The sequence below is a fragment of the Molothrus aeneus genome, chromosome 7, assembly GCF_037042795.1.
Source record: "Molothrus aeneus isolate 106 chromosome 7, BPBGC_Maene_1.0, whole genome shotgun sequence".
Lineage (NCBI taxonomy): Eukaryota > Metazoa > Chordata > Aves > Passeriformes > Icteridae > Molothrus > Molothrus aeneus.
In genome coordinates, this window is record NC_089652.1 from 2076154 (window position 1) to 2352500 (window position 276347).

At 48.7% G+C, this 276347-nt stretch overlaps 2 protein-coding genes and 1 pseudogene across 7 annotated transcripts; 1 reads left to right on the forward strand and 2 right to left on the reverse strand.

Moving 5' to 3' along the window:
* Nucleotides 1–10072: 10072 nt before the first annotated feature.
* On the forward strand, nt 10073–36886 carry TWIST2 (twist family bHLH transcription factor 2). Its single transcript, XM_066553833.1, has 2 exons — nt 10073–10736; nt 36650–36886. The coding sequence occupies exon 1, from the start codon at nt 10225–10227 to the stop codon at nt 10705–10707; it is 483 nt and encodes a 160-aa protein (XP_066409930.1). The 5' UTR covers nt 10073–10224; the 3' UTR covers nt 10708–10736; nt 36650–36886.
* Nucleotides 36887–58561: 21675 nt separating this feature from the next.
* LOC136558902 (uncharacterized) lies at nt 58562–60022 on the reverse strand (annotated as a pseudogene).
* On the reverse strand, nt 59399–242364 carry HDAC4 (histone deacetylase 4). 6 transcript variants are annotated; one of them, XM_066554063.1, is made up of 27 exons: nt 242272–242364; nt 216577–216826; nt 170080–170151; nt 146451–146695; nt 133166–133316; nt 130103–130223; nt 124952–125073; nt 116793–116933; nt 114853–114965; nt 111352–111468; nt 110177–110375; nt 107446–107675; nt 101260–101517; nt 99169–99355; nt 91739–91872; nt 90311–90431; nt 87015–87061; nt 81149–81256; nt 80811–80866; nt 80235–80322; nt 79252–79371; nt 77399–77496; nt 71259–71377; nt 69556–69689; nt 65862–65946; nt 64667–64808; nt 59399–64240 (listed from the first exon to the last, which is right to left on the reverse strand). In XM_066554063.1, the coding sequence occupies exons 2-27, from the start codon at nt 216596–216598 to the stop codon at nt 64201–64203; spliced, it is 3270 nt and encodes a 1089-aa protein (XP_066410160.1). In that variant the 5' UTR covers nt 216599–216826; nt 242272–242364; the 3' UTR covers nt 59399–64200. The 6 variants fall into 6 exon arrangements, with proteins under 6 accessions (XP_066410160.1, XP_066410161.1, XP_066410159.1 ...); XM_066554064.1 differs by lacking the exon at nt 242272–242364 and adding an exon at nt 241708–241756; XM_066554062.1 differs by lacking the exons at nt 216577–216826; nt 242272–242364 and adding an exon at nt 176213–176308 and having other exon boundaries at nt 107446–107660; nt 116802–116933.
* Between the last annotated feature and the right edge of the window lie 33983 nt (nt 242365–276347).

Consider the following 276347-nt stretch of genomic DNA (forward strand, 5'->3'; position numbering starts at 1 on the left):
GATCTTGGTGAGCCACCCAAATCTCGCAGCTCCCAAGGCAATGCCAGCCCGAGATACACTGGAGCTGATGGAAGCGTGACACCTCACCCAAAGCTGCTCATCACCCTTTTTGTTTTTGGTCCAGCCAAGTTGTCTCCATTCTCCTCAGGCTGCTTTCCCTGCTCAGACAGGGAAGACAGCTTTCCAGGGAAATCATGGTTTTATGGAGGTGAGCTCTGAGGCTGCTCATGTGCTTGGTCCTCACGGAGGACTTTGCATGGAAATCGGGTGGTTCTGCTGGAATGTATCAGAAATGTTCCCCCTGCCTCCTGGTGAGGCCCCAAAAAATCAAGAGGGACAAGTGCTTCCCTGATTCACCATGGAATGTGCTGTTCCCAGGATGTAATTCTCGAGCAGGATGGTAAAGGGATCTTGTAAATTGAGGATCCTTGAGACATTCCTGTTTTTTTCCCCCAGCCCTTCCAGTAGTTAATGGATCATCTGTCCTCCTGCTTGGACCTGAGTTTCCCCCCAAAATCTGTTGTCTCTCCCACTTCACTCTCCGCTATCCCCAAGAAAATGGCTCATCCCACTGCTTTACCCTTCCCTCTCCAACGAGACAGAATCATTTAGGTTGGAAAAGGCCTCAAGATCCTCGAGTCCAACTTGATTCCAGAGCCCTCGATGGCACCTTTATCCCAACCCCGAAATATCTGCAACGAAGAACTCCAGAGGAGCTGCATTAAAGCCCACCAGACACATCCATTTCCAGAACCCAGGGCATCCTGTGCAGTGAAGTGCCTCCAACTCTAATTCCCTCTAAATGAAAGGCTGCCCAGCAGCATCCTGAAAATCAGGCTTTGAAGCCGGCTCGCAGCTCCCTGAGCCTATTATTGCTTTTTCAGATATTCCCCACTCCCTCAAAACTGTGCAGATGGCTCTGTCACAAGTGCAAAGGCAGCGCTCTCGGTGTCTTCCCCACACAGGAGATGTAAGCCAGCTCATACAGAGGATCTTCCAGCTCCATTTCCTCCATGTGTTATTTTTATGTATCTTCCAGGGAAATGCGACTGGAGAATTTGAATTTAATAAGTGCGGGATATGGGGCGCTATTAAGGCTTCAAAGCACCATCAAGCAACAGTGATGGATCAAAGGCCTACGAAAATATTGCATGGAATTATTGGCCCTTGAGGAGAGCGAGACACGACAAATGCCTACTGGATCCCTGCTCCAGCCCCCTTGGAAGGAGGGAATTATTAAAGGTCGCTGCAAAGCCTGCTGAGAGCAACATAAAGTTTTCTGCTGAGTGTGCAGGTTGTGGATCAGACCCCGAGTCACCTGACAGAACCCAGAGTGGAACCGACAGCAAACTTGAGCCTTGCCAAGAGCGCCAAGGAGGAGGAAATGAAACCTCACCGCCGGATTGATGCCAGAAAAAAAAAAAGAAAAAGAAAAAGAAAAAAAAAAGCAACCAACAAATTGCAAAGCTCAACTGATAATGAAAAAGCTGGGGGAGGTTCAGGCCAAGGACAGGTATATTTTATAGCTCTCCTCCTCCAGCAGCCACTTCAAGGATGTTTTGAGCTAAAATACGCAAAAATGCACAGGTTGGGCTGCTCGTCCTCCTGGTGCAGAGAGCTACCAGGGAGTGGTATTTAATTCCAGGGTTGGCTCACATGGAAGCTAGGCCATATCCACAGGTTGCAGCTGCTGCCCAGGTCACCTCCTGGAGAAGGTTTGAGCTCACCAATCACCTCCTTTATTTCACGCAGTGATTTATTTATACATTTGAAGCTGACCACGTAGGATTTTGTTCTTCTACCTCCTGACCAAAACGTGTCCCACTGTGAGGATGCATCCAGCACTGGAATGCACCTTACAGCTTCAGCCAAAGGACTTCTCAAGGCCACCCCTCCTGGGAGATGCTGCAGGCAGGATGTGGGCAGCTGGGACAGGAATTAGAGTCCAGGAATTCTGCTGGAGCACTGCTTCCCACCAGCTAATCCCACTGAGGTTCAGGATACCTAAAGGAAGCCAGTAAGGAATCTGGAGAGGAAATTGGACAAGGGCCTGGAGTGACAGGACAAGGGGGAATGGCTTCACACTGACACAGAAAGGGTTAGATGGGATATTGGGATGAAATTCTTCCCTGTGAAGGTGAGGAGTCCCTGGCACTGGGTGCCCAGAGAAGTTCCATCCCTGGAAGTGTCCAAGGCCAGGTTGGACAGGGTTTGGAGCCACCTGGGACCACTGGAAGGTGTGGGATGGGACCTCCAAGATCCTTCCAACCAAAGCCATTCTGGGATTCAAAGACGACAATGATCAAGCCAAGCCCACCAGGGATGTGATGGGAAGGGTAAAGGATGTCCTGGGTGCAGCAGGCCTGGGAGGTTCATACCTGCTGCCTCATCCAGACATCTTCCCTGAGCCTACACATGCAAATCCACAGATGTTGTGCAGGAATGCTCTTCCTGTGCCTCTGAGGGGTGCAGCTGTTTCCCTGATCGTTTCATTCCCAGTGTTTGGGCTGCCATGCACACATTCCCTCACGGCAGTCTGGTGTCCCCAGGTCCTGTGTCCACAGCCACACCTTTGTCCAGGAGACTTCATGCTGTGGCTCCTGACATCCCAACAAACAGGGCTTGTTGCCCCTGAGAAAACAGGCAGCCCACTCATTATTTCTGGAACAACAGCTCAAACCCAATCACGCTCATTTTATTAATTTTTATGGTTTCTTCTTTTAAATTCAAACAGCCTCGAGTTTTGAGGACTTGTTTGTTTGGCTTGGGGCCCTTCCACCTAATTGTTTTTGAAAGAAATAAGGGGCCTTTCCTGCTTTTTCCTTCCCAGATCTCACTAGGAATGTCAAGCCCGGTTTCCCCTGGATTTGTTGAGGGTCCCAGAAGTGGAACTCGAGCTTTTGGGGGTCCAGTTGAGCCTTTAACAAAACTATCTTTTCTCCTCAAAGTTTATTCAGGTGCTCAGTCAAACAGGTGTTGGTAAAGACAAAGAAAAAAGCAGAAGTTTTAATCAGTCTAAGAAAAATAATTTCCTCTCTCAGCTGAGCAGCTTTGGCTCTCCCTTCTGATGTTGTGAGTATAGTTATTCAGTAATTATTATTTTTTTTTCTTCCTTAAATGGAAAATTTCAAGCTTTCAGCATCAAATTAAACACCAAAGTGAAACCAAATCAGCTGGTAGCCAAGAAATTTGATCAGAAGGCACCAGCCCATTGCTGCAGCAGAAACCTAAGCTGCAACACATGGAGGTGAAGGACTCAGGGTGCCTGGTTTTCCAAAATAAATCCTATTTTCCTAGGAATTCTGGCACATTTCACAAAATGTTGCTCTATTTAGAAAACTAACCTTTTTTACCCCTCCGTACCTGTCAGGTTTTCCTTTATCTCCTTGGAGAGGAGCTCACCAGTCACCCAGGGCATTGTCCCTTCCCTCTTCCAGGCCACTTAAATCCAGGAAAGCAATGCCCAGAGGGCCCAAACCCTGAGGCAGAAGGTGGAGCTCCCTGGTTTAAGCAGATGAATATTCAGGGAGGAATATTCATTTCATATTCAGCCTGATTGCCAAACCAGAACTCTTCTTTCTGGTTCAGGGAGCCCAGGTCTCATCTCAATAATCCCACAGGGAATAGAAACGCTCCAAAGGCAGGACTTCTCACTGCTGGGAAAGAAGAAATTACAGGGGAATTGCAGTGCTGTGGGATGAGACAGGAGGGCAGAGGTTGCCTGTTTTTATCCAGGCAAATGAGGGCTCCAGGCCTTGCAAACTATGAGCAGCTCTCTCAGGTACCTTCACCAAAGCCAAGGTGAAGTTCAGAGCCAACCAAAGAACCTGCAAAGGACTGGTTTTAACCAACTCTATCATCTACTCCAGGAAAATTCAGTTTTTCCAGCTTGAGAAAGCCCAACAAATCTTCCCTTGTTTTGTCCTGGCGTTCAAAATTGTGACTGCTCCAAATAGTGGCAATTCCCAAAATCCCAGTGGGCTCCAGCAGGGAAAATGGCTCCCAGCCCTCCAGCTTCCTGGGAGCAGTTTTCCCTTTGCAGGCAGAGTTACCAGGTCGGGTTCATTGTTTTGGCTTCCCTCTCCCCAACATCTGACCTGCCAGGTGCTCAAATTCCAGAGCCAACAGTTCCATTCCATCCCCAGGAGTTAAAACTTTGCTTTGGGAGAGGTTCTCCCCTGCACCCATGAGGAAAACCAGTTATTGCAACAGCAGCTTAATTACTCCAGGGCTTTCCTTTGTTTTTCCCAGTGCCTTGTTTCTATCTTTTCACCTCACAATGCTGTTAACTACAAGGCTGGTTCACCTCTAGGATTCTGGTTAATCTTCAAAAATATTGGAATGCAGGAATACAAACAACGGGCTCGGAGCAACCAGGTGTAGTGGAAGGTGCAACACCCCCTTGAAGGTGGTGTTGCAATCCAAAAAACCATTAAGAGAAGCTGACCCTTCCAGCCATTCCTGAATGCAGTTGGAACACCCAGGCTGGCTTTGGATTCACCTTTATATTAGTGGGAAGCCCTTCTTTCCCAATTTAACAAGGCCGGAAATGGGTGAGGAAAAGGTGAGGAGAATGAAATATTTCCTGTGCTTTGATTTTCCAGTCCATGAAACAATATTTTCATTTTTCCTAGCCCAGGTTTTTAAGCTACAGTTGCTACTGCAGCAGCCACAATTAATATTCCACCTTCCAAAAAGAGGGAAAAAAAGTTTCTTGCCCGTGGATTCCCAGGGAGATGTTCCACTCAAATCTGCAATTAGCGGTGGCCTCAGGCAAATGACCCAAAATAGAAATGTTATTTTTGGACTGGCGATAGCCACCACGTTTTACTCCCCAGAACACCCTTTCTCTCTGCTGTGTGCTGTCATTAAAAATAGAATCCACAAGAGCCAGGGCACTGACTTTGGGATTCTTTCCTGCAGCAGGACACGATCTGCCATCCATCCCAGTGCTGCCATCCATCCCAGTGCTGCCATCGTGGGGAATTACACAGATTTCTCATCTTGCCAGAAATCCCTGATCAGATCTGACGCACTGCACCCCATATTTGAAGCAGAACTAGGTCTGGCCCAAATTCTCCTCATCCTACTGACAGTGGTGCAGGTGGTAATGAGTCCCCAACAGCCTCGTGCTTGAGATCCCAACCCAAAACCTGCAGAAGACACTGAAGGTTTCCCTTCTTATTCCGGAGGGGGAGAAATTCAGGCCTGATTTTAATATATCCATAACTTTAAACGCCTGTCTGTGTCCTACAGGAGTTAAAAGGGCTCAGAAGCACCTCTCCTCTCCAAGACATGCTCCAGTGGGGCAGCCACAGCTTCTCTGGGCCTCACCACCTTCACAGGGAAGGATTTCTCCCCAATATCCCATCCAAACCTACCCATGGCAGTGGAAGCCATTCCCTGTGTCCTGTCCTCTCAATCCCTTGTCCCCAGTCCCTCTCCAGCTCTCCTGGAGCCCCTTTAGGCCCTGGAAGGGGTTCTAAGGTCTCCCTGGAGCCTTCTCTTTTCCAGGATGACCCTTGAAATTCACATCTTGCTTGGTTAAAGCTTGGATGGAGCTGCCACCTTCATAAAGGAGATGGACAAAGGGCCTGTGGGCATTTCCTGGGAGCAAGAGACATCCACTGGGAAAATCTCCAAGCCCTCCCCTTGCCTTTCTTTTCCTGCAGCCTCCTGCAAAGAGAAAGCAAGCTCCGTATTTCCAGGCTCCTCAAGCACCAAGCTGAGGGATCCAGGTGGATCTGCCGGTCCCTCTGCTCCGGGGCTTTGGAGAGGGGAGGAAGCAGAGGGGAAGAGCGGGCACATCAGCTGGTAACAGTTCAGAAACAGATGTACATTCCTGCACAGAGCTCCGGCCGGAGCGGATCCAATTTCTTTGGAAGCGTGCTCCGCCCCGAGCGTCTCATCCCTAAAGCCCCGCTGCCCGCACCTCCCGCCCCTTATCTGTTTTGCTTTTGATTATGAACTTGTCACCGCCGGGGGAGGGCTCTGGGGGACACAGGGCAGGAGAGAACAAAGCCAGGTACCACAAGGAGCAGGGACAGTCCCGGCTGGCGCTGCCAAGGCAGCACGGGAAGGTGCCCACCCCGGCTGGCTCCACCAGCACTGAGCAATTATCCCCTTAAAATAGGAGGGGGAACAGCGAATCAGCTTAATCAGGTCTGGCTGCAGTGGAGGTGGTTCGGTGCTGGGTGAAATTTGGGAGCGGGATGTTTCTGGAAGGAGAAGGGATGCTCTCTTCTCGCCTCTGTAGCAGGAGGGAGCGAGGAGGAAGAAGGCAAAATGCACAACAGCGTCTGGTTTTACTCCAGTTTGCTCCAAAAATTGGCGTCCCTGGCAGCTCCCCCAGCACAGGGGAGCTGGAGGATGTACTGATCGGATATTACCAGCCTGGATGTACTGAAAGGATATTACCTGCACTGTCAGGGCATCCAATCTTTTCCTGCTCCCCACGACAAGCAGAAGGAGGGGTGACAGGAGGCTAAAATCCAAACCTTCTCCTCTTCAACACAGAGAGGCCAGAGGGTGATTTTCTGGCCAAACCTTGCCCAGGGGACATCTGGACCACAGGCTTCCTATGGAGAACAAGCACTGACCCCAAATCCCAATCCACACTCATTACTGCCCGCTAGCACAAAGATCTGTGAGCCGGTAAAGGCAGGGGAACAACATAATAGTGAGTGTCACATTCAAACAGGGCATTACAATTCCACTAAAATTACTTTTTATGTTGCATTTTTTATTCCCGAGCCTCTCTCCCACCTTGCCGTGGCGGGAGGAAGGATGGATCCAGCCCAGCCCGCTTCACCAGCGGCTCCTTCGTGCTGCTTCCCCCACAAACCTCCCCGAACTTCCCTTTCCTGCAGGAAAGCTGGGTCACATTTCAGCCGGGGCTGGTCCCGCACCTTTGGTCTGCTCCAGGGCAGATATTTGCGGGATTGTCACCGCGGGACTTAGTGCTGGCACCAAGCACTGCAGCAGTGGAGGGTCCAGACACACACACACACACACAGCAGCTCCGGAGTGATGCTCGCTGGAGCCGGGCTCAGAGACTCCATAATTACCCTACAGCCAAATCCCACCATAAATTTCCCCTAATGAAGCCTGCCTGATACTAAAAGGCTTTGCACGTTTAGAGGTTACGCACAGCAGCAATTCCCTCAGGGAGAAATCCTGCCTCGATCCTGCAAACACTCCTTCGGTCTCGTTTGCTGAAGCGAGGCGGGTTTTTATTTAATTTATTTACTTAATATTAGCTGCTTAACCCAGAGGAGCACGGGGCTGCTCTGCTGCTGCCGCTGTGCAGCCTGGAGAGGCACATCCCAGAGTGCCAGGAGCAATGGCTGGACCAGAATCATGCCACGTGGCCACAGCTTTTTCCCAGCACGGCTCCAGTGAAATGCCCAGGAGCTGTGGCCGTGCTTGTATGGGATCATCCCAAACACCCCATGCCAGCTGAGAACTGGGCATGTTGAGACCCATCCACACAGTCCAGCCCCAGAACCTCTCTGTCACTTGTAGGATCAAATCCCACCCCATGGAGACACCTCACGCACTGGGAGAACAAGTCCTGCTTTTGGTGGTCATGGCAGAGCCATAAAAAGATGGAAAATAAATGTTGGCAGGGCAGGGGGAGAGGAGAGGCACAACCAGCAGCTCCACTCGCCCTCCTCACCAGCTGGGATCATCTTCCCGTGCTCCTGGTGCTCTCAAACACAGCCCAAAACATCCCTGCTCCCTCCTTGTGGGCACCTGCAGCCCTTTTGGGCAGGGCACCCGGGGAGCTCAGCCCTGCATCCCCCCATCCTCCCATGCTCCATGAATCCCTGCAAACCCCATCCTCCCTTGCTCCATGAATCCCTGCATCCCCCCATCCTCCCATGCTCCATGAATCCCTGCATCTCATCCTTCCATGCTCCATGAATCCCTGCATCCCCTCATCCTCCTGTGCTCCATGAATCCCTGCATCCCATCCTCCCGTGCTCCATGAATCCCTGCATTCCCATCCCCCCATGCTCCATGAATCCCTGCAAACCCCATCCTCCTGTGCTCCATGAATCCCTGCATCCCATCCTTTTGTGCTCCATGAATCTCTGCATCCCATCCTCCCATGCTCCATGAATCCCTGCATCCCATCTTCCCGTGCTCCATGAATCCCTGCATCCCCTCATCCTCCTGTGCTTCATGAATCCTGCATCTCCCCTGCCCTCCTGTGCTCCATGAATCCCTGCAAACCCACAGCACCTCACCCCCAAAACACGGTGCCATGAGCTGGGAACCTGTTTGCTGGGAAAACCAGGAATGGTGTCCCTCCAGCCTTTGGTGATGGCTTCCCTCAATACTTGGGAAGGATCCCAGGCACTCAGGAGGCTCCTAAATAACCCCAGCAGAAACCAAATGCTCCTCACAAGGGGCAGCATCAGCTTTGAGGTCCATGGTAGGCGCCATCCCAGCCCACTTGCACTCATGGAGCTCCAGGTTTTGGAGACCCCAAACCCTTCTGGAAGGCAGATTTGGGGTGTGAGTGGGAGCAGCACCCGGCCCTGCCCAGCCCACCGGGGCCTTAAATCAGATTAAAAATCTATTTGCAGAACGGCCTGGCTTTCCGACTTCTGTGCTGCACCTGAAAACCTTTCCTTTGGAAAGCAAACACAGGCTCTCCCCGGGGGCTGCCTGGGGAAGGCTTTCCACTATAAACATTACCTACCAGCAGTGCAGCCAGCCCCAGGCAAGCCAAAAATTCCTTCTCCTACCAAGGAACACTTTCCAATCAAACCAGACATTATTTTTTCCGTTAATGAGTGTTGATACCTACTGGAAAACTTTGTAAAGAAATCCACTCTAAACTAAATCTTCTGATACAACATCAACATTTTACAAGTTTCTTTTGTCTTATTTCTTTTTTATCATTATTATTGTTCTATTTTATTTCCCTGCTCCGTACTGAAAACATGATCTTTGCCGCTCAGGAATGCATCTGTTCCTGCAATTTGGGCTGTGACTGAAGTCAGAGGTCCAAATCTGATTTTTCTCTGCCTTAGCTCCACAGAAGCAAGCAGAGTTTTCCCACATTTCCCCCCACGGTGTGATGGAGAGGAAAAAAGAGACCTGTTGTCTTCTGTTGGATCGATCAAAAATCCTGCTATGACAGTTTTTGTGCGCTGGGATACCACAAATTCAGCAGCAGGATATTCTGGAGGAGGAAAAAAATGTCCTCCTACCTACCTTGGCTGCTGATTCCCTAAAATGTACTGCTTAGCATTTAATGGAAGGGGGGGAAAGTTGGGAGCAAACGGCAACGCATAGCCAGCGTTTCTTCTCCAGGGTCCTCTCCATGGAGGTTTCCATGAACTATTAGTTGCTTTCCAGCTGATCCATATTTTGGGTTTGTCCAGGAGGAGTTTTTCCCATGCCCCCCACAAGTAAGGCTTTAGCCGCTCTGCCCCTACATCTCCACCATTCCCAAGCTTAGCCTGCCCCAGGGAAGTTCTGCCGCTCCGAGGTCACCCTGTGGGATGGGGAGGCCGGTCCCCACCCCATTCCTGCAGGACAGGGCGTTTGCAGCACCCCCAGCACCAGGGGCTGGGAAATAGGGCCCCGTTCCATAGAAACGGGGCAGACTCGAGTGTGTGGGGGGCTGGCTGCCTCTGCACCCCAGAATCTCTGCAGCCTGGCCACGGAGCTGGGAGCGGGACCCCAAAAACCCCGGGGTGGGAGCGGGGGTTTATCCTGGAGGAGTGCTGCAAATCCAGCATCCCCGGGGGTGGGGGGTGGCGTTCGCCAGCTATCTTTGATTCGAGGTGCATTCCCAAGATTTTAGTTAAGTGTAACATAAAACTGTGAAAGTTTAGCGGGGGAAAAGCCTTCCTCCCACCGACCTGGCCGGCCAATCAGGAGGGAGCCCCGCACCTCCCTCACTTCTGACAACTATTTAGCAACTGAGCTCAGCTAAAGTTTCCAAAAAGTTAGAATAACTTCCTCTCTCCAAGACCTCAATTTTTTTACACAACCTCGGTCCTTGAAATAAGAGCCCTTCAAGCAACCTGGAAAACGTTTGGTCAGCAAAAAAAAAAAAAAAAAGGAAAAAAAAAGAGAAAAAGAGTCCTCCTGTTTTTCCAAAGGATCTGTCTCAGGAATTTAAAGCACATTTAAGACACACACACACTCACATAACATAAGGAGGGGGGGAAAGGCTCTTCCCCTCCCCTTCTTTCAGAAAGCATGGAAGAAAGCTCCAGTTCTCCTGTTTCCCCTGTGGATAGCTTGGGGACCAGTGAAGAGGAGCTGGAAAGGCAGCCAAAGAGATTTGGCAGGAAGAGAAGATACAGTAAGAAGTCCAGCGAAGATGGCAGCCCCAACCCAGGGAAGAGGGGGAAAAAGTCCAGTCCCAGCTCCCAATCTTACGAAGAACTGCAGAGCCAGAGGATCCTGGCCAACGTCAGAGAGCGGCAGAGGACTCAGTCGCTCAACGAAGCTTTTGCCGCCCTGAGGAAAATCATCCCCACGCTGCCCTCTGACAAACTGAGTAAAATCCAAACGCTCAAGCTGGCAGCTCGGTACATAGACTTCCTCTACCAGGTGCTACAGAGCGACGAGATGGACAGTAAGATGACGAGCTGCAGTTACGTGGCTCACGAGAGGCTCAGTTATGCCTTCTCCGTGTGGAGGATGGAGGGAGCGTGGTCCATGTCGGCCTCCCACTAGCCACCGCCCGGGCCGGGCCAGCCCAAGGGGTAGGTACCCATTTCTCTTCTCCTGAATCGATGCTCTGGGTCTGTTTCCCTCCCTTTGCCCTTTGTGGAATGCTGGGGATGCTGATGGGTTTGGGGTCGCCGACCTGGAGGGCAACGTAGGCACGTCCAGTTCCTCCCGCTACCCCTCTGTGCCGGAGGAAATTCAAACAAATGCAGGAGAAACAGCTTCCAGGAAGGCAAAAATGAGATATCTCCAAAATTTTGGGGCACTGGGGAGGGAAATAATAATCAGCATGCTTTTGCTCTGTGGGAATGGGGAGTAAGAGGGGGATGGTGTTGAGAGCTGGGTGATGAGGGACAGAGGGGAAACCGTCACCGTGTGACATTTGCCAGAAAGCGCTGCTTCGGAGAAGGGCTCGGAGAGGAAAAGGTGATGGCCACAACGGGCTGACAAGGGGATCCAAAACAGCTGCTGTCCCGCTCTGTGGGTGCCTGCACCCCAAAAAACCCAGTGCTGAGCCCCGTGGTGGTCACATCCCCTCCCAGCTGGGGGGCCGGGGGTCGGCAGGACCCACATGGGGCTCGGCGACGGGTTCGCCCCAGGTTGCGTTTCTCTTAAAAGAAACAAGCAGCAGATGTCGGCTGCAGTCCCAGGCTGTGCCCCTTCCCCCTCACACAGCAAAAAGCAAACAGACATAGGAGAAAGTCTGCTAAATTTTTGGGTTTGTCCAGTTTCCCTTCCCCAAAGTGACGGTAAAGCAGCGGCTGGCGTTAGGCGCAGTTTCTTATTTACTCTCCTCACCAAACCCTTCCTCGTCACTTTCCATTAGCAGAAAACTACTTCCTCTTCAGCTGCCTTTGTAATATTCTGGGAGGGAGGAATAAACAGTCAGAAAGGACAGGGGAAAAAAAGCCTTTTAATAACACCCTCATCTCCAGCTAATTAAGCAGAGCAGCTCTGCGTAGTGTCAGCCGGAGTTTGGGTCTGGCTGGGCGCTGTCTGGGGCTCCCTACATAAAACAGAGCCCACACACCCATTTCACCAAGCAAACACTCTGAAGGAACATTTTTCCCCGCCACCCTTATGATGTAAAAATGAAATAATTTCATCATGTGCAGAGTTGAGGAGGAAAGTTTATCCCAGCCCATTGGCCGGGCTTGTTTAAAGAGGCAAATCCATCTTTGTTCGGTCAGCAATGAACGGCCCCTTTGAATAAATAATATACAGAACCAGGCAAAAACTTGATGCAACTGCAGTGCCTCACTTCAAAAAAGTAAAAAAATATGAAACCAGGACTTACTAGTGGTGTTAAATGGACTTAAAACCATTTTAGATGTAAATATTTCGCTTGCATTCTGAAATGGCTTGGATTTTGCATTTTGTGCTGGAATTAAGGTCTTCTAGTGATTCCCCAAAATATGAAAAAAAGTCTCAAAATTGGTTATTCTGCCCACTGCAAGAGCTGCCTGTTGTTTGGTTTTATTTGAATAGGTAACACGGGTGTTGTGGGGTTTATGGCCATCTCTGGCGTTCTTATATTTTGCATGTCATGCCCCGATTTCAACTGCAAAAATCCAAATCTGAGTGGGTTTTTCAAAAGCAAAACCCTCCATTTATACAACAGAGAGCCTTTTCCCATGCTAATCTGGCTAAAAAACTGCAGCAAACAGATTTTAAAAAAATCCCCACAAAAAAACCCAGGCTTCTTGTCAAAACCAGATGTAAAATGTCCCGAACACATATTTCTTCAGCAGTTTAGATTGGCTGAATAGGAAAGTGCTGGGCTGGAACAATGCATTGATTCTGTTGTTTCCCAAATGATGTGTTGCCATTAGCCAAGGATGGTTGGAAATCTGTTATCTAATACACAACCCTCCTAGCACATGGGACAAAACTTGCCTTTTTTAAACAGTGCTTTACACCCTACATTGATTAAATTATTACTAACATTGCACATGGGACAAAACTTGCCTTTTTTGAACCGTGTTTTACACCCTACATTGATTAAATTATTACTAACATTGCTCTGATGAGACACATTTTATAGGTAGGTGCTCAGATTGTTCCTATCTCCAAAAAAAGTGTGGATATAATGGAAAAATCACAATGCAGAACCAAACCCTGGTACGTTTTGGTTTGATTTGGAATAAATTGGAATTCGGCTCCTTCGCCGTAACCCAGGCTCCGTGGTGGCTCTTGCAGAGGAAGATCCCAAACTTTGCCCCTTTCCCTGTGCCTGTGCTGTGCAGGAACACGCGTGTGGTTGGACTGTTGAAAAGGTTGTTGACAAATGGCCTGGTGCGGTGCGGTGTCAAATTCTATCGTTTATGGCGACAGAAATTACGGCTGCCAGAAAATAAAAAATAAAGCTACAACGAGGCCCTCAAGAAACCCTTGAAAACAGGCAAGTTTAGTTGGGTGGTGGGACTTTTTATGGGGTGGAGGGGAGCAGCCTGTGCTGCCCCAATGGACAAAAAATCCATAAGAAATTGCTGTGTGGGTTTGGGATCAGCGCCTGCCTTTCCTAGGGAGTAGGAACTGCAAACGTGGGGTGAGCGCCGCTCAGGCTGGGCTGCCATCCTCCCTTCTCCTGAGGTTTTGGGAAGAGAGAAGCAAGGAAAGGTTTTCTCCTTGGGGGAAGGCTCATTCCCCTCTGGCTGCAAGCAAAACAAAAATCAGAGGAGCTGTTTGATTAGAAAATCAGAGCCTTGGGAACTGGGAAAATGCCACCTGGCCCCTGCGAACGTCAGCAGGTCACTGCTGCTCGCTCCCCTGGCCACGAGAGCTTTTCCTGTTCTGCTCCATGGAATTCCAGACAACTGACTCTGGGAGCTGCAGGAGAAACAGGCGCAGATTTTGCACCTCTAGGACTGCAGAGGGATGTTTCAGCCGAGCCTTCCTTCCCCCCAAAATCTCCCCATCCTCACCGCCGGCACCTGTGCCCTTCCCCTCGGAGCCACCTTTCCCTTTTGCTTTCGAAATGTTCCACAGGCTCTAAACTGAAAAGAACAAACCAGGGAAAAAAGTATATTTCCTGATACTCCTTTTGGTAGGGATAAAACCGGTCCAGCTGGGATGGCAGGACCAGCAGCACAGCAGAACAGCCCTCAGCCCCGCACCAGTAAGACCAGCCTGCTGCTCCTTCCCACGCACTGGGGATGAGCCCTTTGCCTTCCCTGGGCTGGCACTGGCGCTGGGAACAGCTTTTCCCACCTTTTCCATGCTGGAGAAGCCACGTTTAATGCGTGTGTTCAACCCAGAGCCCTCATCCCATCGCCCCTTCAGATTTGTAGGGCTGTTTCCAGTATAAAACACCAGCATCCTATTTCATTTTTCTCCTTAAAGGAGCAAACAGATGTTATCTCTGCTGGCCCTGGGAACAAAATCTAATTCTATAGTGTCTGCACAGTTAACTGGGGGTGTAGTGACACTGGAACGAAGCCCTTTTTTGTCCCAAAAGCCCCATTTTTTTATACGCATCCTTCAAAAAATGTAAATAAGTTTCCTTGACAGGAAGGATTGTAAAGTTTGGTATTTACATTAATAGCCTTGTAGCGGCAGGGAGGGGTGGGGGTTTCATCTCAGTGCATTTAAAAAGCCCAGCAAAATGCATTTTGGATCCTCTGTTTACGTTCGTGTCTTTCCTTGGGAAAGGATAAATCTGTTACCCAGCAGACACCAAACACGCTGCAGTCAGCCAAAAACCGCTCAGGCTCAGGGATCTTTGAAAAAGAGGGTGCAAGGGAAATGCTCCGGAGAAGGAGACATGCGAAGAGACAAATCTGCCAGGGGCTAGACGCAAATAAATGAATTACCCATCAGAAAGAGCTGGAGACACGCATGGCGGAGGGAAAAATGCTGGATCGGGTCCGAAGGAACGCTTAGAAAAGTGGTAAAAACATGTTATTACTTAATCTGCTGGAGGCAGAGCTGCGGTGAAACTCCTATCGGGAGGGATGTGCGTTGAAGGGTCATTAAGGGAACAATCGAGGCAGACATTTGGGCTAAGTAGGACCTAATTTGTCTCCAAATTAGTCATCCTCACACCGCTCAGCTCTGCAGAGCAGCCCTAATTTTGAAAGCATCCTCATTAAAACGAAGGGAGGGATTGAAAGGCTTCTCCTGAGCAGCCACCCCTCACATTCCTTCCTACGGTGCTTTTTTGGGGGCATAATTCCTGCAGTTATAGGTAGCTGTGATAAATGAGCCCTGGAGATCACAGCGGGCTCTTACAGAGCTGGGACAGATCCTGTAACCACCGCTGAGATCTCTTTTGGGGACATTTCATGTCACTCTTTCCCCCGGCAATATAATTATTTTTATAGCCGTAGCCCTCAGAATCATTTCCATGTGCTTCAGCACGGCTTTGAAATCTCCGAGCCCAAACCCTCCAGAATTTATGTCTTGCTGGAGAGCTACAGGAAGGGTTTGATGAGGCCACGAACGTGGAAAGGGACGGCACCAGAGCCTCGAAACACAGAGCGAGCTGGAAATGCCGTCAGGGAATCACAGCTGGATGGGGAAAGCAGATACTTCGGGGAGGTTTTTCACCCCTCTTCCCAGGTTTTGCAGAAAATTGGGAAGGGGGAAGAAAAAGCAAATTGCTCCTTGGAAGCTGCTGATCCCACCAGACACCTCGGTGGCTGCTTGGAGCTCCTGATTCCCATCTTCAGGCAAATTTTGGAAGTGACGAAAACCAAGAAACCATCCAGCTGGATATTAGCAGACTCGCGCTAATTAGTGATCAGCTCTCAAGAATTAAAACAGTAGAAATATTTGCCAGGGATTAAAAAAAAAAAAAAAAAACAAAAACCAAAACCAAACAAACAAAAACCGAAAAAACAAACAACACCAAAACAACACTTGGCATCCCGGCATTAATTAGATTTGTAGTTGTGGACGATGACCACTCAGCAACGACAACTAATCACACAGAAAGAGCAAATTAACTCAGCCAGCCCATAAATCAAGGCAAGGCAGCCCTTGCCCTCAGACCCATCCCTTTAACCACTTCCACGCCAGCCCCAGCCGGTCCCCCCAGCCCCGATGTCCTTGTCCTTCCCCTGCCAGTCGTGCAGCGAAGACATGGGAATTAGTGCTCTGCGAGCTCTTCGGGATGCGCTTCTCTTCCTGCCTTAGAGCAGGGCTAAAACAGAGGATCCCTCTTTGAATTTTATTTGTGATCTGCCACCCAGAGCCCAAGGTTATCAGTGTTTAGCAGTAAGGAGGGTTTTCCCTCGGGAATGGGGGAGAAAAAAAAAATCAGTCTTTCTCTGTTACATCAAGGGAAGCAGCGTCAGGAATTTGGAGACAGGTTCCTTGCAGGAGGAGGGTGCAAACGGGACAGCGAGGTTTGGTTACCACTCCCATAAAAACGTGAAATAAGCAGCAACAACTCCTAAGCCCTGCTGTTAACAGAGGGCTCTAAGTGGCCATTAGATCCCTGAATTGTCCAGATTTGTTCCCTGACTTCTCCGGGTGGCTCTCCCCGTGACCTGAGCCTTTTGGATGGAAAAAGTTTGTTGATCTAATACTCCAAAATGAGCACAGGAAAGGCAGCATGGATTCTTCATTCCCAAACCAGTGTCCAGGGGGTGTCTGGCACTGCCCAGGGGCTGGGATCCACCTGGATCCAACCTCTCTTTGTTATAATTACGTGATTTGGGATTTTAAAATGATTTTTTTTTTACACTCGTGCTTTGGCAAGGGGTAGGATTGAGGCAGATCCACTCTCCCCCAGATCACAAAAGTGGTCAGACACCAAACCAGAAAATAATCCTTGTTCCCTGCACTCTGCGGTGAGCGACAGTCCCTGCTCTTCCTCCCATCTCCTCTCCACCTTTCAACCACAGCCTGGAAAAGAGAAAAAGGAGGAGGTGGGGGCGAGAGAAGAGACAGATGTCTATGGGTTCAGCTTGAGATATATATTTACTGGAAGAGGTCCAGTAAGCCTGGCCTAGCTTTAATTGAATTCCTAATAAGATAGTTTTGCCTTGTTAGCTGCCACCCCCAAGAAGCATTTCCTTAAGAGTTATCAGACCTGCCAAACACATGCTTTAAAATGCATGAATTGGGTTTTGGGTGAGTTTAGCCACCAAAAATCCTCGTGCAGTCATTTATCTGATTATGCCCTCAGTTTTAGCTGCTCAGGCCTCCTTTAAAAATCATATGTTTGTGCTTAAATGTAAATAAACCTAATTGCTCTGCTGAAATGGGGGAATCACGGCTGTGCTGAGCCTCCTATTAAAAATAATTAGTTAATCCAGCTTGGAAAATTCAGTAGGGCGGGATGGAGCCAGGGAGAAGCTTTCCTAGAAAAAACAGCATTTTGGGTGGCTGGGGTGAGGGGATCCCCAAGACATCCACCCAGTGTCCCCAAAACCACGCTCCTCAACAAAATTAACCTGCCAGAGACACAAAAATTCACATTTCAGGCTGACCCTTATAGTAAATTTTATGCACATCACGGTGTGATTTCTCTGTGTGAGAAATTCGGCTCCTTAGGCAGAATTCCTGTCTGGGAAGAGAAACTCAGAAATGCGAGGAATAAAACAAAGAAAACTGTGGACTCAGGAAGAAGATGAACAGGGAGATGCTTCCCAGCAAACAACCTGGCATTGGTAACTGGAGATAAACCACCTTGTTAAGGGAAGAAAGGAGTTTATAGTTTAATCTACCACCACAAAACCCACCTGGGCCCACCACAAACTCCAGTACCATCACCCATGGATGCTGTCAGGACCACGCTTGCCCAGCAGCACAAAAATCCCACACTGAATGTGGCCAGGACAGAGATGCAACGAAATTTATTAATGACTCCTTAATCAAAAGGGTTTGAATGGGGAAAATAGGTTTTCTATTTGTCCCAGCTGAGCACTTGCCTCCCTGTCTTTCTCATGTCTATCCCACCGGGATGCCCAGCACCACCTCCACCTCACAACGCCCCAAAATTCATCCCACAGGCACTTTTATGCCAGTTCTTGTGAGTTTGAGTCTTTCTTCCCCCAAACACACAGGTGAGCTCGCCCATCAGCGGGCTCCAGAGCGTAGGATGGGTGGCAGGAATTGAGCCTCTGCATGGAAGCAGACCATTTTCACCCATGGCAGTGCCTCTGAGAGTACCACAGAATCACCCCCTTGGAAATTTCCCAGTGAGAAACCAGGGCATAAAACCACATAATAAAAACAGGCCGGATGAGATAACAGCAGTTTTTTTAAAAAGCGTTCCGCACACAGCATATTAACTTGTACTTTTGCACATTGGATAAGATGGCTGTTCTGCATATTTTAATTTATTTTGCTTAATTGTTTTGCCTGATAAGCCCAGGAAATTTCTGATAGCACCAAGCCCTTTTTGCTGCAGTAATTGCGAGCGCAACGCTCTGGGCGCGGCCCCGCGATCTCCAAAGTTCCCTTCCAGCTCTGTGGGGGTTTGTGCACAGAACAACCCGACATTTTACAAGGGCTTTTTCATCCCTGACCCCAAAAAGGGCTGTTTAAGAGATTCCTGAGATTGCCAGCACTAAACAATCTATTTTATACCAGATGGGGCTGAAATGTTTGCTGTTGGAAGAGAGCTGGAGTGCGGCACAGCGGCTGCGTTCTCTCCTCCATCGTGGTGTGATGAGCTTGCACTTGGGTTTTGGGACTGAGAAGAGGTTCAGGCTTTTGAACTGTTTAAATCAGCTTGCACCTCATGAATGGGGGAGGTCAGAGATCCCTTTCCAGTGATTCCCTTGGAAAGTTTACAATCAAACAATCTGATGATCAATACTTCTCGTTGTAATGCGCGCAAAGGAATAGCTCACCGCTGCTTTTCCTCTTCACTCCAGGGAAGTTGGTAGTGGAAAGCACCTCAAAAAGACCCTGTCACACCAAAACCACATTTCCAGACGCCCCCCCAGGGCAATGCCATGTGCCCAGAAGGCTGAGGGTAGGGAATTGGGAGCTCAAAACACGCAGATTTTCAATAGGACCGAGTTAATCTGGAAGCTTTCCTCCTAAGCGCTATTATTTTGTAAACCAGGCAATACTTTCACTCTCAACGAGTGGAAAAAGGTAAATATTTTAAAGTTGCTGAGGGAAACAGACAAGGCTTTGAAAATTGTAGCTGTTCCTTAGCTGTGCATATTCGTGGAATAGTAAGATTTTTCGGGCTAATAATGTCAGTATCAATTTGTGGAATCATATGGTGTTTCAGGATAATCATGTCAAAATCAGAGAGAAAATCTCCTGGCCTGAAACACAACAGTCTGAAATCTATTCCCCCTTTTTCATACTGGTTTATTGTTCTCACATATGCATCACTGGCTCATTTTCTGTTGCAATTAGTGAGGTTTTCATGCCCACTGCAATGCCCGAGGTACGTGTACAAGTCCCAAGGACACTCACCCCTGCTCCTCCAGAAAAATAAACCTCCTGTTTAGAGCACATTCAGAGCTATTTCCTAATGCCAACATTTCACCGGCTGTGAAACGTATTTTGTCCCCCAAATGCTGTTTTTCCTTAATCTTTTGCTGAAATGCTACTGCATAGTTTCTCACACAGCTACAGCCACATTTATGTTGTTTGAAGATCCAAAAGCTCTTTCTGGAGAGGAAATCCATAGGCTCCCCCCCTGCCTTGAATTACTCATCCACTGCACTGCTCAGGCTGCCTTGCAGCTTCTCTGCAGCACAGGCACATCCTTAAAATTGCACACGGGGCTAAAACACTCCAAAAACCAGGGGGGTTTGGGCCATTTCTGAAAGAGGGAGAGGAGGAGATGAAGGTTTCCTGGAGCTGTCACAGGGAGCCTGGGCCAGAAATCAATGCCTAAAACTTTTCAGGGGAAAAGCTGCTGGGACAATTTGGGACCTGGGTGTTTGGAGCTGCTCCACTGAGGTGCAAACAGGGACAACGAGGCACAACCAGGGCAGAACTCAGCAGAGTTGTGGCCCGGTGGCGAAATTGCTTTTAACCCCACTTCCAGCTTCTCCCAGGGGAATGCCCGAGCCAGGAATGCCAAACCACCCCCAGTGACAGCTCCAGCCCTGTGCTGGCATTGCTGGGACCCCAACCCTTAACCCTGGTCCCCTCTCCAGCCCCTCGAAGCAGGAGAGGAGCCCTGGAATTTGGGCTCTCCCTCTCCCTGGCCGCCAACATCCCAGCAGCACGGAGGGATGCAGGGACACCAGGCTTTGCTCCAGCAGGTCCAGGAGGCATTGGATGGGGCTGGGAGGCAGATGAGGCTGCTCCATTTCCATTCTCTTAGGAAACTTAAGAATTTTTATAAAAAAGCGAGCGAGGATTTGGCAGCGAGCGGAGGGTGGGGATGCCTGCCAAGGCCTGGACAGCTGTACCTTCTTCACTAGCAAGTTGTGTGATCAGCTAGGGCCGTGCTGAAAGCCAAGAGGAGTTACCAGAGCTGCCACATCGCATTTGGCTGATCCTCCCTCTGGGAGACACCTTAAAGAAACAAACCCACCCCTAAGAGTTCCGCCAGCGTCAGCACAGCAGAACCGGGGGGTCACCCCACAGGCTCGGGGTGCTGCTCTGGTGTTTCCCCCCCTCCGCCTTTCCCCAATTTGGGCTCCAAGATGAGGGGACAGGGGAGGAGGAGACTTATCCGAGGCTGTTTTTCCATTTTTGCTGGCGTACCGAAGCCCTGCCTGCCCCTCCCGAGCTCGGCCGGACCTTCCCGACAGCTTGAAATAACCCAGGAAATTGTGCAAAGGCTGCGGCGGGCCCGGCCCGGCCGGCGTGAGGGAGCGAGGGAGCGAGGGACAGCCAGCCCGGCAGGCAGCACCAAGGGTGGCACTGCACCCCAAATTGTAAAACTTTGTTCTGCTGGGCTCTTCAAAACAGCAGGAGGGTCACAGCAGAGATAGGGAGGGAGGTGTGATGGGCTGGGAGGGGATTTGGGGACCACTGAGTGCCTGCAGAGCCCCGGCCGTACGGGGAGCCTCCCCTCCCGGCAGAGAGGGGGACAAAAGGCTCTCAGATGGCTTCTTAAACAGAAAATTATCCCCCCTTTCCTTCGAGAGAAAAGCAAGAGATCTCTCTCCAGGTGTTACCCCATCCCCTTCATCTCCAAGTACTTCCCAGGCTTGAAGATTTCACTTCAAGCTCATCAACCTCTGAAGCCTCCCCTCGCACAGCCTGCCACGTGTATTCCCATTCCCCTCACAAAGCTCATTTTTCCTTGCAAACATCTCCAAAATCTCCTTCCAAGGGCCCGTGCTCGCTCCAAAGCTGCTCTGAGGTGCCCACTCCCCACACATTTGTGCACAGACATTTCTGGCCACATTCCTTCCTCTCTCTCCCCAGCAGCTGCAGATTCCCAGGGAATGGGAGAAGGAAAAGGTGGAAAACCACAGGAGCTGCTGACTCAGCACCTGCTGGCACTAGAGGGCAGGGTAAACTTCATTAAATAAAGAATCAGGTGGGCTTGGGGTTGTGTGCCAAGGGAACATCTCCTGTGTGTCCATCAGGGATAGCTGGGAGCAGCCAGGAGCTGTCTCACTGCCCGGGAAAAGGAGAAACCAAATTTTGCACTGGGCACATCCCACGTCAGTGATCATCAGGAGAGCAGACTCCCAGGTTGTTTAATTTAGGGTCAGAGTGTGCTTCCACCTTGCAGTCACAGCTGCCTTTCTAAAAGAAAAACTATTTTTATAAAAAAAAAAAATCTCAATTCTCTGCTGTGTTTTCCTGAGTATGTGATTAACCCTGCCCAGTCCTCCTCTTAACAGATTTTAAATTAGCTCCAAACACAAAAAGCACAGGTCTACCCCATTCCTTTATCAACAGCCACTTCAATAAACAACCCCAATTTTTAAAGATGATTCCAAGAAGGTCAGGCAGCACAGTCCTTTCCAGCAGGGAAAAACCACACAGAGCTGGCAAGGCAATTCGTGGCCTAAACACAAGGAACCTCCCAGGTCAGCCCTAATCCTTCAGGACAAGCATCCTCCAGAGCTGCTGATAGCCACAGAAAGCATCTGCGCTTCCCTGAGGGACTGGATTCCTTAAAAATCCAGAGATTGGGGTGCATGAAAATCAGCTGGAACTCAGAGAGATGCAGTGCCCATGGGGCTCCTGCAGCACCTCAGCATAGGCTGAGACCTCAAAAACTGCACAGAGAGCTGGCGGGACCATCCTGAAGATCCTGGGGCAGGGAGAGGAGAGGGACAAACCCCAAAACCTGAACGATTTCAAGGATCACTTAGAAGAGAGACACTAAATGCTGTTGGGGAGAGGAAGTACAGGGGTTTGGTTGGGATTTGTGAGTGAAAATGTCTCAGGCCTGCTTTGCTGCTAAGGAACAAGGGGGGGTCTGTAACTCCACACTGAAAAGAGGGGGTTTGAAGTGTCAGATTTTACCCTTTTCTGACTTAGAAATGGGGTAATTGAGAAGCATTTTAAAAACTTTTGTTTTATTTTTAGTCCGATAAGAAGGGTGAGACAGTATAGATGTGATAATTTATGCTATTACAATCAGAAGCTAACTATTTCTCTAAAGTATCTAGTCTTATTTGTAAGGTTATTTTTTGAAACTTCTTTCTAGTTCTATTCCTCTCTCAATAATGTTTGTTTTATTCAAAATATTCATTAAATATACCCCAAAAAAATAAAACCACACACATACACATGGAAGCACAGCAAATTGCAGAGGCGATGGGTGAGGAGGGAGCCCCCAGCTTGCTCCCATCTGCTCTGGTCACCTCCTGTTTCCCACTGCTTTTGGCAGGCAGCAGAAGTGCCACGGGATGCTGAGGCTCTTTCCAGCTGATGCCCTTCTGGATGGTGCCTCAGTTTCCCCTGCAAAAAGCAAATATTAACTCTTGCAGTGCCCGCCTTGCTCCTCCCCAGCAGGCAGGACGTTGCCAGCAGAGGGAAGGGATTCACGTGCCACCAGGCTGGATTTACATTCAGCCCTTTATATTCCTTTCACAGCTTCCCATCTCAGAGATCTGAATTGCAGATGTTGCTGTGCCTCAGATTTGGAGGGGGACAAAAACGGAAGGAAAAAGGTTAAGCAGCTCTGTGAGTCACTCCAATACACGACCTACTGTTGATTTAGAAACCTACCTCGGCTGTAAATACAGAATAAGCTTCTCTGAAGTGTTTAACCTCTTGTATTCTGTCCAGAAAAACTAATAAATGAGAGCAAAACATCCCTCCTGAGTCACAGAAGCAACAAAGCTGGAAAACCCTGCCGTGGGTTCAGCTCTGAGGATAAAGTGACCCAAAACAAGTGACCTAAGGAGGGAGGGGAAAAATAAAAAAGAGGTAGTAGTGGGGCAGATAATGAAGAGAGCAGGCTGTGCTGCTCTCTGGGATCTGCTCCAGGCAGTAAAGGCAGGAGAAAACTTCCCAAACAAGCAGAGAGAGGCTGTGCCATGAATAAAATAAAATACAGCCCAAACCAATAGCGGGGCTCTGGCTCCACAGGCACCCACTTGGTGCAACCAGACTCTCCTTGGAGTTGCACTGGCTCCTCACACCCATCACAGCCCCAAATCATTTATCCACAGGCTGCTTTTCTGGGGCTTTTGGGAGGCAGAGGGCATCTCAGCCACATAACTGGGGAAGGACTGGGAGAAGAATTGCAAACAGGAGAATTAGCTTTGCTACAGGTCTTGCCATGCATCAGTGCCAGGGCAGCTCTGGAGAGGGCAAGCTGTGCATGGAAATGTCCTGATTTCAGCTTTGGAAATGTCCTAATTCTAGTTTTGGAAAGCCCTGTGAGTTTTGGAAGGCAGCTGAACCATCCAACCCCCCCCTCCTCACACACACACCACCCCCCCAACTTCAAATATCTTGTTGAATCATCTTTTGTCTTCAAAGCAGAGGGTGTAGCAGCGGAAGGACAGCTTTCCCTGGGATTTGAGGCACTGAGTGGGAGTTGAGAGAAAGGCCAGCATCTGCTGATCTCAGGGTACCACCAGGAGAATTCTGCACCAGGATCCCGAGGAGGTCACTTGGGCTGGAGCCATCCTGAGGCCTCCGGTTCGAGCAGGATCCTGCAAAGTGACTGAGGGGGGCTGGATAGTCCCAACAACCCCAGTGATTAAAGGGAAAGCTGATGAGCCAGCAGTTCCAGCATAAATCAGGTTGGCCTTAAAGATTTAGGCGTGATTTAAATCAGCAGAGCTGTGGTTCACAAACCACCAGAGGTTTTTGTAGGGATGGGGATGCTTTAAATAAAAAGAAAAGTCACTGCTCTGGTCAGCACACAGATGTAAAACTCAGGGCAGGGAAAACTGCTTGAGTAGTGCTGCTGGATAATTCAGGCCCAAATACCTCTTGGAGTAATTTTCCTCCAGTCTCTCCTTATTCCAAAGCAATTTCCAGCCCTAATCAGACATGAACTGAGGCGGAAGTCCAGAAAGTTTATTTTAAGCTCTCTTTTGTTAGTTTAGAACTCAAAGATTATGTGCTCAAGCTTTTCCACCTAAAACCCAAAAGCTGGAAATTTACCCTATTAAAAATACTACATTAATTAAGTTAATAATCTGTTGGGGTTGATGATGAGCAGACTGAAGCCAAAGAGATTTAAGGCCCCTCCAGAGCTGGGAATTTTTTGAAAGACACCAAGTTTTCTTGATCCTTCTGAAAATTCCAGCCTAAACTCCTATCCAGCAGCCTTTATCATTTAGTTGCTCTTTGGATCTCTAGGAAAAACTAAAATCTCTGACACACAAAAGCAGCATAAGGATGAAGCAGCATTGTCAAGTTTGGAATACACAGCTCAAGTCCAAGTGAAGGCACAAGTTGGTTCAGAGCTGTCCCCACATGTCCCAGGCTTTCTCCATGTCTGATCTCAGCTCCTTTTCCTGGCAAAGAAAATCCCATGGGCATTCCCTTGCTCAGCCAACAAGATGACTTGGCTGGATCTCACCAGAGAGCAGGGCAGTGAGTCCTCAAAAATTAAGCCCTTTGTCCCCAGTCCATGCACACAGGAGGATCTTGGCATCCATGGAAATGGGGATCAGGTCCCCTCAGGGCAGACACAAATCACCAATTCCTGCAGCCAGAGCCTGGCTTGTGTAACAAGGCACTGGAGGAATAAACTGACGTCTTTTCACCCTCAAGGATCTTTCAGGTCCCTTCCAACACAAACCAATCCACGATTAATGGAGCAGAGATGGAAATCATTTGGAGAAGTCCAAGAGCCTCATCCCCTGGTCTTAAGGCCATCCTAAAAGCAGAGGTGGAACAACCAAGTGAGGAGATGGGAGCAGAATGAGGATATCTCTGGAAGGAAAAGCAATGCCAGCAGCTCTCCTGAAGTGTTTGGAGCTGGCACAGTCTTGCCAGCCTCCTTATTCCAACCCCACAGAGCTTGGGAACAGCATGCAAACACTTGGAAGGGAAGGAAGAAAGCATTTAATAAGTCTGAAATAATTTTCTTACAAATTCATTAGCTATTATTTCAGCTGTGTGACCTCCTGAAGGGACTTTCTAGAGGGCCAGATTATGCAGTCAACTGGAAATATAAATAAGTATGGAGGGGGCAGAGATCACTTTTTTCAGCCAAACCGTGTGGGATGTCAGGTTAGGGTTCCTGTCGGGTGCATCCGTGCACTTCCAGGAGGGGAGCCTGGCCCAGCACTTGCATTTCTTCTGCCATTTCAGGCAAAATCATCTCATTTATTGGTGTTGATTGCAATCACTGCTACCTGAATGTCTGTGCATAGATTCACAGTGATATTTACTGCTGGGGAAGTGCTGTATTGGAGGTGAAAAGTGCAGTGTATATACAGATACAGATCTTCCCCAGCCCTGGAAGTGTCCAGGGCCAGGTTGGATGGGGCTTGGAGCCTGGGATAGCAGAGTGTCCCTGCCCATGGCAGGGGGTAGAACAAGATGAGGTTTCAGGTCCCTTCCAGCCCAAATAATTCTGTGATTTTATGGTATGGGGAGGCCCATCTGTGCCTGTGTAACAAAGGCAACTAGAAATTTCACAAGAAAACCAAAGCATTTTAAGGGGTAAAAAGCACACAGAGGAGTGAGAAGTTCTTAAATTGAGTCACCCCAGACATCCTCCACACCCAGGTATTTAATTGAGTCTGGGATCACAGATGATCTGTGTGTTGTGTGCAGAAGCACGAACACATTTCTCTAGACAGAGACAGATCCAAGCTTCCCTATTCTCTCCCTGCATTCAATCTGATTTCCTAATAAGCCTCTAAACCCTCATTTCAGTCACAAAATGTAACACCCAGCCTCCTTCCCTTCACAAATATCACACACTGGTTTAACCTGGAGAATTCCAAACTTAAACATCTTGTACTGCAAATATAAACCGTGCGTAAAACTCAATTGTACAGAGCAGAAAAGCTGTTCAGCATCAACCAGAGGTTCCCTTCACATCCAAGGCCAGCTTGGATGGGGCTTGAAAAAACCCAGTCTAGAGGAAGGTGTTGGATCAGACAACCTGTAAAGGTTTCTCCCAACCCAAACTATTTTGAGATTCCCTGAGCTGCAAACTCGAGCAGAGGAGCCCATCAGCAACTTCTGAGCAAGCCCCTGGCTCCCAGCAGCACCAGCTCAGCTCAGCTGGGCTCAGCTCTGCCCACAGTAGAGCCCAGAGAGGAGCAGCACGGCCAAGCTCCAGCACGCAGCCTTTGTTGGGAGCAGATGCTGCTCCTCCTGCTCCCCCCAGAGCAGGGATTGCATCAGTGCCACAGGTTATTATCCCAGCGGGAACCTCGCCGGGGTCACTCAGCGAGGCTCAAACAAGCCCAGCTTTTGCAGCTGGCAAACCTAAACAAGGCCAGCCAGCTGCTGCCGAGCTGAGTCAGCCGCTCTCACTCGTCCACTTAACCCATTCCTTTAATCACCCAAACCCCAAAACCTGACAACTGCAGACAGCAGAACACACATCTGCCCTTTTGCAGCATGACAGGCTGGAAAAGACCGTGGAAACCGATTTTCCAGGGCTTTTTTTCCTAGGCTGCTGAGTGCGTGCTGCACACAAATCATGTTCCTGGGAGTCGCTGGCTGTGCCGCTCTGAGTCAGCAGAGCATGTGCTAAACCCCAGCCGGCCAGCGGGGTGAGCAGCTCACACTGAAATATTGAACATGTGATTGCATCCTCTGCTAAACACAGACCAGCCGATCTGTTTGCTCCTGGAGCAGCTCACACTGAAATATTGAACATGTGATTGCATCCTCTGCTAAACACAGACCAGCCGATCTGTTTGCTCCTGGAGCAGCTCACACTGAAATATTGAACATGTGATTGCATCCTCCCCTTGCTCCTTGAGCAGCACACATTGAAATATTGAACGTGTGATTGCATCCTCCCCTTGCTCCTTGAGCAGCACACATTGAAATATTGAGCATGTGATTGCATTCTCTGCTAAACACTGACCAGCTGATCTGCCTGCTCCTCGAGTGTGGAGGTACCAGTTGTGGGTTTCTCTGTGTCTTGGTTGAAGGCACTTGAGGAGGTAGTTCATGTTTGGACTCAAGTGTTTCTTATTTTTTATCAGTGAAACAGTCTCACTACTGTGAGTTCTGCACCTTTACATTAGAAGGCACAAAATGGCCAACAATCTCTTGTTACAAGGTCTTTTAAGACTAAACTATCCAATAAAGAACCGACACCTAGATTATTTCCCATTTTAACCCAATAACTGCAATCCCAAAGAGCTGCAATGGGAACTTTTCTGCCCAATTACAAAAAGCCACCCAAACCCATGAAGAAGAAGGAAGAAGAAACATGAAGAAGAAACCCAGGACGACACCCTGTGCCCTCCATCTTGCTGCCATCCACAACATACTAAAAATCTCAAACCCTCAATTTCTCACCAAGTCATACACCTGCACTACTCTCTATAATCTATTTCACACTTTTGTGGATTCCGGTCTATCTTGAACTCTAGGAAACTTCCTCCATGAATGAGGGTCAGAAGTCAGTGCTCCCCTAGGGGTCAGGGCACCCCAGAGCAGACAGAGAAATATTCCCTGTGGTGCTCTGGGTTTCCACACTCGAGCAGCACACACTGAAATATTGAACATTTGATTGCATCCTCTGCTGAACACTGACCAGCCAATCTGCCTGCTCCTCGAGCAGAGAGGTTCCACCTCGGCACACTTCTTCCTCTGAAAATTTGAACTTGGTGTTTGTTTGCTCCCGTTTGCAAAGCAGCAGCAAGGGAGTGATAACTTTGTTTTGCCTCTAAAATCCAGAAATGTGATGAAAAGGTGACACAGGAGCTCTGAAGGGGATAATTTATTGATAGGAAAGGAACAGGGAGCAGTGGCACAGACAGCAAGCAGAATAAAACAAGATTCTAGAAATCATTAGGCAGTCAGTGCTTCGGGATTTAAACCCCTCAGGGCGTGCATTGATGGGAGGAGAGGCTTTTGGAGCAGAGCAGAGGGTTGGGAAGCTCCCGGGGCTATCCAGGCTGGAAACTGAAGAGGGTGTGAGTAAGGTCTGGCTCCCTGTCCCGCTCCCTGTGGTTTGCCTGCCCAACACGACCCATGGAGCAGTTTCAGGGAAGCCCATAAAGCAGCTGGCTAGCCCCATGCTGGGCTCAAGGCAGTGATGCTGCTCCTGGGAGTCTTGGAAAAATGATTCATGGATGCTCAAAGCCCGGAAGGGAGTGGGGGGATGCACTGACCACAGGAGGAGGATGGCAGCATCCAAACCCACAGAAATAAAGATAAAATATCCCCACCCTGACCAGCCCCAGGGGAGATTCACAGCCACTCTGCTGTTGCCTGCATCAAGTCCAACTCCTGGCCCTGCACAAGGGACCCCAAGGAGTTGGACACCCCCAGGAAGACCCTGGGAAGAGGCTGGCAAGGAGAGGAGGAGGAAGAGGAAAGAGAGGGGTAGAGGTGATTATAAACACCAGGGCAGGGAACGGGCTGAGTACCTTAAAGGGCTGGGGCTGAAATCCAGAGGGCTTGGTGTAAGAAGCCAAGGTTTAAGGGTTTTAAACCTGCTTTGAATGGGATATTCTGTGATTCTAAGCATGGGTAAAGCCATCTGCATGGAAGGCAGCAGCTGTAAAGTTTAGGAAAAACAACCGTACTGTGTGGTACTTGCACTAAAGGCTGGAAGAAACGTGGGGTTGAGGAGAGATGTGGGACTGAGTGTGGCTTTTGCCAGGCTTGTGCTGTGCTGATGTAGCTGCCAGGCCAAGGAAAAGGGAGAGAAAGAGCCCCGGGGCAAGAGGAGATAAGGCAGGCAGAGCAAGCCGGGCCTATCACACCTATTCAAAATCCAAGTAACTGTCACCATTCCCAGGGTGCCAAAACCCCAATCCCAATGATTTACCACAGCCCCACAAAATCCAGAGTGGCTCACTCCATGCCGAGGACTCCTTCCCCCAGCAGGATTGTTTGTCATATAAAATATAACTCCCCCTTCACGAGGGCAGCACCCTCTAACCCCAGGTATTTTAAAGAGTTGAGCAATTCTTGCTGTAAAAAAAAAGATCAGAGGGCCTTTATTGACTGCAGCAGGGTTAAGCCGGTTTATTCCAAGTGAGAATTTGGCCCCTTGACTTCAAGGAAGACATGCTGATTAATCCCAGATGGAGACCTGGCCAGGCACAATCCCTTCCCAAAGTCCTGGGGCTGAATCACCTCCACTGCTCAGAGCCCGGGGTGGGGGGGTTACTGAGGAACAAGGAACAGCCAGCACCTGCCATGTGGGAAACACTGAGGATGGGGCCAGGGAATTGGGATTGAGGAATTCAGGGACCTTCAGGGTGTGCCTTCTAGTGGGGGGAAGATGCCAGAGTAGCATCCTTTCTCCTGCAGACATCTGGGAATGTCACCTGGGATGGGAGTCCAAAACCTGGGCATTGAGCACAGCGGGCAAGGACATGGGGAATCTTCCTGGCTTCTTCCCACTGAGAGCTTCTTGTGGTGCTCTGTAAGGATCCATAAGAGTAAAAACAGGATTAAATCCATCCATGCTTCAGGGAAGCTGCCCCAGCATTTCTTTGGCAGTTTTGAGAAGCAAACACAGCTTCATTCCTACTCCAAATGCCAAGAAAAAGGATCTTTTTTCAGCAATCATCTCCAAGGCTAACTCAGGACAAGCAAGATTTTGCTTCCCAGAGTTGTAGGCACAAGTGCCATACTTTTTGCAGGAAAAGGTAAAATCCTTTACATGTGTGCCCATGGAGAGATGGCAAAACTGTGGATAAACACCAGGACACACCAATTCCACAGCAGGTATTGATGAGGTTTTGGGTCTTAAATGCAGAGGGTATTAAAAATCCCCACTAGGGGCAATTTTTAATGCAGGGGCATTAAAACTTCACAGCTGTGGGATGCCAGTGTCTCTCCCCAAATTTCCCCTGGGGGTCTCTGGCCCAGACTTGCTCGGTGCAGGCCAGGGGGACTCTTGCTGAGGGCTTTGCGTGCGGAGGAGGCTCCTGAGAAGGGAGAAACGCCTGAGCTCCCAGCTCCCCCCTCCAGCCCGGCCCTCCAAGCTGTGTTTGTGAGGGCCAGCATCTGGAGCGGGGTGGGAGCCGAGGGCTGATGGGCAGCAGCACACGTACAGCTGTGCACATCTGGCCCGCAGGTGTCTCAGCTGCTTTGTGTCAGGGACATGAAAAAGCACCCCGAGTTCCCGGGGCAGTCGTACCTGTCCCGGGGATTGTTCCCAGAAGCCCCCAGAATTCTGTGGAACTTATGTCTCTTCTTTTTAGTGGGTGGCCCCAATTTTTTTTTTTTGGTGTTTGTTTTTCCATTATTTTATTTGAAAGAAGGAGTTTAAACCCTAGATGCTTTCAAAACAGGGGGGTTGTGTTGTTATTAATTCCACTGGCATTAATCCACGCAGCTGAGTCAGTCATAATGGATGGCTGTCATCCTTCCCCTGATTTACTCCTAGGAGCAGAGGTTACTACAGAGCCTTTGTGCTGCACTTTGTGCTCCTCCTTATGCTCAGCCACAGGTACAGCCAGACTTTCTCCCAAAATATTTAATCCGTGCAAGGACAGGGAAAATGGGGAAACATAGGAAAAGTCTCATCCATGGGGTAGGAAAATCCCGGAGCATCCCACAGGGATGCTGCTGCTGCTGGGGTTTGGGAACTGCAGCTGCACACAGGAAAACTGTGAGAGCAGAGGAGCTGCTGGCTGAGCAGGCCAGACCAACAGAGTTCCCTTGGAAAAAGAAGAAAGGCACAGATATATATGTTTATTTTTAGAGAAGGTGTCTTTCCTAGAATTTGTATTATTTTGGCAGGAGCGCTGAGGGGGTGGAGGAAAGGTTTCCCTTTGGCCAATAATATCTGCTCTCCTAAAACACGGTGGAGGCAAGGGGGGTGTTCTCCCAGCCCAGTTCATATCTCAGTTGTATTTATCCCTGCAGAGGCATAGAGGGACCAGAGACCATGTCCCAGTGACTGCCAGCTTTGTCCTAAATTAAATTAAATGAAATTCTCCCTCGGGCTGCCAGCTGTGTCTGTGAAGGGTGGGATCTGTCACTGTGAGCATCTCAGCGGAAGCAGATGGGCCACCTGTGACAACTCCACCCTCCTTCCCTGATTTCCAGCAGCCATTCCCACTGCTTTGGCCCCGTTTTGGGTGTGCATTTCAGGCAGTGCCTGGCAGCTGGAGCCCGCCTGGATCCAAGAAGGCTGCAGGATGTGGGACCCAGGAGGCAGAGGAAGGTGGGATGTGGCTGCTCTCTCCCTTGGTGTGAGCCTCAGAGCCGCTTTTTAGGGACACATCAGTGTCTGTGCAAGCTCTCCTCCCCAGCCTGGGTATTTCCCTGGAGCTGCACCAGGAGAACACCTCATTCCCTGCCTCTTTGTTCCACACCTTTCTCCTGTTTTTGGTGTGGGGCAGTGGATTTGAGCCAAAGAAAGCAATGATGAGCTCTGCTACCCAGGAGGGCCAGCGGGGGCCACTCCTGCCCCTCTTTGCCTCCATCCCTGCCTCAGGAGATGCCACTGGTGTCCCTCGGTGCTTGTTCCCCCAAACCACCCACCAGGCAGCCAGGCAGCTCCTGGCTCTCCCAGCCTCCCCAACACGGGGCAGCTCTGCTGCTTTTCCCTGCTCCACTGCTCATTAGCGGCTTCCGCCCCTCGGCAATCCCCAGCTGCCATTCCAGTGATGTGCTGCCAAGGTTTTCAAAAGGGGGCGCCCACAAACCTGCCTCCTCCTCCTCCTCCTCCTCCTCCAGCTGCCGCCAGCCCTGCTCGGCCTGTGGAGGAGTGCAGGGCTGGGGGAAATGTGCCTTTGCTGTTTCAAGCTTTTTTTAATGCTGGTTTAAAGCTGTTTTTATATTTGTTTTAACTTTCTGGTGAGGGGGGGACGCAGCACCTTGGGACCAACATTCCTGGCTGCCCAAATATTGCTGCAGGGAGGCAGAACCTAACAGAGAACATCTGAGCATCCCAGCAGCAAAATGCTTCACTTGTCAGCATTCCCTTCTCCTCCCTGTGGTGAGCACAGGCCCACAAGTTTGATTTTAGCTGGGCTATGACCTGAAATGTTGAAGAATTGGCTCCTTCTAGGTGTTTTGGGCCCCAAAGTTTTTCCATGGGAAGTTGTTGAGCCCACAGGTAGAAACCATTGAATTCCTCTCCTTGGTGAGCATCCCTCTCTTCTCCTCGAGGGGTTCTTTCCATTCAAGGCCAGATTGGACAGGGCTTGGAGCAACCTGGGATAGTGGAAACTGTCACTACCCTTGGCAGGGGGTGAAATGAGATGGGCTTTAAGGTCCCTTCCAACCCAAACCATTCTGGGATTCTGTGGACACCAATAACCCTTTCTGCAGCTGTGTGAGGGGGGAAAAAATCTTTAAACCAAAATTACGGAGCCATTTCTGGCAATATGTGAGAGGAGCACTCACAACTGGAGCTCTCTGTCCACTCCCTAACCTTGTGGCCATGCTCCATCCTGCTCCAATGGCTGGGAGCAGACCCAGGAAGGCAGGAAGGACCAGGGCCCTCCCCTTGGCTTCTTCTTGTGGCATCACCTCTTTAGGATCCTCCATTCTCCCTGGCCAGGGATGCACAAGAGTCTGGAGAGGGAGAAACAGCCCCAGGGGGAGGAGACAAGGCTCCAATCTCCATTTCCTCATGCCACACACCCATCAAACTGCTCCTGATAACAAACTGGGGAGCTGCAGGATACAGGGAGGATGTTTCACCTCCAGCCAGCCATGGGCAGATAAATCCCCCAAGCTCTGCAAAGGCTGGGCTGAGTCAGAGAGAGGCTTCTCCCCGGGGCTCAGGAATGAGCCTCTGCCAGGGATGTGTTTTGAAATGGTTTCCCAGCTGTAAGATGCACATAATTGTGGCTTTCCCTTCATCTGGGAGACTTCAAGAGCGGATGGTTGATAAGGGTAGAGCAGCAGAGGCAGCACAGCCCGAGCCAGGGGATCTGGTTTCAGTCTGTCCCTACCCACAGCATTCGATCTGATTTTGGCCCTCTCTCCGCCCCCTCGCACGGACACAATTATCTGAATTCCTTTCTCTGCTGCTTCCTCCCCTCTGAAGCCTTGCAGCCTGGTCCTGCTGCCTTTTCCAGGGCTCCCTCCTTTCCTGGCTCGTGGAAATCAAGGGATTTCTGCTGGGTTTATCCTTTGCTGGTAACACCCCAAAAATCAAGGGAATTCTTCTGGGTTTAGGCTTTTGTGGTGGGAAACATCCCAAAAAATCAAGGGAATTCTGTTGTTTTAAGGTGCCTTTTTTTTTTTTTTTTGGCACCATCCAAATCATGAAATGGTTTTACATTTAAACAAGGACAGGCTTAAATTGAAACACGCTTATATTTAAATTAAACAAGCTTAAATTTAAAGGAATTTGAGCATTCTAAACTTAAACAAGGCCAGATTGGACGAGGCTCTGAGCAACCCGGTCTGATGGAAGATGTCCCTGCCCATGGAATGGGATGAGCTTTAAGGTCCCTTCCAGCCCAAACCACCCTCTGGAGTGGCTGCCATCGATTCTGGCTCCAGGGACAGCTGAGAACTCCATGAAATAATTTGGGAACATCCCTTTAGCAGTGATCCTCCCAGTCATGGGGATGCCATCAGCAATTTTGGCTGTTTCCCACTCTCCCCATACCCTGAAACAGCTGGGCCGTATTTTATTTGCCCACAAGACAAAAACAATGGCAAGAAAGGAACCACCATTGGGCATGGAAAATTTTGAGCTCAAGCAGCAGAAGTTTTGGGAGGTTTTTGAGGGGCTCACACCCCATGGGATGCTGGGAGGCCAAGTATCCAAACCTGACCGTGGATCTTTTGACTGATCTTTCCCACAGGGCTTTTTAGGGGACTTATTCCCAAAACAGCTAGGAATGATGGCTCCTGAGCTCAGGAATGGGATTTGAGTGATTTCCTAAAGCAGGAGCATCACCTTTTGTGCTGTAACCCAGCATTGCTTGAAGATACTGGTGGGGCTATTCCAGAATAATTTTTACACTAGAAAGAGGAGAGATTCAGTGAGAAAGAAAATTCCTCACTCTGAGTGTGGTGAGGCCCTGGCACAGGGTGCCCAGAGGAGCTGTGGCTGCCCCTGGATCCCTGGAAGTGTTTAAGGATAGGGTTTGGAGCAACATGGGATAGTGGAAGGTGTCCTCAACCATGGCAGGGATGGAACAGGATGGACTTTACAATCCCTCCCAACCCAAACCATTCTGGGATTCTATGAATGCCATATTTTCCTTACCTTGACGTGTTTGCTCTGTCCCATCTTGTTCAGGTCTTACCTCTGAGATTTCTCCTTCCCCATTCACCCTAAAACATGCCTGGGATGTAGGACAAGAAAACAAAAAGGCCCTGGGGGCAGAGCCTTTTTTCTACACCCTCAACTTTAAAAGAAATGGGAAAAGCTACCTTAAAAAAAAAAAAAACAAACCCAAAAAAACCCAACCAAAACCAAAACAAAACAGCAAAACTTACCAAAACCAAAAAACCCAAACAAACTCCAGCAGTTTTCCTGCATTTCACATTTCATTTGCACTCTCGGCCATGTCACGGAAATGATTTCAATCCTTTTGTAACCAAACCCACCCCAATCCTACATAAGCAAAGGCCTGGGGGACCTGTTGGAAAATTTCCTGCAGCCAGGGCCATGCTCCTGCTGCCACCTTCCATCAGGCCAGCAGCTCCCTGCTCCTGTGACATCCATGCTGGGCTGGGGAATGCTCCTGGTGGGCTGGGAAATGCAAAGGCCTCAGACAGAGGAAGCTGTGCTGAGGCAGGGCATCACAGCTGGGCTCTGTGTTAGGGTAAGAGAAATGCTTGGAAATCCCCGAGAAATCCCAGGAGAAAGCAGTTCCCATTCCTGGGAGTGTACAAGGCCAGCTTGGATGGCTCACAGAGGTTTTGGGGGCATTTTCCCTCTTCCTCAGCCCTTCCTTCCCCCTGCAATAGCCAAACAGAGCCAGGTTGCTGACATGAGGATCCCAAGCCAGATTCAGAGTCTGATTGCAGAGCCTAATTTCAGAGTGTGATTTCAGAGTGTGATTTCAGAGTCTGATTTCAGAGTGTGATTTCAGAGTGTGATTTCAGAGTCTGATTTCAGAGTGTGATTTCAGAGTCTGATTTCAGGGTGTGATTTCAGAGCACCATTTCACAGAATCACAGCACGGTTTGGGTTGAAAGGCTTCTCAAAAAAGCCAATCCAGTTCCACGGAACCAGCATGAGGTGGAATGTGGCAGAGCCATCCCAGAGCTCTGGAAAATCTATAATCCACAGGGCAGGCCATCACCATGCCCTAACCATAACAGGGAGGAAAATCAGCCCCACAGCACTGAAGTGCTGTGGAATTCCCAGTTCTCCAGCTGGAGCTGGAAACCAGAAAGGACCAGTGGGAAGGAGAGGCCTCAGGGCAGCAGCAGGCAGAGCAAGGGGTCTCAGCCAGGGTTAAAGACGTCAGTTCTGCCCTGGGAGCAGCTTTGTGCTGAGCTCTCTGCTCTTGGGTGGGATTTAAAAAAATCCCTGGAACTAGACCAGCTTTTTATCTGGTTTTACCTCGGTTTTGTGTCAGCCATATTCAGAGAAGAGCAGGGCACAGCAAAACCTCGTGTGACCATCCTCCACCCCTTCCTTCTTCTGGCTGGAAAAAATAATAAATTCAAAAAATAAAATCAGCAAATTGCTCCATGGTATCTTCCTCCTGCCTGGGTTTTATTTTGCTTTCCTGGAGCCCTCCCTGGATGGGGAAAGGGTCAGCCTGTCATCTGTCAGAGGTGGGCATCCCCAAACCACCGGGAGAGGTGGAGCTCTCCTAAGTGCTCCTGGGCAGCCTGACAAGTCCCCGAGCTGGTCTGCAGAATGTGGTTGTAATTAGATAATTAATAACTTGGAGAGGGAAAGGAAAGGAAATCAGCTAAATGGAAGCTTTCCTCAGTGGGAGGAAATAATTATATCTGCTTTTTGATATCTGAGCTGAGGTGGCTTTGCTGAAGGCAGGAACAGCACCTTGCCTGCAAAGCCATCCCTGCCCTGAGCAGGACAGGGGATCCCAGGGGCACTGCTGGGTCATGGAGTTTGTCCCACAGAATTTACCCTGCTCCTGGAAGGGTTCCATGCCAGCTTGGAGCAATCTGGGATAGTGAAAGTTGTCCCTGCCCATGGCAGGGGGGAGAAATGAGGTGAGCTTTAATGCCCTTCCCAACCCGAACCATTCTGGGATTCTGATGTTTTGATGGATACATTGCTCCTGCCTATGGATTTACCATTTTAAACCCCAGTGCAAACCAGGCTGTGACATTACCAGACTCTGAATTTAGGCTGTCTATCCAAAACCCTAAAGGAATTGTGCTTCCACTTGCTCCTGGATCTTGCCCAGTGCCTGGATTAACTCCACGCTGCTGGAACCAGGGGCAGGATTCAACACCTGGTGATGAACCACAGCCTGGATTTGTAGGGAAAAAGCCCTTCCCACACAACCTAGCTCAGAAAGATGTCCTGCATTTAGTGTAATTATTTTTCGTCTCTTTTCTTTTTTTTCCTTTTCTCCAGACTGTCCAGTGTCTGCGACTGAAGTGGAATTGGGATATATCCAAGTTTGTAGCTTCTGAAACCTTAAAAACCTCAAGAAAACTGGTCCAAAAGACCCCTCTTGACCTCCCTCGCTCTGAACTCTCGCAGAGCATTTCAGACTGAGTAGCAAAACAGCACCAAGAAGAAGGGGCTGAGCCTTTGCAGCATCTCTCCCCAGAACGACTGACCAAAGAGAGAAGGAGAAGCAACATTCCTGGTTGTTCATTGTTGTTGGGGTTCTGTGTCTGTCTGTCTGTCCGTGCGTTTGGTGTTTTTATCACTAATTTTTTGGGTTTTGTTTTTGTTTTTTTTTTTTCTGGAAACAATCTTAATTCAGGAACGCATTTATGAGGCATCTTTGGGTTCAAGTTTTACTTCCCCTTAACTGTATTCTTCTTTTTTTATATTTTATTTTTTTTTAAATTCCAAACCTGATTTCTTGTACAGTCATGGCAAAACTGGACCAAGGCTCTCAGCAAAAAAGAGGAAAAGAAGGAAAAAAGCCCACCACTATGCCCCCAGCTCCCTGCATGAATTGTTTCAAGTACAGCCTGGATTACAGACTGCCCTCCACACTCTGCCACCTCTCCCTTATTGCTCCATGATTTGCTACCGCTCATCCCCTTCCCCCTTTTTTGATTTTTTTTTTTTTTTTTGTTTTCATTTTCTGTTCCAGTGTATATGTTGCTTATTTGTTTTATTTATTGAGATATTTTTAACGAGCTAAGAGACTGCAATGTCGCTGTGTATACTGCTTCTCTTGCCAGTAAAAATAAAGATGTCATGCAGCTACCGAGGGTTTGGGATTTATGTTCTTGACTCCACAGCCCCCAGCAGAGGCTGAGACTCTTCCTTGTGCCCCACAGTGTTTTGACACTCAGAAATTTGGCTAAAAACCCTTTCCCAGGGAGTGGGGTGATGGGGTGCAGAGGGTGTGAGCATCACTTGTCTGGGCTGATGATTTGGCTTGGAATGGACCTTAAAACCCAACACCTTCCACTAGAACAGCATCTGGAAACATGGGGCAAAATTATCCCAAACGACCTTTTCTCCTCATCAACTATGAGAAGAAAAAAAAAAGAAAAAAGAAAAAACAAAACTAAACAAAAACCCAACAAAAACTCCCTGCTGTGGTGTTTAGGGCCATTAAAAAATAAATCATGTCATTCCATCCAAACCAGCTTCGGGGGAAAACATTTTAAGACACCAAGTCACGGCCCTGTCTGTGTGTGCATCAGATGCATTCATTCCCTGATAGCTTCCCGAGCCCCAATGTCAAGTGTTTATTTTAAAACAAGCCCCGTTGCGTGGAGGAAAATCCATCACATCCATTAGAAGCTCTTACTGAGGAGTAAATGACATCTCAGTCTGGGCTCTGGGTACCAGCAGAGCCAAAAGCACCATTTAAGAAGGTGAATTTAACAGCTGTCAGAGCATGCAGCGCACAAATTACTTCCCCCAGCCCCGAGGAATGTGTGCTTTCACATCAGTTACTGCAATTTTGGGAATCTCTAACCCTGCTCCAGGTTGTCATTTCACCACAAGAAGTGACATTTTTTCAAGCACAGGTACCAAAATCCAAATCCAGCTTTTCTGAGGGTTTGTCAGGGAGCCTGTGGTGCTGCCCTGCTGTGCCATGAGGTGCTCAGGAGCAGGAGGACACGGCTGGATTTTCCCAAGGATCTGTGCCATGTGCCGTCCTCGCTGCTGCAGAGGGTCAGGGCTGCTTCCCCCAGGCTCCAGTGCCATGGATTTAAGGATCTGTCACAGGAGATCAAAGCCTTTGACCCCTTCCTGCAACTCTAAACAAACACCAATGCTCACAAGCACCTTTGGAACCTCTTCCATGAGTTCTGGGCCTCAGCTGAGGCTCCTGTGGGTGTATGGCCTTGGAGAGGTAGATTTGGAGCCTGGAATTAGGGTACAACTTTTGGTTTTAGGCAGAAAAGGGAGTATCTGTTCAAATGGTCAGGAGAGAGCCCTGCTTTGGCTTTCAGATGGGTGCATGAAGTTCCTGAAGAAAACCAAGGCCATGAAATCCTCCAAAAAGTTTGGGAGCTGTGAACTCTCTGGGTAACAGATTTTTAACAGCAAACACACCTGACTCCATGGAGAGGGAGGCAGACAATTCCATCAGCTGCTGGGAAGGCTTTTTGTGTGCTTGGGGTTTGTCTGGCATGAGCTGGGCACTCAGGAAACCCAGAACCCAAACTGCAGCTGTGTCCTTGTGGGCAGCACATGGATGCATCTAAATTTCCTTTTCCATACACAGGAGTCTTTTCCAATGGCATTTATCACCCCTAATTCCCAAGGGGATTGAAATTGTCCTTCCCAATCCCACCTGTGATGCCACAAGACCCTGTGGGAGATTAAGGGATGTCACCAAGGGCAGGGGCAGGGTGGCTTGTGCAGAAAAGGATGAAAGCAAGAAATCCCTAAAAGCAGCAGGATCAGATGAGTCCCAACAATGGGATTTCTCCTGCGTGGCAGCACACACGCCCACGTGGAGCCTGGCTAAATATTGATCCTGGATTTCTTGGTCTTTGTGCACATGAAAGGCTACAAAAAAAACCCCACAAACCAGTACAAACTATTCCAGCAAACCACAAAGCAAAATATTCCCTGGAAAGAAGCCAAGCACTGAGGTGAGGATGTAAAACTCACTGATCTGGGATTTTTTTTTAAAATAATTTTTTACTCAATCCCAGCTCAGCTTAGCACCTCTGACCCCTCCATTTCTAAAAGGGGGGAAAGAAAGGTTTTTGCATTTTCAGCCAAAGTCCACATGAAAAAATAATAACTATAAAAAAAACCCCAAACAAATCCAACCCCCAAGTCCCACCCCTTGGGATGTCTGCTCTCCCCAAGGCCACCCCGTTTCCACACAAAACTGAGGAGTGCTGACAGCAGGGAGGGATGGGGAAAGGGGGGAGCCCTGAGGATTTTTCCCAGGGATCCTTGGAAACTTGGAAGTGCTGGGACCACCCAGGCACCGTTTCTGGGATGGCAAATGCACCCCCCCCTCCCCTGCAGGGTGACAGCAAAGAGAGGTCAGTGTCACCTCAGCACGGAGATCTTGGCTGGGGGAGCTGCATCCCACACAAACCTGGGAGAGCAGGGAGGACCCAAGTGCAGCTGCACGCTCAGGACAAGGATAAATCCTCTGCTTCCTGCTCTTGGGAAGTGCACTGACAAAGGGACCTGAATCAGGCTGGGGCAGAAAGATAAAAACTGAGATCAGGAGCGATGTGAAAGTAACTCCCCGGCCCTGGGGGGATTTAAAACCCACTTGGATGTGGTGCTTGGGGACAGGAATTATTGGTGGCCTTGGCAGTGCTGGGGGAATGGAAGGACTCTGCTCTTAGAGGGCTTGTCCAGCCTTCAGGATTCTGTGATGCTTCAAGCAGACAAAACCTGCTCCAGCAGCAGATGGATGGCTGGGAAGGACGGGAAGCAAAAGGAGAGGTCAGTCCCAGCAGGACACAGCCCCTTCTTTGTGACTCAGACATGTCCTCTTTGCTTTACATAGAAAATCACACGTTTATGTCTCATCTTTAAACCTTCCTCCCACGTGCAGCCCCAAAGCTGGGCAAAAGCTGCTCACCTAAACCACAAAAGGAAGCAAACACCACAGACTGAGGCCCTGGCAGAGGAACTGTGGCTGGAATCCCTGCAAGTGTCCCAGGCCAGGTTGGACTTTGGGGCTTGGAGGAGCCTGGGATGGTGGAAGATGTTCCCTGCCCATGGCAGGGGATGGGATGGGGTGATCTTCAAGCACCCTGCCAACCCTTCCAGTCCATGGTTCCATGATTCCATTGTTGCCAGCATCCTGCCCGTGTTTTAAGGGAATCATTCCAGGTTTTTCAGCTGCACCTTGATGCTCTTTGTGGTCTCGGTGCCATTCCCCTCGCCTTTGTAGTCTCAGGATTTGTCTGGAGCTTGGTAAAGTGCACTCAGCCCTTTTATGATTTCCTGTCCTGTTTCGGAGCCCTGCACTGAAAGACTTTAGTTGCCTCCTAAATCTTTTTCCAGAACTCTCCTGTCATTTTAAATATGGGCCAGCATTTTGTTAGCTCCAAGACTTTGAAATAATATCAAAGTAAACCTCAAAGGAAAATAACGCAGTAAAGGGGAAGGTTGGGGCTTAATTCATATTTAAATAAAGACCCTTCACTTCAGCTTGGGTTACTGTGTAAAATGACTGGGAGCAAATGGAGCTTTTAAAGGCCTTATTCCCCCTCAGGGGTCTGTTTTAAAATGATCAGGGAGCCTACCAGGCCCAGGAATGAAATTGCCTTCCCAGGAAAACTTCCCTACCACTGGGAAGAAAAATCCTTGAAGTTCTCCAGAAGCAAGATGGACATTTTTCCTCCCTCCCCTCCCGAGCTGTGACCCAGAGCAATGTTTGGGAATGGTGGGAAGGCAGACAGGATCCCTCTCAAAGCCTTTGGAGAAGGAGACGAGGAGCTCAGGATTGATTTGCACGTCAAAACACGGATTTTTCTCTCATTTTCTTTTCATTTTCTGGGGTTAACCACACACGGTAACAGGAGACACTGCCCTTTCCCCCTCCCAAAATGCTGGTTTCCAGGAGAGAAAGGAGGAGCTGAGGGCTGATTTCCAGCAAGCCCCAGCACCTGACAGGGATTTGCCCAAGTGTCAGAATTCCAAGTGTCAGAATGCCCAGCTCAGGTACCTGCACAAGAGCAGCCAAGCCCTGGGCTCCCTCCGCTGGGCTTTATCCGGGGATCTCCTTTGAAATTCCCCTCTAAGCTCCACATCCTGCTGCAGCACAGAGCAGCAGTGCTGATGGATTTCTCCTTCCACGTCCTCTCTGCCTTTATTCCTTATTTCCTACTGCAGCCCCAGGAGCAGTGGGCGGCAGGGATGGCTTTTGCTAACGCCAGCAAACTCCAGATCTGCCAAAAACCCCGAACAAAGGCTGTGAGAAAAATATTTCTGCAGGAAGCATTGGCTGAAACACGATTCATTTCTCCAAGATAAGTCATATTTCCCCCGGCCAACACTTACAAAAGGCTTCTCCTCCCTCATCCCTGCTCTGGCCTGGGTGATGGATATGGCTCCAGCATGTGCTTCCAGTTGAGGCCTGTGGAATTGCTCCATGCAAAAGCTCACTCTGGGTTCCCCTCATTGTCACCGGTGCCTTCTTCCTGCTCTGGAAGGGAACTGACCCCATTCCCAAAGGGAATTGTCCCCATTCCCGAAGGGGACTGTCCCCATTGCCGGCCTCACGCCACCACTTCCAGCATCATTGTTTTCCAGCCGGGTGTGACATCCCTGCCTGCTCGCTGTGGCTTTGTCACCAGCTCCTGCAGACAATGCGCTCCGCGGGTCGTTTGCAGTTCATCACGTCTTAGCTGGAAAAAAAACCAACCCCATTCCTGCTTCCCACATGGCCGGGAGAGCCATAATGGAATTTCCTAACATCCCTCACGGCAGAAGCCCTCGCTAGAGAGGGGCCCTGCCAGACCGTGGCTTGCTTTCCCAAATTAGTGATTGGGTGGGAGCTCAGCGGGAGCTGGGCCAGGGACCAGCTGGCATGGCACAGCAGCTCATGGTGGGACATGTCCATCCCAGCATCAGGCAGGGCAGCCCTGGCAGGGTGAGGGACCCTAAATAATGGGCAGGGACCTCCCTGGCCACAGAAGAAATCGTGGAATGGTTTGGGTTGGAAGGGACCTTAGAGGTCATCCGGTGCCACCAATGCCATGGGTAGGGACACCTTCCACTGTCCCAGGCTGCTCCAAGCCACATCCAGCCTGGCCTTGGACACTTCCAGGGATCCAGCAGGGGCAGCCACAGAGGCATTCCTGGGACACCGCAGCAGTGCCAAAGCTGGCAGAGTCCCCCCATGGGGCTGGACATGGGGACAGGGTCAGCCACACCCAGGGTCAGCCACACCCAGGCCAACCTTGGCCACCCTTTGGATCTACCCAAGGTGGTCTCCTGGCTCCTGGTGGCATCCCAAGCCCCTCATGTGGGATTCTGTCAGCTGGGTTTTATTTCTTCTTTCTCTTTATTTGCCCTGTGGTGCAGGAAGTCAGAGGAGCTGTCTGGAGCATGAGCATGTTCCCGTGAGTTCCTGCCTGGGTCACTGTCCCTGCAGGCAGCCTCATCACCAGCAGTGACACCCAAGCATCCTGCGTGCCACCAGCACCTCTGGGGACACTGGAGCAGCTGGTGGTCCATGGGCTCCTCCTGCCATGGCCTGAGGGGCTCGTGCTTCATTTGCCAGTTGCCACCACAGAACATCCTGGTCTGAGGAGACAGAGCTGCCTGGGCAACTTGGACCAGGTAAATGCCAGCAGAGGAATTAATATCCACCAAATCTTGAGCCCCAACCTTCTCACAAAAGAGCTGAGGCGAGGTTTGTCCCTCCTGGAGTCACACCACAACAAAAAGAAAAGGAAGCAGGAGTGGGAAGGAAGAGAGAGGTGCAGAGGAAGAAGAGGATTAGGATGAAGTACAGACAAGAGGGAAGGCAAAGGCCTGCTCCTTCCAGAGCACACCTGCAGAGCTCAGGGTGGAGATGGATGGCTCCTAGAGGCCCTGAGATCCCATGGATCCACATGTCAGGTGAGCATTTCATCCCTGCTCAACTCTGCTGCTCTGCACCAGGACTTCAGCAGTGCCTTGCTAAGCCCGTGTTTGTTAGCACTGCTCTAAAATAGAATTAAATAAAAAATCAACATCTTTGTGGCAAACACTGCAGGAGCACCATGCTGGTGAGAAGGGATTTTGTGTTGTTGGAAGCTGCTCTTTCCTGCCAGAAAGTCACAGAATCACAGCAGAGTTTAGGTGGGAAGGGACATCAAAGCTCATTGAGTTCCACCCACCTTCCATAGTGACACCTTCCACTGTCCCAGGTTGCTCCAAGCCCCATCCAACCTGGCCTGGGACACTTCCAGGGATGGTGCAACCACAGCTTCCCTGGCCAGACTCCCCAACATTCCTTAAAATGTCCATCAGGGCTTAAAATGTCCAGGGATTTCACTCCACACGCTCCACAAGGGTCTGGGATGAGCAGAGCACGAAGGCAGCAGCTCAGAGGTGAGGGGTGGCTGCAGGACACAGCCCAGCCCTGTCAGGGTGGGATGGGCACGTCCAGCCAGCTCTGGCACAGCTCTGTGGCCTCACACTGTGACATGTTTGAACAGCCAGACCCTTTCCCCTTCATCAGTGCTGGGGCTGGGCAGAGCCAAAGGTCAGGCTGGGAGCTGATGATTTCACTTCTAAACAAAACTCCTCCTCCTCCTCCTCCTCCTGATAAATTTTCATTTAGTGCCACCAAGATGATTCCTCCTCTACTCTACAATCTCTTTAACAAGAGGGGTATTTCATTCCCCAAAACCAGCTCCTTCTTGTCCCAAGTCCCAAGATTTTGGGGAATTTTGGCTAGGATCATGCCCCATGCCTCAACTTACCAGTGCTAGAGAAATAAAGGTGGCAGAGAGGTAAAACCCCACAGTTGTCTCTTGGTCCCATTTCCTGGTTTTAATGGCTCTGCCACCTGTGTTCCCACAGGATCAGGGCCCTGTTTGAGGTGCCAGGGGCTGGAAAGTGCAAAACCAAACCCCACTGTCTGAAAGACATGTGTTTTCTTTGCTTTGGAGAAAAAACAAGGGGAAAAGAGCAGGAGATGCAGCCGGCTTCCAGACTGCCTGCACTCCTTCATGCCCCAGAATAGAGCAACCCAAACTGCCCAGGACAGAGTGCAAAGCATCACCTGTGCTTCTCCTTATCCTGGACCCCTTTGTTTCTGTGGATTTCTCTGAGACCACCAAAAAGTTCAGCCCTGACATTGTTTGTTCTGGTCCTGAAATCTCTTACAGAACTTTTCCAGCAGTGGTTCTCAGGGCTCTGCCCTCCTCCTTCCAGGGAGGTTTCAGAGCTCAGCTGGTGTGGGGAAAGAATTTGGTGATTTAGATAACCTCAGAACTGTTTGTTAAGAGATTTGGCTGCTCAAATCCAGGCAGGGGGTGGTTTCTGAGCTGTGAGGTTCATGTTCAGGTTCAGCTTGGACAGGGCTTGGAGCACCCTGGGATGGTGGAAGGTGTCCCTGCCCATGGCAGGGGTGGAATGAGATGGGATTTGAGGTCCCTTCCAAGCCACCCCCAGCCATTCTGTGATGTTCCTGCATCACCTTGGCCAGGGAACACGCTGCTGCTTTGTCTCTGCTTTCCCAGCCCTCCTGAATTGCTGTCAAGGAAACTTTTCCCCCCTCACTGGGTCATCCCCAGCTCCCCCTCCCAGCCCAGCCTGAAGGACAGTGCCTGGGGGCTGGTGCCATCGTGTGGATACAGCTGCAACCAAGAGGAGGAGGAGGAGGAGGAGGAGAAGGCAGAACGCTGGGAAAAGGACAAACCTGGCATTGTCCAAGTCTGGATCTAAACCAGGTTCCCTCCCAGAGATACCAGTGGGTTTAGGTGCTGCTTCCTCCAGCAGTCGAATAGATAAATAAATCAGCAGAAGGATGCACCACCTGCCCCACTTGCACCCTACAGCATCTCCTGGTGCCACAGCAGATCCCAGAGGGAATTTTCCCTAAGGAAAGCAGCAGTGATTGAGATTTAGATCCCTGCCAAAGGCCCAGAAGCTGAAACCACTGTACCTTACTCTGCTTTCCTGCTGGAAACAGGGCTGGAGCACAAGCCCTGCCTGTGTCATCCCCTCCAGGATCTCCAGGACTGTCTGGTGAAGCAGCACACACACACTCCTGGGCCTGCAGGAGAATCAGGCTGTGGATTTTGGCCCCTGGCAGAGGGTGTGCTCTGCACTCTGGGCTCGCATCCTGCCCTGGAAGTCACAGAGTCCCCAGCCTCCAGCTCTTGCAAAACTGAGGAGCAATCCCAGCCCAGGATAAAAATAAAGGGTCCACAGGGCCCTGCCACTCTGGGGTCAGCTGACACAGTGGATGTGCATCCAGGCTCCTTCTTGTCATTTTTCCACTGCTTTTTACAGCCTGGAGCTGAAGCGGAGCCAAATGACAAGCAGGGGGGAGAACGGATCAGGAGCCTGGGGTTTCCTTTGGGTGGTCAAAATCCCAAACCAAGCCCTGCTGGCTGGGATGTTCCCATTATCCTGCAGAGTGGAGCCCTGAACTCCACTGAGCTCCTTCCCAATCCCCATGGGCTGTGATGGAGAGCAGCCTGCTCCCACTCCTTGGGAAACATGGATGTGGGGATGAGCCTGGTCCCACAGGGAGGGCAGGGATTCCCTGAGGGCCCTGTCCAGGCCCTGCCCAGCCTCCCTCCCACCCCTGCACTGTCCAGCCCTGTCATGTTCTTGGCTCTCCCCCCAAATTCCCACTGCCAAGGGCCAGGGAATTTTCCCCCAAATTCCCACTACCAGGTGGCCAGGGCTCAGCCACCAGCCCTCAGTGGCTCTGTGCTGGCTCTCACTGGGCTGCAGCACCTGCAGGTGCAGGTGGGATCCCCCTGGATCTCCAGGGATCCATCAGAGCATCTCCAGCACATCAGGGCATTCCCAGCAATCTGCTGCCCCATCCCAGCCAGGTTTAGCAGCACCTGCATCCAAAATCCATGAAGGACCCAGCCCCACAGTGCTGTTTCAGATTAAATGGTTCCTTCTCATTGTTATTTGGGAAATGTAGGAATTTTTCCCATCTGTCTTTGACCTATAAAAAGAACATCCCTCAGAACCGAGAGGTTTTTGCCAGCGAGGACGTGTTTTCATTTCTGGCCTTTAAGCACATTTCATGGCTTGCCAAGACTTTTTAGGAGGCTAAAACTCAAGGCCTCAGCTCAGCAGAGTGCTTCCAGCACGTGCCAGAGAGGATTTAGGTGTACACTTGTGTCTGAGCACATGTTACAGGCTGCTGGACGGAGAGGTTTGCCCAAATTGGTGCCAAAAATCATCTTCATTAACTCCTTGACTCTCTGATTCTGTCCTTGGCTTTGTTCACCTGCAGGTGAAATTTGGTTTGCAGATGTGCAGCTCCTGGATTGCAGGGAGCAGCTCTTTATTTGGTGAATGCTTCGTGGGGATTCGGGAAGATGTGAAAAGCCTGGGGCAAGAAGAGGTGGGTGATGCTTTCTTGAAAGCAGGATTTTAAAATCACAGCAACTGCAGAAATTTCATGGAGTGTTTAACAACAGCAAAATCGGGAAGAAAAACTAAGAAGGCATATTTGAAGTGCCTCTAAGTGAAAATTCTGATTTAAAAAGAAATTTTACGATATAAACCCCTGTTCAAGTGAAATATTTAACTTCAAGCTGACTGAAATACCTCTTTAAAAATAATGTCTCTTCTTTCTCTTCTTTATTTTTTTTTTCAGTTTTGGTTTGCCAGAACCATCATTTCATCATTTTTCCATCATTTCATTTTTCAGCCCAAATCTTTATTTAAAGTTTTTGGAGCTTTGCTGCTAGGAAAGTCAAGGCTTGTGTATCTAAGTACACCCTGAGAACTGAAAACAGAGCTGGATAAATGAAGAGGGAACACAAAATTCCAACTCTCAAGTTTGTCTTTAAGAACTTGCCAGTCATCCAGGAGGAATTCAAGATACCACAGCTATCAAAAGACACGGGATCTGTGCTCTGCTTCCAGGAAAGACACATTTCATCATCACAAGGAAATACACCAGATGACAACCAGCCCCCTCCAAGCTTCCAGCATTCCTACCTGCACTGCTAAATCCCAAAATCCAGCCTTTCCTGCAGTGTGCCTTTTATCTCAGCAGCACTGCCCTCAAATGCAGATTCCAGAGGAAAGGCAATGCTGGATTTCATGGGAATTAAACCCAAAGCTTTTAGCTCGGCAAGGCAAGGGTCAAACAAATTTATTTGGTGAACCTCCCCTGTCAGATCTGTCTCATTCCCTCTCTCCTGCCCCATCCCTGGAAGTGTTCAAGGCCAGGTTGGATGAGGCTTGGAGCAACCTGGACCAGTGGAAGGTGTCCCTGAGCTATAAGGTCCCTTCCATCCCAAACCATTTGGGATTCATGGAGCTCCCATCAACAAAGCAACCAGAGGTCTTCCACCACCCACACTGCTCTTACAGAACAAGGTGACCAACAGAGGGGGGGAAAAATGCTCAAAATCACTTTTTTTTTTTTCTTTTTTTCTTTTCTTTTTGCTCCTTATAACGTTCGTTTAATCCTGAAAGCAACTAAAACCACAGAGGTTTTAAATGGGGAGTTGAAAGCAGCAGCGGGGTGGGGTCGCCGGGGCATTTTATTTTTTTTTTCCCTGCTGTCAAACGGTGAAACCATCCCTGTTATTTAACATGTCAAAAGCCTGTGAACCAAACAAAACAAAGCCCAAACTTCCCGACCGCAGCGACACATTGATGGACACCAGGAAAAGGGCTGCAAGCACAAAACAAACAAACCTCCCCGAGAAGGGCTCCGCCGAACTGAAGGGGAAAAGAGGTTACGAGGAATTTGTGGGAAATGCAGCCAAGAGAGGGAAGGATAAAAGAGACCAAGAATAAAAAATAAAGAGGAGGAAAGGGCAGAGGGAGAAGGGGCTGGGACAGGGCTGTGCCAGTCAGGAGGGATTTGGCCGGATGATGGTTTTACTGCACTGAAATGTGGAAGATGCTTTGATTAATTCTAGGAGCCCACCCCAAAGTCATCCTGCAACTCCCAGCGCGCTAATTACGGAGGGGAGGCGGGCAGTGACTCATGCTGGAAACTTCCCAACTTCCAAAGGGGGAAAATGGGAAAGAAAAAAAAAAGAGGAATCTCAGTTCTCAAGCGAAGATGAAGGTCCCTGGACCCTCAGACCCGTGCTGGGACAAAGGCTGGGGACAGCGTGGTGGCAGCGAGGTGGCCTTGGATGGGGTGGTCCCCAGGAGGGCTGGCAGAGGAGATGTCCCCAAGGAGGATGGGGAGGATGGGGGTGACAGCTCTGGGTGCCTCTCCAGGGCTCCTTGTGCCACCGCTGGAGGCAGGGATCTGCCATCCCAGCAGAGATGCCCAGCGGGAATGCGCCCAAAAAGCTGCTGCCAGCTGGTGCAAGAGTGGGGCAGGATCACTCCATGTCCCTCCACCACCACCTGAACCAGCTGAAGGGTCTGCGATGGAGCCCCCCAGCTCTGGGGTGCCTCAGATCAAGGTTTGCTGGATCACGGAGGGGAAAACAGAGCCAGAGCCCCAATGAGGAGGCTCAGGTGAGCCCTGAGACTCAGGGGGTGCTCAGCCAGGGGGAGGCACAAGCACGGAGGTGTTTGCTCAGCCAGGATCAGCTCCAGGAGAACCTCTTGGGATGACAGTGGAGAGACTGAGGGGGGTCCTTCCTTGCCTGATGTTTATTGTCCCATCTCAGCTCCGCTCCCATCCTCTCGTTTTCAGCTCTCTGGGCAGCTGACAGCAGCAGGAACTGAGGCCAGAGCAGCAGATTAAGAACATCTTCCTTCTCCAGGCTCGTGGCCCCACGCTGGAGTTGGCTCAGCCCAGGAACCAAACCAGCCCTGAGGATGTCACGGGCTGGGGACAGAGCTGGGGACAGCAGGGCTCATGCCCTGGAGCCAATTGTAACTACATTTTTCTAGTTTCTCTCTTTAAGGAGAGAAGAGAATTAGATTAGGTTATTTTCATTTTATTTATTTCTTTCTATTTTTTAAATTTATTTCTTTTTTTTTTTAAAGAAAGGAAGGTGCAGGGTGTGACCCCATCTCCAGCACCCTGGCTCAGCCTGGGGTGTGTCACACAGGCTCACATCTCTCTGGCCCCGAGCAGGAACCCCTCTGTGCCCTTCAGATGGCATCAGGGGTGAATAAAAAGCCACTTCCCTGCACACCCAGCTCCTCTCAGCCTCCCACGGGCTCCATAACCACTAGAGGGGAGTGGAAGGTAACGAGTTGAGGAGTTGGTTGTGTCCTCCTGGGTTGGGGAGGTTCCCTAGCTCTGGGTGCCCACCACCCCCAAAATTCACAGCATCCACCCACGTGAGGAGGTTTTCCCCATCACCCCAGGGCACCAGCAGGATGCTGGAGCAACCTTCAGCACGGAGTGGGGTGTGGAAATTGTTGTGGGCACCACAGAGCTCACTGGGGTCCATCCTGGCTCCCTCAGGGTCTCCATGGTCCCTCCTCAGAGGGGACATAAAGACACAGGGTCAGCCAAGAGCTCCTCTGACCATGGGATTCACCAAGCCAGGTTTGGCCCACTGTGCTCCCTCAGGCAGAGCTTGGCCTCCTTGTCCTGTTGGCATCACAGAAATAAATCAATAAAAGGGTTCAGATGAACCCTCAATAAAAGGCTTGTGCTGATCAGAGGAAATTTCCATCTCCATTTTCCATGGAGAAAAGGCTGAATTTTTATTTTTTTTCCCCCCCCTTCAGTCTGGAAGCCTTTGAGGTGCTTTTTATTTCTGCTCTCCAAATAATTCAGGGTGTGCCTCAGTGTGTCCAAGCCAGCCCAAGCACAAGTCACCAGGAAATGCTGGGGATGGTGGAGATGTACATTATGTGCAGGGAATTTAGTGCCAGGGACACCAGGGATTTTTCTGCTTTTGCCATTGGGGAAACCTACATTTTACATTTTACATTTTACATTTTACATTTCACATTTTACATTTGACATTTTACTGCCCTGACTTCCCAGCCCACAGTGAGGCCATTACTAAAGATCTACAATATTAAGATTTAAACCAAATTTAACAGTTCCCTTTGCAGAAATGTGCTGGGGAGGCAGAGTTATCCCATTCATTTGATATTTTTGTGGAAATGGGAAACCTGGGGGCTTCTCCCAGGAGTATATTTTTTTGTCCACTAGGGAACAGGTCAATATTTTGCTTGTGTCCACCCCTCCCAACCCTTCCCATGCAACAGGGAAAGGGGAAAAAAACCAAAAAACCTCCAAACCTCTGAGCACCATAAAGATTTTATTATAAACAAACCCCTGGGAGCTTTTTGGGAGCCGTGGTGATTAACATTCCTTAATGAGGATGCAGGGGGTGCTCAGGGCTGGGGGAGGGCAGCCCCAGCACCCTCCTGAGGGTCCCACCTTCCCTTCCCACCCAATCCCCCCTGTTGCCATCTGGCAGATTTACTGGCCCCGCTAAGGTGGCTCCCACTGATATAATGAGGAGTTGCAGCCTGGGCTGTATTTCCTCATGCATTTCACTTCCCTGCCAGAAAAGTTCAGGGCTGGGTCAGATTTTATATATATTTATGCATATAAAAAAAAATAAATAAATATGTATATATAAAAATATATATTTCTTCTTTCCAGGTGATTTCCACCTTTTCCCATCCAAAGACTCATTCACCCTCATCTTTCCCACCCACCAGGGGTTTGTTCTGTTGGTTGAGTTTGGGCTAAAGAAAACATTCCAGGGGCCAAAGCCCCACATCCATCCCCTCCAGGGGTGGGATGCTGCCTGGTGCTGCTCTCTGGGGGTGCCACAGCAGCACTGAGCCCGTCCTCAGCCCACTTCCAGCCAGGAAGTGCTGATTTAATCAAGTTCAGCTCTGGTATGGAAAGGGAAGCTGGGTGGCTGGGGACTTCAAACAGCCCCATCCCTCCTCCCACACCTTCACAGGGTCATGATCAGAGAGGGACATGCCCCAGCATCCCAAATCCCTGCTGAGCTCCTCCAGCCTTGCTGCACCCACCCCAAATCCCCAAATCGTCCTTCCCTGGCCGTGGCCAAGCTGCCCTGCTCCAGCCAGAGGCCACCAGGCCCCTTCTCTGAGGACAACAAAGCCTCAAACGCGTTGCCAGGTGAATTTTGTGAGGATTAAAATGTTTCCAGGTGAATTTTGTGAGGATTGAAACGTTTCTGGGTGAATTTTGTAATTAATAAAAGCTCCTGGCGCTGCTGCTCTTGCAGGGCTCTGTGCCCTTGTTTAGCAGAGCTCTGGCAGGGGTTCAGGGGGTGCTGGCGTTGCCTCTGCTGCCTGGAGGCTTTGGGATGCCAATTCCAGGCACAGATTGCTGAGGAACGGCCCATCCCCATTGGTTTGGGGCTTCCTGGCTCCTTTCCCCATTGCATAGCTGAGAATTCCCATTGTGCATGGAATGCAGCCAGGATCCAGGAGGAGGTGAAGCCCATGCACACCCTGCGGTGAAGGGGGTGCCCCAGGGTGCAGGAGGCTCATGGAAAATTTGGGTATAATTAATAAATAATAAATTTTGGGTATAATTAATAAATAAGAAATTTTGGGTATAATTAATAAGCAATAAATTTTGGGTTTCCTCTCCCCTGCTGGGAATGAGCCATCCCTGCCTGCTGGAGGGAGGCACCCCTGACCCATGGGATTTTCACCTTTCCATCAGGAGGGGAAAGGGAGGGTTTTGTTGAGCCCAAGGCACTCCAGCCCCTCTGTGAGATAACTTTTCTTTCAGATTTCAGAATCCCAGAATGGTTTGGGTTGGAAAGGACCTTAAAACTCATCTCATTCCAACCCTGCCAGGAGCAGGGACACCTTCCACTATCCCAGGCTGCTCCAAGCCTCAACCTGGCCTGGGACACTTCCAGGGATGGGGAAAATAATCCTGCCAGAGCCTTGGCCTTCCCAAACCCCACCCCCGAGGCAGCCACACACCTTCTCACCAGAGGCTGCCTCTCTGAGCTGCCTTTTTCCCACAATTTCAGAGTTTTACGGCCAGCATTCCTCATTTTCCATGTCATTAATCTCCACAGGCCCTGGCTCCAAGCAGGCAGGAAGCCAAAGGCTGCCAGACAGGTTCCAAGCGAAATCCAAGTTGTCTGGAAAAGAAGAAAATCCAGCTGAAAGTTGGGAAAGCCCTTGAGGCTCAAAACTGGCTCTGCCCAAGCACCCAGCAGGACAAGGGGGATGCTGCTCAGATGGGTTTGGTGGCAGCCAGGCTGTCCCTTCCCATCCCACTGGACTTTTCCAGCCACCAGGGTTCCCTTTGAGCTCAGGGATTTGTGCCCAAGGGGGGGAAAAACCCAGCACCCAACCCAAAGCAAAACTGGGAGATTATTTTTAAGTTTCTTTAGAGAGGTCTTGCTCTGAGAGCTGCTCCTGAGCAGGCAGCCAATGCATCTTTCAGGGTGTTTTTGCTGTGAGTTCTCATTTCCTGATCTTGGAAGTTGCTCTGCTGTGAATCCTCAACTCCCCAAAGTCCCAAAGCTGAGGATGACACAGGCAAAAACACTTTCAGGCAGGACAAGGGAGGAGAAGAAATCCGTCCTACAAGGGGGAAGAGCAAAAAACTTGCCTGGAAGTCTCCAGAAGTACCTTTAATCCTCCTCCAGGTTGTCCACATGGATCAGTTCTGCTCAGGGGGACCAGAGAATTCCAGAATGGAATTCAGGCCCTCAGGGAAGGCTAAAGTTGGGTATTAGGGAAAATTTCTTCCCTGAAAGGGAGGCCAGGCCCTGGCACAGCTGCCCAGGGCAGTGTGGAGTCCCCATTCCTGGAGGGATTTAGAAGCCCTGTGGATGTGGCACCTGCAGCACGGGCAGGTGAGCCAGGATCCTTGGGAAGGGGGGGCCTGATCCAGCTGCCTCCCAGAGCAGATTCCAGCCCTGGTGGGATCTGCAGACACTTCCCTGCCTGGATTCCTCTTCCCATCATCTCCCTCCAAGCCTCTCCAAGCACGGCTGGGAGCAGCCCTGGACCTTCAGGCCCTCAGCCCTGCCTCTCTCTGCTCACAAAGGGAACGGAGAGGAATTGTTTTGGAATAACAGCGCAAATCAAATTTCCCGTGGCAGATAAGGGGGAGAGAGGTCAGACATGAGAAGGCTTTGGATGACAGAGGAATTATCCTGCAGCCCCTGTGGGATAACTCAGTCCCAGTCCCACTTTCAGCACTTTGTTATCCCAGCACGGAGCTGCTCCAGCAGCCCCAGGCTGAGCATTCCCTGTGCCCTGAAAGGAGGGGGAGCATCCCAGCGAGTCAGGGCCATCATCCAGCGGCCCAGGGGAGCCGGGCAGCCCTGCCCAGCTTCCAGCCGGAGCTGCGGGAAGCTGCTCTGTGCTTTGGGTGTGCAGCTGTTCCACAGCTGCTGCTGCTTCTCCTTCTCCTCCTCCTCCTCCTCCTTCTTCTTTTTCTTCTCCTTCTCCTTCTTCTCCTTCTTTTTCTTCTCCTTCTTCTTTTTCTTCTCCTTCTCCTCCTTCTTCTTCTTCTCCTTCTTCTTCTTCTCCTTCTCCTTCTTTTTCTTCTCCTTCTCCTCCTTCTTCTTCTCCTCCTTCTTCTTTTTCTTCTCATTCTCCTCCTTCTTTTTCTTCTCCTTGTCCTTCTTCTCCTTCTTTTTCTTCTCCTTCTTCTTTTTCTTCTCCTTTTTCTTTTCCTTCTTCTTCTTCTCCTTCTTCTTTTTCTTCTCCTTTTTCTTTTCCTTCTTCTTCTCCTTCCTCTCCTTCTTCTTTTTCTTCTTCTTCTTCTCCTTCTCCTTCCTTCTTTCTTCTTCTTCTTTCTTCTTTCTTCTTCTTCCTCCTCCCCAGCTGCATCCCCTAGAGTGGGTTTGGGCACCTGGCTGTGGACATGCCCTAAAAACAGCTGGGAGGGGGGGGTGCAGCCCCTGATCCCTTGGCTCCCCTGTCCTATTCGCATTCTCTGATAAAATCTCTTTGCCCAGGATTTTCCTCCTGGGAAGCTGAGGAGCCTCAGAGAAAAGGAAAACAATTCTCCTCTCATTTGCTTCTCCTGTGCTGTGCTCATGTGGAATGTGTTTGGAGATTGTTCACCCACAGGTGATTGTTCCATTGGATTCTGCTGTCGGTTGTTTTGGTTCTTTGGCCAATCAGGGTTGAGACTCTGGAAAGAGTCAGGAGTTTCCATTATTATTTTTTTAGCATTCAGTAAGTGTCCTTGCTGTATTCTTTAGCATAGTATAGTATTCATTGATATAATATAGTGTCATAAAGTAATAAATTAGCCTTCTGAGAGAGAACAGGGAGTCAGAGTCATCATTCCTGCCTGCCACGGGGGTCCCCACAAATGCAATAATCCCCAACCTTGGCAGGGCTGGGATGGGCTTGGGATGGACTCAGGATGGGCTCAGGAATGGGCTCAGGATGGGCTCAGGATGGGTTCGGGATGGGCTCAGGATGGGCTCGGGATGGGCTCGGGATGGGCTCGGGATGGGCTCAGGATACTCCCAGATGTTTTCCCCATCTCCACTCCAGGAGCTCCCGGCCCCTTTCCCAGTACCCAAAGGATTTCATCCCTTTTGGTCCCGGTTTTCCTCCTGCTGGAGCCCAGCACGGGAGGGTTTGGGAGCAGCTCCGAGGCTGCCCTGCCAGGGCTGGGGACCCTCAGCAGCACTGAGAGCTCCTCCTGGATAAATAAACCAGCTCCAGGATAAACCGGCTCCTCCTGGATAAATAAACCGGCTCCGGGATAAACCAGCTCCTCCTCGATAAATAAACCGGCTACAGAATAAACTGGCTCCAGATAAATCAGCTCCAGATAAACCGACTACGGGATAAATCGGCTCCTCCTGGATAAATTGGTTCCAGGATAAACTGGCTCCAGATAAATCAGCTCCAGGATAAACTGGCTCCAGATAAACTTGCTCCAGGATAAACTGGCTCTGAGATAAACCAGCTCCAGGATAAACCAGCTCTTGGATAAACTGGCTCCAGGATAAATCTGCTCCTCCTGGATAAACCGGCTCCAGGATAAACTGGCTCTGGGATAAATCAGCTCCAGGATGAATCAGCTCCAGGATAAATTGGCTCTTCCTGGATAAATCGACTCCACCTGGATAAACCGGCTCCAGATAAACCGGCTCCAGGGTAAACCAGCTCCAGATAAACTGGGTCCAAGATAAACCGGCTCCAGGATAAACCGGCTCCAGGATAAACCCGCTCCAGGATTAACCAGCTCCAGATAAACCGGCTCCAGGATAAACCAGCTCCAGGATAAACCAGCTCCAGATAAACCGGCTCCAGGATAAACCAGCTCCAGGGATTCCCAGCGCTCCCCAGTGGCTGAACCTAACCGGCTCAAAGGCAGCTGCTAAGCCTGTGCTGGCTGCATTATCCACGGGGATTGGGGGGGATTGCAGGAATTGCTCTCTGCTGGTGGGGAAGGAGGGATTTTTAGGTTTTATTATTTTTTCCCCCCTTTCAAACTCACATGTGTAATTGAAGAGTGAAATTCTGAAAACTTGCTCAAGGACTCTTTAATCACCTTTAAAGCCCAGGAATTGCTCCCCATTCCCTTCCTGGTTTAATGGGAAACAGGTTTCTTGTTCCTGCAGGCACTCTGAGGCTGTTGACCATTGGATAATTGCACAATTCTATCTGCACCCTCATCCTTCTAGATACAGTAAACGCCCTTTTTTTTTCCTTTAATTGCAGTGAATTTGGAGTCCCTGGCCATGGCAGGGGACTGGAACATAGATGGTCCTTTCAAGTCCCTTTCTGTGATTCTAAACCTTCCCACCGTGGGGCAGGGGAATGAATTAATAAATAAATAGATGGAAAAGACTCAAAAGGGCCTGTAATAAATCAGATAAAGGGCACCTGTCTGTGGCTAGTGCACACTGATGCTCTGGCTGTGTGATCCAATCCACACAGGAAATGTTTTCCCCACTTCTGCTGTGCAGCAGTGAGATTTTGGGGTGGTTTTGTTTCAACCCCAAACGTTTCCTTCTGCTACTGAACCATTTAATTTGCTGTAAACGTGGGCAGAGGTTTGCTTTTCCCTCGTGGGCATCCAGAAGACACCTGGCCCCTCTCTGTGTCCCCCAGCCAGGAGTCCTTTCCCTCACTGAGGTTGGGATTTGCTCTGTTCCTGCTGAAGCCTTCCATGAGCAGAGCTGTGGGATGGGTGTGATGGTGTTCACAGGGGTCTCAGGTTGAGGGAAGGGACAAGGATCTGACTCCATGTTTCAGAAGGCTGATTTATTATTTTATGATATATATTACATTAAAACTATACTAAAAGAATAGAAGAAAGGATTTCATCAGAAGGCTGGCTAAGAATAGAATAGCAAAGAATGATAAAAAAGGTTTGTGGCTTGGACAGAGAGTCCAAGCCAGCTGGGCTGTGATTGGCCATTAATTAGAAACAACCAACAGGAGACCAATCCCAGATGCACCTGTTGCATTCCACAGCAGCAGATAATCAATGTTTACATTTTGTTCCTGAGGCCTCTCAGCTTCTCAGGAGGAAAAATCCTAAGGAAAGGATTTTCCATAAAAGATGTCTGTGACAGATGGGAGTATATTCCCCATCCTCAGCAGGAGCTGGCTTTGCCAGCTCGTGCTGCTGGAAAAAAGGCAGATTGTGCCCTCCCACAGCCTGGGGAGCTGTGGTTTTTACCACCATTTTTAAAATGTATTCTCTGGAGCCCTGGTTTTCCAGGCACCTCCAGAGGTCCAGCCCCTCCAGGTTCCTCTGGCCATGATCCTTCTCCAGCCTTGGCCCATGTTATTTTTCCCATCATTTTCTCTATCCCAGGGCAGCTCTGCAGGTCACACCCACACGTCACACCCAGGCAGGGACAACAAATGAACTCTCAGGACCCTGAGTGAGCTTCAGAGAATTCCCTGAGAGATCAACCCAGCCCTAGGAGAAAGTTCCTGCTCCAGAAATGATGATGATCCAAATCCCATCATAAATCCAGGATGTTTTGCTGGCACAGAATGAGCTCCTGCCCCCGGGGTTCTCAGGCTGTACATTTAATATTGGAGCCTTTTCCTCCCCCTGCAGTGCTCCCACTACCACGGGCAGGCACCTAAAGCACAAAGCCCAGAGGCAGAAACAGCCTCTTCCTCCTTTAAAAATATTAGCAAAACAAGTGAAATTAATAAAATTAAATTCAGTGGGGGCTCTGGGTAGGGTGTGCCAGCACCCATCCCTCACACCCAACCACGGGCACACACCAGAGGAGGAGCCACGAGGGAAGCACCTCAAAATCTGCTGGATCACATCCACTGCAGCACAATTCCTTCGAATGGAGCACATTTCCTTTGGGATCTGCAGATCTCGGGCTGTAAAAACTCCCCCATGGCTAAAGCAGAGGGTGGTGCCACAGCACTGAGCTCAGCCCTCCCCTCAGGTTCCTGTCCCTGTGCCACAGTGAGCTCAGGGCATTGCAGGTGAGATGGTGCCTGGCACAGGGGCTGGGATGGTGTCTGCAACAGCCCCCACCCCTCTAAGCAAGGGCTGTGCCTCAGCTGGGTCAGCCAGCAGTGGGATTTCACTCCCAGAAATCAGAAATGAGCTCCTGGGAGCTGCAGGTGCCCTCCCCAGATCATGGTCACACACCCACACTCTGCACACAAATACAGGATCCAGGGAGAACTCAGAGCCCCTTCCAGAGCCTAAAGGGGCTCCAGGAGAGCTGCAGAGGGACTGGGGACAAGGGATGGAGGGACAGGACACAGGGAATGGCTCCCACTGCCAGAGGGCAGGCATGGATGGGATATTGGGAATTAGGAATTGTTCCTGTGAGGGTGGGCAGGCCCTGGCACAGGGTGCCCAGAGCAGCTGTGGGTGCCCCTGGATCCCTGGCAGTGCCCAAGGCCAGGCTGGATGCTGGGGCTTGGAGCAGCCTGGGACAGTGGAAGGTGTCCCTGCCATGGCAGGGGTGGGATGAGAGGGGACCTCCCAGATCCTTCCAACCCAAACCCCTCCACGATTCCATGAATCAGGCAGAAGCAGCGGGGGATGTTTCACTGCTGAGGGAATTGGGAGCATCCCAAGTTGTCCCTGTGAGCTCTCCCCACCCCTCCCAGCAGGAGCCTTTGGTGAGCACCAACCTGCTGCTGCTCCAGGGAGTCACTGCAAGGAGCCCAGAACTGAAGTGTGGCCTCATCCCCTGTGAGCACACGGGACAATTCCAGGTGACACACACAGAGCAGATGGATTTTGGATGGTTCAGGGGGCTCCAGAGACAAGCAGGAAGCCAACCAGAGGGAAAACACATATGAAAAAGGTTGTGAAAGGCATAAAGCTGGAGCTGCTCCACTGGAAACTCAATTGGGTTTTTTGCAGCACTTGTCAACGTGCACCTGTGAGCCACAAGGAAACTGGGAAGCTCCAGGAGCTATTCCATGAACACCTCAACGTAGACATGGGTATATTTTGCCCAAAAACCCTCTCTGGCACGAAGACCCCCTTCCATGACACACCAAGAACCCAGCAGATGAAACCATCCCATCCCAGCAAAGGAAGGAAAGAAGATCAGCAGCAGAAACCCGGGTGGTACTATAATTAACTTTTTTCTTTTATTTACACCACAAGAATAACAAGTTGTCATAATGTGGTACAAAATACTGGACTCCTAATAAAGTTGAAATTGAAGTCGGTACTGTCAGAGAAAGACACCATTGGCCAGTTAAAAAAAAAATGAAAAAAAAAGAAACAAACAAAAAAAGAACCCCAAACAAAATAAAGAGAAAAGAGAAAAATAAAATAAAAATAAAATAAAAACAAAGAAAGAAAAGGAAAAAAAAAAAAACGAGAATGAGAAAAAATATTCCAACTCCACCAATTGAAAAGAAAGGACCGTCGGAAAGTCGAGCACAAAGAATGCTACCATCACTGAAAGGAGGGTCCCTACAGGAAGAGTGAAATTGTGTCTAAATTACAGCGTAAACCGGTAGCTGCTACCAATGGTGACGTCATACTGAGCATGTATAGGTATAAAGTAGAATATAATATAGTTACAACTTTTTGATACTACATATCTGTAATAAGCTCTCGGGTGAATAATGTTTCAACCCCTTACCCCCCCTCCCCGCCCCCACTTTTATATATATATTATATATATAAGTTTGTCATCCTCATAAATTGGAAAATAGCGCCTCCACTATGGAGCACAGAAAAAGTGTTAATTTATTTTCTTTCAATAGGATACTTTTTTTTTTCTTTTTCATCATCAATATCAAAGACAAAGTGAAGATGAGCTGAGAACGAGCCCAACTTCATGACAATGAAGAAACACGTTTTGCCTTTTGCTGTAAAGTCTCGTTTTTAAACCACAGTGTTGCACAGTACACGACTGCTTAAAGTGAAACCGAGCAAAAATACATCATGTAAAAGTAATTTCTTAAAAAAGTTAACGCAGCTGTGCTGAAGAGTTAACTCTTTAAAGTCCTCCTCATCCATCCGTCCGTCCGTCCGTCCGTCCGGCTCCTCGGAATGAACGACTCTGTGTGTGTTGACACAAGGGTTGCATCCAACCTCCCCACCCAGCCGAGAAATCAAAGCAAAAACACCAACCCAAAGGAAAATAATAATAATAATAACAATAATAATAATAATGACACAGGCAGTTTACTTGGTGTGTTCGGCATAGTTTCCCTAAAAACACTGTTTCCACATAAATACAATAAACTCTATTATTGGTAAGTCACAAGTGCTAGATAAACGTCTTAGTTTTTTTTCTTTTCTTCTTAAAATGAGAAATGTTTAAGTAGTCCTTTTTGTTTGTTTTTTTTTTTTATTTATTTACTCTTTTTAACAATAAAAAGCACAATTTCTTCTTATTAAGTTCAGTAAGACTCCAAAAGAAAAAAAAAAGGAATTCCCACTCTCCTTCCTTGGTGTGTAGCTGTGTGGGTGAGTGAGTGTGTGTGACAACAACATCCCAACCTTTAGTCTCCACAAATGCCACGAGAGCAAAAAAAAAAAAACCCAAAACAAAAAACCAATATAAAACCAAAACAAAACAAAAACCAACCCAAAGAAACCCCAAACCACCTCTTTTTTTTTTTTGTTTTCTTTTTCTCGTTATCGTTTTCAAAGCTGCCAAGTTTGGCGTGCAAAATCTGTATACAATATAAAGACATGCCAACCTTACAGACCATGCAACCTCAAGGTGTAGGAAACTTAAAAAAATATATTCATATATATTTATATATATATTTATATATATCAATGCCCGTAAAAGAACATGGGCCCAAAAAAGTTTACAAAAGGAAGAATGGAATGAGTACATGACCGTGACTAATAAAAAAAAGGAATGTTTTGTATCGAAAGTAAAAAAAAAACCAAAAAACCCAACAAAAAAACCAACCAACCAAAAAAAAAGAAACCAACCAAAAAACCCCCAATGGTTACTTGTGTACTGCAAACTGGGCCTCACTTCACTGTAAAGAGGATTGAAAGATGTTCCTTTTCTTCCCAAGCAGGTACAAAGGATGCCCTGGGCAGCACGTGCTGGGATGTGGGAGCATCCCAGGCTCCCACCCCGCTGGCACGGCCGCCCCGTGGCAAAGTCATCTGAAATGAAGAAGCTTAATGGCTCAAAAAGGTGAAAAATCCCCCTGGAGAGCCTCAAAACGAGGGCTCCCTCCCTTCTCTCCGTGCCTGCACTGGCCCCGGAAAGCATCCCTGGGGAAGAGCATCCCCAGGGGAGGTCACAGCCCAGGGAAGAGCGTTCCCAGGGAAAAGGGGGATGCTGCAAACAAATCCACATCGCCGGGAGTTTGGAGGAGACGAGCTCTGTCCTCTCAGGAAAAATCTTCCCGTCCCGGCAAAAAGCTGAGGGAAAGGATGGAAAGGAAGGAAGGAAGGGAGGAAGGAAGGAAGGAAGGTGGCATCCCAACAAGCTCCTCCGGATTTTCCAAAGGAACCGGCTCAGCACAGTCAGCCGGCGGCTCCCGGGAGAGCAAAAAGGAAGGAAAAAGCTTTGCCACGACCGGGAGCAGAAATGTCAAAAACCTTCCGGGGAAGAGCTGACGAGACAAAGGGAGGTGTGAACACAGGCACTGCCCACAGCACAGGGAGCAAACCCCACGTCAGTCACCAGATCTGGCAGTGGGATGGATTTGAGATCACAGCAGCAGCGTGGTCAGAAAACCCCAAACCACAACATCCCCAGGAACGCGGTGCTCTCACACGGGGGGAGTTTTAGGATATGCCGAGGACAGGCCTTGCCGCTGGGGCTTTTTGGGGTTTTAGGATGTACTTGGTCTGCACAACTCAAATACTGTAGTGTCTGGTTCTGAAACTGCACTAGAAATCGAGGAAGGAAACAAAAGCCTCCAGCGTGGGGTCACGCTCCCGATTCCTCCCGCCAGCGAGTCCTGAACGGAACGAAAGCGGCTGCTTCGAGAACTGGAAAGAAGAGAAGTTACTGGAAGCAACCCCAGCAGTCACCATGGGAAGAAAGGATAAAAGAAGGAAGGGTGGTTAAGGAGAAGATGTGCTGGGAAGAGGGATGTGCTGTCCTACACTGCTGGAGGAAGGCACGCGGGGAGCGCCGTCTCCGCCAGGACGCTCTGCTCTCCGTGGCAGGGCTCATGGCCTCTCACACCCGGCATTCCCGGGAGGATTCCCTCCTCGGGGTGGGGGGCAAACAAAAAAAAAAAAGCCTCCAAAACCCCTCCCAGCATCAGGAAGAAGAAGAAGAGAGGAGAAAAAGAGGGAGAGAGGAGGTGGGGAGTTTGCGGGCATGTCCGGCGGAGAGAAAAGGCCGGCGGTCCCGGAGTATCCAAGGAGCCTTCCCGAGGGCAGGCAGTGCCAGGAGCCGCGGGCAGGACAAAGGCATTGCCCACTGAACACTACCAGGCAAGAAAATTCCTTATTTTCTTTACAGAGCTACTACAAGAGAGCTGAGGAAATATACAGTTGGCGGAATCGGTACAACAAAGGAGCCCATCGCGGTCCCTCATCCTCCTCCTCCTCCTCGGTAAAATGCGCCCTTTCCCAGAAAAAAACAAACTCTGTTGGTCTGCCCACAGTTCCTTACACCTGCAGAAAGCTGCACACTGTACAAAAGAGTTGAGGATAAGGAGAGAAAACAATACAGAAAATTTAAAAAAGAAAAAAAAAATTTAAAAGAAGGAAAAAAAAAGAAAGGAAAATCCATGTATTATAAGCAAGAAAAGAGGGAGGAAGAAAGGTTTAGATGCTATTGCCGTTCAGAAAGGAAACCTGCCAAATGGAAAAGAAATGTCAGAGTCACACAAACAAGGCTTCCGGAGGGTTTCGGGAAATATCCATATAAAAATTAACAGCAAATTCAGTGTCTTTGCTATAAAAAACTCTTTTTTTTTCTTGTGTTTGTTAGAAAAGGATCACAACTAAAAACCTTAAATTAAAATACAAATGTTTAGGGTAGTTGCCCAGTGGCTAAAGTGTTGGCTTTCTGAAAAACTTCCCAACCTGTCACCTGACAAGTCCTCGAGTTTCAACCTGGATCCTTCTCCAAAAGCACCTTTGACGTTCCAATTCCCAAATCTGTCCCTAGGGAGCTTCCAATGGCTACTGTTAGAGTATGCATTTATTACATATATTTTTTTCTTTTTTCTATAAATGCATCATAAATATTTTTCTCAATAATTCATAGGAATCCGGTTTCTAAGCTTGGAATACATTTGGAATATACATTATACACATATATATATTTATACCTAACAATTTAAGCAATATCTCATGCTAGTTGCTTTTAATAAAAAGCATTCCAGTCTTAAAACCTGCATTTGTGTCTAATACATGCTTCAACAACCAAATTGGTAAGTTCAATTACTAGATAATGTAGAAGAGAGAGAAAACATTTGAAAATTGGTTGTTAAAAATGGTTGAATTTCAAAGACCCAACAGTATTTGCCACTTTTTTGGCAACTACCTTAATTTTTTTTTTCTTTTTTCCTTTTCTCTGAAACAGCAATGAAAGAAAACAAAACAAATCCAAACTTGTCGACAGTTTTTGGAGACGCTCTGTTCAGCTGATGCCTGCTTCCCACCATCATGCCAGCACAAGCCAAAAAGTCTTCCTTCCTGATGGCAGTCCTTGGCTTTCCCAACCAGAGGAAAAATATTCAGGAACTGCTGTGTTCTTTTTTTTTTTTTCTTTTTTTTGGTTTTTTTTTGTTTTTTTTTTCATGTGTGTTTTGTTTTTTTTAATTAATTTTTACTTAAGGCATTGTTCCTCAAACTTCAGAAAATCCAGCTGCACCAAATCCATCAATTAAAAAAAAAGGCACAAACTCATCTTCAGATGGCTTTGGAGACAATAAAGCCGACTCCATCTGGGCTACCGTTCCCCCCCTTCTGCTTCCCTTTCCTTTAGGTGTCAGGTGAGTCCTCGTTCCCTGTCCCTCCCCGTTAAAAATCCACCATCATCTCCCAACGTTCCAGTTCCGACAAGAGCTGTCGTGACTCACAGGCAGGCAAGAGCCATTTCCAAATATCCAAGAAATGAAAGTACACGATGGGTTGAGTGGTTCAAGCGGAGATTGCTCAGTTGTGGGTGATCAACTTTGTAAGCACCAGTTTTACGTTAAGGTTTGTTTGATTTGTGTTGTTGAATCTTTGATTTCTTTATTATTCTCGCGTTTCGTTTTTGTTTTTTTTTGTTTGGCAACTCTGCCAAAGACTTCCCGGGCATCGTTCCTCTTTCTGCTCGCGGTGAGGACCAGAGGAACGTGAGTGCCCAACGTGTCAGTCCTTTGCTGCTCTTCACCAGCGGTTTTGTTCAGCAAAAAGAGACTCAAAGATGCGGAGAGATTTGTTTTTTGTGTCGCTTGCTTTGCTTTACACCTGGCTGTCCTTCCGTGTTCGGGAAATAACCGCGACAGGACGCAGGAGTAACAAGAGAAAGCTTCTTGGCAGAGCTTCAAGACGAAGACGAACAGACAGGAGAACTCCAGCTCGAAGGTGGCTGCTACAGGGGAGGCTCCTCTTCCATGGGTTCGTCCTCAGGTCTGAGGGATTGCACAGCCAGGCAGGGTGGGACAGGGAGGGGAGAGAGAAAAGAGGGTTTGGCATGACATAGCTGGACAATTTGTGGTGCCAAGTCTCACTCCTTATGTTCCCATCACCTTCCCACCCAGCCAGCTGGGATCACCTGAATTCAACTTGCCACCAAGAAGGGTTTTTGGATCATCTCACTTGGGCAACATTAAGATTTTCCCCAGCAAAATAAATTCCTTTGTGTGGTCCAAAGCCACAGGGTGCACGCACAGAGCTCATGGCTCTGCTGCTCTCCTGCAGCCTGGAAGGTCCTCTGGGAACCCATGGAGGACAGGGGACGTGGGGAACACAGCAGCAGTGGCTGAAAGGAGAGGAATAACCTGCAAAGCTGCTCCTCCTGGCTGCACAGACTGGAAATGTGATGGGAAACCACTGACCTCTTCTCCGCCGGCTTCACACCCACCGACAGCGATGCCATGGCCGTCACCGTCTCCGCCTCCTCGTTCTCACACTTCTGGGCCTCCACCAGGGAATATCCCACCGTGGAGGCGAAACGCTGGAGGGAATGCCAGTACTTGCCTGGGGGAGAGGTGACAACAGGGCCATCAGGGCACCATTCCAGCTCCTGCTTTCCCAAACCCAGCTGCCGGCTCAGAACTGCCCAGGAACACTTATCTGATCCCTACTCTCACTTTAAGGGCCTTAGGTGCTCAAAAAACAGTTCCCTTTTCCACTTCAAATACCTCAGAAACTTCTAGACCTAAGGACAAATGTGCCTGGAGATGTCTCTCTACCAAAAAACCCAGGAGAGGGAAGGATGCAGTCCAGGTCTGGATCCACCTGCTGACTGCCACGTACTTTCAGTGGGCAAATCCCTGAAGACTAAAGAAGTCCAAGATGTATTTAGAACCCTTAAAGTTGGAAAAGACCTCCAAGACCACCAAGTCCAAGCTTCAACCTCCAAAGTATTTTTTATGTCGGCAGTTTGACACCCTTTTGCATGGAGAAGAGCACTGGGAAGGCTCTAGAGGAAAGAATTGCCAAGAATTTCTCCAGGCGAGGTTCAGTGCAATGATTTTAAACTGCTTAGCTAAATAAACCTAAAATATCAACAACTGCCAGCAAAACTCATAGAATATCCTTGGAAGGGATCATCCCTTGGGAGAGATCATTGAATCCAACTCCTGGCCCTGCACAGGACATCCCAAGAATCCCAGCCTGTCCCTGAGAACCTGCTTCACTTCCATGCCTATCTACTCCTAATTAATGGGTGCCACAACTCCCAACAAGACTTGTGTTATTTGGAGACACTTAATTGCTTTCCAAGAAGTAAGAGCACCCTCTAATGGCAGGACAGTCTGTCCTTTACAGAGATTTTAGAGTTTTTAATTTTTGTTGGGTTAACAGCTAGACTGGATCCTCCTGAAGGTCTTTTCCTACTGAACCTGTGCTCTGATTCTGTAATTCCCCCTAAAGGCTAAAGTCCTGCTGGGCTTTGTCACTGCACAAGCCCAGCTCAGGGTGCAGTGACCACCAGAAAAGTGAGAAATGGGAGCATGGAGCTGGCAGAATGGTGGGGAAGCCCAAGGGGTGTCCCCAGGGACCCAGCTGGGTCAGTGGGGCTGGACTCACTGTGGATCTCGATGACCTTCTCCATGGAATGCACGGCGTTAGCGTTTGCTCTCTGCTGGAAAACCTTCTCTGGAAGAGGGTCAAGCTGGAGAGAGAGAGAGGAACACCAGAGGAATGTTACCATTGAATCCCAGAATGGTTCTGGTGGCAAGGGACATTAAAGCTCATCCCACTCCATGCCTGGCATGGGCAGGGACACCTTCCACTAGTTGTTCTGCAGTGGGAACATGCCTGTGCCAGCCCAGGGAAAGGCCTGACAAGCACTGCTGGAGGGAAGTTTTAGGATTTATTTGATTTCCTTTAGAAAATCTCAAGAAGAGGAGACACCTCTGCCCTCCCAGGTTCTCCACTAATGAATGAATTCATCCCAAACCTCCAAGGTGGGCTGTCCAAAACAAGAGATGTCCACTGCTGTTAACTGTGCTGAAAACAACCCAACCAGGGATGCTCCCCAGCAAAGAACAGCCAGAGTTCAACAGTTAAAAATATCTATGGCAAAGTTTAACTTCCCTCAGAGCCAAGAGAAGCTGCAGCCAAGACTGCTCTTATGAGCACATGGTAGCCATTCCATAGGTACTTCATGGGATGGTGCATTCCAGATTCAGTAATTATGGATTGCACTTTTTATTAATTCCCCACTCTAAAAATAGTTCTGCTTCAAACTGGTTTCTGTATGACATTAAAGTGAAGGCAAAAGCAATTCCTGGATAAGTCTTTGAGCAAGAGCATTCCAGGGCCTCTTGGTTGACACTGAGACAAAGCATGTTCCAGATTCCAGAGCTCATTCCTCCTCCTGAAATAACACTCACAAAGAACCTCAGCCTGTGGAAAAAGGGAGCAAAAAACCTCTGGGCATGAGGCACCTGGTTGTCACACCTTCCTGTTTGAAGGGCAGAGGCTGGAGATGCCCACAATGGACTGAGCAGCTCTGCAGAGTAATGGGAGAGGAATGGTGGCTAACTGGTGTAGACTGCCATCAGCAGATCTCAAAATCATGGAATCACAGAATGCTGGGGGGTGAAGGGATCTTAAAATTCATCTCATCTCACCCCCTGCCATGGGCAAGGACACCTTCCACTGTCCCAGGCTGCTCCAAGCCCTGTCCAGCCTGGCCTTGGACACTGCCAGGGATCCAGGGGCAGCCACAGCTGCCCTGGGCACCCTGTGCCAGGGCCTGCCCACCCTCACAGGGAACAATTCCTAATTCCCAATATCCCACCTAACCCTGCCCTCTGGATTAAAATGGATTAAAACCATTCCCCCTTTTCCTGTCCCATCAGACCCTTGTCTAAAGCTCCTGTCCAGCTCTCTTGAAGTCACTTTAGGCACTGGAAGACTTCTCCCAGGAGCCTTCTCCAGGCGGAACAACCCAAACTCTCTCAGACTGTATCAAAGTCTCTCTCTGATTTCCCATCCCTGATTTCCACTGAAGCCCTGTGAGCATTGCCCAGCAGTGCAGGCCCATTCCCCAGCCCTGACCCCCTCCCCAGTGCAGCAATCAGCTGCCCAGCCCCAGCTCTGGGTTCATTTCCTGGCAGCTTGGGAAGGAGCTGCTTCTCCGACGCGGGAGTTTTGATCTCGGCCGGTGGACGCCGTGCTCGGGGGGACTGGCACTGCTCCCCTCATTTCCCAGCAGCCCCAGTGGAGCTCCAGTTTGGCTCCTGAGCCAGCCCAGCTCCCTGCAGCCCAGCCTGGCCACAGCTGCCTGTCCATGTGTGTGCAGCAGGCTGCTCTGACACGCTGTAGATCAAACCGCATCAAAGCGCCGCAGCGCAGAGCTGCAGCGCTCCCCCCGACTGCCCTGCCTTCAAAAGGTTCCAGGAAAGACCTGGATAAAATGAGTGTTTCCTGCTTTCTGATGTGTGCCTAAGCCAGGGAATATTACCCTATCTGCACAGCCCACCTAGGACAAGTGAGAGCAGGTCTGTGTTTTAAGTGTCCTTGTAGCCATGATTAAAATAATCAATGTTTTTTATCTTTAAGGATCAATATTTCTTCTGCTCAATGAAATCACTCAGGCAGCTCACAACATCCAAGGTATCCTGAGTGCTGAGCTCTCCCCACAGCCTCACACTCCCAAACACACCCATGGCTTGGGTGAAGCACTTATTTACTGCTTGTGGTTGCAGTCAGCCTCCAGTGATCCTAGGAGCACACTGAGCAGGAGGAACCACATCCTCCAGGTGTTATTCCCACTGCTTCCCTTTCAAAGTGCATCCTTCACCCAAAGGTGGCTGGAGCCAGAAGAATTGTCTGTAGTGACCACTTAAAACATTTAAGTGCTGCAATAAACACCTCACAGAACCCCAGGAAGGTCTGGCTTACAAGGGACCTTAGAGCTCATCCAGTCCCAACCCCCGCCTGGGACAGGGACACCTTCCACTATCCCAGGCTGCTCCAAACCTCATCCAACCTGGCCTTGGGCACTTGCAGGGATCCAGGGGTAGTCACAGCTTCTCTATGAAACCTGTGCCAGTGCCCCACCACTGGAAGCCCCCTGTTTCCATGCTGGTGTGGCAGCTGCCTCCTGAGTTTTCAGCTGTCCTGAGGGCTGAGTGCAGGCTGGAGCCATTCCCTGTGCCCAGAGCCTTCTCAGAACTGCCTGGCCCAGCACAAGGAGCAGGATGCTCTCTGGGCACTGGAGCTGGGATGCTGGATGATGGAAGCAGGTGCTTCTGATGAATCCCAACTGGTTTATCTCCTGGCCTGGCTCCTCCAGCCTCCCACCTAACGCTGAGTGTGGATACTCCAAGACAGAACACTTCTCCAACAGGCTGGAGGCCAAACTGCTCCACACCTCCATGCAGATCCAAGCTCCCTCTCCATCTTTCCAGACACCTGATGGTCACTGAACTACAACCCTCCCCAGAAATCAGCTCCCACTGGAGACAGACCCACTGCTCAGCTCCTCTGGTGCTGCACCTCAGCCCAAAGTATCTGTACTCAAAAGACCTCAAATATGGTTTCAAGCTGCACCAGAGGAGGTTTAGGTTGGATATTAAGGAAAATTCCTTCACTGGAAGCGTGCTCAGGCATTCAGTCAGGCTGCCCAGGGCAGTGGTGGAGTCAACACCCCTGCAAGGATTTCAAAGATGTGTAGATATAGTGTTCCTTCTTTCATCCCTCTGACACTAAAAGTGGGGGGGAAAGCAGAAAAGATGGAGTATCTGAAATTTTCTCTGTAGGAAAATACCCATAGCTCTTCAGAATCCAACATCTTGCTGTATTTCTCTGTCTGGTTCTTATCTTGCAATCACCCCCCTAACCTTTCTGGCCAATTTTTCTGACACAGTCAAGGCTTCTCCTACACAGCAACGTGCAGAAAATAGAAAATGTAACTCCTAGGAAAAAACCCTGCTGCAAACCATGTCAAGCAAGCTGCCCCATGTAGCAGGCACAGTCTGTAGAACTAGAGAGGGGAGCAAAGAGAAGGGAAGACTTGCACAATGAATTCAGAAATTAATTAAAAGAGTTGTTTTCCAAAGAGCACGAAGCAAATTATTTGGAGAAAGAACAAACCCAAAAATCATTCTTAGCTGTTTCACTCGTTGCACGGACTACAAAGCACAGGTGGTTTTTAAGCACTAAACAAACAGCGAGTGTCAGAAGGACACCAAACAAGGACACAAACTTGGCAGCCAGGAGGATGAGACGCCCAAAGCCGAGGGGGGAGTGTGTTTGGGGGTGCCTGTACCTCGTTTCCCAGCAGGGCAGACACGCAGGCCTCCGAGGCGTCGCAGATGGCCGTGAGGTCGTGGCCGCCCTCGAGGGCCAGCACCACGCGGCCCCCGGCCAGCCCCATCAGCTGCTTCGTCAGGTACCCGAAGCCTGCAAGGAGGGAACAGAGGAAATGCAGCACAAGGGCAAAGGTGGCGGCTGGAATGGGGCTCCTGGCGGAGGATCAAAGAATTAGGGAGAGGAATTACATCATATTAAAAACCCAGCGGGGATTTGCAAAGGCTCGGCGCGTAACGCGAGCCAGGTTGGGCTTGGACGCGCGGTTCCAGCTGCGGCTTCCAGGGATGGATCCCTGTGTCCCCCAGCAGCACCACCCCGGCTGAGAGCATCACCAGTCTCCCTCTGCCACCCCTCAGCACCCCAAATTAAAGCCAGCAGCCAACATTGCCTTTTGGAGCAGGGAAAGGGGTGGATTTCTGCTGGATGCTGCTTTGGGGGAGGGAGGAGGAAGGGGAATGGGCCCAGTTTGGGTCGGGATAGCAGCAGTGCAGTGCCCCAGAGAGATTTAGGTTTGACATCTCGTTCTCAGCAGACAGCTCTTCCCGTCCATAATATGCTATAAAAATTCCAGGGGCACCCGGCACTTTGATCAGATGACACACAATACATTTCTGCCCCCTTTAAACAAAACAGAACCAAGCGGCGAGGATTTAAAAAACGTGTCCTCAAAGCAACCTTCCCCCTCCAGCAGAAAAAAAAAATTAAAAAAAAATCAAAAAGCCAAACAAAGGAGAAGCCAGGGAATTTCTACCCTCCATCCCCACTGCCTGCTTTTCTGCTTTGGAGTGAACCCTTTTGCAAATTAACAGGCAGAGAAAAGCGTCCACTGCAGAGCCCACAACTGCTTTTGTAAGAGGAGCAGAGCATGGCAAATTTAAGCAGCAGGTAAACAAGACCTTTCCTTTCCAAAGTGTTTCTGGATATCTCAAGGAACTTGCCTCTTGTAAACCTATTTCACTTTATTCTTATATAAAGCTTACAGGTTCAGCTCCCTTACGAGGTTTTAAAGTTCACTGTAGAGAACAACTTTCCTGGCTGGAACAAACTCTTAAAAAATAATAGTAAAAACCTTTTTGCAAGAAAAACTGTCCTCTGGATAAATTTGAAGGAAACAGTGCCAGGTAAACTCCACATAACCTGGAGGGGGAGGGTGGGGGGAAATTTCAGTGCATCTCCCAAAAACATCCCAGACCCGAAGCAAAAAGGAGGGTTTGTGGGTGTCTGTAATTAATTCAAAGGTGGAGAGCAAAAACATTCAGCTCAAAATTTTAATAAGGTGTCCTGGAGGAAGAAATGGATTTCTTGGTAGCAATGAGAGTGTTTACAGCTGGTATGGCCTTTTTCTGCAATTTTATATTAATGCCAGCATAACTCTCTAATTCAGCAGAGATGTGACTACAAATAAATTACACAATATTACATACTGAATATTTCAAAGTTGAAATATGCAATGTTTCAAAAAAAAACCCAACAAAATTAAGGCTTCAGCCAGGCCAAAATATGCATTATAAAAAGATAAATGCCATGAAAATTCAAAGAAGAAAGATGGAAGTTTTGCCTTTGAAATGAAAGATCTGAACTAGACCCCGCAAAGTAAAATCTGGGAACACATTGTCCTTCAATCCATAGGACAGCAGCAGAAGTAAAGCCCCCACTTACATTTTGCTGACAGGTTATATCCTCCCAGGGGTGTGGGGTGCCCTTCCACAGCATCGAAACCAGATGACACCAGCACAACATCTGGGGCAAACTCGTTGGCAATGGGCATCACTACTGTCCTGCAACACAGAATATCCACGGCACACACATGTCAGGGGGGCTCCTCAGCAAGGCAGGGGTGCTTCAACCCTCTCACCAAACCCTGAGAGCCTGGTGGAAGAGCTCCTTGCACTCCCTGGGATTTTCTCCAGCTCGTGGTTTGAGCATGGAAATGAGCTGTCACCCCTTGTGATTCCCATTTGGGATCACATCCTGATTTACATACATGGGAATAAGGGTAAAAGAAGAGGGCATCTGGCACAGGCTGCAAAACTAGCTGGGAAACCTCACCCCAAGGCATTATCTCCAAGTCCTCCCTCAAAACACCTCCTTAAGCTTTGCCAAGTGATTCCTTCCTCCCTTGCTGCACTTCTCATTTCCCACAGCAAAAGGCTGGAGTATCCCATGGGGCAGAACAGCTTTAGAATGCAAATACCCCACCCAAATCCACCTCTCCCAATGCCAGTTCCCCATCCTCTGATGTTTTGTTCAATAAAATATGGGTGGAATTGTTCAGCATCCCCATCCTACTGATTGCTGAAGTTGTATTTAAATGAAACAAGGGGTCTGTTCCTGTGGTTTCTCACCAAAAGAACTTTTTTCCCTCTGCTTTCTCTCTCTCTCCAAACTCCACAATTTCTCCTCAAAACCTACAGGAGGTTGCAAACATCCCATCCCCACATCAAGACATACTTCCCAAATTATGGTTTTTTCCATTGTAACTGCACCTACTGGATGTGTCCCTAGGGCAACCTGACCTGTAATTTTCCCATTTCCCCATCCTAGGAACAGCCACCGGCCAGGACAACTTTCTGGAGCAGGAACTGAGGTTATTTTACCCACATCCCAAAGCATGGACCTGTAAATCTTGGCACACACAAGAACCTAACACTTTATTGAGTCGAGTCTTTATGTGATGCTCTAAAAACAGAGCCCAGGGGGGCTGTTCCATGCTGAGATGGCTCAAGTGCTATCAGAACACTCATAAAAGCTCCCAGCTTTTGCCACAAGGATATTAAACAGCCAGGAGACATCTGCCAGAGTCAGCAGCTTGTGACATCCAGTTGAGCTTGTGCCCCTCTGCAGAATGGGGCATCAGCCTCTGCCAGGCACTGAGCAAACCCACCCCCCAGTCTCCACTGCCACCAGGGAGCAGGAACAGGCACCCAGACACCAAAAAAACCTCCCCACACATCTCCCAGCTTTATTTTTTTCCCAGCTATTTGCCACAGCAACCCCAGAGGCTCCTGCAGTATGGCTGATCTCCGTGTGCAGGCACAGAGACCTCTGTGAGAACAAAGGGATTTCCTTTTCCCTTAAAACACACAAAATCCCAACAAGGAATTTGAATTTTCTCCTCTGAGGATGTGATTGCCTCTCTCCATTTTGTCCTTGGGGGATGATTCTGTGAGGAAGACAAGAGCACAGCTCTGCTTGGTGAGTTTACAGTTTGGTGGAACTCACAGAAATTTTCAGGAGAAACCACCACCCTCACCAAGGCCTGAAGCAGCAATTCCAGAGCAAGTGTTTATTTTCCCTGAGCTTTTTCATTCCTAACCCAAGGAAAACTGCTCAAAGAATCAGATTTATTTCCCCCCCCTCCCCTAGTTATGACGCTGTGGGAGCTGCTGGGATCTCAGTGGAAGTGTGGGATCACCAGAGCCAGCCCAAAGCTGCACCCCAAGGGCTGGGGATGCTCCATCAGCACTGAGCAACCCATGGGATCACAGATCCATGGGGATTCTGAGCCATGGGACAGCTCATGGAGCACAGCATGGCTGGGAAGGACCTCGAGCAGCAGCTCACTCCAACCCTGGCAGGGGTGTCCAGTGCTGCCAAGCACAGAGGAATGGGGCAGCTGGGGACCCTCAGCTGGAGGTGGCTCTGGGTGACAGTGGCACAGTGACTCCTCCAGCACAGCCACACAGCCCCCAGGGCTGATCCTGAGCCCTGCCAGGGGCAGTTTTGGGAGAGAAAAAGCCTTTCTCCTAATTCCAGTGTGATACCCCAAAGCCACATCAAACTCTGTCTGATGCTCTCCATGGATGTAAAACTTGATCCAGGAGGGTCAAAGCCAGACCTCCCTCATTTTGGGTTTTCAATTGTAAGAAAAAATGACAAAAATCCGGAGAGTTTCCCAGATTCCATCTGTGGACAACGTTTTGGACACATCTCTTTCAGCTTTTTGCTTTTTCCTTTTCCCTTGTCCACCGATAAAACCAGCCCCTTCACTCAGATGCACCCCAGGAAAGCCAAACCCTCCAGGGGAAATAAGGATTAAACTGGAAACAACCCCATGGCTTTGCCCTGCTGATGAGACTCTAAAAAAGCCAGAAATTTGAATTATTACCTAGGAGATAAGCAGTTCTGCCTGGAATTGGGTCTTTTAAGGAATGGCTGAGGTGGCTGTAAAGTTATTCACTGAGGAATGAATATTCCTAACACTGAATATTCATTCAATCCATGTAGAATTTTTTAAAAAACAAGGAAACCGAAATTTCCCTAATTTCAGAAGCTTGTTTTGCTTGCTTAAAATAAATGCAATCTTTTTATTTGCCTGGTTACAGCTGAGCTGAACAGCTCTACACGAGAGCAAACTGATGGCTGCAACGAGCAAAGCCTCCCCATTGTGTTCTGCAATTGCTTGGGAGAGAGGAAAAAAAAAAAAGCAATTTTAGATCTATTTTCCAGAAGGCTGAATGAACAATTTTTAGCCTGGCATTAGCCAATTCTACAATTAAATGCCTAATAAATGATAGGTAAATGAAACCATCCTACAGAGGATTATTTTGGGCTTTAAATGCTCAATTGCAGCGAGTAAATTGGTGAAACTTAGAAGGCTGAACACTTTTTTAGAGACTTCTTCCCATTCTTGGCCACATCTATGTTTTATATATATTTTTATATGTGCTATGTATAAATTTATATCTGTTAAGTGTATATATTTATATTATGCATATATTTATCTATTGATATATTTTGTATTTCATATATATCATGTGTAAATTTCTATATATGGTTTTATACACATCATATATTTTATATATATAAACTAAAAATGTTATCCACTGCTCCTCAGGCTAACCAGCTTCCTGAAAATTCCAGTCTTCGCTTCTCCATGGTCATTTACTGTGTCCAAAGGGATTAGGAATTTGGGGATGAAATCAGTGTGGGGAAAGCATGAAATTGAAAATACAGCAACCACCGTTCCAGGCAAAACAGCATCATCTCTTCCCCCCCATCCTCTTCCTCGCTCCTCAAATGGTTTATGGATCGAGGGAAAAACCCAAATGCCCCTAAAATTGGTTTCTGAACTTGTTTAATGCTTTTTGAAAGCAGCAGGAGGAGGGGGAAGCACAGTCCTGGCTTTTTCCTTCTGGCTGAGGTGTTTTAAATGAAGTCAAATGTGGAATCGAGCTGGACGTGGAATTATGGCTGGAATTATTATGGTGGAATTACTGGGACAGGGGAAGGAATTCTCAGACACAACACCACTGCTGGCATCATCAGGACAACTTCCTTGCAGTAAATTCGGAGGGAAACTCCTGTGGATAAAACATTTTTAATTTCACTAATTGCTGTTCCCATGTCATAAAGAAAACCAGCCAAAGCCTTCCCATTTTTCCTGCAGGTCTCTTAGCTGGGTTTGCACCTGGATCAGGAGGATTGAGAGAGGCAAACCAGGATTTCAGCTGATGTAAAATGTAAGGGAACAACAAACCCTGGTCCAAAAAACCCCTCTGAATTTTACAACTTGTTTGTTTCTGTAACTACGGAACAACAGCGGAGGCAGCGGGAACGTTCTGAGAGTTCAGAACTTTGGGAAGGACGTGCCCTGCATTGTTCCCTGCACAAACTGACCCCATTTCTGCCTGATCTGTGCAATCTGGGACTGCCCACACGCTCAGGGGTGAGCTCAGACACGGGATGTGGAGCTGACTCTGGCACAGCCACAGCTACCACAGGGTGCAGGAGCTCCAGGCTGCCAAAAAACTCCCCAGATCCCTTCTGAGCACCATCACCCCCCATCCCCCCAAAAATAGGCACCCCAACCTGGAGCTGGGGCAGGCAGTGATTTCAGCCCCAGGTTAGGAAGGCAACAAGTGACAAGTGCAGAGGAAAGCTCATTTTTAACTCTTTTTCTCACTTCTGATATGTATCTATGGCATTAAGGACCATCCAGAGGTCAGGAGAGCTTGGGCATCCCAAAAGTAATCATTTAATAATATTTGGAGAGAGAATGAAAATCACTGATGTGAGTTCCCATCTCTTTCTTGCATGGAGCAAACCCAGTCTGAAACAGGTTTTCAGTTTGGGGATGAGTGGTTTCACTGGGATTTATTTATTCTCTCATTTCTCTCATTCAGAAGGACAATTATCTCAGTCATTTTCATTTCTCAAACTCACACACACTGGCTTTTCCTGAAACACAGCAACAAAAAATGAGGAGCAAGTTGCTTATTTAAATCTGCTCCTTTTACACAGAAAAAGGACTTTTTTCCCCTAGAAACAGACAGGCATGTGAAGAGTTAAGGCTTGAAAAAAAAAAAAAAAGAAAAAAAGAAAAAAAAAAAAGTCTATCAGTATCTTTGCCTAGCTCAAAGGATTTCCACTGATTCCTCTCCAGACTTCAAAGCCTCACAGTTTGGCATTTGGACTGGTTTGAATTAAAGCTCAGTTCTCCACTGTGAGTTTCCAAGTTCATGGTGAAAATGCCTCCTGCTTCTGGAGTTCATTATGGCCAATTTTCTTATCTTTTCTTCATCTTTGGTTTGATCCCCAGCAAATGCAACGTGGCATTCGACGGGGTGGAATAACAAGGTGCTGCCTTGAAGGCATGTATTGTCTCAAGGGGCTAAAGCAAGAAAAGAAGGGGGAAAAAATAGGATATATGACCCATTCCCTTCACTTTCCAACTCTCTGGGGACTATAAATTGCAAACTTCAAAGCATTATTTTACATTAAAATCAATAGAAAGATTCGGGGGGGGGGTGGGGGGGAAAAATGTTTTTCAAAGGAGCTGGTTAAGATTTAAAAAGGTCACTTGATAATGTACTATCATGGCCAAACTTGGCATAGGATGAAAAAAATGCTTCTTGTTTAACTTATGGTTAAACTGAAGGTGTGCAGGCTCTGGGAGGAGCATCCCCCAAAACTCCCCAAAATCAGGACTGTGACCCACTCCAAAGGCTGTTCCCTAAACAGCTGCAGTGACCAGGCAAGCAGACCCCAGGAGTGGCTGGCAAAGGCCTCCCTGTGCAGCCCTGAGCCTTTTCCAGGAGCCTAGACACTCAATTAATATTGAATGTCCCCAGCTCCAGGTGCTCTGGCTAACCAAGAGATCCATCCTGGGATAGCCAGGCTTCCACTCTGGAGCAATGTGCTGCCTTCCTGAGCCAGGAGTGACACAAATGGCAGGGATTTGGTGTCATTTGAAATTGTGGGTGTTCTCTGAGGGCTTCATGATGGCAGAATGAAGAGGGGGAAAAGGTGCTTTTTGCTCAGCCTAAGGGGATATAACAGGGAAGAGCAGAAAATAATGTTCCTGGATTTAATGCTGTTCCACAAAGGTGAGATCCCAGAAATTCACACCCTGTCTTCTGGCAAGTCTGTGTCTGCATGAATTTAGGCCACCAGAGGTGTGAGGACAGAAAAGCTTCAGATTGTTAAAGGAGAGGCCAAGTGGACCCATGGCACAGGGGAGCCAGGGGGTGGGACAGGACAGTGTCCAAGAAAAATCATGGAATGGTTTGGGTGGGAAGGAGGCTTAAAGATCATCCAGTGCCACCCCTGCCATGGCAGGGACACCTTCCACTGTCCCAGGTGGCTCCAAGCCCCAGTGTCCAACCTGGCCTTGGGCACTGCCAGGGATCCAGGGGCACCCACAGCTGCTCTGGGCACCCTGTGCCAGGGCCTCTCTGGGATGAATAATATCAAAATTTTAAAGCTTATGAAAAGCAAAATCACAGAGGATGGCACAAGGAGAAAGAAACCCAGCTGAGGTGAAAAACATATTTGTGAGAGGGAAAACTCAGTAGTACCTGAAAGCAGTTAAATATTCTGTGTCTCCCATGGGCGGATCCAGACCACCAGTAAATGCCATGTTAACATTGAAACCAACTCCTGCTCCTGTGCCAACCTGCAAAAGGGAAATGGGACTCTCAATTAGCAAATTCTGGCAACACTTCTTTGCCACTCTTTTGATGTTCCCCCAGTGGAATTCGGATCTGGATCCAGTAGTGAGGTCGATTAGTCCCTGGTTCCTGAAACAAGAGGGAAAATAAAGCTCCTCCACGCTCAGATCTTTATGGGAGCTGAGTACTGGTGGTGTTTGACTGCTGCTCATCCAAAAAAACACCCCAACATCAACTGAACCCTCTTGATTTTTTTGCAGCAGAGCATGCTGCATGTAGTACCTTTCCATAAATCACTTTAAGCTTGATTCAGGAGCATATTTTGTATTTCACTACAGTTGCAACTGGGGAAAAAGTGTATTTTAATTAGAGTGAGCTCCCCCTCTGCTGGAGAAAAACAGGATTCACAGAGAAGGGATTTTGGCTGCTTGAGGGACACGTGGGTGGGAGATGTAAATACATCCCTCTCCTTGCTTGTACTGCAAATGTCCCCATTTGCCCTGCCTGCAACTACCTGAGAGAGAGGAAAACTGAAAAATAAACCAGGCTTTTCCAGCTTTTTTATTTTTTTGCCAAGAAGGTCTTTGCATATGAAAAAAAAAAAATTAAAAAGTGAAAATCAAGGTGTTGCACAGCTGGATAAAACTGCATGGCTTTTATTGCACATTATTCCTCATACTGATGCAAATATTTTTGCTAGAAAAACACAGGGGTGGGTGTTCATCTACCCACGGTGGGTTATTTATCCATCATTGGCTTAAATGAAACTTGTTTTGTATCCTTTCTTTTATTTGATCTAAAATGACACGTCTAAAAATGACTCCTTTTGTAAAGCAGATTGCTAAAAAGCAGGAATTAAAGCCTGATACAAAGGGCTGCTGTTCATTCACTACAACAGTCAGCATCACGTCACATTTAAGTTTCTTTAGAGGTTGAAATGGAAACATTGATGTTTTCTCAAGCAGAAAACGTAAAATTGACAGGGGAAGAAGTTTTCAGATGTCACCTGGAGCACTATAAGTATTCCAAAGAATTTCCCTTTGCTAAATCCCTCTGAAGGACCATATTTCCTGCCAGCCCAGAGGGAAAGGAAGGATGGATCCATCCAGAGCTCAGCTCTCAGCTCCACTGGCCCAGCCCTCCTGCTGCAGGCTCTGAGGACACCACCAGGAAAGGTGGATTTGCTCCAGCAGCATCGTGGCTGGCCCTCAAATCCCACAAATTTGGGGTGGAGGTGCAGCCTTGGTGGTGGTGAGCAATGCCTGGGCAGGGCCAGGAGAAAGAAGGAGAGGTGGAGAGGGGGAGAAGGAGAGGGGGAGAAGGAGAGGGGGAGAAGGAGAGGGGGAGAAGGAGAGGGGGAGAAGGAGAGGGGGAGAAGGAGAGGGGGAGAAGGAGAGATGGACAGGCTCCATGGCTGTGCCAGGAAAACCGAGTGTGGGTGGTGCAGCCATGGACAAGCTCTTCCTTCAGCATCTAAGAAACAATTTCTGCTGAGGAAGGAGAAATCCTGCCCAGGACAGGGAGTGCTGGGACAGCTGGCAGAGGGCTCCCCTGGAGCAGGCTGTCCCCCAAGGGCTGGAGAGCTCAATTGCAGTGACTCCTTTGCTGCCATCTCACCAGCTCCGGCCAGGACACCGGGCCCATGGCTGCTGGCTCACAGGGACCTGGTGTGTCCTTGGATGGGAACACAAAACCCTGAGGAGCTCTGGAGGTGGCAGGAGCTCCTGTGAGTGCCAAGGCTCTGGGATCCATGTGCTCACCTCATCTGGAGCGCCGCTGCCTGGGAAGAAGTTGCCGTCGTCGTAGCGATGGAGTGAGATATAGAGGACGTTGGGGTCATTGTAGAAGGCCTGCTGAGTACCATTCCCATGGTGGACATCCTGCAGGGACAGAGAGCTTAGTCTTTCACTAAAAACATGGATTAAAGGCATCACTTCAGGATTTGGAGGAGTTTTCCTTGCTGCTGAGCTTTGTTTTCTCCAGCCTGGCTCTGAAGAAGCAGTTTTTGGGGAATGGGAATAACCTGTTTGGCACACCTAGTTTGAGATTACTCTCCTTGTTTAACACATGGGATAAACACAATCCCAAATGTCTATCAAACTGAGTACTCATTTACCTGGATGGAAAGAACTGGATTCACACAATTTTGGCAGATGGAGATACTGGGCTATTTGTTGCCCCAGATCTATGGGGTGAGTACTGATACAAATAAATTTCTGTTGAATCCAAGTTAAACAACACAATCCATGAGAGCTCCCCTATTGAGCTGCTGTGTGGTGCACAAACACAGCCTGTGACAGGACAGCTATTTCAAATGCCCCTCTCTGACATGAAAAACAGGTGGGAAGTGAGGAAAGAAACACCCATCCAGTAAGTCCAAAAGACAAATAAATGCATTTTAACTTGTGGGTGATTTGTGGCAACAGAGCCAAAACTTTTGGCTGATCCCCAGTCACTCCAATACCTTCCCAGCCACATAAAATCTATTAAAAAATAAATGTCTTAACATTGCCACAGCAGAATCCCAAAGAAGCCCTTTCTCTTTATTTGAAAATTCTGGTCCCTTTAAGATTTTTTTTTCTCTGATTAGAACACTTTTACTCAATTAAACCTCCAAATTTTGGCTTGCAGACAACAGGCAAGAAGTTTTCACTGACTTACAGAGCTTGCTCTTGCAAGAAGAAACCCACCCAGGATAATTTCCACCTGCTCTCCCAAAGGGAAAGAAGGGGCATTTACTCACCCAGTCCACAATGAGGATTTTGCTCACGTTGAGCCTTTGCTGGAGCAGCTTGGCTGCGATTGCCACGGAGTTAAAATAGCAGAAACCCCTGGAGAGGGGAGAGAAGAGGAAAAGAGAGGTGTTAATTACAGCTTCCCATGGTCCCACTGCACCCATCACCTAGACAGAACACAGGAGGCAGGAGTTCCTTCTGCTCTCCTTTCCTCTCTGGAAACATGGAGAGGCTTGTGGTGGGAGGGACCTTGAAGTTCATCTCGTTCAATGGGCACCTTCCACTAGATCTATTTCCCATTGGAAGTGCTGAATTCCAGCAGCAGGCTCTAGGGAAACATGGAATGTCTGCCCCACACTTGCCTAAACCCACTGCTGATCCTTGCTAGGAAACACCTCCCCCAAAAGCAATAAGCAGGCTCTTACCCTGCTGCAGAGAATCTGGGGAGCTCTGAACACCACACATCTCATCTAGCAATAAACAGAAATTCCACAGTGATAACCTAACAGAATTCCTCTGGAATTGCCAGCTGTGGATCCCCCAGCAAAGGAGCCCTGGATGCAGTCAGTGAAGGCCATACTCACATGGGTGTGCTCTCCTCCGCGTGGTGACCCGGGGGCCGGACAACAGCAAACCCATTCTGCACACAAAAAAACAGGGAAAGGAAAAGGTCAGAGGGACAAGGATGCACACAGGGGTTGCAGCCAGAAGCTTTAATCCTGCTTGGGAACTCTGGAGTTGCTCTTGATGAATTCCTCACAAGGTCACAGCAGTGGACGATGCTTTCTCTCATTGTGGAGAGGGAAAAAGAACTGGAGGTGCTGCTCAGAGCCCTGAGTAGAGCCCTGAGCAGAGCCCTGAGCAGAGCCTGCCCAGAGCACAGCTGAGGGCTGTTCCCATACCTTCAGGGCTGTTCCCTCACCTTCAGCTCTCCTGTGGCCACTTTGAACACCAGCTCGATGACACAGCCCACAGCCAGGCGAGCGGCACCTGACGAGTGCACCTCGTTCCAAATGGTGTCACTGTCGACCTGAGGGGACACACAGGAGCCAGGTTAGGAGCAAGGAGGGCAGCCAGGCATCAGGAGACCCCTGTCTTATGAAGACATCACTCACATGGGGGGATAGGACAAGGGGAATGGATTTAAACTGAAAGGGAGGGGGTTTCTTTCAGATACTGGGAAGGAATTGTTCCCTGTAAGGGCATTGAGGCCCTGGTGCCCAGAGAAGCTGGAACTGCCCCTGGATCCCTGGAAGTGTCCATTGCCAGGCTGGAGCAATCTGGGCTAGTGGAAGGTGACCCTGCCTATGGCAGGGGATGGACTGAAATGGTCTTTAAGGTCCTTTCCAACCCAAACTATTCTGTGATTCTGTGACTCCGTGACCATGGAATCAGCATGGTCAAATCTTTAATTGCTGCTGATCCAAGATGAAATAAAAAGGTTTACTAAATGATTCAATGATTCTTTAAAATAAAAAAAAAATCTACAATAAAGGGGGATGTTCAGTGTTGGGCATTTAAAAGAAGACTGCCCAGGAGTGACAGCAGCTTCCCTGGGGAGCCATGAGTTCACCCACCCTAACAAAGACCTTCAGCATCCCGTGCTGACCACACAGATTTGCCTCAATGCTAAATATTCCATAGAATCACCAGATTTCTCCCCTGAAAATGTGGAAACAGGCCACAGGCAAGGCAAGGCACCCTGCAGGCATGCCCACTGCTGTTATTCCAGACTGTGTCACCAGATGAAGGGTACATTCCTCACCAGGAAGTACCACCAGCTATTTTTCACATATTACTCTGCCCTGAGTGTATCTATGGAAACAATGGCAAAAAGCAGAGATGGGAAGAAAGGGATCATTTGTTGTGCCTGACTCACTGAGCAGTGAGGAGACACAAGTGGCCCCACAAAGGACTGATCCACCTCCTTCCCAGCTGTGCTGAAGCTGCCATTGGAAGCGATTCCAGCTCTCTGATCATGGATGGTTTCTGGTAGCACCCACCCAAGGATGCTCTGGAAGCCACAATAACTAGGAAAGCACTTGGAGAACACCAAAAAGCCTCTGGGGAATGCCACTGCATTGTGGGAGAGCCCTGCAGTGACTATTTGTGGTCTTAGGGCTCCTCTGGACCCCTGTAAATTTGGGCAGTAAGATGGGAACAGCAGCAGGATAAAGTCTGAATTACACATGACAGCTCCAGGAATCCTAGATCAGGACTGCACACATGCAGAAGATGGGCCTGACCTCGCCAGGTCTCTCCAAAAGCCCCTAAAGAGGTGGGAAGAAGCCCAAGGTGCTGCTCCTCCCCACTGCCCAGTGCACTGGTGCTCTGTGAGGGTCCTGTCTCTGGATCTGACCCCCAAGGAGTGCATCTACCCCATCTCTGGGCACAGCCAACCCATCTTCCAGCAAACTTAACCTATTTTTCTTGTCTTTGCTGTACCTCAGGACACCAGCAGGGAAGAACTTCCCTTCCTGCCTGGACACAGTGAGCTCAGGGCTCCTTCCATGGGCCCTCTTCATTCCCTGTGAGGCACCAGAGGAATGGAAATAGAAAATACCCAAATTTGCCTGTCCTAAGGGGCCCACAGACCCTCAGATGGCTGCTGGAGTCAGCTTTTCCCATAAAAAAGATAGGATTCTTCAGTGCCAGAGCCAAACTCTGCCACATCCAGGCCCCAGCAGAAACCAGGCTCCTGCCAGGAACATTCCAGGAAGAATGTCCAAAATGAAACCCAAAGAGTTTTTCCTTCCTCATAATAAAAATTACTATTTCCTTACAATTATTTCCTTACAATTATTTCCAAATTACTATTTCCTTACAATTATTTCCTGCCTTTAAGGAAAACCCAAGGTTTTTTTATTAATATCCATGATGAGGCTCCTACTCACACCGTAAATTCCTCCTACTCACACTGTAAATTTTCCTATTCACTAATGTGCAGCTATCTCAGAATTAAATGAGCACCTCACAAAAGATTTCATTATTCTACTGAATAAAAATGCACTGAAATTATTCTACTGAATAAAAATACAATAAAATTCTACCGAAAAAATCCACAGGTAAGAAATCAAGCACCAGGACAGGTTGACACAGGTTGTACCAGAGCTCCAGACCCTGCAAAGTGAAGGAGTTCTGCTCTTCCCTCACAGAGGAAGACACCCCACCGTGTCTCCTCCTGCTCTCAATTAAATAATTCTCACATTCTGTTCCTCTGACTCCCTAATTAGTTCCTCCTCATTTCCATTCCACTGAAGTCCTTTCCGTGCTCTCTGCTCTGCAAGAACTTACTTTGCTTGCACAGTTACAATTGTTGATATGCTCTAATCAAAGCCCTTGAAAAACCCAAAAATAGAATCACCTGCTCTGGAGAAGATCAACAACACAAACACCTCTGGAGTTTTTAGAACACGTGCAGGAAAATGATGCAGATCTTCAGATATTTTTAGAATGTGCGCAGCAAAACGCTACACAGGAAAGAAAACAAATTCATCAGCTCTCCTTAAATCAAGCCTTTGAGTGTTTTGAAGAATCTGGATGCAAGTGTGCTGGGATGATCTTGCAGATTTTCCAAGCTTAAACTCTTTTCTCCCAAAGTAAGAGCCTAAATTAGAGTTGTGGGACTCCAGGCAGCCTCTCCAAAATGCAGTTTATCGTATCCAAGAGGTTACAGCAATTCAGGGTTGTGGGTGACAGAGCTGTGCCTACAGCTGTCAGCTCCAGCTGCAGGCAGGCCTGGAGACACCCTGGTTTTGGTTACAATGCATTATATACTTTTCTTTTGGTTACATTGCATTATACACTTTTCTTTTGATTACAATGCATTATACACTTTTCTTTTGGCTACAATGCATTATACACTTTTCTTTTGGCTACAATGCATTATAGACTTTTCTTTGCTGAGCATCTTAATACAGTAGAACCAATGAATACCTTAACTCTTATCTATAGCCTATCATAACTACTGTAATTACCATATTCATGTTACTGTTCTCCAATCACTAAAAGTCAGTACATTACAGTTTAAGCTGGAGGTTGTTTTTCAGTTTTCTTGCAGTGGAAAATTCTGAGACCTTTTTTCTACTTGCAGCTTTGCTGCCTTGTTTGCCTGTGCTCTCTTTCTGCTTGGTAAAAACATCTTCTTGTTTGAGGTGGGTTTGTCCTTTGCTCTAAGCCATAAAAACCCCTTCTAACTAACACAGCCTTTGCCTCCTTGGTTAGCCAGTAAGACTGGCTCAGCAATTATTTTCTTCTATATCAAAACTTGCTTCCATCTCTATTCCTTCTTCAGACTCTACATTTAAAAATCTTTCTGCTAAGCACACACATATCTGTGAGACTTCCTTGTCAAATTTTCATCCTTCCCAACAGGGGAAGGAAACCTTCCTCTAATCATCCTGGATGAGGGAAGGCCGTGGTGCATGGAAGTCGGATGTGGAAAAAGGGGTGTGAGCTGCAGAGGAACGAAGCTGAGCACAATTCCCAAGTGATCAGCAGAAATAAATGAGTGATGTTTCACTCAGAGCTCACACCTGTTGATTTCAGAGCTTCTGTGCTTTCTTTCTTTCTCTCCTGCTAGGACCAGAAGGCTGCAGAAGGGAGGAGGCTTGTCAGCCATGGGATAAACCAGCAAGGAAAAAGAGTTTCCAAGCACCTGGGAACAAATTTACTCTTTTCTCTCTTTGACTTCAATTCACCAAGACTGAGTTTTTAATAAAACAGAGAGTCTGAAAGGTGTTACGAGATGAAGGGATTTGCTCTGAACTGTTTCCTTGCTGCTGCTTCACTCCCAGAGCTCCAGGAGGGTTTGGACAAAGCTCTCAGGGATGCACAGGGTGGGATTGCTGGGGTGTCTGTGCAGGGCCAGGGGTTGGGTCAATGATCCCTGTGGGTGCTTTCAGCTCTGGATATTCTATGATTCACTCTCTTGCCTGTCCTTCATTCCACTCATTGCTGAGGAGAACTCAGGGCTGCCCAAGCTCCATCCTCTATCCCAAGGCAAAACAGCCCTCCAGGGGCTTCTCCCCCCCAAAACTGCCCTGCATCCCCCTCCAGACCCATCCTTCCTTTTCATCTACACAACATCCCCAAAGGAAGAGAGCCACACTTGATTGCTTGCAGGAAAAGAGCCTGGTTTCAAATCTTTCCAGCCCGTTATTTCATACAACACCCTCAGCTCCTGAATTCCAATCATCAGCCATCATTCTGCTTTATCCTGCTCAAGTATAAATCCAAAGGAGGCCCTGTTCCACATCATTCTACTGATTCTTCATTTTCTTTTCCTTTCCTTTTGACTCGATGACATCATGTTTGCCCTCTGAAAAATATCTGGCAAACAATGGGGAATGGCTTCCCACTGAGAGAGGGCAGGGTGAGGTGGGATATTGGGAAGGAATTGTTCCCTGGGAGGGTGGGGAGGCCCTGGCACAGGTTTTGCTGATAGGATTGCTAAAACTCTGCACCAGAGTCAGCAAATATTCAATATTAGGGGTCTGTGGAGACAACCAAGCAGCATCTTTATTGGGAGCATATCAGGAATACCAGCACCGAGGCGTTTCCTGCCCTGATTTGGGATTTAATGCAAGACTGCTGGGCCCGTGCTGGGCTCAGACACTGTCTCTACTTGTTACCATTCAGTCTTCATTTGCAAATGATAATTTTTTTTTTTGCTTTGAATGGCATGCCTGACTGCAGGGCAGAGTAAATCCAAACCTTTTAAGCTCTGGCCAAAAATTTGCCATGAATTAGGCGACTGCAGCATATTTACAATACAAAATAAAATATCTCCACGAGTGGCGGTATGAATAAACGACGATTATTCTTTTTTTTTTTTTTCTGACGGGATAATTTTCAAAGCAGCGATTTTGCAAAGACTCAGGAAGAAAACAATTTTGTTTCATTTCCATAACAGAATCCAGACCTTGAAAATTCAACCTCATGAGCTACAATTATGCAGCAGAACTACCACTGTGAATTTTCAAACACAATGCCTTTTATTGTCTCTTCTCATTCTTTTCCCCTTCCTGTTCTCCACGATTTTCTGTCCAGTCACCCTCCACAGAAACTCTGGAGCAGAAAGTCTGACTTGAAAGGGAAACTTTTAAGCTTTCAAGCTTCAAAGGAAAACAAGAAAACCTTCAAAACAAGGTATTTGTGGTTTGGGTTTTTTTCAGCTTTATGGGAACAAACAACAGCAAAAAGCCTGATTATGTGGAAATTTGACAGCTGAAAAGTAACACTCAGCTTTTCCATGAGGGATGGAGGGGCATTTTAGTCACCTCCTGGAGAATCCACATGGATTATCCTGGAGCTGGAGAATAAAAGATGCCAAATGCTGTTTCATTCCAGGGCAGAGAAACGGCAAACTTGCTATTCACGGGAACAAGTACATTCCCAAATATTGTCCTATTTCATGGCCACGTTTCCCACCTGCTGCGGAGCCCTGAGAATGAGGATGGAGCACTAGCATGTCCTGCTTTCCACAGGAAAAAAAGCACTTTGGGATGCAAGGGCTGCTTCACCAGTGAACATCCCAGGCTGGGAAATGAGGTTTTTCCTCCTGACCATGCCTCTGAGTGTCCCTCATGTTTGGGCTCTCCGGAGCAGCCCCGAAATGCTGCGGCAGCTTTTGAAGAAAGGCACGTGAGGCCGTGGCAGCCCCTGCTCAGGGGCAGCATCTGGCTGCAATTACCCACCCTGGAATGCAGAGCAGCAATTTTTGGTGCTGAGGGGAGCAGGAGGAGAACAAACAGGACATTATTTACACATTAAAGGGAGGTACTCACCCCGACACCACCGCAAGGCAGCCTGACAAACATCGACGTTAAGGAACCTGGGGGGGACAAGAAACCCGTGAGGCACAAAGGTCACCAGACTCTGGGGCCAACTTTGTGGCAACTCTGCAATCTTTTCAAGCACACAAACTCACACATTTCTTCCTGGGGGTTTTCTTCCCATTTTCACCCAGCCCTGTTACAACACATACACACACAATGTACACACTTAGGCTCCTGCAAAAGCTGTCTATAAACCACTCATTTTTAAGCAAGGTGTGGGTGTTGTCTGATATTTTGAGACTATACACGAGGAAGATGCCACCAACAATCACTCAGTGTGTCTTCTCAGATCTGCACTTTAACCCTTTCCCACTGAGGGAGGGCAGGAAATGATAAAAACACCCCAATTGTCACTCATCTGCAGTTACTAGATGACTTTGGAGAGCATGGGCTTCATAAAAGAGGAAGACAGAAAAATAAACCAGTGGCAAGCAAAGAAAAAACATGTGTTTTGACTGAAATAGCAAAACCAACAAGGAGAATGTGAGAAAAATTGAGAAAACCATCTGCAGGGCTAATTTTGAATCTGTAGGAAATGTAACATCGCTCTCTGGGCTCGTGTGTGAGCAAATTATTGGGTGGCGTGTGAACAAATTCTGTGGGGCCCTGAGCAACCTGGTCTGGTGGAAGGTGTTCCTGCCCATGGCAGGAGGTGGAATGGGATGGGCTTTAAGGTCCATTCCCACTCAAACCTTTGGGATTCTGTTCCTGAGAGAGGAGTTCATGCATCTGGACTCATGATGCCCTCCTTGATTAGATCCACATGGAAGTTCTTAGATCATCCTGCCTCCTGTCACATCTCTCACTGCTAATCCACCCATTATGTCCCTATTTGTCTTCTTGACAACAATTTAGGATTGCTCCCCACAAATTAAAAGCAGCCTTATTTGCCTAAGTTTTAACTTGTCCAACAGGTTCCAAGTGTTTCCACTGTCCAGGGAGACTTGGGTTTGTCCTTTGTATCCTTGACAGGACAAGAGGGAATGGATTTAAACTAAAAGAAGGCAGGGATGGATGGGATATTGGGAAGGAATTGTTCCCTGGGAGGGCAGTGAGGCCCTGGCACAGGGTGCCCAGAGCAGCTGTGGCTGCCCCTGGTTCCCTGGAAGTGCCCAAGGCCAGGCTGGATGGGGCTTGGAGCAGCCTGGGATAGTGAAAGGTGTCCCTGCCCATGGCAGGGGTGGCACTGGATGACTTTTAAGCTCCCTTCCCACCCAAACCATTCTGGGATTCTGTGATTCCATGAAGGCACATGCCCCTTTTCATTTGCAGAAGCTTAACAAGAAACATCCTGTGTCCTGAAAAGCCTTTTCCCTTTCAGGCTGAGGTTTCTCAGGCTTTTTTCTTCCTCACAGAGGTATCAAAGGCCAAGAGTTTACACGGAGTCATCAGACACCTGCCAAGACACTCAGCCCTAACAAACTCCCATTTGCATCCCTAAACCTCACACAAAGCTTTGCCCTCAGCGTTCAAACCCGCCCTAAACCCGCCCTCTAAGGCGTTTCAAAGAACCCCACGGAGCTGGTTTGTAAATTTGAAAGCCTTTTAAACCCCCAACGGGAGAGAACAGCTGAAGGAGGGGCTTCTAACAGGCACATTCCCCTCTCCACATGAGCTCCTTGCTCAGGTCCTGCTCTGTGGAAGCCATCGGGAGAGAAGGGGGTGATGTGGGCAGGCAGCCAGTGCCACTGTCAGCATCTCCAGGCTAGGATGGTGCCAGGTGGGCTTAGGAAAGCAGCTCTAAGCCCAGTTAAGAGCTACTGCACATCCCTTCCTACTGGAGACCCTTGAGGACCTGACCTCCCGCAGCTTCGGGGCTCTTCTGCAAGTTGTATCCAAACAGGGAATGTTCTGTGCTGGAAAGCCCTTGGAATTTCTCTTCTCTATAGGATTAAAGTTGACCTCTGCAGACACTCTAAAATGAGTGATGGAAACCATGGTGGGCACAGAACTACAGGAGCAGAGGCAGAGCAAGGGCTGCTTCCCCCACAGGTTCTCTAGAGAAACCATCAGGAATGGTTCAGCAATTTGGGTGTCCCCCCAAAAATGCATTCCAAATCAACTCTATCTCCAAAAGCATCTGTGGCACTGCTGAGACAGATCCTGCCCAGAGCCAAGGAGGGAGTGGAAAAGTATCCCAAGAGAATTTTCTCAGATATCCCAGGGAAGATTGACCAAAGCTCCTTTGGGCTGTGGGTTTTCCACTCCCGAGCATATGACATCATAAATTCCTGAAAGTTTACATCCTAATGGAGCTATCATTCAGCTGGAGGTGTCTACTTTTGGGTTCTCTGGCCTTAAAGAGGTGGGAAGTGAGCTATAAATACCGTGCTAATTGTGTGTTTAACCACTGCCTAATGGCCTCCCTCTCTGGGAGCTCATGGACACACTGAGCAAAATCTTTCCAGCTCCTTTGCTGTGACCACTACATTTCAAAGGCCACTGACTTAAACCTCTTTTTACATCATCCAAAGTCAGGCTAATCCCAAAATAAACTTTCTCAACATCTCAACGTTCCAGAAACCGTTTTTTAGGTTGGTTTTTTTTTTTTTTTGGGTTTTTTTTTTTTTTCCTTAGATCCCCACGTGGCAACTTCCTAAATTGTCCCTCCAGCCTGCTGCTGCAAAAAGGCAGGAAGTAAAGGGAAGTGATGATGACTCCACAGAGGTGCTAAAATCCATGTTGTTTGGCTATCTGAATATGCATCCCTTAGAATTTCTGCTGGGAAAATACCGGGTTGGTTTTTTTTTTGTATTTTTGTCTGTATTTTCCAACAGACACAGCCCTGTTTCACGAAGATTTGGTCTCCAGTGAAAGGGATAAACAATCCCAGTCCACATTAAACAAATGTTGAGGCCCCTGCATCTCTCTTGCTGACTGTCCAAAGCTTCCAGGGGTTTGTTGATGCCTGTGCAGCTGGCTGGGGGCTGCAGATCCAAATCCTTGGGAGTGTGCTCCAGTTCCTTCCCTAGCCATGGACAACTATCTAACACCCAGAGTGCCCAAGGATGAAACAAACTGCCTGAACTATCTTTCCTCCTCAGGAAAACATCCATTTATGTTCTGAAGACATCAAAGAAAGGAGGTTTAAGCTCTCTAGGGTTTAGGGGTCTGCCTGAAGAGAGGGAGATGGATCCTATGCACGGAGCTGGGAATAATCCTCTTGGAGATGCACAGGGCTAAGGATGGAACCCAGCACCTCAGCCAGGGGTCAGGAAGGGGTGTGTCCCCCCAGGGAATGGTACCTAGAAGCTTCTTGCTGTCCAGTTTCTGCCTGTTCAGAGGGTTTGTGCCGTAGAGCAGCGTGTGTGCTTCCGAGTGAACCGTCTGCAGCTCCTCCAGCGTCGCCTTCCTGCCACGGATGCACTGCAAGGGGAAGGAAAAGGCTGCTGAAATCACTGCTGAGGGCTTGGCTCTCTTTTCTGTCCCCTCAGCAAGCCATCAAGACAGACAGCAAAACGCCAAAATGGGTCCTGAGGTGGAGAAATTCAGGTTTGGGGTTAATCCCTTACTCGCAACATTTATCTGCTCAACACGGAAAGTCATCTTCAGATCCAGTCAAGATAAAGAAGGAAACTTGGAGACAGGTGCTGGCAGGAGGTGGTGGGGGTGAAGGAAAGGTGACCAGAGAAACAAGGGAGTGCATCCTGGAAATGGCAGGGCAGAGCTTGAAGAAAGCCAGCAGGGAATTATGGCAGAAATTTATTATTTTTGGAAAAAAAGAAGAGTTGGGTGAGGCTGACAATCACCAGTGGTCAGGAGGGAAACACAGCTGGAAAGCAGGTGAAGATCAACAGCTCCCATGGTGAGAGCAACCAAAAGCACCAAGGTAAGCACAGAAATTAAGGAAAATAAATTTTCTTTAAGGAAATCAACAGGAAATTAAGAACAGTAATATTACCTGGGATCTTACAGTCACAAACTTAATACATTGGAGAACATCTCTAACACCCACTGAGGAGGCCAGGCAATTAGCAATGAGGTTCATTTGGTCCCAAATAATCCCAAAATTCGATTAAATGGGTATCCACAGACAGAGACAGGTTTGAAAGGGATAAAGGAGGGCAGGACAGGGAAATTTAGGCAATGGCAATGCTGCCACCACGTGGATGTCTTATCTGATGGCTCGGGAACATTCCCAGCCCCATCCTGACATTGCTGGAATATTTATGCTCTGGGATTCAGCCCTCTCAGGTGCTCAAAGAATTGATGAACACACACTTATAACCCCATTTATCACCACTGCTGTTAGTTGGAACTAATAACCATTCGTTAATTTTTATTATTAATCTTCATTCTTTCTGTTTAATATCTAAGCTTTTCTCTCCATTTGCCTGCTCTTAAAATACATCAAATAAATGTAATTTAACCTCTTGTGATAGAATGGTGCTCAGTGCCTTCCTCCTACCCCCAACTCTTTTTACAGCATAGCTTGACCATTACTTATTAAAGAGTACCAAAAAAAAGTTATTAAAGCACAGAAAAACTGTTGCTTTTGCTGGAATAATTGGGAGGGAAAACAAATGAGAGGGTTACATCATATCTTGCTCTTTTCTTTGGCATAACAGCAATATAATGGTAATATAATACTACTACTACTAATAATAATGCTGTAATAATATTAATAACACTAATAAAAGCAGCCATGTGGCCTGTTCTGGTGTTTCCCTTACCTCACACTTGCCCCTCAGCCCCGTCTCCTGGAGCCTGGACCAGATGCTCTGGATCCTGCCTGCGTGCTCAGGGTGGCTGTTGGTGTTTCCACAGGTGCACTGGTGCTTCAGCATCAAGGTGTCATACACAAGGCCTGCAGCACAGGGGACAGAATTGCTCTTGGGTTAAAAAAAAACACCAAAAAATTGCCAGTTTGAGGGAGGAAAAAAAAAGGCATTTTGCACTGTGGAGTCAATGGTTCTAGGCCAGAACTGTGTCAGAGAACTGAAAGCCCAAAGCTGCACCCTCCCCTTCCCATGGAAATCCTCAAGGGACAGGAGAAGCAAAATCAGCACCAAGATGTGAAATGAAACGCCAGGGGGAGATGACACCTAAGTAACACCCAGGAATGTGATCTGGGGCTTTCCCCCTGGCTGCCAAAACACCTCCAGGGCTTGGGATCAGACCCAGAAGGACCAAGGCATTCCTGGTGTGTTTCACAGGCAGCTCGTGCCTCATTTTCTAATTGCAGCTCGTGCCCTATTTCCTAATTGCGGCCTTTAGCATCCACCTGGGCAGGTTCCTCTGGTGGCAAAGACAGTTTCTCTGGCAGTGGTGCAGTTACTGGGAGCATCTCTTTGAGAGATTTTTGGCAACAATGCAGCTTTCCCAGCTTCTTCATCAGCCTAGTTTCCTATCACCTCCCCCACCCTGCCTTGATGTGTATTATTGCTAATTTTTTTGCTAAGTTCACTGTAGGGGGATACAGTATGGGTAAATGAAGGTGGTATAGAATGTAATCTTATCCCCCGACGAGTTGCAGCTGGACCAATTACTAAAGATTAGGAGCAGGCCTGATCTTAACAGGCCACACCTGTAGCCAATAAGAACAGTGGTATAAAAGAGTGGATTGGTGGGCTCAGGAGTTAGACACCCACTGCAAGGACCAAGAAGAGTCAGTGTTTAGAGGAGCTGCCTATGAGAAATATTGAGGAGGCACGAAAACTCTGGCAGTATGGAATCCTTGCATTATAATGATAATAGAACTCTTGATATATAAGACAAAAAATGGTGACCCTGACGTGATTTGGAAGAAAAACGATTCAGGGCTAAATTCTATTGCCCCATGGATTTGGGGAAGTAGGATTTGAATACTAAACTATTGGCAAAATATATCAATTACAGCTATTGGTGTTTGTTAAATATGAGTGTAAAAGACCTTGAAGATAAGTGCCTTGTAAACTGGGAAAAGCTATAGAACTGAACTAACATTTAGAAATATATATATATGTCTGTACTATAATATGCTGTTTGAACACTTGTATAACTCTTAGTTCTAAATGAAATGTACAAATATGTCAGAATGTTAATTTCTGTGAATATGTACTTCTGGAAACACTGCAACTCTGTGGTTAAAAGAAAAAGGGGGAATTGCAGGGGGATACAGTATGGGTAAATGAAGGTGGTATAGAATGTAATCTTATTCCCCCAATGAGTTGCAGCTGAACCAATTATTAAAAATTAGGAACAGGCCACACCTGTAGCCAATAAGAACAGTGGTATAAAAGAGTGGATTAGTGGGAACTGGAGTCAGATGATGACTACTGCAAGGACCAAGAAGAGTCAGTGCTTAGAGGAGCTGCCTACGAGAAACCTCGAGGAGGCACAAAAACTCTGGTGGTATGGAATCCTTGCACTATAATGATAATAGAACTTGTGCTATATAAGACAACAGTTCACCATTTCCAATAGGCCAGAGATTAAGCTCTCAGGAGCTAACATCTTTCCCCTGCAGGTTAATAAACCTCTTCCCCTAATTTCCCAAATGCATCTATCACCCCATTTGCACACTTAGAATCAGTACAAACATTCCCTGTCTTGTCCTGGTATAACTGCAGGGAGGTGCCCAGCCCAACGAGGGGGGGCTGGAGCAGCTCAATCCCCCTGCATTCCCAGGGATTTGCAGCATGGCAGCAGCACAGGAGGCTCTGATTCACACCCCAGAGTTGCCTGGCTACAATTTTGGAGGGGAAGTTGGGATTCCATAGCCAACAGCAGGTCCCTCCCAGTGACAGAAGAGATTTAATAATTTCTCTGGAGCAGAAGACATGAAGTCAAACGTTGAAATCCATCTGTCCTTCCTTCAGGTGGAAGCTCCAGAAAACAGAATAAAAATTGGTTGGTTTGGGGTTTTTTTCCCCAAGAAAAGGGTTTCTTGCAGGAAGTATCTGTATGAGTTGGTCCAAGGGCTGGAGCCCCTCTGCTGGGAGAGCTGGGGGTGCTCACCTGGAGAGGAGAAGGCTCCAGGGACACCTCAGAGGCCTAAAGGGGCTCCAGGAGAGCTGGAGAGGGACTGGGAACAAGGCATGGAGGGACAGAACCCAGGGAATGGCTCCCACTGCCAGAGGGCAGGGCTGGATGGGATATTGGGAATTAGGAATTGTTCCCTGGCAGGGTGGGCAGGCCCTGGCACAGGGTGCCCAGAGCAGCTGGGGCTGCCCCTGGATCCCTGGCAGTGCCCAAGCCCAGGTTGGAGCAGCCTGGGACAGTGGAAGGTGTCCCTGCCCATGGCAGAGACTTAAAACCAGATAACCTTTCAGGTCCTTTCCACCCCAAGGTTTTCCATAATTTCTATGGAATGCAAAGGTCAAGATGAGAATCCAGAGCCTCTGAAGGCAGCAGTGGCAGGAGGCAGTTCCAGCCCCTGATGTCCAAGGATGTGCAGCCCAACTGAGAGCATTTGGGGGAATCCCAGGTGAGCACACCCACAGCTGGATCCGTGCTCCCAGCTCCAGCACGGACACACAGCACAACCTGGGAGCTCCCAGGGAATCCTGGGAGCAGGTGGAGCTGGGGGTGTGCTCCTGCAGGCTCCCAGGCCTGGCTGCAGCTGCAGTCCCATCTCCTGGCTGGGCGTGGGCACACTGTGCCACTGGGAATCTTGGCTCCCTGCTCCAGCTCTTGCAGCTCTGCAGCCTCAGGGGAGGTGTCTGGCAGCTCCCTGCTCTGCTGTAGGTGAGTGCAGAGGGAAAAAACACCCCCCCCAAAAGCCAAACCAGGATGGGTTCCAGGGAGAGAACAGAGCCCTGGTAATTGGCTGCCCTCGGGTCAGCCCAAGTTCACTTGGAGGAGGTTGTGCTGCAAAGCTCTCTCAAGGTCTCCTGTATTTGATTCACAGCATCAAACACCACCAGGAGCTGCTGGGCCAAGGCAAGCTTGGAGTTCACCTGAGGAAAAGCTTTCACCCCAGTCTGAGTTTAACTGAGCTAGTGCAAAGTCTTAAACGGAAAGAAGTTTAGAGTGGATTCATGGAAGAAATTCTTCCCTGTGAGGGTGGTGGGACCCTGCCTGTCTCATCCCTAGAAGTGTCTAAGGTCAGGCTGGACAGGGCTTGGAGAAGCCTGGGACATTGTGAGGAGTCCCTGCCCAGGGAACTGGATCATCTTCAAGGTCCCTTCCAACCCAAACCACTCAAGGAATCTATCCCACCCCAAATCTGGTGCTCACAGACCTTGCTTCATCAATGGTTCCTCCTTTCCCAGGGCTTCACTGATAACAGCAGCATCAATCACTCATCATTTCTCTTTCCTAGAAACCAGCCCAGTTGTAAAAAAAGCAACTGTTCCCAGTTGCTTCCTGTGGCTGGGGACACTCAGCTGCAGACACACACACACACACACACACACACTCACACAAAGGGAAGCTCGGCAATTTAAGCTCAAAATACAAAACTACACTGGCTGTTACAAGTTAATTGAAGTGGTGCTGGAAGCAAGACTCTTTTCAGACATAAGAACAATAATTTTTAAAGGTCAGCACTAAAGCAAAACCAACTGGCTTTTCTTGGCAGAACAAACATATGATCTGAGGTTCAGATAATTATATTGCTCTGCACAGAAAAGAATAAATGCCTTCATCAGAAAGGAAAAACCCTTTAATGCAGAACATCAGAATAATTTGTGGACCCATTTTTGCAGGAGATCAGAGACTGGATAATTGGAGCTATGCAAATTAATGGCCTAACCTGAGGATCCTTATTCAAGTGCATAGAACAGGGCAGGCACGAGTGTTCATTAAAGTCACAGGGGCTGCTGGAGCTAGAGAGGGCGAGTTCAAGGACCTGCTTTCTGGGAGGAAGGAAAATTAAATGTCATGCTTCAGGACATCAAACTGATGGCTGGAAGGATCCAGGAAGGGCACGGCTCTCCCTTTGATGTGGAGTAATGGACATCATGTTTGAGAGCTGCAGGATGCGGCTCTTTGCCCCAGACCTTTGAAGTCTCAGGTGCTGGCCACCGAGAGAGACAGGAAAATCAAATACACATCAACCCCAGAAGTTCCAGCTGTCTGCAGCTAACTCAGTCCAGGGAGAGCACCAGCTCTCTGTGTTATTTCTGTACAATATACCAAACATGAAAAGGAGGAATAATTCCTTTGTCTGTTGGACAATGGCTGCTCTCTCAAGGGCCGTGTTCCCATCCGGAGCGATTGCGGTTGGCTTAATTAGGGCCATGCAATGAAGTTTGCTTCCTGCAGCCCTCTCACCAAACCCTCACACCAATTCTAATCCTCATTCCTCTGCCTCAGGATCAGTCTCCAAAGCACTTATCAGCCAGATGGATTTTCCTCAGGAAAAAGAAGCCTGATGCACTTCAGCACTGCTTGCTTTTGAAAAACACCCAAGACTTTAATTTCCTGCTTTCCACAGAATAGCTCAATCCCGGTGATTAAGCTTTAGCATCTACCTCCAGAAACACAATCTCCGACACGCCACCGTGGACAACTCCAACAAAACATGAGGCAATTTAACTCACACATGCTCAGCAGCTGAAATGCCTTTCCTCCCCTTTCTCCTGCTCCCATGCCCGTGGCAGTGGGCTTTTGTCCCCTGCTTCTCCTATGCAGACAGTGCAGGTTAATTAAACCAGACCTAGGACTAGTTTTAGGACTAGTACAGAGGCCTCACCTTTATGCTTTGCACCTTAATTAGTGGCAGTGAATGCCTGATTTTATTGTGTTTTTCCTTCTCCATTCACCCAGCATAAATGCAGAGATTGAAGGAAAAAGAAAAGTCAAGTCTTTGGAATCTTAATGAGGATAAATGTTGTGAAAATGGTATTTTACAGGTGAACTACCTGAAGCATTCTGCACCTCATCACCCTGTGCAGTGCTGGATAAAAGCAGTGTGATATTCCACTCCTTATTTTAAGCCACTTTTTTAATTTTTCAAACCCTGCCTCTGAGGAAAATAAATCCTGATACTGGAACAGCATCTTTTCCAAGCAGCACAGCTCTCAAATCTGCACTCTTCCTGCTGCCTGCAATTTTGAATGAAATTCAGAGGCACAGATCTGAGTCAAACACAGATCCTCTGCTAGGAAATGTTATTTATTTCTATGTTCAGAGTCTTGCATGTGATTGATTGGGCAGCTTCATTACCGGCAGAGGAGGAGGAGGGAAGCAAGAAAAGGAATGAATAATCCCTTCAAACAGGGCCAGGCTTCCTTGTTTTTAAAGCCCCAAGGTTTGGGTTTAAGTGTATTAGAAGCTCAAGTTTCATCTGTTCTGACCTGAGCCAGGGGACTTTTCCTTGCACCTTTGGCAAAAGTCAAAATCTTTTAATCTGGCCAGAACTGACTGCATTTGAAATGCAGTTCTGCTGAAATTCTGGGTTAAACGTTAACAGCAAATTGGGACTTTAAAGGGCTGATTTGCAAAACTTGAGCCATTCCTTGGGTTTTTCCAGAACTGCCAGCACATGCTTCCCACCCTGCCTGCAGCCAGGAGCTGAGGAACACAGAACATGCCACTATTACTACACCACCAGGGCCTGAAAATAAACCCGATTCACAGCACTGAGCCGAGTGATGCAAGAAGTGTAGGTTAAAAATGGAATAAAAGCAGAAGTGAAAGGGAAATAACATCATGAGTCGCTCTTATTTGGGCGTTGTGGATTCCCCCCCCCTTCTTTTCCTTTTCCCAGGGAACACATCACGTTGCAAACTGTTCATTCACAAAGTAAGAGCCTGACATTTGGGGAAGAAGGCGGACTTTGAAATCAGTCCTCATCACCCAGCACGGGGCTTGAGGAGTTGCAGGGAAAATCAACTTTCAGCTGTTACTAAGGGCATTGAAGAAACAGAAAGGATTTTGGAGTAGAAAAGTTGCTGTCAGGATACAGGAAGAACAATTAAGTTTTTTGTTTTAAATCTTGGTGGGGAGATCACAGAATCCCAGGGTGGTTTGGGCTGGGAGGGACCTTAAAGCCCATCTTGTTCCACCCCTGCCAAGGGCAGGGACACCTTCCACTACCCCAGGCTGCTCCATCCTGGCTGTGAACACTTCCAAGGGATGGGGATCAACACCTATTTTGCACTTGTGCTTTCCACCAGACAAACACAGGATTGTACTCATCAGTTTCCTCCACGTATAAGCAAACACCCTTTGGTCTCTCTGTTTCCTCAAGACAAGTTGAAATCACCAGCTCACCTGGTTTTTCCCAACCTGTGTGACAGGAGGAGGGGAGGCTGGCAGGGAGCCTGGAGTGCCATCACACTGATGGCACAAGATTATGGAGTGACTGGAGAAGGTGGGGGAAACAGAGGCAGCATTGCATTTGGCACTCTGTCCTTGAGGAGGACTGGCTCTCTCTGCCTTGCCTCTAAATCAGCTCTGTCCCAGCCTGGGACTCGCTCTGTGTGCCTGAGACACAGCTGCAGGGCTGTGCTGCTGCTGTGTGTGTGTGTGCAGGGTACTTTTGCTGTGCTCTGTGAGTGTGCAGGGTATTTTTGCTGTCTGTGTGTGCGTGCAGGGTATTTTTGCTGTGCTTCTGCTGTGTGTGTGTGTGCAGGGTACTTTTGCTGTCTTGATGCTCTGTGTGTGTGTGCAGGGTATTTTTGCTGTCTTGATGCTTTGTTTGTGTGTGCAGGGTATTTTTGCTGTGCTGCTGCTGTGTGTGTGCAGGGTATTTTTGCTGTGTCTGTGTGTGCAGGGTATTTTAGCTCAGAGGAAGGGACAAGCAGGACAAGAGGGATGACTCAGTGTGCTCCTTGAGGAAGGCAGGATGTTATGGAGTACCCAAATGGGGATGAGATGCAGAGCTCATGCTTACGGATTTGCAGGGACGGGGAAGAAAATCATAGAATCATCTCCATGGAATGGTTTGGGTTGGAAGAGACCTTAAAGCTCACCTCAAGGGTAGGGCAGGCACACCTTCCACTATCCCAGGGGGCTCCAAGCCCTGTCCAACCTGGCCTTGGACACTTCCAGGGATGGGCTGCCACAGCTGTTCTGGGCAACCTGACAGGGAAGGATTTCCTTCCAACATCCCACCTACCACAACTGCCAGCCTAAAGCCATTCCCTCTTTTCCGTGCCCTCACAGAACAGCTCAGCATAAAACAAACCAGTGAGCAGAGCCCCCCCCAGCCCAGAGCCCCCCAAAAGCTCACCTGTTGTGAACCTTGGCTTAGTGGGAGGCTCCTGCACGGACATGGGGAAGGTGGCTGAGGCAGGGGAGGACTGTGCCCGGGACAGGGGCCGGTGTCCCCCGAAGGACACGGGCATGCCAGCCGCCTCCAGCGACGCCTGGTAGTTCCTCAGCTGGTGAATCCGCTGCTGCTCCAGGAGCAGGGCTTGCTGTGGGCAAGAGAAGCAGGCAGTTGCTGAAAGGGCCTTCCCAAAAGGGTTTGTGAAGGCTCCCAGGCTTGGACTCCTTTCCCTCAAGTGCAGCAAAGGAAGATGTGACGTTTCAGACAAGCACAACACACGGAGCCCCAGCCTGAGCCTGCTGCACACTGGCAGGGCCACTGCCAGGGGCAGCTCCATCCTGCCCCACAGCTCCCTCCTCTTCCTCCCCCTGTGCTCCCACCCCACTGCTCTGGGACATTTAACAGTGAGACAGTCCAGGCCATGGAACGAGTCCCACTCAACTGGATCCCAGGCTGGACAGGGAGCTCTGAACTGAGCTGGTTCTCTCTGCAGCCACACCATCAGCTGGACAGCCTCCTGGTCAGAAGGGATGGCTGTTCCATCCCATTCCCTCTGTAAATTCCCTCCTGCTCTGAGGCAAAACAGTGGCAAAGGAGATACTATTTTTAAGACTTCAGAGGTGTGACCATGGATTCAGGATTAAGGTAGAGAGGCTTCACCTTCAGAGGAATGGCATCACTAATAATGGTCCATCATCACCAACTCAGAATTAGAAAATTCCAGGATGATTTGGGCCTTAAAGCTCATCTCTGCCACGGGCACGGACACCTTCCACTATCCCAGGTTGCTCCAAGCCCCATCCAACCTGGCCTTGGACACTTCCAGGGATGAGGTGGCCACAGCTTTCCTGGGCAAGTGTAGCTCCTGAGCAACATCCCAATGACATTCCTGGAGGAAATGGACCGGGTCCATTACACTGTGCTCCCTTGTTATTGGATTTATCACCTGCAATCCACAAGCCTCAGGTGTTTTCCCTCAAAAGTGAGCCTGGTTGGAGGCTCCAGGTTCTCTAATTCTGAAGCAGGAACACCCTCCACTTGTCCCCTGTTCCCTTATGTGCAGTGTTTTGTCACAGACATGTTTTATGAAAAATCCTTTCTTTAGGATTTTTTCTCCTGAGAAGCTGAGAGGCCTCAGTAACAAAATGTAAAAATGAGTATCTGCTGCTGTGAAATGGAACAGGTGGATCTGTGATTGGTCTTATGTGGTTGTTTCTAATTAATGTCCAATCACAGTCAGCTGGCTCGGACTGTCTCAGTCAGTCACAAGCCTTTGTTATCATTCTTTCCTATTCTATTCTTAGCTAGCCTTCTGATGAAATCCTTTCTTCTATTCTTTTAATATAGTTTTAATATATATCATAAAATAATAAATCAGCCTTCTGAAACATGGAGTCAACATTCTTGTCTCTTCCCTCAACCTGGGACCCTTGCCAACACCACCACAGTCTTTCTCTGGAGAAATTAGTTTTAAATCATTAAACCAAAATACAGTCCCCTGTGATTTTACATGGGGTTCCTGTAACCAGCCAACCCTCCTGGCTGGTGACTCCAGGGAAGGAATCACTTGATTTTACATGCATGGGGTTCCTGGTAGGTGAGTCCAGGAAAGGTATCACCTGAATTTACATGGGGTTCCTGTAACCAACCAATTCTCCTGGCAGGTGACTCCAGGGAAGGAATCAGCTGATTTTACATGGGGTTCCTGGCAGGTGACTCCAGGGAAGGAATCACTAGATTTTACATGGGGTTCCTGTAACCAGCCAACCCTCCTGGCAGGTGACTCCAGGGAAGGAATCACTAGATTTTACATGGGGTTCCTGTAACCAGCCAACCCTCCTGGCAGGTGACTCCAGGGAAGGAATCACTAGATTTTACATGGGGTTCCTGTAACCAGCCAACCCTCCTGGCAGGTGACTCCAGGGAAGGAATCACTAGATTTTACATGGGGTTCCTGTAGCCAGCCAGCCCTCAGGAGCTGTTTCCCCTCAGAGCACCACGAGGTGACTTCCAAGCCCAAACCCGCGTCTCCCAGCCACGCAAGCGCCAGACCTGGCGGAAGAGCAGCTCCTGCTCCGCCTGCCTCTGCCCGGCCTCCAGCTCCTGCTGGGGCTCTGCCTCCTCCTCGTCGCTCTCGATGGGCTCCTGTTTGACCTGCACCAGGCTGGCCAGCGCCGGGGGCTCCTTGTGGCCCGCGGCCCGCTCGCCGTAGGGCTCCTCCAGCAGCGCCTGGTGCTCGCGCAGCTCCTCCTCCGTCTCCTCGGGGTGGCTCTCGTGCTGCCGCGCCGGCTCGGCAGGCTTGGAGATGATCTGAAAGAAGCACAAACTCACCAGAGCTGCCTCCCACCGCGGGGAAAGCGCGCTCTGCTCTCCAGACTGGCGGGAAGGAGCAGCTCTGAGCTATTGTGTATTAAGGTCAGGGTAACCCTGGCATCGAGGGCTCCCAAATCCCTTGTCCCGAGTGATGACACCCCCTTATTTTCCACTTCATCCTCTCTCTGAAGGAATAAGAGCCTCTTGTTCCTGCACATCTCCAGATGCTACTCCATTCACAAACCCACAGAGCAGCCATCGAGATGTTTGGCAATTAAATTCTGAAAGAATACAGGGGACACAAACCCTCCAAAGGGGTTTTGCTGCCTGTTTGCTCAACATCACCTCAAATCACTCCCTGAATTTTTTCTGTGAGGCTGAAATAATGATTACTTGAAAATCTGTACTCTTATGGAGCTGGTTAAGAGGAAGGTCAGGACATGCAGCTGAGAGCAAACTCAAGAGCAGCATTGTTCTAACCTGACCTTCCGAAGCAGACACAGTAAACATCGCAGAGAAGAGCTCCTAAACTTAAAGGAACAATTTAATTTTCACTGTAATTCACTCAGGCTTTTTGTAAGTTCTTTGGCAAGATAAAATTCACAGTTCTGTGTCTCAGACTGCTTACTATTTTTATTTGGGATATAAAAAAAAAACCCCAAATGTGACCTGTTTTCAACTCCAGAGTAGGAAAACCAATCCATTTCCTCCCTTTCAAAGAGCTCAGGCTGCCCCTGTTTCACAGGCTTATAAAGAAACTGCTGCACTTTGAAAGTTGTCAGGGCAAGGTTTAATGAGGATTAGGTCATCGGTATGGTAAGCAATATTGATTTTAAATCTAATAAAGCTAAATCAAAACATGGTTATTGAACACATGCAGGAGGAGGGACTATTTGTCAGTAACTTGCTCTTTGAAGAACAGTGGCTCCAATCTGGAACTAAGCCTTTTTCTCCCCCAAAAGCAGGAAAGAAGGCTCTGCCATATAACCTAAGCAAGGCAGAGGGGCAGGAATGGAGTTGAATCTGGCAAGGGACATGAAGAAAGAAAAGAGGAAGGCTAAGGAGATCCTGGTGCCACTGCTGAATGAGGGAAGGCACCTGGTGGCACATGAGATAGAATTAATGCCTTTTTTAAGACAATCCTTCAGGAATCTCTGAAACCCTGACACCAGAGGAAAAGTCTCGAACAAGGAAAACTTCCCTTGGTGAAGGAATTACCACTTAAAAGACCTGGACATCCTTAAGTCCATGGGACTCTCATAGGTTGCACTCACAGGTGATGGGACAGAAGGCCATGGGCACAAATTAAAATTCATAAAATTCTTTCTGAACACAATAAAACTTTTTTTTTTCCTGTGAGGTTGGTCAAACACTTGAACAGGTTCTTCACAGAGGTTTTGGAATCTCCACCCTTGGAGATCCTTGGGCAACCTGTTAGAGGGAGGACATTGCCCTCAGTGACCTCAGGAGGTCCCGGCAGATTCAGGGATCAAAACCCCTCAAGGATTTTTGTGAGGTTCCCCTGCCCCCCCCCAGTTTAATTCCTTATAACACACACTGAATAACCAAACCACATTAAGCTAAAAGTTCTTCTACCAATTTTCTTTAAGCCTTCTTAGGCTTGATGAATATTATCTGTTTTAAAGATAATTAAATTATCATAAACCATCTGCTGCTTGTTTTGGGTTTTTTTTTTTTCCCTGCTTGGATCGAAGGTCTTAAGCTTTTGAACTTAATGCCTTTTGAACTTCTGAACTGCACGAGGTAATTGCTGGGAAAAATAACTTACAGTGCCACTGTCATACCTAATGTGAATGAGAGGCAGTGTAGTTCCCTGGAAGTTTTAAATTATTCCTACTCCTTAAAAATGTAGGAATTAAATGACAGCCACAGTGAAGGCTGAGAAGACCAAGTGGTCAATGGCAAGGCCATTTCAGACATTCTGTCTGCAAAGGGAATCTCTTGGCCTGCCACTAGTTCCAGTTGTTGCAAAGGAAGATTTTGCAGAGAAGACACTTTCTTACAACAAATTCCACATAAAACACTCAGTATCTGCATGCCAGGCCCATCCAAACTCCCTAAAAACCTTCCATTTGTGCAGTTTTATGAGCACGTGCTCGTGCCATTTAAAATCCGAGGGAATAAAAGTGCGAGGGGCTGGCTGGAATGGTAGCACTGAGAATGCTTGTAAATATATCTGAAATAGTAAGCACAAAGCACCATAAATAACCTCTCCATCCCTTAATTAGCTGTCTGGCTTCCTCTGCCACGAGGTTACTCCTCTGTTTTCATACCCAGTGGCCTCTGGCTGTCACAAGCTGCCACCATAAACCTCTGGTAAAGGCACTGCCTCTCCAGCCCCGGGCAGACAACTTCACTCTGGAATAAATTACAGCTCTCTAGTCACAAGCATTTTTTAAAGGCTCCATGCAGCTGGCAAGATTTCTCCTCCACAGCTTTGAAATACAAAGAACAGAAATTAAAAAAAAAAAAAAAAACCCCAAAAAACAAACCAAACAAAAACCAAACAAACAAACAAAAAACCCCCACCAAAACACAACAGCAACAAAAAAAAAAAAACAAACAACAACCAAAAAAACCCAAAAGAACAAAAAAATAAACCCCAAAACCAAAGTCCAAAAAAAACCCCAAAAAAACAAAAAAAGGAAACAAAAAAACACCACAGCAAAAAAAAAAAAAAAAAACAAAAAAACACCACAGAGCAAAGTCAGGTCATAAATACAAGGGAAACCAAAGAGTTCATCATTTTTCTGTGAAACATTTCATGAGGGGAAGAAAAGGTATATTTTTCACTAGTGACATTTCAGCTAGCATTGGGTTTGTCCAGTAGATGTGATAAATAGAACCACAGAATCATTAAGGATGGAGAAGACCTCCAAGACCATCAAATCCAACCTCTGATCATCGCCATGCCCATCACTCCATACCATCCTCTCCAGGACACCTTTCTCCACAGTGGCAAATTCCTAGGGCACTGAAGACCTTGACAGTCCTACCAACAGGTTAGAGACATCTATTTACAGATCAGAGATCAAGGAGGAGCTCCCAGCAGAAAAATCATGGAACCCCAAAATGGTTTGGGCTGGATGGGACCCTGATCCCCATCAATGGGGTGGCACCAGGGGTCAGAAAGCCAGAGGAAGAGAGGAGCCAGGAAGCAAAGGAGGATGGTCAGCTCAGCCCTGACCATGCCAGGATGTGCAGAAGCCAGCAGAACCCTCCCTTTCCTCCCTCTGGAGGTGAAGGATGAACTCAAGGAAGAAACAGAACAACTCTTGGACAGCTGGAGACATAGATTTGATGAAAATGAGTAAAACACAGCAAAAAGGCTGAACTCGTTCGACTTGACATGGCTCTTCCCATGTTCCCTTTGGGTTCTGATTTTTAACTTTTATGGCTTAAGGAGAAACAAGAGATGATAAGGGATGATGGGGAGAGGCTGACTTGGGCACCAGAGTACCTGGCACAGCCTTCTGCAGCAGCCAAAGCCTACAGAAATCTCTTGATTTGTTTTTTGATGCGACAGCAAGGGAAAAACAACTGTCTGAGGCGGGCTCAGCCCTACAGCTGGAAGGACCAGGAGACTGTGGAGCTTTTGTGCTTGGAGGAGAGGGAACAACCCACCTGCAAGGCTGGATGGGGCTTGGAGCAAATCTTCTTCTGATATTACAAATCACAGAATCCTTAAGGTTCGAAAAGCCCCCTCACACAATCCAGTCCACTGTTCTCCCAGCACTGCCAAACCCAGCCCAAAACCCTGTCCCCAAGTGCCACATCCACAGGCTGTCTGAACACTTCCAGGGATGGTGACTGCCTGGGCAGCCTGTGCCACTGCCTGAGCACCCCTTGAATGCAGAAATTTTTTCTGATCTTTTCCAACCTAAACCTCCCCTGGCACTTCCCTGTCGAACACTAAACATGCAAAAAAGGTGGGAAACAGAAGCACAGGCTGATGGTGGAATATCAGCTCAATGAGAATCACAGAATGGTCTGGGTTAGAAGGGATCTTAAAGTCCATCCCATTCCACCCCTGCCATTCCAGGGACACCTTCCACTCTCCCAGGTTGCTCCAAGCCCCATCCAGCCTGGCCTGGGAGACTTCCAGGGATCCAGGGGCAGCCACAGCTACTCGGATGATCATTCTTAATATTTTCATGTAAAACAACAAGTTTTTCCTTAGTTGCCTTCCTGGAAACAGCAAGACTTGTTTTGGCTGCAGTCCCCTCAGAAATTTCATCTGCTGCAGACACCTAGCAGGGAACGTTTAGGGCCAAAATCTCAACATTTGGAAAATCACATGGAATTAAGAAAAGCCTGATTTATGAGTATATAAACATATAAAATACTTCAGGAGTATTATTTACGGGAAATCCACAAATAAAAAAATTAACAGGCAGTGCTAGCAGTCCTGGTTAAGAATGAAATAATCTTTTATTTTATTTTTAGTCCTGCCCTTAACTCTCCTACACACACGAGGGTCCTAAAATATCCCCAATCTGGGAAAAGTCTTTTCCCGTGTCAGCACTTGGATGCTATCCCATGGGATAAATCTGCCACACGCACGCAGCACTAGCACTGAAGTGATTTTAACTCATGACTCCTATAAATCAAACACAGGGAAATCAGTTTAATTGAACCCTCTCTGCCTGATTTTGCTGTGGAGAGCAATGGACAAAGCTGGAAGTCAGAGTGCTCCAGTGGCTCTCCAGCTCCTGGGAGGTCCAGAAGAAAGTCTGAATGAGCTCAGTGGATACGTCACATCCAAGGCTTTGGAAAAGCTTTAAAATCCTTCACGCAAAAAATCCCTCCAGCTGACAACTTCCCTGAACAAAGAACCCCAACTCCCTGCCCCACACCCCATGGCCCTGGTCCCAGGGAGTGTTTGGAGGGGGAGGAAATGGGATCCCTGTGGAGCAGCAGCTCCCCAGGGCCCCGTGTGCGGGGCTGAGCCAGGGCCAGGGCTGGCACCCGTGGTGGCAGCGCTCCAGGAGGACAGCATTGACGTCAGTGACTTGTGTAACCATCCTGCCTCAGCCCGGGCCACAAACAAGGGTTTGGGGGTGGTGTGTGTGTGGGTGGGGGGGTTGTGGCTTCTTCCACTCTTTGATCCAGCCCTTGGCAGTTGTGTTTTCTCACAGGACTGGAACGGTGGAAATATTTGGAGGCACCTCTGCTGCATATGGAACAGCAGCGATCTGAACGGCCGCCTGCCACGGGCTTGTCCTGAGCCACAGAGCTGCTGCTGGAATTGCTGCTGTCCTAAGGAGAGCCTCCACTGGAACTCCTTGGGAGGAGTGTTTAGAAAGCCTCAAACCAGAACAAATCCCAGAACAGTATGGGTGGGATCTTAGAGATGATGCAGTTCTACCCCTGCCATGGGCAGGGACACCTCCCACTGTCCCAGGCTGCTCCAAGCCCCATCCAACCTGGCCTGGGACACTCCCAGGGATCCAGGGGCAGCCACAGCTGCTCTGGGCACCCTGTGTAGGACCTCACCACACTCACAGGGAAAAATTCCTTCCCAATATCCCATCCATCCCTGCCCTCTGGCAGTGGGAAGCCATTCCCTGTGTCCTGTCCCTCCATCCCTTGTCCCCAGTCCTTCTCCAGCTTTCCTGGAGCGCCTTTAGGCCCTGGAAGGGGCTCTGAGCTCTCCCTGGAGCCTTCTCTTCTCCAGGTGAACCCCCCTAAGTCTCTCAGCCTTTCAGCAAATGTTTCAGTGTATCTGAGTAACTTCCCTCACAAAAATACATCCTGGTGTTGTCATGCCTGAGAGAGGTCCAAGGATGACAGTCCCAGGGATGTTGGAGGTAGAGCCCACAAACACATCTGCACTAGAGACCCCGAAATGGCACGCTTGAGGCTGCTGTGGAGGAAAAAAGGCATTGAAAGCTCTGTGCCCACCTTGTTGATGTGCAGCTGCTGCTGCTGGAACTGCTGTTTGTGTTTCTCCAGGAACTGCTGGTGCTGCTGCTGGATCACCAGCTGCTGGAGGGCCTGGGCGTTCTGGGGCAGGGGAGCAGACTGGGTGCGCCCCAGTGGGCGGTGCTGCCGCAGCTTGTGGATCGAAGGGGAGACCCTGTCTCCACCCACCAGGGGCTGTGCATGCAGGGGCAGTCCTGAAAGATACCAGTCTGAAGATAATATGGAGGAAAAAACAGCAGAGGAGAAACGAAAGGAAGAAGAAAGGAAGGGAGAAAACGGCTGTTGAGTAACGCTGACGGTGACAGTGATACCACGTCAAACCCAGCCACCTCGCCATCTACAGCTGGAGCTGCCTTGAGAGAGAGCAGATAAATTAATCACCACTGCACACAGCAATGCTTTGCTTGGTTTGAGTTCTGGATCTGCTTGGTGACTCAGAGACCCTCTGGAAACATCTCATTTCTTGAAACCAGCAACACCTTACTGACCTTTCTGTTGCTTCAGGAGACCACATTGGTCTGGAGTTTAAACCTCCCAGCTCACCTTGGTTTAGGGGCTGATCCCAGGTTCAATTCAAGCTGCACAAACCAGCTGCCTCCCTAGCATGGCTAGGGCTGCAGTCACCTTTGGGCAAGAAGCCTTTTGCTCTCCTTAGGCTTTGGTTTAGGAGAAGGAGAAGCTGCCCAGAAGTCGGCAGCCAGCTGGATGCTGAGCATTATAAACACCTCAGCAGTTGTGTCCCAGGATGTGACCTCCTTTCCCACCAATTCACAAAACTGCCCTAGTGGAAGGAGCTGACTCATGGGAAAGCCTCTTTTCTTGGTAGACTTAGAGAGTTTTTCCCACTCTCTGCTTTTTCTGAAAGGGATCATATGAAAGGGTATTTGATTTTATAAATGCATGTTCCTGCAGGTGTCGGTGTGCACACACTCAGGTCTGTGTATGAACACACAGATAATGGGGAAAGATGTGTTCCTCTTGCCTGAGAGCACAGCTCCTCCTCCCAAAAGTTCCAATCAGACAACAGAGCTTGCAGAGGATATTTTGGAAGACTACCTTCCTCCAAGGCAATGGCCAAGTTGCTCCTGGGGAAAGCTTTCCAGGAGACACCATGTTCACAGAATCCTGGAACAGTTGGGCTTGGGAGGGACCTTAAAACTCATCTCATTCCACCCTCTCCCATGGGCAGGGACACCTTCCACTATCCCAGGCTGCTCCAAGCCCTGAGTATGCTCCATCAGGAATAAGGAACAACAGAACATGTACCAGAACATGGAGGATACTATCTGGAGTAACCATTCTCAAGAGGAATGGCACAGCTAAGGAATTCTAGTGCAGCTTCCCAAACTGGCCATGTCTACCTTCCAGCCCAAAGAGAGCCATCTCAGCTAATTCTGCAGCTGTCAGGGGACTATCTCCAGAGCTCAAGGCTCTCCAGCACAATCCTAATAAACTCCACTTGATTTCCAAGGAGTTTCCAAATCTTAGCTGCAGCTTGGCAGCCAGTGCACTCAAGGCTTTGGGGAGCACGTATGAGCTCGCTGCCTCTCAGCTGCTGCCTCTGGAACGTGTGTTTGTCCTTGTTTCCCTGTGCTGACTCTTTCTCCTGAGTGCTGGGCTGTAACACATCGTACTCGCTCAGGAAGCCCCGCACGGAGCAGGTGGAGTAGAAGGAATTTGCTTGGAAGCAAACACAGAATGCTGGAAACTGAGGGAAGCAAACACCACACCTCTCTGCAGCAGCCTTCCCATATCTGTGTGCTCCCAAGCTTATCCCAACCCCGTGGATATTCCTGGGGTTTGGAAGTACAACCAGCCATGAGCTGCAATGAGCTGCAGGGGCTGACACCTCCCAAGAACTTCCAACAGAAATGGAAGGAAGGGAAGGAAAACCAACGCATCAGTAACTGAGGCAGAACATCCTTTGTCCCAGCACCACACACAGGAAACCAGGAACACATCCCAGTGGGAATTATTGCTTTGAATCCAGCTTATTTATAGCTACAGGCCTTCCCACAGGTAGCTCACTCTGAAAAGGCAGCACCGGGAGTGACTCACAGCCATTAACATCCTGCAAAGGGAATGCACACAAACAAATACAATCTGCTGGCAGGCAGCTGCCTGTGCCATGGCTCTGCTGTTTATATTAATGATGGAAAGGAAGTGTTTTAACCTGTGATTTTCTAAGGAAAATTTTAATTTTCTAAGGAAGTGTTTTAACCTGTGATTTTCTAAGGAAAATTTTAATTTTCTAAGGAATTCTAAGGAAGTGCTTTAACCTGTGATTTTCTAAGGAAAATTTTAATTTTCTAAGGAAGTGTTTGAACCTGTGATTTTCTAAGTGCGTGCTTTCGTATTTTCATGGAATAAAAACCACCCATGGAAAACAGGAGTTGTTAAGATGCAATGGTTTTGCCCTCACTTTGATCTGAACTGGTCAGAACTCTAAACAAAACAGAGTTCTCAACTTTTACCAACTAACCTTTGCTGTCCTGATGGAATAACAGGATTTATTTTCATCTCACCAAAATGAGGTGAGAGATCTGATTTTCACCACTAATTAATGAATCAGTAAACCAAGGTTTTATGTTCTACCTGCAGGGTGTACAGGTGATGCAGGACCTAGAGGCTGCCTTGACAACAGCCCAACAGATCCCTGCTGGTTTCCTCTCTTTTCCAGGTGCCCGAGTGCTGCCCCTGGAGCGCTCACCTGTGACCAGGGGTGTTTGTGCAGTTGGCTGTTCCAGTAGGACCATGTGCTGCAGGAGAGGGTTGTGTGCAGTTCCCCCATCCCTCTCCAACGTTGTAGTGCTCAGGTAGGGAGTGAGGTGAGTGCCAGGGAATAAGGAGATCCGCTGCTGTAAGGCTGGGATTGCGAGCCTCTCTGCGTCCTGCTGCGCTTGGCCCGCCTGCAAACGCACAGCCACAGGGGTTAGGAGACATCCCAGAGGCTGATCCCAGCCCCACTGACATCCCAGAGGCTGATCTCAACCTCAGTGATATCCCAGAGGGTGATCCCTGCCATCCCAGAGGCTGATCCCAGCCCCACTGACATCCCAGAGGCTGATCCCAGCCCTGCTACCATCCCAGAGGCTGATCCCTGCCATCCCAGAGGCTGATCCCTGCTATCCCAGCCCTGCTGCCATCCCAGAGGCTGATCCCTGCCATCCCAGCCCCTGACCCAGCCCCAGTGCCATCCCAGAGGCTGATCCCAGCCCCAGTGCCACCCCAGAGGCTGATCCCTGCCATCCCAGCCTCTGACCCAGCCCCAGTGCCATCCCAGAGGCTGATCCCAGCCGCGGTGCCATCCCAGAGGCTGATCCCTGCCATCCCAGAGGCTGATCCCTGCCACCCCAGAGGCTGATCCCTGCCACCCCAGAGGCTGATCCCTGCCATCCCAGAGGCTGATCCCTGCCATCCCAGCCTCTGACCCAGCCCCAGTGCCATCCCAGAGGCTGATCCCAGCCGTGGTGCCATCCCAGAGGCTGATCCCTGCCATCCCAGCCCCTGACCCAGCCCCAGTGCCACCCCAGAGGCTGATCCCTGCCATCCCAGCCTCTGACACAGCCCCAGTGCCCCCCCAGAGGCTGATCCCAGCCGTGGTGCCATCCCAGAGGCTGATCCCTGCCATCCCAGAGGCTGATCCCTGCCATCCCAGCCTCTGACCCAGCCCCAGTGCCACCCCAGAGGCTGATCCCTGCCATCCCAGCCTCTGACCCAGCCCCAGTGCCATCCCAGAGGCTGATCCCAGCCGTGGTGCCATCCCAGAGGCTGATCCCTGCCATCCCAGAGGCTGATCCCTGCCATCCCAGCCTCTGACCCAGCCCCAGTGCCATCCCAGAGGCTGATCCCTGCCACCCCAGCCCCTGAGCCAGCCCCACTCACGCTGGAGGGTCCCGTGGCAGGCAGTCCCAGGGTGATGTTGGGCAGGGAGGGCGAGGTGTAGAGCGGGAGCTGCGTCACGGAGCCCTCGCGGTTGACGAGCCTGTGAGCCAGGCTGGTCTGGAGAAGGAGAACCTGGTGAGAGCCCATCCCAGAGCCCATCCCCATCCCCAGGGCACAGCACTCACTGGGACAGGGCAGCAGGAGGGGACACAGAGTCTCCAGAAGTGCACAGACACCCCAGCAATGCCAGCCTGGGCATCCCTAGGAGCAGTGTCCATACACTCCTGGAGCTCTGGCAGCCTCAGGGCTGTGCCCCTTGCCTGGGGAGCCTGGCAGTGCCAGCACCCTCTGGGAAAAGAACCTTTCCTGATCTACCTCCCCTGGAACAGCTACGTGCTACTCCCTTGGTACTTGCCCTTCTCAAGCATTTTGAAAGGTAAAACCAATTATCTTAAAAAAAAAAAAAAAAGGCTTTACAATTGGTGTTTTTCTCTTTAGCAAATAACAGACAATTTATGTTATTTACAAGCGTGTGTTAGCATAAATCAGACTTCAAAATCCCATGCAAAAGCCTCAAGGTTGCATTTATGGAGCTATTTCCTGATTTTCAGGGTGAAATGCAAGATTTGCTCAGTTATCTTACAGGCATTTGAAGCAAGAACACTTTAGCAAAAATACCTTTAATTTCTAAACAAGACTGATTTGAAATACGCACTAGAAAGCCCATTATAAAAATTACAATAACGTGCCTGATTTTCCTGTTAGGAAACCAGGGTTCTGATCACCCTGAGGTCTCTGCAGGTGATTTTCCAACGTAAATAGAATTTGGATTTTGAGAAGACTTCTGCAGAAGCCTGTTAAACTCAGGTGCTGCTGTGAAAAAGTGGATTTTGTTTAACTCAATATTCTATTAAGGGGCAATCTGTACCTAAGTCGTGGCTGTCCCATCCCTGGAATTGTTCAAGGCCAGGCTGTTCCACCCCCTGCAATGGGCAGCGACACCTCCCACTATCTCAGGGTTCTCCAAGCCCAAAATCCAGCCTGACTGTGGACACTTCCAGGGATGAGGCAGCCACAGCTTCTCTGGGCAGCCTGTACCTTATTTTTAACAGACTCATTGTAAAAAAACTTCAGTTTTCTCTCTCATCTAAAGTGATTCTCCATATGATTATTTGTACCCACACACTTCTCTTTCCAAGTGATTTTTGAACACTCCTGGCAATTTTGCTTTAATTTAAATTACATAATGTCAGTGTGCCATTGAAAATAAGATACTTATTGTCAGCAGAGGAATGAAATATTTTACTGATATCATAAATGAAACAAAACTACATTCATTTTCCCTTTGAACAATCAATACTCTGGAGTTGTGCCTCAAAGCCTCTCCTGGGGATTTGATATAGAAAACAGAGGAGAGAAGAACACAGCAGCTTGATGCTCTGAGCATATGGGATTTGGCAGCATTATCACCACTTTAAACACACAGCTCCCATCTCTGGGCTGAATTGCACACAGCCATTTCTGAATGCACAGTCTGCAGCTGTACTCCAGGAGTTTTTACAGCCTTGTACCAACTGCAATGGCAGGGAATGCTGTGTGCCTTTCAGAGAGAGAAAAACCTTTAAAAACAGTATTTCAAACCAGAAAGTGTCTGCTTTAAAGGACACAGGGCTGCAGTCTTTCCCCACTGAAGGCACTCAAATAATGAACTTGGGCACCATCTTCCAACACACCTGGTTCAAGGGCTGATGCAGCAAACTAAGAAGCAGTGAGATATACTTCTCATTTAAAATGAAACATGAAGCCAAGAACAAAACACAACATTATCTTTTCAGAAACACTCAAATATTTCCAAACATGTCATGGTGGGAACTTGGGAAGTCCTGGTCCATTTTGGTATTAAAGAATCTCCCAACACCTGAGCCCCCAGGTCATACAATTCCTACTGAGGAAGAGGATTTTAAAGGCACCAAACCCCACTTATTTTTTTTCCCAAATACAGGCCAATGGATCAGCTGGGATCACATGACATGAATGCTGAGTTATTTTTCTTTGGGAAGGGGAAAGGCTTGGGCAGGACAGGGGTTTTTTTCCAAATCATTTGTACGGCTTGTGCCTCAGCCTAAGTCACAAAATTACAGCTGCACTACAAGCAGTTGATGGAAAGACTTTTTCCTGTGGTCAGTGTCCATTTGATTAGGTGTTGGTGGTCTAGTCCCAGATGATCAGCTCTAATTATTAAGTTGAAAAATCAAACGGATGAGGAGGATGCTCCAGCTTTACATTTCCCTGCAGGAGGCTCACTCTAACCTCATGGAATGGTTTGGGCTGGAAGGGACCTTAAAGACCACCTGATTCAAATCCCCTGCAGGGACTTTTGGGAAGCTGCCTGCTCTGTTTATGTCACAAAAAAATTGTCAAACCCACTCGTTTTTCCATCAGCAGCAACTGGGAATTTGCAGTTTGCTAAGGACAGACAAGACTGATCAGCAAAACCAAAACTCAGTGCTCATCCTCCTGGGCCAAGTGAAGCCCCCACCTCCCACCATCTTAATCTTCACACTAATTACCTAAATCTGTAAGGTTTGCTATAGATTAGAGTGGCTGGAACGTGTGCTGCATCATTTGGCAGGGCAGAGGGTGGAGAAGGAGGCATGTTCCCCTTATTAAATACTGTTACACTACATTAGAAATAAAAATAAAGTGCAAATCTGTACAAAACTAGAAAGCAATAAGGACTGACATTTCCACCATCAGAAGGCCTTTTCAATTCTAAAGGAATATTTGTGGAGAACAAGCCCCAGCCTGTTTTTGGAGCCCTGGTGTTAAGACAGACTCTATTCATGGGGGGAAACAGCTAATGGGAAGCTGGATGAAAAGAAATGCACCAGTAACATCAGACAACCACACTGGTTTTCTAGAGGCACAGTTTGTAGTGGGAGCCAGCTCACATGGCCCAGACCCCTTGGAAAAGCTTGGCTCCCAGATTCCTGAACACAGGAGCTGCTGTGCTCAGTCCAACCCCACCTCACCCTGCCCTGGGCATCCAGCAATGCCTCAAGTGATGGTGAAAGTTTATGGGATTATAAACCAGCACAAGGCACCAAGCTTTCAGATCCCCAGTTGTGGAGGAAAAGTTTAAATCCATCCCCTTTAATCCAATTATGGTTTGGGCATATTTAGACCATCCTACTGCACACAATAAATCCACCCTATATATAGGAATAAAGCCCCAAACACTAAAATACTTGCATTTGACCTTGCTGAATCCCTTTATTTTTACTTTCTCCTCACTACAAAACCACTGCAAGCTACCACAAGCTGCCTGTGAGCTGGTCCAAAGCAGATTTAATAAACAGATAAGGCATCCTCCAGGCTGAGAGGTAATTCCCAAAGTCTGCTCCAAGTTACAAGTCGGGCTTTTCCTTTTGTGTGGTTTAGTTCTCAAACTCTCCCAGAGCTGAGGGGTGTCACAAAGCAGAGGGAAGGGGGGCTCTGTACCTCTGCCTGGATACTGGTGACTGATCCTGCAATTCCATTCTCAGTGCTGATGTTGTTGGAGCTGTTGTTCGGAGAGCTGGGACCAGATCCAGGAGCGCTGTTGCACGCAGAGTCTGAAAAACACATCCCAAACCAACTTTTAACATTAGAAACCATCTCTGTGATGGTATTTACACAGATAACAACCCCTCAAGTTTTGTTTTGGATGAAAGCAGCCCTCCTCCTCCTCCCCTTCTTCCCCCTAAATCTTCCCAGGGCTCTTAAAATACCAACAAACTCTTTCAAATGGTTTATCCAAGTACCCACTCAGCATATTTAAGTCTTCTCCCCATGGGGATTTCTCTTAGAGTGTATTAATAATTTGAAATATGATTGAAAGATAATAAAAGCATGGAAGGTTTGAAGAGGCCAGACTGGAGGATGTCAGAGTTGTTCTGCTTCATTCTTCTGGAAGTGCCTCTCTCACTCTGTTTCTCTCTAACCCTAAAGACACCTCCTTGCATCAGACTTCCCTCAGAACATCTCTCACCTGCTCTATGGCACAGCTGCCAGTGTTCCTCCTTGTATTTGGGAAGGCTAATAACATTCAAACCCTTTCTTTTGAACTTTCCTCATGCCCAACCATTTGCAGCAGGAGAATCTCCCAGCAGCTGCAGTGGCTGAGGCTGCAGCAGGCTCCTCATTGCTCCAGGAGGAATAAAAGCTCATTTTTACAAGGGCCTGGAGGGACAGGACAGGGGGAATGGCTTCCCACTCCCACGGGGCAGGCTTAGAGGGGAATTGTAGGAAGGAATTCTTCTTTCTGAGGGTGATAAAGCCCTGGCACAGGGAGTCCAGAGAAACTGTGGCTGCTCCCATCCCTGGAAGTGCTCAAAATCAGGGTGGAGCAACCTGGTGAAGTGGAAAGTGTCCCACCAGAACCCCCTGTGTTCTTCAGGGATTAAACATAATTTCTATTCCCCGAAGTGGGACTGTTTTTAAAGCTTATTTTCCATTTTAAAGTCCCCTCTTACCATGACAACTCAGATACTTTTCTAACAAGCTCCAGGGTGGCTTCTTGAACTGTGTCCATGCCAGTGAGAAATGGGAGCTTCCACTGCCATTTTTGAAGTCATTGCAGGGGAAAATGGTCAGCCAGCAGAGGCTGATTTATCCCAGGAGCCACATGCCATACTGCATTGTGTGAGTGAAGGAAATTGGATTTTCAGGTCTGAAAGGCAGCCAGAACTCATGGAAAACACTCTCAGGCACAGGCTGGGATTTTTGGGGTGTCCTGTGCAGGCCTAGGGTTGGACTGGATTATCCTTGTGGGTACCTTCCAACTCAGGATATTTTATGATTCCACAACTTTTAGCTCTTGAAATCCTCCTTCCCTTCTGCAAACAGAGAGGCTCTGACCCAGAGAAGTGCTGAGGCACCCCAGGGTCTCCCAAACCCACTCCCTTGTCTAGAGAGAGCTCACTTTGAGTTTGATGGAGTGATGATCATGTGTCTCAGAGCCAGACAAGACTGGCAAAGCTGTCACTGGGTGGTACTTACACAGAGACATCCCTAGATGGTGCTAAGAATTAACTTTATGGTAATCTCATCACGTTCTTTGCTCTGATCCCACTTGCAAACTTTGGTTCTGGAAGGACAGGACTTTTCAACAAGAAACTGTCAGTTTGAGTGGTCAAAAAAAAGTTTTATCGAGCTGTATGTATAAAGATCCTGGGTCAAGAACCTTTCCCTATTTTCCATCCTAACTGAAACAGCTCCAGGTGTGTCCCAGGTCAAAGGGAGCAGAGATGGGAGCTGCGGATGGGGACAAGGCCTGACCTCAGCCTCCCCCAGCTGGACAATTCCAGTGCCCTCAGCTGGGTTCCAGCACTGCTGAAGCACACGAAGGAGACATTTTGGGAAGGGAGAAGGGGCTGAAGGATTGAGGCATTGTCACTTACCCGCCGTACCTGTGACGTCCAGCGGGCGCTTCTTGAGCGCCGTCACCACCGGCCCGTCCTTCCTGCGCAGGAGGGGGCTGCTCCTCCTCTCTGCCACCTTCTGCTTTAGCCTGGAGCGCAGCTTCAGGTTGGGCTCAGAGGCTGCCCAGGAAAGGAAACAGTGTTAGGAGTGTCTCAGCTGTGTTTTACTCAGCCTGCAGCTGAGCTGAGCTGAGTTTTGTTGAGTTGAGTTGAGTTGAGCTGAGCTGAGTTGGCCGCGGTTGAGCATTTGCAGGAAGCTAAATTAAATGAAGTCATTTGCTAACACAGATTTTTAATGTAACAAACAGGTCCCAGCCCATGCAACATCTGAATTCAACAACAACAACAACAACAGGCATTTGAATGAAAAATGTAATAATCATCCTGCAAAGTCTTCTCTGAGCAAAGACACAGACTCGGGATTAGTGCAGAGTTTCCCACCTCTGCCCAACGTGCTCCCAACCCAGTGGTAAACCCAGCTGATGGGATCCAGCAGAGGAACAGCTGAGCCAGCTGAGATGCTGCTGTTGGTAATCTCTGATGTGCTGCTGGAACAGACAGCTCCACACCCTCGAGTCATCCAACCCCTGAGGGAGGGACGCCAGGGCACGGGAAAAGAAAACACCAAAATCAAACCCCACAAGCAAATCAGGTGATTGTCTCCCTGCTGGGTCCTTGTGTCAGCTGGAGCCAGTGTCAACTCAAGGGAAAGGGCATGAGAGTGTGGCCAAGGAAAGCCACAGCCAGGGAGGAGGAGGCTTGTTTGTTTGTTTGTTTGGGAAGCAACTTGGGGTTACATCATCACAGCCCCACAGTTCAACCCTATCTAACAGCACATCACACACCTGGGAAGTTCCAGACTGCCCAGGGCAGGTGTGGATGCATTTCCTGTGACCACAGCCTCATGTATACCATGATTTTGAGAGACTCCCTCCAAAACACAAATCCTGAGCTCCCAAAAAGCCAAGGCAGAGCTCCTGGGAAGCCCCAGCAGCCCTGGGGCCAGGACAGCGGTGACAGCGCACGCATTATCAAACCTCCATCAGGGGCACAAAGCTTTAATTCAACACTGCTCCTGCAAGATGATTTCCTCTGGGAGCTTTCTGATCTCCTGAGCCCTGAGTGAAACACCTGCTGGAGGGTTTGAGGGCTCCTGACAGAGCTGAGTGAAGCAGCCCCATCCCTTCCCTTCCTCAACAGCCCCACATCACTTAATCCCTTTGAACCAGCAAATCCTGTGCTCACTCCATGAGCAACCAACACACTCCAGGGCCAATGATCTACATGTCTTTGGGAGAATTAAAACAGGGTTTACAAACTGATTTGAATTAACTCAGTCTGGCTGCAGCTATGTTTCCCTTGACCACCGGGTCACGTTGAAGATCAAGCCCGTCCACGTTAATTGCAGGGCTCGAAAAATCAGAAGGCTGATGAATTCAAGATCAAATGCTTGGAGTTAAGCCATCAACACTGTGCTTTGATGGAATTTTGGAGGGGAAGAAAAATTTTAAAAAGAAAGGAAAGAGCTTTTTTGTGAATGTTTTGGACAGAAAAACACCAGCAAGAGATAAAGGGAGTGCTAAAAAAAAAAAGTGCTTCCTCAAGATGATGCTTCAAATGCTGAATGAAGTGCATTAGCAAGGGGGGAATTATCTTCCAGAGAGAGAATTTGCATTTAAAATGGCAGGGGACTGAATGCAAATCTGCTCCCAGGGTAATATTAAAGACTGGACCAGTTCAAACACAAGCTCAGGCTCCAAGCAGCAAATTCTCTGAGTTCTCTTCAAAACAGAAGTTGGCATGATTTTAAAAGCGGTGTTTGGGTACACACCTCATCCCACATCCTTACTTTCCCAGCTTTAATTTGTCCCAATTTCTGAGCATTAATAGCTGCCTGGATACCACACTCATGGCTGGCATGAGATGATCTCTAAGGTCCCCTCCAACAAAACCACTCTGGGATTCTGTGGAAGGGGAAGGTGCCACAGCTGGATGCTGATATACCCCTTTTAAAGCAAGGAAATCTAAGACTATGCCACACCTGTTGGAAGGATCTGTCCCCTGACAAAGGAAAACATGGCAATAAAAACTGTATTTCAGCCCAAATTTTATTCCTGGTGTTCAGATGAGGGATGGTTTCTGTTGGGAACACACAATTAATTAGGTGGCTTTTAAATACACAGAAGGAATCAGTTTGAAACACCTTAAAAACGGGCAGGGAAACAAAAGATCTGGGGTCACAGATGACCTAACACACCCCATATTTGAAGCCACAATAAAAACCTCCTTCCATATAACAAAGAGGTGAACAAACATAGAAGATGACAGCCTTCAAAGAGAAAATACCTCCAGCGTAAGTGATTGCCAAAGCAACGTATTGGAATTTGTCAGATTAATCTATTTTAAGGCAAAATCACTCTGTGTTTTCCCCTTCTGCTAGGGGATTGAGTTTCAAAACACCAAAAGGTCTATTTAAAGGCCTGCTCTGATTCTGTTGTTTATCCCTCAGATATAATCCCAAATCTAACATGGCATCAGGACCTCAGAGAGCATAATCCCTACACGGATTTAATTGGGTGCTCCAGAGCCCAAAGTAGGTGAATTAAAATTCAGCACAGCCTCAAACTCACAGAATTTACATAAAATCTCTTTTATAGTAAAATAATTTAGGCTTGTTCACATGGTTTTTTAAACTATTATATAATAAAAATATTTTAAAGCTGAAGGGAGCTATCTTACACAAGTATAAAACAGGAATTTAACACAAAAGCATCAATACCTGACAGTCAATGTAGGCTCAATGCTGCCTCAGGAGTACCAATTCCACTGGAAATCTCCCCAAATTCACCCTGCCAGGCAATATGCCCAAAAAAAGGCTTGCTAACTGGAGTAAATTTAAAAACTGAAAACTAAACTACCAAACCTAAGTTAAAAAATTACTGCTCCTCTACATCTCCAGGTGAAGTATTTCAAACAAATGCCATAAAATTAGAAAAATTCCCCTCCAGTAAACAAATGAAGTCCATGCCCAAATCTGAGTCAGCTCCCACAAAGCCAGTGGGACTTCTTAAGCACTGACATACTTAATTTTGCCTATAATAGTGATTTATACAAAGAATATTTTGTTTTCCTCCAAATAAATTAATAACCAGAACATAAGCCAAAAGCTTCCCTGGTTTTCACAGGCTCCAAACCAAGTTACCCCTCTTATACATCACTGTGTGCAGCAGGACCCATGTAATCCAATTCTTCCAATATTTATGTCATTCCCATTGTTTTTTTTTCCTAGAATTGCAGCCCCTAAGCTGCTGAACTAATTGGACATTAAATCTGTGGAAGTCAAAACCCCACCAAGTCCTGGGCAGAGTTTGCCTTGTTCCCACTGTCCATCTACATTTGTGGAATAAAAGCAAACAATGCAGCATGAAACCCCTGCTCCCAGCCCCTGAACATCTTCATTTCAGCAGGTGGGGACTGGAAAGGGATGTTATTTATTATTATTATTATTATTATTATTATTATTATTATTATTATTATTATTGTTATTGTTATTGTTATTGTTATTGTTATTATTATTATTAAGTTCCAGACAAAGTTTAATAGGCAAAAGCCAACAGAATTATCTTGTCTCCCTTCTAACACCCATAAGAAAACTCCATGAGAGAGGGAACTTAAGCTGAAGGAAGGAAAAGGTTAGATGGGATATTGGGAATTAGGAATTGTTCCCTGGCAGGGTGGGCAGGCCCTGGCACTGCCCAGAGCAGCTGTGGCTGGCCCTGGATCCCTGGTAGTGCCCAAGGCCAGGCTGGACACTGGGGCTTGGAGCAGCCTGGGACAGTGGAAGGTGTCCCTGCCCATGAATGGGAGCACCAAGGAGGAGGAGGGTGGGTTCCCTGAGTGACTGGGATCCCCCAAAGGTGACACTAAACTACAAGATTTTGTTTGGTCTCCTCCTGGAAGAGGTTTCTCTTCTGGTGTCTTCATGATTCCACAATTGTTAAGGCTGGACAAGACTTCTGAGATGACCAAGTGCAGCCATCAATCCATCATCCCCCAAACTCTGTCCCCCAGTGCCACATCCTGTTTTGTGAACACTTCCAGGGATGGTGATTCTACCCCTGCCCTGTGCAGCCTGTTCCATGCCTGAGCACCTTCCCAGGCAAGAAATCTTCCCCAATATCCAAGCTAAGTGTTATTTTTGGATCAGACAGACTGACATCCTCCAGTCTTTCCAGCAGGGATTTCTCTGGGGGTCAGGGCCTCCTCTCAGTGTGTGGGAAGCCAGGCTTCCATGCTGGCTGCAAGGACAATGTGGGTGGGAAGGCAGAGATGCTCTCGAACTGCAGTGACACTCCATGCCACACAGAGCTCCAAGATTTCCTCTGATTATACTCTTACATTACACCAGGGTTTCTGACTAGTCTATTTTCTTCCAAACAACCTTTTGTCCTAAAACAAACCACTCCAAACACTCCAATAATCAGACCCAGTTCAGAGGGACATTATGCTTTCCTCGACAAATGCAGCATTATAATTGTTGACAAATCCTTTCATTTTCCCTTTTATTTCTTTCTAAATGCAACAAGTTCACACCAATTTCACCTGCTTAGCTGCAAATAATACCCAAACAGCTCCAATTTCCTGCAATACCAACAACCTCACGGGATGCTGGATGCTTTCCTCTCTCAGGCTCCTCTCTTTTGCATGGAAAAAGAACCAGGGAGTCACAGAATCATTTAGGTTGGAAAAGCCCTCTAAGATCAAGTCCAGGAGGAAAAGCATGTTAAGAAGTGAAATAATTCCCTTTAAATCTTCATGATGGCAGTGGTGTCAGCTTTCTAAGTAACAGCATGTTCTAATACATCCACTGCTCAAATTTCAGAAAGCAGGGAATGCCATCAACAACCTCATTCGTGGGGAGAAAACGAGGACAGGATTCCTTGGAAATGCAAAAATGAAAAGCTCTGCTAAAACCCACTTCAGCAGCTCCAAGAAAGGTGTTGACAAACAGCTCTTGGGGTTAGCAAAACAGGCTGTCCCAACCCAGAGTCTAAAATCACTCCATAAGGATTCTCCAGAGATTTTCCTTAGAGGATCCCAGTGTAGCACATAATGGATGTTATTATGTTTGGGAGACACCGACCTTGATCTGGGAGCAGAAGAGGTCACTTAGAATTTCCCCTCTCAAAAACTGTCAATAAAACTCTGACATTAAATCCTACACAGAACAAAATAAACTCCCCAGAAGGGGAAATAAAACTCCTTGTGCTAATCCAGGTATTTAACAGCAAAGGCAGGAGCAGCACCAACCAAACTGATCTAAGATCAGTGAAAAAAAGGAAGAGCCTCAAAGTGCTTAGAGAGAGGGAGCAGAGTGAAATCAATCCCCCAGCCAGGCTAAGAACAGGATTCAAGCAATTAGTAACTGCACCAGGAAAACAATTTCATGCTGAAACCAAACAGCCAAGAAACTGGAGCATAATTTAGGAAAACAAACCAGAGAGAGAGCTGGATTTCAGGGCATGGGAGGCATCAGGAGCTGACTCTTCCCCCTGCTGAAGGCTTTCAAGCACTCTGAAGATATCTTTCCTGAACATCCTCCCTCTCCCATAACCTGTGACCATCAGGATGCTTGAAATAAGATTAAAGACACAGAGTGTTGCTAAAATGCAGGGAAATGGTAAATTTGATGGAATCATGGAACTGTTTGGGTTGAAGGGACCTTAAAGCTCACCTTGTTCCACCCCTTGCCACGAGCAGGGACACCTTCCTCTATCCCAGTGTGCTCCAAGCCCTGTTCAACCTGGCCTGGACCACTTCTAGGGATGGTGAATATTTATTCTTCCCAAAAAATGTCTCAACCTGCAGGACATGCTCCCAGCTCTGCAGACTGGGAGAAATGATAATTCCAACTGCCTTCCCACCACCCCCTAAGCCACCCTCTCCCCAGCAATGGTGCTGGTTGGATTCCAGCCCTGGTAATCAGAGCTGTATTGTGATGGGTTCTGTTATTTGAGCTGCAAATATTTAATCAAATTTAATAAAATTGGACTACACGATATGGCGGTTTTAAATTACCAACACAAAGCCAGAGCCTTGGCTGGTGCCAAAAATCTGAAAAGCTCACCCGTAATAAAGAACTTTATTTAGGATGGGCTCCAGCCTTCCCTGCCTTTTGTTTACACCAGACTGTTCAGGAGCCTTTCTTCTCCAAGCAACTTAACATTCTTGGCACTGGGAATTCTGCAGGATATTGCTGTGCCAGAGCCTGACGTGCTGTTGCGTTGAAAGGAAAATAAAAGAAAACAATGAAAAATAGAAAAAAATTCTCCCCTGAACCTCACAAAAGTGAACTCATTTGTATCCCAGACCAGTGCCCAGGAGACTGATGTGCTGGTGCCCAAAAAGAACAAGCACCAGCGTTCTGGCAAACCAAAAAATCAGCTGAACGTCCTCCTGCTGGAAAACAACAATGGGTTTGGTGTGGCTTGCACTCTTTAATAATGTGATTAGCTCCATTCATCATCCTTAATTCCCCCTGTCTGACAGCAGGAGCTCACCCAGCAGGAGTTTTGGTGAGATCCCAGTTTGGGAAGCAGCACAGGGTGGGTGAGATGTGCAGATGTCTTCCTTCTCCTGCAGGAATTCCCTTCCAGGACACTGGGAGCAAGAAGGGTGACTGCTGCTCAAAGCCAATCTGACAAGGTGCCCTGAGGTGATGAGCCAGGCAAGTTTGGGAGCATGTCAAAGCCCATTTCTGCTGTGGTAATGCTAACAGGGTAGGAAGGGATCACCTGGCACCACAAGGCATAGGAAAGAGCTAAAAATCTCTTGGAATCAGGCTGCCCACAGGCCCTAAGTGATAGGTTTGGTGCCAAGGGATGCTTCCCTGAGTGGAAACCCTGTGAAGCCCCAGGGCAGCCTGGAAGCTCTTCCATTTCCCAGGAGCAGAGAGGAGAGGATGCCCTGTCCTTCAGCAAATCCAGCTTTCTGAGCTCGGCTTTTGAGTCCTCCAGGAAAGGCACAGTCAAAAGCCACAGCCCCAAAGCCACAGGGGCACCTTTCCTGGGGAAAACCCATATCTTGGAGCCAATTTTTGACTGGGTTCCTGTGCAGCTGAAGTGCTTGTTACTCATCAAGCAACCAGCCCAAGGGGGGGACAGAGACAACTGCACAGATGGGACTCCATCCAGCAGGGCAGGTGCTACAGTTCCTAGAGACATTTCCAAAAGGGGAAAACTTCATCACTGAAAGGCTGGTCAGGCATTGGAACAGGCTGTCCAGGGCAGTGGTCAGTCACCATCACTGGAAGTGTTTAAAAAACCCGTGAATGTGGCACTTGGGGCCATGGGTTAGAGGCGGCCTTGGCAGTGCTGGTTGAAGGTGATCTTTGGACCTTTTCCAACCTTAATGATTGTGTGATCTTTTCAGAGAAGCTTTTCTTGCTGTCCTGAAGTGATTCCCAGCAGGGCCAGTGAGCAGAAGTGCTCCCTGAGCGAGGCTGAGCTCTCACAGCTGAGCTGTTCCCCGAAGGCAGCAGCAGCCCTGAGCTGGCCGGGTTGGGAGCCCAGGCTGTGCTGGCTCAGGCTTGTGCTACAGAGCTGAGGAGCACAGCCAAGCCAAACAACCTGGTTTACATAATACAGGCTTGAGGAGTAACTGACCTGCTCAGCCACCGTGCAGGGAGAAGCCAGACTGAAAGAGAACTGTCTAGGTGTGAACCAAACCCTCGCAGGAAGCCCTGGTGCTCGCCCTGGCACAAACCCCCTTATATACCCCAGGTACAAACTCACACATAAAATGCAAATCCCCCCAAGAAATGCACTTTTTCTTGGGGCTTTTCTCATTCAGCAAACACACTTGGGCTGGAGACACGCAGATCTCTGTGAGAGCTTTGGGTTTGGAAAAAACATCTCCCAAACTTTGAACACGTGGCTCTCACACACCCCGGAGCAGCCCCAGGCTCCCTGGAACACTGGGAGCACAGAGACAGGTGAAGGGGGAGCACATGGACAGGGAAACAAAGCACAGCCTGGAATCCAGCTTTTGGCAGCATCCCTTCTTTTTCAGGAAGATCAGATCAGAGTGCTGAGCATGATGCAGGGACAGGCAGCGTGGGCAGGGAAGGGCAGCCCTACCTGTTTTTCTGAGTGGGAAGTCGTCTTTGGAATCGTACATCCCCAGGACTGGGTGGTTGTAGGTGCCGGAGACGCCGCTTTGGGGTGGGGAGCTCTGGTCCAGAGAGCTGTGCTGGGTCTTCCTGCACAGGAGGAAAGAGAAGAAGGAACAAGCTTTACACTGGTGACACGCACAGGGGACGAGCCTGCCACCTCAGGGAGTGGGGAAGGGGACAAAGGCAAAGGCAAAAGCTGTGAATCCCCAGGGCAGCCTGCAAGCTCTTCCATTTTCCAGGAGCAGAGAGGAGAGGATGCCCTGTCCTTCAGCAAATCCAGTTTTCTAAGCTCGTCTTTTGGAGTCCAGGAAGGGCACAGTCAAAAGTACCATCCCCAAAGCCTGGCTTTCTCCTCCTGGGCACTCCTACAAAAAAAAAACACTAAAATCCAATATACAGGAATGGCAATTGACTTAGTTTTCAGTGTAAGACTCCACCTTGGCTTAGCTCATACCACGAGTATAAATTCTAAGACTGTAACCTGGGCTGGGTTTTGCTAAGTCACCTCCCTGAATCTCAGCACAGGTGAGACCTCAACTTGAGCACAAGTGAAGCACTTCCCTCTCCAGAATAAACCCCCAGCTCAGCAGAGAGAGGCCAAGGCTGAAGCATTGCACCTGGCCAGCAGCAGCCATGGCACACAGGTGGCCCCCTGCCCTTCCTCCTGCCTGTCCTCCCATCCCAGGAGCTCAGCAGAGACAGGGCCAAAGCACTCAGCACCTTTCCAGCTGAACTTCCCCGAGCTGATAATTTATGGCTTTGTTTGAGCAGGCTGCTGGAAGTAAATTACAGTCTGTTTGCTGAGGATATTAAATAATGAATGAGTTTTCTCAGCCTCCTACCAGTTTGTTGGCTGCATCTTTCCTGCATAATGACTTGTGCCCAGCTTTGCTGTTTCTCAGGAGCTCCACCAGCCTGGGAGAAGGCTTCAGCCAGCAGAGCAGCTCCATCAGCAGAACAACTGATTTAGCCATGCAGGTGACACTCACTGGGCTCTCACAACTTCACTTTAAATAAACAGAATTTAAATCCCATATTTTTTCTAAATACTAAAGGATTTAGGACAATGGAGAGCAAGCATTTTGTAAAAAAAAATAAAAAAGAAAAAGTGAATATTTGAAATTTTGTACTGCCTAAAAACCAAGCTGAAAATATTCTCCTGCAAAAGGTTCTTCAAGGAACCTAAGTGAACCATTCCCAGGTGGAAATTGCACAAATTCAGGCCATTTCTCGAGCAGCACTAATCCCTTGAGTGCAAGCTCAGCTCAGGAGTTGGCTGCTGAGACCCAGAGCATCAATTCCACTGCAAGTTAAAGCCTTCAAAAAATAAGGGGCTAATAAAATACTAAGAAAATACATTGAATTTTCTACATAATTACAAAAAAAAAAAAAACAACCCCTCTGCAAATTTTATTTGAACATCAACATTTTCTACTCCCACAGACCTTCTAGTGGGAGGTGTCCCTGCCCATGGCAGGGGGTGGAATGGGATGGGCTTTAGGGTCCCTTCAGCCCAAACCATTCTGGGATTCTATGGAAGTATGAATGACTGTGGTTTCCCAACCCTCCCTCTTCATTATCCAGATTTCTCTGCACATAAAGAAAAATGATTTCTGGGGCTCTTGCAGGGCTGTGTTTCCCACACCCAGCCCATGCTGTGCCACATGCCCACCCCTGAATGCCCCCACACACTTCAATCTTCACCTGCAATTAAAACAGAGACAAACTGAAAAATAAAAAATAATAATCCCTCCTGGGAAGAGATGTGGCTTTTTCTGCCAGGATCTGCTCATTCCATGGGAAGGCAGCACTCCCAGGAATGATGTTTCACTCCCAGGAATCCTGGGTGCTGTGATCTGAGAGTCCTGAGCCCCATCAAGTCACACAATGACATTTCTGGCTCTATATGAGCAACAGACTTTTTTTTTTCTCCCTTTTCTTTCCTTTTCTTTTCTTTTTTTTTTTTTAATTATGACCTAAGCAGCACAATCGAGTACATTGAAGCTATTTTCATCCCTTTGTCAGGCAATGTGCAGGAATTCAAAGGGCCTGTTTAGATGTGCTCCAGGGCTGCTGAATGACAGATATTGAGCTCTGCAAACAGGAACACATTCCCTGGCTCCAGGACTGGGGTCTGACGCTGCTTCCAGCAGCATGCACTGCTCTGCATGCCCCTTCAGGAATGTCAGAGCTCTGGGAGGAGAGGAAATTGGACACTGCATGGAGCCTGCAGACATTCCTGAAAGCACAGCCCTTCATCCAAGGCATCCTCTGCTCCCTGAGCTCCTTCAAACACCCACGTGCACAGACAGAAAGGTCGGAGCGATGATCTTGGAAGTCTTTTCCAACCTTAACGATTCCATGATTTGATATTTCAACCTTCAATCATGTTCAGCAAGGTGCACTGAATATACATTCAGGCATGTGTACCTGGGCTGGAATGTTTTGTGTTCACACCTGTGGATGGAGGGATCATTCAATGTATAATTTAATGTGCAATTTCAAGTGCAATTGTATCTCTCCACCTCCTCACCATGCAAACACTCAGTTAAACTCCCTTCCATGGCTGCTAGCACATGGAGTGGCTGCTTCCCAAGCACTGCTGACAGCTTCCCAGGGACATCACAGAGAGCAGAAACTCCTGGGAGCCAGGCTGCCCAGTGGGTTCAGGATCCAGGGCAGGGACAGTCTGACAATGCAGTTCCCAAGAACCTCTTCTGCTGCTGCCTATCACAAAACCCCAGAGTGGTTTGGGATGGAACAGAGGTTAAAGATCACAGTGTTCACCCCTTTCCACCTTCCCAGGTTGCTCCAAGCCCTGTCCAACCTGGCCTTGAGCATTTCCAGGACTGGGACATCATCCTAGAGGTCTCTTGCAGCTCTAATACCTCTGTGATTCCATGCCAGCAGAACATTTTTCCTGTCCCAGCCACTGATGTCAGATCATCATGGTGCTCAATACCCTTAAGAGACTTTTTGTTTTTTTTCCTAAGCAATGCTTTCCATTAAAAAAACAAAAACCAAAAGGAATTCACAAACCTTAATAAGACCAAGGGAAATGCTTAAAAGCAGGCTTGTTGCTTCGAGAGGCTCTCCCAGCATCTGTTAGCACTTAATGGCCTGGCCTGCTCACAGTGGGAGCATGGAGTGGATCTCCTGTGAGCCCTGCTCGTGTGTGCTCAACCCAGCCACCACCCAACTGCATCACAGCACAGCTATGTGGGGACAGGAGTGCCTCCAGAGCTCAGCTGGTAACCTATGAGATGCCATATAAATAAATACTAATATGGCAGGAATTTAAAGGTTGGTTCTCCTTTTGAAAAAAATTTTTTTTTTTTTTTAATAGAATGGAAAGGAAAAAAATCCTCAACTTCTGCCTGAACGAGTGAAGGATGCATTTAAAAAATGCTGTGCTGCTGCCATCTGCCCTCCTTGAGGGCTCAGCAGGACAATTCAGCACTGAGAAAGAGCTGTGAAGCCCCAAGGCTTTGTCCATCTTGGGTTAGAATCCAGAATAACAATCCTCACCCCACCACAGAACAGATGGAAAATGAGGGGATGGTATGACCTGAAATCTTTGTGCAGTGGTTTGTGTTGTCTCTGCCTATTGGCATCCCTGGAGCTTCACAGGGAAGGGCTGTTAGGATGCCTCAGTGCCACAACAAACCCAAACCCCACTTTGGTGCTCAGAAAGTTCTCAGCACCAGCGGAGGCAACATCCTGAAACACCAAACATGACGTGGCTAAAAACCTGCAGCAGCCCTGGCCTTGCATCACAGAGAATGCCAGGATGGTTTGGAAGGGAAGGGATTTAAAGCTCATCTCATTCCTCCCCCTGCCATGGGCAGGGACACCCTCCACTATCCCAGGCTGCTCCAAGCCCCAGTGTCCAGCCTGGCCTGAGACACTTCCAAGGATCCAGAGGCAGCCACAGCTGCTCTGGGCACCCTGAAATTCTAACTGACTTTGCACCACTCCTGCATTAACTGTTATTTTAACCATCCCTTTAAGAAATGGAGGCTCAGAGTCTTCAACCACCTTTAATGAAATCCCCAAGTCTCAGATTAGATTTTCAGAGATGTATTAAAGCTGCTCAATCTCACTTTGCCTCCAATAACATCTGAATTCTTCTGCCAACTCCACATCAGCATTTCTGTCCTGGCTCAGACCTGGGATAGCTTTCAAATTTCATTGCAGCTCAGTTTCTGGAATTTGGAAACATCTTCTGGCTATGACCTCATCCTCCCTCTACACACGTTCATTTCTTAAGACTTAAAACACTGTCAGTACTTCAGCTTGAACATTCATTTCATGGCAAAATGAAATTACTTTTATAAGTCAAAATTTCATTAATTTTGAGGTCACTAAAGCAAACATCCAAAGCACTTTGGCTTTTTATTTAACAAAGACAGTGACAAAATCATAGCAGTGGAAACTTCCAAGTCACATCAAATTTCTAACTGTCTTTAGTACAATGAAAAAGTTGATTTCTGAAATTGAAACTGGAGACCCGCAGTTGAAAACAGAGATGTTGGGGCAGTTGTAATTAGAAGTACAGACTGGATCCACTGGATGTTTCCAGTAAGAGCCAAGTAAACAAAACTTCCAAGTCTGAGAGCTTAAGAATAGCAGTAAGTGTTAAAAGTTTTAGAATGCAAGGCTTAAGTATCCTGAGCTGCAGGAATTCACTGAATCATAGAATATCCTGAGTTGGAAGGGACCCACAAAGATCATCAGATTCCAGCTGCTGAACATAAAAAACTATATCTCATTTGACTAAAGTTCAAGTTTTATAACAGCAGGTGGGATCAAATCCTGGGTGAAAAGCTGGAGGACTTATAAAAGCTGATGTCTGACTGTAGGACTTGTGAGTTTGAATAATTGTGGTTTACAGATGACACAAAGACCTTTCTCTACACACAGAGCACCGTGACACCATCACAGCAGACACGAAAACCACTCACACTGGAACCCTCTGGAAAAGGAATTTTGGGAATGCACAGGGATCCTGCCACTGCTCTGGCTCATCCCACAAGCACATCAGGTGTATTCCCTCAGGGAACTGGGGACAAAGGTGGCACTGGCTGAGCCCTGCAGAGAGCCCAGCACCACTTACCCGTACCAGAAGCGAGGGTCGCTGGATATGCAGTGGTTGAGATTCCGGTGGGCCAGAGCCTTCTTCTTGTTCAACACGAATTCCTGCAACTTCATCTTCACTTCTGTGCTTGCCACTGCACCTGCAATTACAAAACAAACATTTAAAAAAGGTTGTTAAATCAATTCGCGTACTTGAAGGCATTTTAAATTTCTAAAATAGATCCCAAATCAAATCTTTCATTTCCAGTCCAAAAAACAAAAAAAGAACTTTGCTTTCAAAGAGAGAAGAACAAAGCACCTCCAGTAAGGAGCTCTCCCTTTTTATCCCTTTAGCTTGGCATAGATTCACAAGTTATGTTTGAAAACACAGATGAAATTGGGTTTATTTCACCAGAAGAGGATATTACACTTGCAGAGAAGCACACTCAGAATAAAGCACTTGTCTGGGGTATCCCAGCTCTCTTTGAACCAAGGTTATTTAAGAAAAGGGGTCTTGTGCACCCTCAAGTTGTTAAATGTCACATCTAAAAGCAGAAGGGGAATGATCCCAGTGGCTCATGTGTAGGTTTTGTCTTGAAAATCCTGTAAACAGGGACCTCTTTGTTCCCAATCTCTGTGCACACCATGACCAACGTAACATTTAGCTTCATTTACAAGCGTGTGGATCTCTGGTTCAGATAGAAAACCTACCATTTACAAAAAAAAACACCTTAAAAACAGGGAGTCAGTCATTCTGCAGAGCTAAAATGTCAACTGTGTAATCCCTAATCATGATTTCCTGCACAATGGAGAGCAGGCTGTTCCCCTGCCATGATGGATCCCAGTGATCATCGGGTTGACAGCCCAGACTCCCAGGCAGAGCTCCTGACGGAGCAATGCATTCCAAGTTTGGCAAGGGGACACGTGGAAAATGATGGTTCATCCCCACTGTGGCGTAAGGCAGGAGCTCCAACGGAAAATATCTGGGCTGGGAGGAAAGGGAAAGGCCAGGGAAGCTGCTGGCTCTGCTAGGAACAAGAACTAAAAGATCATCCTGCCATGTTCTCGTGTCCTGTGCCCTGGTCAATGAGGTGATGTTTGACATGCTGGGAGAACAATTCCTGGGCTTTCTCCAAGAGCAGGGAGCTGCAGCATTCCCACAAGGCTCTGTCTGGAGCTGTAAAATGGTTCAAACACCAAAGCGAGAAAATTCCTTTTTTTTTGGAGCGCTGCATTTCTCACCAGCTCCACAAAACCAGTTTGGTGGAAAGTTCAAGCGAAGAGCTGGAGATAAATTCCTGAGTAGCAGAAGGGGTGACAAATCCATGCTTGAAAGCCTTCTCCCTCCAAAATGTGTCATCCTTGATCCATTAGCATCCTTAGAACACTCAAACCTGGCTGTGTTCTGTCAGGTTGCCATAAACCTGCTACTTAGAAGACTTAAGTTCAATATTTTCAGAGTTTAAGGTTTACCTCCTTTACTGGAAGCTGAAAGATATCATAGAACCTCAGGGAGATTTGGAGTGGGAGGAACCCTAAGGACATCTAATTTCAACTCTTCCACTATCCCAGGCTGCTCCCAGCCCCAGTGTCCAGCCTGGCCTCGGACACTTCCAGGGATCCAGGGGCAGCCACAGCTGATCTGGGCACCCTGGGCCAGGGCCTGCCCACCCTGCCAGGGAACAATTCCTAATTCCCAATATCCCATCCATCCTCACAGGGAACAATTCCTAATTCCCAATATCCCATCCAGCCCTGCCCTCTGGCAGTGGCAGCCATTCCCTGTGTTCTGTCCCTCCATGCCTTGTCCCCAGTCCCTCTCCAGCTCTCCTGGAGCCCCTTTAGGCCCTGCCAGGGGCTCTGAGGTGTCCCTGGAGCCTTCTCCTCTCCAGGTGAGCACCCCCAGCTCTCCCAGCCTGGCTCCAGAACAGAGGTGTTAAAAGGAAGCAGAACAAACTCCACCTCTCTCACACTCTCTTCATATTTCAGATCAGGACAATTTTAGCTTCTCTTTGCCAAATTTTGTGATGTGAGAAAAATAACTTAAGTATCCTTAAGCACTGAGGTGCGATAATGATTCTACACCACAGAACTTCTTAAATAAAAAGTAACTTAAAAATAAAACTGTAGTCATGGGAACAGGATCTTCAACTTAACATCCCCAAATTCTGGGTTTTTTCCTCTACACCTCTGTGTTTCACCCAAAAGATGCTTTGCTTCCATTTTCCAGAGATTCAGGCGTTTTAATTTCTTTCCAGATTACTTTAATGAGAATGGCCAGGTATTGGTTCCAAGGAGAGGCCCAGCAAAACATGGATCCAATAGCAATAGCTGATGGGAGCAGCAGGGGGAAGTGGAAATGCTTAGGGATTCTGAACCTCTGGTCTTTCTAGCACTTAAAAAGGTCTCCCAGACCCCAGTTTTATCTTACTGAAAAAGTTCCTGGAGCTTTATCTTATTCCCAGTTCCCAGCCAGCATCCCATCTTCCTTCCACCACTTCTCCCATCTGAAACCAGACCTGAGGAGTTGATGGCACAACTTGGTATTTTGGTATTTGGAGGTACTTTTCCCCCATTCACTTGCAGAAAAAGCCCAAACAAGCAGCCCAGAGTATCTCTGATAAGGGACATTGTGAGGCCACAATGATCTCCTCAAGTGCATAATGACACAGAGTGGGGAAGGCACCCACAAGCTGTAACCTCCTGAAAAACATCCCCTCATGAATGGAAATGCTTCAAAAAGGGGAGAGCTGTGAACTCGACTATGTCTTAAAAAGAGTGAAATTCAGAGCAGCAGAAAGAGAAAAGGAGTGCAGCGTGCATCTGGTGTATTTTATGGGCTTAATATTCTGCCTCCATTAGGAATGCTGCCAAAAATACTTCAAAAAATGTTAAATCAAGGGAAGAGAGGATACGCTTCCTTTTGAAAAATGCTAAAATGGCATTTAGTGAGACAAAAATGAAGATGATAAAGCAGAGAAACGCATTTCTCTCTTCCCCTCAATTCCCTGTGCCCTCAAGGAGGTTCCTCCAGCTTTCTGAGACTCCTTCATGCCCCCATCTGCCTGTCACCACCCGAAGCAGTGGTGCTCTGGCCACTTACTCTCTTTCCCTTTCTCTTTGTTTTTCAGCTGCTGCAGTTTCTGCTCTCGGTGCTGCTTCTCCAGCTCCTGCTCCTGCCGGTGCTGCTCCAACTTCCTCTGGTGCTCCAAGAGCTCCTGCTGGTGCTTCATGGCCAGCATCTCCTGCTGCTGCTGCGGAGAAGGGAACAGGGAAAAGGAGCAGATTAACACCATGGGCCTTCCCAGAGGCAAAGCAGAGCCTGCAGGCAGGTGACAGTAACAGTGCTTCATTCAGGGCATGAAGGACAAGCACGGGCCTCCTTTCATCTCCATCACCTGATTTTAAATAAAACCCCACTAGGGCACCCCTCAATATTATTTGTTGCACAGAGAAATTGTAGAAGTTGTGGCTGCCCCATCCTTGGAAGTGTTCCAGGCAAGGCTGGATGGGGCTTGGAGCAACCTGGGTAAGTGGAAGGTGTCCCTGCCCATGGCAGAGGGTGGAACGAGATGGAATTTAATGTTCCATCTAACTCAAACCACACAGAGATTCCATGATTAATTATAAAAATAATTGCTCCAATAGATAAAAGAAATCATTATCCCAACAATTTCTCCAGGAAGGATTTTCCCTGGCCCTCTCAACTCACCCATATTCATGGGAATAATCAGGAGACATGATGTCTAATTAAGGCAATTATTTGCAAAGCTTGCATCAGATGGGACATGCAAAGCTGGAAGCACCAAATGCTCCTGCCCCAGTGCAAATCCCCCCTGGGCTCCCCAAGTCCCAGCAGCTGGGAGGTGTCAGTGTCCCCACCAACCTCTGGGGAAATTTGGGGTGCATCCCCCAGCCCAGAGATCCCTGTCTGGATACAGAGGGGATTCTCCCAGCACAGAGATTCCCATTTGGGTGCAGAGGGGGGGATTCTCCCAGCCCAGAGCTCCCTGTTTGTGTGCAGAGGGGATTCTCCTAGCCCAGAGATTCCCATTTGGGTGCAGAGGGGGGGATTCTCCCAGCCCAGAGCTCCCTGTTTGTGTGCAGAGGGGATTCTCCTAGCCCAGAGATTCCCATTTGGGTGCAGAGGGGGGGATTCTCCCAGCCCAGAGCTCCCTGTTTGGGTGCAGAGGGGATTCTCCCAGCCCAGAGCTCCCTGTCTGGGTGCAGAGGGGATTCTCCCAGCCCAGAGCTCCCTGTCTGGGTACAGAGGGGATTCTCCCAGCCCAGAGATTCCCATTTGGGTGCAGAGGGGGGGATTCTCCCAGGGCAGAGCTCCCTGTTTGGGTGCAGAGGGGATTCTCCCAGCCCAGAGCTCCCTGTCTGGGTACAGAGGGGATTCTCCCAGCCCAGAGATTCCCATTTGGGTGCAGAGGGGGGGATTCTCCCAGGGCAGAGCTCCCTGTCTGGGTGCAGAGGGGGGGGATTCTCCCAACCCAGAAATTCCCATTTGGGTGCAGAGGGGGGGATTCTCCCAGCCCAGAGCTCCCTGTTTGGGTGCAGAGGGGATTCTCCCAGCCCAGAGCTCCCTGTTTAGGTGCAGAGGGGATTCTCCCAGCCCAGAGCTCCCTGTTTAGGTGCAGAGGGGATTCTCCCAGCCCAGAGCTCCCTGTCTGGATACAGAGGGGATTCTCCCAGGGCAGAGATTCCCATTTGGGTGCAGGGGGGGGGATTCTCCCAGGGCAGAGCTCCCTGTTTGGGTGAGGGAGGATTCCCATGGGACTGAGGGCAGCAGTTTCATGCGCTGTGTGAGGGCACACCCCGTGTCCTGCGAGGCTGTGGAAAAGCAGGTGTACAAACAGCACATCCCAGCTGTGGGAGAGGAACGAAGGGATCTCTGTGGGGTAAAAACCGCTTTTTCTTCAAAAGCAGAGCCCAAAGGATGATTTCCCATCTTGCAGTTGGATCTGCACCCTGCTCAGCGAGGCGCAGGCCGCTCCTGGGCCTCCCCCACAGGCCTGGAATGGCGGGGCCCAGCGGAGCCTCCGGAGCCTCCGGAGCAGGGCGCCCACCCCGCACTCTTTACGTTGGCAGCTCATAAACCAAGGGATTGATCGGAGCTGGCAGGCTCCAGCCCCAGAGGCCCGGCCTCTCCAGGGCTGTGCTTAATGGGGGCCTGTGCTCGGATACCACCCACGGCTCCCGCAAGGCCCCGAGGCACACAGGGAGCAGGAGCACGGAATTGTGGAATGCTTTGGGTTGGAAGGGACCCTAAAAATCATCAGCCCGTTCCAAGCCCCTGCTGTGGGCAGGGTCCAAGCCGTGGCTGTTGAGACAGGGAATCTGCTCTCTCCAAGAACATCTCAATCCATCCTTCTCCAAACCCTGCCCGCTCCTGCGTACATGAGACTGCCACTCCAAGGTTTTTTCTTCTCCTTAAGCACATTTTCCTTTTAATCCCTTTAGCTGAGATTCTTTGGGTGTCCTGTGCAGGGCCAGGAGTTGGACTTGATGATCCTCGTGAACCCCTTCCAGCTGTGGATATTCCAGGCTCCTCTGATTAATTTGTGGCATTGCACCTTTGCACCCCCCAATGGATGCACAATAAATACAAATAAAATCACACTATTCTATATAAAGATGGAAAAAAAAAAAACAACAATCTAAGAGGTATTTACAATCTGCCTGGCTATCTGCTGGAAACTCCCCATGGAGGAATCCCTGCTGCTGCCTGTTCCAAACAGGCAGGCTGTTGTAAAACACCAGCAATCCAGTTATTTTGCAGTGACTGCACCTATGCTTCCCCTCCTAATTCTATTGAATTATATGTAAACAACCAAAAATCCACACTGAAAAAAAAAAAAAAAAATAGAAAAGGAGGAAAAAAAATAGAGGAAACCAGCTATTTTTGTTTTCTAATTAAGCAGCAGCTTCTACTAACACGTCTCCATTTGGGGAAAGAGTCTCTTTCCCGACTTCCAACAAGTCCACCACATGGTGGGCTTTGAGAACCTCGCCATGGAAAGTATGCAAATGAACAATATTTAATGCACAATATGGTAAAACAGGTTTTGTTATTTTTATGGAATCAGGAGCCTTTTCTCTCCATCTGCAGTCTCCTAGGCTCTGCAGGCTCTGCTTCCTGCGATGGTTTACATACATTAGGCTGCTTTAGAAGGAGCTGTGCTTTCATTGACATCTGGAGTGAAATGGGAATAAAAAGCCCAATTTGTCGCTGGATGGTTTAGGGAAGTTTCATTAGGGATGTATTGTCTCTGCTCATTTTGACCCCAGTTTCCACAAAGCCTATTCTTTATATAGTTTTTCAAATGGCTTCAAAGTTGAAAAAAAAAATTAAAAAATAAAATAATAAAGCCACATCTCTGATTGTACCCATGAAGAATGAAAAGAAATCACTGTTGGTGTCTGCTGTAGCCTGTGAAAACAAAAGAAGAAAACCGATCCGGGTGTCTTCTCAGGGTTATTTCTCCACACTTACCAGGAATGTTATGGGAAGACAAAAATTTAGGCTGGAGATCAGGGAAAGGTTCTACCCGCAGAGGATGCTGGGCACTGCCCAGGCTCCCCAGGGAATGGGCACAGGCCCAGGCTGAGAGAGCTGCAGGAGCATTTGGACAATGCTCTCAGGGATGCACAGGGTGGGATTGTTGGGGTGTCAGGAAAAACATCAGTTACTGGTTCATTTAAAGCAACAGAGGCAAATTTGAACAGGCACTGCCCACTCAGACCCTGTGTGTTCACCACACGCAGCTGGGGCAGGGGGTTTATTCCCCAACTGTATTTCCCAAACACTGAAATTTCATTACAAAGTGATTCACAGAGGGAAATCCCTGGATCTGAGACTAACTCAGCCCTGAGTCTGAGGAGCACTGTGTGACAGACACACATACGCTGCATTAGGGAGCTCAGAACATCCAAATTAGGTGCTCTTGCCAAAATCAATATTTGTAAATATTCATAACTATGGGGATTCCTGCATATATTTAATGTCACTGCTCCCACTATTTCTGAAAGCTGCACAAATGTTCAACTGTACCTGCAGTTAGTGTTGCTGGTGCTCCTTTAGCATAAATTAATATTAATAAAGGTAACAGGGAAGATGCAGAGCATTTCCAGGTATTTATCAACCGTCAACCTACCATGAGGACTCAGCTATCCAGAGGATTTTGCCATCACACTACTCAATTGTCCTCAGAGCTCTAGCTTGTCTGCCTGGGAGGGGGACTGACACCTTATCAGCATGGAAACTGTCACAGAGAAACCTCTTTTTAAGGGAAATGCAGCTAAAATGGTTCTCTTTAGTCTTTGCAGTGCCCTCCCAGGAAGCGTGGAGTGCTGACACCAAGATCCCATTTCCCAGAGAGAACCAGGATGGATTTCATGGAGACACATTGCATTAGGACTTCCACAACCACTCCTCCAGATGCCAAACAAGAAGCCAAGCAAAGAGATCCTTCCTGCCCCCCCAGCTCAGACTGGCTCCTGGGTGTTTATAAGAGACATTTTGAATAGCAGCAATTAGTGAAAGGGAGAGCAAAATAATTGTGGAGATAAGCACAAGCCTGGGTGAACAGAAGTTGGAACACTTCTGGCTGACAGATACTCCCTGGCATGCAAAGTTGCTGTGTCCAGCTCCCAACTGCATCTCAATCAACACCCAAGTTCAGCCCCAGCACGGGGGGAGATCAGGGAAAAGCCCTTCTGCCACCTGTTCTGGCCAAATTCTACAGTTTTGGGGGTTTAAATCAGGTATTCAAAATGATCTTTGGGCTCAGGCTCTGTAAAAATAAAGTCAAATTGTAGGTGAGGATGAAGAAAAACTCTCCAAGAAAGCACACATCAAATCATCCCCTGAAAAACCCTTGGCTATGGGTGGAAGCAAAGCACAGGTGCTGGGATTTCTGGGAGCTGGATTTCTGGGAGCTGGATTTCTGGGAGCACTGCTCTGTTGTGCTGTTTCACAGTGATCCCAACGCTGGCTGGACTCTGTGCCTCATGTTGCCCCATCCTGTTTACTGAAGTCTCGGGCTGTGGCTCCAGTTTCAGGATCTGCTCTCTTGGCTCCGTGGCGGCGTGTTTGGGATATCTCCTGGAGCACTGGGCAGAATAATCAGCTGTGCTGGAGACACGGAGGGGGAAACATCATGACTTCCAGCAGCAGCCAAGACACAAAGATCTGGGAGAAGGAGCACCTCTCATCTCTTTTCTGGGATACGCATCCCACGTGCCCCCTTCCCGCCACCGGGCAGCTGAGAGCCAGCTAAACCCATGCCAGAAATTCCCATGGGCAGGGAATTTTCTGCAGGGAAATGATACGTCCCAGCCAGCAGCTCCCTGGGCAGGAGAGTGATCTCAGTCAGACACATCCTACTGAGAACGTCTGGTGCTCAGGTTTATGAGGCTAAAATTTTTTTTACCGACTCCAGGACCGGGAATGACGGCGAGGTTCCCTTCACGCCAGCTCTGGGTGACAAGATCCCATGTTTTTACCTTGGCTGCTTTACATATGGATATGGAATTTTGTACCCTAGTCTCCCTCCCATGCCATTACCTCTCCCAAAAGGCTGGAAGCCCTCTGAGCCCTGAATACCTGCAAAAGTTCAGCACTGGGAAAGGTTCAGCACTTTTGCGTGAGCCTCTTGCTGCCTGACTCCCACTCCAGCCTAACTTTTCCCTTCCTCCAGAAGCAGAATATCCAACAGCCTTCCCAGAAAACAGCAAGCTCCATTTGTAGTATCCAGCACATTTAGCTCCTCCTCCAATTTTCCCCTTTAAAGGTGAGGAAAACTCCTTTGAGTTTGCCTCTGGTGGGCTGTACATGGTTATTGCTGAAGGGGGGGGGGAATCAGGAGCAGGGAGTGCCCATTCCAGCATGGATGGCAATAAGTAAATCAGAACATTTGACTTAAACCAATCCCTGTAAACCAAAAAACCACATAAAGTCCTGTAAAGGAGGAGCCCTAGATGTTTGATGCTAAGTAAGAGATGAGACCTCGGTCCTTGAAGGAGCAGGTACATCCTCTGTGAACTGTTTTGGGGTGTTTTGGGTATTACAGGAATTCCACATTTCTGGACATGAATGGATCAGCAGTGGTGTACATTAACAGGCCAATATTCCTGGCATAACAACAGCATCCAGTGGCGTATTTTTTTATTCCTGCCCTGATTCTCTGTGTTCTCTTTGATTACTTCCAATTATTTGATAAGTTCAAAATTAAGATAAAATTGGAATTGAACATTCGGGTGTGGGAACTGCCAAAATATCTCTTCTGCCACCATTTACTCTGAAACTCTAAACTGACAAAAAAAATAGTCACAGTGCCCCACACGTATTTTACTCCAGAAAAATCCAGAGTTCCCATTGTGTTCCTTCCAGCCAACCAACCATGGCCCATCTCAGAAGAAACCAAAAGGAAACATTTCTTCTACCAATTTCCAGTAGCTCTGTAAGGCCCAAAGCAGACAAATTTCCCCGGATGAGCATTCTAGCTTCACTCCCGACACCACCAGCAGTGCTTGGATGGCAGTAAGATGCCTGAATTATCCCAGCCTGATGCAGGACTCCTTCCACCAAGAGATGGGGTAGAAGCTGCTCCATGGATGTGTTGACAGAACCAACCCCTCCGTGTGCAGGTTTGTCCTCACCGCTCTCGCGAAAGATCCTGACTTTGAGGCTGACAAAAAGTCACCACCCACCCCCTTCAAAGGGAGCAAATGCTCTGATCTTCCAAAAGTTTTCCCCAGGGTTGCTTCCATCAGAAGTTAAGTTTTGCAGGATCTAAGGTGTAAGTTTTGGAGTGGGCTCGGTGTGCCAGAAAAGCAAGGCAAGGTCACTAAGAAAGAACAGGAAGCCGTCTGGAAATAGCGCGAGCTCCAAGGCGTTCGAGTAGTAACGAGGCACAAAATGTTCAGTCTGGTCTTTTACCACTGACTGTACCCAGCTGCAGCTTCCTAAGATGAATAATTCCTGTCATCCCAGAATCCAGACAGAGGCGGACACCTGGTATCGCTGGGCTTTTCAAGTTCCTCTTGAAAGGGACGCGGGCTGTGAGGGACGGGCGTGCTGCGGAACAACGGCACAAAAACGAGCAGAGGGAGCCCCTCCACAGCATCTGCTGCAGGAAGACAGCACAGAGCAGAGAGGCCCAGGATGGGAGCTGGGATATCAGGGATGGGATGGAAATTGGCCCTTCCAGAGCCCAAGCCAAGCAGGTGCTTTGCAGGAGCCATGGTGCTGCCGGCAGCGTCCCTGAGGACATGGGGAAGGTGCCACAGGGGATCAGCAGATGACACCAACCCTAGCAGCAAAACTGAAACATGCCCAGCTTTCCCTGCTGAACAGGAATCAACATGGAATCAACATGGAGAGGCCACCAAAGAGAAGCACTGGGCACTGGCACTGGGCACTATGGTGAGAGCAGCCCCACTAAAGGACAATGTGATTGGAATGGGTTGGGTTGGGTTGGGTTGGATTGGGTTGGGTTAAGTTGGGCTGGGAGGTATCCTAAAGATTATCCAGTTCCACTCCCTGCCATGGGCAGGGACACCTTCACCACAGCCCCATCCAGCCTGACCTTGAGCAGCTCCAGGGGTATCCTGCAGGCAAACCTGCCATTCCATGGGCAGTGGCTCCACATGAAAGCAAGGAGCAGTTTCTCCCCTCAGCATCAGCATGGCAACTATCAAGTCTAGACATCTTTGGGAAAGAATTACATTTCTTTACAACACAGCAAAATCTGTCTGGAAGATTTCCTGCAAGATTTTCACTCCCTGAAACCAAAGGAATGGCCCGGGAGTTTCATCCCGTGTCTCTGAACAAGAGGCTGATCCCTCGGATGTGTTACTATGTCTCACTCATCTTAGGAATTCATTCTGTCAAGGGAAAAAGAACAATTTCAGGATCACTGCACAGAAAACATCCTCACAAAGCTTCTTTCCCTGCTGCTGCTTCCCTGTCCATCCTGTCTGTGCTGGACACACATCCCAGCACTCCCTGTGCTAGGGATGCACACAGTCCTTTCTCAGAGGGTGGGAAAACTGGGAATGGGATTGCACAGCCACAGGTGAGGACTTCAGGCCCACAAGGAGCTGGGAGGCTCAGCTGGGAGGCTCAGCTGCCTCCCTGTGCTCTCATCCCACCACCAACGTGCGTCAGCATCCCTGAGAAGTTTCCTGTGGCTGTGGCTGTAAAACAGCCGGAGCTGGGAAGAGCCCTGCTCCAATCTGGGACACAGCACATGAAGCACATTCCCCACGACGTCCTTCCCTCCCTCCCTCCCTGTGAGCTCACGGCACCCGAGGCGCCTCTGGCCCTGCCAAAGCGCCCATCCTGCACCTCCTCCATCCAGCCCTTGACCAGAAGGGCAAAAGGAAAAGCTTTTGGTAACTTCCAGCTGATCTTGGCTGGGAATGAGTGACTCACAAAGGAAAAAATTCCCTGCCTGCTCCTCCGCGACCAAAGGTCAGGCAAAGCTCTCAGCGGGACCTGCGGAGAGGCTTTCCACCGTCTCACCCGAGAGCCAGACCCCTTATTCCATCTTGGTTTTGCTCAGGAAGGCAGATTTGAAGGCCATAAATATTGTCCCACATCTGGTGAATGCATGGAGGAGTGGAAAATCCACCTGGCTGAAAGTGAGTGGCTACGGAAGAGAGGAGCCGCCGTGGGTGCCTCCAGCCTCCAGCCTCTCCCTCAGTTCTTTCTGGAGGCAGGCCTGGGCAATCTGCAGAGCTGCTCTGCAGCTCTGATAGAAACAGCCTGCCCTGCTCTGTGCAGTGAAGCCTTCTAAAGGCTTGGCTTATTTTCTCCAAACATGTCAGGGTTTTCACAGAATCGCCCAGAACGCTTTGGGTTGGGAGGGACCTCAAAGCTCAGCCTATTCCAACCCCCTGCTGTGAGCAGGGATATCTCCCACTGGAGCAGTTTGCTCCAAGCCCCGTGCCTCATCACTAATTTCTTCCTAATACCCAATCTAAACTTACTCTGTTTCAGTTCAAAGCCATTCCCCCCTTCTTCCATCTCTCTCTCCATGCCTCTGTTTTCTCCCACTCCTCCCCTGTGCCAAGCTCTGTGTCCATTATAGAGCCCTTCCACAAATATTGTTTCATTCATTTCCTGGCTCTCTCCACCTTGCACCATCTTGGGGAATCTGGCACTTTTATGTGAAGGCCAAAACACAATGTCTATAAAAGCAAGGACTGGGACACGCTGGGGAAAGGATCACATGTTCAGGCAGTCATCGCCTTCTCCTCCTGCACTGGGTCAGATGATTAAAACTGAGCTGATGGAAGCAATTCCAAGCTCTGGAAAAAGCCAAAACTTCAGCTCTCCATAGGAAAAAGTTATCTACTGGGATAGAAAAACAGGCAATCATGCCAGCATTTTCCAGGCCAAACTTCACTCACTGAAGTGTTCCTCACATTCCTGCTTTGTTTGGGGGATGGCACGGAGGGGTGCTCAGCCCTACTCAGTTCCTGTCAAGTCAGACCAGTTCCTCTGTTCCCACCAACACAATGGCAGTAAAAGAAATAAAACAACCCCAAAGCATGACTACTCCTGTACTAGCAAAGGAGTCAACACTGGAAACAAAGGAGCTTTTGAAAGCTTCATCAGCTGGGAGAGCTGGGGGTGCTCACCTGGAGAGGAGAAAGCTCCAGGGACACCTCAGATCCCTTTCCAGGGCCTAAAGGGGCTCCAGGAGAGCTGGAGAGGGACTGGGGACAAGGCATGGAGGGACAGGACACAGGGAATGGCTCCCACTGCCAGAGGGCAGGGATAGATGGGAGATTGGGAATTAGGAATTGTTCCCTGGCAGGGTGGGCAGGCCCTGGCACAGGGTGCCCAGATCTGGCAGCTGGGGCTGCCCCTGGATCCCTGGGAGTACCCAAGGTCAGGCTGGACATTGGGGCTTGGAGCCACATGGGACAGTGGGAGGTGTCCCTGCCATGGCAGGAGGTTGGAATTAAATGATCCTTAGGGTCCCTGCCAACCCAAATCTTTCAGGGATTTTATGAAATAAATGCTTTGCACTGATTGATTAAAATGGTGGATGCCAGGCTATAGGGGAAAAAGCCAAAGTAATCAATTCTAGACAGCACGATATACACAGAACAGAGTAAATACAGAAATTCTTTCCCCTTCACTGAAGCAGTTTCCAAAGCAATTCTGGGTTTAACATTATCACAGAATCACAGAATGGTTTGGGTTGGGAGGGACCTCAAAGCTCACCCCATTCCCAACCCCTGCCATGGGGTGTTCATGCCTGTGTGCACATGGGATTAAAAAAAAAACAAAAACAAACAAACCAAAAAAACAAATAAATTTCTCCAAAAACACTTCTGCATCTTTACTCAGGACTGTTTCTATATCAAACTGCACAGCTCCAGTGCTTCACTTGCAGAAGATAAATGGGTTTTCTTTGCTTTAACATCCCCGCCCTGCTTTCTTCATGAGCTGGCCAGCTCTAAGTCCAAATTTAAAGTTATATATTTTAATTTTCTGGGCAAAATAATTGCTTCCCTGCACTCACAGACAGTGGACTTAACACAGTTGCCAGTTCTAAGAGTCACCTAAATGTGGCCTGACTCTGGCACCTAGAGACAAGCAGGATGTTTTCCCAGAGAAAATGCACCACCATCACACACTGGGGTAGTGTGTGAGGGGGACATTTTCTTTGTGAGGCATCACAGGGCTTATTTCAATGAGGGGCTGTTTGATTTTTAAAGCAACTCTGGTCCCACTGACACACTCACTACCCTCAGAGATCACCTTGCAGGCCACCCTTTGGTACAGGATTATACCATCCCTATTTTAAGGCTCTGATTTAGCCAAGCTTACACACAAGATGAAGAACTTCATTACCTAAAGGGCTGGATACACTGTGGCATCTCAAAATTCGAGCTCAGCTTCCTCCTTAGAGAGATTTTGAGCAGAGTCAGTCAAAGCTTTGACATAAATGAGAGCAAATATGTTCCTATCACCACTGCTTTGAGCTTGGCCATTAAATGGGAACAAGCATGTCTGATTTTTCATAGACAAATAACTACAGGCATGGACAATTACAAGGGAATAATGGAAATATTTGTCACAGGAATTCCCCATTCTTCCCCCACCTCAAGTGCTTGTGCCAGCCGTGGGCAAATGTGCAGCCACAGAAACATGGGGATATGTAAATGTTCCACACACACACCCAGAGATGCACACATTGTACATCCATATATAAATATATTCACACCCAGGCACTCCTCACCTCTGCCCTGGCCACAGCACAGAGGACTCACCAAGGCACAGGGATGTTTGCTATTAATCCAGCTTCAAACAGGGACACTTCTCACAAAGCCCAGCTCCTTTCTGTACTAAGAAGTCTGTAAATAACACCCCATTAACTTTTAATCCCATCTTCCCCACTCTGACATGCATCTTGTATTGAAATGAAAGTTATATAAGGTTGAATCGAGGTTGCTTTTAATATTACATTAAGGCTATTTACCATGTGCAGCACTAATCCCCCTTTGAAAAAAGGAGCCTATTACCAATTCGGAAAGCTTACGTTGCCATAGCAATAGTCCAGCACTGGGAAATATTTATATAATGTCTCATGTTTTCACTTGCAACAGCCATCTTCCACACTGGACTGCCCACTGACCCTGCCTGGTGTTTCCTCCCTGTCCCACGCAGGGCACAGCACCTGCCTGGTGCCTAACTCCCAAAATCTGAGCGTGTCCAGACCCACCTGCAGGCAGTGCCCCTGCACTCCCTGCTCCTGCAGCCCCACCACGGCCCACACGCTCAGCCTGCAGCTTGTGCTGATGGCAAACATCCAATGAGAAGTTCCTGTGCCACCACTCCCAAAATGTGTGAGCACAGGAGCAGGTAACCTCCTGCTAGGGTCAAATCCATTGAGGCATTTTCTGTGTCCAGGGAAGGGAACGGAGCTAGGAAGGGGCTTGTCCTGGATTGCCAGGCAAATTGTATTCTATTTGCCATCCGGATGGCAGCTGTCTTCTGTTAAATGGGCAGTTTTCCTTATCTCTTCCACAACCAATCCTCCCTCTGGGGAGACATCTGCTGATAACAGCTATGGAATGTCACTGCATGCCTGATAAGAACTACAGCATCCCATTGGGAGATGGGAGCCCAGAGGGAGGAGCCAAGCATTCCTACCTAGATATAATCTGGAGATTCTGGAACACCAGCACAGCTTCTGCACTGGATTTTCCAGAGGAACAGCAGCTGCCTCTTCCACTGGATCTTCAGAGGTTGACTGCACCTTTCTACAGGATCCCCGCTCCAGCAGAGCCACCCCTGACACTGCAGGAGGGCTGCAGCCACAATTCCAACTGGACTGCTGCCAACACCCTCACCCACAGGGTGTGAGGTTGTGTTCTGACTCTGTCAGTGTTGTTTTGTATTACTGCATCATTTATTTTATCGTTTTATTTTCTTCCCTACTAAAGAACTGTTATTCTTGCTCCCATATTTTGCCTGAGAGCCCCTTAATTTCAAATTTATAACAATTCAGAGGGAGGGGATTTATATTTTTCAATTTCAGGGGAGGCTCCTGCCTTCCTTAGCAGACACTTGGCTTTTCAAACCTAGACAGGGCTGCAGTCCTGTGATGGTGTTCACAGGGGTCCCAGGATGAGGGAAGTGACAAAGATCTGACTCCATGTTTCAGAAGGCTTGATTTATTATTTTATGATATATATTACATTAAAAATGGACTAAAAGAATAGGAGAAAGGATTTCATCAGAAGGCTGGCTAAGAATAGAATAGGAAAGAATGATAACAAAGGCTTGTGGCTCAGACTCTCTGTCTGAGCCAGCTGGGTTGTGATTGGCCATTAATTAGAAACATCTAACATGGGCCAATCACAGATCCACCTGTTGCATTCCACAGCAGCAGATAATCACTGTTTACATTTTGTTCCTGAGGCCTCTCAGCTTCTCAGGAGAAAAAATCCTAAGGAAAGGATTTTCCATAAAAGATGTCTGCGACACAGCCCCAAGAGAGGCTGAGGGAGCAGGGAAAGGGGCTCAGCCTGGAGAAAAGAAGGCTCAGGGTGACCTTCTGGCACCCTGAGAGGAGGGTGGAGAGCAAGGACAAGAGGAAACAGCCTCGAGCCATGCCAGGGAAAGTTTAGACTGGAGATCAGGGACAACATCTTCCCTAAAACAGTGGCCAGCTGTTGGAACAGGTTCCCCAGGGCAGTGGTAGACTCACCACACCTGGAATTGCTCAGAAGTTGTGTGGGACGCAGCGCCTGGAGACCGTGATGGCACTGCTGGGTTGGTGGTTGGAATGGATGATCCAGGAATGCCTTTCCAACCTCAACAATCCCCCAATCCCCTCGTCCCCGACCCCCCTTACCTTGATGTGCTCGTGCAGCTGCGCCTCGTGCTGCCGCGAGAGCTGCTCGTGCTGCCGCTGGAACTCTGCGATCAGGATCTGCCTCTGGATCTGCTGCTTCTGCTTGAGGGCCAGCAGCTCCTGCTGCAGCTGCTGCTCCCGCAGCGTGGGCTCCGTCACCGGCATGGAGAACTGGTGGTCCAGCCGCAGATCCATGGGCACCGAGCTGGGCGCCACTTGCAAGGGCAGGGCTGTGCTCACGTCAACTGCGGGGAGAGCACGAGAGCAGGGTCAGCGTGCTCCTCATCCAGCAAAGGATGGAGTAACCGTGGCCTGCATCAAGAGCAGCACCATAAAATTCACACCATTACCTTAGGGGGAACCAGGGACTACAGGAATTCAGGGATCAACAGGTTTTCCACCAGGCAGCACCTCCTATAAACCTGTGTGTTTGCGACAAGCAAAGAGCATCGTGTGTGACCCATCCGTGCCTCCCAAACACACACAGCTCTGTTCCACTCATCCAGCAACCACTGGAAATGAGGAGGATAAAGAGTAATCTGAGACTTCACAGAAAGGATTAATCCTGACTTGTCATGGATGAACTGATGGACTGCCGTGCTCAGGAACATGAGACTCTCCCTTTAAGAAACTCATGCAAAAACCACGATGTGTTGTTGTATAATAAATCCCAAACTGGTTTGCCTTGGGAGGGACCTCAAAGCTCCTCCAGTGTCACCCCTGCCATGGGCAGCGACACCTTCCACTGTCCCAGGCTGCTCCAAGCCCCATCCAGCCTGGCCTTGGACACTTCCAGGGATCCAGGGGCAGCCACAGCTGCTCTGGGCACCCTGGGCCAGGGCCTGCCCACCCTGCCAGGGAACAATTCCTAATTCCCAATATCCCACCTATCCTTGCCCTCTGGCAGTGACAAGCCACAACCCCCCTTTTGCAATCACTGAACACAGCTTGTTTCTCCTAAAAAAAAAAAAATTACTGCCACGCCATGAATGACTAAAAATCTTCTGAATTCCACCTGAGTGACAGTTCTGCCTTTCACGGGTATTCTGTATTAGCAACATTTGCTCACTCTCTCTCTCTCTCTCTCTCTATATCTCCGGGGCAATCCCTCAATAACTCTGCTGAGAGCTTTGAATGAACATCATTTACAGGATAACAAAGGCTAATCCCTCAGAAACACTGAGCTTCAGCAAAACTGGAAAATAAAAATGGGGATTTTTTTTTCTCCATATCCTCTGTCAGGACATTAATTTTATCCATCCCAGGGAGACAGTTTTCATAGGGTTTTTCTTCCCAAATATTCTCATGGAGCAGAGGTCCAGGAGCATGTTCACCCCTCCCTGCATCCAGCTCAGCCAGGGAGGAGGAGGAGGAGACTTTCTTTTTTTGATGGAAACATTTTCGGCAAAAGGTCACATTACTGGAAGTGTTGCTATTTTTCAACCCACAGGCTCTTCCCTCCACTTCCCTATTGTTTTCCTTCCTGTGGCCTTTTCTCTGCTCCCCTCTCTCCCCAGCAGGACCACAGTGAGATTCCTTGTCATGGATTGATTCCCAAGGCACAGCCAGGGATTTTGGGGAGAGCAGCACACTCTGACCCAGAGATAAGCACTCAAACTCACCTTAACACTGTGTTTGAGGTCTCTGGGGAGACCTCAGAGCCCCTGCCAGAGCCTAAAGGGGCTCCAGGAGAGCTGGAGAGGGACTGGGGACAAGGCATGGAGGGACAGGACAGGGGGGAATGGTTTTTAACTGATAGAGAGCACAGATAGATGGTATAATGGGAATTAGAAATTGTTCCCTGTGAGGGTGGGCAGGCCCTGGCACAGGGTGCCCAGAGCAGCTGGGGCTGCCCCTGGATCCCTGGCAATGTCCAAGGCCAGGCTGGACAGGGCTTGGAGCCACCTGGGACTGTGGAAGGTGTCCTTGCCCATGGGGGACTGGATGGGCTTTGAGGTCCCTCCAAGCCAAACCATTCTGGGATCCCATGTGTTCCCCTTGTCCTGTCCCTCCAGGCCTTGTCCCCAGTCCCTCTCCAGCTCACCTGGAGCCCCTTCAGGCACTGGAAGGGGCTCTGAGCTCTCCCTGAGCCTTCTCCTCTCCAGGCTGAACACCCCCAACCCTCCCAAGCATGCAAAACTCAACCCAGTTTCAGGCAGAAGGAACACCCTACCACTTGTGACTGTGCCTTGAGATCCATTCCTCCCACTTTACTCCCCAAAAAAGAGCCTTAAATCCCCATCCCCTGATGGAAAACAATCCTAAGAAAACTTGCCCAGTCTCCCATTTCCCATGCAATGGGAGTTCTCCCCCCACAGCTGCAAGGATGGGGACCACAATTCCCATTCAGGGCTGCGGCAGAGGCTGCGTCATCCCTGACTCTTGGCTATTTCAGGCTCCAAAATTCCCCTCTTTGCCTTGCCGGGAGCCGCTGACCCCAGAGCCCTGGCGAGCCCCAGCCAGCCCTCCCTGCTCAATGAACACAGCCCCACAACAAAAACCTGCCTGTGCTCCAGGAGTGTTTGATGGGACACTCGAAAATTGCTTTTCTAGGCCCTGCCTCCAGAAGGCACGAGCACAATCGGAGCCGTGACGTGAGCCAAGGCACAAAGACGACATTCAGGGCTGCCATGAGAAATGCCAAAGCCATGAATTAGGAGACAAGATCCTGATTATGAATAACAAACTATCTCACGGTCTCTCCCTGCTTTTATTTCTTCCCTGTAGGAACAGAAAACCACCAATCTTTAAATTTCTTCCCCCCCCCCCCCCCCCCACCCTTGGCATATAGGGAATTATTTTTTTCCTGTGGTCAAGTTAGCCTGATTTTAATTCCATGGTCATGTTACGATGATTTTTATACTAAGTTAGAACCATTCTGCTGGTGTTTCCCTTCCCAAATAAATAAGACATGGCTGTACATCAAAGCCTGCTTGCATGCTGCACGTTAATGAAGACCTAAAGCACTTCAGTCCCCCTCAGTTGCTGGTGGAGGTTGGAAATTTGACATCTCTCAGCTTGTCTAAAACACACTGAGGGGAATAACCCAAACACAGGGAAATGAAGTGACAATCTCTGACCTGAAAGCAAAGTGAACTTTCTACAAAAAGTATTTAATCATGGAATCACAGGATGGATTGGCTTGGCAGGAGCCTTAAAGTCATCCCATTCCACACCCTGCCATGGCAGGGACACCTTCCACTAGCCCAAGTTGCTCCAAGCCCCATCCAACCTGGGCACTGCCAGGGATCCAGGGGCAGCCACAGCTGCCAGATCTGGGCACCCTGTGCCAGGGCCTGCCCACCCTCACAAGGAACAATTCCTGATTCCCAATCTCCCATCCATCCCTGCCCTCTGGCAGTGGGAGCCATTCCCTGTGTCCTGTCCCTCCATCCCTTGTCCCCAGTCCCTCTCCAGCTCTCCTGGAGCCCCTTTAGGCCCTGCCAGGGGCTCTGAGGTGTCCCTGGAGCCTTCTCCTCTCCAGGTGAGCACCCCCAGCTCTCCCAGCCTGGCTCCACTGCAAAAATTAAAAACATTTCACATAAAGACATTACATTTCACATAAGACATTATCAGGGGACTTTGTATGTGTAGATTCTCCCACACTCCAAAATGGAAAATACCTTCTCCATAAGTCCCAAGTGTTTTGGAAGGGATTAGGGGAAGGTGACACTCTAAACCTGTGAATACACTTTTCAATAAAACTAACAGTAGTAATTGAATTTTCTTCCCCTTCTCTGTAACAGCATTTTCATGCTGGTCTTTAAAGGATGGAAATACAGGTTTGAGTCCTGAAAGCACATTAAAATGTTAAATCAAAAATTCAGTATGAGATGCACCAAACGAGTATTTAAATTCAAACCTTGTTTCAGCATAACCTTTACTTAAGGTTAATTTAAAAAATATTCACAGAATCCCAGAACCACAGAGGGGTTTTGTTGGAAGAGACCTTAAAGACCATCACATCCCAGCCCCCTGCCATGAGCAGGGACACTTTCCACGGGACACAAAACTGAAGGATTTTTATATCAAATGCTGTGGCCAAAATTACTCTTTCCTTTCTTTTTTTTTTTTTCCTTGATCTTATACTTTTTTTTTAATTAAATTTAAGCAGCACAGAAAACTGCCTCTCACATTTGAAATCCAACATCACCTTCAAAGGGAAAGTGCAGGAAATGCTTTCCCTGAGCTCTCTCTCCCTCTGGCACAGAGCGAGTCCCGCTGAACACAAACAGCTCCTTCCCAGCTCCTCTTTCTTCAACAATTCCCTTTGGAGAAGGGAAAGATATCCCATCAACCTCCCCAAACCTGCTGCAAAACCCCGGGGAAGGAGAGTCTGCTCAAGGCTGGAGGAAGAAATCAGCTCCCAGGACACATCCCACCTGCCCATGACAGAGCAAGGCTGGAAGATTCCCAAAATCCCAAGAAAAGAGCATTCCAACCTCTTCTAGTGACTCCCCAGTGCCTGGTGCCCTCCCAAATCACTGCCCTCCAGGAATGAAATGTTCCTGGTGGTTGACACTCCCCAGCCAGGGCTTTCCAGTGCCCATGGACTCAGCTTCTCCCTCTCTCCCATCCTTTCCTGGCTGGGTTTTTTTTTTCCCAGCTAATGAGTTTGCTTTTTAATTACTGCTGTGCCAGCCGTGCCCTCGGGCCAGGCTCTGCCAGGAGCAGCACGTCAGCCTTTGAGCACCCACAAAAAGCAAACACAAAGCCAGAGGATGTGCTCAGGATCCCAAACTCCTAGCTGCTGCCATCAGATCATCCCCATCCTGCTGAACCACCCAGTGGGATGCTGAGGAAGTGTGAGCATGGATCTCCCCCTCTCAGCATTATTTCCAGCTCTTTCATCCCCAGGGAAAAGCAAAAAAATCCTGTGTTTATTCCCTGACTTTATTCCTCAGGGTTGTCCTCGGTGTCCAGCAACAGTTTTGGATTTTTAAATAATTCCCTGTGTTTTGAAAGACATTTAAACACCAAGTTGCTGCTGGCAGGAATGCCTTGGGCATATGGGGAGCGTGACGCCGGCTCTGAATCCTCAAATGCTGTTCCTATAACCCATCACCCCAGTTTTCCTTCAGAACCAGCCTGCAAAGGGAGGTGAACAGCTACTGCTGACTCTGAGCACAGCCAAGGGAGCACTTGAGGTAGTTTATTCTGGCAGGAAGATGTGTGCCAGTCGAGCATCACTGGATTATTGTGAATTAAATCCATCCCCCCTCCTGGCAGTGGCTGGAGTGCCGGGATCCCCTCTGACCCAGGGATCCTTTTCCAGCGGGGCTCCCCTTCCCCAAATTGCTAAAACCCCCCAAAACACAGCGAGATGGTGAGATCAGAGCTATAAATAGCACTGAGCTGCTGCAGTATCTGACTGCAGTGCTGGATAAAAGCAGTAGATTTTGTGGGGAAGCGGAACGAAGCCGTGGCACAGCACCCTCGGGGCTGGCTCCATCTCCACACATCCCACCTAGAAGGACAAATTAATAGGAGAGGGGGGAACAACATGTTACCAGCTTCACTCAATTCTGAGTTTTTATTCTCTAGATAAGATTGTGCCAAGCTGGACTAGAGGAACCCCAAACTTGTCCAAGAGCAGGTGGTGGGAGCAGGTCGCAGGTCACAGGTCACGGCAGGGCAGCTCCAGGACACCAACATCGCACCAAGCATCACGTGGGGGCAGGATGAGGGCACAGTCCTACCCCTCCGTGGATCCACACCAAATTAAAGAACTATCACAGATTTATGGAATGGCCTGGGTTGGAAGGAGCCTTAAAGATCATCTGGTTCCAAACCCTTGCTGGATGGGACAGCGGGAGGAAACAGTTCCTTCTGTTTCACTCAATTCTTACCTCTGTTACCCCATTTGCATGGACCAGAATCCCAGGGAGGGTATTCTGGGCTGGAATTAGCCAACAAGCTTGAGCACCACAGCCCAGATGGGCGAAAGGCAGGTCAGCACCCAGCAGTGCTCAGGAATTTTGGGACAGCCCAGGTGGGTGGCTGCAAAGGCAGCCTGGATCCTGTCTGGGAGCACAAGCTGGGAGTAAACAGCAGCAGAGGTTTCCTACGAGCTCCACGCACGCTGCAGCTCGGCGAGGGCTGGAGTCACTCCCTGCTCAGGGAATATTTCCTGCTCTGTGAATGGGAACTGAAATTAATCATCCCATCAGCCATGGAAACACGTCGTGAGGCAGCACTCCGCAGGCAACAGATGGAGCTTTAAATGTCACTCACTCATTCATTGCAAGGAAACTTCTCCCTGATTACTATCGAGACCTGGAGACAGAAACAGGGTGCAGAATTCTGGATTTCTACATATCCAGCTCTCCTGAGCCTAATTCCTGCCCTGAACAGACCTCATTAGCATTTCTTAGGAACCTACACAGAAATTTTATTCATGACGATACGGAAGCCAAAACTTGAAGAGCAGACCACTTATCCTACTGTCTCCATCATAGATTTAAAGCATTAAAAAATGTCTCTTCACTTGAAGAAAAAGAAAACCCACCAAGCTACATCCACAAAAGACAGAAAACAACATTTTCCAGTCACATTTTCCAGTGTTTGCAAGGAATCTCAGAATGGCTTGGCCTAGAATGGATCTCATTCCAACCCCTCTCGCCTCAGAGCAGGACATCAGAGTTTGGAAAATTATAAACTCCCATGGATAAATATCCAGGGGTATTTCCTTAATGAAAACATGGAGAGTTCAAGGCCAGCACCAAAGCCTTGATGGCACAGGCGTCTCCAACAGAGATGTCTCCAACAGATGAGCCTGTGCAGGACAGAGCAGCTCCAAAGGGAGACACTCCAGTTTCTCCACCTCCTCTTCAACCATTATCCCACTTTATCTCCTTGCTGGTTTCATCAGTGACATCTCTAACAAATGAGTGTCTTGGATGGAGCCAGAGCTTTTTGTGAAATTAAAGATAATGGAATGAAAGGAGTCAGCTTGGACTATTTCTCATTTCAAACTTCACACAATTGTGGGAAACCTTTCCTGGTAGTTTCCTTGCATGGAGTGGATAAGCAAAACCCACTTGAGTTTCCATTGAAAAATATCCCCATCTAAATAAATAATAAAACAGGAAACAACAAAAATAAATGTACAGCTCTTCTTAAAAGGCTCAGGAAGCTGTGGCTGCCCCTGGATCCCTGGAAGTGCCCAAGGCCAGGCTGGACAGGGCTTGGAGCCACCTGGGATAGTGGAAGGTGTCCCTGCCCATGACAGGGGGTGGGACTGGATGATGTTTAAAGTTCCTTCCAACCCAAATCATTCCAGGATTCTGTGATTCCTGGGAATGTAATTTCACCTGCCTCTTTGCTTCAGGCATTACCCAGCAACTGAACCTCTTTGATCCATCTGTCTTGCTTTCAGAACAGGAAACTTCTCCCCTCAGCAGATCCCCAGGACAAAATGCAGAGTTGAAGGAAGCCCAGCTGCACTTCTGTAGAGACAAACCCACATGGATTTCTCACATGCTTCTCTCTAATCTCACTCTGAGCTTCCTTCAAGGGAAAATGACACTTTGGAGAAGAGAATTAAACATGGAAGAGATGGATCAGGAGCCAGAAAGTCTCATTCTGAGATTACACATTAAAAACTTCCCATGAGAAAAACAAACCAAAAAAAACTCCACCTGGCTGGGTTGGGATGGGGGAGTTGAATAATTCCCAGTGAAGGTGGGGTTAGACAAACAGCTGGACATTGCCACTGGTCCTCTGGAGTTTTCCCTGAAGCCTTCCAAGGGGTGAGCTCTCCAATGGCAGGAATAAAGCCAGTGATGAGCTGGTGAACCACAGCATGGTTTGGGTTCTAAAGCCCATCCCATTCCACCTTGCCATGGGTAGGGACACCTCCCACTGTCCCAGGCTGCTCCCAGCCCTGTCCAGCCTGGCCTTGGACACTTCCAGGGATCCAGAGGCAGCCACAGCTGCTCTGGGCACCCTGTGCCAGGGCCTGCCCACCCTCACAAGGCAGAATTCCTTCCCAATATCCCATCCATCTCTGCCCTCCCTCAGCCTAAGGTCATTACCCTTTGCCAAAAGAGAAGGTGAAACAAAATTCTGAGGAATTTCCTGTCTCACTGTATTTCAAACAGCAAATACATGGTTCTTACTAGCAGGAGAGTGAGTACATTTGTGTCACCAACCAAGGGACTCCCAGCTGTCCAACAAGGCCCAAAATGTGCAACGCCATCTCCTCCGTCATGACAAAAATAAAGCAGGAAAAGGAGCAGCTAAACAGCCAATTGTAACAGGAATGCTGTTCCACAGCTTTTGAAAACTCATAGACAGCTCAAAGGCTGCAATTTTAAGTACAAATCCAGACCATGGTGGAAGAGAAGCCCACCCAAATGGGCAAGAAGCCCACAGCTTCCTGTAGCCCCCTCTGGAAGGGCTTTACATCCAAATAATGGATATAGTCAGATACCAGCTGTGTTAGGACCAGGATCATGCTTGTTGTCCAATCAATACAATGGAGATGCACGTTAAAATACCCAAAAAAGCCTTTTAAGAGAGTGTCAAACACAGGCAGCTTCCTAGAGAAATTCAAGTAACTTCAAGCCATTCAAACCCCTGGAGAGCACAGGGAAATGGCACTAAAACACCTTTTTATTCTGGTGAGACAGGCAGGGGTTACCCTACCTGGACGCACAAACCAAAACACACACCTGGGCTAAGATTTCTCTTAAAAAACAGACATTTTCCATTTTTTTCTCCCCCAAGACCCAGCAGATGAACTGAACACATGAAAACCCAGAAAGCTGCTCCCTAAATCCTGAAGGATGAGGGGAGATGTTCCCTGCATTCCCCATGGCAGCAGTGATCAGGACTGACGACCAGGATTCCCCACGTCACGGATGGCTCTGCTCAGAGTGAGCTCCTCTCCCTTGGCATTTATCCCCAAACCACTGACACCAGGTGGCCTCTCAAACATGGCACAAAAACTCAGTGCTGCTTCTGCTGAAAACCTGCCCAGCCTGTGGCATTTTCCTTCCAGGTGCTGCTCCTCAAACAGAGCCAGAGCCACGCAGGGATCAGCTTGAAGATGAGTTTTAACACAACAACACACCAGGTTAAACCCAGGTATGGTTGTAAAGAGTTTTGGATTATTTCTCACAAGGAATCTCACTGGGATTCTCCATCTCTACCCTGCTCTGCTGAGAGCCCACCTGCAGAGCTGCCTCCAGCTGTGGAACCCCCAGCATAAGAAGGATGTGAAGCTGCTGGAACAAGCCCAGAGGGTGTCAAAGGATGGAGCCAGGCTGGGAGAGCTGGGCATGTTCACCTGGAGAAGAGAAGGCTCCAGAGAGACCCCTGAGCCCCTTCCAGAGGTGGAGAGGGACTGGGGACAAGGCACAGAGGGACAGGACACAGGGAATGGCTTCCCACTGCCAGAGGGCAGGGATGGATGAAATTCCTGGCTGGGGGCAGTAAGGCCCTGGCACAGGGTGCCCAGAGCAGCTGTGGCTGCCCCTGGATGCCTGGCAGTGTCCAAGGCCAGGCTGGACATTGGGGCTTGGAGCAGCCTGGGACAGTGGAAGTGGGGTGGCACTGGATGAGCTTTAAGGTTCCTTCCAACCCAAACCATTCTGTGATTCTGTGATTCTCTAAATGCTGTTTTTCAACTCAATTTAAACTTGCCTTCCTAAGGAACAAACACCTCCATGAATGAACACAGAGAGCAGCTTAATTTTGTCCCTGGGAGCTTCTAGACTGAAACCTCACATTTCTTTCATGAAAAGCTCTGAGCTGGGTGGTCTCCTGCTGAGCATGGTGAGCAGCTTCCCACACGACAACACACCTACACTGCACCTACTACAGCCCCAGCAAGAGGGGAGAAGGTCCTCCCTCAGAAATTCTGATAAATTCTGGATTATCTTGCTTAAAATTACAACTTCAGCTGCAAAACTTGGACCTAATACAGGGTTTAGGGATTCTAGCAAATTAAATAGTGGCTGCCTCTTTCAGTAGGAGGCTACAACTCTGCTCCAGCTACGTTCAGGCACCAAACTTCCCTGCCAAGGAGTCGACTGCAGCCTGATCCTTCCACAAAAAGAAACAGGATGCTGTGAGAAGCCTGAAGGTGAGAGACATAAAATATCTATATAAGGATGGAGCTCCTATACATACCCAAAATAACAGTGAGTCACTTTTCAGAGCACTGGGAGAAGATAAAAGACTCGGGAAAGGAGCTGAAGAGGGTTCAGGGATTCAGCTGAGCGAGGCTTAGGAGGACACCACGGACAAAAGGCACTTGGGAAGTTGGAGACAGAGATGAAAAGGACATCCAGGCAGCAGCTGAGGAACAGCTGCAGGAGGCAAGCTGAAGAGGAAGGCTTTTAAAAGCAAGTCTAAGGAGGTGAAATTGATTCAGTGAGAGAGAGATGGCAATGGCTTGTCTGCTGCCTCCCTGAAGTACTACACACTCTGGGTATTAGCAAGAAATGATGGAAATGGGACATCCAGGTTCGCTTCAGCATTCCTGGCCACAACACTGTGTAAAGAAGCTCCAAAGAATACAGATAATCACCACCAGAACCTTCTGTAGGTAAAACTTCTGCTTGATACACAGCTAATCCCTTCTCCACTGAGCAAACCACACCTTACATTAACTGTATTTGATTTTCAGGGCACTTTAATGAAACTCTGCACTCTGCAGGGTCATCCCTCAGGTTGAGGAGCCCATTCCTCCAAAAGACTATAGAAACAAGTCATTCTTCTGGGGAAAGCCAGACCAGCTGAAATATTCATAGAACAGAACACCATGAGTGAAAACACTGTCCAGAGCAGCTGCCCCATCCCTGGAAGTGTCCAAGGTTGGATGGGGCTTGTCCCATGGGCAGGGGACACCTTGCACTAGCCCAGGCTGCTGTATCCATATTTTCTAGGTGAACCCCAGGCTATGCATCTCCCAAAGTTCCAAAAGCCCACAGGACATGATGCCTATGAAAGCCCCTCTGCTTTCCCAGCTGATCAACCCAAGGAGCCAACACAGGGAACAGCATTTCCAAAATGCCATTATTACCATTTTTTTGCATATAGAAAGGTCTTGAAAAGAGATGGATTCCTGCACACGTCTGTGTCAGACCACCGCTCTCAACAAGGGAGATAAGGAGCCAAACTCCAAGCATGTTCAATCCTACATCAGTGTTTCCAGCCCAAAATAAAGCTGCCTTCAATCACCACAGCCTAATCCTCCCCTGATTTCTCCTGTTTCCATTCCCATGTTTCCACTTCACAGCTGATTTGCCTCAAGTTTCCTTCTCCCAGGGCAGTGGCCTTGAACTGCAGAGCCCTGCCTTGGCGGAGACCGTGAGACAGCCCCAGCTCCTGGCCACAGATCCCAAGCCCTGGAGATTTCCTAAGGACCTCACTGTCCCTGCATGAGGTGCTCGAGGTCCAGAAGTGATGCTTGAAAAATGAGGGAGCTGTCAAAGCTGCAGGAGCTGGACACTGAGGGGCTGGAGCGTGTCCATGGAAGGGAACAGAGCTGGGAAGGGAATGGAGCCCCAGGAGGGGCTGAGGGAGCTGGGCAGGGGCTCAGCCTGGAGCAAAGGAGGCTCAGGGGGGCCCTTGTGGCTCTGCACAGCTCCTGCCAGGAGGGGACAGCCGGGGGGTCGGGCTGTGCTCCAGGGAACAGGGACAGGAGCAGAGGGAACGGCCTCAGGCTGGGCCAGGGGAGGAACCAGGAGAACTTTCTTCCCTGAAATGGTGGTCAGGCTTTGGAATGGGCTGCCCAGGGCAGTGGTGGAGCCACCACCCCTGGAAGCGTTCAAAAGGTGCGCGGATGTGGCACTTGGGGACATGATTTAGTGGTGGCAGTGCTGGGGAAGCAGGTGGACTCAGAAGGTCTCTTCCAGTTTTAGTGGTTCTGTAATTCTGTGCTGTGTGAGGATGGATCTATGAGATACCAAGAGAAAGGAAGTTGGGGCAATTTTCAGAGGAAAATAACACAAGCTGTCCAGAGCAGTGCTGCTGGCCACAAGACACTGAGACATTCACATCAGCAGAGGCAGTTTCACATAGTAACTTGTTTTACAGCTCCAACAGAACCAGACAAACCCAAGCAAACCAAGTCCCAAGGAGGAAGAAACAAGAGGCTGAAGCACATTACAGTCACTTTGATCACCAGTGTGTTTTTAGAGGATGCAAAATTCACTCCTGACCTCACCCAAACTTTGACTTCCCCGTACGATCATCACTCTGTCAGAAATGCCATCTTGGTATTTTTAGGTGACAGTACATTTGTTTGTACTGTACATTTCTGGTGAGAAAACTTGTTATGTTTTGTAGGTCACTTGGTTTTACCATCTGCCTTGATTTCTGCTCAAGGAAAGCGTTGTTTCTGAACTCCTCAGCGCTGCACACGAACTGGGAGACGTCGGAACCAGCAGCAGCTTGGTTTTGTATCATCCCAGTGGAAATACAGAATACTCCTGGATAATGCGAAAAGGATCAGCAAAAGCTCGGGGGTGGTCAGTGGGAAGCCATTCCCCCTTGTCCTGTCACTCAGTGTCCTTGTAAAAAGTCCCTCTCCAGCTCTCCTGCAGGCCCAAAAGTTTGGAAATATTCTACAATGACCTTAATAAAAAATAAAAAAGACACGAAGAATTATTGGTAAATGAAACTTGAGGTGGGAGAGATCCTTCACTGCAAGGCCTCTCCTCCCACTGCCAGCCCATCTCAGATGCCTGAAGGAGCTTTACCACACTGACAGTGACAAAGTAAAGCACTGTGACAACCAGCTGATCCTTGGGAAGGCAAACACAAAATTATTCAGTCAGGTCTTGGAATTCTGTAGCGGATTTGTCCTTGTTTTGACCATAATCTCACAAGTGATGCCAGCAGCAAACCCATCTGGCGCGTGTAAGACTAAATATCTGCTGCTCGTGGAGATCAGCCTCTCAAAATTAGCATTTCTGCCGAGATCTGGTTTGCAGTGGCTTAAAGAATAAACAAGTTCAGCTTCCTGTAAAATGCTGCACTCCTTCAGACTGCTTTGCCCAGGGAGTCTGGATTTGTTGACAGGTAAAGGAGAACCTGGAGTGATGCACTGCAAAGAATCATGGAATGGTTTGGGTTGGAAAGGAAACCTGTCCTCAATACCTGCCATACCCACCCAGAGATGCACAGCTCAGGATTTCAGATGTAAAGCAGCATTTGGGTAGAAACTAGCATAATATTTAATTCCAAGGTGTAAATGGCACCCTGAATTATGTAACAGCTCCTCAGAAGCTGAAATTCTCATCCTGTGCAAGAACATCTTTTGTGGGATAAAGAGTAAAGTGCATTCTAAACTGCACAAAAACCTCATATCCACCATGCTCCAGGACTCAAACCCTAGCTAAAAGTTTGAGATTCATGTCTCAAACCCTAGCTAAAGCTGCTTTGAAATGACTAGAATTTGTCTTAATATTATGGTGATTTTTAAATCACCTGTAACTTTCATTTGCCTGTCACCTCATGCACCTTACTTAAAAAGTCATTTTTCTCTTGTGGAACAGAACTCTGGTGTAGTTCCTGCACCAGCATCCTGACCAGCAGCAGGAACTTTATTAGAACACGTAGCCAAATCTCTGCATTGAAGCCCAAACGATTTCCAAATAACACGGAAGAAATAATGAAACTAAAACACAAAGGAGAAGCATACAGACAACGTGGAATAGTATACACTGTTAAGCCTTTTGGCAAAAGTCCATGAATATTTGAGTATATGAGTATTTACAAGCTGCAGGAACTTGGTGGGGCTCGGTGATGTACAGAGACAAGCTGCCAAGTAACTGCATTTTCCACTTCTCTGCTGCAAGGAGCCTTTTCCAACCCAGCAAACAGCAGCACCATTCCAAAGCTCCCCCTCTGTGCCCAGGAATGCAATTTCTGCTGGAACTAAAGAGAAAACAGAGATTATCCAACAAATATGGGGGGTTTGGGATATGAGTAAACCCCACATTATTGACCCTGACAGTGAAAAGCTGGCACCTGTGAGTGTTTGGGAAAGGGAGGGGGGAATGGGGTCTTGAATGACTGAAATCCCCTTCAGGGTGGATTAATGCACATGTTCCTGTTGCATACAGGTAGAGATATGAAAAAAAAAGGCCTTATAAAATATGGTTTAGGCCCTGCTACTCCAGCTAAGCTAGCAGTTAGCTTGTGACTGCCTTGTGGAAAACCATAAGAATGAAAGCAGTTAGCACAACAAGCTATTCTGGTAAGAGAACCATTTGCACGTGTAATAAACAAGAAAAGTGTCCCATGGGAATCAGTGAACAAAATATGTGAACTAACCAAAACTAGAGAGATTTGACAGACACACACCCTGGCCATTTACAGACCAATAAACTGAGTGTCAGTGCATTGTTAGCCAGTTAGGTCTAACACAGTGCCTTCTGATATTTCCTATAAATATCAGCTTTGTGAATAAAGAATTGGCTTTTCTGCATGAAGAAACTGAAGATGAATGAATGAACAAAATGAGAATGAGAATGAAGAAGCTGCTCTACTGCAGCATGTTCCCTGCAAGAGGAAGAGGAGTGCTCCTGGTGGCTCCCCAATGCCCTGCAGCACAGGCAGAGGGGGAGCAGCTCCTCAGGGACACGCTGCACATGGAATCAGATGAAGTTTCCTGGCTGCTCACCCAGGACACCTGATACTCGTGTCAACACAGCCAGCACCTTCCCTGTGTCACTCCCATCCCTGATCAGCCTTGGGACATGGCCAGGTCGTGTGTCCAGAGCCCAAACAGAAGTCAAACCTTTCCCTGCCCTGCCATCCTGGAAAGGAAACTCCAGAAAATTCTAGAATTTCCTTCTCTGCAATTTTAAGGATTACTCCATGCCAGCGTGGGGTCACCAAGGTAAAGTCCTCAAGGTCCCAAAAGATATTTTTTTAATTTTAAATCTATTTACTTATTTTTTAGTACCAGCCTTTCCTTCTGCCTTTTTCACAGTGTTATCTCCTAACCCAATGGGCTTTGAACTCCTGAGGCTTTAGAGACTTTGTTACAGGGATGGGGGAGAGGGATCTGAGTTTTGTTTAGCATTAATTCAAGACATGATAAATCCCTGGGACAGGGATTATACAAGCATAATACAAATATATATACACATCTGTACATATATAAGTATATACAAATCCCTGTATCAGGGATTTACATGGAATGTGGAAGGAATTTTATTTTTTCCATCTATAAAAAAGTTTGGTACCTCCAAACATGGTAGGGTGTGGTTAGGGGTATTTTTTTGATAATATTCCAGTTGTACTTTGCCAGCACAACACTTGGATTTGCCCTCCCTTTGGTTGAAGGTCAGGCCTGGTGTTTCCCAGAAGGAAAAGCTGGCAGCTTTTCAGATCCTACAGACTATCAAAAGGCAGGACAGGGAGACAAGGAGCCGTTCCCTCTGGAACATCTGAGCTGGCTTTGAAGCCCAAAACATGATTTGTGAGGTTAAATGCACTCACACATACACAGTTCCACTGGAGTGGCAGCCTGGACACCATGGCCTGGCTGAGCTCCAGGGACAGAGCTGGGAGCTGCTCCCAAGACCCTGAGCCCACTATAAAGCCATTAAGCAGAAGGAAGGGCAGGGTCAGATGGGATACTGGGGAGAAAATCCTCTCTGGGAGGGTGGGGAGGGGCTGGGATGGAATTCCCAGAGAATCTCTGTCTGCCCCTGGATCTCTGGCAGTGCCCAAGGGTTGGACTTTGGGGCTTGGAGCAGCCTGGGATAGAGGAAGGTGTCCCTGCCCATGGCAGGGGTGGCATGGGATGAGCTTTGAGATCCCTCCCAACTCAAAGGCTCCTGGGATGCTGTGACTCCTGAATCCTGCAGGGATCCATCCACTCAGAGTGCTGCTAGATGCTGGGATTCCTGAATCCTGCAGGGATCCACTCAGAGTGCTGCTGGATGCTGGGATTCCTGAATCCTGCAGGGATCCATCCACTCAGAGTGCTGCTGGATGCTGTGACTCCTGAATCCTGCAGGGATCCATCCACTCAGAGTGCTGCTGGATGCTGTGACTCCTGAATCCTGCAGGGCTCCATCCACTCAGAGTGCTGCTGGATGCTGTGACTCCTGAATCCTGCAGGGATCCATCCACTCAGAGTGCTGCTGGATGCTGGGATTCCTGAGTCCTGCAGGGCTCCACTCAGAGTGCTGCTGGATGCTGTGACTCCTGAATCCTGCAGGGATCCATCCACTCAGAGTGCTGCTGGATGCTGGGATTCCTGAGTCCTGCAGGGATCCATCCACTCAGAGTGCTGCTGGATGCTGGGATTCCTGAATCCTGCAGGGATCCATCCACTCAGAGTGCTGCTGGATGCTGGGATTCCTGAGTCCTGCAGGGATCCATCCACTCAGAGTGCTGCTGGATGCTGGGATTCCTGAATCCTGCAGGGATCCATCCACTCAGAGTGCTGCTGGATGCTGGGATTCCTGAATCCTGCAGGGCTCCACTCAGAGTGCTGCTGGATGCTGGGATTCCTGAATCCTGCAGGGATCCATCCACTCAGAGTGCTGCTGGATGCTGTGACTCCTGAATCCTGCAGGGATCCATCCACTCAGAGTGCTGCTGGATGCTGGGATTCCTGAGTCCTGCAGGGATCCATCCACTCAGAGTGCTGCTGGATGCTGTGACTCCTGAGCCCTGCTGCATGCTGTGACTCCTGAGTCCTGCAGGGACCCACTCAAGGTGCTGCTGGAGCTCAGGGCTCAGCCAGCCACCTTGGTGAAGGGAACCAGCCCAGTGTGTAAGGGAACTCCTGCCACTCTCTGAGCTGAGTTTTACCAGCAATACCCCTCAGATGCACCCTAATGGCACCCCAAGGCAGGTGCCCCTAAGTGACAGGCACAGCAGCTCCCAGGACTGCCTGCTGGGCACGGGCAGGAGCTGGCTGCCCTCCCTTTGCCCCTCAGTGCGTCACAAACACCTTCCCAAAGCTGCTGCTGAGCCCCAGGGCCCCTCCCAGCCCCTCCTGCCAGCAGGGAACAAACAGAAATCCCCTCTGCTTGTCACAGGAGGGGCTCAGAAAGGGAGGGACAGACAAACCGCCACCTGTGCCTGGCCGGATCTGTGTCATCCCAGTCCCACCACTCCCTGGCCTCCAACACCTCAAACACCTCCAACTCTGCCCCACCAATATTTTAAAATATACATTATTGCAACCTCTGTTTTTTGAAAAAAAAAATTGTAGCAATTTACTTCATCTGAGGAACAATTTGCACACAGGCAGTAGGTGACTGTCCTCAGTGAAAATAAAAAGCTTCCCATATGTCACTTAAGCAGGACACCTCAGGATCTTCAAGAGCTTCATTAACATCATTAGGTGTGACTGCCTACAAGCAGGATTATATATGGATCAAAAAAGGCAAGTTTTAATTTAAATTTCACTGGTTATTCAGTGCAACTTGGAGAAGTCCTATAGTAACTGGGAGTTCTTCTCTCCAATGGAAAAGATCATTGCATTTCATCAGAAACTTTTTTCAAAAATTCAATGTACACAATTCACTGGCAAGAACTGTCAGAGCTTTAAAAAGTACCCAGGAAAAATATCATCAAAACGTGCAGTAGATTTATTCTGCATATTACAACTGCAGTTCCAAATCAGTGATTCCAAAGCCTTTCATTAGATCATAAAAAACTTCAGGCCAGCTTATAATGAAATCTCTAATCAAATATGAATGAATCATCTGATATGACACAATTCCATGAATGAGAAACAGATGGAAAAGTAGTGATGATTAAGTGGTTTAGATCACAAGATATTAGTTAAGCCAAAGGAGGAGATATTTAATCACAGAACCATGGAATGGTTTGGGTTGGAAGGGACCTTAAAGCCCATCCCATTCTGCCCCCTGCCATGGCAGGGACACCTTCCACTATCCCAGGCTGCTCCAAGCCCCCTCCAACCTGGCCTTGGACACTTCCAGGGATGGAGAATCCACAGCTTCCCTGGGCAACAAGGAAAGGTCTCTTTAATGAACCATCAGCAATTCCTCAGGGAAGTATCTGGAGACTGCTGCTGTATTTTAGGCATCGCTGCACAAAACATTCACCTGATATTCCCTCCACTGCCTGAAGAAAAAGCAGAGCCAAATATAGCCCTGAAAATCAATATCCACTGGGGAAGAGCCTCCAGGATCGTGATAAACGCGTGTCATGCTAGAAGAGGAATTCCTAAAATCCTGCGAGCGCAGGTGGCTGCTCTTTCCCCTCCAGCAATAAACTAGCCCAGTTAATTTTGGCAGAAAGCTCCCTGGGGAGCTGTGCAGTGCAGGGCACAGCCATGAAAAGGGCAGGCAGCAAAAGGAAAGCCAGCCCCTGGGAATAATGGGGCTGTCCATCCTCATCCTGCAGCCAGTGCTGGCACCATCTGTGCGGGGAAGCTGATGGAAAAGAGGAACTGAGCACAGCTCCTCTGCAGGCCCAGGATGAGCCTCACCTCCAAAAAGTGAAGGGACTGAGAATGAAATCAAAGCAAAACAACAGAGACTTAACCCCAATTACCTCTCTGAGGCTGCAAAGCCAGGTAAAGCACCCAGGCTGCAAACACACACAGCCTCCAAGATGCCCTCTGAGGCACATGGAATTTTTTCCCCAAGGAAGGCCTCAATCCATGATCTATTTCCATGAAACATTTATCACTTTTCATTCACCACACAGTACTGTTATTTTCAGCAAAGCCAGAGGCAATGGGAACAAACTCCTGAATAACCATTCAAGGGAGCCCCTCCACGCCTGCTTATCTCCTCCTTCCCTAAGCTTTCTTCACAAGGTTCTAGCATTCAAAGGCTCTTCCCTTCATCACCTGCTTTTATATAACTCAAAAGCACAAAACAACCTTTCCTGTGGTAGGGAATGGGTAAGAATTCTTATTTTTGAAAGTAACACTTGGAGAAGAGTCAGGACTAAGGGAATCCAATGAATTCCAGAGCCGATCGCTGTGAATTAATGAACCAAGCAAGGTGAGAGCAGAAGAAAGAAAACCAGCAAGTTGGGGCTTGCAGCAGAGCAAACTTTCCTGCCTTTCATCCAGGAAACCAGTGCTGTATTCAAGAGCTTCACATTTAAGTGCTGCTTTCAGCTGTTAAAAGAGGGATAATCATTTATAATTCATGCCAGCTCTTCCAATTGATAACCATTTCCCCATGGGTAAGAAAGGAGACAGATAAATCATGACAGATAAATACATTTTCTGAGACAAGAGACAACAAAGCAGAGATGAGGAGCTGTGGGCTCCTGCTCTTTCCAACCCACAGGGATCAGGATATTCACATTCTGGGCTCCAGCATCAGGTCAGTTCAGGACTGCCCATCCCTGGAAGTTCCCAAGTCCAGGTTGGACAGGGCTAGGAGCAACCTGGGATAGTGGAAGGTGTCCTTGCCCATGGGACAAGATGGGTTTTAAGGTGCTTTCCAACCCAAACAAGTCTGTGGTTTCTCTGATTCCCAGCTTGGCTAGAGGAGGGGTTTAATTCCATGTGGAATATGGATGCTGAAGCTGAGACAGAGGTGGCCAAAAAACTTATCCCTCTTCCATACAGCCCTGCACATGCACAGAGTGCTAAAGCAGAGTTAGAAGGACATTAAATCATCCCATGACCAACAGAACATGAGTCTGGGGACACCATTAGTCCAGAAAAGAGGTTCTGAAGCTTGAACTTCCCTGCTCCTCTGCTCTAGATGTGGCAGTTCCCTCCCCTCTCCTGCAGAAATAACCCCAAATTTATTGACTGCAAAGGGCTTCTCACAGCAGCACAACAATTCAGCAAATCCTCTGTGGAAATGGGGGAGCTGGCTGAAGGGCTGTCAGGGCTCTCCTTGTGGGGAATGGCTCTGGAGCTTTCCTCCAGCAGGTGAAACATTCCTTAGATTGTCACTGCATGGGCCATGGTTTGTCCATTTAGCTCAGGGCTGGAAATTAAAGACAAATACTAATAAATCATAAGTACTGCAGGAAATATAACCTTGAGCTGTTTTTAACTCTCAAGGCTTTAAGCTGCAGTTTCTCTGCTACTTTGGAATCATGGAATGGTCTGGGTGGGAAGGGACTCAAAGCCATCCCCTGCCATGGGCAGGGACACCTCCCACTGTCCCAGGCTGCTCCAAGCCTGGCCTTGGACACTTCCAGGGCTCCAGGGGCAGCCACAGCTGCTCTGGGAATCTTATCTTCTACCAGAGCATCTAAATGGTGGCAAAACTGTCACACCAAGGCTGGCCACAGGAGCAGCAGCTTTGCCATAACCTCACAAGAGGACAGGGTTGAACATGCTCAGTGTATGTTGTAACATCAAAATGATTTTTCCCAGAGCTCACTTTTGATGAGAATTTGGGGGGTTTGGATGGGCTTCTCCCCCATTCTGGGCTTCATGTACAGATCCATATTATATATCAGGATATTTTTAAGACTAAAGGAAAGCCTTTCTGAGGGGTAGCTACTTCTGGGGCACGACAAAACCTCACATTATTCCCTCACAGACAGGGATTAACCTCTGACTGCAAAACCAAGGGACAATATTAGTCCAGAGGCTCATACAAACCATTTATTCCTACATACATCAACATTATTATTTTTGTGAATGACTGTGGAAGCGAGAGTGAATAACCAGATCTAGCATGGAGAAAAAGCAGCAGGGAGCTGAAATCTCCCACTTAATGCTCTGTGTTGGAAGGGACCTCATCCCTTTCCAGCTCCTTTCCAAAGGCAGGGACACCTTCCACTCTCCCAGAGTGCTCCAAGCCCCATCCAACCTGGCCTTGGACACTTCCAGTGATCCAGAGGCTGCCACAGCTTCCCTGGGAAATCTGTACCAGCGCCTCACCAGGCTCTGATTATTAAAAAAAAATAAAAAAATAAAGAATTAAGGGAAGCAAGGTTGCTCAATAAAGTTAATTTATTCCTCAGGAGCCCAAGGAGAACAGGCAGAGCTCTCCAAGGATAATTTTTGCACTCCAGAGCAGGGGGTAGGCTTAGTCTCCTTGCATCTCTGTGAGCACCTCAGAAATTCAGAGCACCAATTACAGGTGATATGTCTGTGAAAAAGGAAAATGTTTCCCTTCCTCCAATTAATCCTTCATTTATATAGAAAAGAAGATAGAAATAATGTTCACTGCTGATGACTGAACTCAGTTCTATTCAAGCAAATTCACTCCTAAAAACCATTTCATAAAATTGCTGTAAGTATTTCTTGGTTTGCAGTTGAAATGCTCTGCATTTCAGGGAGGATTTTTAGAACTTTCTCACCATTTCACATCAGAGAAAAACAACTAACAAGGGTCAAACCTCTCCTTCACTTGGTTCGTGGTGAAGAGAAAAACATTTTGGTTTCCTATGAGCACACCGCAGTGATTTTATCTGAAATAGAAATGCAGCATAAAAGCTCATCGACCACTCAAGTTTATTCAACCTTACCCTGAGCAGGGCAGGAGAATGTTTTAAACAAAATATCCCAAGACACAATCAAGCAATTTTTTTTTCCTTATGCTGTTTTTAACACCATGATTTCAGTCATGCCTGAGCCTTGGAACCCCACCCGACAATCCCACACACAACTTGTTTTTCCAGAGCAATGCTTGCTGCTACTTCTCCTCTCTTCTCTCAGAAAGATCTGCAGCAAACTCCTGAAGACAAGAATGATAAAAGCCAGCTATGGCAATCCCAGAATGGGTTCACTGGGAAGGGATCTTCAAGGTCATCCCATTCCACCCCTGCCATGGGCAGGGACACCTCCCACTGTCCCAGGCTGCTCCAACCCCAGTGTCCAGCTTGGCCTTGGGCACTGCCAGGGATCCAGGGGCAGCCACAGCTGCTCTGGGAATTCCATCCCAGCCCCTCCCCACCCTGCCAGGGAACAATTCCTAATTCCCAATCTCCCATCCAGCCCTGCCCTCTGGCAGTGGGAGCCATTCCCTGTGTTCTGTCCCTCCATCCCTTGTCCCCAGTCCCTCTCCAGCTCTCCTGGAGCCCCTTTAGGGACTCTGACCTCTCCTTGGAGCCTTCTCCTCTCCAGGTGAGCACCCCCAGCTCTCCCAGCCTGAATTCCATTCCCACAGCTCAATTACTGGGAGAACCATTTGCCAAAGAGGCGCTGCCCATCTCTCATCCCACCCACTTCACACCAGCACAGCTCCCCAGGGATCTCTGTCTCATTGTTCTCCCAAAAGCACGGAGGTGAGTTATTAAAAACACTCAAAATGGAGTCCAAACAGCAAGAATTCCCTAAATCCTGCTTGGTTCCATCAAACAGCCTCATTTCACCTGTGGAAAAGCAGCCAGAACAGACTCTACCATCAAGTTCCCCAAGCCCTCAACCAGCACCAGCCTTTGGCCTGAAATACTTCAAAAGGAAACATTAAACTTAACCAGCAAACAAAATCAACCCCAAAATAAAGGGATAGAAGATTCAAACCCATCCCCTCCACAATGCTGGCCCATGATCCACAGAGCCACAAAACCCAGCCTGGCTCACGACTGAGGTGCACAGTAAAACCTGAAAGTTGACCTGTGCTAGCACAGTGACTTTAAAATGAGAATCCCTCTGAGGGTTAGGAAAATAGAACCTCCCTTACCTGACAGACACGTTTGGGAGCACACAGAGGGGAGAAAGGGATTTCTCAGGATCCAAAGCCAAATGCCCGTGCCTGGTAAACAACCATCTCTTCCTTTCTCCCCCCAGTGCAACAACTGTACCTCCTTGAAGGTTTCCTTCTCCAAACAGGCATTCAAGTCCACAAAAATCTAGGTTAGGTCACAGCCCACTTTTGTTCTCCCCCTCCCAGTGTACCAAAGTTGTTTTGAATAAACTTCGTTTACATCTTTCCAACTGGCATTACCAGAAGTGCTCAGATCTTCTGCAGGATCTCATCCTTAATAGAAAAGGGCCTGAGGGCATTTTGGAAGGCAACAGAGAAGGGAAAGTTGGGGGTTTGGAAGATCTGAGCTGCTCCCTGCAAGAGTAGATAATGTTTGCTATATCCTATCACCCCTGGTAAGAATATCTGCTTGTACCAGGGAGAGAGAAGGGGGAAACATAAAAGCCAGCAGCAGATCGTTTCCCCCAGAATTCCATGTACTGGGAGCAGAACTTTGGTTTCCATCACTTGTGGAGCTGCAGCCCTGAGCTCTAAGAGCTCTCCCAGCTGGGCAAGGAGCAGCCAGGATGAGGAGGAGGAGGACAAGCCCCAGGAGAGGCCGTGGCAGGATCATTAGGAGAGGCAGAACAGCAAACAGCCCAGAGCCCAGCGTGGCACACTTTGATCAGCCCGGCCTTGGCTCCCTGTTCCTTCTCCCTAATGAGAGCAGCAGCTCCAAAAGCTCCTTCTGGGCTGGGAAGGGACTCCTTCAGATGCTGCTTTGTTCTCCTGTCCTTTGCCTTCTAAGGCAAACCAAGCATCTCCCACCAGGCTGGGCTCCCCTCAGCCCCCTGCAAGACTCCCAGGGCTGCTGTGCTCCATTCCCAAATCCCACTCTCCCAGCCTGGGAAAGCAGAGGTGTGCAAGTCCTAACAGACTCTGTTCCAGCACTCTGCATTTGCATTCTGCTCTCCTACTCACAAGGCAGAGCTGCAGAGCCTTTTCCTGCACCCCCCAGAACAGGAATGAGCTTTAATAGGAGGTTTTTTCCTTACCAGAGCTGGGCATGTGGTTCACTCGAGGTGGATTCAACAGCTCCACTGGCTGGTCTCTGCCAGAAAGCCCATCTGGAAAGAGGAGGGAAAAAGAAAATAAAATCACATCAACACTTTGGGTAGCTGAGCTATTTTTAGCCATTCCAAGCAGGAAAAAAAAAAAATCAGCAACCAATTATCGATGCAGAGCAGAAACACAAGGAGCACAAATCAATGGAAATGAGAACATTCCCAGGACAGCTAAAGCAGAAAATAAAGAAGACTCTATCCCAAATTACACTCAGGGCTTCCTGGTCTTTAAGTCCACAACTGGTGCTGATCCCAGGCTGAGGAAATAGGCATGTCAGCTCACAGACCTTACCAGAGAAAACTGTGACTCCTTCCTTGCTGGGGGAACTGAGCTAAGACAGACACTCAGCCCCACGGAGCAAAGTTGAGGAATGGCTGGAATATGCCAGGGAGATGTTAAGGAAAACTGACAAATCACTGCAGGAGATTAAAATGCAGAGACATGCATAACAAGCCCCATTTTGCATAAGTTTAGATTTCAGAAAGGCATTAAAAACATACTTTGTAAATGAGATGCACAAATCCATCTTGCTGAAGCAGTTCCCTATTTAAAATATTTCCAAGATTGTATCTTGCATCCAGGTAGAGTTAACCAGTGTTGGAGACTGCCACACCTGAGTTTCTAGTCACCCATTCCCCTCCCAGAAAAGCCAAAGCAAAAAATGCTAAATTATGTTTTCAGTGTAATTACGAACCCTGGGATACAGAAAATTTATCTCAAACCTATTTGTTCCACCTTTGCCAGTCTGTCTCACTTTTCCCCTCCAACCCCTTTCTGTGCTGCAGCTCTGATAGGATCAAGCCAAACCCTGTCTGGAGACATCAAAGAAGCCACCCCATCTCACTCAGGCAAAGGACAGTGTTAGAAAAATGTTAATATTTGTTTTCTTCTCCCTGCTTTCTCTGTTTTTCTGGAGAGAAAGCACAGCTGGGGGACTTCTCCATGTCTTGCCTGGGTTCAGCTCCAGTGACCATACCCAGACAGAAGGGGAAGAGCAAAACATTACTATTTAAAATATGATCAAGCCATCAGGCACTCCAGAGTCAGTGGAGAGCACAGCCCAGGAAAATTCCCAGTTTTCCTGGGGAGCAGAGTATTCTCAGCTTCTCTGCTGGGCAGTTTCAGATAAAGATGTTCCTTCATAGGAGAAGAAGCCATGGACAAAACAGAGCCCTGTAGCAGCACCCAGGTGCTCTGTGAAACAAATCCAGGTCAATTTGGGGGATTTTTAAGACTTGTTTAATTGTAAGAAATAAAGTGCATTCATTTTTCCACTCATTAAAAATATATGATACCCACAAACCAATGCTTTGCAATCTTTGTTTCAAAATGAGGATTAATCGCAGCAGAACATTCAGGAACATCTTTTAAAGCACTGACACCTGAAACACTTGAAGCCAAACCAAGCTATCCAAGACCAAGGTTCTGTCTTTGCTGTGCAAATAAAGCTCCATAAAATTTTTAAAAAATAAATAAATAAAGCTCTAAATCTCTGGAGTCGTCCCTCAGCACATGGAGCTGCTGGAGCACTGCAAAGAGGTCAAGCCATGCAGTCAGGGTTTGACTCTCCTCACAAGCCCTGGTTTGAGTACTGAGACAGCCCAGACAAGCTACAAAATATTCCCCAGCTCTCTGCTGGCCAAATTGGTCCTGAGCTACTAAACAGATTTGGCAAGGAAACATCCTCTCCAATTGGTTGTCTGTGAATCAGTCTGATGATTTCCCCAAAACTCTGTGACAAAGTGCTCTGTCCACGGAGCCTGGAGGGAAGCAGACACCAGCCTGGCTGATTCATGGCTCGAGTCAGGGAACATTTTGTGTAGCTTCGTTTCCAGATGGGCATTTCTAGTCATTAATTAACAAGATGAAGCCATAATTCATTGATGGAAACTTGAACACTTTGGTTTTTATCTTAATCTGTTCCAAAGAGTTGTTTAAAGTTATTCAGAAAATATAGCCAGGACAGGTTTGGAAGTAGCTGAGTTTGCAGCTTTTAAAGAAGTTGAAAATAGCAAAACAAAGGACAAAACATTTATAAGTTCAGTCCAGAATAAACCAGAAACATTACAGATAAAAACCCTCAGAAAAGATGAAGCAGCAGAACCAGAAAATTGTCAAGACTGGAAAAGACTTCTGAGATCATCAAGTCCATCCAGAGCAAAACCAAACCAGATGAAGACCGGGAAATCCAACCTCTCCACTTAAAAAAGACAAGAAATTAAGAGAAATGGAAGGATGAAACATTCAATGAGGTCTTAAAGAAAATTGCAAGCAGCCTGACTATAATTAACTCTGATGAGCTTAAAAAAGCAGGGCAGAACTGGGAACGAAGAGGTTATTTAAATAGTTTTCCATTTATTCAGATCTTTCAACCTGATGCAAATCACCCTGGCCTACCTGAATTCCTGGAGCATAGCAATGAGCAACTAAAAATTATCTTTAAAGGACACCCAGAGTAGAGGAGAAGTTCTACAGAGGTGTAGAAGTAAAACTTTAGGAGAGACAGGGAGAAAGGCAGGAGCAAGAGGCAGAGAAAATCAGCATTACTGACTCAGATTTGTCCCTTTGAAGCTTGAAATGCAGAATTAAAACTAAAAAAAAAAAAAGGATGGGGGATGCAGTGACAAAGGAGTAAAACCTCCCTGCTGTGATAATGATAGGAAAAAGTACAAGTACAAATGGGGAACACCTGGCCAAGCAAGGGCAGGAGAAGGAAAAGCCAAAGGATTTTCCAAAACCAAGCACTCTGCATTCAGTGAGGATGCAGAGGATCCCAGTTCCCTCCTGGATGTGCCAGCAGGGGCACGTGGAAGGTGATCCCTCGGTGGCCACAGCTTTAGCTTCAACACCTGAAGATGAATTGTGGGCAACCAAGGAGGAACCTCAGAGAGAAGATTTTTTTAAAATGAGACAGAGGGACTGCAGAACTTAGTTTTGCCAGCATCAGCCTGTTCTCCATGGAGGGAAGACAACAGAGTGGCCCAGAGATTTTTCTCAAGATGGGCAGTTTTCTGTGAGTTTGAGACCACTCAACCAACTTCTGTTTCCTTTGCTCCTAAATATTCTGGACAGCACCTCACTGAACAGCAACCAGGGCTTCTGAGCAGGCAGGGAATTTGCTCAGAGGGTGGGCAGGCCCTGGCACAGGGTGTACAGAGAAGCTGTGGCTGCCCCTGGATCCCTGGCAGTGCCCAAGGCCAGGCTGGATGGGGCTTGGAGCCACCTGGGACAGTGGCAGGGGGTGGAACGGGATGAGCTTTGAGGCCCCAAATCATTCTGGGATTCTACAAGCCAGCACAAGCCTCATCCCTTTCCATCAGGCTGCTGGCAGAGAGGCCCAGGCTGCAGCACACAGGAGCTCCTGGCTGGTCCTGGCAGTGCCCAGCAGCTCTGTGCTGTCTCCATTACACGTGTCAGCCCACAGCAATTCCATGAATCTCTTCCAGGCACAGGAACGTGGGGTTTCTTTCCCCTTGCTCTCAGTACCCACAGTACAGCATGCTATAAAAAGCACCCTGCATGTTGTACCCGAGCTGGGCTGGGGGGAAGGACAATGTGCAAACAGGATTTCTCTGCCTTACTTCCTGGCAGGATCTGGGGAGGGTCCGTGGGTGGCTCTGCTCGAGTGTTTGGCTGAATTTAAAAACCAGATCATGCACTGCCCTTGGAGCCTTGGGATACCAGGCAGCTAAAACAGGCTGGCTGAGGAATACAAAATCTCCACCCCTGACCGTTCAGCACAGGCCACTGGAACATCCTGACTTGCATATCAAGCGTGTGTGACAAGTTACAATATTAGTAATGAGAACACTAATTATCATGGATGCGTTATTTATTTGTCTGCTCACTCAAAATTTACAGAGGGGGGAAAAAAAAATCTTTCAACATTTACAAGAAAGCAATTAGGACAGCAAATGGATTATTTCTCTTTAAACCTATGAGAAAATGCTCAGTGCATATTTCCTCTCTAATTTGTCTGCACTCAAGGATCTATTTTTGGAAGTCTCCCTAGACTGTATTGTAGCACCACATGTACTGTAATGGCATTTTAATTAGCCCAGAGAGCTGGAAGATGCACTCTGCATCCGAAAGAGAGGCAGCCTAACAAAATGAGAGCATCCTTCTCTTCCCTTCTCGGAGATTTACAGCAGCTCTCAGGCCGAAATACCAATTATGGCTTCAGCTGGAACCGACTGTGAGTGCTGTAAAAACCCAGCCCCTGGAAGTCCAAACAGCAAAGCCAGGCTTTAAGCACTATTTACTCCTGCTTTAAAGGTGGATGGTGAAATCAAAACCACTGCAGCCACACAGGGGCAGAACGGGGGACAGGAGGAGGGGAGACAAGTGAAAAGGGGACGGATCTGTCTGAGTTATCAAAACACCCCTTCGGATGAAAGTTAATCCAATCCCGTTCATATGGGGTAATTCTTTCATTATTAGGATTATTACTGAAGTGAGCCACCTTGCCTAGCCAGTGGGTGACATCATGCATCACCATCACCAGGATGGTCTGGTGCGCATATATATTTAATCTGCCTTCATTCTGACTCCTTGCTTTGGATGGAGTAGGAAGTAGGTCAGGCTGGTGGCTTCCTCAGTTCTGGAAGAGGCTGGTACATGTGGAATAGCAAACCTCCCTCATGCCCTTGACAATCCTGATTGCTCCAGGGACATTTCAGAGCCCAGATGTCAGTGGGGGGGTTCCACCAAAGCCAGGAGCCCACCCCAGCACCCAGCACCTCACTAAAGAGAACCAGGATGGAGTTGAAGCTTTCTTTTCCATTAGAATCCACACAAATACCTCACAAGAACCTGAAGATATCCAGGCACAACATTTACAAGAGTTTGGTACTACTCTCTTACCCTGGACCTTGCAAAGATAAATCCAACAGGTCACAGTTTGGTTAGCATCAATGTAAAAGCATAAAAGGAAAAATAAAAAAGTTCAAGGCCAGGCTGGATGGAGCTCTGAGCAACCTGACCCAGTCAGTAGCACCCTGGCCATGGCAGAGGCTTGGAAATGCATGGTCTTGAAGGTCCCTTCCAACCCAAACTCTCCTGGGACTCTAATGCTCAGCAGCTGTTAACACAAAAAGCAACATTTAATTTATTACCAGGAAGTTATCCTAGAAGCCAAAATACCTAAGAAGTGTTTAAACAGGAAGCTGTGGTCCTCAAGGCGTTGACAGACTGATATCCAAATGACAAGACACCACTTCTCAAATGCTAAACCCTGGAAGCATTGTGTTCCACTTCCTATGCCATTATTTTCCTTAATTCTTTGCAGTGGGAGGATAAAGCAACTCCTCCTAAACATGACAATCTTCAGCCTCCTCAGCAGACTCCGATGACTTCATCCTCACAAAACTGAGGAGATGTGTCACTTTGGAAATGCAGGGGAATAAAATAATCCTTGACATGCAAATGCAAGTGAGCAGAGGCTCGAAGTAACCCATCAAAGAGGTTAAGGCTCCCTGGCATCATTACAGCAAGAAGGAGGAGCTGCCCATTCCAGGAGATTTGCTTCTCTTCCCCTCGGGCAAGGAAAGCCAGAACCCCCCCCAGCCAGCCTTCCCACTGCCTCCCAACAAAGAATGCAGGGAAGGAAAAATAAAACACCTTAAAGGAAGAGAATGTACGCAACATTTTTTGTGCCTATTTTTTCTTCCAAGTGAAAAAACCCCCACGTATTTAACGCTGGTTTGCATTCCATTTTACCGTAGCTGGTTTTGAAATCGGCTCGTTTGGCCCATAGGAAGCAACTACGGAAAGCCAGGTAAAATTAGTGGATTAGCCTCCTCCTATCCACTGTCATAAAACTCCCTCCAATCCACTACTCTCCATAACCTCACCCTCATTAAACCCTACACTCCTAACTATCCTGGCTATCTCCTCTAAGCAGCCCTGGGACGATGAACAGGACTCAACCAAACACAAATCCGAAAAATCCGAGCTTTTTCTTCCACAGCCCTAAAGGTAACAACACCCAGAGATCACCGGCGGCACCCTGGGCACCGAGGATGGCTCAGGAGGGAGGGGAACCCAGGGAATGCCCCCACGCACCTGGCACACAGCGTCCGGCAGCGCTGCGGGGGCAGCGCAGAGTCCGGACCATTCCCGAGGGACAGAGCCGCGCTCCAGCCCTGCCTGCTCCGCTCCAGCCCCGGCCGCTCTGCTGGGCCAGCAAAGGCTGAGCTCCGCTTTCCCCGGCAGGCACCGCCCCCGCTGCCATTCCCAGGCATGGATGGGGCTGTGTCCCAGAGCCAGCTCTATTTCAGGCTCTCTCCTGTGCACGGTGACAGCTCCCCCTGCCCAGTGCAGGGCAAACCCCAACACACAGCTCAGGGCTCCCCAAGGCACTGCGAGACTCCAGGTGGGATGTGCAGGACCCACCGTGTCCCGATGTCACATCAGTCCCAGGCGAGGTGCTGCCTGCAGGATCAGCACATCACATCCCCCTTATCCCCCAGCCCTGTCCCATAGAGAGCCACCAGGATCACACCAGGCAGCAGGAAAAACATCCCCATCTACCTGTTCCTGACATCATTTCCTTATCACAAGGGCTGGAGCCCCTCTGCTCTGGAGCCAGGCTGGGAGAGCTGAGGAAGAGAAGGCTCCAGGGAGAGCTCAGAGCCACTTCCAGGGCCTAAAGGGGCTCCAGGAGAGCTGGAGAGGGACTGGGGACAAGGGATGGAGGGACAGGACACAGGGAATGGCTCCCACTGCCAGAGGGCAGGGATGGATGGGATATTGGGAATTAGGAATTGTTCCCTGGCAGGGTGGGCAGGCCCTGGCACAGGGTGCCCAGATCTGGCAGCTGTGGGTGCCCCTGGATCCCTGGCAGTGCCCAAGGCCAGGCTGGACACTGGGGCTTAGAGCCACCTGGGACAGTGGGAGGTGTCCCTGCCCATGGCAGGGGGTGGCACTGGATAAGCTCTAAGGTCCCTTGCCACCCACACCCCTCTGGATTCTGTGATTCCATAACACCTGCCAGCTTAGATTGTCTGTATATATCATCTTCATGTCAATTATGTACAGATTTCTAAAATTTGGACTTCAGATATTTTTAAAACCCAGATTAAAAAAAAAACAGACTCCCATTTCAAAGCATCTAAAAGTAGATTCCACTTTCACAGACTTGGTGGAACAGCAATTTTCCCACTTGCAACGAAGGAGCCCAGACTCCGCTGTTCATGACTATAAATATATTCATAGATATTTTCCCTGGCACAAAGCACTTCAATTTTAAAGGCAAGAGATTCATCAACTCTTCTGGAGAGCTTCATCCTTTTGCTGCTTTGATTCTGTCAGTGAGCACACGCTCCTGGCAGGAGTGGAGGAGGGCACAATCTGCCACCATCTGCAGGGTGCAATCCATCTGAAAAGGTGACTGTCCTCAAGAAATTAGCATAGTCCAAGCATTTAACTTCACTCTGGAATATTATGTTCAACCAACAGGCTCTTTCCAGAGCCATTCTGCAAAATGTTCCTGTTCCCTGTGTGGTGCTGGGATCTTTTGGTTTTAACTCGTAATGCAGCCTTTTAACAAAAGTGGATAAAATTTTCCGTCCTTCTTGGGAGGCGAACAGGATAAAGGCAGGATTCCACCCTCCCAGTTAAATGTTTCTCCAGGAGATCAGCACTATCAAAGTGAGGTGTTTAATCTGCTGAGACAGGTCCTGTGAACTTCAGCACAGTAAAAAAAGCCAACTCCCCAGGATTCCCTCAGCATTCAGCAGGAGAGGTGCTGCTGGCACTCAGCCACTCCCCAATCACCCACTATTCAGCACACACAGATCCCCACTGCAGAGCCACAGATCCACAGACAGAATGCCCCTCTGATCCAAATGTTCCAGCAGGTTTTTCACAACTGATTGCTGATACAAGAATGAAGCAAGGGGAGGGGGGTAGGGAAAAACACCTTGAAATTATCTGCAATTGTCAGCAGTGGGAGAGAGGCGAAGCACGTTTTCAAGGCAGGAGAGAAGGTTCAGTAGCCTGCTTAATTTTCCCTTCTCTCTGGATGAATAAACTGTCAGGAAGAAATCCAGCTGAAAGATAGCCTGGCTCTTCCACAGCTTCAAATGAGGCTCCAGCTCCTGCCCACACGCTCACAGGACATGATGTTCAAGCTAATGAGATGCCATGGGAAGAAAAGGCTTCCCTCCTTCCAGAAGGGAACAAACTGTATGTGATGGGAAGCAAAGAGCATGGATTGCCCTTCAGCCCCATGCCTGGCTAGCACACGAGCTAAATAAGGCTGGTTCCACACAAGGGATGATGCTGGGGAGGCTTAGGATGGACCTCAGGAAAAGGTTCTTCCCCCAGAGGGTGCTGGCACTGCCCAGGCTCCCCAGGGAATGGGCACAGCCCTGAGGCTGCCAGAGCTCCAGGAGGGTTTGGACACCATTCCCAGGGATGCCCAGAGTGGGATTGCTGGTATCTGTGGGGTTGGGCTTTGTGATCCTTGTGGGTCCCTTCCACCTCTGGAGATTCTGTGATTCTATGAACTATTTCAAATGCAGGCTGCATCCAAAGGTTCTGATCCTTTCCAGTGCAGAAAAGGGACATGAGGACACTTATTCAACAACCCACTACACTCATGCTAACCCAGGAAAAATTCCTGGATGCAGCAGAGACTGAAGGGAGAACTGAGGCAAAGGAAACTGAGGCTTGGAGGCCTCCCTGGACACTGCTGGCAACAGGAACCATGCAGGATTTCAGGACTAAGCAGATGCCTTCTGGCCTTGGGAGCTGCCTGAGCACATGGTGGAATTGGAAAGAGCAGAGAGAAAAAAGGGGGGGGATTTTTCATTGAGGAAAATAAATATGGAGACATGGAAACAGGATGGTCAGCAAACAGATCAGGCCTTGGGTTTGATGGAGCAATGGCTGTCAGGCTCCCAAGGCTTTCAGCCCCAACCTTTCCCAGTGCTCCATCACCCTTTCTGCTACACCCACCATCTTTCACGATGGAAAACTCATCTTCACACACAATATCACATCCAAGCCTGTAACAGCAGAACATCTGTGGCTCATCAGAGAAAAATCCTTTTGGTCCAACCTTTTATGGATCACAGACCAGCTGACCATGTCACCATCATATTTTCTGAAAAATCCTCATTGCCCAGGATTTCTTCTCCTGGGAAGCTGAGAAGCCTCAGAGAAAAAGGAAAACAATATTATCTCATTTGCTTCTCCTGTGTTTTGCTGCTTTGGAATGTGGTTTGGAGATTGTTTATCCAGCAGGTGGTTGTTTGATAGGTTTCATGTGAATTGTTTTAACTTAATGACCAATCACAGTCAAGCTGTGTCAGACTCTGGAGAGAGTCTCGAGATTCATTATCATTCTTTATAGCCTTCTCTAAGTATCCTTTCTCTATTCTTTAGTATAGTTTTAGTACAGCATCCTTTAATATAATATAATATCATAAAACAATAAATTAGTCTTCTAAGAATATAGAGTCAAATTCATTCCTTCCAACCACGGGGGACCCTAGAAAATACCACATGACCATGCTTAGAGCAGCCCTAACTGCAAGTCACCCCACGCCTGCTAGAGACAATAATGACATGTTTGAGTGCCACTCTCACTCTCAAAAAGGGAGGAGGACAAGTTTTCTCCTTGCTTTGCTCATATTTCAAGCAGGTACACATTAAAATTGAGTAAGTTTGTGCACAAAGTTTGGACCAAAAACTATTGGCACCCAGAAATCAAAATCCTGTCCCAACATGCTAATTCAGGGTGCTCAAAACAAAACTGGAGATAGGGCTTGGTCAAAATCAAAATCATCAGTTCAACAATCCTGGAAGTACACAAACAGCAATTAAACTGATCATGCAGTTAAAACCAGTCATCTCCAGAGCAACCATAATCCAAACTTCACCATTGGCTCTTCACCCTCAAAAGAAACAAACCCTCCAAAAGTTCCAAGCACCAAGGGTGACTTTTAACTAAAGATAAGAACATGGAGTCATTCATCAAAAGCACTGTTTTACTGTAAAATACACAAACTAAGTATTTCTGTGGGAATTACTACCCTTAAACTAGAGCCATGAAGAAGCTGGACACTTTCTACAGAGAACTCTGGATGGAGACCACCAAATCCCAACCCAGAGGACAGCTCCCAGCACCCACCCTCAGCACCTCCTTTGATTCAGCCTGATGATGGAAAGCAGCAGAAAGCTCCAACAGAGGAAAATCTCACCACTGCCACCAGAAAGGCACAATCCCCAACTCCCTCGCACTCAAAAATTCCCTTTATTCTGGTTCTGTGGCACATAAGGGGTTCACAGCAGCTGAAATGCTCCTGCAATGCATAATGGGCTTTCCTTACCACAATGGATCATTATTCCATGGCGATCTAATCTAGTAATAGTAGATAATTCCAGTAATATGGATTTGCTTTAGTAAAAGCATTTTAAATTGCATTAAACACAGTAACACGAGAACGGCACATTTTGAAAATGGATATTTCTAATTCCTGGTGCGTAGAGGAGCAACTCCTGTTTCCAAGCCAAGGAGAAGCAAGTCTGTCTTAACACAAGGCCAACCCAAAATCATGGAATTGCAGAAAAGGTTGGAAAGATCCTCCAAGATCATTGAGTCCAACCACCAACTCAGTACCACTGCTAAACATCATCCCTGAGTGCGGCCTCAGTGCTGGACCTGATGTTCAAAATAATGTGACAAAGAGGAGAAAACAAACTAAAAGGCATTTTAATGAGTATTGTTGTCTGTTCCTTTAGGGCACAGAACTTTTAACCCCAAGGTGCAGCCTTCACAGGGGGCTGAACAGCACCAAACCACCTCATGAGCTTCACTTCCACAAGTGGATCGCTCCAGGTCTGTCTGGAGACAGCCTTCACAGGGAATCAGGAACCTCAGGAGCTGCAACACCCAGGGGACCTCTGAGTCCCTGAGGATCCCTCTGAGTGAACAATCAGCATGATGAAATACTTTTTGTGTGTTACAAAAGGAAATAGATGTTCTAAAAAGTACTCAGCAGAGGTCTCCAGATGTAATTGTGAGTAGGTGGTTTGGGCTGGGAGGGACATGAAAGCTCATCCAGTTCCAACCTCCCTGCCATGGGCAGGGACACCTTCCACTAGCCCAGGTTGCTCCAGTTCATTTGAACTCATTTTTGTGTCATTATGTTGGGTTTTGCTTCATCACTGCAAGTAGAAAAGTCTAAATTAAGACACTTGGGTTTACTACTTCAGTTACTCCTTAAGGCACCATTTAGTCAGAAGTAGTCAGGCAAAAAAGGGATGATTTTGGGTTTTGTTTTCAGGGCTTTTTTTCTTAATCTGGTTTTATTTATCTCCCATTTCTCACCTTAAAGCCATGCTTTCCATAGCCCTCTGTGTGCCCCAACCAAAATTCAGCTGGCACCTCCCAGAAATCCATCAGAATTCCTTTAGAGCTTCTGCAGCCAAGAGGTCCCTGCTTATCATGGGAGGGGAAAAACATTGAAAATATGATCAGCAAACAGGGAATATGGGCTCCACATAATAAACCCAAATGTGCTGGACCTGGAGAAAAGGAGGCTCAGTTTTCTCATTCCCTAGAATCAGTGCACATTGTGAGCCTGAACATATTGTCCTATCTTGATGTTGTTTAAAATAAGAAACCACAGTGACTACAAATTTGCTAAATAGCAAATACCTCCATTAGTTTTGGCTGCATCCTCCAGTGTTTTACACCAACAGCTTCTTCTGGGTTGCCTTCCTCCAGCCACTGATGGAGAATCCATCCCCTGCCTTTTGCTGGCCGCAGGCACTGCCGTGCTGACATTCCCATCAAGCCAGCAGTGCCAATCAATGGCCTCCCCAAAAAAAATCAATCCTGGCCCACATTTCAATCCCCTCACCCCCCCCCCCAACCAACACCCAGCCAGCAGGAATCGTTCATCCTTTGTGCACCACGAGCAAAGGAGCAGCTGAAAACACTTGACATTTGTCAATGCAGATAAGATTCCCTCGGCGCTGGCTAGGGGTGTTCACTCCTGGTATTGGAAATGCATCAAGGCAGAGCTGCAGCTCTACACAAGGACTCTCCAATCCAAAGCCTTTCAAAGAGCCAGAGGACATCCTGAAAGGAACCCACAAGGACCATGGAGTCCACCCCTAGTCCTGCACAGACCCCCCAACAGTCCCACCCTGTGCACCCCTAAGAGCTCTGTCAGCCCCAGGGCTGTGCCCATTCCCTGGGGAGCCTGGGCAGTGCCAGCACCCTCTGGGGAAAGAACCTTTTCCTGATCTCCAGCCTCACCCTGTGGTTTGATCCCTCTCTGCTGCATGTTAAGAAGCCATCGAGTAACACAAATAAATCCTGACTGCTTTCCCTCAAACTCCTCCTCGATACCCAAGGCATGTCCTTGGACAGGTTTTTTTGAACATCTTGTTCTCAAGCCACAGTTTGAAATTCACTGTACCCCTGCATCGCTGTCGTCCTCTACTCCTGTCTCCAGCATACATGAGGTTTGACCTTTTCAAATTTACATTTACAGCGTTCACAATCCTTGTGAGCTTTGCTACAGACAGGGAAAAAAAAAAAAGAGTTGAGAGGAATTTCTGGAATGGTGACTGGGCTGCTGATGTTTCCTAAGGCAAAACACACACTGCTTCTATTCCAGCTTCCTAATACCCTGGTAAACAAGAGAAAATTGATTGACAAAGGAACTCTAACTAGCTGGAATCTTCTGAAAGATGGAAAACAGACTTCCAGGGCTGCCCACACAAGTGAAGACGCTTCGGCAGTCACTGTTCAAGGGTAGCACAAACAATGCTCCAAATGAAGAATGCAGCAGGAAAAAAAAATGCAGCCCAGCAGCTGGATTTCCAACTGAAGGAAGGAAAGCCAGGCACTTCCAAAAGTGTCCCACCACATATCCAGCCTCATGCTTCTGCCTTCCCTTTGTGCTGCAGATGCCATGCTTGTTCTCCTGGTATCCTTGATTTATGTGGATCCCTTCCACCCAGCTGTCTCAGCTCCACACAGAGCCTCAGTGTGTTCCCAGGCTGTGGGAAGCCCAGCCTGGAGCAGATCTTCCTCTCCCATCCAGCCCCCAGAGGGAGGCAGGCACGCTTTTCCTAACACATCCACCACTTACAACACAGGCACAAACCCCAAAGCTCTGGATTTTAACAAGGCTTGGAGGGAGAGGACATGGAATGGCTCCCACTGCCAGAGACAGGGATGGATGGGATATTGGGAATTAGGAATTGTTCCCTGGCAGGGTGGGCAGGCCCTGAGAACTGTGGCTGCCCCTGGATCCTTGGAAGTGTCCAAGGCCAGGTTGGACTTTGGGGCTTGAAGCCACCTGGGATAGTGGAAGATGGTGGACCTGGAAGAGTTTTAAGGTCCCTCCCAACCAAAACCATCCCATGATTCTGTGATTTGCCAGCACTCCCATCCTATGAGACCACATGAGAGCAGAAACAGGCTCTTGGATGAGGATGACCAGCTCTGGATAACAATGATCCTCCTCATTTGTGTTTGAATTCCTTGGCTCGTGAAGGTACCACAAACTTTGGCTTCCTCAGCCCTAAATGCCCTTCAGTGCCACAGAACACCCGTGCCCAAATTTCCCCTTCTGATGTGTCTTTAACATTTTAAACATGGAAAATAACGGGCACCAAGAGGAAAGGCTGAGTTCAAGAAATGGCAGCAATCCCCAAGCCACTTTTCCAGACCTCCTACCCCAGACCTGCCACCCTGCCAGTCACTGGTCTCCTACCAAATCATGGAATCATTGAAGCTGGAAAAAAACCTCTAAGACCAAGCCCAACCATTCCCCTAACACTGCCAACTCCACCACTAAACCACGTCCCCAAGTGCCACATGCACAGTCTGGAATAACTTTGCCTCAAAACAAATTCATCTGCCATTTATAATGAATGGCTGAGATCCAAAATATTTTCTATTTCATCACCTTTTGACATTTCCAGCACAAGACACCAATGTGCTTGTACCAGACTGTTACAGATCAGAAGCATCTCCTCTGCTTTTAGCAATTTTATTTCCTAGAATACTCCCACTATGCACACTCCATCTGTCTTGTCCACCATCAATAAAATCCATTGATCAGTGTTAGCCACCAAAACCCAGCAGGAAAGGTAAAAAGAGGATAAGGAATTGAGAACTGACTGCAAAAGAGGCAGCTCCCAGGGCAGAGGATGTGGAATTACCATGAGTAGGGAGATGGGCAGCACAAACTTTAGGAAAGGTGAAAAAAAAGTAAGAAAATGGGACACAGCTGGTTAAAACAACATCTTCCTAGTCCTGCTTCAGGGTTTCAGCTTTGCTTGGGAAGCTCTGCCTGTGAAAGGGAGACTTCACAGTACCCACAGGCTTTGAGTAAAGAAGCCAACAAGTGAGAGCCACCAGCAGAGCTTTGTCCCACCAGAGGGGGAATCACCCAGGGACCAGCTGCTCCTGCTTTCCCCTGTCCTTCCAAAAACCAGGCAGCAGAACAGGGCACGGGGGTTTCTCCAGCAGTTTGGGATATGCTGTGCACACAGTTCTCTCAGTCCTGAAAAAACACAGCAGGAAGCAGAAGCAGCACCTTGAAGTCTTGAAAGGATGGCTGATTTTTTCACCCAAGAAATTAAAAACTGTAGTGTGCCAAGAAGAGAACAAACTATCAACAGGCTGCCAGGCTATTGTCCTGCTTTTTAAATTGTGATTACCACCACAAATTCCATCATCTGGGGCTAAGTGGAGCTCCAAAGAGATGTGTGGGATTAGAGATTAGTTCAGACAGTTGGAATTGTTCCCTCCACGCTTGGAAGGAGATGCAGAAGAGAGGGGAGTTTGGGGGGCTGTTTTGAGTTTCTTTGGTGTCCTCCAGCCTGGTCTCTCCTTGATTCACTTCATTTCTACTCAAAAAAGCCCTGGCTCTTCATGGGTAGGATGAGCTTTGCAGGACGTGGAGCTGTGACTGCACAGGCAGCTCCATGGCCACAGGTGCTGGGGACACCAGCCCTGCACTGTGCCTCAGCTAGTGGGGGAAAGGCAGAGCAAAAAAGGCACCAGGATGGGGCCACAGAAATGGGGGTTTTCAGAACAAGCCCCAAAACATGCCCCCAAGTGCCACATCCACACACCCTCTCACTCCCAGGCATGGTGACTCCATCACTGCCCTGGGAAACCTGATCACCCTTTCAGGGAAGAAATTTCTCCTAATTTCCAATATCCTAAACCTGCCCTGGCCCAGCCTGAGGCCGTTCCCTCTGCTCCTGTCCCTGTTCCCTGGAGCACAGCCCGACCCCCCGGCTGTCCCCTCCTGGCAGGAGCTGTGCAGAGCCACAAGGGCCCCCCTGAGCCTCCTTTGCTCCAGGCTGAGCCCCTGCCCAGCTCCCTCAGCCCCTCCTGGGGCTCCAGCCCTTTCCCTAGCTCTGTTTCCTGCCCTGGACATGCTCCAGCCCCTCAGTGTCCCTCTTGTCACAAGGGGTCCAGAAGTGACCCCAGGATTCCAGTGTGGTTCCCAGAGAGGGGGAGCTGAGTCAGCCCCCAGCTGGGGCAGCACCTTAGGCCAGGTTCCCTAAACACACATCAAAAACCATGAGCAAAACCACCTGAGGCAAAGCTGGTTTTCCTCTGTGGACACCATTAGAAACACAAACTGGTGGGTTTTATTCTGCACACACAAAATCATTATCTCTCCTCAGAAGTAGATGCTGTATAAAAACCACCACAAAGGACTTCGAACCTGCAGTTTGGAAACACACAGATCCAAGGAGCTCTTGTTTACCCACAGTTTAGGGATCTTCCCTCTTAAGGAGACACAGCACCAGTGTGGAGCTGGTGTTCCACCCAGGGGAAGGGACACCTTCCACTGTCCCAGGCTGCTCCAAGCCCCATCTAACTGGCCTTGGATATTTCCAGGGATCCAGAGGCAGCCACAGCTGCTCTGGGCACCTTGTGCCAGGGCCTGCCCACCCTCACAAGGAAGGATTTCTCCTCAATATCTCATCAAAACCAGCCCTCCTTCAGCTTAAGGCCAATCCCCCCCATCCCATCGCTCCATGGCTTTGTGAGAAGTCCCTCTCCAGCTCTCTTGTCAGAAGCCTTCCCTTCCCCATCTTGCTCCTGCATCTCATTTCTGCCTCTGCAGTAACTTTCTGATTGAAGCAAAACAACTGTGCCTGCAGACCAGCAAAAGTATTAATTAAAACAAAATAGTAATAATAAACAACCCCCTCCACCTAATCTAATACAAATTAAAAGCCATATTTTTAAGTACCAGGAACAAGTCAGTCAAAGCTGACTTTATATTTCCAAAGGACAGAGAACCTTTGCACAGATTCTCAGAAATAAACCATTTTCATTGCAACTCAAAATCCCAGCTGGAAATTCTAGTCATACATACCTTATCCAGAGTTCAAGGAGCATTTGGGGAACACTCTCAGGCACAGGGTGGGATTGTTGGGGTATCCTCTGCAGGGCCAGGAGCTGGACTGGATGATCCTTGTGGTTCCCTCGAACTCAGGATATCCTGAGATTTTATCATTTGATTTTTCACCAGTTTTTGTCTGTCTGATCCCTGGGAAGAGCAAGGAGCCAGGCTCCAGCCTGCCCGCCAAGAGCACTCCAGCAGCTCTGCTGCCAAAGGGTAAAAGGCTTCTTGAAGCATCTGCAGTTCTCAAGTTAAAGGGAACATCACTCACTAAACCAGCATAAAACAGAAGGTCCTGGCCTATGGATTCTGTGTTAATATTGACAGGTTGGAGCTCACAAGTAGCACTTAGAAGAGTGAAAGAATAATGAAAAACCCAACAGGAAGACTTTTTGTTGTGAAGAGCTTAAAAAAGTTGAGGAGCAAATCAAGGACCCAGAAAATGGTGAAAAAAAAAAAAAAGCAGAAATGTCCCCAGAAAACTTCCAAGTGTAGCCCTAAGTTCGAGAATGACAGCATCCCAGAGTATTTAACAATTTCCACTTAAGTCAAGCTAATAGAAAGACTGAACTTTAATTTCCACTGCATTTCTGCCAAAAGCCTTCCTTTAGCTGAGGATGGAAAAAGCATTCTCCCTCCTGCCTTTTCAGCTTGTTCTGGATCCACAGCAAGGAAAGGAGAATTTCACAGGGGCACAGAGTGACAGGACAAGGGGGGAACAGCCTTAAGCTGGAGGAGGGCAGGGCTGGATGGGATATTGGGAATTAGGAATTGTTCCCTGGCAGGGTGGGCAGGCCCTGGCACAGGGTGCCCAGAGCAGCTGTGGAAGCCAGGCTGAGGAAGGGCAGCTCCCTGAGGGGCTCCTAAACACCTCTGACACACCTTTAAAGGGGGACAAGGATCAGTAGAAAATTCCAAACAGAGAAAAGATCTATTTGATAGAGCCATAAAATCAACAAAAGCCCTCTGGGATCATCAAATCCAACTGTTCCCTCAGCACTGCCAAGGCCATCACTAAATCATGTCCCCAGGTGCCACATCCACTCGTCTTTTAAATCCCTCCAGGGATGGGGACTCCACCACTGCCCTGTGGACAGCCTGTGCCAGGGATTGCCTCCAAGGAGTAAAACCAGCTGGGAACAAGATCCCCAAGTGTGGAGAATGAGGGAGGCAGGCCTGTGAGTGCTCATTTCCATGGGGAAACTCTGAGGTTGTCCAAAACCTGCCAAAATTAACGATCGGAGAGTCCAGAGCAGGAAAAGATGGGTGGAGGGGAAAAACCCTGCATGCTCTCTAGTGTTTTATCAACATTTATTGATTTATTTTAAAAGCTGGGTGGAACATGGGGAATTAATAGACCACCATATGCCCATGTGCTGCATCTGCTACAGCGATTTATTCTTATAGTTCTTTTATTACCTTCTTTGGGAACTGAATGAGAGAAGGATCAGCATCCTGACACTTGGAAATTAGCTCGTTTTCACAACTGTCAGCAGGAAAACAGGAATTAATCCTCTAATTTCAGCCTGAAAAATAGTGAGAGCAAGCTGAACGAAGAAAATAAAAATAAAAATTGTTTCTGTGTTTGTAAGAGGAGGGGAAAAAAAAGTGCTTGGAAGAGCAGTGGCCTTATTATGCTGGCAAGACTACAGCCCATGAGATCAATGTTTTGATGAGCACAAGGACTTGTGCCAGAGGGGGACGGGAAGCAGGAGAAGAGACTTCAATGGGCTGAAAGCATGGAGAGAGGAAGAGGCAGGGAAATGGTTTGGGAATGAACTGGGTCAGGGGTGCGTTTAGGACAAGGGAGAGCAGGGAATGCCTGGACAGGGACATGGGAGCAGGGCAGGACCTCAGCTACCAGCCCTGAAGGCTGGGAGGAAAGAGGAGAGGAGGCAATGTGGTCACACTCACCTACGGGTGAAAGAGGATACTTAGAAGTGGAAAAGGAGAAGGATTTCCAGTGGACTTAGCACACCACAAGAGAAGCACCATCTGCCCAAGGCAGCCCTCACCAGGCAGGCTCAAAGGGAGCCCAGAAAAACTCAGCCAGCTCCCAGAACAGTTCTGTATCCAGCTTGGAGACCTCTCTAAGGTACCAGAGATTTGAAGTGAAGAGCAGATAAGACTTTTGTGGGGTTTGGCTGTTTTTTGGGGTTTTTAGCACCTCTCCAAAAGCCCTCCTGCACAGCAGCAGCAGCAGCACCAAGTTGTGTCCCACCCCAGGGCTGAGTTTGCCAAGGGGATTTATTTCGGGGCTTTCAATCCCCCTGGAGCTGGGAGCTGCATTTCAGCACTGCCTCTGCCTGGCTCGTGATCCCATGGCAGTCACAGTTTCTAGGTCAGAAAGAGGATTCTGTAACAATCACAGAATTTATTGAGTTGGAAGACACCCTGCAGGGATCATCCAGTCCGGCGCCTGACCCTGCACAGGACAACCCCAAGAATCCCACTCTGTGCCTGAGAGCATCGTCCAAACACTCCTAGAGAAACTCTAATTCGACTGAAATTCTTATTAAGAAAAACCAAGAAACTGAAACCCACAAGTAATGAAATACAAAGATAAACCTGCATCCCTTCACACAAAAACACTCATCACAGCAACCTTGGGCAGAAGCCCCGTGCTTCCACACCGGGAGCTCACGGATCAGCCTCTCGAACAGAAGATGCATTCCAAGACGAATTTATACACCCAGCATCCAGCGGGAGAGGGCTGGAAGGGAAGGAACAGCAAGTCCCCACCTCTCCCTTAAAGCAGGGGCTCTGTCCCCGGAGCTGAGCCCGGGCTGCCGGAGAGGAGCCGCTGGAGCAGCGCTGCCCCGGCCTGGCGTTCCAGGCTGCGAACAAAGGCGCCCTTAAATGTGGTTTGATTGACGCAAATCAGGAGCTGAGCGGGTGATTCATCGCTGTCAGAGCACAAAACCAGCACGGGGTGAACTCTCCCATGTGCTCCGAGGATCGGAGCACAAAACCAGCACGGGCCAAACTGACCGATGGCTCCGACCCTCAGCACAAAACCAGCACGGGCCAAACTGGCTCGTGGCTCCGACCCTCAAAGCACAAAACCAGCACGGGCCGAACTGGCCGATGGCTCCGAGCCTCAGAGCACAAAACCAGCACGGGGTGAACTGGCCGATGGCTCCGAGCCTCAGAGCACAAAACCAGCACGGGCCGAACTGGCCGATGGCTCCAACCCTCAGAGCACAAAACCAGCACGGGGTGAACTGGCCGATGGCTCCGAGCTTCAGAGCACAAAACCAGCACGGGGTGAACTGGCCGATGGCTCCGAGCCTCAGAGCACAAAACCAGCACGGGGTGAACTGGCCGATGGCTCCGAGCCTCAGAGCACAAAACCAGCACGGGGTGAACTGGCCGATGGCTCCGAGCTTCAGAGCACAAAACCAGCACGGGCCGAACTGGCCGATGGCTCCAACCCTCAGAGCACAAAACCAGCACGGGGTGAACTGGCCGATGGCTCCGACCCTCAGCACAAAACCAGCACGGGGTGAACTGACCGATGGCTCCAGCCCTCAGAGCACAAAACGAGCACGGGGTGAACTGGCCGATGGCTCCGAGCCTCAGAGCACAAAACCAGCATGGGCCGAACTGGCCGATGGCTCCAACCCTCAAAGCACAAAACCAGCACGGGCCGAACTGGCCGATGGCTCCGACCCTCAGCACAAAACCAGCACGGGCCGAACTGGCCGATGGCTCCAACCCTCAGCACAAAACCAGCACGGGGTGAACTGGCCGATGGCTCCGACCCTCAGCACAAAACCAGCACGGGGTGAACTGACCGATGGCTCCAACCCTCAAAGCACAAAACCAGCACGGGGTGAACTGGCCGATGGCTCCAACCCTCAGAGCACAAAACCAGCACGGGGTGAACTGGCCGATGGCTCCAACCCTCAGAGCACAAAACCAGCACGGGGTGAACTGGCCGATGGCTCCAACCCTCAGAGCACAAAACGAGCACGGGGTGAACTGGCCGATGGCTCCGAGCCTCAGCGCTGCGGGGCCGCGCTCAAACCGGGCCCCTCAGGGAAGGGAGGCGTCATTCCTCCTCTTCCTCCCCTCGCACCAAAGACATTCTGCATTTTCCCAGGTTGTAATAAATCTTGGGACACAAATGTGTAGTTAGCAGCTCGCTGTACCTCCCCGCAGCTCGGCAGGGAAGATTGGTGTGTCAAATACGGCACAATCCCGGCGGGGCTGAGGGATAACCCATGGGCACACTCCACCCCACTCCTGCAGTGTGACCTTTTCATGGCCAAGCCTAGCCTACTCCCTCTCTCCCCACTTTCCTTCCTCTTTTCCTATCCCCTGAGCTTCTCAAGAGCGGGGCCAGGCTGCTTTGGGGCCGGAACAAAAAAGTTTTCCCCCATTTTAAAAGGGGGCCTTGAGAAAGAGCCCCGCACCGCAGCTCTTGTGCTGGCTGCACTTCACAAAGCTCTGCACAGGGCAGCCACGGGTGTGGGTAATGCTGGGATCTCAGGATCACCCTGGAGCACACTGCAAGGATCCTGCCATACTCTGTGAATCTCAGTCCTAAAAGATTTACGAATTCAAGATGTGAAAAATGTGTATTTTATGATTGGCTTTTCGTAAATATGAAAATGAATATTATATGTGTTATGTCAGAAAGTGATGCTGTATTAATTTTTTTAGTAGTGTTAAATATAGTTTTAGGTTATAACAAAATGTTAAAATAGAAACTATGCTATGTAGGATACCTTTTTCAAAGAAAGGACTCACAGCCAGATAGCAGCCACAGGACACCTGAATCTTTCAGAGAAAGAGAATTTATTGCTCCATTATCAGAAGAAACGAACTTCTTCCCACCTTGCTTAGCCCTGAATATGCTGTCAGGATTCAGAGGAAGAAGTTGACACTGCCCAGACAGAATCCTGTGTTTGAATGGAATTTATGCATCATGGATGAGGTGTATGAATATGCAACAGGCTGTTGCTTTTAAGGGTTAATCCTCTGTTAACGTGGGTCCTTTTTTGGGCTTATTTTGCCCAGAAAAAGGTACCCAGACTGTCCATAATTCTTTGTTCTTATTGTCTCATATTGTCCTAAATCCTAATAGTCCAAATTTTTATTATTCTAATTATATTACTATTTTTATAGCCATTTTATTACTATTAAACTTTTAAAATTTCAAAAACAAGTGATTGGCATTTTTCACAAGGAGACACAGCACGGATCCCAAACACCTCGTTCTCCTAGCTGGAAAAAAGTGGGAATTGGGGGAAGGAAGAGCTGCTGGGCCACAGGAGGGTCCCTGCCACCAGCAGCAGGCTGGTGCTGTGCTGCTGCAGCTCTCACACCACACACAAAGACAGCAAACAAACTTCTACCATAATTAACTCATGAAAATGACACCATTACGTTCCTGCAAACAATTAGGAGACAAAAGAGAATGTACAAAGTTCCTGCCAACACCACCAAACAAACTGAAGACATTGTGTCATACTAATTTTCTCACAAACCATTTCAAGGCAAACATGACTGTAGGTAAGAAAATTCCAACATCCATGACTTCTGAGGTCACTCATCAATCCAAGGAACACCTTGGGGTGGAAAAGTGGAATTCAATGGATTAGGGGTGGAAAAGGGTATCAAGATCTGCCCAGTGGCTTGCACCAAACCTCTGCTCCTGAGCCTTCAGCTCTGCTAGCACAGCAATCCAAAGCCTCTGGATTCTGAGCTGGCTTTGCTGGAACAAGTTCATGTTTGCACCTGAGCTTCCCAAAGAGCTGCCCAGATCCATGCATCACCCACAGCCCTCTGGCTCCTGGTGTTTTGAAGCCTCTCCCAGCACCACCAGGATTTCCCAGCCGCTCACCTCTCATCCCAGCTGCCCCACAGTGACCCAGGGAAAGCAGCTCCCTTAGGGATGAGCGATGGAAGTGTCCTCCCTCCCAGCTCCACAAGGCTCACCTCCACCCACCTCTGCCTTGTGGTTAGCTGGAGATAAACCCTAAACCAAGCTGGCAGCAGCCTCCAGGACCCTGGGAGAAAGCAGACTCCAAGCAGAGAGAACCAGAGGCAGGGTAGATCCACACCAACATCTCGGTTCAGTGCACTCCAGACCCCCCTCCTGGGACACTGCCCCTGCAGCAGGCTTGGCTTTGCATCTCAGGCCTTGGGCTGGATGATGCTTGGGGGTCCCTCCCAGCTCTGGAGATTCTGTGCTTCTAGGAACCAGCGCTACTCCACTGCAGAGAAGAGATTTTAAATGAAGGGCAAAGCCTAAAAGAGCTTCCTTCCAGTGCCACACAACCCTTCCACCTGGTTCAAAAATGCCTTCAGCATCTCTGCACTGCTGCAGCTGGAGCAGCCTAAGGAGAAGTGATTCCATCAGCTCCAGCATTTCAGAACTAACTCCTGAGGGTGAAAACACAGAGGGAGGGGGAGCAGAACACAAGGAGAGATTTCTCAGAAACACATTACCACAAAAGACTGAAGCACACAAAGTTTAATCCCACAGCACTGCAGTTGTCACCCCTCCTCAGGTTCTGGCTTAGTCATCATTGGAAAAAAAACCCAAATACAACTCAAAAACAAAACCCTCCTGGAGTTTAGAAGTGCCCATGCAGTCATGGCAGGAGTTTTCCCCCCGGCACTGCTGCCCAGGAATCTGGCAAGATGTGCCTTCAGCTGTGCTCTCCAAACAACAGATCACTTCTTATTCTTATTTCAGGAAGGGATTCTGCAGGCAGGACCCTACAAGCAGCTGCCTGCAAGAGTCAACAGCTGGAAGCTGAAGCAAATTATTTTAAAAATAGAGAGGGCAGCAGGAGATCAACATGTGAAGATCAGGACAAGGTGACAGACAAGAGCAAATACTTTCATATACAGGATGAATTTCTATAGCTCTCAGGGTTTGGGGCTTAGGAAACTGTCAATGTGATGAACATCTTTAGGAAGTCCAGAAATGAAATCTTGCCTTGTTTTTTGGCTTAATGCAGGAAATCAGCTTTAATGACAACCTACAGCTAGCTCTGGAGTAATTTTCTTTCTGCTTCATTGACATACATGACAAGACTTTATTAGCAGGGCTAAAATTAAAAACAAAACATTTTTCCCAGCTGCACAGAATGCATAATGCACACACTGACACCTCAAGAAAAGAGACCAAAAAAATTATTTCAAAGCAATTCCATCACCTCTTTGTATTTCAGCTTTTCCTGGTATTTTACACGAGAATTTTCACACTGTGCACAACCACAGCCACAGATTTTTCATCATCAAGAATAACCACTGTCCAGCTTGTTTGCATGGAATCCCAGAATGACTGGGTTGGAAGGGACCTTAAAGCTCATCTCATTCCAGGGCAGGGACACCTTCCACTGTCCCAGGTGGCTCCAAACCCCATCCAGCCTGGCCTTGGGCACTTGCAGGGATCCAAGGGCAGTCACAGCTGCTCTGAGCACCCTGTGCCAGGGCCTGCCCAGCCTCAAAGTAAAAAGCCCTTCTTTTTTATATCTGATCTGAACTGAACCTCTTCTAGCTTAAACCCCTTAGCCTATCAATATTTTACATATCCTGTATTCTTCAACAGTGTGAAACTTTGAGATGTAAGCATTCAAAAACTTCAAATTGATGAAGAATCACCTCAAATTACACTCTGTTACAAAAAGAATTAAGTCATTTAAAAAGAATTTTGAAAAACCAAAAGTTTTAGAAGTTAAATGGCTTTAGGCCACTGAACTAGTTTGCTGTTTGGTACCCAATAATCCTTCCATAATTTTCCAAGTGGAAGCAGCAGCTCCCAAATGTTTCATCCTGCCAGGCATCCCTTCAACCTGGTATGGTTTTTAAAATCTTCCTGAACACAATGTTCCCTAAAGAAATGTTTTTATAAGAATCTTTCATCTATTCAGATGCTTCTTCTAATGATAGGATTTGGATTGTGTGAAATCCTAAAAATATCAAGCTAATTCAGGATCCGTGCTGCCCAATGGGATTGGGTGGTGAGGCACTGGCACAGGCTTCCCAGGGAAACTGTGGCTGCCTCTGGATCTCTGGAAGTGTCCAAGGCCAGGCTGGATGGGATTTGGAGCCCCCTGGTCCAGTGGAAGGTGTCCCTGCCCATGGCAGAGGTGGAATGGGATGAGCTTTAAGGTCTCTCCCAAGCCAAACCACTCTGGGATTCCACAGGACCGGTCTATGTAAGAGCCACATTTTAAAATTCCAGACAATAAATCATGCCCTCTGTAAATATGAGAAGCCTATTCAGGGTACAGATCTTTTTTAGGGTGTTCCACAGCACCACCTAAATTAACATCAAGAGGTGGTTAAACAGCAAAGGCAGCACTGAGGGATCTAATCCCACACTGGACATCTCAGAACTGCAAACCAGGTGAAAGACACCGGCCCAAGGAACTGTGCTCACACCTCTGGAAGAGCTCATGTGGGTGATTTCCAGTTATCCAGTCTGCAGCAGAAATATGGGTTGGCTTTTTGCTTCCTTTTAGAAATTTTAAGCAGGAGAGTTGGTTGAAAAGCTTCAGAAAAAAACTAAAAATGCAAAATCCCTAAAAGATTTTGCTTGAGCCCCTTTGTCCAGCATTAGAGAAGAGAAAGGAAAAGGAAGAGAGAAAGAGTAAGGAATTATGATTGTGGAAAGAAAATTTGGTTTTGCTAAGCTCTCAGAGTATTGCTGCAGAGAGAAGTCACCCAAGGAAGTGATCCTGCAGCACAGCAAAGCCCTCCCAGGACTTCCCCGTCCACCTCCAATGGAAACACTCAGGTAAAAAGCTTCATTATGGTAAAAAACACAAATCCTAATTTACAGGAGGTCAGCAAAAGCAGAGTCCTTGACACAGTGAGCAGAGTTTTCCCCTGGCTCCAAGGAGCTGGAACTCCAGCTCAGGGCATGATCAAGGAACAGAACTTCACTGCCTGTGTAATGAGTGACCAGACCATGAGAGGAACACGGGATGAGGCCATTAAAAGGCAGGGATCACCACAAATGCCGTGGCTCAAGGCTGCAGTGCCTCGGCTCTGCTCTGCTCTGCTGTGTGTGCCTGAAATGCTCTGTACCAGTTTGTTTGTTCATCTTGTGCTGCTCTGGCTGATTAAAACATGTCATTCACCCAAATAAAGCAAACATTGCCAGCACCGAGGAACTGTCTGCAGAGCTGACCCCAGTCATGTTCCTGGGGCTTTGACTGGGACTCAAAGAATCACCAAGTCCAGATATTTACTGTAAAACTGCACAGAACTTTCCAGATACATCAGGGATATGATTCCTGAAGAGCTTGGGCTGATCAATCACTTACATCACTTGGACACCAATTTGGCATTTAGGGGAAGGAGAGAGCTGGGGGTGCTCACCTGGAGAGGAGAAGGCTCCAGGGAGAGCTCCAAGCCCTTTCCAGGACCTAAAGGGGCTCCAGGAGAGCTGGAGAGGGACTAGGGACAAGGCATGGAGGGACAGGACAAGGAGGGATGGCTTTAAGCTGAAGGAGGGCAGGTTTTGATGAGATACTGGGGAGAAATCCATCCCTGTGAGGGTGGGCAGGCCCTGGCACAGGGTGCCCACGGAAGCTGTGGCTGCCCCTGGATCCCTGGAATTGTCCCAGGCTGGGTTGGATGGGGCTTGGAGCAGCCTGGTCCAGTGTAAGGTGTCCCTACCCATGGCAGGGTGAGGAATGGGATAAGTTTTAATGTCCCTTCCCACCCAGACTATTCCATAATTCCCTGAAATTCAGTACAGCAGAGAGCCAGGTAGGGAAAGGGCACTTTCCCATCAAAATCCCTGAGGAGCAGGGAGACTCTGAGCCCCCGCTTTCTCCGCAGTGGGAATCTCTGCCAGTTTACTGAGCAGTTTTCCACCCCAGCAGAACACAAAGGCCCTGGAGCTGGCCCTTGGAAGAGGCACTGGAGCTATTTATAGCAGCTCAAGGTGTGTGCTGCTGCTGCACACAGGGAGCAGCTTGTTTTCCCAGGAATTGATCTGTACGGGCGGATTATATAAACAGTTGTTTCTCGCTCATTTCCACACCGCCGGCATCTCCCGGGGTAAAAACGTGCCTGTCAATACAGCAGCTGCTCGCAGGCAGCAGAGCTGGCAGCAGCTGCGACGCCTCGAGCTGGGCATTCTAGGTGAGCTCGGGAAAGATGTTCCAAAAATACAGCTGCAAAAGCCGTCACATGCAGCTGGATGCAGGCAGAGGAGAGCCATAATCTCCTTCCACGCTATTCTTCTGCTGTTTAAAAAAGCCTAAAGCCAATTCTCTCCATTTCACTCACCATAAATCCTGGTTTAAGCCTATCTGCACGAGCCTTTCGGATGATTTCTATGGGAAGCTCTGTATCCAGCTTCTGTTTTGGGAAAGTCCAATTTCTCTGAAGGCTATTCCCTTCTACTTCAGTAGTTATTTGCTCCTGCCCCACAGCATTCTCCAATGATTCTATCAGAGCAAATAAAGACTGGGAAGCAGCTATAAACAGGCAGAGAAGCAATAACCACACGTGTGAGCACTTTCCTTTATCTGGCATCATCCAGGGCACACCTCATCTCTTTCAGGTTAATCAGATTTTCAGAGCAGGACCCAAAAGCTGCAGTTTAACTCTACGGTATGAGGAATGTTCCCTGCACAGAGATTCCTTATCGCTTTTCCATTTTAAAATTTAATGACAAACTGGAGGAGAGAGAGCCAAGACTGCAGCCTGCTTACTGTACACTCAGAGCTCAAGGCCCTGAAACTCGCTTTCATCTACAGCAGAAGCCACTGGAAAAGAGGGGGAAAACCACCAGCAAGCCTTTGTTTTCCCCCCAGTGATGTACCCAGGTTAATTCTGCTGGCTGTGCATTGCAAAAGCAGCGCTCACCTAAAGGGCTGCCGGGCTGTTGAGCAATGCTCCGACCTCTGTCGCAACTGCAGAAGTTAATGCTGAGCATTGCTAGAGAAAGCTCATCTCTTCCAGTTGAGGCAGCAGTGTATCACATTAGGGAGCCCAAGGTTTCACCTGAGCAGCTGCTTTAAAACCCAGAGGAATTCAGCCAGCACCAAAACAGCAGACCTACCCCAACAGGTATCCCTACACATCCATTACTACACCCATCCCTACATATCCATTACCACACCTCTAAGCCTGCAAGAGCCTTCCCCAAGAGTCATAAACCCTTCGACCTCCAGGCTATCACACTCCACACACATCCTGCTCCAGCCTCAGCAGGTGAGAAGGCATTTTCCTCCTCACATCTTAACCAGAAGTGCACAGGAGACCTTTTTTCATTCCTTTAGATACAAAAAAGACAAGCTCAAGTCAACCCTGGCCAAGTGAATGCAAAATATTGTGTTTAACCAGTACTGTCCTCACTGCTGGCTGCTGGCCCTCTCTGGGGATGGAGACAAGCTCATGGAATCACACAGTGCTGTGGGTTGGAAAGGACCTTTAGGATCATCTCATTCCAAACTCCCTGCCACGGACAGGGATGTCACCCAGATGCTGCTTTCTGCACGGGAAATGCACATATGCATTGGTACATTTGTGCATAAATATCCATATTCAATATGTGTTTTGGACACACAAGCATATCTAACACCAGTAGAAATTCCCATTTATCAAACTCCTGTACTATTGGCTGACCTTACAGTCTTCCTCCAGACATTTATGAGGCAAGACACTGGAAAAGCTGGAATTTGGGGGGATGGTGGCAGGGGATGAAAGCAAGGCCTCCCTCCCAGCATGGATGCCACCGGACAGCAGCTCCTCCCAGCTCCCTTCTCTTTTTAAGGGAAGATTACAGAGGAGCAGCTGCCTTGGGGTGAGATGTGAAACAATCAGCATACTCTGTGCCATGCTCCAGCAGTGGCAGCCAACCTGCAGGTGAGTGCAGCCCACAGAATTGCTATTTTGCTAAAAAGTCCAAAATACAGACGGGTTAGCAGCAGAGAAAATGGCATTTCACTCCACAGGCTTCATCCACTATGAAATTTGGGGAAAATCTATTCCACACATACATTACCAGCTGCCTGAAACCAGCACCAAAATGTACTCCTGTGTCTGCAGGCTCTGTGTCCAGGATGTTAATTAGTGCTCCTTTCCCTCCTGCCACGGGATGAGGGCCAGGTATACGCTCTGCACAAGTCAGTGTGATTAATCTGCCAAATCCATGATTGGCTGCCCATCACGTAGGAGTCCCACAGTTAATTCACAGCTCCAGAAGACACAAACACATTTCATGCCTTCCTGAAGCCAGCCAGCATCAGCTGCCTCCTCCCTGCAGAGCTGACAAGGCTCACGGATTTAAACCCACGATTCCTTGGAAAACAGACTGGAATAGTGTGACAAATTGAGAAAGTCTGCAAGTTAATTTGTATCAGCCTTTAATTACGTTCGTTTCTAGAGGTTTCCCTTTATTATTGTCTTGCTGTCAGGGTTAAATTAAAAGGCGTTCCAAGTGCATCCCCCCTAAAACAGGCACAGGTTTGAGAAAACTTGACCAGAGCAGCCCTGGATCCCTGGAAATGTCCAAGGCCAGGTTGGACAGGGCTTGGAGCAGCCTGGGATAGTGGAAGGTATCCCTGCCCAGGGAACTGGATGGGCTTTAGGTCCTTTCCAGCCCAAACCATTCCGGTATTCTATGGAAAGTTCCTTTTGGGAAACCTTATGCTCCAGGAACCAGATCTTAGACAAGAGTCCTTATAGGAAACTTAGTGCTTTCTGCTGCAGTTGGAACAGTGGGATTTGGGGCCAAGGAAACCCCAAGAGCAATAATTAAAGCTTAAAAAAAAAGTGAATTACAGCTGGATGAAAACATTCAGTAAGTGACAGAGAAATACACTGCACTCGAAACCATGCTGGGTTGAAACTGCTCACTTCCTTCCTTTTTCACATTTAGTTCACTTGTTCAGGACCTATTTTCTATAATTCCTATTTGGAGAACATCCATTACCTGTCTATTCATGGAGCTATCCAGACAGGACCCACCCAGGCTCATACCTGATGCTTTAGCAAATCCAAGTCTAGTTCAGCATCTCTCTGCCAGCATCCTTCTCCACTGAGCCATCATCATCATCCCTGGACCTTCCTGGCAACCTGAATACCTAAAACTACCCTCCAACACTTCAAAAAATCCCCACTGCACCACAGAAAGAAGCAGCACAGGAGAGAGGCAGAGTTCAGGAATACGGAGGGCAAGGACACAACTGGGGCAGAGCTGTTGCTGGTTCCCCCCACAGCGGACAGAAATATCCCCATTTGTGTAAATACAGCCTTAGTCAACAGGGTGACAAATCCATACAGAGATAAATGTCACCCGCTGACGTCAGTACCACAGCAACCTAATCAAAGTACAGCCTTCAGCTATTTTTAAACCACAGTTCAAGTATTTTTCTTCAAAATAAAAAAAAAAAAATTGTTAAAACCCATCTTAAAAAAAAAAAAATCTCGTGAAAAATAAATGTATTTAGCAGTAAAACAGCTGAAATATTTCTTTCTCTCTGGTGCTGTGGCCATACAATAAAAGCTTTACCCAAGCTTGAAACTTGCTGTTCCATCTGATGCGTCAGTGCACTAGAAAGCAAAAGATAAGGATTTGGAAAAGCGAGCACATCAGATTGGCACTGGCCTTTGTATTGGAAATTTACCCAGACAGGTTAAAAATAACACGGGGAACATTGGGAGCCATGCTGAAGGTCGCTGGCGGCCGAGCTGCTGTTTTTATAGTAGGAGCTGCCGGGCACACGTGACGGCCCCTGCCAGCACTTGTGTCCCCAGCACACGCCGGGATCCCCTCACAGAGCCTGCTCAGGACCAGCACAGCAGAGGAGCTGAGCCCAAAGCTTCCTTGAGGGACCTGTTTTCCTTCTCAAACGCAGCCCTGTGTGACTGACACTGAAGGGAGTCGTTCCTGCCCGCTGGCCAACATTCCCGTTCTGCACTCCCGTGGCTCTCAGGGCCGGTGTCAGTGACACAGCGGTGCTCACACAGAGCTCGGCACACGGCTCCCCAAGCTCAGTGAGAAGAGCATCAGCACCTGTGCAAGAGAGCCGGGCAAACATCCACCACCATGAGCAACCCGAGGGGATGTTCCCCATGGTGGCTCACCATCGTCTCCATTTAGGAAAAAAAATCACAGAATCCTCAAGGTTGGAGAGGCCTTCAAGATCATCCAGTCCAAACACCAACACAGTGCCACCATAATTGCCCTCAGTGATACCCCCAGGTGCCTCTGGAATGTTTCCATTGCACTAGCTTCTGGTGGGGCAACTAACTGCACCACCCTCCTTTCAGTGATATTTTTTTCTTTCTATATCCAATATTCAATATCCAATCTGAACCTCCCCTGAGAGGCCACCTCCTCTCATCCTTTCACTTGAGGCACAGCAGAAGAGCTCTGCTCTAACCCCCACTTCATGACAACCTCTTGTCAGGTAGTTGTAGAGAGCGATCAGGTCCCCCCTGAGTCTCCTCTCCTCCAGAAGGAGAGCTGGAAAGGAAGCAATTCCAAAATGGGAACAGCTAATTCTGGACTTCATGGATGCAAGAGGCTCTGCTGCTTCCTTGCAGTTGTAAAGTTTTCCGTAAACACTTCATGTGGGGGTAAAGTGTCTCCAACAGTTAAATCTTCAATTTCAGCTCAGACTCCATAGGCAGCATACAGAAGTCACTACTGGGTGTTGGCAGAGTTGAGCAGTGACCACCTATCATGCACCCAAGTCCCCTTTCCATGCTGTCCTTCAAAGGAGAGGTGGCACGGATTGGATGCTGCTGGGAATGTCTGGCAGCAGGCGCTCACATTGATCTCTTCTCCTTGTTTGCTGGTTTTAAGGGAAGAAACTTGCTTTTTAGGAGGAGCAAGAAGCTTTAATTCTTCCTTCAACTGGAAAGTACAGCTCATTTAAGGGTTTCTTGAAGTTATCTGTACTTAACAGAGGGATGCCCAAAACGGGTTCTGCTCCCACAGAAAAACTGGATCTCCAGCCCCTGTGGCCTTACTCAAGCCCAAACTCCACAGGTAAGGACCGGTTGCCAAGGGCTTCCAAGCTTAACTGGACAGAAGGAAATAAATCTTCAGCAGCAAGAGAACAAATATCAGCACAGGAGGATGAAAAACACAAGGGAAGGGAAGAGGAAAATTCCCATCGGCTCCTACTCGGTGAGATCACACACACGCCTCAACTCGTGAAGATGCACATGAAGACCAAGACAGACGTACATCAATGCCTCTCTCAACCAAGGGCTTGCCTTATTTAATGGAAGGCAGCAGAGATAAACCTCTGGGATAAACTAGCAGTGGAAGAATCCATTTCCCCACCAGAGAGAATCAATAATTATCCATTTTCCCTTTTATCCTCCTCGTCGTTCAGCGAATGGCAGCAAACGAGCTAACTGCAGCTCCCATCTGCTCCCCTCCCAGATGTTCCTCCAGCTCCGGAATCCCCGGCAGAGCCCGCACCAAACCTGTTCTGAGGGGATTCTCTTGCCAAATTTAAACATGACAAGCAAAGCAGCTTCCCTAGGAATGCTAAATTTAGTGCAGCTTGACCGCGTAACCCACAGAGCTGGACATGCAGAGGGGCTCTCCCGGGACTCAGCACTTGTGTCCAGCTCATTTCCAGTTGGGAATACACTGGCTCATGGATCTGGAGTAGCACACAGACTCTAATTACATTAAGGAACACAAGTACAGAATAACAAAGTCTTTAAGGAAGAGCCATGCTGAGAGCTCCAAGGTCCCCCGCAGCACTTTCCCAAATAAAACCCCACATTCGGGGAGGGGGGGAAGGAACACAAAGTGCATTTACTGTAACGCTCGCAGATGAAAAATTGTAATTGCTCTGCCTTGACATCTGGTTTCTATTTCACTCCCATTCTATCAGGTTACATAACAAACAGATGATGCACCAGAGCCCCGGAGTTCTTCAGCAAGTCTTGTGCGGATTTGGTGTTTACATTCCTCGGCATAAAAATTCAAGCTATGCCACACACACAGGCATGTTCGAGGCAGACAGAGCGCTCGGAGACAAATGAGCAGTTTGCAGAGGAAAAGGAAGGCTGATTGGGGAGTGTGGGCGTGTTTTTAATAGAAGATTCCGTACAGAAAATCCTCCGCTGTCCCGATCCAGTTCAGGAATTGAGTCTGCACACGACGGCACAGCTCGCAGCTGTGCAGACGGAGTTTACAGGAGCGAGCCACAGGGAACGCACGAGTTTACAGCCGGGCGAAACACTCGGCTGAAGCCAGTGCCAAATTTAATGATGCAAACCACAAATTCCATCCTGCCCTGTTATCTAACCAAGCACGACCTCTGGGGCCTTCCTCCACCTTCTCATTTGGGGTTGGTTTGTTTTTTTTTTTTTAAAGAAAATGGCACTTTTCACTCACTTCAGCTGTCACAGTGATTCACAGCCTCAAGAGCACGCTGGAACTCAGGCATCCACTTCGCTGACCTTGTCCCCAGACATCACAGACTTTCTTCTGAGTCAACAGCACATCCTTCCTCGGCAGCAATTCAGGAAGTCGTGCAGCGCTAATAAAGCTGACTCAGCTGAGCACAGGTCCCAGAGAATCCCCTTTCCCTCCCCAAAACACTGGCACACAGGAATGAACGCACCAAGAGCTGGAAAATCATGGAGCTCATGCTGCTCCGGTGCTTCTCTCTGAAATTTGATCTGCAATAATCTTGATTTATTCACAAACCCCCCCTATTAATGGAAAATTTTGTTCACAAAATATTTTCCACGGTTCACACAAACAACAAATAGCCCCAAACTTTAAGTCTCCCCCAAGCTTCTTTAATTGCCAGCCTGGCCTTCTTTATCTTCACCTTTTGGGCCAGTAAAAGCACCAAATTAGCAAGCACCAAAATAGCCAGAATAATAAACTCATCTCACACATGATTCTATATGCTGTTCCCATTTTGGGCTCTCTGTTTTGCTTCTTAGAGGCCAAAATAACCTTGTGCTTCTCACTGTCAGGCAGGACACTTGTTCAGGGTGACATTCAGCTTCCTAAGGTACAACCCAGCCTGGGGCTGGTTTCATACCTTCAGGAGAGGCCAATTCCCATGAGGACTTGCCAACCTCACCACCACAAGTTATGCTTGAAGGAAGTAAGCCTGGGACCCTCTCTCAACTGCAATGCAAGGGTGTAAAATGTGTCCTGTAAGAGGGTACAAGATCCCCGTGCCGTGTTTGGGAAACGCCTGCCAGGGCTCCCTGTGGATGGGACCTCTCCGAGCAGGAGGTCACTGACATTTCAGCTGGAGCCAAATATGAAAATAATAAAAGCCCTGATGGACATTGCTGCAATGCCTGCTGGTTTCCAAGGCCGTGGCTGGCTTTTCTCCTCACGCTGCCCTCACACAAATCTGCACACACCCACGCGCCGTGGTGAGAGGGGCACACCAGAAATGGTGCAGGCATTAGTCATGGGCAGGCAAGGGGAGAAATGCTCCAAAATACCAGTTTTCATGAGGCCTGTTCCTCAGGTACTACAGGTATCTCTCCACTGCTAGCTCAGGCAAACACAACAGCAAAAAAGGACATTTTCCTGGCCAGAGAACTACTCCTGGCCACGTCTTAACAAGTTTATCATTAAGCAGCAAGAAAGCAATTAACAGTATTGACTTCGAAGAAACACACAGCACTAGGTGCATTCCACTCCTTACCACGAGGTGTTTCTCCCTCTGTTTCCACCCTGGACTAGGTCCTTAGAAAGCCCACAAAGCAGCAGTTTAGGGGAAGAAAGAAGGGAAAAAGAAAACAAAAAAAATTTAAAAAAAACCCATCCAAACAATGTTACCTCCCATTACAAAATTCCAACAGCTAAAATACTTAAGGTGTCCCATGGAAATTCCATGGAAATTAAGCACAGAGGACAAGAGCAAGGGGCAGAGGGAGCACTGCTGTAGACAGCAGCCCCAGCACCGACACCTCAAGGGACAGCAGTTCCTTACTCCAGGACATAACTTTACACCTATCCACACTTCACTGCTCTTCTTCAAGCACCCAAATGAATGTGTTTATTCTTCCATTTCACCTCCAGTTGTCCATCCACTAAAATCCATCAGGGATTTAGTCTGTGGTGATGCCATGTTTATAGCTGGTGAAGGAGTTCATGGGTTGTGCTTTGGATATCTCCTACTGCTGCTGGGGGCAAGCCAGGCAGCAAAGGGGTCCTCTCCAAAATCAGCACACAGCCCAGTCAAAACACATCCTGGAGCATGCCAAGGGCAGAACAGGGAAGCCCACAGGGAGGCCAAGAGATGCAGAGAGAGTTTTAATTCCGTGCCTCTCAACACCTGTATTTCAAGCAGCAAGCAACACTCTGAGGAAAGGGACAGCAAGACTGACTAGCTCAGGGGCCAAGATGGAAAAGCTGTTTCTCCAGCACCAAAAATTGTAAGTGCTTATTCATCCCTGCTTGTCATCTGTAAGCAAACTACTCCTCCATTCACTACAGGCTGGCAGAATGCAAAGGCGTCGCGCAGGAGCCTTCCCCTGTACTATTATAAATGATGCTATTTTTGCCTCTGAGCCTCCGGTAGCACGGATCCCACATCCCTCACAGCCTCAGCCCGGCTCCCTGCGCTCTGCTATTGTGTCTTCCTGAGCCTGAGGTGTTTTCCTGCTGCAGCTTCACCTGCTGAGAGCAGAGCTGTGCCCACGTGCCTTCACCGTGTACAGCCACTCATTTGGAGCACAGGACAATTCATCCAGAGCCACACTTGCCCAGCGAGTCCCGGTCCCATCTGGGCTGCACCCCCCGAGCTGTTGGCACTCCTGGCACCTCTGGTAACCAGGGAAGAGCTGCCACAGCCGTGCCAGGCACCAAACCCAGCACATCCCATCCCGTGTGTTCTGCCCTCTCAGCTCTTCTCACCAGCACCAAGCTTTCCCTGCTGCCAGACAAAACATCTCCCAGCTGCCAGCACGCGGCTGGGCTGGCACGGCCAAGGGCACCAGGCAGAGGTCAGCGGCTCCAAGAAGCCACACAGCAAGGCATGGGATGCTCAGAGTGATCCCTCGTTAGATGTGGCAGCATTTGTCTTCCTGCACCCACAGCAGCGCTTTGTGAACCCCACAGTGCTGAGGGGAAAACACCCCACACACTTCAGTTCATTGTCCCAACACCTAAGAAAGAGCTTGCGCTGAAATTACAATTTGGGGACCAGAGACAGCACAGCTCAAATGCTCTGCCTGCATCCAAGACCTGAGCCAGGAGATGTGGAAGCTCCGAATCAGAAGTGCTTCAATTAAAGGACTCAGCAGATGACCAGTGAAGGTGGCCAGCAGCCTCCACTAGTTCCAGTTTGGGAGGAGGAGGAGGAGGAGGAGGAGGGAGGAGAAACATCCCAGGCAGATTTTTCCTCCCTACATCTTTCCCTGTGCACAAAGGTATCCTTAGTCAGGGAAATCATTAACTTGGAAGAGGCAGAGGGGTAAATAACGCAGATCTAAGCAGATAAATCACGGAGAATTTGCCAATACCGAGAATATATTAACAAACCAAGATGTTATTAACAACTTGCAAATGTGACAAAGCTAGTGAGGCTCACAGACACGATGGAAACACAGGCTTGGTGGGAAACAGTAAGCAAAAATATTAAAGGAGCAGATACTGAGCATTCTGCCTTCTTCAAAATCTTTGAAAGCTGTTGGTGAGATGGTGTCTTTGCCAGATACAATCTCACCAACAACGGTTCCTAAACACTACCTACTGCTTCTTACTGCAAAATAAAACCAGGTTAAGATTTTGGGGGGTGAAAAACCCACTAATGTTCAAAGGAATTAGTCCCACAGTTGTTTCTTGCAAGAGAAAAAAGGAGTTTCCAGCGAGGCAGAACTCATCTCCCAACACAAGTGTGTATCATACCTCTGCCTGCTCAAGCCACAAATGTTTATGTGCCTAAACCAACTACTGTATCATTATTTCTGAATAAAAACAAGCTCCTTCTGCAGAGCTCTCTGGCTTCAGGAGCCTGAAAAGCCAAACAAGACACCACAAGCAGACCCCTTTATGCCAGCTCACCTTCCCCAGGAGGGAGGGTTCATCCCACAGCAGAGCTGGGCTGCTGCAACTACAGAACCCAGCTCTGGGGACTGGTGGCTCCTGAAGGGACTCTCCTGAAGAAAGCAGCCTGCCTGCCTCTCCTGAAGAAAGCAGCCCCAACCATGAAACACAAGCTGAAATAGGAAGGAAATATTCATTTTAGAGTCCACGTGTTTTTTTGAACACTTCCAGGGATGGCAACTCCACCACTGCACCGAGCAGCCTGTTCCAGTGCTTTACAAGAAAAAAAAATTGACCTCAGGCACAAAGGAATTCAGAGACTCCTCAATGTGGGATGGGCATCTCAGAGAGCTCCCAGAACCAACAACCACCCCATGTCCCAGCCTGATCAGCGGGCACAGGGGATCTCCAGCTCTCCAGCACCCAGGTCCAGGGGAGGGGAAAAAGCCAAGCACACCCTGAGCTGCCACAGCTTCACTCAGCAAACTGCAGCTCTGTGTTTACCCCAGCATCACTCACTGCCCACAGCATGCCACGTGATGCTCTGTTCAGAGGCACCACAGACACCTGAGATGGGAAAATGAGAGTGAGTGTGTGTGTGTGTGTGTGTGTGTGTGTGTGTGTGTATGATCAGCAGGCTCCAGCACCCTGACCCAACACCAGGCTGTGGAAAAGCCCAGCCCAGCCCTAAGGAATAAACCCTGAACAGTTCAGACAGAAGGAGCCTGGACAGACACACAGCAGCCACATCAGGGGAGCTGCTCTGTGCCCACTGCAGAGCCTAAACACCACCCTGGCATCAACAAGAAGAAAGAGAAAAGCAGGAAAAGCCCATGCAGCCTGCACCCCGACACAGGCACGGGCAGGGAGCTGCCAGAGAGCCCCAGTGACACAACCCCCGCTGCCTTTTCCTCCAACCTCAACCCCTTGGGGCTCCCCCAACACCACCCTGCACATCACAGACCAAGGAATAAACAAACTGATCAGAAAAATGCTTTTAAACCTGCGTTTTCACTCTCAAACCTCGAGCTCTTATGGGGGAAAAGGGTAGCGGGGACATTTTTGCACACATTCTGCATTTTGGCCAAAACACATAAATCTCTCCGTGAATATTAGTGTGCAGCTCCAGAGAGGAGGAGGAAGGCCAAGGGAACAAGATGAGAAATCCTGGAAAATACAGAGTTTATCAAATCCCTACATGAGGCTGAGAGCCAGCCATGCTCTCCTTCCTGGCAATGCAAGTCACCTTTGAGCAGACAGTGTTCTCCCCAAAATAGGTGTTCTGCCTCTGGAATTTCTTCCAAACCCATCAAGGCCCCCCTTCCAGTGTTGATCCATTGGCATGCACAGAATGGGTTGTTTTTCAAAGGACAGAAGGAATACCTGCAGAAGTTTATAATGGAACAGTTTGGTTTAGAGCAGCTACAGCTGATTTCTCAAAACTGGCAAAAATACCTGCCAAGAGTTTTCATCCACAGCTGGGATATTGAGGAATTTTCCCCCACCCCTCCACCAGCAGTTTGTGTTTGTATTTTGATGTAGATTAGAGAATAACAAATAATATTTTAAAAAAATCTAAATTTTAGAAATGCTTCTAGATCATTCTTATTCTCAAGTCTGCTCAACTGCTCCATTTAGAGGCAGGGCAGCTGTGGGGGCAGTGGGAGGAGGAACGTGCTCCAGGAAAGGCCAGAGAGCAGTCCCACCAAGGCACTCTGCAAGGAGGAACCTCTGCAGACAGCCAGCAGTTTCCATCCCACTCTCTAGCTGCCAATGGATGGTCCCAGCCTCTCCAGCAGCTCCCTGAAGCTTCCCTAGTGCAGGAGGATGACCCACTTTCCAGGTTTCTCACCCCCCTCCCCATTTCCAGCAGCATTCAGAACGCTGTTTGCACAACAGCTGTTCCAGCAAATGGCTTTGCAGAAAGTCTCTTTCATCTGGTGGCTGGAACATCTAAAGATCAAGTCCCTGTTGCCCAATGATTTGGGCAATCACTCCCAAAACATCACGTTCTTTTGTGCAACTGCTGTCCACCGTTTCTCCAACAAAAGCAAACACCACAAATACCAGTCAAAAAAAGATAAAATTAAAAAAGTAAAATAAAAAAAATTTTAAAAAACAGAGTCTGAGCAAGCAGCTTGAGAAGGAGCCTCCCAAGTGATGCGAGGTGAAGCAGTGAAACGAGGGCTGGGAGTCACTGAGCAGAACCTTGCTCACAGCCACAAACACACTCCTGCTTTCCCAGTAAATCAAACAGATGCACCCAAACCCATTAAGTTCTAAGCTGCAGAACAATACATATCTTTATAACTGGAGCAGAATTCCAGAAGTTAAGGAGGGGTGGAGGGTGAAGGGGCTGGCAGCACAAAGTGCAGCAGCTCTGCCAGCCCAGCCTTGCACCCTTGGACTCGACCACCCTGCAGCTGCAGAACTGGGACCTCTGGCCTGCCTGGGGGCACGCTGGAGTCCAAGAGTATTTACGCTGACAGAGACAAGCGAGGGCTGTGACGATTTATTGACGCAAGAGCTATTTTGTGCTCCATGCCAGAAATTAATCAGTGGAGGAGGAGGAATTCTTCTTAAGCGCTTTGGTGAGCTGCTAAAAACAACAGGCTGAGGTCTCCCATGACAAACACCGCTGAAAAGAGAGGAAAGGAAGAAAAAAAAATTCAAAGGGCAACTTCCACAGAGCAGCCTCTTCAGAAGGATTCAGGAATCAGGCGGTGCCTGAGCAGAACCTGCCTGCGTAACTTTCCTTGTGAAAAAGAAAATACATGAGAGGAATGAATCACACCTTTCCCAAACATCTGTCAACACAACTTGGTGCTGTGTTTGTTCAGATCAACCTGTCTCAAGTTTATTTGGGGGAGGTGGAGGTGGTGGTGAAGGTGTAGTGACCCTTCAGGTTGGCTCTACCTGCTGCAGTTCAGATAAAAAGAAGGAAACCAGGGGCAACAGTCCCATCACCTCCTTGAAAGAGTTACTGCACAGAGCTCCACTTTGAAGGGAAAAAATGAAAAAGAAAAGAATCTTTAATGCAGGCTGAAGGAATAGCATCAGCCCTACCTGCCAAGAAGACATCATGATAAACCTGTCAAGAGTTACGAGCCTGCAGAACAGGCCTTGCACCTGCTGGAAAGGAAAAAAAGGAAGGGAAAAAGCCATCTAATGCCAATCAGATTCTTGCTGCTGGCAGGGAAGAGATGCCAGAGCCCTTCTCCTGGGTTTGGTAAGCTGTGAGGATCACATGCTTTCCCCTGGCAGAGGTTCTGTGAGACCACTGGCACCTTAGTTAGAATAAAGCAAGTTCTGGGAAGTTGCAGAGATTTTTCCTGAAGCGACAGACGTCAAGGATTCAGTACTTGGATGGACTTGTGGAGTTTGGTGTATGATCTTTTTTACTGTTTTGGATGATTTTATGACCATTAAAGAGAGGGTTGGTCTAGTTCAGGCTTTTATGTCTTCCCACAGGAGCAGCTCAAGCATTTTCTAGATCAGGAGTTAAAAAAAACATTTAAAACTGTTTCTCTTTATAGGCAGCATAAAATAAAGGTCACAGTTAACAGAGAGGGTTAAGCCTTGCTTGAGTAGAAAGTGCAAGTTTTGAATGCCGAAACAGAAGAGCAAAATACAATTCTCAAGGGATTATTTTAACATCACCACCAGGCTTTAAAGGTTTCCTGCCTGAAGAATTGTCAATTGATGAGAACTGCCGAAACCACCTTTCCAGCAGCAGACAAAAAATCCAGCTGCTCTCAGATCTCTGAGCAGATCACCCAGCCGGGGCCGCGTTTCCCATCTCCGGCCGCTCCCGTTTGCCGAGCCCCAGCATTGATCCGGGGCCATTGATCCCAGGTGACACAAAGAGTCACCACACGGGACACAGAGTCACCACACGGGAGTTCAGGGACAGCAGCAGCTGCCGGAGAAACTCAGCATCCACAGCACAGCCCACGGGGAGCACGCAGAGCCCACGGCCCCTCGCCCTGCGCTCCATGGTTTGATCCTGGTGGGATCACAGAGGAGGACAAAACAGGCACCTGAGGCCAAGGCTGGCAGCTCACAGCTCCCATCACCATTTGCCCCATAAAGCTATTTATGTGGTTTGGCAGCACAAGGGCTTCCAGAATAGCAAAAGGGTCAGGATTGATTTTTTTTTAAAAAAAAGCAACAGGTGATTTCTTTGAATTCGGCTGCGATTTCTCCAACGCGCTGCGGATCCCAGCCCTCGCACAGAGCACAGGGGGTTTCCAGCAGTCCCCTCTACTGCAAGCAGCTCTCCTGGAGGAGAGGCACTCTGCTTCTGCTCTGTTCACAGCTAAGTCAGCAAAAGAAGTTGTTTTTCAGTGCTGGGATTGTTCAGCCCTTGGTAAAACCAAAATGACAGAAAAGAAACCCCAAGAAACAACAAATAAAAGTAAAATTTACTCCATCGGCCCCCTCCAAAAATCCACATCACACATGAGCAGAGGCTGAGAGGGTGTATTTAATGGCTGTTGTCACAACCCTGCCTGTGCTTCCCCCCTTCCCCAGGTATCCACAGGTAGCTGTGGTCAGGCTCCTGTCTCCCCAGGCTGACCCTGCCCAGCCATCCTGGCAGAACCTCCTCACGCTTGGCAACTCAAGCTTCCAAAACATTTCTTGCAACATCAAAGTGGAGCAGGGCAGCTACAAACACGGAGAAGATTAAGTCTGGCCTGTGGATTCCCTGGCAAAGCCTGTGCTGCCAGGGTTCAAAGCAGGACCAGCAATGCCCCACTGAACCCCAAATACACTCAGGAGCTCCTGGGAACTCCCACAGGCACTGCTGCCACCAGGGGTGGCTTCCAGCTGAGACAGGAGGGTCTCAGAAAAGCCCCCCTGGGATTATTCCCATATGGAATTCACTTTTCAATAGGTATGAAGTTTAATATCAGCCTCATCCTTCTGAAAGGCTAAAAACCTGCTTCCACACCTGAGCAAATGAGTCCATCAAGCCAAAGGGTGACAGCAATCCCCAGGGGGAACCCCAAGAGCTGCTGAGCACCTCAAAGCAAGGCAGGGCACTGCAGGTAAAGCATCTTTAGATTTTCCCAGTAACTGATGAAACAACACTACTTTGATTTTGGTTATGGAAACAAAACCTTTAAAAGACCTGCTGATGCATTAATTTTTGTTTTCTTAGCAGAAGAATAAATTGTGTGCCCCATTTCTCAGTGGTTTGACCACTCCACCTGGCAGCTCAAACAGTGCAGGTGTCAAGGTTTTTCCTGCTTAATGGCCTAAATAGAAATAATAAAATAAAGAAAGAAAAGTGTGGGGGGGAATTTCTGGTACATGGCAAGCTATGAGGAGGAAGGGACTGGCAAACCTTTACTGAAAGATGGGAGAATTACCAATTCCACAATTGTTCATTCTCCAGTCACGCACCTGCTACTCCACGTTCACTAGCTCCCAGCTATCCTCTGACTGTAAAGGCAGTTTCTGCAGATGTCAGAGGATGAAAAAGATCCACTAAACACTACAGTGAAAGAAGAAACCTTGCTGCAATTGTTTACCCACTCTTCCGGTAGCAGATTGAATTTGGGGAAGTATGAGACACAGGGCAAACTGGGCTTGACCAGAAGTGAGTAACAAAAATGCAGTAACCTTGTAGAAAAAGGTCTGTCTCCTTTCCAAATGGGACACAAGATCCCAAGGACTATCTCAAACATTATTGCAGAATCACCCGACTTTAAAAGTACAACCTTTTTTATATCCTTCCCCTACCCTGTACTTCATTCAAAATAATCCAGAGTTCTCAGCTTCTCATCACAAGTACCTGCTTCTTATCTTTGCACTGCAGGAAACATCACAGGCTAAAAAACTTACTTTAGAAACAGGCTTTTAAAGAATTCCTAAGTGCAAGAACTGCATTTAAAGAAAAAGCAGAAATGAGAGGAATGTACTTGGCAGGGACACTGACCTAGCAGGAACTTCAGCTTGAACCCCAAGTTGAAACACAAAACTATTCTTCTCTTTTGAGGGTACAATCAAACCCTTGCACAGAAAGTCCCAACTATTTGAAGCTCCAGAAAGTGAAAACTTCACAGGTTTAGTGGGAGCAGACTTAAAACTTTCAAGGACCTCAAAATGACACCGTTCCTAGAGGAAATCCAGGACAGGCTCAGCTCCCACATGGGTAAGAACAGGAATGAAGGTGGAAAAGGTGTTCTGTCATGGGCTGGAGAAAGAAAAGTGAATGGAGACATGGCCAGTTCCATCTGCTGGAGATTCCAGCTGTTCTAACCAGAGCTTGTTGCTGAGTTTACCCCACAGCCAACCCCAAAGTCCCCCCCAAAAACTGGGGGACCAGGCTGCTCAGGGGAACAGCCTCTGAATTCCCACTCGAGAATAATCCAGTAAAACCAGAGCACCTGGTAAGGGGAAGCAAGGCTCTCTGGAAGTGTCCAAGGCCAGGTTGGAGGGGGCTTGGAGCAGCCTGGGATAGTGGAAGGTGTCCCTGCCCATGGATGGAGTGGGCTTCACAGCCCCATCCCACCCAAACCATGCCTCCATCATACACCATTGTCCAGGCGTTCTTCCACAGTCACCAAGCACCCACCACGGCCCAGCCCTGCTAGAGGAGGGCTGGAGCTCACCCCCCCAGTCCCTATGTTTATTTGAAATGATGCTCTTGCCCCCAGATAACTTCCCCAGACAGCCTCATTGCTGCCAGAAAGTAGGTCAGTGTCATTTAAAGCCGCCTTGAAATGCATCTCCACAGAAACTTCTTAATCTTTAAAAAGAGAACGCATCAAATATTTATCGTGCGGTGCAAAACGTTGGGAGATGCTCGTGGGGAGAGCTCATGTGTGTGTGTGTGTGCTGCATGAAATGGCTTTCCATGCCTCACTGAGCTGTGGAGGAGGGCAGCAGAGTGGCTGGCTGCAGATAAAGCCCCGTACAGAAGTCCTTATCTGCCCAGCAAATCACAGTACGTGACTCCCCAACTCGTTCTCCCGGTGCCGTGTGATCCCGGAGCTCTCTGCTTCCTCCAGGAGCTCCTCTCAGCCCTAATGATCCCTGCTGCAGATTGTATCCTATCAGCCAGGCAGCTCATTCTCAAAACTTCAATATTCCTAATTATCAAACATTCAGCACAGCAAAATGTAGCTGAAATTTGCATCTCTGCAAGAGTGGCTCTGAAGAAAGGATGGAGCATTTGCATTCAGACTGGTTAATTCCTGCAGGATAACATTTCATAAACAAAATGCTTCATTGAACATGGAGATTTTCAGCTTTTACAAAGGAAAGTGAACTTTAAACAAATACAAATCAGTTGAGTGATTAACTTTAAGTGTTTTGGTTTTTTAAAACTAATCTTTATGTATAACTAGTATCAGCAGAACAATCTTTACTGATTAAAGAAGAGAACGATAGTGAAACTCAAGCCACTGAAAATTAAGGGGGGAGGTAGAAGACAACTGCAAGGAATCATTTAAGGTAAATAAGAGAAGGGGGAAAAACCCTAAAATATTTAAAAAACCCTATAAAAACACCCCACACCTACTCCCAACCCAGTCAGCCTGGGTAAGGTGAGCACCACAGGTTATGTAAGGCAAGCCTAAATTGTGGCCAACGTGAACAGGTTAAGGAGTGAAACTAAACATGCTTTCCCTCGCCCCCCCCCAAGCTTTGTCATAATCCTAAATGTTATCTTAATTAGCCTAATTGTCTTAATTATACTTTGCAGCAACTTGAGCCTTCGCAGCACAATTCCAGCGTCTTTTTTTCCAGCTTTGTTCCAGCGCTGGAAGAGGCGGCGACTCCTCTGCCAAAAGCCAAAGGCCACGTGATGCCTCCCAGGAAGTTTTCTCCCACCTGGGTATTCTTCTTCTCCAAAAGCTATTTCTTATTCCCTACAGAATCTTAGCCCAAAACACAACAAAAGAAGAGGCAGTGGTGGGGGAAGGAGTCACACTTTTCTTAGCCAGCTTAAATCTTCTCTGTGTTTTTCCACCTTGTTCGGCGAGAAGCTCTCGGTGCCCAACACTTCTCACAAAAGCTTTGCAGAATGAAATGAAAAATCAGAAAAAGCACAGAGAAAAAAACCCAACCCAAACCACTTGCATTCATCTATGCCACAACAATTTCATGGCACAGCTCCTAAAACATCCCATTAGTGCTGGCCTTGGAGAAGATTAGAGAAGAAAGCTTGAACCCACTGAAGCAAGGCTTAATGGGCTCTTGAGTTAAGCCAGAGCCTTCTCTTAAACAATGCCCATCATTAGGAATAATTACCTGTAGCTGTATAATCAACATGGCTATGATAACTGACATGAGAAGTCCAGATGTCATCTTTGGCAAGGCTTGAGAAATATTTCTGCTCCTTATTATACAACTGACTCTTGAAAGAGAAACGAGCAGCAAGAACATGAGGGGTGAAAAGCCACCACAAAACACTGCAGAATTCCAACCCAACCCTTGGAAGTACAACCAGAGTAAGAACCCAGCACCCAGGAAGGGCACAAGGTGGGTATCCAGCAGCATCCTGCCCAGCTGCCACACCCTGGCTTTTGATCAGACCACCCTTCTCAGCACCATTCTAGAAAGGGTCCTTAGAAAAACAAAGCTCAAGCTGATTTTTGGATCTACAGGAATGCTGAGCCAAGGCAGCAGAAAGAGGCAGGAGAGACAAGTGTTCAGTGATGAATTATGAAAGGAAGCAAGGCAAACCAGCATCAGGCTTCCACTGCCAGTAGCCCAACCAGGAAGGACATCACCACTTCCCAAACCTCAGGAGAGCAGCTCCTTGAGAAGCCAAGAAACACCCACGGCTGGGTTTGGACTGCAGGTGGGTGTTTAAGGTGTCCCACCACCACAAGGAGAGAAAAGCAGGTGGCCACAGCTCCCCAGCCTCACTCCTGAGTCATGGAAACACTGAAACAACAATTATCTGTTATCTGAAGAACAGAGCTCCTGAAAAACATCACTCTGCATTTGTGTCTCCAGTAAACACCTGCATTCATACAAACACACATTTCTCAACTCCTCATAGTACCAACAAACTTCATCATCTAACACTGCTATATTATGGAAGCAGAGGCCAGGTTTGTTTTTGTCTTTTTGATCATTCTGATGATTTTAGACACTCATAAACTCATTCCAGTTGTGAGGAGAAGGTCACATCTCCCCCTGCTGCCTGTAGACTCCAGCACCCCTATTTATTGCAGGATTTCTTCCCCCTTAAATCTTTGGGGCTGTTCTCTGGCTTTTAGCACTTCAGCCTTAATTGTTAACCTCAGCCTGATTAAACTGAAGTCACAGAGTAATCTCTCAGAGGCAGAGTGAAATAAGTCCTTCCACGTGCCTTGTTGTTGTTGGATTATTTGCTTCCCAGCAGCCAGTTCTGTACCATAAACTGAAACAGCCCAAGCACAATTAAAATTCCTCTTACAAAGCTCTAATTAACACAAAAGTTGCCCCAGACTCCCTAAAAACAAATGTGTGAGGCACCTTTAAGCTGGAAAGGAGGTAACTGAGCAGCTACAGATCCTCCTGACAGACAGAAATGCACAATTTGGTAGTGATGAATCATGCCTCAATTTACAAGACACATTAGGGATAATCCCCCAGACAGCACTGAGGTGGATCAATTGACTTTTGTTCCAGCAAAACTATTCCTTCCTGTTAAAAAGTCCAACAGGTTTCTTAAATATCAATAAAGGCAGCAGCAGAACCATGCCCATTCCTTGGAAGTACACTCCATGTCATTAGGGCTCATCAGCACGGATTTAACAAATTAAATATCTGGTTAATGACTCAGAAAATACCTATTTTCACTGATGCAACCATTAGAAACCCAAATTTTACAACAGTCAGAAGTCTGAAACAGTAAAACTTCCTTGTAACTCTTGGTAACACCAACAGCACTTTCCACCTTCACACCAGGTATCAGATGAAGCAGGAAAGGGAGGGAGGGGGGCTGGATGACCATTTCAGCATAATTAAAAGGTGTGTTCATGCACCAAACTGTGTTTTGGGGTCACTGCTGGGACTCCAAGCGGCCTTACCCTTACCTGGATGGCTTTGGGAGCTCATTGCTGGCAATGTCTAGTCCTTGGGAGAAGGGATTGGAGACAGATCAGTTCCCACGGGAGTAACAGCAGCTCAAAAGAGCTCCAGTGCTTCACCAATACATAGGAGTGGGAAGTGGGGATTAAATCATGGCCACCTTGTAAAATCCAGGGCACAGTGACATGCTGAGTCGTATGGGAAGTAATCCAAGAGGGTGGCAGAGTGTCTTCCAATAGCTTTTAAAATGGGAACCTGCAATTAAAGAAAAAGATGTCTGCGTTAGCAAATGAAGATTAACAGCCATTTAAATTGTACATTATATAACCTATTTATCCCTGAGATTAAACTACAATGCTATTTTAGGCATTAAGGGCTGCAGAGAGAGTAATTTTCAGAGTTGTAAATGTTACACTGATTAATAACCATAAAGATGCAAATTAATACTTAACATTATTTTTTAAAAAAAACAATTAAACAACTTCCCAACGACACATTCACGTCTCAGAAACCCAAAATTCCGTGTTAATTCTCATTCTCCAACAGCACCATATGAAGCCACTTCAGTCCAACAGCTTCCATATTTTAAAAGCCATATGTATGAGTGGTAACTGTACTTCACGCATCTGTTCCCCAAAGAAGTCTAAAGAAAAATTCCTCAGTGCCAAGAAGTGGTCTTGGAGCAGGAAGGAAAAAAACCCACACAATCAATTCCACTCCCACTCTACCCAAGCCTCCAGCAGATTACTAAGAAGCAGCTCCATACTGCCCCAGGGGGAAAAAAAATCCACCATTCCCAATTATTTTGAGGCTGTGTAGTAGAGGGAGGGAGAGAGAACAGAGGGGAAATCACCCACAGAGTCAGCAACCCCTGGCCCCAGCCCCCAAAATATGGAAATACAGAAGCAGTAGATGCCCTGGTTTGGAGAAATCCCCCTGAGACCCATGCTGACCTAACCAGCCACCCTTAGACCAAAGGAACTTGCTCAAGTTCAGTTCTGGGGGGGGTCAGGGGGTTTTTGGCACTATACCAAGTGACATCCAGTATTTCCCATCCTTGGAAGTGTCCAAGGCCAGGTTGCACCAGCCTTGGAGAAACCTGGGATAGTGGAAGGTGTCCCTGCCCATGGCAGGGGTGGAATGGGACGGGCTTTGAGGTTCCTTTCCACCCCAACCATTCTGGGATTCCTGAGCATCCCTGTTTTACAGGCAGGCTGTCTCAGGGATTGTGCTGTGCCAGGGGCACGAGCTGCCAGCCAACACCCCTGACCCAGACTGAACCCAGCTGTGCCCTCCATGCAGAGTATCCCACTGCCACAGGTGACTTCCCTTCTTTGCACCGTGGAACACCCCAAAACCAGCAGCCCAGCCCTCCTGGGTACCCAGGGGAGCTCCTCCTGCCCAGCCAGGCATCACCCAGCGCTGGGGTGAGGTCACCCTGCTGGCAGCAGCCAGCTCCAGCCCTTCCCCACGGATCCAGCTGACTCTGCTCACCCCAAACTGCTCTGGCAGCAGCTCCCAAGGAGTGGTGCCCTGCAGCACTGCTGGGGCGGGGGATGGCAGCTGGAGCTGCCATGGGGACTGCTCCTGCCTTGCACAAGGACCCTCTGGCCACAGTGCCACGGCATTTCAGGCACTGCTGGCTGTCCCTGGAAGAGCTCTTAGCACACTCACATCTGAGTGTTCCTTTCCAAGAAGCAAAACCAGGTCTGAGACTTTCAGCATCGACGCAGTTGCTCAGGATGGGCTTTCTAAAGTTACTTCCCTGATGTGCAGGAAAATGCCTGCTTGAACACAGTCCCTTCCTTGCTGTGCTTCATTAAAAACCCCCTTTAATTGGCTGTTTCTCTGCAGCCCAAGTGTCTCAGCATCACCACTCTCCAAGTTCCTCTCTGCCCATCTTGCATTCTTAGAGACCTGGAACGCGTTCCATGTTACACGTCAAATTCGAGAGAAAATCACTTAAATGTCATTTCCAATCCCTGCAGGTCTCTGCCATCCCGAGTGTTCAAGATGTTCCAGTCCCATTAATCAGCACATCCTGTTAAACAGAGCTGGGTCAGCTTAGACCAGGCATTAGCAAGATACTAACATAATTTATTTTCATTAAAACCAGCAGGTACTGTTGTAGCATAAGCCATCTCAGCTGTAGACAAGAAGGATTTGGACTGGAGTTACCAGATCTCCCTGTCCTCATTTTCCCAGCACAGGAATGCAAATATGAGCATGAACAGTGAAAGTTTCCCAAAGAAGCTGGACTGAATGAATAGCACCAAAAACCATTCAACAGCACCACCAGTTTAATCCATTCCTACTTTTGCCCCACCCCGGAAGAGTTCAAGGCCAGGGGCATGGAGCAGTGTGGGACAGTGGGAGGTGTCCCTACCCATGGCAGGGGGTGGAATGAGATGGGTTTTAAGGTCCCTTCCAATGACTCTGTGATTCCATGATTCTCTCCAGGACACAGCAGTCCTGTCTTAAATTACCTCCCCCAAAAGTGTAATTTTCAGGTGGCCCTTGCCACTGATCTCCATGCAGACCAATGCCAGGCCTCCACCTGCAAAAATTCTGTAAATTTGTCCTTTTGCCAGCATCTCAAGAAAAACATCCCTTAAATTAAAAGAAGCGAAACGCCATCTCTCCCTGTGCCTCGGGTATCGGGAGGTCTAGAGGCTTTTCCAAGCAAATTATCTCGTTTAGGAAAAAAAATAAGATTAAAAAGAAAAACAAACCCGAGTTTGTTTAACTTGTGCTCCAGTGCCTCCCAGGACAAGGGCGATCACCTCTGTCCCGAGGAACAGCGAGTCCACCCCGAGCATTGTTCCAGAGGCACGGGCAGGGACTGGCTCAGGGCCATCTGCCACTGCCACCCCGCACACAGGAGGCACCCCAGAGCCCTGCCTGGGCCAGATGGGGCACAGCAAAGCTCCCTGCTGCATTTTGGGGTGCACCAAAAGCTTTTGAGCTGGATTTTGGGGTGCGCTTCAGGCTACAGCGGGAGCTGAGATGGGCACAGCCAGGCAGAGCGTGCCACCAGCCCCAGGATCACCTGCTGGCCACGGGAGCTGGCCTGGCAGACAGCAAGCAGGGCCACAGGGACCGTGCCAGGGCTGGCAGGGCCACGGGGACCGTGCCAGGGTTGGCACATCCCTGGGCACTGAGCAAAGGAAGGGCTCGGGAGAGCGGCCACGGACAGGGCAGGGGTGGCACCGCAGGAAGTGCCCAGCAGAACTGGTTTGGCAAACAGTATTTAACCAGCACTGGCATCATCCAGCTTCCTGCCTTGCAGGAGAATTTTCAGAGTCTGGTCACTGCTGGATTGTTAAAAATCTCAGGAACAGGAGCACAAGGAACCACTTAAAGCCTGTTTGTTTCAGCCTGCTTCTAGCAGGGCACACCTGAGAGCACAGGCTCCCTAAAACCACAGGGGCTGGTGCATCAGCAGCTGTACCCTCATCACATCCCTGGATCAGAGGGTGGCCACGGTCTGAGAGTGCTGTCACTTCCTTGTCACAGCCCCAAACAAGCCTCTGTTCCTGCAGGACAGACTGAGGGGCTCAAAGCACCTCATTTCTCCCTGCTTGGGGCCTCAGCAAACCACCAAGCGTGGCAAGGCGCCTTCCCTGGGTTTAAAGTAATTCCAAATCTTCTCTTACCACAACAGAAAGCTTTTTTTATTTTATATTTTTTACAGTTCTGTCCCAAGACTGATTTGTTGATAAGAGGCCTGGAGCAGCTCCCCTGCTGTCAAAGACAGACTGAGAAGGCTGGGGCTGTCCAGCCTGGAGAAGAGAAGGTTGCGTGGTTGGTTACCTCAAAGCAACATTCCATTATCTGAAGGGGCTCTGAGGAAGCTGAAGAGGGACTCTGCATCAGGAACTGCAGTGAGGGGTCAAGGAATAATGGGTTCACACTGGAAAGAGTGGGAGTTTAGGTATTTGGAAGAATGTTTTACTGTGAGGGTGGTGAGACACTGGCACAGGTTGCCCAGGGAGCTTGTGGATGCATCCCTGGCACTGCTCAGGACCTGGCTGGATGAGGCTTGGAGCAACCTGGGATAGTGAAGGTGCAGGGGGTGGAACAAGGTGATCTCTTAGGTCCCTTCCAACCCCTTATGGTTCTGTGACTCTGTGGCAGCATGAACATTCACATTGCTCCTCCCAGCCCCTTCCAGATGTGCTTCTGTGCCATCACAAGTCCAGATGTGCAGCAACCACTAATGACAGCCACCAGAGAACTTGATTTACAGAGCTCCATTTTTCAGAGCTTTCACTGCTCTCCAGCCCTGATAAGAATCTTGGCCTGGGGCTGGGCTTGCAGGCTGGGACCAGGAGCTGTGGTGCCCGGCTCTCTCTGACACAGCAGCACTGCTGCCAGCATCCCTCGGTGGAACAAAAGCATTCCACCTCCTGCCTCTGCTCCAGCAGCACCCAGCACCCTGGGGTTTGCTCTCCAAAAGGTTTTTGCTCCTCACCCACCACCATGGGTGGTACACTCATGGAAGCATCACTACCACTACCCCCTTCCAAAAGGCATCACCCACCAATCCTCCTGCTTGGCACAGATCCATTCCAACTAGATTGTTATTTTTTTCCCCAAAATCACCTTCCTGGCTGGATTTAGAGGCAAACAGGACTGGGTTTAGACAAACACACTGAGCTGAAGGGAGGCACAGCCTCTCTCAGAGCTCCATCGATTCCAGCTCTCCTTTGACAACAGATCCTGCGCTTTAACCAGAGCAGGGGAAAGCTGCCTTTGCTTCTCAGGGTTTGTTTATAAAATACTGCCAATACAGGATCCACACACAGAAAGAGCAGGGAAGGAAGAGCCTCAGAAGTGCCTGGAAACAATTCACTGTGACCACAGGGAGATTTACTGCAGCTTTATCCAGGGTGATGGAACGGCTTGGGCTGGAAGGGACCTCAAAGCCCACCCCACTCCCAACCTCTGGCATGGGCAGGGACACCTTCCACCAGGCCAGGCTGCTTTATTTAGAGCAGAGCCAGTGTGAAACAGCCTCCTGAGCTCACCTCCCCTCCAGGGACCTCCATTTCCCAGCCACCACTTTACAAGGTGACAAAAAGAGTGGCAGCAGTCCCCAGGACCCCCAGAGCCCTGAGAAAAGATCCCCTCAACCCCTGCTTCTCCAGAAGAATACAGCTTCACTGGATCTGCCCCACCAGAGCAGGTTGCACAAGCACTGCCCACAAGTGCTGCTTTTCCAGCAATACTCACACCTCTTCCAGGAAATGTATTTGCAAACTTCAAACACCATCAGACACCCTCCTCAAAGAGTTTGGAGTCTCTAAGCAGTTTTCTGTCTCTAAACACACACTGTGAGAATAGCAGGTGACACTGTGTAAAATCTACTGTCAGCTTAATGCTCAACTGTGGCCAGAAAAGCAACTGGATTACCATGGAATAATGAAAAATAACAATAAAGAAGCAAATTTGCTGCTGTGTTAGCCCAGTTCCTCCAAAACCATGTGGATTTTGTCAGATCTGGACACTCCCCTTCCTTTTCCAAGTAGGCACTGTAAGAGTTTCAAAGGGGCAAGAAAACCATCAGAGGTGTGGTACAAATTTCTCATGCAGGTGAAGCAGATTACAATAAACCTGCAGCCCAGACAGAGGTGACTTAAAGATATCACAGTGATGCAGAATCATGATTAACACAGACAAATCACTGATCACTCAGCTTTCCATATATTTCTGTCAGAGCTAGAACTTTTCCCCCTGCTTTTGCTGGGTGAGAAGCCAAGTGGACCCAGGAGGAAGGAAAGGGTCCACAATTTGGAAAAAGCACAATTTGCACTGTGCTCTCTGCATCTACCTGCTCCTCCTTAGCTGCACTGAGAAACTGATTCGAGGTGATGGAAAAAAACCAAAAATTTTCCAGGATTCCAAAAGCAAATGGACAAATTTGTTACCAAAGAGGACCAACACCAAGTGCAGGAGGCCAGGAAACCCACGAGACAAGTCACTGCTTGAGAAGTGTCACCATGCACATGTCCTGTTGTGAAAGGCCTCCCAAAGTACATCCTCTTGGATGCTGCTGGAGCACGTGGCAATGAAGAACTTTTAAAGACCTTAAAAAACCTTAAAATCTCATTTGAACGCCATCCTGCAGTCACCAAACCAACTCAGCCCTGCATTGTCCCACACAGACGTGACAGCCCCATCTCCCAAAGTGTAATTTTTGCTCTTTAAAACTTCCTATATTGCACTGAAATCACATATCAGATTCCTTCCAGTTTCTACACCTGCACCCAGTAAGTTAAGGGAAATACTGGCAAGTGGCAGTGCTGACACAAAACTCAGGAATCCTCATGGAAGGGGGACAGAGAGCACAAGCAGTGTGAGCACTGAAGCCTTCACTGCAGTTAGAGCTGTGGAACTGACAATTAAACAGGAAACCCAACCCAGTGGAGCTGTTACCTCTAAGAGCTCCTCTCCAAGGGAACACCAGGTACAAACATGCCCCAGCAAGGAGGATCCAGACTGACCAGTCCAGCCCTCTCTGCCAGGACATACATCCCATCTTGGCCAAACACATGGTTTCCCTGCAGCAGCAGCAGCAGCAGCAGCACAGAGGTGCCTGGATGTGAGATCAAAAGCTCAGCACGGTGATTCAAACACCCAGAGCAGCTCAGGAACAAGGCAGCACTTCAAGGAATCAGCCCCAGTGCATTTGTTTAGCAAATGCTGACTTTTCCCAGCCAGCCATCACAAGAGGCTCTCACATGACAGCCCAGAGCTGAACAAACACTGCTTCTGCCTCTCCCTGCAACTTCCACTCTCCAGCTCACACACACGGTGAAAATGTGCTGCTCACACCAAACACTGCGACCTCCTGACAGGTTCTGTGTTGTGACACCAGCAGGGATTCCATGTCTGGGCATGTTTGTCCTACATGTTCAATTTTTGTGTGTGTGTGTGTACCAAATTCCAGGACTAACCAACTTCCCAGTTCAGGAAGTTGCAGTGCCTTCCTAGAGAGCCCCTGGGAGCAATCCTGCCACTGTTCCACAAGCAATCCTGCCATTATTCCACAAGCAAGTCCCTGCAATATAAGCAGTGCTACACCTGCACTGAAGTCACTTGTGGCTGTTCATTTTGTTTCTGACAAATGGCAAGACACTATTAACTAATTATGAGCTGCTTTATTAACATGGAACTAATCCACAGCTATGGAGGGGTGGAAAACCTAGGTGGAAATAATTAATCTAATTACATGTAACAGAAATTGTCTACAAAAATAATCAAGGAAAATGTTTTCAAGAGTTTCCCAGCCTTTTGCTTCTTATAGTCACGGAACGCTCCACAGCTGATTTCCAGGGAATCACACGGATTCCCTGAGTAAAGCTGCTTTTCCCAAGCTCTTTTCAGTTGTTTCTCCAAGTCAGGTGCTCAGACTGATCTCTTGTGGAAGTCCAAGCACTGAGACACCAGCCCAAATTGAAAACATGGTATCTTGGTGAAAGTGAAAACACCCTTCGCCCATTTCTATGTTAAATTAACACAAAACTGACATTATTGAGCGTGGCCCTGGTAGCATTTTCCTCACAAAGTTTCAAACTGAGGAAATCCCTCGTGGTACCTTGCACATACACTTTTGCAAATCACCACCCTGACCAGCACTTACAGCTGCTCTGAAAACCAAAGGTGCCTCCACAGCCTAGAAAGAAAAATAATCTGGTGGACACCCCAAAACCACCAAAGTTTTGTACCCTTTCTCCTTCCTTGCTAGGAACATACAGGAGTATCCACATGATTTCTGCTTCCACAGATTTCACAGCAATACCACTGGGCAGATCTCTGAGCAGTTTTTAGACCTCGACAAGAATTGATGTCAAAACCACTGCAGGCATCCCAAACACACAGAGAAGCAGAATCACTTTGGGAACAATCAAGTGGATGAGGAGTGAACTTAAACCCTCCCAAGCATCACCCAAAACTCTGAACAAAAGATCCAGAGCAAATCTGGAAATGCCACCTCATGCTCACCCCAGGTTAAAGTGGCCAACAGCTCGGAAATTATTTTTTTTCAGAGTCGAGCAGGAAGAGCTGCAGATTCAGAACCGCCTGTTTGAAACCTGGGACTGTGCAAATCTGCAGGAATACAGAGCCCTCCTTGACTAGCAAGACTCTGGCAGAGGGTGTGAAAGAGCAGGATGCTTCTGAGCTCAATCCAGTTTCTCAGCAAGAGCAGCAAGAACAAGCAGTCTCACAGATGGATCCGCGTGGGAGGGAGAAAGGATAAAAGTCTGCCTCGGGAGCCTGTTCCAGCTGCTACCGGAGCCTCGCAGGAGTCGGCACCAATTGGGCAGAGCCACCTATAAAAATCTACTGCCTTGGCTTTTGCTGAGGCCCTCTTCTCTCCCAATTCCATGTCTTTCCCTCACCCTACTGTTTCCACGTTTGAAGGAGTCCAAATCAGATAGCTGGAAGTAGTGCTCAACAGAAGGTGAATGCAGACTGGGAGTTTATCCTATTTCTTCATCCCTGCCTTGTAGATCACCCTCACTGCACACACTACTCAGGAGCAGAAAAATAAAAACTCCTTTTACATGCTTGACTGAGAGGTGATTAAAAATGGAATATTCGAGGCCAGGTTGGAACCTGAACCAGTGAGGGGCAGCCCTGCCCATGGCAGGGGGGTGGAACTAGATGGTCTTTCAGGTCCCTTCTGACCCAAACCCTTCTGTAATTCCATAATTCCACATTATTTTTAACCAGAATCCCCCCAACAACATTTTCAGTGTCAGGAAGAGGCTGTGTGGCCAGCAGAGAAGGAGCTCACCTCACTGGCTGAAAGCAATTCTTTACTGGGGTTGTTTTTCAGCTCCTCAGGTAGGCAAAGGCAGAGAGAAAAACATTTACCTTTTCTCTTCACACACTTGAGCTGTTCCAGCCACATCTGAACTTCTTGTTCCTTCTGACAAAGAATCAGAATAACTGGTCACTAGCTGTGCCTAACCCATCTGGTCTCCCAGCATAAAATAGCTGAGTACATGTGTCATCAATCACTGTTAATTACTTTCATTAACTTGGAAAAAGAATATTGACTTTTTTTAAAGAACAAACATTGTTTAAGGTCAGCCTAGTTCTCTCTCTCTCTCTCTTTTTTTTTTTTTAATTGAATGCTATCTGATTACCAAGAGAAAATAATTTGGTCTGAACACTCAAGCAAGCCTGCCACCCAGCTCGTGCAGTTCTTTTGTCTGGTGAGACATTTCCATCTCCTCAAGTCCTTTTCTGGAAGGGCCACTTTGATCCAGAAGCTTCGTGCTGCTCTCCAGTGCCCCGTATTAACCTTGCTGCCATTCCCACCTACTGCCCCCATGGCTTTGGCAGTGCTGACCTTTGGCATGCTCTGGGAAAGAAACATGGCCCCAAGGTCTCCACAAACACATTGCATCACCGTGGAGTGGACATTCAGCCCTCTGCTGTAAACCAGTGACACAGGCACAGACCGCAGCAGCCCGCGCGCTCTCATCTGCAGCGCAGCCTCTGCCAGCACGTCGAAGCAGCCAGGAGCCACACGGCGCCATGCACAGCTCCCCTGCACTGTCCCCCTGCTCCAGAGGCTGCCTGCCATCACCTGGTGGCCCCAGCCTGAGCTCACCTTCCTGCCAAGCACAGGGGTCCCTGCTCACAGAGCCTCGTGTCCAGGCACTCTCTCTGGAGGAGCCACTCCAGCTCAGTGTCTATTACAGTCACTGGCTCCAACACTGCCCACCTCCAGAAACACTGGTTTGTTTGAGGACATCCCCCCAGCAGTGTCCCTGCTGTCCCCCTGTATCCCATAACTCTGCCCCCCATTCCCAGGCTGTGCTTCCCAGCCCACAGTGCAGGAATGTGTGCAGAGCTCAGGTGGGCACCCTCCACCCTGCCTGGTGCCCAGCTCATGGGGCACAGCACAGCCTCACCAACAAAAGCTCTGGGACCTCATCACAAGCTCCAAAGTTTACATCTCTGCATGTTTTGTCCTTCCTGTCTGGCACTGAATGCCAATAATGGTACCAAAACACCGCCCCTTCCCACAGCCACCCAAGCAGCCAGACCCCAGTCCCAATGAACTGCAGGGGATCATGGAATCCCAGAATGGTTTGGGTTGGAAAGGGCATCTCATCCAAACCCCAATGTGTGATGCCACTCTGCCACTTCTCCTTTTAAAAGGCCTGTTTTCCTACAGCAAATAAACATGCCTTGTGTATCTTACTCAAAGGATCTTTACCTAAATCCAAATTTTACATACAAGCATGAAGGATAATGCACCAAACAAAGGAAGAACTCACAACTTTGCCTTTAAAGTGCAATATAATTTACTTTTATTTGTTGGGAAAACCTGTAACCACTGACAGCATCCCTCTGCTGCTGGGATCATCCCTCAGGGATGCTCACAGGGCAGTCCTGGGAAATCTGCTCAGTCAGTCCTGGCTCCTCTGCCAAAGCTGCTGAGACTCCCAAGCCTCAGACTGCTGATAACTCAAGGGGCAGGAATCCCCACAGGAAGCTGAAATAAATATTTAGTTTTATATTCACGGGAGTTCCACCATTTCCAGTTTAAAAGCACAATTAACATTTTCCAGCCACATCCACAGCCAGGATAGGAAACCAAGTCAGTCACCACAAACCTGTGAGTTCCTCTGCTCTACCCCTCTGAACAGGGTTACATTTCTCATGACCAGCATCACCCTTTAATGAAAACTAGAATCATCAGACAAATATTGCAGTCTTAGAAGCTGACAAGCAAGAAAGGCAAGGAAGGAGCAACTGGCACCTCTCAGGCTCCAGGAGGTTTCAAGTTGTTTATTATCTATTTATCTCTTTTATAACACCATCAAAACCAAAGAGGAGCAAAACCCTTTAAAGAAGGTAACCTGCAGGTTACCTTGACAAAGGCCAGCAAACTTTTGGGAAATGACTTTCCAGGTGCTGCTCCCAACATCACAGTGGTTCTTTAACCCAGTGTGAAGGAAGAGCTCCATTTACTTTAGGATTTACATTTTATATGGCCCATTTTGCCTGTTTGATGTGAACACAGCAAGGCAAACTGGAATTGTTCTTGGCAACAGGAAAACTGGACTGTAAAGCCATAAAAAGGTTGGACATATTACTGACAAGGATTGACACAGTACCTGCCATGGGGGCTTTTTAAGGTGGGTTTCACAACACTGTCAGTCACCAGTCAGAAAGGGATTTCAACTCTGGGTCCACAAGGAAGCTTAGAGCCCTAACTTAGGGTTTGGGTTTGAAGGGACCTTAAAGCCCATCCCATTCCACCCCTGCCATGGCAGGGACACCTTCCACTGTCCCAGGCTGCTCCAAGCCCCAGTGTCCAGCCTGGCCTTGGGCACTGCCAGGGATCCAGGGGCAGCCACAGCTGCTCTGGGCAGTGCCAGGGCCTGCCCACCCTCACAGGGAACAATTCCTAATTCCCAATATCCCATCCAGCCCTGCCCTCTGGCAGTGGGAGCCATTCCCTGTGTCCTGTCCCTCCATGCCTTGTCCCCAGTCCCTCTCCAGCTCTCCTGGAGCCCTTTAGGCCCTGAAAGGGCTCTGAGGTGTCCCTGGAGCCTTCTCCTCTCCAGGTGAGCACCCCCAGCTCTCCCAGCCTGGCTCCAGCCCTCAGAGCATCTCTGGAGCCTCCTCTGGGCTCTCTCCAGCTCCTCCCTGGGAGGGCCCCAGGGCTGGGGCAGCTCTGCAGGTGGGGTCTCACCTGAGAGGGGCAGAATCCCCCCTTCCCTGCTGGTCACAGTTCTTTGGATGCAGCCCAGGGTTTGGGGGTTTGGGATTTCTGGGCTGTAGAGCACTCTGCTGGGTCCTGCTGAGCTTCTCATCCACCAACACCTCCAAGCCCTTTATGGCTTTTCACACCAAACAGCACAGACAGAACACTCCTCCAAACACTCCAAACAACTGCCTGCAACTGCCTCCTCTTTCGGGGCGGGAATGAAGCAAAGTAATTTACACCTGCTTTTGTCTCTCTTCAGCCTTTAAAAACATCAAAGCCCAACTTTCGGGGTCTTTCCTGGAGCTTGGGATTTTGCACCTTTGCGTGTTTCTAAACCTCCTCCTGTAACTTCTGGTTAACAGCTCCAGCTTCTGCAGCAGGAGGAATTGCTGGGCTTTCAAGATAAGCTGCCATTAGTCACCAAAGCTCTGCAGGATCTCCTCTCACCTCATCCACCTTATCACCTGCTGCTCGGGATACTCTGAAATAAATGAACCAGAAAGAATACAAGGTGAAAACAACACAAATCCAAAAACTGTGTGTAAGCCTTAATCTGGATCCATCTTGTACCTGACAGGAGGTTCTACTGAGCTGGGGTTGGTCTTTTCCCCTGGTAACAAGTGACAGGACAGGAGAAAACAGCCTCAGGTTGTTAATGGGAGAGGTTAATGTTGAATATTTAGAAAAATTTCTGCGTGGAGAGAGCTGTCAGTCCTTGAGCAGTGGTGGAGTCCCCATCCCTGGGGTTTAAAAGCCATATGGATGTGGCACCCGGGACATGGGTTAATGGCAGTGCTGGGGGAACTGTTGGATTTGATGATCTTACAGAACTTCTCCATCTAAATGATTCTGTGTTTCTATGAACATAATGATTAATAAGCTACATTACAGCAGAGGGGAAAAAATGGCCTGACAGCCGATGCCTGCAGCCACCTCCAGCCCCTTCCCGAGGGAAACCATGCACAGCCTCAGCACACTCCGACAGACAAACACCTCCTCGGGATGTCAGGCAGCTGAACATTTCCATTTCAGCACCAGCTTTCCATTGAAGCAAACGGCAGGGCCACTGCAGAGCAAACAGAGTCCCATTAGCTCAGAGCACTCGGCATGCAAAGCACACTTCAGGGCTGGGGCGGGGGGAAGGAGATTGCAGGAATTCTTTCCTGAAATGGAATGGGGAGATAAGATCGAGTGAAAAGGAGCAGAGGCTGCTGACATATCTAGACTCCCAGAAGCCAGTAAATATGCAAATAAGCTGCCATTTCTGCCAGTAACACTCAGAACCAACTTTGATTCTGCTCAAATATATCGCATTAAACAAGAGAGATAAGCCTGGCACTGAATCCACACAGAGCAGCTCCCTTTGACCAAGACAGCTTCACTTCTCACTCCAGGAAATCCTGAACAAAGCTTTCTATTCAGTCTCCACTCTGACTATCACAGTGTTTATGAATAACTTTGGCCATTCACCTTTTAGTAGTCTGATTTGGAAGTGCTATTAAAAACTCCACATAATGCCATAAACCAGCCTGGAAAAGCTGCATCCATCCAGTCCCAGTCACAAACCCTTCCCTAAACCAGGACAGGGCTTGCTGCCCCAAAGCCACAAACTGCAAATTTCACACGAGATGTCAGAGAGGAGAAAAAGAAAGGGTGTATTGAGTGTGCATCCCTGGAGACAGATTACAGAGCAAGGACTGAAGCTGATGTGACCTGATAGCGATGATAAACTCAGGAGATGATAAAGGCATTCCCTGGACATCCATCTGTTGTCCTTGGGCTTGGACAGACACACCAGGCAGAAATACAGATGTATGAAAATATTAAATATAGACATGATTTGTTCTCATGGATATCAAGTATATACATGTGAAATAAATAGCTGTATATTCAAACACCAGAGGCAAAGAAAGCATTTCTTATTTTCACTCCATTTTATCTGCCTACCAGCTCTGAATCAGTGAGATGAGCTCAAAGGCCAGTGCTGGCTCTAGTCTGAGGTATGCATTTTGCACATTGCTAAACAAAAGCAAAAGCAGCTCTGCCCTGCCACGGCAGGGGCTGAGCTCAGCCTCAATAACCAATTCCATTCCATGAGGCTGTTCCCTGAGAGAGGGAAAATAGCACAGCCTGCAGCCCTCCTCAACAGCCCTTGGCTGCTCTTCCGAGACTCCAGCACACAGGCAAGAGTATCCAGAACGTCAAGCAACCACCAGCATCAAAAAAAAAGCATGTACAGAAGCCAGGGAGATGTAAAAAATAAACCCCAGACCTCTGCAGGCTGAATAAGCCTCCCACGTGTGGCACAACACAACAGGAACAATTTCCCCAGCCATGCCAGGCGCTGCAGGGAGATGAAAGCAGGCTCCAGCTCTCCAGGAGCAGGACCTGCAGGCAGTCAGGAATTCCCAGGAGCAGGAACCCATCCCCAAACCTGTGGCAAGCACAGCAGAGAGCAATCCAACAGGAGGTGGCTGGAGAGGGCTCCCAGTGCAGCAGGAAGGTTATGACAAAGCAGGATTGCTGGCAGGAGGAGAGGCAGAGACATGGGCAGGGCTGAGAAGGGAAGAGGCCAGGGAACACCTGAGCTCAGGCTGTGCCCCTTCCATCCATCACAGCCAGCCCCAGCACTGCCCTGCAGGAGAGCACCAGGACCTGGCCTGGTTTTGCCTGGGTTTCACAGGCACATTCTGGCTCCAGCCTGTGCTCAGAACTCCCTTATCCCTATCCCCAGGCTGCCATCATTCCCATTTTAGCTGCCAGTGCTGGGAAGGAGCCTCAGAGCTATATGCTGAGGCCCTGGAATTTAAATATACGATAACACTGTAAATAAAAGGAAACAAATTCCTTAAGGAAAACTTTTTCACATGCCAGATCAGTTCCCAATAGTAACTGCTCTGCTTTGACAAGAGATAAATATTTACAGTCTGAAACAGAGAACACCTTGTGTTGCAATACTGGAACGCAAACCTTGTCAGTCCTGGTATCCTGAAGAGAGGGTTTTGATATTTTAAAGAAACAAAAATTAGAAATAAACCCCCAAGCTGAGCACTTAGAAGCACACACACATTATTGTGCTCATTTACCCCACCAAAACAAAAACCTGAAGGTAGTCACACAAAGAAATTGTCAAACATGCTGAATCCAGAACAGATTTTCTCAAAAGGAGACCTCATCCCCCAGGGAATGTAGACAGTTTACAGCAAAAGTCTAAATTATTGCCAAAAATATGCTGCTTTTTTTTTATTTATTTATTTAAATACAGTCTAAGTTGCTCCTCTTAGACATTCCACCAGCGAATGCAGGCACTGAAGATTTTTCCTACCGGAGCAAAAAGGCAGCAAGGAGGATCAGATGTCCATATCCAGCTCCTTGGACTGGGGCATCCCACTCCAGGAATACCCTCAGGAAGAGGGAAGAGAGAGGCCAAGAACTACAGCCTGAACTATCTCTGAGCTTTCAGCATGATTCCCAACCTCGGGGCCTGATCAGCTCCTTCCAGCTAAGGAAAGAATGTGGGGAATGTCATTCATAGTGGCACTTGGGAAGATCCAGGCATGGGAAGTGCACAATGGCTGGGTATCCCCATTCCAGGAGGGTGACAAGGAGATGCTCTCATTCCTGCCCAGCTCAGATTGCTGGGGTTTGCTGCCATTTTAAATGAGCTGAACACCCCATTAAACACGAGTGGGTTTGGTTTTTTTTGTTTTGCTGCACTGTCTGAGCAGCCCAAACTGCTGTTTCTGAGAAGACCTGCACGAGGCCAGCCTGGCTGGGCTGTTGCAGGGCAGGATTTCATATCTGAGGTGCAATTTTCCTCACCCAACCGCTGTTGGGGCTTTTATGGCCCGCTCCCTTTGAAGTGGGGCAGCCACAAGAGTTCAATGTCTACCTGCCACTCTCAGCTCCCTCACTTCCTCCTCCCCTTCCCAGGGAACCATTCATTCCCCAGGGCAGAACTGTCCTGCCTTGGCCTGGCTGCTGCCCCAGGACCCCATCCCTGCAGCCAGCCAAGCCTTATGTTGTTCTGTGCTCAAGTTCTCCATTTGCTCCCCTGCTTCCAGCATCCCTGCACAGCAGTTTATTTTTAGCCCAGCATTTTTAGAGCAAAGCCCAGAAGCAGCACACTTTCAGCGCCAAACAGAATTCAGCTGTGACTCCGATGCTGTCAGCTGACAGGAGGACACTTGGCTTTGGTGGCCACTCAAGGCTGGTGTCACCCCGTGGCTGCCACCCAGGGCCACTGCTGGCCCCTGGGCGCTCTCCCAGCTGCACACACCAGCGGCACAAGGGATGGTGACTCTGCCACTCCCTGGGCAGCTCCTTCCACAGCCTGACAGCTCTTTCAGGGAAGAAATTCCCCCTGATGTCTGCCCTAAATGTCCAGACAGAGAGCTGTGCTGGCCCAGGAGAGCCCAGAGCTTGCCCCTTGCAGGTCCCCATGGGTGTTTGCAGTTTGGGGTCACTGCTCACAGCCAGCTCAAGGCAAAGGGGAGATCCCTGCTGGCTTCAGCAGGTGCTGGATCAAGCCTTTAACCACCAATACAGACAAGGAGAAGTGCCCCAGTGTACAAAGTTAGGCTTCTGCCCAGTTTTATCATCAGCTTTCTGGGGTCAGAGGTGGTTTTCACGTTCTAAATACTAACACTTGCCTTCTCTTGACTATGGCTTGTTGTTTCAGTGCAATTATAAAATAATAGAATCAGATCCAGCAGGTATCACCATCACCTTTTTCTGTTGACACAACACAACCTAGTAGAGGCAACAGCAGTAAGAGACACCCAGACACAGCAACTGAGATGAACAAAACCGGGTTATCTGTGTAAATCCACCCAAAATCTGCAGGGGTGGTTCAGAAAATTGCACAGTAAAAGTCTTTTCTACTCTCAACAGCTCACAGAACGTCCCCTTGAACAAGGCTGCAATGACAAGGCCATCTTCTCCAAGGCATAAAGCATCCAGTGACAGAGCCACACTTTGCCCTGAAATCACATCAAGCCTTTTTGCCCACTGACCCAGAAGTCTCCAGCTTTTCTGCAGGTTTGATAATTTATAACACAAAACCTCAGATTGCTTTTCCCTGTCACAAGCTGGTGGTTTTTGCAAAGCTTCAAGCAGGAAGTGTTTTTCCTAATGTTAAATATTTCATTCACTGTTATGATTAAGCCCATCCTCAAAGCTTCCACCTGAGGCTGAAGAGGGATGAACAAGGGGATGAAGAAAAGCCTGACAAGGAGAAGCAAACACAGCTCCCAAGGAAGCAGTAGGTACCTACCATGTACAATCAGAATAAATACTCCTTTCCAGTCCTCTCCCTTCTCCTTTGATCATGCATCCAGGTCAATATCTTGTGAGAGGCAGTCCTGACTCAAATGTATCCTTCAGCCTCCACCAGGATCTGACAGCAGGTATCACTTGTGGAAATAAGTAAACAACATTTCCTCCCAACCAAAGCCCTGCTATTTGACTCAAACAGAAAATCTGTCTTGGGTAGGAGAAATGCACAACAGAATCCACATGGAGAGTAATTCATTTTATTTATTTTTTTCCATGCATCAAGTAGTGAGGAAGAACTGCTTTGCACAGGGAGCAAAGACAACCCAACAGAGACCCTGCCCACATTCATGGAATGAATAAGGTAGGAAAAAACCTCTAGGACCATCGAGTCCAGCCATTAACTTAGCTAGGTCTGTTTCTTTCCCTGCCCCTGAAGATGCTCCAGCAGCACAAACCACACTCAGACTGCACCATCTCCCTGGGATGGCAGCAGGAAGCTGCACCTCACTGTGCTCTTGCCCTCTCCAGCTTTAAAAACGTGCCAGCCTTCATCCAGCAAGACCTCCACAAGAAACATGCTCCAGTATCCTCTGAGTTATTCTGAAGCATTCTGTGCTCCTGCTGCTCCTGCACAGGTCCCCTCTCCTGGCTCACCCACAGCACTGGGGACAGCAATTCCTTTCATTGCAAATCTCTGCTGGCTGGAGGAACAACTGCCTTCACTGGAAGAGATGAGTCCCACATATGCAGTGCTGTAAAACACAACCCAGCCTGCAGGAAAGCTCAGGTTCACCTATGAATTCTTCCCTCAGGACCCATCCTGACAAACAGGCTGCACACAGCTCTTCCCTTTCCGAGGCTCCCTGGGAATTCCAAGATCTTTGCATCCCTGTCTGTCTGCAGTTGGACCCACTGCATCCAAAGTCAAGGCCAACAGCCCATCTGCCATCCCAGCCCACCTCCTTCCAAACCAGTACTCACCATTACCTGCCCACCTCTCCCTGCCCGGAGCTCCCAAGGCCAAAGCTCACAGACTCTTCCAGTCTGCACGAGCCTCGTTGTTAGAAAGGTGTGAAAAATGCAATTTTTCCTCACTCTTGTGCACATCATTTGAGCAGAGAAGCAAAGCTCACCATTCCACACACACATGGACCTGCAGTAAAAGGCAGCCCATGTTTTTGGCTCTCCAGGAGAACCACCTGTATTGAGGATTTTACCAGAATCCACCACAAACAGTAACAAGGACTAGGCAACTGTAGCTCCCATGAGGGAAATGTAACCTTCCAAATGCCTTGAAAAACACTCCTGAGAATTTCTTGGGAACAGCACACACCAGGATTAATTCCTTATTTCAGGCTCACATTGAGGACCCTTTTCTTGGAGATGAAATTTTGTCAACACAACCCCAAAAACCAACTTGAGCATGATTTTCTCTGAGCAAATGCAACATAAGCTGTTGGAGCACATCAGGAAAATCCAGGCAGGAGAAGGATGTGACAGCCCAGTTATGAGTAACTGCTATTCCTCCAAGTGGAGTTAACACAAATTCTATCAGCAAACCAATGTTCACGTGACAAATGGAAGTTCATTTCACAGGGAACAAGACACAGTGTACTAATGCTCCCAGAATTTAACTGTAATTAAGTCTCGCTGACAGACACCTCATTAAAGCACCACTTCTCCAGAAAAAATTAATAAAGTGAATTATTTCCTACGTGTGAAATATCAGGGTTTTTCACTGCTCATGAAAGATACATGGAGTTCAGTTCAGCTGGATGTCACTGCTCCCCAGAATGAAGGAGTGACACGCTTAAAAAGACATTTAAAACAACACATTGCTGGGCTGCCAAAACCCAGGCTGGGATGCTCAGCCCTTGAATGTTATTTTATCCTGTAATGGCAGAAAATAAACCCCCTGAAACACAATTCTTCTTCCAGCAGATAGATACACAGATAGATGAAATAACTGGCTTGTTATTAGAAAACCAAACTAAATTAAGATAACCTAATTTTGACCAAACTAAAAAAAAAAAAAAAAAAAAAAAAAAGGATTCTTATGAGCCAAAGATCCAGTTTTCAAATTGCAACTTTTTGGGGTTTGAATGCTTCTTATGTGATGAACAAAGGTTCAGCCACTGATGAGGGGGGCAGAGGGCTGAGTGTGCCCAGGCCCACAAGCCAACACACATTCCTCTGCACTGGGAGATGGCTCTTGGAGGCACATTTTAATCAAACTTCTCTGAGGTAATATCCAACACAAAATGAGCTAAAAAACATGGAGCTGATCAAGATGTGCCCAGTAATGAATGCCTGAATTTTCAGAGGGGAAGGCCAAGCTGTAATTCCTTGCAAAGGGAAAACCACAGAAGCTTTCCAAGAGATTTTACAGTCCTTTTCTAATTGTTCCCTTTTTCAACATCATTATGCAACCTCCGTGTGCTTTCCTGCTTCTCTACCCCCCTTTATTTCACCCATTCTCCCCCCAGCAACTTCTTCTAAATGCTCTGAGGCCGCTCCTTTAAGACAGCCAGAAATACAGTGCAGATTTTTCTCTCCTCCTCCTCCTCCTCTCGGTTTAAACTGCCCAAATCTTTCCGGTGAAGAAGCATTGCCCAAAATCTGCTCGCTATTCAAGCAGCCCTGGCAATGACAAGCAGCACTTCATGAATCATCTGTTATATATTGCCTTATCAACACGGTCCACTGCAGGAGAAAGTAAACCTGGCCCACTTGGGCCTTGTGCATAACACAATCAAAATGCAAGTGCCAATAATTACAGGAGGGCTCTGAGGAGTTCCCTCATCCAAGGATCCAATATAGGCTATATATATATATATATATATATATATATATATATATATATATATATATATATATATATATATATATCTATATACACACACACAAATATATATATTTGCTTGTTTATTTATATATTTATATTTTTATATATTTATATATATATATAGGCATTTGGGGTGATTTAGGTTGCTTCAAATACATACTAAAAAATTATTTATTTATATAAGTTTATTTTTATATATTCATATATATATATATAGAGGCATTTTGGGGTGATTTAGGTTGCCTCAAATACATATTTAAAATTTTATTTATTTGTTTATTTATATATATTAATATATTCATATATATATAGGCATTTTGGGGTGATTTAGGTTGCCTCAAATACGTATTAAAAATTTTATTTATTTGTTTATTTATATATATTTATATTTATATATTCATATATATAGGCATTTTAGGTCAAGTTAGGTTGCCTCAAATACATATTAAATATATATATATTTATTTGTTAATATATATTTATATTTATATATATATATATATATATTCATATATATATAGGCATTCTGGGGCGATTTAGGTTGCCTCAAATACATATTTAAAAAAAAAAAAATATATATACACATATATATTTGAGACAACCTAAATCGACCCAAAATGCTAACAGCCATTTCCTCCCCCACCACACACAGCTTTTACTTTAGTATTTTAAAAGATTAAAAGACTGTTTACCCCTTTTACTGGTCACCAATATTGCCACATTTCTAATCATTAAAGCAGACAGCATTAGTGTTTCTGCTGTTTGTCAGCTTCAGCTATTTGAGGCAAACACACATATTTGTATGGGGCTTTTTTCCCCCCCAGCTCAGCAAGTGAGGGGAACCTTGCACTGTTCCTTTCATGGCATGCTTGGACTGGGGAAGCTGGAAGCAAAGGTAAATGGAAGGGAGAAGCTGGCCATGAGGGAAGGGGCTCAAAACTGAAATGCAATTGTGAATTCAGTGACAAAACAAATCCCACTGGCTTCTCTGCCCACTGAAACACATCCTTACAAAAGCACAAACTCACAGGGTTCCAGCAGGACTCTGATAAAATCTAAGCCCATGTAGACTTGTTAGCAGGATTGAAAAAGAGGATGGAAAAGTGATGGGAAAACTGGAAATAAGCTAAAGGTGAACTGGCAGAGCAATGAAGTAGAATGTGACACCACTGAAGAAGCCAGCAAGAAGAATACTTGGCAAATATTTAACAAATGTCATTACCAGTGGCCCAATAAAATGTTCAATTAATATTTCTTTGTGGTTTGGGACAAGCTCTGCCATTTGAAACAGGCCAGCAACAGATCCCACTGAGCAAATAAACTCCTTTGTGTATACTCAACCACAGGGACAAGACAAGTGAAATGCAGTCCCAAGAGCAGGGGTTGATTTTTTTTTTTTTGTATATAAATATAAATACACAATGCCAAGGAGTGCACAAACACTTCTTTGGCTGGAGGAGGACACCAAAGAAGTGTTTTAACCCCAAGATTAAGCTGGCCCAGCTGGGCAGGGAGCACTCAGGTTCTCAAACCCTGGAGGGAGCATCACTTAGCCCACAGTGACCCAGGGTGACAGCTGGTTACAGGGACCTTACAGAGGCACACCAGCACGAGGGGAGCCCTGGAAGATAAAGGAAAACTCCTGAAATATTTGATTTATCCCATTTTACGTATTTATGGGCAAGTTAGCCTCAACACTTGGTTTGCAAGGTGTTTGGGCACTCCAGGTATAGACTGTCTGCAGCTTCCCCTGATTTGAAACCTGCAAATGAACCTTGAGGACAAGTTCCAGGCGCTGTAGCAAGTTTCTGGATCACAGATTCACCTTAAGCTGGCTTTAAAAAGTCTATTCCCCAGAAAGCACAAAGCATTTGAGAGATAAAGAGAGCAAACTGAGCTAAACCCACAGGCAACTTTAACCTTTGTTTTCAACAAGTCCTGCTCCTCACCCCTGCAGCCCCACTGGGTTAAGGTTGAAGACTCAACTGCAGATTTTCAGCAGGCTATAAACAGGCAGCTCCTGTGCTTCCACCTCTGCCCATGGCAGGAAGGAATTGTTCCCTGGCAGGGTGGGCAGGCCCTGGCACAGGGTGCCCAGAGCAGCCGTGGCTGACCCTGGATCCCTGAAAGTGCCCAAGGCAAGGCTGGACATTGGGGCTTGGAGCACCTGGGACAGCACTAGGGACATGTCCCTGCCATGGCAGGGGTGGGAAGGGATGTGCTTCAAGGTCCCTCCCAAGCCCAACCATTCCATGATTGCATGGCCAGGAGAAGAACAGGCACTGCCCATGGGGGCTGCAGTCACTCTGCTCAAGCTGCTGCTCTCCAGGAGTGGGCAAACCACAAGGCTGGCACGGCACGGGCTGGTGCTGAAAGCACAACAACCTGACAAGCTGGGCAAAGCCCCCACCAAAAATCATCCCTCAGCTAACACAGGTCCATGAGACGTGCAAACCTTCCCAGTCCAGATGCTCCAAGGGAGGCAGTCTGGAGTTCAAGCCCTTAAAGATTTGGGCAAAACAGGTTTCTGCAAAACAAGCCACTGCCATCTGCACCTACCTAAATATCTCCTATCAGGTCCTGCTACCAGGTAACTTCCTCAGGAGTTCATCAATCCCCAGGTGTCTCTAAACACATCACTACTAGTTTAAGAAAAACCCCTCATTCTCGTATTTACCTTTTCCTGCTGTTACTGCACTGCTGTTTTTTATCTTTTCTGCATTACTGGGACATTGCCTGTGAAACATAAGCAAAGCAGAGTGTTGCATCTTACCAGCATAAAGATTATGCAAGAAACTATCCTTAGTGTTTTCATCTACTCTTGGAATGGTTTAGGTGAAAAGGGACCTTAAAGGTCATCCAGTTCCACCCCCCTGCTATGGGCAGGGACACCTTCCCCCATCGCAGGTTGCTCCAAGCCCTCTCCAACCTGGCCTTTCTTTATTTTCCTGGTGATTCATCATCAAAAGGCAAGGAAGAAAGTGAAACTAATTTCCACTACGGAGGCCCACACCAGGACCTGTGTCTCCTCCACCTGTTATGTCCCACCCTGGAAACTCCCTGGGCTTCTCAAGAACTTGGTAACTCACACCTGGCAGCTCTCCTCTGCCTCAGGATAGTCCATTTAGCAGATTTTAGGAGGTGGCAGCACACAGACACAGGCTGCCCACCAGACATCTCCTCCCAAGGGAACACAAGCTTTTCATGCCTTCCTTCCACGCCTCCATCCCGCTGAGCAAATGACAAATTCTTCTGGTGTTCTGAGCTGATTTTCAAAATGCTTTCTCTAATCTGTCTCCTTGCTAAAGCTAAGTCCTGAAGCAAAACAAACAAACAAAAAAACAGGGTGGCAAAGTTAAAATGGTGAAGATTTAAAGATATTTTTCCCCCTAAGTTTAGACCACCAAGGGCACAGCTTAATATCAACAACGGGAATCTGTCAGATGCACATGCTAAAACACGCCATCCAAGGACAGAGGGGGGAAAAAGCAGAGAATCCTGGAAAGCTGCATCTTCCACATTTCACTTTACCCAGAAAATCTGCAGTCACTAAAACTTACTCTAACTGGGTGGCATTTTACATTTCCAAATGTAATTGAGTGAGCGTGTTGCCATGGCGACAGCAGGGTTCTGCAATAACTTTGTTGCCTTGTAATTGCTGTATATTTGTATACAAGCAGCTGAGCTTTCTTTAATTCAATGCCCTCAACTCTTTCCAGCGAGGCTGCGGAGCGACGGCGGCAGCTTTTTAGGCTGAGAACTCTCAACAGTGGTGCTGGAAACATCAGAAACGATTAAAACTCAGCGCCGCGACCGACCGCATTACACACACACACACACACAGAGAAAAAAAAAAACCCACCAGGAAACCCGGCCAAGAACCAGATTATTATATAAACTTCAGAGCTCTTTAGCTTTTAAAAATGTTGCCGTTGCAACGACAACAACAACAACAACCAAGAAAAAAAAAAAGCACGATTCGGATAATTAACTCCAGGTAGATTTGGCAGCGAGCAGAGCACTTTGAGGGCAGGGAATAAATGCAGCACGAGTCCCATTTATTGACAGGGCACAACACCAGCAAATCCAAACGCCTTGGCAAGGGGATTATTCGCTTGCTGTGGTCCAGAACAGCGCTTGCTCCATCTCCCCGGCCTCCGAGCAGCGCTGCGAGGACAAGGGGATGCGGCTGTGGGAAAGGAGCAGGGCACGGAGCTGCCTGGTGGGAGAGAAGAGGCAGGACGGGAGGGAGCCAAAGCCTCGCCGCACGCCCCATCCATCCCAGGCTTTTACAAGGCATTTTCACACCCTCAATCCACCCACACCTTCCCGACACACATCCCCACTCCTTGGGAGCGTTTGCGGAGCTGTAATCCAGCCCGGAATATGAGGCAAGGCTGGAACACGAAATCCTCCCGTACGGGGCGTTAGCGACGAGCCCGATTTATGCCAAAACAATTTATCGACAGGCAAAACCCCCAAAAAACCAGCGCCTTCCCCTACCGCGGAGTGGGCGCACAACACAATTACGCAAGTGCTTTGAGCCAAGGGCAGGTTCCCTTCCCCTCCAGCCGCTGCCCAGCACTGACAGCGTCCAATTATTGTTATGTAAATCCATCAGCTCCGCCGAGCTGTCACCGACACCCCGGCGGGCAGCATTTTTGGGGGGTGCGCGCAGCATCTTCCCCTGATAAATCCCTGCAGCAAAACCCACACGCGGCTGCCGGGCAACACCTCCCTCTCGCCGCGCTGCTCCGCCAGCCCCGGAGCTCGCCTGTTTCTGCTTCATTTCGCCCCGAGCAAGCCGAGGCTCCAGGTTTCACCGAGGCACACGTGGTGTGTCCCCCCTGGAACCCCCAAAAACGGAGTTCTGCCCCCGAGGCTGCAGCCCTGGGCCTGGGAGCCGTCATTGCCACGGCCGGGCTCCCCGAGAGCAGCACCCCCGGTTTGCTCCTCCCGGGCACAGAAAAAGCCATTTTGGGGCTTTTCTTGCAGGAGGAGCTGAGTGCCGCGGGGCCCGAGCCCGGCAGCCCCGGACGCAAACTTTCCGCAAGTCCCGCGTTATTCCCAGGATGAGGACGAGGGAAGGAGGCGCGGGGGGAGAGGATGCAAGAACCGACCCCGGGCCGCGGCCCGCCCGGGCGCCGCAGGGCCCCGCCGCGGGCGTCGCCCCCGCCGCAGGGCCGCGCCCGCCCCGCCGAGCCGCGGGGCCGGGCCCCCGTGCGGCGCTGGCCACGGCCCGCCGCTCGCTCGCTCGCCCCGGCGGTCACTCACCGCTGCCCGCATCGCCTCGCCTCGCCTCGCCCCGCACGGACCGAGCGCCGCCGCCGCCGGGGGGACGAGGCGGAGCCGCGGCCGCCCGGGAGGGGCGGGGCGAGCGGGCGGAGGGGCGGTGCTGCAGGCGGCGGCGGCCCCGCCCGCCCCATTCACAAAAAACCGGGTCCCGCGCGCTGAGTGGGCGGCGGCGCTGCCCGTCACGCCCCCCGCGCCCCGCCCACCCCGCCCGCCGCGCTCGGGCCGGGCCGGGCCGATGGCGCGCGGCGGCCCCGCCCCGCTCGGCGCACCGCCCAATCAGCGCGCGGCCTGGGGCGCCGCGCGGCTCAAATCCGCCCGCCACCACCGCGCGGGTGCCTGCCATTGGCCGCGCCAGCTGCCCGTCACCTCCCCCTCCCACGGCCGGGGCGCAGCGGCGACCAGCGGCCCCCGGGAGCGGCCCCGCCGCGCCGCCAGCCCGCCGGGCGGGGAGGCGAGCGGCCTTAAAGGGCCCGCGCCGAGGGCAGCCCAAGCGCGGCGGCGGGGGCGGCGCGGCTCGGCGGCGACGGAGCGCCGCGTACTGACCTGGGCGGCGGGCGAGGCGGGGACGCTGCGCGGCGATGGCCCCCCAGGCGCGGAGCGCGCCACCGACGGACTCAGCCCGTGACGGGTTCCGCCATCTTGGAAATTTTTTTAGATGGGGAGTCACGTGGTGCGACCATTTTTTCCCCGCGGCCAATCAGCGGGCGCGGGTTATTTATAGCCGCGCGGGGGAAGGGGACCAATCGGGCCCCGCCCCGCGCGCCCCCGGCCACGCCCCGTGGCGCGCGGCCCGTCGCCATGGCGACCGGGGGGCGGGACAGGGGCCGCCATGTTGGCCCTTAGCCCGCGGCCCCGTCGGGATCGGGAATCGGGATCGTTGTCCTGACCCCTCCCCAGCCCCAGAGCCCACAGCAACTGCGATCCGTGCCGTGTAGACGGTATTGCGGTAAAACGTGGAACTTTAGGGTCTTTTTACGCCCCAGGTTTCCGCAGCCGCGGTCTCGCTCCCTCACGGGCCGGTCTGTGTTTTCCGCCAGGTATCGCGTGTAACACTGAACATCTGAGGCGAGGGGTGAACGACAGAAAGGGCAGGGCATGATTCAACATATTTACCTGAATTACCGAGAGGAAATAAAGAAATAAAAAGGAGTTTTCCGGCAATGCTTCCCTCTATCCCCGTTTTCGCAGCGATTGATTGATTCCTGAGTTGTACCTGGAATTACCCCGTTCAACTGACACATCTCGCTTCACTCGTATTTTGTTAATTCACGCAGTGCCCAAAACTCCCCGAGTCCTGCTCCCAAACATTCCCGATGATGGGAAGGAAAATCCTGCAGTGTTGGGTGCAAGAAGTTCATCCTGTGGGAAACAATCCGGTGGGAACATCCCATCGGTGATGTGTTATCCTATCCCATTATTTCTATTTCCCAGAGCAGCTGTGGCTGCCCTTGGATCCCTGCAAATGTCCAAGGCCAGGCTGGACAGGGCTTGGAGCAGCCTGGGATAGTGGAAAGGAGATTTCCTGCTAAGCTTCCAAGGAGTTTCTTCCCATCCTTGCCTAAGGCAAGTTGAAACATGACATTCCTTATTCGCAGGCAGCCATCCCAGCACGCTTCTGGTGGGTTTGATTAATTGGCTCTTGCTGAATTGTTTTTAAAACTTCCAGATTTCCCTTATAGAAAAAAAAAAAAACAAAATTAAAAAAAAAAATAAATGAACTCCTGTCATTCAGCCATCTGGATTTACATAAATTCTGGGACCTGATGGGAATTGCTAACAACTTTGTCCCTCTCTCAAATTCTGCATATATGTGGTCGTATATAAACACTACTCCTTTTCCCTTTTACTTTTTTGGACATATTTACCACCTGTGTTTTCCTTTGGAAGGGCCACCCTTACAAAAATCCTTGGCACATTGATCAGATCCTTAAAGTTTTGGGGTTTTTTTCCCAGGCTGTTGACAGGCTCCCAGGAAATGGTGACATTTCCCTGGAATGCACACCTGAGAGCACCACTGGCATTAAGAGCAGTGTTTCTGCCTGAAGCCAAAGCCCTTTTTGTTTCATTTGCAGCTTCTTGGGGCTCCTGGGCTTGTTTGTTGTTCCTTGGCCGCTGAGGTTTCCCAGAGTTGTTCCGCCCTCTTTACTGGGGCCAGCTCAGATGGGTGGAAGAACATGTGCATCAATAACCTCCCAAATTATTTTTGAGTGCCTGTAGGTGGAAGACCTTCAGGACCAGAGGGTTACCAGGGCAGGGCAATATTTGCCAAGGCAACAACTCTGCTGCTAGTGGCTGTGGCAGCCAGGTGAGCGTGTGCCCTCCCCTGTGGTTCCCATTTCTGCTCCAGCCCAGTGGGGGGATTTTGTCCCAAACCCTTTAAACATGGCTTGCAACCAACCCAGCTGCCTTCCCTCGCTGCATTGCTGGAGCAGTTTGGAAACAGGAAACGAGAGGAGAGAACTGTGCCCTGGAAGTTGCCATGGAGTGGAAGTTCTACCTTCAGGTTTTGATTGATGCTGTACCTGTGGCTGTGGGTGTGAGTACGTGTCTCTATTAATACCCAGTCTAGGCTAACCTGTGCATAATGGCAGAAAATTAAACCTTTGTCGTTGCTCATGGAAATTAGACCTCAGAGATTCACAAGGGAAAGGCTTCTTGCTATATGTTAAACCCAACATCTTGGTTATAGCTGTATATAGATTGTTTTTACTGTATTTGCGGCTGAAAAACTTACTCAGAAGCCTGTTGGAGCAAAAAATAAAAATCTAAAATAAAAACCAACACCCTGGCAGAGCTAATTCATAAAGATTTAAATAAAAAGCAATTACAGAACTTCCCGCCTACCTCCACCTCATCTTTAGCTGAACTCCTTGTTTGTCAGGAATGATTCCATTTTTTATGTTCTCAAGCAGGAAACAGCCATCACAACACTCCAGCTAATTTCCCTCGCTAGTCACAGGGAGCTGCTGAAAGTAAAAGAGGGTGCTTCAGCTTTCCACTCCAACCCTGCCACTCCACAGGCTAAAAAAAAAGGAGGAGAGAGTTAGGAAGAGAGCCAGCAGGAACTTCCTCTGGAGCCCAGACACCAAAGATCTACTCCAAGTGGCAGTGCCATTGGGTCCTTGCAGAAAAGTCAAGCCGAGGCACAAATTTCCAACTTGCTGATGGCTCCCTCTTCTTCCTCCTGATCATTGTCTCCATCACTGACCTCCCTTGGTTTTCCTGTCCCCCCCATCACCCTCCTGTGCTTTATCTCCCACTCCCTGTTCTCCATCTATTCCACTGGTTTGCTCCTTTTTGCCATCAAAAGGAAAACCCCATCAAACCCACACAGCTCAGGGCACAGCTCTGATGGGACAGGGAATGTTACATTTACATTGCCCCCTTCTGTGTTTTCCTCCCCAGCATACCTTTTATTGTGGAGTTTTGTTCTGTTGTTAGTGGTTTTTCAATGCTGGTGAGTTTTGCTTCAGCTGGAACTCCTCGTTCTCTCCTCTCCTCACAGCTCACTGAGAGCCAGAACAAGGTGGTTCTCCTCCACTTCTGAGCCCCCCACGCCTGTGCTTGGCTGCAGGAGCCGCTTCCCAGCTTGTCTGCACACCCCACACTTCATCAAGTCTGCAGCACTCAGGGCCTGAAGAGCTGAAATCCTGAAGCAGTGAGAGCCAAACTCTGAGAAACAAGTTATTGCTGTTGTTTTGGGCAAAATCAAGTCCCTGTCCCTGCCTGGGGGGAAAAACAAGCAAGTTAAGTTCAAATTGGAGGTCACAAATGTAAAGTTTGCTTTCTTCTCATATTTACACTTTATTTTTGCTGATGGAGATACACTGGATTGTTATGGCAGTCATTTTACAATGACTGAGTACAATACACCTTTAAAATAAAACTGCTTGTTGAAGTTTGTTTTCAATATTATTCTGGATTTCTATCAACTACCTATTTATTTAGCAGCTATGCTCTCAACTATGTTATGGAATATCCTGACTTGGAAGGGATCCACAAAGATCATCATTCCTACTGCAGAGAGAAAAATTATTCTGTGGCCATTACAAACCACTGCCCAAAAGTTCTTAGGGTGTCATCATCCCTCCAAATTAAACTGAAGAATTAAGAGTATGGAAGAAATCTCTTTTCCCCCTCAACTGTTTTTTGGGGTGGTTTGGTTTTTTGTTTTTGTTTTTGCTTTTTGGGTTTTTTTTTTTTTGGTTCAGTCAATTTTAGTAGCACATTAAGGCTTAAATTGAGATAAAAAGCAGAAATAAGTCTAAAATGAATATGGAATCTTTGTGAAGTCAAGGCTAAAATAACTGTTAGATATGCTTAATTTATCAGCACTCATTTTCCCATTCTTAATATTAAAAATAAGGGAATTGTGTATCAGTTTATTATATTTATTTCCATCCATGGCAGCTGTTAGGAGAAAAATGTGGGGTGTGTCTCTCTATAGTGGAAGCCTTTAAGGAAATATTGATCCATTTTTCTATTCTGTCTCTTTCAACCAGGCAAAAAAAAAGACATTGTCCAGGGTGAAAAACAATTAAAATCCAAATAAATGTAAGAAAAATATGACAAGGAGGAAAAAAAAAAAAAAAGAGGAAAAAGAGAAATAAAAACATTTGCAGCCTGGTCCCTGGGTGTTGGTTTTACGTGAAGAGACTGACTTGTAGCTGAATGACGAGTAGGATATTTTTCTGCTGAAATATTGATAGTAGATTACACTAAACCACAAACTATCTCCAGAAAGCCCATCATTTCTAATCCTAATGGTGTTTTCTTTCCCTTGGCTGACTACTACATTCATGAGATGATGGCTTTATTCTATCTGGGGGAAAAACTTTTTACCATACAGCTAAATTAACTTGTCAAAAGACTTCAAACTTCGGAAGCTTTTACAGCCCGATTCAAAGCTATTATTCAGGATTGAATGAGAAGGCTGTGGACTGTAAAAGCTGGCAAAAAAAAAAAAAATAAAATAAAAATTTCAGCAGCATTCAGGAGTTGAATGGAGCACTCACTTTTTGTTCAGGTTGTGTGTGTTTCATTGAGCTGTCTCAGAAAGAGCTGGATTTTTGTATTTTAAAGCAAAATGCTCCTTTCTGCTGCTCTGGAAGCTGTGACCCAGTCCATGCTCTTTCACACACACTTGGTTATATTTAGTTTGTGCCAACCTAAATAAGTGTCAACCAGCTTTCCAGAAATGTGGGGAGCACAAAAGAGAACGGCCAGCAGCTAAATTGAGGCAGAACGAGAACACAATTAGACTTATTTTTATCCTTTTCTTTTAAAATCAGATCACAGACTATCTTACAGTCAGCTACAGCTTTCTCATGCAAATAAAAATGCCTGGCTTCAGGAGCAGCAACTTTCAGATTTTGCAGACGAGGAGCAGCTGGCAGAGCTCGTGCTTGGAGTCTTTCCTGTCGCGGATCCAATCTACTGTGGGACAGATCTGGAATAAAAAGCCAAGCCACCAATTGCAGCCCCCAGAAGGGAACCCAGGGCTCTCTGGGACTTGCAAACACGCTCAGGATGTGGCAGGATGGGATCCACCGTGGCCAGCATGGGGAGTGGCCTTGCTTCAGCTCTGAGTGCTCTGGATGCAGCTGCCTGGGGCTGCTCCACAGGGAACGCTGAGCACAGGAGCAATTCTTAAACACAGCTTCTCACCAGGGCCTGCAGGGAGCTTCTGCCACCCACCAGGGAGCCACAGCTCACTGTCCCGTTCAGAACCTGGATTAGAGTCCCTGCAGTGTTCATGGAGATGCCCAGAGCCTGCAGCATCCCGGAGTTCAGAGCACAGCACCACAGTACAGGGGATCCAAGTGCACATCCCTCTCCTGCCTGCCAGGTTCCTCCTCCATGGGCAGGGACATCTCCCACTGTCCCAGGCTGCTCCAAGCCCTGTCCAACCTGGCCTTGGGCACTGCCAGGGATCCAGGGGCAGCCACAGCTGCTCTGGGCACCCTGTGCCAGGGCCTCACTGCCCTTGTACTAAAGAATTTCCTTTTAAATCATCTTCCCATGATCTGAGCTTTGGTGGGTTTTGAAGGAACCAACAGCAGAGCACCAAAGTGTTTTAGAGCTTGGCAGTCCAGAAGCCACTTGATTGCTGCCTTCATAACAAGGTACCAAGATAATCTCACCATTTTAAGCACTTGACACTAAAGTAGCACTGATAGATGATGTGTGCAGACAAAATTGCATGTACCTTTCAAATTCCCAATTACTCCCTCCTCTGTTTTGCTGCTCTACGGATTGTTTAATCTCATTTCATGTGGGTCACAGCATTTCCTGAATACCAGTATCTATTAAAAATCACCTGTGCTTTGCATCTAACAAAACTTCTGTCTTCCCTTTCCTATGGCAAAATCAAAACCACAGTTTTGGACTGGAATCCACTAAAGCACTAAAACACCTCAAATTTTCTCTGTCTGCTTATCAAGGAGCAAGGAATTTTTTCCTAATGCAAGCTCCTTAAATGTGATATCTTAAAAATTTGTGTTCCTTAGGAGCACCTTCACTGAGTTCTTAAAAAGCATCAGAGCAGAGCAAGATGTGCCAGCAGCAGTGTCGGAATAGCACCAGTGGCATCAAAATAATGAGAGGAATGTCTGAAAAGTCTGAAGGGTTACACTCAAACCCTGTTAAATAGCTGGGTGGGACTCTGGAATCCAGCTCTGATACGTTGTTTAATAGAAATGCAAGAAGTGAGTGCTGGCCCATTAATGATAAAAATAAAGTTTTAGAATGTATGAGGATGAGAGGTCAGAGGAGTCAAAAACCTCTGCAGCCCTAGAAATGTCTGTGTGACTCTAAAACACAGGCTGAAAGGAGAGCTACTTCCCTCTTCCAGGGTCACAAGGCCTCTAAAAGACCAGGAGGTCCCTCTAACATTCTTCCACAAGGAAGAAAGAAAGAAAAAAAGGCAGAGTTCCCATTCTGAAAAAGAGCAGATCACAGAAAGCCCATGGTTTCCCGGACTAGATCCAAGGACAGGACTGACAAGGATGGGATGGCAACTCAAATGGAAGAGTTGTTTTTAAAAAAGCAGCAAGGCCATGGGGAGCAGCCCAGAGCTGGAATGTGAGGAGCTGATGCATGGACCAATAACAGCCACACTGCAGAATGAGGGCTGTGTAGCCCTCCTTGTGAGAAAGGAAGGGTTTCCACAGGCTCCTCTAGGGGGATGCTGCAATAGGATGTGTGCACAGCCTGGCAGTGGGATTGGTTTGGGATGTTCATTCCCACTGTGATCCGAGGAGATGAGGCACAGGCACCTCCCCTCATCCTCAGCAGGAACTGCTTGCCAGGTGGCCTGTTGCACATTAAAGGCTGAGTTATCAGCAGAGCCTTTGTCCTGTATCAGGATGAGGGGCAGGATGTGTTCTGCTCATACACAGAGACCAAGGAGCAGCAATCATGTGGTGGCAAGTGTGGTGGGCCAGAACTGGGATGTGCTTGTGTGTAACTGCACAGGAGACAGAAGGTGTTGGGGCTTTTTTTCCCTGCTGGTCAAAGGAATCATAGAATCCCATCCCATTTCACCCTCTGCCATGGGCAGGGATACATCTTCCACTATCCCAGGGTGCTCCAAGCCTGGCCTTGGCATTGCCAGGGATGGGCCAGCCACAGCTTCTCTGGGCACCCTGGGCCAGGGCCTCACCACCCTCACAGGGAAGAATTTCTTCCTCATGTCTAATCAAAATCTATCCTGCTTCAGTGGGAAGCGTTTCCCCTTGTGCTGGCACTGCAGGCCCTTGTCCCAAGTCTCTCTCCCTCTCTCCTGGAGCCTTTTTAGGCTAAAATGGGCTCTAAGCTCTCTCCAGAACCTTCTCCCTTCTCTCCAGGGTGAGCACTCTCAGCCTGTCTCCATAGGAAAGAACACTTTTTATCACCTTGCTGTTGGTAAAGGCAGACAAGTCTTTCAGGGGAGATTACTTGTTAAATTATCCACAGTGCTGCAGATGCTCAGCTCTTTATTTTGGTTGTATATTTCAAAGAACAATTTCTCCAGCAAACAGTGCAACAGCTGTGGCTGATAAAACTCCTGGGTGCCATCATTATCCTTTTTCCTGATAGAGACTGTCACAATTTACCATCGAGTTTTGGCTTGGAGGCTGGTGCTCTACAGCCAGCCAAAAATAAAATGGAGCTGGATAAGCCTTAACACAACAAAAGAAGAATTTACGAGGTTGGAAAACTAATTTGGAACTGCAATTAACAGAGCAGAGGAAGGAGCTGTGTCCAACACAGGTACAAAAATATCGTTTGGATGTGACAGGGATCTGACACATTCTCCCGTGCTTGGCCACAGGGATCTTGCCACAAGACTGAGGATTTTGGAAGGGGGACTCCTGTACCATCATGAAAGAAGAAGTCCTCTGAAGATCTCTCACATATTTCCCAGTTGAATTCCCAGAGCATCCATCAGTTTGGGGTGCCTCAGTTACTGACTGTCTGTAAATCCATCTCTGAAGTCACACCCCAAAAACCTCTCCTGAGGTTTCTCTTCATAGATAAAGTAAGACCTGGAAACCTTTTCAAAGGCATCCTCAATCTTTAGCATGCAACCATACAGAGTGTGAGGTCACACCTTTGGCAGGATATGCACCTGCAGCTCCTGGAAGGATGGGATCAGGAAGGTTGGAGAAGAGCTCCAGGATCATTGGGTCCAAGCCTGAAACCAGCACTGCAAGGACACCACCAACCCACATCCTCCAGGTGCCACAGCTTAAACACATCCAGGGGCAGTGATCCCAGCACTTCCTCACATGTCTGTCTGCAAGGGACCTTTCCCTTGGGAATGGACTTTCCAAGCCCTGAATCCCTCACTCATTGTTCCAGATTGCAATGCAAGTTGTTTTCCATTCCCATCTGTACGGCAGATTACCTTTGTCAAGTGGGCAGTTTGCCTTTGAGTGACCACACTCACACCTCCCTCAGGAGGGGACATTGCTGATAACAGACTATTGAATGTCACTGCATGGCTGATAAGAACTGTAACATCCCATTGGGAGATGCTCCGCCCAGAGGGAGGAGCCAAGCATTGCTACCCAGATATAATCCAGAGGTTTTGGAGACACCAGCACGGCTTTCTCCACAGGATTCCCCAGAGGAACAGCAGCTGCCTCTCCTTCCACTGGATCTTCAGAGGAAGAATCCATCCTTCTCTACAGGACCCCCTTGCTCCAGCAGAACCAGCCCTGACACTGCAGGAGGGCTGCAGCCACATTTCCAATGGGACTGCCACCAACACCCTGAGCCACAGGGTGTCAGGTTGGGTTCTGACTGTCAGTGTTGTTCTAGTCTACTGCATTGTTTATTTTATCCTTTTATTTTCCCTTTCTCGATTAAAGAACTGTTATTTCCTGCTCCCATATTTTTGCCTGAGAGCCCCTTAATTTCAAATTTATAGCAATTCAGAGGGGTGGGGAGGGTTTACATTCTCCATTTCAGGGGAGCTCCTGCCTTCCTTAGCAGACTCCTGCCTTTCCAAACCAAGACACTCATCCAAGGTGCCAAGCCCACAGCCCTGGCCATTGGATTTCCTCTGCTGCCCCAAAGCTGGCTGCCCCACCAGCCCTTCTCAGCAGCAGCTTCAAGGCTTCATCCCAGAATTTTAGGGCTGTTCCCTGGAGTCAGTGGGCTCAGAGTGCTGGGGCTGGTGGTGAGGCTGCCAGGTGAAGGGCTGGTTTTGGGATACACACACCTGAGCACCGGGAGCAGGGGCCAGGCCACCAGGGAGCCACGGGAGCTTGGCAGCTTCCCCTCACTGCCAGCCTGGATGGGACTGAGCCCAACAGGGAAATTATCCCTGCTCCCAAGGCATCCTCTTCCCTGGGTTTTAATGAGCCAGCAGGACAGCCCCTTACAGAACAGCAGCCTTACAGTTGGGTTTAAAGAAGCATTTTTGCTCTTCTGGACTTGAGCCCAAAATCCCGCTTGGAGTAACTCTCATTCACGTCAGCAGAACTGCCCCAGCCAAACAGAAAGTTCTTCTTTTTTCTTCCCCCTTAATTAAACTGTTATTCTCTCAAATCAAATGTAAGCGTTCTCCTCATTCCAGACTAAGAAAGATCACAGGTGAATGGTGCCAGTGAAATTAAAAACTGACTTAAGACAGCTTTGCTTTTAACAGAGAGTATTTTTTTGTTTGTTTTGTTTGTTTGTTTGGTTTTTTGGGTTTTTTTGCTGGATGCCTCTTCACTGAGCCAACTGTTAGAACTGAAGTGGGGCAGGTTTTTAGGCTATCAAGTGCAAAAGATGTTTTCTGTCTACATTCCTCCTTCAGAAGAGATAAACCAAGCCTAGAGGAATGAGGCTACTGAAGTTCCTCATGTCGTGGAGGGGTGACCATGCCCAAAACACCTATTATCCACAGCTGCTCCCTTTGTTCCCAGGGCCACCATGAGCTTTGCTCGCAGAAGCAAACCCTCCCTGTCACTGCTTTTACCAGGTACTGGCATTTCCAATGTTATTCATGCCCAGAAAGTCCCAAGACCAGAAGAGCAGCCCTTACACCCAGCCTGGCTGCCTTGAGCTCACAAAAGAACCATTTAGGTTGTAAAAGACATTTGGGATCACTGAGGCCAGCTGTCCACCCAGCACCACCACCACATTCTCCACTAGAACACATCCACGCAGCTGCTGAACACTTCCAGGAGTGGTGGCTCCACCACTGCCCTGTGCCAGCTCTTTGCAACCCTTCCCATGAAGAAACATTCCCTTATATCCACTCCAAACCTCCCCTGGCACAACCTGAGGTCGTTCCCTCTTGTCCTGTCTCCTGTAACCTGAGTCCCACCTGGCTGCTCCCTCCTGTCAGGGATTTACAGAACCCTCAGTTCCCACCAGCCCTTAAAAAAACCTCTCGTTACAACCCTTAGCAATTTATTTCCATTCTGCCCGGGTGCTTTGCAGAGGAACCCTGGAGAATGGCAGAGAACAACAGTTAAAAGAATAGAGTGGAATTACCCATCTCCTGCTCATTAACTGACTTCAGATGGTACCAGCTTGCTGGTGTTTTTTCTGCATCTCTGGCAGGGAATGTTTTATTTGCTTAGTAAAGTTTTCACATGCAATATGTTGTTGCTGTTTTGTTTTGTTTCTGAAATCCCTTACCTATATATTTATTACAGACAGATATTATACCCTGGCAGTAAAGAAACACTGCAAAGTGCTAGTTAACTTCTCAGAGCTGCCTGAATAATTCCATAAATACGAGGGGACTGAAATGACAACAATAAAGGGATCTGTACTTTGAACAATAAATATGAACTGGAGCTCTGCTTTGGATTTGAGGCATGCTGCAGCTAATAGGTATTCAGCTTGTGTGGGCCACTGACATTTAAATAAATACATGTGCAGTCCAAGGGGGTTGGCTGCAGAGCCTCTTGTCAATTGAATCCAGCCCTGGGAACACTCAAGAGAGTGGCTCAGGATTGCAGGAATTCCTGGGCTGTAGCCCTCGGTGGGATCTCTCCTGAAACCAAAAGATGTCCTCCATGGGGGGAAAGAAAGGAAAAAGAGGTGGGGGACACAATGGGAATAAGGAGAGGGGGGTGGAAACCACCCCAAAATATGTGGTTACAAAGAAATGCTGAAAATATTTATAAGCAAAATGCCTGGCAGGCTGCTTGCTGCAGGCTGAAGGAGAACTCGGCTCCTCAAGCTGAGATAGTTCAGCAACCTGAACAGCATTCCTGCACTGCCCTGGGAAAAAATCACCTCTGAACAGGGCCAGCTTATTTGGGTTTGCAGAGCCAGGCCAGAGTGTGCTCTGAAAGCCATTCCTGGTGGGAGAGGATGTTGAAGATTGCAATGCAAGATGTTTTCCATTGCCATCTGTATGGCAGATTACCTTTGTCAAGTGGGCAGTTTGCCTTTGAGTGACCACACTCACACCTCCCTCGGGAGGGAACATTGCTGATAACAGACTATTGAATGTCCCTGCATGGCTGATAAGAACTGTAACATCCCATTGGGAGATGCTCCGCCCAGAGGGAGGAGCCAAGCATTGCTACCCAGATATAATCCAGAGGTTTTGGAGACACCAGCACGGCTTTCTCCACGGGATTCCCCAGAGGAACAGCAGCTGCCTCTCCTTCCACTGGATCTTCAGAGGAAGAATCCATCCTTCTCTACAGGACCCCCTTGCTCCAGCAGAACCAGCCCTGACACTGCAGGAGGGCTGCAGCCACATTTCCAATGGGACTGCCACCAACACCCTGACCCACAGGGTGTCAGGTTGGGTTCTGACTCTGTCAGTGTTGCTCTAGTCTACTGCATTGGTCATTTTATCCTTTTATTTTTTTTCCTTCCCCTATTAAAGAACTGTTATTTCTACTCCCATATTTTTGCCTGAGAGCCCCTTAATTTCAAATTTATAGCAATTCAGAGGGGTGGGGAGGGTTTACATTCTCCATTTCAGGGGAGGCTCCTGCCTTCCTTAGCAGACTCCTGCCTTTCCAAACCAAGACAGAGGAGCAGCTCCCAGGCTGCAGCAGGAAGGACCCTGGGACAGCACCTCTGTGCAGCTCCTGGAGGCTGCAAAGGCAGCTTGGGTTACAAACCTGGTTATTACAGCTTGTCTGCAAAGGTAGCTCTAAAAATCAAAAATTATGTCACAGCATCAGACAGACAGAGGGACAGGGGGACAGGGCTTCGTGGTGCTCACCCTCAGCTCCTCACACCAGAAACCACAAAGTGTCTCCAGTCAAACACATTTGTTTTGTGTGATTCTCATAAACCTGGAGCATTCACAGGTCAAATATTCTCCCTCAGTATTGCAGAAAGCATAATTTCACATCCAGGTGTCACCTTTTCCATCACCAGGGTAAATGAGGGATGACCCAGGATAAAGAAGACATCAGCTCTGGGGCTGTCAGCCTCAGAATGAAGGAAGTGGCCAGTTTAAAAAAATAAAATTAAAAAAAAACCCAAACAAAACACCACAATAAAACCAATTTTAAAAAATCCAAAGAGGAATTAACTGAGCTACTTATCACTGAGTTTAACACCGAGCACAGAAGTGGAGGCTGTGTAACAACATTACAGATAATTAGAAAACTGGGATGGAAAGAAACTGTTCTTTTGGAAGCTGGAATTGTGGTTCCTGGGGAATCCTTCGTGGCCATCAATGCATGCAGAATAGAGGCAATTTACTTGGTAGCAGGTACTCTGGTTCCTCAAAAGCTTCCTCACCAGGGGCACCTTGGAAATTAATCTCCCCTGGGACTAGAAGAAAAGTTCTCAAGTGAATTCCAAACTGGTAGGAAACAGGAAGGGACAGGTAGGGATAAAATGGTTATTTTTCACAGCAGAGGGAATCCCAGGGGAATCCCCAGGCAATTTGGGCTGTGGCATGTGTTGTTCTCAGAGCCTAAAGGATCTGGAAAGGGGGTATTTGGAACAATTGCAGAAGATAAAGAAAGAAATAATTACTTTAGGTAGCAGAAATTAGTGAGAATTAGAAAAAAAACTTCAAAGGACTATGGGACCTGGCAATAAAAGAGAGCCCCAGGTGCAGTAACACAAAACCAGGCTGAGCTTAGCAGAGCCCCTCCCTTTGTTGTTGCCACACAGCGGAAAGAGAATCCAAAGGAGCCCCCCAGTTCACTGCCAAACAGTGAGCAAAGGGATGGACAGCACAAGGAAATCACAGAATTATGGAATGGATTGGGCCAGAAGGGACCCTAAAATCATCCAGTCCCTGCCCCTGCCATGGCAGGGACACCTTCCACTGTCCCAGGCTGCTCCAAGCTCCAATGTCCAGCCTGGCCTTGGGCACTGCCAGGGATCCAGGGGCAGCCACAGCTGCTCTGGGCACCCTGTGCCAGGGCCTGCCCACCCTGCCAGGGAACAATTCCTAATTCCCAATATCCCATCCATCCCTGCCCTCTGGCAGTGGGAGCCCATCCCTATGTCCTGGCACCCCAGGGGACAGGGGACATTCCCTTGGGAATCAGGAGCTGTGTGGTGGTGGTGGCTCCTTCTCTCAGTACCACAGCACCTCCACTGCACATCACTGCAATGATGCAGAGTACAAACCCAAAGAAAGCCCTTTTCCCATGCAGATTGTGGATTTGCTTCCATGTATACTTGTGGAAGCCAGAAAAGCGAGCACTCTCCAAAGGCACTGAGAATGATGGAAGGTGAAAACATTTAGAAAACAAAAAGAGAGGGGGGGAAAGCCCAGTTAGAAGAGAGGCTGTGGGGCTGCAGTGTGCTGGGAGCTAGCACAAGGCCTGCTTTTATCCCATTTTATCCCATTAAACATCCCCTGTCCCCAAGCATCCCCCGCAGGCAGGGGCAGGGAGCAGAGCTCCCATTTCCACAGATCAACTCTGGATCCAGCCCTAATGGGGCAGGAAGGGAAACCTTGGCAGGAGGCTGGGAGAGAATGTCCAGCATGCATCCCTAATGCAGCCAGGGCTTCCAAAACAGCCCCTCCAAACAGAGCTCCCAAATCCACCCTGGTGGCAGGAGGGTTTCTCAGGGGTGTGACCTCCAAGGCAACTGCTGGGATAGGGAAAAGGAATCTGTGGAGAAATGGGATTTTTTTTTTTCCCCACAACTTTCTTGCTGGAGGACAATCAGGGAGAGAACCTTGTGTGTCAAAGTGTTCTGGAAAAGAGTTTAGACAGCTAGAACAAACAATAAAGTCCCTGGAATCAATTACTTCTCATTAACAAAGTAATTTGTGCCCTGTACAGGAAATTAGAGATGAAATCATTGAACTTGTAAGCGGTCACCCTAAGCTTGGTTCTTCTTCCCAAATTTTGCATTTAAAAAGAGAGGGCAGGTGGAAGAGCAGGGACACAGCCCTGGAGAATCTGCATCCTTCCTGTAAAGGGAGGTTTGGCCTCACCAAACCAGGCTGGTTCTGAGAGGGAGTCAACACCTGGATCAGTTGTTCTGATCTTCCTGGACTTCCAAAAACATTTCCAGTCTTTTTCACTGGAGGCTCTGAGGGGTCACAGGTTAGGTCCTTGCCTAAAAAACCTTTCTGGGGTACCACAGCTTCCTGCAGTGAGATCAGATTCTGGCCCCTTAGAGGACAACGTTTGGATTCTTTTCCTTCCATGTTTTGCCGCACAACCCGATTTCTTCATTTGCCTGCAGTGACCACAGAGCTGGAATTATCTCAGCCAGGGGAGCACTTCCCTCAAGAACTGAAGAGAGCCAAATGCCCCCAGAAGATGATTTTAGCCCTGTGAGAAGCTGCTCTAATACCTGCAGTGTATCTTGGTGATGTACTGCTGTGCCTTGGGTTCTGTTTGAAGAACTAGCTGGTGTTGGGGAGCATTGTGTAGATTTGTTTGCACTCAGCTGAGTTATTCCCAACCAGGAGGCTCTGCTGGGAACCCCAGGACTGTATTTCATTGTGATGGAAAGGTGGTACCATTCCACCAACACCAAAACCAGCCCCTTTTGCTCTGATGGGATAATTGATGTGATCCCTGCCCGCAGGGTGAGATGCTGCTGCACACACCACAGGAGCCAAGAAATTAAAAATAAAGCTGTCCACCCTTGAGAGAATTGCTCCATTTCTATCCTCAACAAGATAGCAAACTAAATTTAATTCAAGTCAGAATTCCCTCACAGAGTGGCTGCAGCTGACTGCCTGTGGGAATCCTGGAAATGATGCTGGAAGGGACCGGGCTTGAGAATTTGGGGACAAGGAGTCAAATCAATCCCTTCTATGGGATTGAGACCAAACCAAGGAGCTGCAAAACTTTAACCTGGCAGGCTGGGAGAGGAGAAGGCTCCAGGGAGAGCTCAGAGCCCCTTCCAGTGCCTGAAGGGGCTCCAGGAGAGCTGGAGAGGGACTGGGGACAAGGCATGGAGGGACAGGACACAGGGAATGACTCCCACTGCCAGAGGGCAGGGATGGATGGGATATTGGGAATTAGGAATTGTTCCCTGGCAGGGTGGAGAGGGGCTGGAATGGAATTCCCAGAGCAGCTGTGGCTGCCCCTGGATCCCTGGCAGTGCCCAAGGCCAGGCTGGAAAATAATCCCTGCTCAGAGCTGCAGCAATCACAGCTCTCACAGGAGCTCCAAGGCAGAGAAACCTCTTTAGAAGCTGAGAGCTGCAGAGCAGCACTTCCCTCCCAGTTAATTTATTTCCAGCTTCTGCTTTTTTCAAGAGGGATTCTCCTGTGATCAGTTATTCCTTGACAGTTCCCTGCTTTCCCTGGGAAGCCAGGCTCCTCCAGCAGTGCCAGGCAGCAGAGCTGAGGCACAGCCTTCCCTGGCAAGGGGATTGCAGGAGAGCCTGGGGCTGCTCAGCCCTTTCCTCAGGCAGCCAGCACGGGGAGCTTGGCCACAGCAGCTGGGAGGGACAGAGGGATAAATCAGGGCAGTCACCAGGGAGCATTGTCCCCCCTGCTCAGCAGAGCTGTTGAACCCACAGCCACCAGCTCTGGCTATTTTCTACCAGAGCTTCTGGCCACAAAAACTTGTGACCTCAAAAAAAGAAAAAAAAAAAGTAATTTCTAGATCATTCCAGCAGCAGAAAAACTCACACAAACCTGTGTGGACCCCCATGTACTTCCCTCTTAAGGATAAAGAGATGAATTTGCTAAAATTCAATTTGCTGCTGAAAACTCCCTCCCCCCCAAAAATTAATTAAAACTACAGTGAGATACTCTGCTATCTAAAAATATGGGGAGGGAAAAAAATCAGATTTCACATTAGCATTTTGGTTTTAGCAGTTCAGCAGTGAATCCATAGATTGTTAGAACCACCAGCAATTGATTCTTTTATTACCAGCTACCTGCTGAGAGCTGCCTGTGTTGATGTTTCACTGACAGCAGAACACTTCCTACACTGTTATTACCTTAAACCACTTGGAAAAATAACATATCCAGGAGGCTGCCATGAAGCCATCCTGGAGATGGGACTGCCATCAGTGATGCTGACATTTCAGGGGGTATTTAGGGCACCACGTGGGGTTAAACCATCTGTAATGGTTTAAAACAAGTTCAGTCAATCAGAGCACTGGAAGCCTTCCAGCGGGCAATGGTGGTTTTCTTGTCACTGGATGGTAGAAATGGTGTAGAAATTATCTTTATGGACACCCAGATCACACTGGGACCATTCCCTCCTCTCTGCCCAGCAGGCAGTCAGGAGAAGAAAAGCAGGGAGAAAGCAGGTGGGCATCCAGGGAAACCTCTTTGGGTGCCTTGAAACCAGAATGAGCCCACAAAACATTTCCACATCAGCACCAGAGGGTTCCCCCTCAGCCCCATCAGAACTACTGTTCACCTGAAGGGTTTCTCACGAGCTGATTGAGAAGAGGTTGTCTCCACAGGTCCCTGGAGACATCCCTGTCCCAGACAGATCATCAGGATGCTCTTCTCTCCAAGAGCACACCAGTTCTAGCAGTAAAAACACACAGTGTTAGCTTAATGGTTGGACTGGGTCCCAGGAGTCTTTCCCAACCTCAGTGATTCTGTGGTTCCACAAAGAGTGGCCTGTGAAGTTTCTGCTCCTCTTTTCCACACCTATAAATTCTGTGGGCTAAAGGACCAGAAGAAAAAGAGCAGCAGAGAGAACCCAGCTCCCCAGCACCACAGAATTCCCACAGAAGCTCTTGCTGCAAAAGGGTGTGAGCACAAAGCAGACACAGAACTTGCTACAAGCAGGAGAAGGATGGAAAAGCAGGATTTTCCAAAGGGAATGGGCTGAGAGGGGGTGCTATTGCCAGGCTTACACACCTGAAGCAGCCAACATGGCAAGAACAGCCTGGAGTGGGCTGCAGGGTACTGGGCTTTACCAGGCCCATGGTGGGAAGGGGATAATGTTGAAGATTGCAATGCAAGTTGTTTTCCATTGCCATCTGTATGGCAGATTACCTTTGTCAAGTGGGCAGTTTGCCTTTGAGTGACCACACTCACACCTCCCTCGGGAGGGAACATTGCTGATAACAGACTATTGAATGTCCCTGCATGGCTGATAAGAACTGTAACATCCCATTGGGAGATGCTCCGCCCAGAGGGAGGAGCCAAGCATTGCTACCCGGATATAATCCAGAGGTTTTGGAGACACCAGCACGGCTTTCTCCACGGGATTCCCCAGAGGAACAGCAGCTGTCTCTCCTTCCACTGGATCTTCAGAGGAAGAATCCATCCTTCTCTACAGGACCCCCTTGCTCCAGCAGAACCAGCCCTGACACTGCAGGAGGGCTGCAGCCACATTTCCAATGGGACTGCCACCAACACCCTGACCCACAGGGTGTCAGGTTGGGTTCTGACTCTGTCAGTGTTGTTCTACTGTACTGCATTGTTTACTTTATCCTTTTATTTTTTTCCTTCCCCTATTATTTCCTGCTCCCATATTTTTGCCTAAAAGCTCCTTAATTTCAAATTTATAGCAATTCAGAGGGGTGGGGAGGGTTTACATTCTCCATTTCAGGGGAGGCTCCTGCCTTCCTTAGCAGACTCCTGTCTTTCCAAACCAAGACAGGTCAGTAAGACAGAAACACTCCAGATTAATTCTGAATATGCAGCAATTCCTTTGGAAATGTTGGCTTTGGGGTAGAATTCCTGCACATGGAGATCTCTTGGATCACCTGCCCATGATCCAGGGCAGTTGGAGAAGGATCCCACCGTCCCTCCTTAGGCCCAGATCCCCCTGAGGAGGGGATCCCCTTGAACTTGAGAAGGGAAACAAGGACTGATGGCTTTCAAAGGGAAGAGCTGCCCTGTTGAGGAGTGGATTGCATGATCTGAACCAGAAGCAGGAAGTCTCCTGCCCTCTCACCCTGCTCCATCACCCTGGCCCATCACTCTGTGGGACATCAGCTCCCAGCCCCACAGGGAGCAGCTTAAGGTCACACAGGGAAATGATGCACAGGCAGGAAGGCAGGAGCAGGGCAGAAAAAGACTTTAAAAAACAAAATGGAAAATAAAAAGTTAAAAACTAAGTGGCAGTTGTTAATTGTTCAGTGTTTCAGCTACTTTCTCCTCAGAAAAGAGGAATTCCTGGGGCTGGAGAACACTCCAAGGAGCCGGAGGAGGGCCTGATTCTCTCAGTGCTGTGGGAAGCCTCTGGAGCCCAGCATCTGATTCCAGCTCAGCCCTTTCAAGGCATGGAGGGTCCCAGGTGGGTTCCTGTTCCTTGTTCTGGTTTGGGGGGCTGCTTTCAGGCAGACAGGAGGTGCACAACTCCTGGAGTTCAGCATTCCTGACCTCCTGTCCCTCAGGTCAGTGGGACCATCACCAGCACATCCACATATCATGGGCAGAATCACACACCTCAGCTGGCATGCCACTGAGGGGAGGAGGAATCCTCCACTCTGGGATATGCTGTTGAGCACCACTGCAGCCAAAAAATGAGTTACTGAGCTCAGCATCTTAGACTGGAACCTCCAGGAGCCTCTTTCCCATCCTTCCAGCCTCTGCAAGAAGTGGAGAGCCACAGGCCACCAGGACCAGGCCAGCATGACTTGGAGCCCCAGCCTGGTGGGATAAGGGACACCAAAGCCACACCTGCAGCAGCTCCACGAGCCAGAGAAACTGGAAAGGGATGGGGGTGCTCTGGTACCCCAGGGCTGTAGAGAAAACAGCTCTGAAAACTGCATGCCCAGAGCAGCCTCCCATCTTTCCCCTTCTTTGAGGGGATGGCAGAGCTGGGTTTATCCATCCCCTTCTCCATGGGGATGGCAGAGCTGAGTTTATCCATCCCCTTCTCTGTGGGGATGGCAGAGCTGGGTTTATCCATCCCCTTCTCCATGGGGATGGCAGAGCTGGGTTTATCCATCCCCTTTTCCATGGGGATGGCAGAGCTGGGTTTATCCATCCCCTTTCCATGGATAAGGCAGAGCTGGGTTTATCCATCCCCTTTTTCCATGGGGATGGCAGAGCTGGGTTTATCCATCCCCTTTCCATGGATAAGGCAGAGCTGGGTTGATCCATTCCCTTTTTCTGTGGGGATGGCAGAGCTGGGTTTATCCATCCCCTTTTTCCATGGGGATGGCAGAGCTGGGTTTATCCATCCCCTTTCCATGGATAAGGCAGAGCTGGGTTGATCCATTCCCTTTTTCTGTGGGGATGGCAGAGCTGGGTTTATCCATCCCCTTTCCATGGATAAGGCAGAGCTGGGTTGATCCATCCCCTTTCCATGGGTATGGCAGAGCTGGGTTTATCCATCCCCTTTCCATGGGTATGGCAGAGCTGGGTTTATCCATCCCCTTTTTCCATGGGGATGGCAGAGCTGGGTTTATCCATCCCCTTTCCATGGATAAGGCAGAGCTGGGTTGATCCATCCCCTTTACATGGGGATGGCAGAGCTGTGTTGATCCATTCCCTTTTTCTGTGGGGATGGCAGAGCTGGGTTTATCCATCCCCTTTACATGGGGATGGCAGAGCTGGGTTTATCCATCCCCTTTACATGGGTATGGCAGAGCTGGGTTGATCCATTCCCTTTTTCTGTGGGGATGGCAGAGCTGGGTTTATCCATCCCCTTTTTCTGTGGGGATGGCAGAGCTGGGTTTATCCATCCCCTTCTACATGGGGATGGCAGAGCTGGGTTTATCCATCCCCTTTTTCCATGGGGATGGCAGAGCTGGGTTTATCCATCCCCTTTCCATGGGTATGGCAGAGCTGGGTTTATCCATCCCCTTTTTCTGTGGGGATGCAGAGCTGGGTTTATCAATCCCCTTTTTCCATGGGGATGGCAGAGCTGGGTTTATCCATCCCCTCCCCATTGATGGGCGTGCATCAGCGGCTGCAGGGCTGTGGGAGGTGCAAGCGTGCCTCAGTCAATTCCCAGCCTTTCAGCCTAACAACACCTCAGGGGGCGCGGGCTGCTTCCCCTGGCACGGAGAAAAACAGCAGGGAAAGAAATGATCCGGTCGATACAAACTGAAAAGGAAAGGGGAGGGGGGGAAAAACAAACAACAAACCCCACCCCAAAGCCTCCGCAGCAGGAGGTGAAGGAAAAAACAACGCCTGGGAAAAAAATACATCAATAAATAATTGAATGTCATTTTCTTTGGCACCAGGCAGATAAATCTCAGAATGGTTTGGATTGGGAGGGATCTGAAAGCTCATCCCATTCCACCCCCTGCCCTGGGCAGGGACACCTTCCACTATCCCAGGGTGCTCCAAGCCCTGTCCCTCCTGGCCTTGGACGCTGCCAGGGATGGGCCAAGCCTATGCCAGGGCCTCACCCCCTCACAGGGAAGGATTTCTTCCTAAAAAAGTGAATTATTAAGGATGGATGGTTGATGGTGAGGATGCTGGAGCAGGGATGCTGAGCAGAAGCAGAGGAAAAGAGGATTGGGCTGCACCAGTCCTGGGGGAAGGTCAGCGCCACCTGACCCCACATGTGTGCCACACAAAAACACCCAACAGTGGAACCAGCCATTGATCTTGTGATGATCATCCCAAAAGTGACACCACAGGAGTGGGAATACAGGGAGTAGAGGACAACAGGCATTTCCCATGGGATGGAAGAGAGGATGCCAGCTCCCACATACACAGGATTCCTTTAGAGCAGGATAATGGTGACCATCCCTAGACAAGAAGCTTTTACACCTGAGTGTAAAAGAAGAAGCAGCCTGTCCAACAGCCTGGACTGACCCACATCCCCAGCTGGGGAGCCAGGAATGCTGGCGGGATCCCATTCATCCCATTACGATGAACTTTGCCAGAATTTGGGGATATTCAACTGTTGGAACTCAGCACATCCCTCTGGATGTCCAGAGTTGTCAAGGACCCCATCAGGGGACTCGGAGACCCTGGCACGCTGCCCAGAACACCTGGGGATTTGATTTTGACCCTTGGAGCAAGTTACCAGCTTTGTATGAGGACGTGAAAGTCACACAGGTTTGAATGGTGTAATAATAAAATATTCACAGGGTGAAAGTGTAGATTTTAGGATTTTTGGTGTGGGGGTTATGGGGACAAGATGGAGGAATCAGGGCGTGTCTTGCCTTTCTTCTTTCTTCTTCTTGTTCTCCATTTTCTGCTGTGATGTTGGCACTTTGGGATTGGTTTAGAGTAGAAGTGCACTGTCTGACATGGGTGATAGGTATTGGGAATTAAGGGTAAATATGATATATGTAGTTTGTAGTATAAAAGGACAACACCGCCTCGAGGGCGGTCAGAGTGCCTGTGGCTGCCCTGCTGAGCAGATCTCAGCTGGACAGAAAGAAAATTTTATAGATAAGAATTAATAAACAACCTCAAGACCGAAAAGTGAAGAGTCCGGACTCTGCTGAAGCAGAGACATCCTGCGCATCTCGGGGCAGCAAATATCAACAGCCAACCCGAGCTTCAACCACAGAAAAAGCTGTGCTTTGAGAACAGCACTCAGCAGGGAAGCACAGACCTTGTGGAGGTCACAAAACCCCTCCACAGCCAGACACCTCTGCCTTTGCCCTTTGCCCAGCAGCGCCGGCTCCACAGCTGGACACCGCTGCCTTTACCACTTGCCCAGCAGCGCCGGCTCCGCAACCTGGGCTCATGGCTCGCTGTCCCAGCTGGAACTGGGATGCTGTGGGCTCCAGAGCAGAGCCCCAGCCCAGCCTGGCAGCAGGCAGAGCCCAGGGCTGCCTCAGCGCTCCCAGGGTGCTGCCACCCCTCCCGGAGCCATCCACGTGCTGGCTCCCGTGCCGCGAGGCGCCCGTGCGGCGCAGCCCACGCTCCGGCAGGCAGATGATGTTTTTCTGAATGCATCCCCATCTCTAATGAGACATTACTCACAAGCTGCGGAATAAAATGGAATAATAGCATCTCTGGGCGTTAGTCATGCTTTAAATGCGTACCTTTCAGAGCAGGAGGGGATTTGATAGGATAATCTTCCAAGAGACACGTAGGAAGCTTTCATTGAGGGACACGGCCCCAGCGGCAAATTACAGCTTGCTGCTCTTCGTGCTGCTGTGCTGAATGATGCTGTCAGGGGGGGACCAAACGTGGGCCAGGGGGGCCCACGACCCCCTGCAGAGCGGTTTGGGGCAAGACAACAGGATCTGGGAGTTTTGCCAGCTCCAGGTGCCACAATTCTTTCAGCTCTCAGTGCCAGGCCATGCCTGACCACAGTCACACAAGGGCTTTTTCTTCCCTTTGCCCTGCTCTCCCACCCCGGCATCCTCGGTGGATGTGCTCCCTAGCCAAACAAACCCTGTGTGGCTGGGAGGGAACACGGGCTGCTGCAGAAGAATAAACTCATTTTGCACATGTGGAACCAGGCCCCAAAGCTCTGGGAGCCAGGAATGCTGCAGCCTCCCGCAGGCACCGCGCTCGGGATGCCTCACCAGAAGGGGCCAGGAGTGCTGCAGGGAAGCTGGCTGGGTTGGGAGAACGCAGCTTGGCCCCAAAACTACGTCTGTTTGGATGAGCCCCCACAAGGAGCAGGAACCCACTATGCTGGGAAAGCCCAGCATGCTGAGGTGTGCCCTGGGGCAGCTCCCTGGGCGAGACAAGGCGGCTCAGCACCGGCACCGGCACCGCCGTGCTTTGTTTGGGAAAATCCATCACAGGATCCCAGCCCTGCGGTGAGCAACTCATCCCTCCTTTCTTTACCCACGTTTGAGGCACGCTGAAGGCTGCCAGGCAATCTTTGCTGGGTGCTCAAGGAGATGGAGAGGAAATTTGGTTCCCAGTCAGAGGCTCTTAACCAATTTCAGCCGCAGAGCAGCGCGAGAGAGAAACAATTCCGCGCAATTCCCCGGAATTGGGTCCTGCCGACCCCAGAGAGGCTCCTGGCAGGGATGAACAAAACACAGCAGAGTAGGTGAGGCCCAAAACCTCCTGTCCTGCCCCAGGGAAGAGCCCCTCCACCTGCCTGAGGGGGGTTTTGTCCTTAGTGGCTGCCAGCTCCAGGGCAGCGCAGTGGGGACACTCAGGCAGCTCTCAGCCTTCAGCTGGACGTGCAAAGGCTCCAGCTCTGGTAGAAAACACAGGCAGCCTCCAGGAAAGCAAAAACTCACCCTGTGCCTTTCTCCAGGGACGTCTTGTATTACAAAAAAAAAAAAAAAAAGAGCAAAATAGGGTAGAGAAAAGCAAAAAGGGAAGGGAAAGAGTCACATAAGGATGTCACAGTTCTCCCAGTGAGAGCAGCTCCTCAATCACGGGTAAGATATGAGCAAGCCTGCACACCACCTGTGTGGCAGGGGATGAGGTCTGGGGGTCTCCCAAAGCCCTAGAAGGGGATTAAAGCCACCCTGTCTTCACGTGATGGACCCATAAAAACACATGGGGCATAACTCAGGTCCCTTCTGAACCTCCAGTGGTGCCTCAAATCACCCCAAAGAAGGAAAAATCTCCATTTTCCTATGGCAGTGCTACACCTGCTACAACACCAGTGCAGAAATTCAGAACAGCAAGACCCAAAATACTCCCTGTCCTTTTCTTTTTGCATCCACATAGCGAATTAATTTGGAACAGCAGCAGCTAATTGATGCCACAGAGAATTTAACAGCAGCACTGGTGACCCCTGCACACCTCCCTGGTCTCTGCAGGCACATCAGGCCCTGGTCCCTGCTGCAGGAAGCAGGTGAGAAAGCAACAACTTCCCCTTTAAGCTAAATCAGGGTGAAAGCAAAAAATGAAAAGAGTGCCCTGCACGTTTCCAAGCATGAGACTCCCATACAAATGGTCCCCACAATGTTTAAACCATTTGGGCTCCTTCCTTATGCTGTTTCTAAGTTTGAAGAATGCCTGCTGGGGATGATTAATATTCCTCCTCCTACACTTACCCGTTACTCCTGACAGCAAAAATTAAAACAGGAGCTTCTCTTCATTCAACCCCGGCCCACAGGAACGTGGTTACATGGGGAGAAGCTGCTAATAAAAAAGGGAGAAGGTTTGTAAATCCGCCGCATTCACAGGCGGCAGAGGTGTGGCTCTCATTCAGCATCCCCGCTGCATGAAAACTCCCTCACCTCCTCCCGGCGGGATGCTCGGCACCAGCGCTGCTCAGACAGCTCCGGGGAGAAGGCGGGGGCGGGCAGAGCCTGGATCCGGGTGCCCGGCCCGGAGGGGATGGGGATGCCCTGTCACAGACATCTTTTATGGAAAAGCCTTTCCTTAGGATTTTTCCTCCTGAGAAGCTGAGAGGCCTCAGGAACAAAATGTAAACAATGGTTATCTGCTGCTGTGGAATGCAACAGGTGGATCTGTGATTGGTCTCATAGAGCTGTTTCTAGTTAATCGCCAATCACAGTCAGCTGGCTTGGACTCTCTGTCTGAGACAGAAGCTTTTTTATCATTCTTTGCTATTCTATTCTTAGCCAGCCTTCTGATGAAACTTTTTCTTCTATTCTTTTAGTATATTTTTAATGTAATATATATCATAAAATAATAAATCAAGCCTTCTGAAACATGGAGTCAGATCCTCCTCTCTTCCCCAGTCCGAAAACCCCTGTGAACGTGGTCACAATGCCCGGCACGGCAGGGATGGGGATGCCTGCGGGGTCTCTCCAGCCTGGCCCGCACCAGTTGCTGCGGGCACCGCCCAGGAGCAGCCGGCAAGAGGGGAGTGGAGAGGAGCCATCCCATAGCCTTCCAAAGTCATCTCCTCGCTGTGCTGCTGTTCCTGCCCTCAGCTCTGCTCCTTTCACCCGGGACCAAAGCATTCTCCTCAGCCAAGCCCTGCCGGCAGCAGTGAGAGGAGAGGGAGAAGCTCGGTACCAATCCATGGTCAGCCCCACCAGCCCTGCCCGTGCCTCCATCCCTGGGATGCAGTGGAGATCTCCATCCCTGGGCATTTTCCCATGACCCTGGAACAGCCTGGGGTGAAAGGGGCCTTTGCAGCTGCCCCAGGGACACAGGAGCAGCTTTGTCACCCAGGGTCTGCTTTCAGAGAAGGCTCGTTCTGCATGTGGGGTGGCCATGACCTGTCACTACCACGAGACCTTCATGGGCTCCACCTCAAACACATTCAAAACCCATCAAAGACTCTTCAGGGTTGTGCAGAATCCTGAAATTGGATGTTACAGGTACCCCCTGCCATGCTCAGAAGAGTTTGTGCCCATCACATGCAAGCCCTCAGCTCCCTATAGAAATGGTTCTTCATCAGTTTGGCCCATTTATTTTTTGGGCAGGGATAGTGGTTTGCCTTTCCTTTGTCCTCCTTGCATGGAGGGCTGGGGAAGTAAATTTTTCCTCCGTGCTTCACCATGTGGCTTGGCTACAGCAGATCTCCAAATTCCAGAGGGCAGAGTTAACTCTGAGTCTGGAAAGCTTCAAGGGACATCGTGCAAGCGACACTTACACAACCCTAATGAGCCAGAGATGTCCTCAAGATAAAAAAAAAAATTACAAATTACAAGAAACCATATTAATTGCAGCCCTTTCTCTTCAATTAGCTTCCCTCCATTTAAAAGAAGGAATGAGAGATCAGAAATTCCAGGCAAGCCTGAGAAAATGGGTGTTCCACAGCAGCTGAATGGGGCTTGGAGCACCCTGGAATAGTGGATGTGTCCCTGCCTGGAAGAGCTGCGAGGTCATTTCCAACCCAAACCATTCCATGATCCCAAGTGTTCTGCCCTGGGAAGGATGGTGGAGATTCCCTATCCCCACCATGACATTTGGATGGCCTCAGACTCGGCAGGTCTTTAACAAATCGAGTTAATCGGTGCCTCACACCAAGCACCTTCCCGGGGCGGGGCGGGTGCAGAAACAGCGAGGAACAACGGCGCTCCTCTTTAATGAGGATAAAGATCAAAATGAAGTCAATTAAGTCTGCCGCTGGTGACATTTGTCTAAGCACATGAAAATTGGTATAAGCTGAAGCAAGACAAGTTGTTTGAACTCCGTGGGCAGGATTATTTCTCTTTTTTCCCCCCCTTCAAAATCAGTTTTTCATGATGCATTTCAATTCCGTTTCCCTGCGTTACTGGGTAGGGTTCAAGGGACATGTGGGACAGATTCCACTCGACAGTTTGTAAACAGCTGACGTGGGAGGGAGAGGGCACTCGAGCTATTGGAATTGTTTTCATTCAAAAAAAAATTTTGTAAATTAATTCCTCCCCCATCTGCCTGCTCTAAACAGCGCGGAGCCGCGTTCCTCCCCTCGGAGCGGCGCACGCAGACAGATGTGCCTTCTGTTCCTCCCCAACATCCAGGCTGCGCAAATGTCAAGGTGCTAATGAGCTGAACAGGAGTCAGCCGAGGACAAGGGAGCGCCAGGAGCCTTCCAAAGCTCCTCCACAGCCTTCCAAAGGCTCTTCTGCAGCCCCCGGGCAGGGACAGCAGCAGGAATTGGGGCTGAGCCGTGTGGGATGCCCGAGGAACAGCATCCACAGGCTCACACACTGATGGAGCTCTGTGAGCAGGGACAAGGGACCTGAGTGTCCTGTCCGTGCTCCTTCTGTGTCCTTCCCAGCCCAGGACATTCCCTGCTCCTTCTGTGCCCTTCCTAACCCAGGGTACTCCCTGCTCCTTGTGTGTCCTTCTCAACCCAGGACATTCTGTGGTTCCACGTCAATCCAGCCTGCCTGGAGTTTAAAATCTCTGTTTACAATCTCTATTTTGGGGCTGAACACCAGCCCCGTGCCCTCCAGGGTGGCACCAACAAATCGAATGTTTCCTCCCCTCCCTCAGGGGAGCCCGACCTGTTACATCCCTCACACTTCCATCAATACTTTCCCATCTCCATTCCCCCCTCCTGGAATATTTTTAGCCCCAGGACAGGGATGTCGCTGAAGCCCTCTTTGCTCAGGTGGTGCCTGGGTGCAGCAGGACCCGAGTGCCCACCCTGCAGGCCCAGGGATGCTCCAGCCCCTCAGGCTGGCTCTGCACCTGGGTGAGAACACCCAGGCACAGCCAGAGCGCTTCTCCACCAGGCACCAGAGCTCTCCTCTCCAGACTGGTGGGAATGAGAGGTAATTAAATGTTATTTCTCGCTATTATTGCTTCCCCTGCCTCTGTGAGCAGCTGTCTCCTGGCTCTCTCTCACATTTGGAGCTTGCTGGAAGCATCCCTGCATTGCCCTTCCTGCTCTCCAGCAAGCTGCTTTTCCCAAGGACTCCCTTCTGCATCTCCCTGCAGGAAACACAGAAAGCGCTGCTGCCTCCTCCACTGACTCATAATCCTTCCCTCAAACATACAGATTATTTAAACACAAGCAGGGATTTCATGCCAGGGGCTGCAGAGCATTAAAATCCACCATCTTCTCCTCAGCATGCCCAGTTCCAGCACCCAGAAACAGAACCAGGGAGGAGCAATCGCTCTTCCAGCCCTGAGATGGAGCCCAGCGCCTTCCCCTCGGTGGGAAAACACAGCCAAGGCAGCTCAGCCTGCTCCTGGAAGCAAAACCCAAACCCCTCGTGGCACTGGGTTGTAGGGTCACCTCCTGGGCACCAAAAAAGCTGAGGTTGTACCATGGTGGCCCAGGGTGAGCTTGCTCTTTTCCTTGGCCTCCTGGAAGCCTCAAGAAAGCCACATTTCACCCACACCTATCAGCAGGCAACAGTACAGGGATCCAGAGTCCAGATTCCCAAGAAATAAGCTAATTGGAATGCAAAAAAAAAAAAGAAAAAAAACCACCAAAACCAAACCAACCAACCAACCAAAAAGAAAAAAAAAAACCCAAAAAAAATCCCCAGAAGCACTGCAGGATGTTCCCAATTACAAGATCCAGGCAAACACTCTCTGAGACACCAAGGAGCAAACACAACTCCCCACACCTCACTGCACTGTCCCAGCAAGCCCCTGGACCAACCCATCTCCACCTCCCTCCCCAGCAGGTCCCATCCCTCCCAGGGAGCTGTTCCATCCTAAAAACCCAGCAGGGCTCCTCACCTCTGCCTCATGCAGCTCCAGGAGTATTAACAGCCCCACAAAACACTCCCCAAAGGCTTGCTGCAGCCCTGCCCTTCCCTTTAAACCTTTATTCAACAGGTTTTCATGGGCATTTGATTACAGCCTGGGTCAGTAATGAGGCACCTGATTAACCCCTTCCAGGCAGGAGTGAGGTGGGATGTGCTCACCCTCCTGCTGGGGGTGAGAGGGTTTTCCCTGCCCTCTTGTAAATCCATCCCTGCCAACAGAGCAGGGGAGGGATGGGGCCGTGCTCTGGCAGCTGCTGGGTGGCTCTGGGGCCACCAGACCCAATGGGATGGGGTGCAGAACACCAGGGAGTGGTGCCACAGCTGCCAGAGCCCCGTGTGCCCCATGGCATGGCACGGTTTTAGAGTGAAAAGAAGGAAAAAGCATCTGGGAATCTGCAGCCAGGCCATACTGCTCACTGTGGTCATCACCATCCCTCATCCCTGAGCTGCTGCGCTCCAGCACCGTCCTCTCCATTCCCTGGGAATTTTACTGGTGGAAAAGTCCTCACATGAAAACCCTTGGTACCAGGTCTGCCCCTGTGTGCTGTCAGTCTGTCTTTGCTCCATTCCTTCTTCTCCACGGGATTCCCCAGAGGAACAGCAGCTGCCTCTCCTTCCACTGGATCTTCAGAGGAAGAATCCATCCTTCTCTACAGGACCCCCTTGCTCCAGCAGAACCAGCCCTGACACTGCAGGAGGGCTGCAGCCACAATTCCAATGGGACTGACACCAACACCCTGACCCACAGGGTGTCAGGCTGGGTTCTGACTCTGTCAGTGTTGCTCTAGTCTACTGCATTGGTCATTTTATCCTTTTATTTTATTCCCTATTAAAGAACTGTTATTTCTGCTCCCATATTTTTTTTTGCCTGAGAGCCCCTTAATTTCAAATTTATAACAATTCGGAGGGGTTGGGGAGGGTTTACATTCTCCATTTCAGGGGAGGCTCCTGCCTTCCTTAGCAGCACCTGCCTTCCCAAACCGAGACAGATTTTTGATTCCACCCGATCAGCCCAACACAGGGAAGCTGCTGCACTCCCTCCCCTAAGAGAGGGATGGTGTTTATCATGGACTCAGTGCTGGCCACCTGTATTTTCTCTCCAGTGGGTTTTTCTCACGATTCCAGCGCTTCTCCAGCGATCCCTGAGTGCCAAAGTTGCCCCGTGCCTGCAGCATCCCCTGCCCCATTCCCTGCCACATTCCCTGCCCCATCTCCTCCCACATTCCCTGCCCCATTCCCTGCCCCATCTCCTCGCTCCTGGCACAGCCTCCACCCTCCGGCTCGGTCATGGGCACCCAGCTCCAAACCCGGCATCTTTATCAGCAGGTGCTAAATTGCTGCTCCAGCTGCTGAATGCTGACAATTAACTCAATTAACATCTAAACAGATGCAATTTTTGAGGAAACGAACAACATTAATAACAAGCAAAAGGGGAAAAAGCTGCAATTACAAATGTGGATCAAAAAAAGCCCTGCAGAGAGGCGTGGGCTGGCAGGACCTACAGCTTGGTGTCAGAACCCAGGACATTTCTCTGGCTGCCCTGGATGACTCCAGACCCTAACAAAAGGCTCAGAGACCTTGGCACGGAGTCAGAAACACCTGTACCTTCAATTTTAGCCCATGGAAACAATTACCAACTTTGTGTGAAGATTTACAAGCCACCAGAGTTTGAGTAGGATGATAGTGAATTTGTCACAGGGTGAAAAAGTAGAATTTTGGGGCTTTAGAATGGGGGTTCATAAAGAAAAATTTAAAAAATCTGGGCATGTCCTGTCCTTCTTCCTCTTCTTGTCCACCATCTTCTGCTGTGATGGTGACACTTCTGGGTTGGTTTAGAGCAGAGACAGACTGCCTAACATAGTGTCTGACCTCTTTCATGGACTAGAACCAAGAGAGCTTTCCCCTGGGGGTTCTCTGCTTTTAACCCCCTGTGTTCTCAGAGGCGTATCCATGTCCTCAGTGGCCACACCAGGTGCCAATATTCAAATCTCAGCACCTATTGGTTTGACCACCAAAAAACTCACTTCCTTTTCAAACCAGGACACATAGGTGATACGTATTGGAAAATTATTGTAAATAAAGTACACATAGTTCTCAGTATAAAAAGTTAACACCACCCCAAGGGCAGTGGCTGTGCCACAACCTGACCTGCTGGACAGATCTCAGAGAAAGAATTTTATAGATAAGAGAAAACAACCTTGAAAAGCAGAACTGACAAATCTCGACTTCTTCAGTCGTGGGCTGGGAAAAAAGACTTTTTAATACTTTGGGAGCCATTTCTAGCAGAGCAAACCCAAAAGCTCGGGATATCCATCCTTCCTGCTGTTGGATGTGCCAGGGATGTGGAGCCACCTGTAGGATCCGTGCCCCGGCTCCTCCGCTGCCTCTCCCGCTGAAAAGGCGTTTCCAGGCAGGCAAAAGCTGCCACCCCCAATTAAACCACATCTCTGCCTTGCTCCGGCTCCGTGACCTTTTCCTGCCAGGAGTGACCTCCTGCCTGAGCTCCGTGTAGGACACAGGGACATCTAATGGCAGGAGAACAACACTGCGAACGGCGCGGCTTAAAAACCGCGGAGGCAGCAGCGCAAAATTGGATGAAAAGAGCGAATTGCCAGCCTGGAGCTGGGGCTGTGTCCTGGCCCCCACCCCTGCAGCTCCCAGCTCCTGGGAATGTTGTGGAATGAGATGTGGCTGCCCCAGAACGTTCGTGGAAAGGAAGATTTGTTGCTTCCAAAAAAAGCCTTTGTTTTTATATCCACAGCTGCTCCCTGCCAGCTCGAGTCTCCAGACTGCCCTCCTGGTGTGTCTGGGTTATCACAAAGCAGCTTCCGTAGGACCATGGAATCACAGTGTGGTTTGGGTGGGAAGGGACCTTGGAAACCATCCCATCCCACCCAAATCCATCCCAACCATCCATCCCATCCCACCCCATCCCATCCCATCCCATCCCATCCCATCCCATCCCATCCCATCCCATCCCATCCCATCCCATCCCATCCCATCCCATCCCATCCCATCCCATCCCTACAAAGCAGGGACCCTTCCCTGGGACCTTCTGTGACCCACAGACAAGGGGGTTCACAGCAGGCAGAGCCCTAAGTGCAGCTCTCTGCTCGGTTTAATGCTCAGATTAAATTTTAAAGAGCATTTAATTGGCAATTTCTCTGCTCTCTCCATCACTGCACATCTCCCTGTGCCAGTGCTTTTCCACGGGCAGAGGGGGAAGAAAAAGGTTTAAAAGGAACTGGATGGGTCTCCCCTCAAAGCCAAACCCCTCCTTTCAGAGGCTGAGGATGTTCTGTGTTGATTTGTGAGGGATCTGCCCTGGTTTTGTGGGGTTTGGAGATCGATTGTTTATGTGCATTTGCGTTTCCAGATGTCGGCACAGGGAAAAGGCAAAACCCAGACTTGGGCTTTCCATGTTCATTTTCCTTGCATTCAGGAGGAAAATAAAATATGCTGGGACAAGCAAGAATGTTCCCCTTTTTCTTTTCTTTTTTTTTTTTTTTTTTTTTTGTTCCAGCCAATTCTCAAAATTCTGTAATTACCATTTAGGTCAGGGGTTTCTAAAGAAAGCAAACCCCAAATTCACGTGGAAGGAAGGACTGTGGTGTTTCACCCTGTTTGCCAATAAAGTGGGATTTCATCCCAATAATACCTCCCCAGGAAAAGACTCCACTTTGCTTAAACAGCAAAAGACTTGGCTGATAAATTTGGGGTTAAGGATACACAAGCTAGACAGGGTTTTGCCCTATCCCCAGTTTATACCTGTCCTTATTTCGCTGTAAATATGATTTCTGGAGCAATGCCCTGGGTCCTAGAGCCCACATCACAGCCAGCTGTTGACAAATCCAACCCACTGCTTGCTACCATCCTCTCATTTAATTTTTTGTTCCCTGTAATTAGGAGGTCTACTGGAAACAAGGCAAACCTGGGGATAAAAACTGCCCAGGGTTTGGTGAGGCAGGATTTATCCTGAATGAGGCAGCTAAAAGAGACTCAAGACCTTTCCCAATGCAAACGGGAGCATCAGCCTCCAGCTCATCTTTATTTTAGTCTCCATTTCATCTTTATTTATTCTCAAGCTCATCTTTATTTAGTCTCCTGTTCAGCTGAAGTGTTATGGACTGGGCTGGCTGTTTGCATGCCCAGGCTGTGCTCCTGCTGCATCCTGCATCCCAGCATCTTCAGCAGCATCCCAGGATTCAGGGATCTTCAGCAGCATCCCAGGATTCAGGGATGCTCTGCAGCTCTTCAGGCAACACACAGAAAAAAACACCTTGGCACCTGTGCTCCAGGTGCTTTTGGGTTTTTCCCCCAGTGGCAGTGGGCAGTGACACCTGGGCAGTTTTTTATCCCCAGGCAAGGTTTGGGAAGGGCTTTTCCAGGCCCTTTGCCCAGAATTTGCTTTGCCACACGTGGGTCCATCCTAATTTCATTCTGGATGGGGGAAGTGGAGCCTTACACCAAGGTTTCCCAGGGCAGGAATCAGCCTCCCCCTCCAGGCTGGCAAACCCCAGCCCTGCCCAATTCCCCTCCCACTGGAACATTGACTGAGCAGCTGCAGAACCCTGCAAGGTAAGAAATGCTGCTTGGAGGGGGACTGAAAAAAACCCAGGAAATATTGGGATTTTGGTTTTCCCTGCAGGCAGGAGGTGCAGCAGCATCCCAGGGGATGAGTTCACCCCCGTGGCATCCCGAGCTCAGTCAGCCTGCAGAAAAATAAATCAGAATGTGGAATGAAGGAGGGAAATGGTTTTGGCCAGATAACCCCTGGCACATCCCTGGCTGGGTGTGGAGCTCCCCTAAAGCCCGTGGGCCTGATGGGGTCACCCTGCTACTCACCCACCCAAAACCACACAGATTCCTGCCTTTTCCCCCCAAAACCTGCTCCCAGCGGGACCCAGGAGTGCTGAGGAGCTGCTGGGTTAAAATCTGGATAAATCAACCCTGTCTCCAGCAGAGTGGTCTACACAAACACACTGACAAAACTCGGGTGCTTTTTCAAGCAATCATGAAAGTTGTGCAGGACAGAAGCCAATTCCCATCTCTTTTAGCATCCACTTACTCTCCACGCCAAAGCTTTTTGGAAACCCTTAACTGGTAGCTTTGAAGCATTTGGAAAAAAAAAATGGTTTCCCCTTTTCATTGATGTACTGTCTCTTTTTTCTGCCAAAACCCACATTTTTTTTTTTGGCCAAAATAAAAACCCACTAGTGTGTGAAAGCAGAGCTCGTCCCCCAGGGAGGGCAGAGCTAGCAAGTAAGAGCTGACAGAAATAGAAAAGCTTCCAGGAAATAATATCTTCAGTGCTGTTTTATCTGCTCCATCATCCTGCAGTCAGGAGAGTAATTTCACCAGGGTCCAGATGAGCCCAATTAAAGCTTTCTAATTTTCCCAGACCTCTCCAGAAGATATGTGGTGTGCAGGAGGCACGGAGACCTCATGGAGACTCTGTTAGTGCTCACTCCCTCCTCTGGTGATGCTGACGAGGCTGGCTGTGATTTGGGGTTTGCTCCAGGTCCCCCATTGCCCTCAGGAGCACGGAGGTGTCCACCAGAGCATCAAACATCAGCAAGAAATTCCCCAGCTCTCTGTAGTTCTTTAGGGAGGGACAGCAGACCTTTCCTGCCAGGTTTGCAGAGTAGGGATGGTAGGATTTGGCTGGAACTTTTGGGGCTGAGAAAGCAAGAACCCTGCAGACATCCAGCTCTCCAAGGCCCAGCAGGGCTCACCAAGATTTCTTCACCAAGGAGGCAGAAGGGAAAACCCAAAAGAAAGCCCCTTCCATGGAATTGGGGGCAGAGTCACCCCCCTGGTGACCTGAGGGCTGC

Excerpts from the sequence above, each read along its gene's own strand:
- HDAC4 (XM_066554059.1), bottom strand. The coding sequence starts at position 176,264 with ATGGTCCGGACTCTGCGCTGCCCCCGCAGCGCTGCCGGACGCTGTGTG. Across the intron at positions 146,696-170,079 it reads GAACCACATGCCCAGCTCTG|TTGACGTGAGCACAGCCCTG; the intron begins GTAAGGAAAAAA and ends CTCTCCCCGCAG. Across the intron at positions 80,323-80,810 it reads GCGGAGGAGAGCACACCCAT|GGGTTTCTGCTATTTTAACT; the intron begins GTGAGTATGGCC and ends TCCCCTCTCCAG.
- TWIST2 (XM_066553833.1), top strand. The coding sequence starts at position 10,225 with ATGGAAGAAAGCTCCAGTTCTCCTGTTTCCCCTGTGGATAGCTTGGGG.